Source organism: Pelodiscus sinensis, chromosome 6 (genome assembly GCF_049634645.1).
Source record: "Pelodiscus sinensis isolate JC-2024 chromosome 6, ASM4963464v1, whole genome shotgun sequence".
NCBI lineage: Eukaryota > Metazoa > Chordata > Testudines > Trionychidae > Pelodiscus > Pelodiscus sinensis.
In genome coordinates, this window is record NC_134716.1 from 114,790,765 (window position 1) to 115,072,393 (window position 281,629).

The 281,629-nt window shown below is 44.5% G+C and overlaps 2 protein-coding genes across 14 annotated transcripts; both read right to left on the bottom strand.

The window, feature by feature from the left end:
* Positions 1 to 241: 241 nt before the first annotated feature.
* ME2 (malic enzyme 2) lies at positions 242 to 50,916 on the bottom strand. 2 transcript variants are annotated; one of them, XM_075932656.1, is made up of 16 exons: positions 50,775 to 50,916; positions 34,484 to 34,605; positions 24,878 to 25,011; positions 21,403 to 21,552; positions 20,555 to 20,630; positions 17,955 to 18,116; positions 16,590 to 16,693; positions 16,115 to 16,224; positions 15,905 to 16,002; positions 15,374 to 15,487; positions 15,167 to 15,281; positions 13,141 to 13,283; positions 8,090 to 8,192; positions 7,163 to 7,233; positions 5,188 to 5,286; positions 242 to 3,488 (listed from the first exon to the last, which is right to left on the bottom strand). In XM_075932656.1, the coding sequence occupies exons 2-16, from the start codon at positions 34,589 to 34,591 to the stop codon at positions 3,324 to 3,326; spliced, it is 1,752 nt and encodes a 583-aa protein (XP_075788771.1). In that variant the 5' UTR covers positions 34,592 to 34,605; positions 50,775 to 50,916; the 3' UTR covers positions 242 to 3,323. The 2 variants fall into 2 exon arrangements, 1 of the variants encoding a protein (XP_075788771.1); XR_012904982.1 differs by lacking the exon at positions 8,090 to 8,192 and having other exon boundaries at positions 3,450 to 3,488.
* Positions 50,917 to 70,711: 19,795 nt separating this feature from the next.
* MAPK4 (mitogen-activated protein kinase 4) lies at positions 70,712 to 227,854 on the bottom strand. Of its 12 annotated transcripts, none has more exons than XM_075932665.1 (9): positions 227,511 to 227,849; positions 207,401 to 207,531; positions 204,370 to 204,440; positions 153,668 to 153,751; positions 146,268 to 147,782; positions 106,113 to 106,257; positions 90,410 to 90,571; positions 85,448 to 85,673; positions 70,712 to 75,379 (listed from the first exon to the last, which is right to left on the bottom strand). In XM_075932665.1, exons 5-9 carry the CDS (start codon positions 146,811 to 146,813, stop codon positions 74,692 to 74,694), a joined length of 1,767 nt encoding a protein of 588 aa, XP_075788780.1. In that variant the 5' UTR covers positions 146,814 to 147,782; positions 153,668 to 153,751; positions 204,370 to 204,440; positions 207,401 to 207,531; positions 227,511 to 227,849; the 3' UTR covers positions 70,712 to 74,691. The 12 variants fall into 12 exon arrangements, with proteins under 12 accessions (XP_075788780.1, XP_075788779.1, XP_075788778.1 ...); XM_075932664.1 differs by lacking the exon at positions 207,401 to 207,531 and adding an exon at positions 220,601 to 220,662; XM_075932663.1 differs by lacking the exon at positions 207,401 to 207,531.
* Positions 227,855 to 281,629: the final 53,775 nt, after the last annotated feature.

A 281,629-nucleotide genomic window follows, 5' to 3' on the forward strand; every position in this document is an offset into this window, starting at 1 on the left:
CTGTCCCAGGAGTCCAGATTCAGCTGCTGTTGAAACTGATCAGGGGCTGATTCCAGGAAGCCCAGGGAAGAGCAGCTCTGCCTCGGGCTTCCTGGAGTCAGCCCCTGATCAGTATCAGCAGCGGCTGACTTGGGGACACCTGGCGCAGAGCAGCTGGGGTGCTGCCGGGTTGGTCTCGCTGCGCCAAGGGTCGGCGCTACCGGACCAACCCGGCAGCACTCCAGCTGCTCTGCTGCAGGGGTCCCTGATTCAGCCGCTGCTGAAACTGACCAGCAGTGGCTGAATCAGGGACACCTGGGGCAGAGTCAGACTATCGGAAGGGGGGGGCTATGAGGGGTCTGGGGTGGCATCCCCCCCAGCCCACCTCACCCCAGATCCCTCATAGCCCCCCCCTTCCAATAGTCCGGTATATCTGATAATCCGGCACCCCCTGGGTCCTAAAGGTGCCGGATTATCGGAAGTTTACTGTATATTTTAAATAGGTCTTCTGTTTCAGTTATAGATGTAATACAGACAGGGACTTAGACTCAGGCAGGAGAGCTATGCTTCTTCCTTTCCTTTACAGTGGCATCTTGTATTTCAGATGAAGTTTCAAAAATATTCACAGCTGGTCAATGCCAAAACAAGTCACTTTTGAGCAATGCAAATGCTCTTGGCTCCTACAGCAGGAAAATAATAGAACATGTTTTATGCAAACAGGAATCGAGGTACACACACCTTTATTGGAAACCACTGCCAATTTTTTTCAGTGTTTTGGTTGACAGTATTAGCTGCTACCCTTACAGCCTTAGGCTGTAACCTACTGTGATCAGTCTTAAATGGCCTGATTTTCACAAGTGCAGGGTACCTATAGTTCCCATTGACTTTGAATTGTGGCTGCTCAGCTTGTCTGAGAAATAAGGCCCTAAATGGATCCATGTATGTTCCTATTTAGTCACAAGGTATAATAATGGCTGAGCACACAGTCTCCAAGGTCATTGCTGTCCCAAGTTACAAAAGACTCATCTTCAACACATGCCATGCGGGCAACACATGGAGTGCTTTTTTTTTTGATTTGCTATATTCACATCTTCACTGGAAGAAATGGGGAAACATTTGTTGCATAATGAGGAATTCCACTTATATACAAATAACTAATTCTCAGTTCTTCCTTTGGTGAGATTTGGGTTTTCAGAATATCTGGTAGTTATTTTCTGTACTAAATAAATAACAATCTCAGAATAAGATTCACGTTTAAATTAACGTATAAATACATTAGAAACCAAGCATCACAAAAATAGATGAAAAGGCATTCTTTGTAAAAACACCACAAGTGTTGGTCTTTTTTATACATATATAAATTACAAACCTCATAATTCTCAAAACACAATGTAGAATTTAGAGCCATTACCACACACTGTATTTTATCAAAAGCCTTAATAAATTGTCAAGTAATTTTCCCATCATTGCTTTTTCCAAATATCTCAGCAGTCTCTCTTCACCTAATTAAAATCCCCTGCAAATTGTACTTTTCTTCCTATCACCTTTTGCTCTTAAAAAGACTAAAGCAATCTATCTATTTATTTTAGGACCATAACAGAGTAAGCAATAAAAAAAGACAGGGGGCTCTACATCCTCTTCAAGGGGGAGGGGGAATGATTACTTATCCTGTTGTGCACACATTTGCCTCACCAAGTTTACTCTTGTACCTGGATCTTGGCTTCTAGCCTATTAGCTCAGGCAAAAGAGTTATTGATTTCTGCCACTGGTTCTAGACACAGCAAAACATCGATAAAGCACGTGGTCCCCTTTGTCTAATCTTATGTTACCCTTTCTCTGGTTTTAACAACATCACAGACAATCAACAATAGCCACATTCTGGGTCTACTAATGTGGAGCACTGGATTTCACTCAGAGAGTATATGGGGAGAAACGAGAAGGAATCCAAAAAATAATAGTCATGTCAAATTCAGGGCTTTCAAAGCAACTGGAGGATAACTTGAATGAATCTGTGAGGGAAGAAAAAAGAGCTAATCTAGCAATGATCTGGCCACAACATCTGACTTTATATGGAATAACTGGATAGAAATGAAATTAAATTCACATTTTGTGGCACGAAGAGGAACAAAGGATCAACTGACAACCTGAGAAAAGTCACACCTTTCAAGACTTCTATTCACACTGAACAACTGGTAGTCTACTATGCAAAGTCTGTAGGAAACAAGCAGCCAAACCATTGGAAATGCACATATCAACAGCTGGTGCAAGACCCACTGTTCCAGCTTTATCAATACCAGAAAAAAGGGGGGTGAATAACCTTTGTTCAAAGCACCAAATAGGTCTGTTTTGGAGTCATTTCTGGTCAGTGATGTTCCACCTGGCTCTACAAACTCCTCATGTGAAAACAAAAGATACAAGTTTTTGGAAGAACACAATGCTGAGAGGTTTGCTTAAAGCAGCAGAACCTTAAAAAGAAAACATATCAAACTAAAATCTTTTGGCAGATAGTGTCCAAGTTCTGCAGCTAAACTGAACCACTCATAGCTTCTGCAGCTCTCTATAAAGGATCTTCATTTATAAACTGCATCCCAAAAAGTAGAATAATCTGCAATAATTTACCTTCTTTTGCTTACATAAAAAACGATGATGTGATTATTTGCAGTCTTCCCAAGAATCATGTTTTTCAAACTAATTCAGTTTTTTCTGTTAATGAATTCCATACAATGATTAAATTGTAGAGTACAAATATTATTCCAAATTTTAAATTGCACACAACATTGGACACCCTACAGCCAAGAATTTCAAAAGTACAACCACAGAACAGAAGGCTGAATGAAGCAAGGACACCTGTAGCTTTGTTCTGCAGATTGAACAGAATCTGCCATTTGGATACATCTGGCTTATTCTCTTGACAGATTCTTCCTATGGTGTCACAATTCATTGGTTGTGATGACAGTGAAGAAAATAGAAGATTTATTAAAAAGCAAAATCAAATATCTTGGCAATCAGCAATGATGAGATGAAGAGATATAGTTCATTATCATTTGTCTATGGCTAAAATGCCTTTTTTGTTTTTGGTGTGATGAGGGCTCCAAATTCAAATTACAACATTATGTCATTTAAATTAAACTTTGGATAGCTATCCTATTCATGTGATAGGAGCCATTGCCAATACAGTTTATCAGATTTTTATGGGAAACTGTCACGCAAAATGGGGTAGATAGGAGACAACAAAATGATGGAAAATAAGTTACAAGTTGCAAAAGTCATGATCATAAATTGGTCTGAAAAGGATTCCCTGCAGAGTAGAAGTCAGCACACAAGGAGTGCAATCTTTTGGTATGTCAGTGCATTTTAGATGGCTTTGCCGAAGACGCAGGCCAGTCATACACATCTGGCAAGAAGGATTCATACTCGTAGCTCCAAACCTTTGATAGTATATATTGGCTCTTGTCGGCAGGTTCAGGGTAATGAAAAGCCATGTTGTTTGCGTACATAAATTCCATAACCTGAGAAGTTAAATCATTGCATAGATTGTGCCTATTAATACCATTTGGGACAATATAATAGGAAAACATAACAGAACTTTAGGTAAATTAGATATATTTAAAAGGGTTTGGTTAAGAGTAGTAGATAATGTCAAATTTCAAAAAAATTTAAAATTGCACATTCAGATAAAATATCATTATATACATTTCTAAGGCAGCCATGAAGCCACAACCTACATAAAACATCAACACCATCTAGGAGAATGACCAACTATCTTCGCCTCAGATTAAAGCCAGTTATTTATGGGACCATTCTATAACTTGTAAGTTAGGTGAAGGCATGCTGAAAGAAAATCTTGCAATGTGACCTAAAGGATGTATGGCTGGGTTCATTCTGACTTCTGGTGTCAATGAGTTCCTGGGATGATGGCCCTCAATTAAGAGAGCCATGAGTTCAAATTTTGGCTTCAAGAGCAAGAGAAACCATTATGGGGTATTATAGGGCTATGGTAAGTGGAAGAAACATTCTAGTCCTTTTAGAACATTAGATATAAGGACCAGAACCTTTTAAGGGAGCTAGAAATGAAATAATGTCAAAGAAATCAAAGGAACAGTTTTGACAAGTGATCATTAACAGAATATAAATAAACTAATATTTCATAAATCTCCCTTGTGACAGAATAATACAACTGTAGGGCTAGCAAGGACATCAAGAAGTCATCTGGTGCATCACGCCATACTGTGCAAGATTAAGTATACTTGGTCCAACCCTGACAAGTGTTTGTCTAACCTGTTCTTTAAAGCTTCCAATCATGGAGATTCTACATTCTCCCTGAATCATAGAAGATTAGGGTTGAAAGAGAACTCCGGAGATCATCTAGTCTAACCCCTTGCTCAAATGAGGCCCCATCCCAATTAAATCAGTGCAACCTCAACTAAATCACGATAATCCATTCCATTGCTTAACTATCCTTATAATTAGAAGCTTTTGCTAATATGCAACCTAAACTAACTCTCACTTGCCATACACTAAGCCAACTATTTTTGGCCTATCATGGATGGGTGTGGAGGACAACTGCTGTTACATATTTGAGGACTAACCAGGTCCCTCCTTGCCTTCTCAGTTTTTAGTACCTTTCCTCATAGATCAACTTTTCTAAACCTCTTATTCTGTTGCTCTTCTAGATTCTTTAATTTGTTTGCATCTTTTTACGAGTGCAATGCCCAAAACTGGCATAAAACTTCAGCTGAGGCCTCACCAATGCAGAGCAGAGTTAGACAACTACCTTTTATGTCTCATGTACAACACTCCTGTTACTATGTTCCAGAATGACATTTTTTTTTGCAACAGCATCTCATTGTTGGCTCATAGTCAATTTGCAATCCTCTATAACTCCCAGATCCTTTTCAGCATATTGCTGCCTAGTCCAGGTGTCTTAAACTCCTGGCCCGCGAGCAATCCCAGCCAGAGCAATTGTGCAATCCAGCACCAGCTGGGAACGGCCCATAGGCAAGGAGCTTGAGACTCTTGGCCTTATTTCCTATTTTGTATTTGTATATTTGTGCATTTGATTATTTCTTCCTAAGTGTAGTACTTTGCACTTTTATCAATAGCCTGAGTGTTGGTCTGTTCTTTTTGGTCCCAAATATGCTATAGAGCTCAGGAAGTGTATATAATGCACAGTGAACCTTTCAGCTCAGGCCAATCACATCCACTTACTTTAACAGCAATGCAAATAGAGACTTCTTTTATGTTGGACATGGGTGGATAAAGCCTTCCTTGAGCAAGTTCCTCATTAGTCAACTGGTCTGTCAATGCCTGTATTCAAAACATATATTAGCAATTTATTGACCCCTTGCAGGAGGCAATGCACCACTAAGCTGCAAACAGAGGAATATATTTGTGAGTTCTGATTGGTACAGTTGACCTAAAATAAATATAAAAGTGCTTTCTATAAGTCAGTCAAAGCCTCAAAAATTACTGTAATATGCTCTCTGCAATCTGTGACCAAAGCAACAAGCCTCTTCATTTTATTATTAATTATTATTATTTGTATTATTATTATTATGTTACCATCTAAGCCAGTGGTCCCCAACCATTTAAGGTTGCTGGGTGCTAGGGGGCGTGGCCGTTCGCCTGCCAGGCGCCAGAGGGCGGGGCCCCCCATCTCCCACAGCCGTGCGCCAGGGCCGGCGCCCCCTTCAAGCACCGCGCGCCAGGGGCGGCGCTTCCCCCCCCCCAAGCGCCGCGCGCCTGGGGCAGGCACCCCCTCCCTCACAAGCGCTGCGCACCCGGGGCTGGCGCCCCCTTCATGCACCGCGTGCCCGGAGCCGGCCAGCGCTCCCCCCATGAGCCGCGCGCCCAGAGCGCGGGCGGCCAATCCGCGGCGCTCCCAGGACAGGCGCTCACCGTGCGCCACATGCCCGGGGCCAGGCCAGCCCCGAGCACTTGGAGGGCATACACAAATGCCCCCGCGGGCACCATGGCACCCGCGGGCACCATGTTGGGGACCACTGATCTAAGCTGATGTCAGATGTTTCTTTGCTAAAGTGCCAACGTCTCTACTTTAATGACAGTAAAAAATTAAATTTCAAAGAAGTCACTGTACTGCAGAGTTGGCCCATTTACGATGGCGGCACAAAATGATGGATCCCCTCATTACACTGACCTTCAAAAAATCTCACCAACATATATAAGTAAATATAAAATGGAGAAGGGCAAGTGAAAAAACAAAGAGACAAAAGAAGCTGCAGAATCTGATGGAAGAATGAAACAGAAATTACTACCAAGACTGGACAGAGCGCCTTTTCCCCTATGTTTGCAATAAAAGAAACCATACACAATAAAAATCACACATACTGTATTTCCGGGTTTAAGATTTTTTTTCTACCTTTGATCTGTCTTGTAGCTCCTCTCTGCTCAGGTAACCCTAAAAATTCTGGCTACAAGTTCTGACAGTAACACCATCAAACCATCTCATGGATGATTTCCTCCCTCTCCCTTTCCCCCAAGTGCAGAGACTCTCTTGGTGTTGTACCCAGGAAAGCTCATGATACCATCTACATGTTTTGTTAGTCTTTAAGGTTCTGCAAGACTATTGGTTGTTTTTTACGTTTTTCCAGTTACAGAGCAACTCGGCTAAATGTTGGACTACACAGGGCACCTGGGGAGAGAAAACAACATCAGCCCTAGACTTGGACAATGAATGGGGCTTTCCCCTACCTCTGTAGAACATTTTTGTTTGTTGGAAATTTGAGAACTAAAATATTTTGGCCAAAAAAAGTTAAATACAGTATTTTGATTTACTGCTGCAGTTCCTTATGTGCATATTATGCTCCATAGGTCAAGATCCCTCAGTAAGCTCCCAGGATGCACCAAGGTCTTCCCTCATGAGGAAGGGTAAATATGCGTTATCAGGATCCCTGGCTATGGTGCGTCAGAGTACAGTGCATTGAGAAGAATGAACCACAAGGTAACCAAACTACAATTTCCATAAGCCACTTGCAGCTGCATTTACAAGTTGAAATATTTCATATTTCAGGAACTCTGTTTTTGGACAAAAGTATAAATCTTTGGTCATAAGTAGACATTACCCACAAAAATATTGATAATCCAAACCTGTTTTCCATTGAAAAATCATGTCAAAGGGACTGATTTCACCTTGCAAAAGCATCATCTATGTTTGAACACATACCTTTGCAGCCTCAAGGAAGACGTTATCACTAATATGCCGAACACCACTGAGGATGACAGCCAGAGCCACACCTAGAATACAATTATTATTATTATTATGATAAAATCATTTTTAATATGCAGCCCTGTTATTGAAAGGGTGCAAGAAATGCAAAAAAGATAAAAAAGGGTTGCAGATTTATGAATGATTTTTAACTTCCTATGTGAAATGCCAGCAGATTCATAACAAAGGAGAGACAGAAGTACTAATTTTGCTACATTAATAGACAGACAGTGGTATCAAGTGTTGCACTGGATTTGGCTTTTTAATTTTTTTTTTTTTTTTTTTTGGTGAGTGAGCTAAACTCTTGGTTCACACATTGACTTTAACTGAATGTTAAAACACAAGTTCTTAATACTAACTACTGATGTCCTAGTAACATACCAGAATGTTCACAAAAAATTTGGGGGGCAGGGGGGAATACAGGTTTTCTTTTTTTAAAAATTATTCCATGATGCCTCTTTTATACCGTTATCTGTACAAAAGTCATTAGACAAACAAACCTGCTTCCAAGAAACAAGTACTTAGGCAAGTGGCCATAAGGAAGCAATATCTTCAATAATATGACTTGGTAATTTATATTTATAAAATGTAATGAAATTGAAACCTGCTAATTGTGCACAGAGACAGCCCAGGTAATCACATATTATGATCACTCATGCTTATCAGATCACGTATCCTTACCAGCCTCCATTTATTTATTATTATTTGCTTAGTAAGTTTTGTCTTAAATTAGACTACACTCTTCAGGGCTGGGAAGGTCTCACTGTGTGTGCCTGTATAACATAGCCTCAGTCCTGAATGGGGTCTTTAGGCAATGCTGCAATATTAGTAACAATTTAGAAATAATCCAATCTTAAAGTGAAATGACAGAATTCTTTATACTACCTGGAAAAATATAGGCATTGTTTCCCTGGCCTGGTCTGAAGGATCGTCCATCTTTCAAAACCACATGCTCAAAGGGACTACCACTGGCAAACAAACACCGCCCCTGTTAAATGAGAGGGAGTAATTCACAGAGTCTGCATTACAAAAAAATAAAGTCACTATGAATGAGAGGCTGACCACACAATGTTTTCACAGTCAGCTAGAACCCAATGAAATAAAGGTACTTAAGTAGGAGTGCTGGAAAAGGAGTGTTAGGTACCATGGCCCCATCATGTGCTGAAGTGGGATATGCCCTCTCACTTTTTACCAGCCATAAAGATGAGCAATGGGGGAAGGCAATGAGGGAGCATGTCAGGAAGAGGCAGGACCACAGTTTGATTGCCAGTTGCCCCCCTACTTTTAGAGTTTCCTTCACTTCTGAACTTAAGCATGAGCCTAATTTTTTTTCATATGCTTTATGTCAGAGCTATGCAAGTGCCTTGCTGAATCAAAGCTCCAGAGACCATCACAAGAAAACCAAAACTCCCACCACAGCAGCCTCAAAGAGACAAAAATATTAGCAAGATTTCCTTCTGAGGTACAAACATAAGGAAACTGAAAGTAGGATGCATACACATCAAACTCTGAAGCTTTCTAAGGAATGGAAGATTTCTACTTGTTTAAAAGATATTAATTCCTCTTAATAGGACACAGTTCTCTAGGAAAGTAGGTAGCAAAGTATATGTGAAGTCAAGATCAAAAGAGGATAGAAACTAAAACAAAAAAATATTTCTGCAAAGCAGCAGAGGGCACCAAAACATCACCATACTCTTGTGTGAAATCCAAAAATAAGCAGCAAGAGTTTCTTGATGGTTTCTTGATGCTCTTATGAGGTTTGTCTATGCTGGACTCTCTCATATTAAGTGTTATTTTAAAGTTTCCCATTTATAATGTTTAGGCTATTTCTGAGGTCAAGAAACACAAAGGGCTAGGAGAGAAGGACTGGTAATTACAAAGACAAATTACAAGGAGAACACAGAGTAATTTTGGATAATCAAAGTTTTGGCTAATAAAGGGAATTCTCCATGTAATTATTAAATGTTTAAGATCATGATGAATTTTTGATAACCAAGGCTGTACTGACTGCACTTGAGAGAAATAAATATTCTAAAAATGGACATAATAGTGGGTGGTAGTATATATAGTGAATAAAGTAAATAAAATTAGAAGGATTAGAAAAATTAAAATCTCCTTTCAATAAATCTTCAGTATTTCACAGCCTTAACATTACAATACAACAGTTTAACACATACATGTGAATGGCAGATTGAAATAATTAAGGCAGCTCCTTTATTGAAGAAAAACAAAAGATTCCCTCCCAACCTACCAAGGACTAATAGTTTTGAGAACTGTCCTGACAATATTTTCTTGGTGTTTAGCTAAGTGAAAACACTGCACCTGGATCTACCTACCCAGCACTATATTGTGCTGGAAACTGACAGTGGTTTTAGTCCCAGGGAGTGCATTTCGGCACTCTACATATACACATGGGGGGATTCAATGGAGACAGGTAGGGTTGCCAGATGGCTGAAACAAAAATACCGAACACCCCCCCCACCAAAAAAAAAAAAAACACCGGGAAAAAATTTTGTTGAAGGAAAAAAAAAGGGGGGGGGGGGGGGAAACCAAAGTAAAAAAAAAAAAAAAGACTCCAAGAACCTGGACTACTGCTAGGGCTTACCAGGTTGTCATTAAAAAAAAAAAAAAACGGACACACTTCACGGGGGGGGGGAGGACCAGCCAAGTAGGGAGCGGTGCTGGCCGGGAAGGGGGGGGGGGCTGGAAACAGCTAACGGGGGAGGAGGGGACAACGGGGCTAGCCAGGGAAGATGGGGGGGGGGGCAACAGGAAGCAGGGCTGGTCGTGGGGGGGGGGCGGAATGGGGCTGGCCACGGGATATTGGGGGGGGGGAGACCGACTGGGAGGGGGCGGGGCTGGCCCGGGAGTAAGGGGCCAAGGGAAGCACAGCTGGGGGGGGAGGGGTGCAGCGGCACTGGCCAGGAGGAAGGGGGGCAGGGAGAAGTGCAGCGGTGCTGGCCGGGGGAGATCAGGAAGAGGAACGGGCCGGCGGGAAGCAGAGCTGGGGAGGGTGCAGGGAGGCTGGCCGGGGAAGATCAGGAGGGGAAGTGGGGGAGAACCGGCCGGCCGGGGGAAGGGGAGAAGGGTGAGCAAATTGGCTGGCAGGGAGCGGAGCTGGCAGGGAGCGGGACTTGCTGCCTGTCCCGCGCAGGCTCCTGGTGACGCACGAGCGACAATCGCGGCCCCAGTTCCCAGCGGCAATCGCGGCCCCGCCTCCCAGCTGAGACTCCCAGCCGCTCCCCCCGCCCATGCCAGGCTTCCGTCCCGTGCGCAGCCGGAAAAATCAGAAAATGCTGGACATTGCACATGTCCAGTATTTTCTGATTTTTTTTTACCGGACAGAGGGCGCAAATACCGGACAGTCTGATACAATACCGGACACCTGGCAACCCTAAGCTGTTGTTCTGTAGACTCTCTCTAAAGTGAGAAACAGAACTGGAAGACCCTCATTCAGATCACATGTGGGTAAGTACCCATTATACACATTATTGGAGCTACACTGAATTATAACAGCTGAAGATCTGGCCCTATCTTCTGTTTCTGTTTATCTTCAATGCAAAGTGTCTGAACTGTGAATTTTGAGTTTTATATTTTATTCACCAAAACATTGCCTAAGAAACACCAGGGGACTAGCCCATATACAAAGAATTAATTGTCCTGAGGGACTAAACAAGTCTTATGTGCATGCTGCATAACAACTGTGCATATGAATTCCCTTGTGTTGTAGAAATACAGCACCCAAAAATCCAGATTTGGTCTCTTCCTAGAGTGGGCGTTTGCCCCTTCAAAGCCCCCACTACCGACCGCCTCACCTGGTGGATAGTTAGCAAGACAGATGAGAATCTCAGCTTTCATTGGGGAGACAAGGGTGAAAGGTAAGTTTCAAGCTCTTTAGTTTGCACAATAGCCTTAAAACATATACAGCACTATTAATCAATATGATACCCAGCGCTGAAAGGAACAAAGCACAAATACACATTTCTGCCACAGGAAGCACCTAAAGATCCCTCCCCACACACTTTACTGAGTCACTTAAGTTTGGGATGTTTTCCAAAGAATCAGTTCAGTGACTACCTGCTTCTGAAGTCCCAATGCCAGTCCATGGATGATGGGGAGATCACACAGGACAGGATTCAAAAAGGTTTAAGTGGGAGGCATGGCAAAAAATTGTTTTGCAGGCCAGCTCACAAGTGTAAGCCCAGCTCTGCTGCTCCTTCTTTCTTCTCTAGCTCTTGCCTCTTTGCTCATTTCCTCAAGCAAAAATCAGTCTTATGTGCATGCTGCATAAAAACTGTGCAAGAGAAAGCTTCTGCTGGAACTGAACTGATAGTGGGCTAAGTTAGCTGTAGCAGCACTGAAATCAATTGAATTATACTCGTACAGATTGAACCTCTCTAATCTGGCACCCTCAGAACCTGACCAGTGCCGAATCAGAGAATTTTCCAAACAATGGGAGGTCAGTATTGTCTAGCAGCATTACCAACACTTCCACTGCTTACTGCTTACTGGGCTCTTAGAAGACATTTATGGGTAAATTGGAGCTAAATAACAGAACACAACACTGAAAGCCAGGACTGATAACGATGTTAAATTTCAATTAAGTAAATGAATAGCTGATAGGATTTCCATTGACTATTCAATTAGTCAATAAGGACTAGTAAGGAGTTCAGCCTTTGAAATGTACAAGAGCCCCAAGTGGGCTCTTGTGCATTTCAAAGACTGAAATGCAGAGTGGAGCCTGGTGTCAGCAGGGGATTCCCTGTTGGCCCCAGGCTCCATGCTGCAATTCAATCTTTGAAACGCACAAGAGCCCCTCCTGGGGCTCTTGTATATTTCAAAGTGGAAGCGCTGGATGGAGCCCGGGGCCAGCAGGGAGTCCCCCGCACGGACACCAGGCTCCACATAGCATTCCAACTTTGAAATGTACAAGAGTCCCCACTGGGGCTCTTGTACATTTCAAAGCGGAAGCCCCGGATGGAGCCTGGGGCTCCTTGCAGTGCTTCCGCTTTGAAATGTACAAGAGCCCCAGTGGGGACTCTTGTACATTTCTAAGTTGGAATGCCACCACTGCACTCCTACCCCTTCCCACGGAGCTGGAGCTGGAGAGCTGGCTCACCTCACCATCCCCTCCTCATCCCCTCGCTACCTCTTTGTGACAGAGGCAGCAAGGGGAGGGAAAGCAAATAGTCAACTAGCTGATTAGTCACTTACATCCCTAAGGACTGGCAGCTGTAAACAAACTTTATGGAACCACATTAAACTAGGCCACACCCATGATAAGTGGACATCTGGCTGATTAAAATCATGTGGAAACATGGATGTTGCCGGACCAGAGAGTGCTGGACTAGAGAGGTTCAGCCTGTTTATAAATCCAGAGTGAGAGAGATCAGAATCAGTCCACTTCGCTATGCTTAATTTTAAGTGTTCTGACCAATTCAAATACATAGGAAATTAAATGCCAAGTGTGAGCATTGGACTGCAAGAGACAAGCAGTGACATCCCCTGTTCTGAGGATCCAATTCAATGTTCAGTAAAGAGTGCTTTAACCACTAGGCTGTAGCTAGTTTCTGTCATGACTATTACATAAAATAACTTTCTTTAAAAAGAAAAGCTAGAAATAGTCTTGGAAACGTTAGTCAAGGTTGAAAACAGAAGTTACTTCTAGTAACCAATGATTGCATTTCAATATTGCTGTCAAAACAAACAAGATTTAGACCTCATCACGAAATATTCACTTGCCAAATGTAATAATTTAAAATAAGAGCTACTTTTTAATTTATACCAAGCCAAATATGCATTTGAAACTGGAACACAATGAGCAGTTGTATTCTTTACCTGGAGAAATCTCCAAGTTTAGAAGCTTGGAGGTTTGCATTCTTATTTCATTTTTCTGTCTGTAATATATGTGCATTCACATTTTCATCATTATGTACCTCTGTTAATGTATAAGCTTCTTCAGCAGTGCATTCTGCTTTCGCTGTAGGGTTACTTAGTGCAAATATGATAGGTCTTTCATTGATGGAACCCATTGCTTTGATCACATCATGTGAAAAAAGCCGGCCAGCCCCTGCAACTCCTGAAATAATTTGAAAGATACACAAATTACAGTTACACATGTAACAAAGGACAATGATTCCAAGAACTTTACACTGTATATATTGATGTGCATCAAGATTTTCACGGCTAAGGTCAGTCATGCTCAGGAAAAAAAACAAATCAAAGGCTTTGAACAAATATTCATCATCTATTAAAACAAGTTGAATCTAAAAAATGAGCTCTGGAATACGACTTTGCACTGTCAGGAACTGGACAAGATGACCCAAAAGGGTTTTTTTCCATCTCTAATTTGAAATGCCTTGTAAACTTAAAATCCTACAACATTCAAACCCATGCAAAGATACTATAAATCAGTAAGCTTGAATTTTCAAAGTTCAGATATTTGTTAGTTATTTAAGAGGGGGGAAAGAGGCTTTAGGATTAGGAGTAAAGGATTCCTCCTCCTCACAATCGTTTTTAACCTCAATTTAATGCAATTGATACAAATACAGAAGAATGAATACAGACTTATACATGCACACATGTACACTCTCAGAGCAGAGACTCAGTCCAAAACCATATTTTGTAGAAAGTTATGTGTTAGGAGATATATGGAAATATAACAGAAGCCATGTTGCAACCTTAACGATTGCAATGGCTGCTAGTGGTTGTTATAATTAACATGTGCATACACACACACACACACACACACACACACACACACACACACACACACACACATCCACTGACACAATTAATACTGTGGATCAGGAACAGGCTTGTACAGCAGCTGTTTTGCTCCAAATTGCTGGCAGATACTAGTTCAAATGTCAGTGCACCCCACTATGGGAAAAATCACTTCAGTGTAGGGGGTATCGTGCTGAGACAGAGTACATGCAAAGCAGCTCTGACCTATACCTTTCAGTAGAGGTAGGAATGTGACAAGAGAAATGGGGGCAGTTGGGTCTTCTCTATTTCTCATTGAGCGGCAGCTGCAGTATCCTTTGGGGGCCAATGGCAGGCTGTTCTAAGCTACACCAGCAGACTGGCCAACTCAGGATTGGAAAAGGGAACAAAAAAAAGTCACATCCCTTAACTGCACTTTGAGCTCCTTGGCCATAGCTAAGGAGCTGAGCTGTAGGTATTATGCACATGATACACTGAGCCCCAAAGACATTTTACAAGTATTTTAAAACAGTGGACCAAATTCTGCTGTCATTTACTCCAGTGCAAATGCAGTGTAGCTCTATCAACTTATGCATGGTTATGCCATAAGTATACTAGTGAAAGTAGTAAAATCTCATTATATATTTTGGAAATGTGCAACTACCTGTCTGTCCATTTGTTCAAGAACTCCTCCTAAACGGCAAGAACTAGGACCACCAAATTTGGTATGAAGCTTTCTCTTAACATAACTTAAAGCAAAGTCAGGGTTTGGTTTTGCCAGGATAATGGGATTTGCCTGGAATTCAATTGTTACTCATAAAATGGAAAGGGAGGAGTCTGGCAGGAAGGAGTTATACTGCAGAATGACCACAGGAGGACAATGAGGGGCCACAGATGGGGACTGTAACAGCTATAATTCCATTGGACCAGCAAGAGGCAGGAGTGGAGATTTTGTGTCTGTCTGTTCCCTTACTAGGGGACATGCTCCCCTCCCCTGGCTGTGCCTGTTGGAGCTGCAGCAGCCATGGACAGACACTTCTCACATGGCCCCAAGCTGCTGCAATGAGAGAGATCTGGAGTTTTCCTCTCTCCCCTGGGCATCCTGCATACTGAACCCTCATCCCAACCCCTGAACAATGATTTTCATGAAAAAAAAAAACCCCAAATCTTATTTGAGTTAAGGACCTGAGCAATGCCGGGTAAATTTTCTAGTTAACAACATACATTATCTAAGGACACTGAAATAAGTTCACTGACCAATAATGGCTGATGGCTGAAGTACATTCACTGCATCTACAAAGGTCTTTGGCACCTGGTCTGGAGGTTGGTGCGTAAATGGTTCTTGATTGGCGTCTACCTTTTGTTCTCGGCCCTACAGATTTAAATTGATTCTGATTGTGAGAAGGAAAGGAAATAAAATGGCAATAAGCACTGTGTTATTCCAAAGGCTTGGGAGACCCTCACCTGAACCAATAGACCATATTTATCAAACATCCATATTTTTTTATACGCCTCTTCTGCAGAAATACCACTTTCCATCATAGCCATAACAATGAGGTTTGCAATCCCAAGAGCAGCCTGGCAGAAAAAGAACAAGTACTTGAAAATAAAGGAAACATCCATAAGTTCAACTTACTAAGAAAATCATTGCACATTTCCATTCACTATGCTAAGAACCAACGATTACTCTCTCTCTCAGAATTATAATTCTGGGGACAAAACCCACCATTGGATGCATGGGTATATCTTGCTTTATGAAATCCGTGTGGATGAAGTGAGAATCTGGCCCTTTAAAAGTAACCTTCTGTAAATGTTAAAACCAAATTTCAATCTAAACAATAATCTTCTGTAAAGAAGCAATTCCTTTATTTTAATACATTTAATAGGCCCCTCATACACTGAGTTCTGTAAGAAATCACATAGAACACCCATGATCCTTTGTACAGTTCTATGCGGTTTAACTTTTAATTCATGAGACAGCATTGCAGAACTTACCTCTCCTGCTCCAAGAAACAAAACTTTATGCTCTGTGATTGCTTTCCCAACAACCTTCTGTGCTGCCAGCATTCCTGCTAAGGCCACTGCGGCTGTTCCTACAAAGGAAATGTAACTCTGTCAGGAGAACTGACCAGCCTAACATGACAGAGTATATTTTTAGGAGAAGGTTTTCACACAGATATCAAGAGTCAAAACCAAACATTTTACCCTGAATATCATCGTTGAAGGTGCAATATTTCTCTCTGTATTTTCTTAGAAACCGGAAAGCATTATGATTCCCAAAGTCTTCAAACTGAATAAGTGTGTTGTGGCCATACCTAAAGAATACAGGAAAATATTTTATCAACTGACACAATAAATCAAAACATTCCTATAAATACAGAGTTGTTTGGGGCCAGGTCAACTCTCTTCCTATAAATACAGAGTTGGACTCTTCATGGAAATGGCTACATGCCATCTCTGTCCTACACAAGTATAACACAGAGGACAGGAAACATGCCCGAAGTCAAACACAAAGTCATAGGCAGAACCAGGTCTAGAATTCAGGTCTGCTGATCCATCCATATTTCTGTACTTGACTGCCTTTTCTCCCTATATGACATTTGAAAAGGAAATCATGTGATGTTTTCCATGGCTCACTTCTTGACATATTTCTGAGTAACTAATTCCATTAGTACCATACCTGTCTGTAATGGCTTCCATAAACTCATCAATAAGATCATCATAAAGCTGTGAGCGGTCTCTTTTTTGGTACAGGCCCATGTAAAATGGATCTTTTAACAAGGTCTATAAAATAAACCAAGATAACAGCAGAATGAAACTACTCACTCAATACACACTCTCCAAAGTGTTAAGTAACGTATTTCAGCGACAAAACATCTTGTTAGTCTTTAAAGTGCTACACAGTTCTGTCTTCTGTTTCAGCAATCCAGAGACTGAGAAGGATTTCAGCTCTCTTTCCTTTAGTGGGTATTTTCACAGTTGAGTATCTAGCTAGCCATACTGCAGAAATCCTAGGGTTTTTTATGGCAATTCTCTGGATTTTGTTAGTCACCTATCATTTTTACTCCCTTTCTCTCTCTCCCTCTGCTTTCTTCCCCACTCCATCATACTCACTTGCTTGACCTCTAGTTGCCTTAAATGATAAAGTTTCATGTCTAGCAGAGCTTGCAACTTAACTGGAACTCAAAACAACATACATGAATCTGAAGTATTTGTGAAAAAGAATTTTTTTGGGGGGGGGCGAGGAGAGATTAGGAAACTTGGGAAACTGGTCAAAATGAAAATGTTAATTAGCTCCTATTTATGCTATTGGCAGTCTCTCCCCCAGATGCCTAATTTGGAGAGATGTTTCAGCACCATCTTAAGTCCTCTCTTTTACAGTTTTGCTAGTAGTTACATACAAATTATTTGCTAAGACACTGGAGTATTGTTTGATGTTGCCTGTAGTGAATCCATCCTCCTGAAACAAAAAGGTCTAACTGGAAACTTTTCACAGCAGGGGCTGTGTCTTCTTCTATGTTTACACAATGGTTAACATCAGGGAGGCCCTGTCTCTGCTTGGGCATTGCTGCAATATAAATAAAATAGATAACAATACTACACTGGAAACACTATGCTTCACAGACACAGATATAAAGGAAGAAGTTATGAGATTGGCCGATATCGATGGGCACCTGAAAACATTACATCATTGTCCTTACAAATGGGACAAATCAATATTCAGAGTAAAGGTGCTTTAAGAAATCTGGTTTGCTCTTCTAGCAGCTTTAAAAAAATCATGTCACCTTGTTCCACTGCTTTGTAGTTGAGACTAGCATTCTGACTAGCAATCCAAATGCACCACTTCACTTTATTTACATAGGGGCTGCTTCTCAGCTATTCAGTATTAAATTAAATTCCAGACGATTTAATATTACACAAAAGATAATTCAATCTTAACAGAGTAGTCATTCAGATATATATGCCCTCTTACAGTACTAAATTTCACTACAAACCACCATTAAAAGTGTTTTCTTTATGGCGGACAAAATACAGTTTAACTTACTTGATTGTCAGTACCAACGTCGATACACACAGGCAGGCATTTATCTGGCCGTATTCCAGCACATGCTGTATACAAACACAGTTTTCCTACAGGAATTCCCATTCCATAGACACCCAGATCTCCAAGACCTAGTATTCTCTCTCCATCAGTTACTACAACAGCCTTAAAATTACACAAAGAATAAAAGTAAACTTTGGTAATTGAGGACATAAAGGATAAAGCAATATTGCACAAAACTTGTCCTGGCAAAATGAAGCATTAAAACAAATTAATATTAGCATGCAAAAAATTTATTCTCTCTAGTGACACCACTTAAGAACTAAGAGCAAATACACAAGGTTACCTCAGTATCTGCAGTGTTCCCCTTTACTTGTCTAAGGTGATCACAGGAATCACCTATCTTGCTGCAAATCAGTGGTCTCCAACCTTTGTACATCCAAGATCACTTTTTAAATCTCAGAACAGGCGAAGATCTACCGCCACGCCCCTTCCTTGAAGCCCCGTCCTCTCTATTCTCCTCCTGTCCATCACTTGCTGTCCCCAGCCCTTACTGACACACACTTATAAACAGTTTATTTTTAAATTATGCAATACATACAATTAAAATCAGGTGTTTATAGTTATGAAATAAATGGTCTGTTTTTTATTCATGCTATTTAAATCTAAAATGAAGCATTTATAATTATACATTTTGTGGGGACAGAGTTCTGCGGCTGGGGGCAGGGGAGAGGGAACAGGGTGCTGGGAGGGCAGAGGACAGGGTTCTGCAGCAGGGGACAGAGTGCCAGTGGGGACAGAGTTCGGGAAGTGGGGACGGGAGTGGGAACAGAGTTCTGAAGGTGGGGACAGGGGAATTGGGACAGAGTTCGGGGAGTGGGGACAGGAATGGGTACAGAGTTCTGTGGCTGGGGCCAGGGGAGTGGGGACAGCATTCTGTGGCTGGGGAGTAGGGGCTGGGGAGTGGGGATGCCAATGGAGGCAGAGAGTCCCCTGCATCTCCCTCCTCCCAGGATTCTCCCCTCCCCTCAGGGAAACCAGCCCATGACTGCCCCGGGGCCGATGCCCCCCCGCGTAGGGAAGCCCCGCGCGCGCGTGCCTGCCCCGGGGCCAACCGCCCCTCCCCCCCATGCAGGGAAGCCCGTGCATGCCTGCCCAGGGGGCCGACCCCACCCCCACCCAGGGAAGCCCCGCGCGCGTGTGCGCCTGCCCAGGGTGCCGACCCCCCCACCCGCACAGGGAAACCCCGCGCACGCCTGCCCCGGGGCAAACCAGTGCAGGGAAGCCCCGCGCGCGCGTGCCTGCCCAGGGGGCCGACCCCCCGGCGCAGGGAAACCCCACGCGCACTTGACCCGGTGCCTACCCCCCTGCGCAGGGAAGCCCCCCCCCCGCACGCAGGGAAGCCCTGCGCACGCTTGTCCCGGCGCCAACGCCCCCCCGCGCAGGGAAGCCCCGGGTGCACGCCTGCCCCAGGGCCAAACCCCCACCCCACACGCGCGTGCCGGGAAACCCCCTGCACACCTCCCGTGGGGCTGACTCACCCCTCAAGGTAAGTAGTGGGGCTTCTCGGGGGTGGGAGGGAAATGGGGGCGGGGCAGACAGGATGCCTTGCGAGCGACTGGTCAAGGCCTCGCAATTGACCAGTAGCTCGCGATCGACCTGTTGGTGATCATGGCTGTAAGGCAGCTGACAAGTTTTTAAATACCATCACTGTAAATATACTTTGTACTTCCACTGGAGGATCTCAAAACACTTTCCAGTAACTTTAATGGATGTAACCTCAGAACACTTCCTCAATTTAAAAAATGAGCAAACAGACAGAGTTTTGTTCAAGGTTGTACAAAAAGTTTGTGGCAGAACTGGGAAGAGAACCCAGGTCTCCCAATTTCCAGTTCTATCCCTTAACCCTAAAACAACCACAGCAGGTACTTCAGAGAAAGATGGGCATACTAAGAAACAAACCTCAAAAGCCTCACCAAATCGAACAGTCATTTGTCAATTTTATTCTAGATCGTGAGGGACCACAATTGGCATAGGAAGCACTGCTGATCTTCAGTTTTCATGCTGTAGATCTTGAATGCTAAAGCTTGGATTCAGAGCAGTGTTTCTCAAAGTGGTCCACGAAACCACTCTGAGAAACCTGCTAATTGGCTGTTCCAGAATGTCTATTTATCAGCTCAGCAGCCACAAAGCCTCTTGGCTCCCATTGGCTTCATTTCACTGTTTGCAGCCAAAGGGAGCTGTGGGAAGCAGCATGGGCCAAGCCCCCCTTGGCTACAAATGGCACACTGGAGCCAATGGGAGCTGTGAGGCTCCGTGGCTGCAAAGCCAGTAAATAAACACACTGGAGCGGCTAGTTAGCAGGTTTCTCAGAGTGGTTTCGCGGACCACTTTGAGAAACACTGATTTGGAGTACTACTCCACACATCTGGATGCACATAACTGTTAAATATGATATAAAGCTATCACTGTCATACAATTGCCCTGAATGCATTATTTAGCACCAGCATATCTCTCCATAAAACTATCCACTTTTTTAAAAGATGAATTGGGATTCAAAAAGAAAAAGACAATTAGAAAAAGGAGTACTGTGGCAGTAATACCTTAACATCAGTTTCTGGCCAGTTGTCCACAATTGACCTGATATGACCTCTGTCTGAGATAGAAATAAACAATCCTCTGAAACAAAATCAGAATGGAAACACTTTTATATCTGATAATTAAAACTTTAAGATCGTGTTTTGCAAAGCAGAATTGAAGACTACATTTTTTGTTTAATTAATTCTAAGTTATGCAAATGTTTACACAAAATAATATTAAAAAGCGATAAAGAATTAGTGTTATAATTAAGTCTATACAACCAAGATAACATACTGGATTAAAAACATAACTGTAGAGTAATACAATTGTTCACAGGAAAACCTGGATTCTGTACTGCCATGAGTCAGTCTGAGTCACACACCCAGGTCAAAGTGACCCTAAAGCTTGTGCCAGCTGCCATGGCAGTATGACACATCTCCCAAATAGATGGCAGATCAGTATAGAATTGGTGCATCAATTCTTCTGCCACCCACTTCCCTGCTCTTGATGCAGGCAGTAGCTGGAAGAAGGGGGCATGGCTAGAGCTTCCTTATGGCCCACTGAATTCTGGCTGCCATATCAGCCACTGACTTAACTCAGAGCTGTTTTCAGGCTTTTTTAAATGACAGGTGGACTGGCCAAACTTAGCAAACATCTGGTCCAAGATCAGAAGAATGAAAAAGTCAGCTTTATGCTACCATCATGAGCTAAGCACTCCTTAGCCACAGACAAAGAGTGAGCCTTTTACTTTCAATATACCGAAATCTGCACATTAAAGTTTGCCATATAAATTCTGAATTGCAGGAGAAATAAAAATCATGCTTAAGAAAATTACTTGCACTTATTTAAAAAATAAAATTACTGGCCTTACTTTGGTCTCCTAAAGATATGTCCATATTGGGAACAGGCTAAACCTACTGTTGGTGTATAAACTATTGGCATTAATCTCTCAATATCATCCTGTAATATCCTGTAAAATAACTTTTCATTTCGCTCTTGGATTCCCATTATGTAGATATACCTGTAATCAAACAAGAAAACAAAGCAAAAGATTAATTAGGTTAAAATGTTTTGCATCTATCTATATAGAAACATATAGCATGAAATGTCGAGGCATGAACCAAAATGCTTTATTTTTTTTTCTAGTTCATGAATTTCCTTCCCTGACCTAGCCTTGAGAAATTGATGTAAATTGGAGAATATACAATTAAACAACAACATCTAAGTACAAATATTGGATAATATACTGAGCTATGTATAGTAACACACCAACCTTTCCATATACACTATGATAGGAGATCAACCTCCCCTCCCCTTTCACAACTGATTTGCACTGTAAAGGTTGATTAATTTTCTTGGGGCTCCTAATGTTAGGATTTCCTATCATCGTTCTTTTTTAAATGAAAAGTTTCCACATTGTGAATTTTTGAACACTAACCAGAATCTCATGTAGGTCCTATGATAAACAAAGGAGTATAATATACTCTCATGAAGTCATTCTGCCGCTCTACTCTGCACTAGTTAGGCCTCAGCTGGAGTACTGTGTCCAGTTCTGGGCGCCACATTTCAAGAAAGATGTGGAGAAATTGGAAAGGGTACAGAGAAGAGCAACAAGAATGATTAAAGGTCTAGAGAACATGACCTATGAAGCCAGGCTTCATGAACTGGGCTTGTTTAGTTTGGAAAAAAGAAGATTAAGGGGGGACATGATAGCGGTTTTCAAATATCTAAAAGGGTGTCACAATTAGGAAGGAGAAAATTTGTTCCTCTTGGTTTCTGAGGACAGGACAAGGAGTAATGTGCTTAAGGTGCAGCAAGGGAGGTTTAGATTGGACATTAGGAAAAAATTCCTAACTGTCAGGGTCAAATATTGGAATAAATTGCCAAGGGAGGTGGTGGAATCTCCCTCTCTGGAGATATTTAAGAACAGGTTAGATAGACATCTGTCAGGGATGGTGTAGACGGAGCTTGGTCCTGCCTTGAGGGCGGGGGGCTGGATTCGATGACCTCTCGAGGTCCCTTCCAGTCCTATGATTCTATAATGACATTTAATTGTGCAAAAGAAACATTTCATTTGTTCTAATATATGATGGTTGAAAATGGATTTTGGATTTAAGATACAATTTGTAACATGCATAGTTTAGAATGGAAACAAAGTAGCATTCTCCAGATGTTTTTTCCATAGTCATCTGAGGTCAAAATGGAAGTTGGAATACAAAAATACAACATTAATTCAGTTCATTAGGGGTTTGATTCTGCAAACACCACAGATTTTAAATATTGAAATATAAACCCTTGTATCTTTGTTTTCTTTATTGCAGTTTAGATTCTAAAGAGATTTGTAAGGGTTCTTTGGGACAGTCCCAGAAGTATTCCTAATGAAACTATTTCATTGTTTCATTCCAACAGACTATGTGACATGGATTCAAGTTACCTTGTTTTATTATCAGTGGACGCAGTAGGAATCTTGATGTGGTCCTAATGTAAATCAACGATAAGCCCCAAGTCATTTTAGCTTTACACTCACTGGCTTTTAGAATATTGCATTCTACTATAAATCAACAACAATATGACAAAAACTTCAAGCTAATGCAACCAACAGGAGAAGCCTTTTAAAAGGAAAAAGTATTTTCTAGGCTAGAGAGTTAAAAATAAGAAAAAAATGCCAAAGGACTAATCATTAAGTGCCTCTGAATTGTCAAAACTAGGGATGTAGGAGACTAGTCAACTATCCAATAAGCAGAAGTTTATTGGACAGTCGACTAGTGATTGACTAGTCACCTCCCCCCCTTGATGCCTCTATCAGCAAGAGGGAGCAAGTGGGGGGTGGTGTGTATGGAAGGAGCAGAAGCAGGTGCTGGAGAAGCCAGCTTAAAAGCTAGTTCATCCCCAGCACCATCTCTGCGGGGGGCAGGGGAGGTAGAGGCACAGCTTAAATAGCATGAGTGGGGACTGAAGCAGTCTGGTTCTGCTGCGATTCTGCTTTTGAAAAGCATTTCAAAGCAGAAGCATTTCAAAAGCATTTGAAAAGTAGAAGCCCCACAGAGAGCTTGGGGCCAGTTCCCCGCTGGTCCTGAGCTCCCTGCGGGGCTTCTGTTTTGAAATGTACAAGAACCCTGCCAAGGCTCTTGTACATTTCAAAGGCTGAGGCACTGCAGGAAGTGCGGGCCAGCAGGATGTCCCCTCTCCCTTCCCCTTCTTCCTCCCCTCGCTGGTTCCATGCTCCCTGCAGGGTTTTCTTGCGCTTGTACATTTCAAAAGGTAGCCCTGCGCTCCCTGAGGGGCTTCTGCTTTCGAACTGTAGCAAGAGCCTGGTAGGGCTCTTGCTACAGTTCAAAAGTGGAGGTGCCCTTAGAGACTAATCAAATAGTCAATGGAAATTCCATCAACTATTCAATTAGTTAACTCATCTAAATTTAACATCTCTAGTCAAAACACCTTTTATTTCCTTTAGACATGACACAATTAAATACTTTATTGTTTCTATGTAATTTTTAAGTCCCAAATTGATTTTCTTTCCCCACATTTTTCAAGGAATTTCTACAAAACTCTGAACAAATTACATATCTAGAACCTGCCACTCAACTCATCCATGTTATAAATTCCTAAAACTTAACAGAAGTGTCGCCAGACATGTAATCGTAATACTTCCATCAAGATGCTATAATGCTAAGGCCTGACCCTGAAATTCTAACTGAGACAAATCTCCTCTGGAAGTAAACAGAAGGTTTGCCTGAGCAAGTACTGCAAGACTGGACATTTCCTTTAAGTATATTCTTTTCCAAACCTCATTACAATTATGGAGTAACACACACATCCCCCTGTAAGGCTATGTCTGCATTACAGAGTTTTTCCGGAATACTGGAGGTATCCCGGAAAATCTCTGCTGCGTCCAGGGAACGCATCCGCTTTTTCGGATCAGTTTCTGAAAAAGCGGGCGCATTCTTTCAGAAGCCCTTTATTCCTTATTTTGTGAGGAATAAGGGCTCTTCCGAAAGAGGAGGTTTTTCCCACATTTGGCCCCATGTAGATGGGCCAAATGTCGGAAAAGCCTCTTCTGAAAAAAGAATCAGAAAAAGGGACGCAAAGTGTGGCTCGCAATTTGCGTTCCTTTTTCTGAAAAAGAACTGCAGTGTAGACATAGCCTACACACAAATCAGCACAAAACATAATTAGCAGCACAAGTGTGGGTGATAAATATAGTTTGTGTTACTTTTACATATAATCTGTCAATTATAAAACCCGCTGGATGCAAAAGACTTGCCTTGATATTATAATAAAATAGATTGTCTCAAGAGTCCTTTAAGCTTGCACTAAACATAGGTAAGAAAAATATTAATTCTTACTTTTCCAAGGGGTCACTCATTTTTGCCAAATTCTTATGGAAGCGTAAGGCTTGAATGTCTTGTGTCTCTATTTTAGGAGGTAAAAGCCCTTGTAGCCCAAGCATTTGTCTTTCCTGTAGTGTAAAAGCCATGCCCTGAAAACAAAAAAGGGGAAAAAAAGTTATTTTATTATTTATTGTTTATCTGCTAATACAGGTATTTTGTTTAAAATTTAAATGTATCTCTATGACTATTCATTTCTATGATGTCCATCACTACAGTTTCTAAGCATCTCACAAATTTTAATAAATTGAGCCTCACTACACTGGTAAGAAGGAATCTGTATCCCCACTTTGCTGTTGAGGAAACCAAGTCACAGTGAAGTAGTTGAGTTCTTGGGCAAATCGTTTAAATCGGTGCCATGAACAAACACAGAACCCAGATCTTTTGCCTTCCAGTTCTGTGCTTTAATCATCTGCACATATATCCTCCTTCAGAGCACCTCTCTCCCTCACTGCATATGCAGAGGGAGATTGCTTTGAAGATATGTTACTTGAAGTGTTACTTGCTTCTTGAAATGTTCCTTTTGTCAGGAAAATTTCCCTGCACACTTCTGATAATTTATGTAGCCAAAATTTATTTGCACTGCCCTCACATCTCTGTTGGGATAGACAGCATCTCAACATGAAGCCTTACTTTTTGTTAAAGATAAAACTGATCCTTAATTTCTTCAACTATAATCACCTATTACAAAAAAAAGCTTTAGCTTCCTCCATCTGTTGAAACAAATTAAGTTTATGAAGGAAAAAAAAGATATAAAACATCTTTAGTTGTACTAATCTCAGATGCATACAAATGTCTATGAGTCCTTAAAACATTTTACTCCTTTAAGAGTAAATGATCTTCCTGATATTTTGCACAGACAACTCTTGGGGTGTATCTAGACTACATGGCTCTGTCGACGGAGCCATGTAAAGTAGTTGACCCAACATAGTCAATGAAGTGGGGATTTAAATAATTCCCGCTTCATTAAAATAAAAATGGCCGCCGTGCTGTGCCGACAAACAGCTAATCCAGCACAGTGCAGCATTCGAGACGCGGATCGGTTGACAAGGCAAGCCTTTGTCGACCGTTCCTGTAAACCTCATTTCATGAGGCAGAAGGGAGCCGTCGACGGAGCCATGTATTCTTGACACACCCTTGCAGGTGAAATTCAAAGTATTTTGGTTAATTCTGCTAGTTGTTGTTTGGTTGGACTTAACCTTCAGGCTGATAGATTTATTGATAGTAAATTATTTATTGAATTTACCTTTTTTTTCTGTTCAAGAGTCATTTGGAAACAGATCCTGATTTCTGCAAATGTACTAGTTTTTCCTCAAGCATTCAAATATTTTATGCAAACAAATTTAAACACAGTTTACTTATTAATTGTTCACTTTGACTAGCTGTAATTTTGTTATTTTAAGACTAAATTCAGCATTTTTTCTTTTCACTCCCTATAGAATACTTTTAATACATTCCATAGAAGTAAACATACCCTGGAAAGTTATGTGAAAACAAGCTATGCAAGTATATACATCAGATAACCACTGTTTTTCTGATGTACCTCATTAATTCATTACTGTGCAGCAGTTCATGTTCTATTACATGACCATCCCTCAAACTCCACATTTATCATCAAAAGAACAGGTGCAGAATCTGAAATTAACTGACAAACAGTAACAATATTTTCACCATATTTTAGGCACTACAAAAGTAAAAGAAACATGAAGATTCCTGATGAAAGGAAAAAAGCACAATCTACACTTCAGAAGGTATAAAAAACATGGTTGAATAACACCTTTAATGTCTAGCCAATTTACGCTGTAACCCTACAGTATATTTAGCTGTGCTATAGTAGTCCAAGCTAATATTTTATCCATAAGCATGCAGCAGTATTCCACCATGAAAACTACATTATCTCTGTCAAAGTTCTTGGTTAGGCCCCTTAAAACAATTTACATAATTGCTACTGATACCTTAAATACTTTGTCATGACATTCTCTTAATTCGCCTGTGTAACTGAATCAATGACCACAAGTTTTCTGGTTCCTTAATAAAAAGCTCATGGCTTGTTTAATATACAGTATATCCTTGTGGTGGATATATACCCTTCATGTGACTTGCTTTTTTTTTCTCTTTCACTTTCTGCCTTTAGACATCCTAGAAGTTCAGTGTTGCTTGAGTTGCTGTAGTGTTAACACGTTGGAATTTATTTTTCAAATGACACTACAATTTCCCACATTGTGTATCTGGACAACTCAAATGAGTCGATCTCTGAAGCCAATGATACAATACTTCAGCTGTTTCTCCTACTGGACCTTTCTCCTCCTTCCCACCTCCCCAAATCAGGATGTGACCATATCCAGCCTAGGACACCATTATCAAGATTCTCCAGGGACCTGCCTTCACTTGTTTTCTCTCAGATAGCATGCTTTTTGACTAAACCTTTCCCTTCCTTTCCTAATCTCATCCTCTCCTCCTTACAAATCGCCTCACAAGTGATGATTACCCTCAGTCCACGGTAATTTGAATAGGAGCAGAAGAGCCTACACATCTCTTAGCACTCATTCCCTGAGAGTCATTTTCTCTACTTAACCACAGCCTCTCTCCATTTGTTTGAGGTGTCCTTCTCCACTGCTCTCTCCCTTGACTTTCACCTCCATTAGTGTCCTAATCCTCTTTCCAAGAGATCCAAGAGCATCCTTTCAAGACTGTATGCCCAGGGCAGGAACTGTTTTCTTCCTGTGTAATGGAAATCACCTCACACAGCGGCGGAAACCACAATCTAACTAGTCTTCTACCGATCATTACAACATACTGCTTCAGAACCAAAAGCAGCACTTTGTTCTCTTGTTGAGACCCATCTAGTGAATCCACGGGCACATCTGTGCATTCTGTACTGTGCCTTAAATCCATAAACTCTTTGGCATAGGAACCTGTTCATACTCTGGCCTTTCTATCTGACAACTCCTACGCTAACCGAATGGTGATGTACAAGTGAGCCTTATTACAATGTACTCATCCGCTCACATGAAGGTGACCAGGTAACAAGGTTCCCAGTAAATTGTGCCCCTGCATCGGTGCGCAGCTCCTTTCTGAGTTCTGCACAGAGGTTCAGAGCTCCCACACAGGCAGGGAGCTCAGCTGACCGGCTAAGGAAGGTGGGGGCGGGACATTTACCCTCTTGGAGGAGCAGAAGCAGCAGCAGCAGCAGATGCTGCTGCCTGCTATAAATAGAGAAGCTGGCTCCAGCCTCTACTACAGGGCTGGGCAAAAATGATCTGTAGGCTGGATCCTGCTGCGAGAGCCTCAGCCATTTCCCTGTCTGCCCCACACCCACTCAACACTCAGGAAAGCTAGGTGCAGGGCCATGTGTGTGTTTCTGAACGCTGAGCGCCTGGAGGGAGGGAAGACAGGCTTCTCATGCTGCCCCTGTCCCCAGTAGTTCCCATTAGCCAGTTTCAACCAATATCAGCTGCCTGTTTGCAGAAGAGGCAGCATGTGAAGTGCCCCTCATCCCCAGGGGCTCACAGCATTCAGTTTAGAGCAATAAACATGGCTCCTGCAGCTCTCCTGAGTATGTACAGGGGCTGAAAGGCAAGGACCCTGGCTAAGGAACCTGCTGGGCTACTGGCTTGGATCTAGATAAGGGCACCCCCTCCCCCAACCCCTTGCCTCCCTTCTGCCCTCCTACCCCATCCCATGTAACCCAAACCTTCTGCACCCCGCACCAGCCCCCAGTCACCTTCCCAGACACTGCATCCCCTCCTACACTCCTCCTTGGGTCACAACCCTCCCCCCCAAGACAGACTTTGCACCCCAATCTGCTATCCCTGGTTACAGCCCAAATCCCTGCACCCACGCCCTGCCACCCAGCCCCCACTCTCCAAGTCACAACCCCATCCTAGGCCCTGCACTGCTCCTTACTCCAGTCTGTTGCCCCAGGTCATGATCCCCTACTTCACCCACACTCCCTCTCAGATCCCACACACCAATCCTTTATCCCAAGCTCCCTTCTGCACCCAACCTCCATCCCACATGCCCACACCTCCTCCATTAATATAATGGAAGCGTGTGGCCCTTGACTACTTACCAAATTCTTGGAGTGGCCTCCCAATCAAAAATTATTGCCCACCCCTGTGTTAATGGCTTAAGGTAAGAAAGAAAAAGATTCTTTTAACAGAATTTTTTTGAGAGTTGCAGAGAACTAAAACTCTGATGTTAATGATTTTTTTAAAATTCTGTGTTACTAATTAATACATGGTAAATTGTGTTGCATTAAGGCCAGATCTTTGCTATCTGGTAGAGTTCTGGCTCTCATGAGTCAGAAGCAGCAAGTACTAGGTGTGATGCTAGTTGTTTTGTAGGATGAAATCTTATTTGCAAGATCTATGAAACATGCATCTGTGTATTAGAAAGGATGAGGACGTATGTTCTCCAAGGTCTCAGAGGGGTAGCCGGGTTAGTCTGTAACTAAAACAAACTTAAAAACAATGGTTCTGCGGCACGTTAAACCAACAAAAATATATAAATAGTATTATAAGCTTTGGTGGGCACAACCCATTTCTTCAGCCAAAGGTAGTGTTAATTTTATTTTTATTTTATTTCATATTAAATAATCGTAAGCATTGCTCCTTGATAATTATCTCTTATTTTAAATATATTTTCTTCCACACACATGGACTATTTAAAATATATATTTATATCTATGGTTTGTTTGTACTGGTGGGTGCACATTCACATGCTACCTCAATATTGGTGTAGCGCATAAGAAATTTCAACCTACCCAAAAGAAAATTCAACCTACCCAACGATGGAAAATCTTAGAGGGACCACTTCCAGGTAAGCAAAATTCTGCAAAATGGATGATGTTAAGACCAGTAGGAAAGAAGGGTTGGCATTTTTTTAGCAGGAGGGAGGAGAATGGAGGAAACCAATATGTGAAAATATACTGATTTTTTTAAATTATTACCAGTCGTAATAATTTGGTTGGGTGAATACATTTTGTACCAGGGCTGATAAATGTTCATGACCATTTTGCAAAATTAATATAAATAATTATTATTAATTATAATTCATTTAAAGTTTCTGATGATGTGTAAATGCAGGATGCACCAGACCTTCGTTAAACTCTCATTTTCTAAACCTGGTATTTCTTCCAAAACATAAAATAAAAGCCTCTTTAGATTTAGTAGCTTAATATCACAGAGAGCTCTCATTTTACTATTAAACTACTTCCATAAAATTTTACTACACATTAATATAGTTTAAAATATTCTCATTAAAGATAAAACTCAGTTATACTTATCAGAATGGATGACTACAGCACATTTTGTGATGAATAGTGTATTTTTGTGTCATGAGTGGGCTGTTCCTCAGTTCCCCATCTATCAAAAGCAGGTAATAGCACTTCCCTACCTTCCAGGGATGCTGTACGGATGAATCCATTAAAATTATGAAGTGTTTTGAGATCTATTGATGGGAAGAGCTATAGAAGAACTCGGAGTCATGTGCTTTAATTGTGCTTGGCTGTTTACTTGCTAACTCATAAAGTTAATTTTCCACAACGTCTCCAGTCACCAGTGCAAATTAACACAGTTCATTCATATGAATGAAATGCCTATTTTATGTCTCTCATAACTCTTATGATCACAGTTGATTGGTCACATAAATACAACACAAGAAGTATGAATTTCCTGTTATTTCCTTACTTTCCCCATATTTTTAAACTTAATTTAGTGCTTGTGGAGAGCACTGACTCGACAACAGTGATTGTTGCAGATGATATAAACCAACAGCAACACTACAGGTACTGTAAGCTTTCCTGACTTTCCCATCAATGTACTTCACACCCTGACATGAAACTACCAGCTAATTTGGTCTGTGCCCAATGCTTGACCTTGCTGGTAAGACCAGAAGCAAGAATACAAACTGTTATTGTTCCAAATGTCCATTTGCTTGGAACTAGGTGCAAATCACAGATCTAATTCTCAAAGGCCACTAAACAGCCATCAGATAGCCAGGAGTAATTCTCATTAATGATCTAGGTTGAATATGAGCCAGTCACTTAGATGCTGAAGTCTCTGCCTACCAGCACTGATCACCTGAGCCACCCAGGTCCCTAGCACTTATTTTTAAGCACACACTAATTTGGCAAAGCTGAAAATTACAAAGCTGAAATCACTAGTATGATGGACTGTAATTGTTCATCTATCATTTCATCTAGACTGTGCACTGTCACTAACTGACTCAGTTGGAGAGACTTTGTTAAACTGCAGCTCTTCTAAATGAACTAAATGAACTGTCTTGGCTAGGGTTATTGTCTCTTGAAACACTCAAAGGCATCACACATACAAAAAGTTCAGTGGCTTTGAGGAACATGGCTGAATTAAGGTCTGTAATGAGCAGTAAGTAGGGCTGCCAGATGGCTGAAACAAAAATACCGAACACCCCCCCCCCCCCACCACCAAAAAAAAACACCGGGAAAAAATTTTGTTGAAGGAATACAAAAACCCGGACACGCTTTATCGGAGAGGGGGGGAGGAGGGGGAGACTGGCTGGAAAGGGGGGGACCTGGAACTAGCTAATGGGGGGGGGGGAGGAAGATGGAGGGGGCAAACAGGAAGCAGAGCTGGTCATGGGGGGCGGGTGCAGCTAATGGTGGGGGGTTGGGCGGAACAGGGCTGGCCACAGGATATCAGGGAAGGGGGGAACCAGCCGGGAGGGGGCGGGCTGGCCGGGAGGAAGGGGGGCCGGGCCGGGAAAGATCAGGAAGGGAAGTGGGGGAGAACAGGCCAGCCGGGAAGGGGGGGGGGTGAGCAAATTGGCCAGCGGGGAGCAGGACTGACCTGGGCACTTGCTGCCTGTCCCGCGCAGGCTCCCGGCGACGCACGAGCGAGGAGGAGGCTTCCCCTCCTCCTCACACTCAACCGACTGAGGGTTCCCAAGTGACAATCGCGGCCCCGCCTCCCAGTTGGGACTCCCAGCCGTTCCCCCCCGCCCAAGTCAGGCTTCCGTCCGGTGCGCAGCTGGAAAAAAATCAGAAAATACCGGACATTGCACATATCCGCTATTTTCTGATTTTTTTATACCGGATAGAACACACAAATACCGGACACCTGGCAACCCTAGCAGTAAGTCTGACTCCTACCTACGTCTTTTGACATGTTGAGCACCTTTCTCAAACAGAAAATGAGAACATTTAGGTCCCTTCAAGAACAGATAAAAAATCCTCAACCCAACAGAGGCCATTGTTAAACTTCGACTGCCAGTATGTTTTTAATCTCTTGAATAATCTAAGCACCTACTAAACAATCCTTGTTATAATTCTTATCCTCCCCAATCTCTTGGCCTGCATCCTTGCCTCTTTGCTTATACTTTGAGTGTAAGCTCTTTGTGGCAAGGAGCTTCTTTTTATATTGCCTTTCTGCACTGCCTAGCATAATGAGACCTAGGTACCTGACTGATGGTGTGAGGCGCTATCACAATTTAAATAGTGAATAACAACTTTTATAGTTGCCTACAGTAAACAAATGTATTTGGGTAACTATATTCCAAGCAGCAAAGACGCTTCCATATTTTACACAGCAATTAACTCTGCCATAACAAAAGGCCTTTAAACGTAATTCATGTTAATTGGAATCCTTGTCATACAGCAGCTCTGCAAAGTCAATCATGGAAGAATGCAAAGATAGTTACTGTACGTTCTGCAATTGTTTGGTTGATGTGACAAGGTCATTACCAAAATAGCTTCTGACCTTTTTGGGGCTGCTCTGACAATAGAACTTGAAAGCTGGATTTTGAAACAGACAACTTCAGTTAATTTATGCATTTAGCAGCTGTGGGAACCAGTTCCTGGGCAAAAAGGTAAGATCAAATAAATGTTTGTGCTTGCCACGCAGTGAAGCAGGTGCAGGAGTTCTGAGGTGGGAAGTTAAATGGTCACAAAAGGTGAGGGGGATTGGCTCTGAAATGTCATAAACTGGCATCTTAAAGCTTTTAATGTCATTAATCCCCGTTATTTTGGGTTCCAACCCCCAAATCCCATGTGTTAAGGGAGATTAAATAACATAAGTGAATGAGAATGCAACACAAATAGACCTGCCAACAAAAGATCCTATAATGAGATGACAATCTCAGCAGTTTCACAGCAATGGATACTGAATCTGTTACTATCCATACATTGGGTGCAACAGTGCAGTTTTTCCTCACACCAGTCCAGTCAAAGCTCTCATTTCCACTACAACAAAATGACTCATTTGTCTGAGTCATTAAAACACTGATACAGTGAATAAGTGCGACAACAAACTTCTTCCCTTTAAATATTGCACTCTGCCCGGTTATCATAAAACAGCATCCTTCTGAAATAAAATTTAGAAGCTACTGCCACAAGCAATTGTGTAGGCAGTGCTTGAAAAAGCTTGAGAGCTTTGAAATAATTTCTACCGGTCTGCCAAAAGCTTTGAGCTCTGAGAAGTCACACGACTTGGTATTCAGAAAAGTCATACAATTCTACTAAATCACTCTCCATTCCGTCTTCACTTTCTACATGATTTAGCAGGCACTGAAGATCTCTATTTGTCTACATATTTATACAGCTCTCAGGCTCGAGCATCTGACTAAATCATATAAATCGATGTAATCAGTCTGAACACTAACATATGCGTTTGTCTTCTCTCCCTCCTTTCAGGGGTAGTTAGAAGTCACTCTTTATCTCTCACTATTCTTTTCTCCACCATTCTAGGAACAGCAGAGTAATGAACTTTTCCCCTCCTACTATGGGTAGGAGACAACAAAGAGATGGGTTTTACATTTTTCCCAAAGCCAGTCAGGTTTGTGATCTTCCTCATCTGTTACAGAAGGAAATGTTTAACCTTAGACCAGCTGCCAAAAAAGACGGGGGTAATGGGAACTTAAGACAACCTAACTTTTGAGAGTTTTGCTGTCCTCGTGGATTGCAGCTGTCCTGAAAAATTTCCTTCTGCAGTTAAAAGGCTGTTTTCTTAGGGTGAATTTCCTCCCCTGTGCAGAAGGCCAGCACAGTGTTGATGGACAACTTAAGTCCCACCTAAACCCTGTCTTTTGCTGGCTCTCATCATAAGGGTGTTTCACACTGAAATGACTTATTTACAGCCCATGACAGTAATGAAGGACTTAGAGAGTTAGAGGTTAATACTTGGAAAATGGAATTCAAAGCTGCTATCGTAGACATAAAATATTGGCTTTGAGCTTTAGTGTTTCTTGCAATACTAAAATCAAGCTGGAATTAAACTAAGAAAAAGCAAAAGGATAGTCACAACGATGGTATTTTTAATTCATGATAGAGGATGGGAATATAAATGAAAATGTAATGGCATTGGAAATCAAGGATATGTAGGAGAGATAATGGCAAAAAATCTTTGTTGCTAGCCCTGATATCATAGTTCTGCAATACTGAACTGTAAATCATCACTGAATCATTAAGTCTTTTCTGGCACTGATCCTGCACTGAGGAGAACAAGTTCATGACCTCACATCAGTATAATTTTCAATTCCGGAACAAGGTCCCTCTGGAGATAAGATGTTTGATAAACGCACACTACTAACCTTGTTTGTTCTTGGATTTAACATCAGAGGCTTGCCTTTTTCTTTGGTGTGCACGGTGCGACATACCAAAACACAGGGAGTAGCAACTGCTCTTAATCGGGAGAGCATTTCTTATAGTTCACCTAATAAAAAAGGAAATTTAAAAAATTCAGCTATAAACATGCTTATCCACGTGTACACATTTCTGTGCCTGTTAACCAGAGAAGAAGAAATAGATACACATCAGATAGTGCTAGCCTGGGGACTCCTAGGCTTATATGCAATCATATTTTGTGGCAGCCAGTAAGAAGAAAGTATCTTTGTGGAAGGGGACACATGGCGGAGTCTCACAGCAGTCCTGATGTGTCCATACTGCATTACACAGATCTTTTGACTTGGGTCCCTGGCTTGTGCTGCATGCACACTGCAAAACAACAGGGCCTGTGTAACCACCACCAGGCAGATTTGAACCTGGAACCTTTGAAGCTTAGTATAGGAGCCTCTCTACAGCTTGAGCTATAAAGCCACCTTGTACTCAGCTTAGGCTGTAGAGCTCCCTTGTTTTTATCTCTCGCTGGAAGTTGTCTAAGTGCCACTACATGGGACAGGGAACCACACTAGGTGTGTGGGGTACACCTGGACCAAGTGTCAGTGGGACTTGGGCTCTGACTCACCCCCCGTCAGAATCCTGGGACTCAGATCATGAGTGCTTGCTGAACCAAAACAGAGAGATTTGCAAGTGGACAGAAATGGTTGCTGGGTTCAAACCTGAGTCAGAGCCATGGCTTAGGGTAAGTCTAGATTACTACCCTCTTTCGATAGAGGGATGTAAATTAGACACTACAAAATTAAAATGAAGCCGGGATTTGAATTTCCCGTGCTTCATTTGCATATTCACATCATGGCGCTCTTTCGAAAAAGCGCTATTTTGAAAGTCTAGATGTGGTTCTTTAGAAAATAGAAGCCTTTTCCAAAAGATCCTGTAAACCTCATTTTTGAGGTCTCTTCCTTATTAATTTCAATTTCATCCCATTTTTGAGGTTTACAGGATCTTTCGAAAAAGGCTTCTATTTTCGAAAGAATCGCGTCTGGACCGTGGTTTTACTTTCAAAATAGCGCTTTTTCGAAAGAGCGCCATGACTCGAATATGCAAATGAAGCATGGGAAATTCAAATCCCGGCTTCATTTGCAATTTCAAAGTGTCTAATTTACATTCCTCTGTTGAAGGAGGGATGTAATCTAGACACGGCCTTAATGAGCAAAGTAGACATGCACCCAAGTATGTTACGAAAAATCTCCATTCCCGGTAACTCTGAGGTTCTACTGTAGCACAAAGGTACCCCTATATACACAGCAACTTGTCCTGTTTCTCAATCACTGGTCCTTTGTTCACATATTATATACTTTTCATTTTAAGAAAGCATGATTTGAAGCATATATGTGCAGTGAGCTTGTCGTAAAGTGTTGGTAGAGAGATTACTGGAAATCTTGGTAGTATTACCAAAGCATGCTGCTTTTAACAGAGTAATTCCTCACTAAACTAGGTGGTGGTGGACTAAACACAGCTGGCCTGTCACAATTAATCAGCAGTGATGACAAAAATAACTTTGTAATGAATAGGGTCTGATAAAATTAAATTTGTGCTACAAAACAGCCATCATGTGTGCACAGCAAATTCAGTTTTGAGTACAGTTTAAATTAATAAGTGGCCACTTATTTGCCATGATCACACAATTTCAAATCAATGGTCTATACAGATGAAACCAAAAATTATTTGTAATTGAAATGCAAAAGCAACACCTTTCATGAGCACTGAGTCTGGTTCCAATTGGTCAATTCCAGAGACCTTAAACAAAGAACTATAATTAAGCCAAACAAACCACCCCAGTCGCTTTCCTGTAACAGAATTCAATTACTTCACAGTGAGCACTTGTGAATAAAACAGTACTCCCTTCCCTCTTTTGAATGCAGGAAATTTAATTGTAGGTAGTGGATAGCCCAATAAAATCTGATTAGTCACTTCTTTATCTCTTTTCCCAAGGTCTCCTTTCTTATTAATTTCAATTTCATTCCCACCTCTCTTATCATTGCCCTGAAGTGACCTCCCTTCATCCATTCTCCTCAATTCACTTCCTCCCTTACAGCTCACATGGACCCCTGCATTTTAAAATCAAAGACCTATATCTTGCCCCACAAAACTTTTTGGCTTCAGTGGGACAACACACATTCAAGGGCAAAACTTAACTATGAATTTTAAAAATATAAATAAGAGCTACAGTTATTTTCTTCATTATAAAAGAGTTTATTAAGACCAACAGACCCCTTCATTTTCTTAAACCAACAGACCCACATGGGCAGAGTCAACTGCAGGATTGGGCCTCTATCATTTGGACTTGCAGCACATCAGCTTGTCCGATGCAGAAGAATCACAAGGCAGCACTAATGCCTTGTAGATAGCTTGTAAGGGGTTCTGGGAGCTTTTGTAGAGAGGCATGTGTTTTTAAAGAGAAATCTGAGTCATCTGAGAAATCTGGTTGGTACATCACAACCAGGAAGCCAATTGTGGGGAAAAAAATATAAAAAGGGAGGTTTAAAGGAAGTGAAAGCAGAGATTTAAGTAGCAGCGGAGTTGTGAACAGGGATAAGAAGAGAACACAGGAACTGAAAGAGGAATAAAAATACTGTCTAAAACCTGACTCAGCATAATCAAATTCAAAACCAGACTTTTTTCTTTTACTTTCAGTAACTGATAGTACAGGGTAGTAAGCAACAGCTCTAAACAGAAATTGTTTTATGCAACCAGGTTTGTTTCAATATGGCCAGTAATTTTTAGCACAATATTGCTTGCACCCCGTGCCACTGTATAACTGAGTCTATGTTCTTCAGCATATTGGATAGCGGTTTTCTGCAATGGAGTATCTTATCAGGAGGCATCTGGCCAGTTCAAACTAATTATTAGCATTATACAAATGCACTTATCTAGAAGCAAATGTTTTTGTTAGTACAATTATGGATTGGTCAATTTCAAAGGCTATTTTTAGGAAAATATATTCATTATACTTCTAAAGGAACGAATTACCTTCCCAATTGAGTCATGTAGTTCACAGCCAATTAAAGCAAAGTCTGTTTCAATTAACACTGAAGCTATCTGGGTCATGAATTGTAGCTTTAATACTTAGTAATATGTTTCAGCAGATTTGCAATTCATGTTCAAAGGCTTTGCAGTCATCCCCCAGTTTCAATGACAATGGATCATAAAAAATATCGCAAGTATTTCTTCCTATAGAAAATTTCAGAGTGCTGGGATAAGCAAATTTGTACAATTTCCCTAAAACATACAGAATGGACTTATGAATAACTGGAACCAGTAATAAATATTTTAAATATAGAGTGCAACCCTTAATTTAAAGGACTGAATGAGACTCGCTAAGCTTCCTCGAGTTTGCATGTGAAAACAATGTTTTATGACAAAGCCCAAATTTAGCCAAACTAACATTATTTCACATAGAACAGTAGCAATTGTTTTATGAATCTATAAAATCCTGAATGGCTAAACCCTTTCATTTTCGGTTTAAATCAATTTTTATTGAAAAATTCCTGGGTTTTACAAAAAGCATTATTCTGCCTGGGTGTTTTTTTTTTTTTTTTAATTTTCACCTTACTTTGGTATCATTCAACTATATAAAAACTTGTTTTATTTTAAAAATGCAATACATTGCCTGAGATATATATAATATGATAATACATTTGCCTGTGTATATATACACAAAGCTGCACGTTGAAGTAAGGCTATATATAGAGCCCTACTAAATTCATGGCCACGAAAAACATGTCACAGACCATAAAATCTGACCTTCTCCAGTGAAATCTGGTCTTTGTCTGCTTTTACCCTATACGATACAGATTTCACAGCAGAGACCAAATTGGGGATTCTGACACAAAAAGGAATTGCCGGGGAGGTGGCAAGACTATTTTAGGGGGATTGTAGTATTGTCACTTACATTTGTGCCACCTTCAGAACTGGGCAGCCAGAGAATGGCGGCTGTGGACTGAGGGCCCAGCTCTGCAGGCAGCAGTGCAGAAATAAGGGTGTCAATGATGTTCCGTGTCATCCTTACTTCTGTGCTGCAGCTGGCAATGGCTTTGCCTTCAGAGCTGGGATCCTGGCCAGCCGTCTCCACTCTCTAGGGGTACGTCTACACTACAGCGCTAGTTCGAACTAACTTAGTTCGAATTAGTTAATTCGAACAGCAGCCCTGCTACACCATAACCTTAAGACCCTCTCCCCCTCACACAACTCCTTTCTGGGTCAGGACTAAGGATGTTAAGGGGGTACTTCAAAGCAGGAGCGCTACACAGAGCCCAGGGTCAGCTGACCCCGGGGCTCCATGTGGCATTTCCATAGAACTCGGGATCAGCTGGGGAGTCCCCAGCTGACTCCGGATTCTGCATGGCATTTCTACAGAACCCAGGATCAGCTGGGGAGTCCCCAGCTGATCCCAGGTTCCGTAGAAATGCCGCGCAGAGCCCGGGATCCAGGATTCGCCTGCTGAGGATTCTTGTACATTTCAAAGCTGGCACGCTGCATGCAGCCGGGGGGGGGGGGGGGGGGGTTCCTGTGCATTTCAAAGGGGAAGCACCTGCGTGGACCCAAGAATTAGCAGGACTTCCCACTGGCCCCGGGCTGCACGCAGAGTTCCAACTTTGAAATGCACAAGAGCCTCTGTTGGGGCTCTTGTACATTTCAAAGAAGGTATGTGGAAGTGCCTATCGACTAGTGGAGTAGTTGATGGAAATTCCATCGACTCCTTGACTAATAAATTAATTGATATTTAACATCCTTAGTCAGGACCCCTACAATTACAACACTGTGAAATTTGAGATTTAAATATCTGAAATCATGCAATGTACAATTTTAAAAATCCTATGACCATGAAACTTTTGATATGGCCCTAGCTTTGTATTATTCTAAACTAATAGGTCTGCATGCAAGCTTTGAAATCAACGCACATCTGAACCTACTGACAAATTACATGCCCACCACTAAAGCCGTCTCATCCATAGGACTGTTTGGAGCAGCCACCCCAGACTGCGGGGCTCAGGGCAATCTGAGGGATTACTGAGTGGGCCTGAGGCCAGCAAAAGGGGTCAGACCCAATCCTGCATTCACCAGCAGCATTGGGAGCCATGGGAAACAAAGGTCCAGCTGCAGCCTGCTTTGCTCCCCGGAGTGACACAGCTAGGAGCCAGGTTCCGGGAGCAGAGCAGGCTGCGGTAGGATTGCTACACTTCCTGCTGCCATGGTAAGTGCAGAGGCGGCCCGACTCCTGCTGCAGGCCCAGGTCCTGTGGTAAAATCCTCTGGGTTGTGTTGCATGGGGGAAAGGGCCTTGGAGAAGGGGTTGAATGGGGATGAGAGGGACCATAACAGAGGAAGGAAGAGGCAGGGTGGGGGCAGAGCAGAGACTGGGGCAGCACAGGGCAGGGCCTATGCAGATGGTGGGGTTGTCCTGGGCCCTGCACCCTCCCTACGGATGGTACTGCCTACCATATACACATTTCAAGCTATTATTAGCAAATAATAGATTAAAGACTTGAAACACTATAATGAGGGAGAAGGGAACCAAAAATCTGTATCGGAATATGTTTCAGAGCACAAGGAAGTATTCAAAGGTTTAAAACAAAGATAGGAGAAAAGGATGAAACTGAGGATATGCACTGAAAATGGTGCTACCCAATTACTAATGTTAATATTTATAGGATAATAGTTCCAAGCCTACATCATTAAGTTTTACAGTATTTGGAGACTAGAGATATATTGTTCTCTGAAACTCAGAGGTTCAATTATGTTTTGAGTTTGTTTTAGTTCTGCAGCAAACCACATTGATGAATTCAAAGCATTTATTGTATACTTTTGTCTTGCCTTTCCATCCACCAAAATAACCCCAATATTAAAAAAAATTAATAGTGATTGCACTGATTTTCACCTGATTTTGTTCTTGTAATAAACACTGATAAATTCCTGAGAAAGATAAAATAAAAACTGAAAATGAAGAGCCTTAATCATGACACAGACATTGAGGTTTGGGGTTTATTTTTGTTGTTGTTAATTAAACATGGCTGATTTTCCCAGGTATAAACACACACTCTCTCTTCCTCTTCATCACTTTACAGACATAAAGCAGACTACTACTACGAAATTGGGTGAGTTCCATGTCTAAATGAATTACAACTTTACAAGTGTATTTTTAAAAAAAACCAACTTCCCTCTACCTAGCAGATGCTATCTGGGCTACTTCACCTGGAGGGAAGTGCTTTGCTGAGTGTGAGAGATAGGGCAATTTTCATTTGACTTAAGAGTGACCTTAAATTACATCTGTGTATGTATAAGAGAGCCCAGATTTCCTATTCAGGAATCAAGTGTTCTGAATTTTAGTCCATGTTATACCTCTGATTCACTCTGACACTGGGTTCATCAATTCAATGCTGTGTGCCTCAGTTTCCCCAGCTACGTAACAGGGCTATTTAGACTTGATCTACTCTACCAGGGGCCATCAATCTAAGTACACAATTTCAGATATGTGAACTAGCTGAAGTTGATGTACGTAGATCTACTTACTGCTGTGTCTTTGCTGCAGTAAGTCAACAGCTGATGCTCTCCCATTGACTCCGCCTGCCCTTCTCATTCTGATGGAGTACCAGAGTTAATGGTAGAGTGCTTGGTGGTTGATTTATCAGGCCGACACTAGACACAATAAATTGACTCCCGCTGGATCAATCGCTGCCCGTCAATCCAGCAGATAGTGTAGACAAGCCGTTATGTATGTCTCGCAGAAGGCAACACAATTTTAACTGACATCTGTAAAGCACCTTGAGAGTCTCGGAGGAAAGAAGACACTACAGAATTCGAAAATATACAATGCATTTGCTGATGCCAAACTGCCTCAAGTAGCAATAGTGAACAGGCCATCTGAGACATGTGACCTCTTTTTCCCTTTTCAGCACATGGCACAATCAATCCAATAGAGACTATGCAGCTTCCAACAAGGGAGAAGAAAAGCTTAAGCTAAAGCATTTATATGGGGAACAATGCCTCTGATCTACACAATTTGAAACATTCAGCTTTGAAAAAAAAAAGAAAAGATGGCAGGATACATGTAGACTTAACTACCTGTGACATGAGATAAAGCTAGAGCTCTCAGAGTCCAAACAGAAATACTGGATCATAAGACTGTGTCTACACTACAGACCTTACAGTGGCACGGCTGTAAGTTCTCCTGTGTAGCTTCTCTATGCCATGGAAGAGATTCTCCCACTGACATAATTAAACCACACCCAAGAAGCAGTGGCAACCATAGGCATCAATGTCTAGGATTCCCTGAGGGTATTTCGCCCCCACTCAGTCCCGAGGCCCCGCCCTCAGTCAATCCCTTAGTCTACGGCCCTGCCCTTGCTTTACCCCTCCCAAAGGTCCCTCACCACCCCCTTTTCTCTGCACTTACCCAAGCCTCTCCCTGATTAGCTCACTGGGGGCTCTGCCAAATAGCTGTGGCTGGTGGGTGCTGAGCCCTGGCACAGCCATGGAGTTGGCACCAATGGCGGCAGCTAAGTCAGTGAGAGAGCATCTCTCACTGACATAGTGTTGTCCACACCAGCGCTTTTGTCACTGAAATTTATGCTGGTCAAAGGGGTGTTTTTTTACACCCCAAACCGACAAAATTGCTAATGGAGAGAGAGCTTCTGTCTAGAGTTACCAAGAGGCTCATAAAAGCTCTCATCTCACCACACAATGAGTGAAAAGCCTTTAATCGAGTAACTGATGGTTCTTATTGTTCAGTTCTTAATACAATGATCTTGTTGGGTGCTAAAATAGTCTCATAGCAAAGCAATAGCACTATTTTGTAGAAGGTGCTGTTCTGTTTTTTAGGACTCAGCCATCCAAAGCCTTATGTATGTTCTTAGCTCTACTATCATGAGTAGTTCCACTGATGTTAGGGGGAAGATTGATGGTATGAAAGTGAAGCATGTTCATAAACATTTGACGCAATCAGTGCTCTAAGCCAAAGAATTTTCATAAAGATTGAGGGATGCTAACCTGCTCATGAGGCTCCCCTCAATCAGACTTCCCAATATGGGCGCACTGTGAAAAAGTAGGGTGGGGAGAGAAAGCACGTTTCAAAACAATGTTCTGGGGTATTTCCTGGGGATACCCAGAACTGCAACCCAGAACTGCAACAGACTAGAGACACAGAGAGGGAGAAATGGGACAAAGCCAGAGGATACACATAGTCATTGCTCCCCCTGATCCAGCAGCAGGTCCCCTGCTACCTTACACTTGCAAGAGAAGATACTTTCCTGCAAAGAAGCCCAGACCAGAGTAATGATTTGGACTGCATGCTAAATTTAGATGTAGCCTAAATAGCAGTAACATGGGAAAAATTCCCTGTGAGAGGCTGAGTCATTCCAAACATACTAAACGGCAAAATATGTCTAAACGGTCTCCCACGCTATTCTTGCCAGCAAGTTAAGGGAATGTGGATTGGATAAATGGACGGTAAGATGGATAGAAAGATGGCTAGAAGGCCGGACCCAGCGGGTAGTGATCAACGGTTCGATGTCAGGATGGCGGTCGGTTTCTAGTGGAGTACCCCAAGGTTCAGTTCTAGGACCGGTTTTGTTCAATATCTTTATTAATGACCTGGATGAGGGGATAGATTGCACCCTCAGCAAGTTTGCAGATGACACTAAGCTAGGGGGAGAGGTAGATTCGCTTAAGGGCAGAGATAGGGTCCAGAGTGACTTAGACAAATTGGAGGATTGGGCCACTAGAAATCTCATGAGATTCAACAAAGACAAGTGTAGAGTCCTGCACTTGGGACGGAAGAATCCCAAGCATAGTTACAGGCTGGGGACCAACCAGTTAAGTAGTAGTTCTGCAGAAAAGGACCTGGGGGTTACAGTGGATGAGAAGCTAGATATGAGTCAACAGTGTGCCCTTGTAGCCAAGAAGGCTAATGGCATATTAGGATGCATTAAGAGAAGCATTGCCAGCAGATCCAGAGATGTCATTATTCCCCTTTATTCGGCTTTGGTAAGGCCACATCTGGAGTATTGTGTCCAGTTCTGGGCCCCCCACTACAAAAAGGATGCGGAAGCATTGGAGAGGGTCCAGCGGAGGGCAACCAAAATGATTAGGGGTCTGGAGCATATGACCTACGAGGAGAGGCTGAGGGACTTGGGTCTGTTTAGCCTGCAGAAGCGAAGAGTGAGGGGGGACTTGATAGCAGCCTTCAACTTCCTGAAGGGAGGTTCCAAAGAGGATGGAGAGAGGCTGTTCTCAGTAGTGACAGATGGCAGAACAAGGAGCAATGGTCTCAAGTTGTGGTGGGAGAGGTCCAGATTGGATATTAGGAAAAACTATTTTACTAGGAGGGTAGTGAAGCATTGGAATGGGTTACCTAGGGAAGTAGTGGAGTCTCCATCCCTAGAGGTGTTTAAGTCTCGGCTTGACAAAGCCCTGGCCGGGTTGATTTAGATGGGATTGGTCCTGCCTAGAGCGGGGGGCTGGACTTGATGACCTTCTGAGGTCTCTTCCAGTTCTATGATTCTATGATAAGGGGATGGTTGGATGAAGTAACATGATCGTGGTAACTAATTGACCATTCATTATCAGTTGGAAATAGGTCAATGGAGGGATGATAGGAGTTGCTATAGGGAACTTTCTGGGTGTCTGGCTGGTGAGTCTTGCCCACATGCTCAGGGTTTAGCTGATCGCCATATTTGGGGTCAGGAAGGAATTTTCCTCCAGGGTAGATTGGCAGAGGCCCTGGAGGTTTTTCGCCTTCCTCTGTAGCATTGGGCACAGATCACAGCTGAAGGACTCTCTGCATTTATAAATCTCAACTACCCACCCAGAGAAACAAAAAAGCAAATTGAAAGAGCCAGACGAATACCTAGAAACCATCTACTTCAAGACAGACCCAAGAAAACCAACAATAGAACACCACTTGTCATCACCTACAACCCCCAACTTAAACCTGTCCAACACATTATCAAGAAACTACAGCCTATATTGGAACAGGATACCATACTCAAAGAGGCTCTGGGAGACAGACCCATAGTCTCCTATAGACAACCACCTAACCTCAAGATGATTCTTACCAACCACCACAGGACATACCACACTAATACCAACCCTGGTACCTTCCCTTGCAACAAACCCCGTTGCCAGCTTTGTCCACATATTCATTCTGCTGATACCATTATTGGACCTAACCAAGTGAGTTATAAGATCAAGAACACATATTCCTGCGCATCCAGAAATATAATCTACGCTATCATGTGCCGAAAGTGTCCGTCTGCTATGTACATTGGACAAACATCTCAGACACTTCGCCAAAGGATTAATGCCCACAAAACAGATATTAGACAAGATCACAAAGAGAAAACAGTTTCTTGCCACTTTAACCAGAAAGGACACTCTCTAAATGACTTAGCCACCTGCATTCTGCTACAAAGACCTTTTACATCTGCACTTGAAAGGGAATCCTCTGAACTGTCATTCATGTTAAAATTCGACACTTACGGACAAGGACTTAACAAGTCTTTGAACTTTCTCACCCATTATCAAGACAGTTTCCCCAATTATCACCTGTAATACCATTAACTCACAAACATCCCACTCTCCCTACCTTTAATATCAGCAATTCACAGACACTTACCTTCCTTCCTCCCCCTTCCCACCCCCCCGCATCCTCCTTCTGTTCTGCAATGTGATTTGTCCTTTTCATATTTGTTCATTTTTTTAAATTGTATCCTTTGGTATATATGGTTGTGACTACTTTCTTCCACTATTTGATCTGAGGAAGTGGGTCTGGCCCACGAAAGCTCATCATCTAATAAACCATCTTGTTAGTCTTTAAAGTGCTACATTGTCCTGCATTTTGCTTCAACTACCCCAGACTAACACGGCTACATTTCTATCACTATTCTACATGCAAGGCACTACATTTAGCCGTTTGGAATGGAAATCCATCAACCATATGAAGAAACTCGCACAGATACAGACAGACATCATCTTTCTATCCAAGTGCAAGAAAATGGACATCGTACCCAAAGGACTGAAAGTGAACAATCCACTAAGATCAACATACTTCACTGAGTACAGTGAAAGACTCTGCCTCACACTATCCAAGAAATTAAGAAACCACCTGATAAGTATTTTATACAAGAAACAGAAAACCATCAAGAATGACATTTCTAACTTAGATCGTCTCATCTCAAGACAAACATCCACACCGACTGACACCTTGCAAGACTTTTGTTCCACCAGACAAGAAATCTACTATACACACTTCTATTCCCTACAACAAAGAAAAGACAATAAATTTTCTAACCTGCTCCATACCACTGGCTACAACAGCAACTGCCTCAACCCACCGGATAATATTGTTAACCTCTCCAGCTACAAACTCAATCCAGCAGAAGAGTCTGTCTTGTCCCGGGGTCTCTCTTTCTGCCCCACGTCCCCCACAAACTGGATACAATTTTGTGGTGACCTTGAGGCTTTTTTTCGCCGCCTCCGTCTCCGAGAATATTTCCAAACCACCACTGAACATCAATCTGACCTACCAGATCCCCCCTACCAACACCAAAGGAAAAATAATTCTATATGGACTCCCCCTGACGGTCGGAATTACAATCTGGATTTCTATATACACAGCTTCCGCAACAACGCACAGACTGACATTATTCACAAACGACAACAAGCGACACACAATCTTAGCCGCGCTGAACACCATGCCATCCAGAGTCTCAAAAACAACCTGGACATTGTAATCAAACCAGCTGACAAAGGGGGTGCTGTGGTCATTATGAATAAGGCCGACTATAACCAGGAGGCAACCAGACAACTCTCGAACACCACATTTTACAAACCTCTCCCCTCTGATCCCACCTTGGACTACCAAAAGAAACTACACTGTCTCCTTAAAAGCCTCCCCACAGCTACTCGGGAACAAATCCTCACAGAATCACCTTCTGACCCCCGACCAGGATTGTTCTATCTACTTCCCAAGATCCATAAACCTGGGCACCCCGGACGTCCCATCATCTCTGGTATTGGCACGCTCACTACTGGTCTATCCAGCTATGTAGACACTCTTCTCAAACCCTTCGTAACCAATACCCCCAGCTATCTCCGAGACACTACTGACTTCCTAAGGAAATTACAAAACATCGATAACCTCCCCAATAATACCATCCTTGCCACCATGGATGTAGAAGCTCTATATACCAACATCCCACATGAAGACGGATTACAAGCAATTAGAAACACTATCCCAGAGGACACTACTGCCAACCTGATAGCAGACCTATGTAACTTTGTTCTCACCCACAATTATTTCCGGTTTGAGAACAACTTATACCTCCAGATCAGCGGCACAGCCATGGGTACACGCATGGCCCCACAGTATGCTAACATCTTTATGGCTGACCTAGAACAACGTTTCCTCAACTCCCGTCCCCTTTCACCCCTCCTCTACCTACGGTACATCGATGACATCTTTATGATCTGGACACATGGCCAAGAAACACTGGAGATATTCCACAGAGATTTCAACAACCTACACCCCACCATCAACCTCAGCCTGGACCATTCTACACGAGAGATCCACTTCCTGGACACCACCGTACAAATCAACAATGGAAAATTAGACACCACTCTCTACAGAAAACCCACTGACTCATACAGTTACCTACATGCATCCAGCTCCCATCCAGAACACACCACACGATCCATCGTCTATAGCCAAGCCCTTCGATACAACCGCATCTGCTCTAACCCCACTGACAGAGACCAGAAGCTTCAGGATCTCTACCAAGCATTTATAAATCTCAACTACCCACCCAGAGAAACAAAAAAGCAAATTGAAAGAGCCAGACGAATACCTAGAAACCATCTACTTCAAGACAGACCCAAGAAAACCAACAATAGAACACCACTTGTCATCACCTACAACCCCCAACTTAAACCTGTCCAACACATTATCAAGAAACTACAGCCTATATTGGAACAGGATACCATACTCAAAGAGGCTCTGGGAGACAGACCCATAGTCTCCTATAGACAACCACCTAACCTCAAGATGATTCTTACCAACCACCACAGGACATACCACACTAATACCAACCCTGGTACCTTCCCTTGCAACAAACCCCGTTGCCAGCTTTGTCCACATATTCATTCTGCTGATACCATTATTGGACCTAACCAAGTGAGTTATAAGATCAAGAACACATATTCCTGCGCATCCAGAAATATAATCTACGCTATCATGTGCCGAAAGTGTCCGTCTGCTATGTACATTGGACAAACATCTCAGACACTTCGCCAAAGGATTAATGCCCACAAAACAGATATTAGACAAGATCACAAAGAGAAAACAGTTTCTTGCCACTTTAACCAGAAAGGACACTCTCTAAATGACTTAGCCACCTGCATTCTGCTACAAAGACCTTTTACATCTGCACTTGAAAGGGAATCCTCTGAACTGTCATTCATGTTAAAATTCGACACTTACGGACAAGGACTTAACAAGTCTTTGAACTTTCTCACCCATTATCAAGACAGTTTCCCCAATTATCACCTGTAATACCATTAACTCACAAACATCCCACTCTCCCTACCTTTAATATCAGCAATTCACAGACACTTACCTTCCTTCCTCCCCCTTCCCACCCCCCCGCATCCTCCTTCTGTTCTGCAATGTGATTTGTCCTTTTCATATTTGTTCATTTTTTTAAATTGTATCCTTTGGTATATATGGTTGTGACTACTTTCTTCCACTATTTGATCTGAGGAAGTGGGTCTGGCCCACGAAAGCTCATCATCTAATAAACCATCTTGTTAGTCTTTAAAGTGCTACATTGTCCTGCATTTTGCTTCAACTACCCCAGACTAACACGGCTACATTTCTATCACTATTCTGCATGTTGGGGCCTTCAAAGTATTTGAAGGCTTCAATATCTGAGACATAGGTGAGAGGATTATTCTAAGAGGGGTGGGCGAGATTCTGTGGCCTGCCCTGTGCAGGGGGTCAGACTAGATGATCATAATGGTCCCTTCTGACCTTAAAGTCTATGAGTCTATGAGTCTTTCAAAAGTGTTACCTCCTGAATAACAAAAAACAAAACAAACAAACTCTGAAAACACATACCCAATATTAAATACCAGTTCATACAACAGTTGGAAATGGTTCTTTCCATAGTTACTGTTGAAATGGAAACCTCTATTGCAATTTAACAAAACATTTAATGAGCATCCACCGAAGCACAGCAAGCTCTATATGCCATGACAATGGCCCTTTCTGTTAATACTAATAGTATTCTCATAGAACCGAGCAACACTAGTCATAGACTTAGGCCCCATTGTGGTTTGTGTTACACAAAAAAGGACAGTCTCTGTCCCAAAGATCTTATAATCTATAGTCTCATCACATTTCTAGTTTATATGAGACAAGCTTCTAGGTTCTTGTCAAGTATCACCCGGCAGACTCAAATGACACCAGCATAAGTTAATTCCAAGGAGTCAGGAGCTTAGAAAGCCCTTGTATATTAAAAACTGAGCACACCAAATTCATGATCACACATACGTACGTAAGCACATCAACAAATCAAATATTCAACTATCAGTAACCTTACAGTACTGTTTTTCTGGAACAGAATACTATAACTTGATCCATATATTAAATGCATTAGAGCTTCCTTTAAATCATGGATGGGGAACCTTTTGGGGGTCAGGGGCTGCTGACCCACAGAAAAAAATCAGTTGGGGGCCGCAGACAAGTGAGAAGCAAAACAAACAAACAAACCCCCACTGAGGAGAAAGATACTCCCCATATTCCCCTCACACACCAGAGCCTAAGGGGGCCCAGGCTAGTAGATTCTGTGTGCCCCAGCACCAAGGTGGGATGGTGGGGAGGTTGGAATGCTAGTACGGGGGGAGCCCTGAGCCTTGGGGGCCAGATCGAAGCAAGCCAGGGGCCTCATTTAGCCTTTGGGCCTGCACTTCCCCATCCCTGCTTTAAATGACTACTGGTCAATGCTATTACTTGACTCTCTCAGTTTTACTCATACAGAACACAAGAATCTTAACATATATGGTAATAAGATGAAATCTAATAAGAATGCAACAAAGGCATTTGAAATCCTCACTGACATTTCTTTTACCAGACAGAAAACAACAGGTCTAACAAAGGACTTGCACATGCTAGTCCTAAAAATATCAACTGGCCTAACATTTCATAATTAGTGGAAATGCTGACACAACATAGGCACTTTTACTTTCAGGGCTTTATGGCTCTGCCATAAAAATTCCCTCCAGGTTGAATGTCAGCACACAAACTTATCAGCTCAGAGACAGGGCTTCAGATATTTCAACAGCACCTAAGCTCTGCATCTTTTCACACTGGCATGACTCAAGAGGCTTCATTTTACAGCTGCAAAGCCTTTCAATTGATTAGTTTGTCATTTTCATCCTCACTTTTACTGTTTTGGAAAAACAACTCAGTAATAACCAACCTAATTTACCGGGTAAACAACATACATCTTGTTTCCTTTCATAAAAAGATTATGTTGTTGATAGGGACCTGCCCGAGATACACACTCCCTTCCTGACTAAGCAAAGATAGTATTAGAAACCAGTAAGAGGTACAGAGGACTGCAGACAGCTCCCATAGTTATTCAAACGGTTTAATCTCAAGAGGCAGCATTTGAATAGAGTAGTCTGCAGGAAGTGGAGCAAGAACAAAGCCTTTGTGAGTAGGATGACCCCAGTACCTTGCTAAAAGGAGAAATCGTTTTCAGTGTAATCTAATTGCAGACCCAGTTTGCTCTCCAGAGGCATCTTGTGAGTCCGGAAATTTGCAGGGATGGTTTAGCAGTAGCAAGACACAGAATCACATCATCCTACATCAATGTCAAGATGGCCTATGGGTAGAGCAGGATAGAGCACGCAGACAAGCTGGGTTTAAGCTCCTTATAATGCTGGTATTTGTGCAGTTTGTGACTGCAATAATAAACAGCAGCAGCCCAGGTGTCTCTTTCCTTATCATCTTGACCACAACCTGAAGCAAACATTGAGACTCTCCCCCATGCCACACACAGAGCACACTGGACTCCCCACAACAACGCTCCTAAGGAGAAAGAGATTCAGGAAGGAACTGACCAGGAAATCAGTCTTATACAAAATGCCCCCAAATGTGGCCTTAAAACAGTAATAATGCTCTTAATATGGAGCGGGAAAAGGTTACCAGAGTAGAAACTGCTGCTGCTTCTTCCTCTGCTTCCGTCCTCTGTGTGATGCTATCCCAGAACTGGAACCTGCCTGTCTCTGCACCAGCCAGCAGCTCTCCTCCACCAGAGACCTTTCCCGCTAGCTGCCGTGAGCAGAATGAAGCAGGCAGGGCAGAGTCTGGGCGGGACACTCCAGAGGGCGGGGCGTTTCCTCTGATTGACAACTCAACTCCACTAGTGAGAGGTGGCGGCTGGATGACGTTCTTCTACTCGGCTCCCGACGCCGCCGGGAGAGAGGTGGGGCTGAGAGCGGGAAGGAGGGAGCAGGTGCTAGAGATGCAAATAAGGCCAGTATGAACAGCCAATCAGCACAGAGTGGGGGGGGGGGGGGAGATGGTTTAGCTTAGCCCCATGTCCATACAAGCGCATGGCAGGGGGAAGCTAGATGCAGAGACGGGAGGGGGGCGGAAAGGGGAAGGAGTGGGCAGATGATGGGGTGGAGCAAGGGACACGAGGTGATTATAGGGGGACTGAGGTGGTGGAAATGGGGCAGTGGAGGGGGATCTGGGGCCTGAAGGGATGCAGGATATGGGAGCCTAGGGCTCTGGAGTTGAGGGGCCAGGAACAGAGCAGATGGTGAGGTGTTACCCATGTTGCATGCTAAGGGCTGGCTCACGAGTGTTGAACTCAAGCTGTGCAGCCCTAGAGGTGGGGTGCGCTGGCCAATGAGGGACAGGGCTTCATCATTCACACATAGAACTTAAAGCACTGGGGTTCCTGCCATTAGCAAACACAACACTTTCTTGGCATCGGGGTTCTTTGTGTTGGACTTCATTCATTTTCAATGATACCATGAGAGGACCCCAAAGTGTATGGAACACAATGTCAGGACTAAAACCAAGGCATTTGAGAGGACAGAATGTGAAGCCCCTCTGGATTCATCCAAACCAGGCCAGCTTTTGTCGTAAGTAAGACTGTCACAGAAGTTGCAGATATCCCCACCCACTCCAGCCCTTCCTCCAAATCCCTGTTCCTGGCTCTTGCTACACCCACTCCACCCTCACCTCTTCCCACCCATTTTCACCCCCTCCCCTGAACACGCCACATCCTCACGTCTCCTCACCCTCCCCCCACCCAGAGCCTCCTAAGCACTGGGTGGTGCTAAGGGGAGGAAGGGAACTAACAGGGAGACTTCTGGTGGGTGCTCAGCCAGCCACCAATTTTGTCCCATAGGTGTTCCAGCCTTGGAGCACCCAAGGAGTAAGTGCCTTGCTGGTGGGAGTGACTCCTCCCCACCAGCAGCTGCCTGCCCCCAGCACCTATGGGGCTAGGCCAAGGCAACCAAGGGAAGCAAGGAGCGGTTTTACTCTGCAACAGGAGTGTGGAGAGAGTGACCTAGCTTCCCTGGCAGGGGATGGCTCGAGGGGGTGTGACTAGCTGACACTGAGCTCTGTCAGAGCAGAGGCAAGCATGGGCACAGGAACAAGGGGTCCAGGGAATGGCAAAACACACCAGATTTTAATCGGGGCTCTGCTGCAAGTTCCCTGTACCGGCACACTGGGTCCCTGCCTGCATACCCCCTTCCTTCCCGTGCTTGGGGTCCCAGCTGCCAGCCCCGCATTTGAGGTCCTGGCTTTCGGCCCTGAGGCTCCACTGTTCCTGGCCCCATGCTCACCCCCAGGCTGATTTTCAGCACCCTCACTGTCCTAAGTGTTTCCGCTCCACTGGAGGCGTGAATGTGTCAGGGGCACAGCTCAGAGCACTGTCTCCTGCCCTTCCTGGAGAGCACATGCCTATGGAGAACCAGCCAACCAGAACCCCAGCTCCCACAGCACGAAGAACAAGGAACTTGAGCATGCCAGATGACTCCCACCAGCTTCCAATCTGCCGGCTCCTGGCAGGAGGCACCATTTTCAAACTGTGGGAAGGTGCACAGTTAGTTTTGGCTCTGGGCAGAAGGGCAGCACATGTGACAGGCCAAACCCTGTAGTGGCAGGGCCCACTAGAGAGTCGCAACATGAAACTGCACAGCAGCTGTTGCATCCCCTTTAGCTCGGGGCCCTGACACAGCATGAACCACCCCTGCTAAAACCCCCTGGAGCCACTTGCTTCTCTTTTCTCTGGGGACTGTACCTTTCCAGTCCCATGCTGTGCAGCCTTATTAATGTTAAAAGATGCAAAGCTATCCATTTTGGCTGGTAGCTGTGATGACTCAGATTGTTCGGCATGCAAATTAGCTCTGTGCAGTTGAGGCAGAGTTGCTATAGTAACAACTGTAATAAATATATATACTACAACCCTGTTTAATCAAAGCTTGCTCTTCTCCTAATCATGAAGTTGTGAGTTACATACACAGCTGCTTCCTCCTTCTCTCCCCACATTTATCAATATGGCTTTGATGTCCCTGAAACAGTTCAGATAATCATAGTGTGGAAGTTGTAAACCAAAAATACTTGTTATAGTAACATGAAAATGCAAGGCTGGGGGTCAGGCTCAGACAGCTTGAAGGAGAGAGACTTAAAAACACTGATCTTCACTGGCCGTACATCAGTGTAGCTCTCTTCATTTCAGTGGTAGTAGTTGAGGATTTGGTCTACTGTGAGTGAGGAATATTAAATGCCTTAGTCACAGTGGAATGTGCTGCAGAATCATTTCTTGTGCTGGGGTGATTCTTTAAAAATTGTCTTGATATTAATCCAAGCAGAATCATAGAACTGTAGGACTGGAAGGGACCTCAGCAGGTCATCTAGTCCAGTCCCTGAACATGGTAGGACAAATATTATCTATGTAACCCCCAAGGAGATTACTTAGATTCCGGGGGCTTTGTGTGCTGGCAGCTCAGGGAGAGGCACTCTGAGTTTGCCTTGGCTCCCTCTCCCTACCAGGGACAGAGTCTGCCTGGCAACCCATAGGGAGTGAGATGCCTCTCCGAGGAAGTTCAGGAGGGGGAAGGAGAGGCCACTGTGGAGGGGAGTCTGGAGCCAGCCAGGGCAAGGGGAAGACTGCTGTGTGGGAGCTAGTAAGCCCCAGGCTTGCATGCAGGGTTCCCCCTGAGAACTAGCCTCTAGGGACCTGAAGGCAGGATCCCTCAGTTGGGTTTTATGTCTCCACTGTTGATTCCCAGTTTGTGGAGTTTGCTGGGAGGCTTCCCCAGCCAGGCTGAGTTGGCTCCAGCTCCCTGGGTGAGAAGAGTCACCGCATGGTCAGCTCGGCTCTAGCAGCAAGTTCAGGGCTGCTGCCTGCTGTGTGGGTCTGAATGCTGGGCTAGGAGGTTATAGTTTGAATTTTGGTGGAGTTGTGTGGCCTGCACCTTGAGCCCTGCACCCCTTCGCAGTGAGGGGAAATTCTGGGACCGAAGCAGCCTGATTCCTGCCTGAAAAGGATCCCCGCAAGGAGAGAGCAGCCCCTCTGCAGTGACTGAGTCATCTCTCAACCTGAGGCTCATTCATGGAGTGTGTGAGTGCACCAATTTTTAGTTAGTAAGTCAGGGTATGTCTACACTACAAAGTTAGTTCGAACTAACGGACGTTAGTTCGAACTAACTTTCATAGGCGCTACACTAGCGCTCCGTTAGTTCGAATTTAATTCGAACTAGCGGAGCGCTTAGTTCGAACTAGGTAAACCTCATTCCACGAGGATTAAGCCTAGTTCGAACTTACTAGTTCGAATTAAGGGCTGTGTAGACCCTTAATTCGAACTAGTGGGAGGCTAGCCCTCCCCAGGTTTCCCTGGTGGCCACTCTGGCCAACACCAGGGAAACTTGTCTGTCCCCCTCCCGGCCTCGGACTCCTTAAAGGCGCATGGGCTGGCTACAGTGCCCATGCCAGGTGCAAGCCTGCCAGCACCCAGCCAGCAGACCCTGCACCTGGCACGGATTAAGCCACCCACCCGATGCCCCCCAGCCCTCCCCCTCTTCCCGGGACCAGGCTGGCGGCTCCCGGGAGCTTGCCTGGGACCGCAAGAGGCGGGCACCCGCCTGGGCTAGTGCGGACATCGTGGACCTCATCCACGACCTCCGCACTAGGCACAGGAAAGTGGCCGGCTAGGGCAGGAGAGCTGCCAGCCTGGCCACCCAGGACCAGGTTTGCATGAAAATCAAGGTGGTCCACTGAGACCCCCGACCCTGAGGGGTACTGTACCTCAGGTTGAGACCCAATAATTTAAACCATCCCGGACAGATGTTTGTTTAACCTGCTCTTAAAAAACTCCAGTGATGGAGAATCTTCAGTGTCCCTGGGTAATTTATTCCAGTGCTTAATTTATTCCACCCTGGCAGTTAGGAACTTTCTCCTAATGTCCAGCCTAAACTGTCCTTCCTGCAATTTAAACCTGTTGCTTTTTTGTCCTATCCTGTTCTTCCTGTTAGGTGATCTGTTACAGCACCATTGTTTTTTACCCTTTTTATCCATACCCAATAAGTCTGTCTCTTATTTCTATCTCAACCTCAGTTCATGTGCACACATTTTTAATATATAAAACTATACCTCTTCCTTTTTCCCCTGCCTGCCCTTCTATGCCAATATTCCAGACATGTGTATTATTATCCCACCTCTTTCATGCTAACTATGTTATACAGGCAGTCCCCGAGTTACGCGGATCCGACTTACATCGGATCCGCAGTTACGAACGGGGCTTTTCTCGCCCCGGAGGACTGGAGCGGCGGGATGCCCAGATGTGCTGCAGTCCCGCCGCCCCCGTCCTCCGGGGCGAGAAAAGCTGCTCCACGTCTCCCTAGTCTGCTGGGGGGGAGTCCCCCCCAGCAGACCAGGGAGACGCGGAGCAAAGCCGCGGAGGACGGCCGCAGCGGGACAGCCCGGGCGCGCCTGGGCTGTCCCGCTGCGGGCGTGCTCCAAGGCTTTGCTCCCCGTCTCCCTGCAGACCAGGGAGACGGAGCAAAGCCGTGGAGGACGTGGGCGGTCCCGCCACCCGCGTCTCCCTGGTCTGCTGGGGGGGGGTGCAGCTAGTGACCCCCCCCCCTTCCCCAGCAGACCAGGCTTTTCTTGCCTACGCCTGGGGTAGAGCAGCTGGGGCGCTGCCGGGTTGGTCCCGCAGCGCCGCTCCTCGGCGCTACTGTACCAACCCGGCAGCACCCCAGCTGCTCTGCCCCAGGCATCCTGATTCAGCCGCTGCTGGTCAGTTTCAGCAGTGGCTGAATCAGGACGCCTGGGGCAGAGCAGCTGGGGTGCTGCTGAATTGCTCCAGTAGCGCCAAGGAGCGGCGCTACTGGAGCAACCCAGCAGCACCCCAGCTGCTCTGCCCCAGTCGTCCCCAAGTCAGCCGCTGCTGAAACTGACCAGGGGCTGACTACAGGAAGTTCCGACTTACATACAGATTCAACTTAAGAACAAACCTACAGTCCATATCTTGTACGTAACCTGAGGACTGCCTGTAGTTGTATTTATTAACGAGTATTTCTAATTCTTCCTGGTTATTCTCCATACTTCTCATATTATACAGACAACTGAGGTGCTGATTTGGTTTTCACCCTATGTTCTCTCTTGTCTCTGCTATAACAGCTCTTGCTCCTCTAAATTCTGAGACTTCTCCCAGCTCTTCATGTTTTGGACATAACCTGTGAGCTTTTGTCACTTGCCCCTGTTGAACCAAGTTTAACCAGTCCACACACATTAGGTTCACCATTCTGTATCAAATATGTGGTTCCCTTTCATCAATAGATGGGCCCATCTCTGCTTAGCAGCCCTTCTTGACAGACCCACCACCCATGGTCAAGGAAGCCAACGCCCTCCTGATGACACCATCGTCACAGCCAGGCCTTCATTTCCAGTTAGTGAGATGTGGCAGGTCTGGAGGTCTAAAACTCACAGCAAAAGCTCTCAATAGAAGAGGGGAGTAAGGGATGTTGTTTCATTCCTATACTGAAGGGTCCAGCCAGGCTGTACTTGTGGGGCCCTATGTAACTCATGAAATCATGGCTACATTTATGTGATTTTCTAAATTGCATATAATGAAAGAAATAGCCCCTCACCCCACCCCTTTGAAGCCCGTGGTCAGTGCTCAATCCTGAGCAGCTTATTTTGACTCCTATAATGGAGGTAAGTGTGGGGGCATTCCCTTCATTATTGCCAGAAGAATTACTGGCCCTATTAATAAATGCTGGACTCATTAATCCCAGCTGACCAGACTTCTCAACACCATGTGGTTTGCAGAGGACTCACACCTCTCAATTTTCCAGCTCATAGATCCATGCTGACAATTTAAAGCCAGAAGGGACCATTAGAGTATCTAGTATGACCACTGTTATTATCAGAAACTCTAGAATTACATTCCGTTTTCCCTGTGTTGAGCCCAGCAACTAGTGTTTGACTAATGCATGTCTTCCAAAAAGGCATCCCGGGCTTGATACAAAGACATGTGGAGACTCCACCTCTTCCCTTGTAGTTCACTCCAGTGGGTAATCACCTCCCTGTTAGATGTGTGTACGCAGAGGCACATTTTCTGGCTCGTGAATAATTTTTGAGGCTCTTTTCTATAGCCTCTCCCATTTTTCAATATCCTTTGAAGAATGTTGACACCAGAACCAGATGCAGTGGTCCAGCATCAATGTCATTGCTGCTGTGTACAGAGATGAAAACCATCTCCATACTGCTCACTTGAGGTCCAGGGATAGAATCCAGGCCCCCTGACACCCAACGCCGTGTTCTTTCCACTAGTCTGCACTGCCTCAATGTTGACAATCATAACTATCCCTCATCCTAGAGAGCTGGATAATTTGTACCTAACATGCACCTACGTTTCCTGCCTCCAGTCAATAGCATTACACTGAATTTCATATCCATATCCTGAAGTGCGGAATCTGGCTCACAATCTCTCTTCCCACTGGATTACAGACAGGTTTTATTCACAACACAAAGGAAAAATCAGAGAAAAAAATAAAAATAATACTCATTATGTACAGATTCTGAAAAGATGCAGTACAAATATAAATGTGAACAAGAGACTTTTAAGAACAGCTACATTAACTTCTATCTATATCCAACTCTAAATAAAACACCTCACTGTTTAGATGTATGCTGGTGCAAAGACAAACAAACCGTTTTAACTCTGAGCAAAGACCAACTGGAGAAAGTTACCATCCTTTGGTAACAGTCATGCCCTTCACTGGCCTTCCTCAGCCAAGTGGCTTGAGGTTTAATCAGTCTCCGGATAGTCCTTTACCCTCAGATTTCAACACCATCATAATTCTGATTAGGGTTGCCAGATGGTTTCAACAAAAAAATACCAGACACACCTGACATTACATCACAATCTACATTACATCTTATTTAGAAAATACGGGACATTTATATTTTCTCAATTTGTTTCATAAACAGAAAGCTCAACTTTCTGGACTGTCTGGTTCAAAACCCAACACCTGGGAACCCTAATTCTGATAGCTAAAGGTGCTGCTAATTTCCCTCCTCAGTTGTCTATCCTGGAGCTGCAGCAGAAACTGCATCATAAAGGTGGTAACTGCCTTTTAATTATGTTCCTGAGTGTGATTCACCAACGCCCTCTACCTTTGTGTCAGCCGACGGTCAGGGCAGTGTGTGTGTGTATGTTTCCGAGAAAAGGTTTAACGTCCGTGCCTTTACTGCTAGGACCGGGGTCCCATCGCAGAGGGTGGCCAGCAGGCCAACAGACGCCCCGTTATATAGGAAGAGCTTATTACATCTTAGATTTCAGCTGCTAGAATTTCATAATTCCTTCGCAGCGGGCAGCCTTGAGGAAAGACTGAAAGATGCCCCAGTGGGTCCTGTCACCTGGGAGTGACACAGATCCAAACGCCCAAGCTCTTCCTATAACTGTCCCTTTAGACCGGCTGAAGTTCTTTTAAATTGTGCTTGGTTCTGTTACAGCAACTGAAGGAGGCAGGTTAAAGCTTAAACAGTTACAGGTTTATTGAGGAAGCTTATAAATCATATGGTTGCAATGGCTATTGTTCTATTTCTTAACTATTAGCAAAATATAGGTCTTAAAATGGTTACAAAGAAGATAAAGATAGAAAAATAGAAATAATGGTACCAAGTAACAGCTTACTCTTGCTATGTGTACACTTAAGACAGAGGACCACATCCAGGTACCATTTTTACCCCCTTCTGTGCCTCTCGACTCCAGCATGTCAGGCCAGGGCCGGTCCCTCAATTCCTAGGAAAGACGAAAATACGAGGTGGGCGTCCCCATAGAACCTCGGGAGGTCAAACACCTAACCCGACCAGCAGGTAGAGGGTAGAATGACACTCAAAGTGAGTGTGTGCTGGGCCCATCTTTTATAATCATGAGGTCACGTATTTCTCTTTCTTATCTGTCATGCCAATTGATGCTGGTCTGTCTGCTGTGAGACCAGTTCTTACAAGGGAGTTGTGAACTTAATTTACACTTGTAAGAGAGAATTGAGATGATTAAATTTTGAAGTACTGGACATTGTTTTCTCAGTGGGAAATTCCTCTTCCTGGGACTGTGTGTTCGAATCAACATAGGTGCCAGCCGCAGCCTCGAGGCCAGCTTATTGACTTAGCTGCTCTCTATCCACATATCTGTGTTTCAGCTTCTCAGGATCAGATGAGCCAGCATAGACTATGCTGATATTATTGCTCCTTCTCTGCCCTGTGCTTCAGAGAGGCAAATAAGATGGATGATATGGGGTTATAGTCTGTCTGGCCACACTTTGTCAAAACAAAATTACTTAGCTTAAAATGGATTGTGTGTGATCTTTTGGCATAGAAGGCTTTGGGGAAAAGAGGGGTAAATTTGATGGGAATTCGACAGGGGGTTCTTCGCAGATGACTTTTTAAAAAGAAATCAGAGGTATATTTCACTCCAGAGCAAGTCTCCTCAACTGGTTTTGGCCCGTCACAACCTGTTTGATTTACAGACTTGGTTGTTACTTGCTCCCTCGCTCAGCGGCTTTGAGTATATTGGGGATGTCTGAATGGTTACTAACAGAAGGTAGTGCTGACACCTTCCCTAATAGCCCAATGGTTAAGATATTCCTTAGGAGCTTCCAGACCCGGGTTCAAAGTGCCACTCTTTGTCTGATTCACCACAGTAACTTGACCCCAACTTGACATAGGGGATTTTATGAGTGGAAATAGGTGCCAAAGGACTTTAAGCAGCAGCTGAGTAGTCATTCTTTGAACGCCACTGGTGCCTAAATGTGGGCCTTGGGCCGTTAGACATTTAAAGGTCCCTTGTAGGGATGTGAATGGTTTACTGGTAAGCATCACCCTAAACAGGCAATGCTTACTAGATACGGTTAATGGGTGGGGGTTGGAGCAGCTCTCTGCAGGCAGGGGGCTGCTTCAGCCCGTCTGAAGCAACCCCATCCACGGCAGGCCTGGCCCAGGTTCTCCACGGGCAGGGGCACTCCAGTCTGGCAAGAGCAGCCCCCATCCAGGGTGCGGAGGCTGCTCCAGCGTGCCTGCCTCCATTTAATTGGTCAACTGGTTAAACTTAATGTTTAACCAATTAATGGGATTTTACATCCCTAGTGCCCTGTGAATCCAGCTTTTGTTGTGCTTAATATAACCTCTCCTACCATAAAAAGAACAACAAATATGTAACTTTGATCACTTTGCTTGTTAACATCAGCTGAAATTTTTGGAGCCCAGGCACTAATTAAAAATCAAGTCCAGAGTCTTCATGTGTTTCTGGAAAGCACCTAGAAGCTGCTGAAATAAAATTAATATCATTAATACTTTGGTGATCTGCAAGTAGGACATCTACTTGGGAGGGCATTTTTCTATCCACTGAAGTTCTTAAAAGAAATTCTGTTTCTGAGTTAAGTATGTGTGATTTTATAGAGCACTGTTTTTCAACCAGTAGTACGAGTACCGTTGGGGTACTCAAGAGAAGTCTGGGGGATACATCAACACAATTGAAATTTGGCGAAAACTGAATTTTTATTTTAAGTTTGACAGTGTTTTATTATTTTTGTACTTTTTACACACAAAAATGTCATCGCCTGCCCAGTTACGATTAAGTTGTTTAAACAAATGTGTTGCAATGGTACAAAAAATTGTGTGTCTGAAAGCTGTAGGTACTGGGGGTACTTATAATTTAAGGGGGTACTTTATAAAAAAAGGTTGAGAAACACTGCTATAGAGCAATAATTTTTGCAATACAGTAATGTATATGATAAAGAAGGGAATGTCTGCCCTCTTCTGGCCATTTGGTATATAATAGATTACGGTTTCCTTTTTTTTTTTTTTTTTTAAACACCATTTGATTAAAGCAGAGATTAAACCCAGAAGCAATCTAGAGGCAAATTCATATAGATTTACACTCCTTGCAATGCCATTGACTTCAGGGCTTTCCCTGGAGTGTAACTCAGGGCAAAGCATGACATTTTCTATGTTGTTTAATAAGGTAGCATTAAGACTTAAGGCCCAAGAACTAATATATGGCCCTCTCCCCATCCACATGTAAAAGGGCCTGTGCATGTGAACTGCAGAATAAGAATGTGGTCATCCTAGGTACCGTGACATCAAGCTCTCTCTCAAGACAGGCATGACAGGCTCACTAAGAAAAAGTTCCTGCCAGAATCCTCACTATTCAGAGCTGACACCAAAGACTGGGGAGATGTAATGGATAGGAAAGGAGCCCCAAGTGGTTTATTTTTCTTAGCTATATTGATCCTTGAAAGTAAACAATCCTGTGAAAGCTCAAAGTCCTTCAAGGCAAAAAGGCACTCTCATTCAAGGAACCCTCATGCAAGACCTGGACTTTATCATGGGTTTATTGGGTGATGTGAGGTAAGCATTTGGCTCTCTGTGCCTCAGTTTCTCCATCTGTAGAATGGGTATAAAGATATTGCCCTATTTTGCAATGTACTGATATTTAAAATCTCCTCTTTAATGAGATGGTATACAAAGGGATCAGTGAAAGAGAGAGAAAATGTGAGAATGATGCATAAGAATGGCAGAGACTAGACAGACTAAGAAAAAACAGGCTGATAAAAGGAAGAAGTAGAGAGAGAGTAGAAGAGTAGAGCTGGATCAGAAATGGTTATTCTTTCCTGGAAAAATTTGAGATTTTCAATTTTTTCCTAGCCTGAATTGCGACAAACTCAAAATCCTGAAAATATCCAGAACCCCAACATTTGAAATAAAACTAAGATTGGGTCAATCAAAATGTTTTATTTCAATTTCAATCTATAAAGTAACTTACAATTCTAGATGGAAAGTTTTTTCAAAGCAATTCCTCCTGTCTCCACTGCATTCACCTTGCTTCACCTGACATTTCTATTTCAAAGATGTCAGAATGGAATGTTTAAACAAATTTGAATTTTTTCCAAAAATATTTTGAGTTGGGAAATTTGTCAAAACCAGCCCTTGCCTGTGGAAAGTTTCAGTTCTGACAAACTGAGCATTTCCCAGTGAATATAAAAACGCACAACCAGCTCTGCTTGCCAGTACTATAGTCACCTCTTGCTCCCAAACTTTTTTCTTTGCAGGGCATGTGTCAGATGTCATGTGTAAACAGAGAGGCCAGTTATTGGACAGTGGGAGTAGGAACTTCCTTCCTACAATATCTGGAGAGTTGAGATTATAGAGTGAAACAAATACCTAAACAACCTCAATTTCAAATCCCAGGCAAACGAGATCCCAGGTAGCTGGCTGATTAGTGGCTTGCTTATCACAATATCATCATCCGCATCTGGAATAGCTTGAGACCTCTTTGAGTATCAGGCTAGGGAATGAGGCAGCAGCTCACTGGTCAGTAAGAACTCTGAAAACAAAGGCAGCTTTGTAGTCTATCCACTGTGCTCCCTTGATTGGGAACTGAGCCTGCAACTGGAACAAGATCCAGCTTCTGAGCAGCTCCTGTCATTTTCTGGAAGCAAGGTCCTTTGGTTTTCCCAGAAATTCACCCATGTTCAAATAGCAGATGTTTTCCATTTAAAATTAACTTCTGTGTATCTGTGCTCACAGCCAATGGCTGTCAGGACTGACCCTGAAACTTTAGGGGCTAAAGCCATGTGTCTTTGCCATGTGCCACAAGGCTCTTAGCTATAACTATAGAAGAGACTTCATTCCCCCTTGTTAGTGGCCTCAATGCCTCTGGGTTACATGGGGATCAAAAGGCCCTGAGCTCACATACACTGGTAGGGGTTGGACCTCTATTGTCCGGCACCCTTGGGACCTGGCTGGCCCCGAAGGAGGAGATTTGCCAGACCAGGGGAGGTCCCTCCCTTAATGGCCCGTGCTGCCCTGCTGCCTCCAGGCTAGGGCTTGAGCCTGACCCTGCTGCTGCCCCAGCCCTCCGGGGCTTTCTAGCTTCTGCCACCTCCTGCCATCTCACGGGGTTAAAGCTGTGGTTTCTGTTCCCAATACCCAGCTCTGCCTCCTCTATATTTCTCTCCTCCCCGGGTGAGCCCCAGTAACAACCACACTCTCACCCTGCAATTCTTCTGCACATCACATGTGATGAACAACAGGAAAACAATTAAGTGCACGACCAGGCCTTTGCCCTGGATAGTGAGGGTCCATAAGCATCCCCTATAAACTCATGTGGGGTTGGCCTGTGGTTTTCAGTCAAGGCAGTGGAGCAAAAAGCGTAAGTTACAGCAGATCACCAGCAGAGGACACATATTCCCTGCCTCACACCAGCAGCTGCCTTATATAATCCTGGGAAAGTGAAGCAGATTCATCCCATGTAACCTCAACTGTGAAGCTCGGTTCCTCTTTTCACCTATTCAAAGGCTGAAGAAAATTGCCCTCCAGAGCTGACAGTCAGATTTCCTGTAGAGCGCTCAGACTAACATGTTATAGCATGAGATGTTCCTGCCCTCCAGCTTCCCAGACACCGTTCTGACTGAACCAGCCTACAGCCATCAGGCCTGCCTCAAAATCTTCTGCCTACCACGTTAGGCATTTTTGTTGTGAGCTGATTCAGGACCAGGTGCATCCTAGTGGCCTGTGTGTGCATCCAGACCAGGGACAATCCTGTTGCTTCATAAGGAAGGGTCACATTTTGAGCAGCTTACAGTAACAGAACACACATACTGCATTTTCCTCTTCTTGGCAAAATTTCAACTGACATTTAGCAAGACTGTTGCAGCATATTACCTGGCTGCTGTGTGCTGGAATAATAGGCATAGTAAATGCAGTGTCACCTGTCAAATACTAACTTGTGTGTCTTGCAATGCTCAGAGTGAGCACCAAAAGAAGACACCTGTTGAAGCTGGAAGGATTGTCCGTTAGCTAGGACCCTAGCCTAGGAAGTAGGAGACCAGAGTCCAGTCCCCTACTCTGCCACACACTTTTTATGTGACCTTGGGCAAATAATTTTTATCCCCTCTCTGACCCATCTGTAAGCATGGGCTAATATTACCTCTCACACCCCAACTGTATTGTGAGGATAACTACATTAAAGATTGTCAAGAGCTTTGAAATGTGATTAAGGTGGGTTTCAAGAAGCATGCACAAGAACATTAGATGAAATGTGTTGCTTGGGCTCATTCTTAGGCTGAAAGGTCTTGCTTAAAATGGCATTTCTCTGGGACAAGGACTAGGTCTCCGTGGAAATGAGAGCCCCTACCATGCTGTGGACACTAGCAGACTCCAAATATATACAGACTCCAACCGAGCACCTCTCATCATGGCTGTTTCAAATCCGAATAGAAATTTTGCAAGTTAAGATGAACTAGTGTTCCAGATCCAGACACTCCTGAACAGCGGGGACTTTAAGACGGAGCCTGCCTTTTACTGCCTGAGCCTAGGCTGAGTTTTAGTTTGCATTGGGCTCATTTCCCTGAGTATCACATGCAAACTGCAAAATGCCAAGCATAAAGGGAATAGACCCTGGAGTATTCCACCTGGCTTGGAGGGTCAATACTTTGCTAATGGGTGGTGAAGGCTCCCCAAGAACCTGTCATGCTGAACCTTGTGCAAGTTTTAGGCTGGTAACAAAGCGACCAATCTCACAGCTTCAATAGGATCAGCCAAGATTTTAACACTAGGCTCATAAATCCACATTTAGGCACCTACATAAGTGGGCTGATTTACAATGTGTGCCCCTGAGTGCGCCACACTTGAAAGTCTCCTTCCACATGCAAACCTCCCACTGAGAACAATGGGCATTACCCAGGTGTAAATGCAGCAGGATCAGGCTTTCAAAATGCTCCTTGAAATGTTTTATTAAACTGTGCCCATTAAAACATGTTAATGTTCTGACCCAGCATGATGATACTGTGCAAGTCTTAATGACTGGTAGACATAGGCAGAGTTGTCAGTTTCTCTCATGTACCAAAAAGATCCCTTGCCCAGACATTTTAGACAGCAGTTCTTCACTCGGGCTTCAATGTGACCTCTCCTGGATGATTCTGAAATAGAAGAATAGTAATTGCCAGATAGGAAAGCTGACAGCAAAGTTACAGTATGCCAGGGGGCTGCGTGAGCAAAATATATGAGCTATTGTTTAGACAGTGATTAAAATGTACAATATTTTGGAGCTCTGTAAAAGCCACAGTCTAGTAATTTAAATACTCTTTGCTGTCCCCGCCTCCCATCAGTCGCACTCTAATTAGCCACTAGATGGCACTGCAGCACCACAGTTTCCCATTTGAGCTTATCCGAATTTTTGATGATTGGATCCGGCCCTTGCCCCAGGTGGATCAGATGAATGGGATTGTGCTGTAGTTGACAGACTGACTTACATATTTCTATGCTACATATTTCTCTTTGCCAGCAGATGGCATCCTTTCTACTAACCAGCATTAGCCACCACACTTTATCATGCTCCTGTTGTAGGGGCCCTCTCCTAGCATCAGTGACCCGGTCTGAGGAGCCGGTCTGGCTGAGCAGAAACAGGAACAGAAGAGCTTGTCTCTGGCAGGCTTAGACTCTTTTCTGTTCAGCAGTGTGTTGAGTGGGAGTAACACAGTTCATGTGTGCTGAGCCGATTCCCATCTCTCCAAGTCCGAGTTAGTTTATGTTCTCTGTAGTTCTCTTTCGTAGTCCATATATGGTGGCAGAACTCAGCAGTAATGTTTTCTTGGGACAATCACTTGTCAATATGACATAACTGATCAATGCACTTTTCCCTCCCATGTGCCTGTTAAGACTACACCAAACCAGTTAACAGTGGCTTTCAGCACGGAATCTTTTAATTTGTTTTTAAATAAGGAATTCTTGTTATATTAATTTGTCATTTCAAAAGCCTATTTTACATCATGCACTGAGTGTCACACATTCCATGACTGAGCCGATGTTGGTTTGAGTGACTGTTTGGAGCTGAATGAAGTGCACAGCATTCAGTCTTCCTGTTGCCTAGGTCTCTCTGCATTCAGCTGAGGATTAGTCCCGGTTGGCTTCACTCCAGCAGCCTTGGTTCTCTAGTTAGACCAAGCTGATGATTTTCATGTTTGTAATCTTAGATTTATGTTCAGTTCATGTTGAATGCTTCGAGAGTGTGCTCAGCTGAATTGTTAAAGAGTAATAGCCACAGTCAAAATAATATAACAGAGCTGCTTATTCCATCACAAGGATGCACATGACATCAATACTGATGGAAATGCAGCCCTGCTCTGTGGGTTTGCTTGTATATCATTCTGTTCATTGCCATTAAATGTTTTCCCTTCTGGTACAGCATCACAAATGAGAAAGATGGGGTGGCTGGTAAAGGCATCTTTTGGCCATTATGAAAGCTAGAGGGAAGGCTAAAACAGCATACAACTTGCAGTATCTTTCATCATCTGCCATATGTGACCTAATGTTTTAAACTGAGTTTATTTAGTAAACCAACGTTGCATTCAGCATGAAATAGCAATGGCTGATCTTTAGGGAGCATGGAGCATTCCCTGCAGCAGCGCAACTCAACTCCATCTTTTCACCTCCAGGTCCTCTCTGCTGCCCTCTGTTTTCAAGGCAGCAAGCTGGGTTGCCTTAAGTGGCCATTTATGGCTTTACAGACAGGCTGGAGACAGTGTCAGCTGCTCTGGTGGCCAATATGTGCAAGACAAGAATGAAGGATCTTGGCTTTAAAAAGATTTGATGCTTTCAGGAATTGTTTCATGAGGTGCTTAGTACAGACTGTACTCATGAGCCTTAAGCCATTTTTATTACACTTTGATACAGGATTTTAACACAGCACCAGCAGATTATTTTAATCAGAGATCTCATTATCAGCTGTATGATTAAAAATAATATTTCCCTCTCGTGGCAAGGCCACTTTCCCCAGTCTGGTTTCAGGCAGGCTGCTGACAAGTTTCCCCTCACAGAGGCTGGCTCTGCCCACCTTCCTAGGAAGGACTCATTGCTACACCCATGTTTCTTTCTAGGCCCAGTTTTATCATTCCAGCATAAGAGTAATAAGCAGCGGAGTGGAGGGTTTAAAGTAGCAGTGGTGCCTGGAAGCCCCGGGGCCTTTTGCATCAGTAGACCTGGTGCAATTGCCCTCTTTGACCCTCCCTTGTCTGCAGGCCTGATGTGAGCAATAACTGGCTCATGGGTCAAACACAGTTCACTGTTTTTAGCCACCGGCAAGCTGCCAGGTGCTTTGTTTACCTGAGTGTCTGTAAGTACAGCCACTCACAACACCCAGCAGCCATGATTTGCCATTCCTAGCCAATGGAAGCTGTAGGAAGCGGCATGGACTGGATATGTCTACGCTACAGGGTATGTCTACGCTACAGAGTTTCATCAGAAAAACGGCCGTTTTTCCGAAAAAACTGGAGGAACATCCATGCTGCAATTGCGTTCTTCCGCAAGAAGATCGAAATAAGAGGGGGTTTTCTGGCAATCCTCATTCTGCGAGGGAGAAGCCTTTTTGCAAAAGAGCTCTTTCACAAAAAAGGCGTGTGTGGACAAGGAAGAGGGAGTTCTTTTGGAAGAAGAGGAAAGAGGAAAAAGCACAGATACGCTGGTGGCCACTCCATCCATAGCAATCACAGTTTATATGAGACAGCATTCATTGTGTGGATGCTCTCTTTCGAAAAAGCAGTGTGGATGCTCTTTCGGAAGACTTTTTTTGGAAGATCTCTTCTGAAAAACGCTTCTTCTGAAAGAAGCCTGCAGTCTAGACATAGCCTCCGGTAAACAAAGTGTCTGGTGGCCCGCCAGCAGCTAACCCTGGCGAACTGTGTCCAGCCCACAGACTATTTAAAAAACACCATTTCATAACGACTGGTTTTGCTTATTTGATAAATAAAATTATAAGTTTTTCAGTTCAATAAAGTTGCTCTGCCCCCAGCTTCCTGGAATCAGCCGGATCAGTTTCAACAGCTGCTGAATCTGGAGCCTGGGACAGAACAGCTGGGGCGCTGCCCGGTAGGTTCCCACAGGACCAACCGGGCAGCACCCCAGCTGCTCTACCCGAGGTGTCCCGCAACAAAAGCCTGGTCTGCCCATGCGGCTTTGCTCCTGTCTCCCTGCGGTGCTGGGGGGAGTCCCCCCCAGCACACCAGGGAGACCCGAGCAAAGCCGCACAGGCGGAGGGACCCCGCCGCCCGTGTGGCTTTGCTCCTGTCCCCCTGGTCTGCTGGGGGGGTCCAGCAAAGCCGCTGGACCCCCCCCCCCCCAGCAGACCAGGGACACCCGAGCAAAGCCGCCGCCTGGACGGCTTTGCTCGTTTGCCCGGGAGCAAAGCCGCCCAGGCAGCGGGACCCCCACAGCCTGGGCGGCTTTGCTCCTGTCCCCCTGGTCTGCTGGGAGGGGGGGTCCAGGAGCTTTGCTGGACCCCCCCAGCAAACCAGGGAGACCGGGAGAAGCTTTTCTCGTCCCGGAGGACACGGGCGGTGACCCGTCGCCCGTGAGCTCCAGAGCGAGAAAAGCCCCGTTCGTAAGTGCGGATCCGACATAGGTCGGATCCGCGTAAGTCGGGGACTGCCTGTATCTCAAAAATCAAACTGCCCCTTTGAAAATGAGAGAGTATTTATGAAAACATGCTACATGGTATATTGGTGCCTTCTTGAGGTCCCATTATAATCAACAGAAAAATCTGGATCAAGTCTTTAATTACAGTAACAGGACAGCCACTTCCAGAGCCCTGCCCCATGGCCAGAGCTTGCCTTGTAAGTATCCTGCCTCAGTTTGCCCTCTTTAGGACTCCTTAAAGAAACTCCACCAGTCAAGAGTCCTTAATACATTTCCCTTCTGGGTCATGTTTATAGGATTCCAAATGAACTCACCCCTGGGGCTTTTCCCCTTTCTGGAAATTCCTGATTTTTGCAGGCTATTCCCAGCTCTACCTGGCTGAAGTCTTTCCTTCCTGGTGTCTCAAATTCTCTCCTAGAACCTTGTAATTCTCTGACACTTTGCTTTGCCACAATTTCCTCTTTTACAAAACTCAGATGCCTTCCTTTGAGCTTAACTGAGCAGCAAGTAATCCGTGCCAGCTGCATTAACTCCCCCCAAAAAACCTCCTATTCCTTCAAGAGCCCAATCACCCTGTGATATTGCTTGCATGCAGCATTGTACAAGATTCCAAAGAGTCTGTTGCTCTGAAGTTTCTCGAATATAGATTTGTCTCAGATGGAAACAGACGTTATAAATCATAACCCATAGTCAGATCTCCAACAACCCTGGAACACCACTAGCCATGACTCTGTTCATGAGCTTTACAGAGGCTTATATAGGAAATAGTAGGATGCCAACACAATCATATTAAAAAGCAGGGTTAAAGTAAATTGTTCACATAACTTCAATGAACAGCCATTTTAATGCAGCTCAGCAATAGTGCCAAGCAATGTTCCATCTAATTTTTTTCATCTCTGTGCAGAATAAATTTGATGTGCACCAAGGCATGTGCAGATGTACACCACCAGTAGAAACACATATTGCCGGCTAAGGGTGCTCTGTTAATCAAGTAGGCAGCATTTGAATCTCTCCTGGCTGGCGTCTGGTAGTAGGACTCTTCAAACAGAATTGTAACAAAAAGGGAATTTCTACTGGTTAAATCTTTGAAAGCAGAACATGAATAGTACAGTGGCTAACAGCAGAATTACTGTGCAGCATTTACAGGAATCTGAGATTGTCAGCAGTCAGAAGTGTGATCCATTCTGGAGATAAGGACCAGAATAGCAGCCATTCTCTAGCTGGGTTGTGAGTTACCCACCTATAGTGAAAAGTCCATTTTTCTAAAGATTTCTGACATTTCCTGAAACTTTTAGAGAAACAAGGCTGTAGTATACAGGAGATCAAAACTGAGCTAAGGCTACATGGGGGTTCAGTGAGTAGCAATGCTGCTTTTCTTTTAAATAAAAAACTAAAATTTGTCCCCAAAATGATTTTCACCATAAATACCATTTCAGCTAGAAGTAGAAGTAATTTATAAACTGAAAAGGCTATATTGTCCAATCAGGGGACTGCACCAATACCATGTGATTTAGATGGCCAGTCCCTTATTACAAATCTGTAATAATGGTAATGATTATTGTGCAAATAGCCTAGCATATAAAATGCATTCACCAAAATGGATTCAAACAATTGAGAGAAATTTGTACAAATAACTACAGTACCTATTTGTGAATAGAAAAAGGGTCTAAAATATTTAGGCTATTCCAAGGAATAGTTCACTTTGCTGTGGGCCTGACCTTTGAGTTAATACATTGTATTCTACTACACAACTGCTCTATAGAACCCAAAATAACCTAAATGCAAATATCTGTGCATCAGAACCACTCTGACGTCTTTCATTAGCCTGAGTAGCATGAATGGCCAAACAAATCCCGAACAAATAAGAAATCAGGAACACCAATAGTAATACCAAGAGCGGCATGAATGTCACAGCTCAGCGATTATCCTTCATTAAACTGTAGATGAAATGCAACCTTAAGTAAAATGAGAAATCTGATTAGATCTCATCCAGGAGAAAATGACCAACTTACCTCTTTATAAAACCTTAGGAAGAACTCGTCATAATTGAATGCATGAATTTAGAATCGAGTTCTGCAATGAGCTTTTCAAGTGTCTCTCACTCCATATCACAAAAAGAAAAATGACCGAAGACCATCAAGCAGGGAAGAATCAGAACTTAAATTTTATTATAATTACATACATGAGAAAAAAACCTCTAGTGTCATTGGCTGAAAATCAGGTGACATTTCCACTGTTTACCTCCGGACAGATCAATAATACTGACATTTGGAGTAACCTTAACTGATCAGATCCCAAATCAAAATGGAAAATCCTGAGTAGCTGCAATGAGTTCCATGAAAATGATTATTTACTTCTTTGAGGTTTCTGTTCCTCAAACTTCATCTCCCCATGACATTGCTACTTCCAGCAGAAAAACTGGAAGCTTTTGACATTCATTGCCATAGTGAAGAAATTCCCAGGTACTTCTGATGAAGACATTCAAATTGTATGTAATAAAACATATAAAATGTTTTTTTGTTTTAGGGAACCTGAAGATTTATCGTCCCTCAGGGAAAATACTGATATTAATCAAACGATATTGTCTACTCAGGCTAGTACATATTGATGTTGAACACACAGTTGCTTTTCTATCAATAATACAGTGTTAAAAGTCACTTCCTGCACTAATTACTTGTTTATCCTACAGACTTACTCACTCTGTTGTGTCCCAAATGTTTCCTCCCATCTGCTGCAAGGTGTGTGCATCTCCTGCTAGATGTTGGGCGCACACAGCCTGCTGTAGGGCTGAACCTAGGCCAGGTTTTTATTCATTTAAGGACAATGTCTCTTTTCTGGAAGCTAGAGAGGTGGCACACCACACATTTTGTAGTACTATGAATAATGTTGTAAATCCCCACAGCTGGTTCACATAAACCATGCACAAGAGTGACAAGTTAAAAGCTCACTGGGCCAAATTCACCTGGAGGAAACAGGTGCGCCACTGGAAACACATGCACTTTCTCAGTCTGAATTTGGCTTATCAGGAGTAAATGTGCTAAGCGTCTATTGAGGTATATAAATATTTTTAACAGACTTTAAATTATTTCTTCCTGTCCATCCCACTTTTCTCCTTCCAGGATAACATGTCATCTAAAAGTAGGGCAACCAAACAGTCAACTCTGAGAACCAGTGCATAGTTCTCCTCTTTGCTAGATGTGTAGGCAGTCACTTTCTTTGCATTCCAGGTGCCTTTTACCTTTACTGAACTAGATTTTCACCTGTACCTCACTCTGTTCAGGTGGCATCCTAAATTGGGCTACTAAGCAACTGGAGTAACAATACTGAAAGAAGCTTAAATACAGTACATTCTTAACAGTAAGAACAAGAACATTATTCGTTTCTTGAATATCTAGCACAGGTTGTCATAAAGCTGAACTTGTCCCTAAATCCTAATTTCCCCAAAAATAGAAATGTTGGTTGCTAGCATGAGATGCTGCATTAGTCTACCATCCAGTCCTCATCAGATTTTCCTTCACCTCAGTGTTCTAATCTTTTCCATCCATGTGCAGATCTTTTCCATCCATGTGCAGAATATTTTTTATGTGCACAGAGTCATGTGCAAATATGTACCATCACTAGAAAAAATTGCAGCTGTAGGTGATCTGCTAATCAGCTGGGTGGCATATGAATCTCTCCTTAGCAGCTGCACAAACACTGCTTCATATCTCTCGGTATCTAATAGACCATTTTCAAAATGGATAAAAATAATTTTTAAGGTGATGGTAGTGACATATGAACCTTCAGTAGTTTTATACTTCACAAATAAAGGAAATGCCATCATGCTGGGAATCAAAATGGCACAATGACAAGAATACAACATATTTTTTTTTAACACTATTTACATGTTTTCAATTTTTTAAAATTTGATCAGGCTGGTTAAATATCAGTATACAACATTTATTCAATATACAAACTCTAGTTAGCTGATTAGTTATTAAAGTGCTCAGAAGTGTGGATGAAAACAGAACCTACAGCAGATCAATTGTGTTTATAGTTATTTACAAAGCAGCGTTGTTTTTCCATGGATTTAGTTACTTTCCAAGGAAGCTGAACGCAAAGGTCCTTGGAAAGATATGAATATTTCTTCATATCCAAAATGTAAATACTTCCTATATATATATATATATATATATATATATATATCCACACTGTATGTGTATGTATGCATTCTGTATATTTACATACACACACAGGATGCGTCTAGACTGTCAAGATTTTGCGCAAAAGCGGCTGCTTTCGTGCAAAAACTTGCCAGCTGTCTACACTGGCAGCTTGAATTTGCGCAAGAGCACTGACTTTGTAATCAGTGCTTCTTGCGCAAATACTTTCACGCTCCCGCTCGGGGAAAAAGTCCTCTTGTGCAAGTATTCTTGCGCAAGAGGGCCAGTGTAGACAGGGAAGAATTGTTTTGCACAAAAAAGCCCTGATGGCTAAAATGGCAATCAGGGCTTTCTTGCGCAAAATCGCATCTAGACTGGCCACGGATGCTTTTCCACAAAAAGTGCTTTTGCGCAAAAGCATCCTTGCCAATCTAGATGCTCTTTTGCAGAAATACTCTTAACGGAAAAATGTTTCCATTAAAAGTATTTCCGCAAAATCATGCCAGTCTAGATGTAGCCACAGAGTATAAGAACTATAAGTATATGTACATATATACACTATATATAGGGTAAGACTAATGCCACTAGTAAGGGGATCACCTTTCCTGGTCCTCGTTGTACAACCTGCACAGAGGATCATCTTCAACAGCCAAACCATTGGTTTAAATTATCACTTGAACTTATCTTGAAAGTTTCTAGTTAAAATTTGTTCAAATTTTAGCCAAAGTCAACCAATTTCTGTTAGAAAATGGCATAACAATATTTTGCACCTATATAGTACTGAGGCTCCTCAAAGCACTGTACAAAATTAGGCTAATTTACCCACCCAACATCTATGTGATCAAGGTATTATTACACCTATTTTGCAGATGGAAATTTTGTAATGGGGACAATAAGTGACTTGCCGGAGGCTACATATACCGAGCGAGTGAGTATGGGGGCCCTGACGTCTGCTGCCCACCCCACCCCAGTGCCCTACCCCTGGTAGCCCCCAAGGCTGCGTTCCTTGGGAAGGGGGCTTGAGGAAGAAATACAATTGAGGTGAGAAGGGGGGAAAAGGGTTTGGGGGATAGGGATGGACACATATCCTTGGGTCGCAGGGACTCCCGGGCTGGACTGTGAAACTGCTTGGGCTGTGGATAGCCTGCGGGGCCATAAATTTGAGACCCCAGGTGTTGGGTCTTCAAAACGTGGCAGACTTCAGAGCCACATCTAGACTGCAGAAGGAAAGACTTGTTTATGTGAGGAACCAGATTAGAAGAATGTGCTTATTAGTGAAAATTCTTTCTCCCAATGAGAAAACCAAAATGTCCCTACATTGTGGGTCAAATTCTTTCCCTATTAATATTCTTGCAGCCCTATTTTCTGCCCTGATGGCCAAATTCTGTCCTTAGTTACTTTTCTTCCAACCCCTCTTTCCTGATTTAAGGCAGAATTTGGTCAAAGGTGTATATAGGACTATTTACTTGAAAAAGATACCCTTACATGACTCCTCTTTGTACAGACAATACTCAGATGAGTTCAAAGAAGCCCTCTGGGTCAACATGTTTTGAACCTGTCAAACCAGGGGAATGTCTTCACCATAATGAAGGGATTCCCCTTCATCCTTATTCCTTTAAGATACCATTTATAAAAAAGGAAGTTGATTCAACTTCTGTTTGTAAACTTGTACAGTTATCTCTCCATTGTACATTGAAGTACCATATAGGTACCAGAGGTTACAAGGCAAGATTGGTAAGGCAGCATAAGAAACTCAATATTTCATTCACACCTCTTGACTCCTTTAAGTGTATTTCTAAGGCATCAAAAGGGGTTCTTTTTGAATTGTGCTTGCCTTTCAACAAAAAGGCATTCATTATACTGTAAGAAACTGACATGTTCATGACAGGTCAAACCTTAATTACTGTTCACCATCCGGTAATTGATGCATTATCAAAGACTTACAAAGAGATGAGCAATGAATATCAGACATTGTTTCTTTACCACCTCTCTTTTTGAAACACCTCTGTCTGTACAATCTCTTTGGGGTGCTCTGAAATACAAGCCCCATTGATATCACTAAGCTTACTGTCTGGGAGATCCTCTGGTTTTGTGCAAAGTTTCAGTGCCCTAGAGATGAAAACATCCAAGTCAAACTGAGGGTCTGTTTCACTGGTTACATCGTTGGATTCTTTATGATGATGGTGAGGAGAAGATGTCAGACTTTGTTCTTGAAGCTCTGGAAGAGGACTAGGGCATTCAAGCCCTGCCTGTGTGCTCTTTACCCACTGAGCTATCTCTAGAAAGAGGTTTGATGGTTCTTCTTCCAGTGACAACTCTGTAGCGGGTGCTATAGTCGCTGTTTTCCAGTGTGACAAGTCTAAGATGAGTTTGGGCTCTGAGTAGTGATGGGGCTTGTTGTCTTTCCACAGCAGTTTGTCCAAGTAGGAAGGTGACCCCACTTTGTAATCACATGATTTCCCATAATCAGTATCAAACGTGCGGTCCATCGAAGAATGTGATTGCTCCAAGAACCTCTCTGAGCTGCTTTGAGAATATTTGCGTGGATCAACTTGTGCTTCTTCAGCAATGGAGTCGGAGCCTGCTCGTGGGTCTCGTTGCACCTCCTCTATATCATGGTATTTGTCATGTCGCCACTCCAAGTCAGAAGAGATGCTTACTTGATACCTGGGAAAGACATTCTGTTATTAGACGGACAATCGTTGGCTTTGTTTCTAAGCAGAAGGCATGTTCGGGGGAGGGGGCTGACAGCCTTGCTAGGACCCTGGGGAATGTGGGCAGGAGTGGGGGGGAGGTGAAGAGGACTCCATACTTCCAAAAGAGGTGGCGCCTCAGGAGGAAAGGGGTAGGGCTGGAGCAGCTAGCCCTCAGGACTGCCTGGATTGTTCCAGGCCATAGGTCCCCTGGGCAGCTCTCAGAACTGCCCAGAGCACACTGCGTAGCGCTCCAGCAGTGATTTAAAGGGCCACAGTAGCAAAGTGGTGGTGGCTGGGAGCCCCGGGCCACTCTGAATTGCCAGGCCCGAGGGCAGTTGCCCCCTTTGACCTCTTAGCCCCTGTTGGGGGGCTTGGACATGTTTAAATAGATGTGCACACCGTGGCTGCTGCTGTTGCTTTTACCTTTCCTTGCAAAAATAACTTTTATCCACAATTTTCAAGGGCCCGGATCCTAAAAGAAATTTAGGCACCTAACTCCCACAGATATCAATGTGTTTTGCAGAGAGTAATTAATTAAACCTTCAAAAGCTCTTGAGAAATATTAACTATATTGTACACATGCGTCAAAATTAGAGAGTTTAAGTGATTTGCCCAAGGTTATACATGCCAGCAGGGGCAAAGATGGGAAAAGAAACTAGTACTCCAAACTTCCAGTCCCTTCATCTAATCACTAGGCATATGTCTCTTCCTAGGACAGTACACTCTTGGGCCAATATTTTCAAAAGTGACTTTAGGGCTCCATCTAGAAACACTTTTAAAAGGCTTGTTTTTCAGGGCATGGATGCTCACTACTTTCTGAAAATTAGATTTTTTTTTAAAGGTGTCCCACGTTGGGCACCCAAAAATCACAAGTGACTTTTGAAAATCTTGCCTTGTGCTATAAAATATACTTCTTTGTACCAAAAATCTCTAGCTCGCTGAGAGAAGAGTCAATGTAATTTCTTTAATGTCTCATACTGGGAACTATAAAAGCAAAGGGATAAAGGAGTGACAAATTGACCTTGAGATATTGATTTGCTGCTTCAGTGACTGTAACTGACAAGGATCTAGGATATACAGGTCACATTGAAAGCATGATTAGTGAGGCCTGTTAAAGGCATCCTTCAAAAAGTGGAAGTTAAATCCTAGTGAGGAAAACAAAGGATCATAAAAATCTGGCAAACCAAGTATAAAAATATAATTAGGAAGGCCAAAAAAGAATTTCAAGAACAGCTAGCCAGAGTCAAAAAGTAATAGCAATTGTTTTTAAACACACCAGAAGCAGGAAGCCTACTAAACAACTAATGGGGCCACTAGACCATGAAGATGCTCAAGGAGCACTCAAAGGCCACGTCTAAACTACAAGCTTCTTTCGGAAGAAGCTTTTTTTGGAAGAGATCTTCCGAAAAAACGTCTTCCAAAAGAGAGTGTCCACACTGCAAAAGTGCACTGAAAAAGCAATCTGCTTTTCCAAGAGTATCCAGACCGAATGGACACTCTCTTGCATGTAAGGTATGATTGCTATGGACAAATGGCCACCAGGGCACCTGCGCTTTTTCCTCTTTCCTCTTCTTCCAAAAGAACTCCCTCTTCCCCATCTACACATGCCTTTTTGCCAAAGAGCTCTTTCACAAAAAGGCTTCTTCCTTGTAGACCGAGGATTACCAATGCTGGAAAAACCCCTCTGTTCTTTCAATTTTCTTGCGGAAGAATGCAAGTGCAGTGTGGATGTTCCTCAAGTTTTGTCAGAAAAACAGCCATTTTTCTGACAAAACTCTGTAGTGTAGACATACCCAGAGGTGGTAAGGTCATTGCTGAGAATTCTCTGCATTAATCTTCAGGGCTGAAGATGTGAGGAAGATTCTCAAACCTGAGTCATTCTTTTTAGTTGACAAATCTTAAGAACTGTTGTAGATTGAGATGTCATTAGAGGAGGTTATGGGACAAACTGAAAAACTAAACAATAATGTCACCAGGACCAGACAGTATTTGCCCAAGAGTTCTGAAGGAACTCAAATGTGAAATTGCAGAACTACCGACTGTCGTCTGGAACCTATCATTTAAATCAGCTTCTGTACCGGATACAAGATAATTAATGCAACACCAATTTTTAAAAAGGGCTCCATAGAATATCCTAGAAACTGCCAGCCAGTAAGCCTAACTTAAGTATCTGACAAAGTAGTTGAAACTATAGTAAATAACATAACTATCAGACACATAGATGAACATAATTTGTTAGGGAAGAGTCAACAAGGGTTTTGTAAAGGGAAATCATGCCTCGCCAATCTACAAATATTCTTGGAGGGGATCACCAAGCACGTGGACAAGGAGGATCCAGTGTACTTAGATTTTCAGAAAGTCTTTGATCAGGTCCCTCACCAAAGGCTCTGAAGCAAAATAAGATGTCATGGGATAAGAAGGACAGTCCTCTCATGGACTAATAACTGGTTAAAAGATAGGAAACAGAGAATAGGAATAAATGGTCATTTTTCTCTACTGGAACCAGTCTTATTCCACATAATAATAAAAGATCTGGAAAAGGGAGTGAGGTAGCAACATTTGCAGATGATACAAAATGACTCCCAAGCAGACTGAAAAGAGTTACAAAAGGCTCTCACAAAACTATGTGACTGGGCAATAAAATTCAATGCTGATAAATTTAGCACATTGGAAAACATAATTCTAACTACACATATAAAATGATGGGGTCTAAATTAGCTGTTACCACTCAAGAATGGGATCTTGGAGTCATTGTGGATAGTTCCCTCAAAACATCCACTAAATGTATAGTGGCAGACAAAAGTGAACAGAATGCTGGGAATCATTAATAAAGGGATATAAAGATAATAAGAGACGGTATGTCTACACTACCCCGCTAGTTCGAACTAGCGGGGGTAATGTAGTCATCCGCAATTGCAAATGAAGCCCGGGATTTGAATTTCCCGGGCTTCATTTGCATGAAGCCGGCCGGCGCCATTTTTAAATGCCGGCTAGTTCGAACCCCGTGCCGCGCGGCTACACGCGGCACGGAGTAGCTAGTTCGGATTAGGCTTCTAATCCGAACTAGCTGTACTCCTCATTCCATGAGGAAGCCTAATCCGAACTAGCTACTCCGTGCCGCGTGTAGCCGCGCGGCACAGGGTTCGAACTACCGGCATTTAAAAATGGTGCAGGCCGGCTTCATGCAAATGAAGCCCGGGAAATTCAAATCCCGGGCTTCATTTGCAATTGCGGATGACTACATTACCCCCGCTAGTTCGAACCAGCGGGGTAGTGTAGACATACCCAGAAAAAAAATATCATATTGTCCCTATATAAATCCATAGAAAACCCAGATCTTGAATGCTGTCTGCAGATGTGGTTACCCCATCTCACAAAAAGATATACAGGCAGTCCCCGGGTTACATGGATCCGACTTACATCAGATCCCTACTTACAAACGGGGTGAGGCAACCCCGCACTAGCTGCTTACCCCCAGCAGACCAGGGAGACGCGAAGCTAGCGCCCCACCCAGCAGACCAGGGAAACGCGGAGCGGCTTTTCTCAGCAGACACCTCAGCTTGAGAATAAAGGACTGAGGGAAGTGAGGTGTGGGAGAATAAAACTGAGCTCTGGAGAAATGTTAGGCTAGAGTTTCCCCTACAATATGTACCAGTTCCGACTTACATACAAATTCAACTTAAGAACAAACCTACAGTCCCTATCTTGTACGTAACCCGGGGACTGCCTGAATAGGAACTGGAAAAGCTCCAGAAAAGGTCAACAAAAATGATTAGGGGTATGGTAGGCTTCCATATGAGGAGAGATTAAAAAGACTGGGACTTATCAGCTTGGAAAAAGAGATGACCAAGGGGGGATATGGTAGAGATCTATAAAATCATGACTGGTGTGGAGAATGTAAATAAAGAAGTCTTATTTACTCCTTCTCGTAACTCATGAAATAGGGGTTACCAAATAAAATTAATAAGCAGAAAGTTTAAAAGTAATGAAAGGAAATATTTTTTCACTGAATGCATAGTCAGCCTGTGGAACTCCTTGCCAGAGGAAGGCAAAGACTGTAAGAGTGTACTGTGTTCAAAAAAGAATTAGGTAAGTTCCTGGAGAACAGGCCCATTGATGGCTATTTGCAAAAATGGGCACGGATGGTATCCCATAGCCTCTGTCAGAAGCTGGGAATGGGAACCAGGGGATGGATCGCTTGATGATTCCCTGTTCTGTTCATTCCCTCTGGAGCATCTACCATTGACCACTATTGGAAAACAGGATACAGGATTAGACAGACCTTTTATCTGACCCAGTATGGTCATTTTTATGAGGCTCCCAAAATTGCTTTTTATTGAATTTAGCTGCTTGCTCCCAGATGCTTGTTCACTCATACGGATAAATTAATAATGTTGAACAGGACAGATATTTTTAAATTAGTGTTTTTAGTGATGGTGAAATGTGGAGAACTGATAGCTCTGGAGACTTGCCTCCCAACCTGATATGGCACAAGTTGGAGTATTGGCAGCTTCTACATACTGCCTGCTGCCAACGTGCCTCTACTCTGACTTGGAAGGAGCAACAATCAGGATTGAATGGCATTAGGTCTCTCTGGCCTATTCTATCCTTGATCTCTCTGCTTAGCCTGTAAACAAATTGCCAGTTAGCCAGATGTTTTTGTGATAAAAGACCCCAGTTCACTAGGAAAAGAACCAGAACAACCACATTCATTTCATATAGGCTGCTGATGAACAGCTGTAACAGATGGTAACTGTTCTTAGTCACTATCCACCTACTGTAGATTTGAACATGGAACCTGGATTTCAAAGGTTCCATAGCTCAGTAAAAATCCTCTGAGCCCTCCAGCCTCTCCAGAAAAGGAGTTAACATTGAAACACAAATTTACCTTTTCATTCCCTCCTCCTGAAAGTTCAAAGCCACTGCCATTAAAATAATCTGCCAAGAACTGCCACAAAGGTAGTAGCTGATATACTGCAATTATTTCTTGTTCCAGGTCTATTGAGAACCTGTAGAATCTCAGGGAGCTCTCTGTGGTAACACCAGGCACAAGTTGACTTTTTCATACCAGCTTTTATATTACACCGCTACCAACTAAAAAGCACTGTTGTAAAAAAAGAATAGCTTCCTAGGCACAATTACACTATCCTCCTGTGTCCTTTGTCCACATTGTAAAAACAAATCATTCTGATTTATTTTCAGTCCGAAGCATCACAAGACAAAGCTAGCAGAATTTTGAAATAGCAGAAACAATGAAAGAGGGTATTGAATCAGCTGCTGCCTCATAAGCAAATGCCTTGTTTAGTAAAGATGACATTTTGAAGGAGCCTTGCAATTAATTCAATTGTCTTGTTCATCTCATCTACTGCTATTTCCCTCAGGACAGAATGGAAGGTAAATTATGTCTCAGGAGAAAAATTACGTCAGTGATGAATTTTAAGTCTGAGCCTCACTTGGATAGCTTTTATAGCCTCAAAATTTAAAAGGGTTAATAACAACCAAGGGATTGAGACATCATTTGACTTGACAAACTCTTACTCCTGGAGAACAAGAGTCTATGAAACTCCATGAAAAGATAATTAATCTTTGGGACACTCAGCAGCTTAGCAGCACTACTCTGCAAAGATAACACACAAGATGAATCTTCTCCAAACTGTAGGGTTTCATTCTGGAAATAGCTACTATATATTTGAGAGAGTCTGTCAAACAAAAATTAATTGGGTTAAGGACCCAAGCAATTCTGGGTAAATCTGCTAGTAGGCTGTATATGTAATATCCAGCACAGAGTATGGCGATTTATTGTTTCAAAAAAATGTGCTGACGGATACACAGAGAAACAGTAAATTGCTCAGCAGCAGAATTATTTAAACATGATTATTGTTGGTAGGGTTCTAGAGCAATTTCTCTGACCTTTGTAGACACGGATGGTTTGTCTGAGAACCATGGAGAAGCTATTTTAATGACTGCCTTGTAGGATCAGCTGTTGCAGAGGTGGGCAAGAGGCTGCCACTGGATCTGGCCCACGGTTGCCTCGCTGGAACCCTTAAGCACGGCACAGCAGCAGCCACTTTAAAAGTGACTGCTTTATTCTGGGAGCCAGGAGGGAGGCTTTATACTCTGTCCCACCCCTCGGCAAAATCTCTCAGCTCTCATCGGCCAGTTTCTGACCAAAAGCAGCTGAGATATTTTGCTGGCGGCAGGGATAGCCAATGAAGCCTCCTCCTTCTCCCTTGCCCTCCACTCCTTCACCCTGTTCAGAGCAGAGCCACATGGAGCAGCTTGTCACTGCAGCCTTCAGATTCCTGCAGGGCTTCTAACTGGGAGCTGCCTAGGTAAACGCCTCCCAGCCAGAGCCTGCCTCTGGCACCCCCATTCCCTCCCCCAACGACGTGCCCCAGGACACCACCCAAACTCTCTGTTCCTCTTTCCTCCAGGTCACAACTCCCTCCCAGACCCTGCACCCTCTCCTACACCCTTCCCCCAGGCCAGAATCCTCTCTGGCACCCATACTCTCTCCCTGACCCTGCACCCCATTCCCCTGGCCCAAGCCATCACCCAAACCCTTAGCACCCCCTTCACACAGGTCACAACTCCCTCCCAGACTCTGCACTCTTTTCTAGAGCCCCTCCCTCAGAACAAAATCCTCTCCCGCACCCATACTCCCTCTGGACTCTGCACCCTAAGCCTCTGCCCCAGACCACAATCCCCTCCTTCACAACCCCCTCCTTCTCTCAAACTCCCTCTCAGACTCCATACCCACATCCTCCTCCCAGTTTCCTACCCCAAGCTCCCTTCCGCACCCAATCTCTGTCCCAGACCCAAGCCCCCTCGGTAGAAATGTGGTCCCTGACCACTTGCCAAAATCCTGCCCCCCATTAAAAATTATTGCCCACCCAGATCTACATCATAGGTTAGCGAGTATAGTTCCCAGAATGAAATAGCCCTTTTCTTATGGTTAGAAGAAGCCACGCTCAAACCCTGTTAGCTACAACTTTGTCAAAATATAATGGAGAAATAAAATAATGTAGAACACATACCATAGTCCCATCCCATTTGTGACTAAAAATGCCTCTATCATCGAGAAGCTGAGATAATTATGTTATAATAGTACACTATTAACAGAATAAGTACTTTTACTATGCAAGCCAAAAGATCAAAGTCATTTCATGTATTACTAGAAGATTTACCTGGTATTGCTCCGGACCTTAATCAATTAATTTTTGGCTTTTAGAAAAGAAAACGAAAATGTACATGCTTCATTTGAATTATTGCTCTAGGGATAAGGACTAGGGATGTTAATTTAGATTAATGGGCTAATCAAATAGTCGATGCAATAATTCCGGTCATCTGAAGAAGTGGGCTGTGCCCATGAATGCTCATGATACCATCTACATGTTTTGTTAGTCTACAAAGTGCTACCAGACCATTTATTGTTTTTTTTTCCATAACAGACTAACTTGGCTATCCCCTGAAGCTTCTCTCACATATATACTAGATGATGAGGTCATGGTAATTTGTATGGTTTTGTAAATAATGATTGTTCACCTTAATGGTGTACATTAAAAGGGGACTGCAGCACCAATCTTAAGGCTGAATGTTCTGCAGAAAAGTAACTGATAAAGATTTTGTGGCCAATGGGCATCTCAGATTTATGGGTTACAAGTCCAGAAGAGACCACTGCACTAACTAATCTGACCTCCTACATAGCACAGGCCACATGACTCCCCTGAATTAATTCCTGTTTGATCAAGAACGCCCTTTTTAGAAAAAAATCAAATTTTGATGTAAAGATTTCCAGTGATGCAAACTCACCTCAGCCCTTGATAAGTTGCTGTAATGTTTAATTACACTTATTGTTAAAAATGTGCACCTTACTTCATCTAGCTTCAACTCCTCTATATTGTTTGCTTTTGCCCAGATTACCAAGGAACCCACAAAAATGTGTATCAGTGGCCTGACCTCTTTGTAATTTACCACTCCCTCAGTTGTTGGGTCATCTGAAAATTTAATCCATAACAGCTTTGTTTTCTTCAATCCGATTGACTTGACCGTCCTTTGGGGGGAGGATGGATAAGAACACAGGCTGCACTCCTGATTCCTTCACCTTCACTTCCAAAACCCTAGAGTCACTGCTGATCTGCTTAGGGTCAGACCTGGCAGTATCTCTGAATGAGCAGCATTCGGCAGGGGTCAGAAGGAGAAATAAGATTTGGCAACCCTTCTGTGATGGTTTGGCTGCAGGCTCCAACCAGGCAGCACATCTCCTGGGACATCATGTCAAGTCAGCAGTTGGATGCCTCCATCTGTCTTATATTATCCTATATTAACTATATTACCCTTCTTTAATTCTTTATTAATCTGGTCCCAAATCGACCATTACCTTAGTTTGCCTTGCATTGACTTGCATCGGCTGTGTTCTGAGAAAGCCTGTTTCTACCTAGGGAAGCTATAGATTCTCCTTCACTGGAGGTTTTCAGAAGGAGGCTGGATAGCCATCTGTTTTGGAGAGTTCAGACTCAAACAACCCTGCATCATGGCAGGAGGCTAGACTACCTGACCCTCCTAACCCAATGGTTCTAGGAGCCAATTGTAAGTGCAGCAAAAGTCTTCTCCACAATTGTGTGAAGCAAATAGGTATGTACCAGTCACGTTCTGGAGCAATTAGACAAAACTGATATTTACATGCATTGGACCTGGTCTGGACATACAAACTTCTAAAACTGAAAGACCCTTGAAAGCGCCACAATTACAACCTCCCACCCCAGTGTCATTTCTACTGTCTCCAGAGTGCTAGACCGTTATCAATATCTGCATGTAAACTGAGCTCTTTGGGAGTATGCCCCGTAAATCCTGTAATGAGCTCAGAGAGGGCAAGTTAATTGTCAGCTGAGAAAATGTCAAATATCTTGGGAAGAAGTTTTAATTATCCGCAACGCAAAAGTACTAGGATTTCCCTGGCATGCAGCTCCATTCTAGAGGAACTATTCTGCCATCATCTATGTGCCCTTAATATTTGGTGAGCGAATTGGCAGGTTTAAAACAAACAAAAGGAGGTTTTTCTTCACTCAGTGAACAGATAACCTCTGGAACTCCTTGCCAGAGGATGTGGTGAAGGCTAGGACTTTAACAGGGTTAAAAAAAGAGCTAGATAGATTTGTGGAGGTTAGGTCCATCAATGGGTATTAGTCAGGATGGGTAGGAATGGTATCCCTAGCCTCAGTTGGTCTGAAAATAGGTGACAGGGGAGGGATCACGTGAGGATTACCTGTTGTGTTCCCTCACTCTGGGGCATCTGGTATTGGCCACTGTTGGCAGACGGGATACTGGGCTAGATGGACCATTGATCTGATCCAGCATGGCCGTTCTTATGTTCTTAACCTTATTCCCAGCTAAATTCTTAGTTGCTTAAAAACAGGGTCCCTATGCCAGGCCGAGACCCATTCCATGCCCCCTCACCCTCCACCCACCTGTAGCAACCAGTCAGACTGCACATCCCACCCCTAGAAAGGGAAATGACTGGGAGATGCAAAGCACAAGAGATGGGGAGCGCCGCATTTCATAGCTGCAAAACTGTGAGCTTGTTGCCAGTTTGGAGCTCTGTAGCAAACCAGCCTTTGGCTAGGTCAGGCTACAGACCCAGATCTTATGCAGCTTGAAAGGTGGCAGATACAGTGTTCTTAATCAGATCTTTAAGGGTCCCAAAGGGCCCCAAAACTGGTACTATAGCATTTGGACCACAAAAAAAAAAAAGAGTTAAATTCTTCTCATTCAAAAAGATGCAACTTAGCTGAAACCAATATAATTCCACTCCTGTAAAAGAGCAGAATACACCCTAGTAATGCACACACACAGACTACGCTTGGTCCCACTGGAAATCAATGACAAAATTCTCATTGATGTTAGTGGGACCACATATGGGCTAGATCTGTAAAATAAACAACCACTGTCCTTCCTGGTTTTAGAGCACGTATTACTGATTCGTATAACAATGGTTCAGAGAAACGCCACATGAAGTCAGTGGGAGTTCATGACTGCCTACCCTGCTAAGCTATGGATACTGCACCTGTCCCAGTTGGACATCTGGCTCTGGTTGGCTTCCATCAGTAAAATATCATCAATCTCATCCTCGATCCGGAATGGATGCTGAGAAATCGGTTCATCTTCAGGACAGGAGTAGGGGCTCATGTACGGATGCTGCAAACCCATCTCTGCAGTTAATCGATCCCTGGGGTTAAATGTCAGGATCTTCTCCAGAAAATCAATAGCTGTGTGCCGCAGAGAAACAGGCTCGTTAATTCCCCCAAAGCAAAACAGATTGTATAAGAAGAGAAACAGGCTCCTGACTCCATAGTGACCCACTGGTTTAGTGTTAATCATCCTTAAAATAAGAACGGAATTAAAGGTTAACTCCTGTGTACATCTAATACAGAGGTATATTGGTACTTGATGCAGATGTACAGATGCATAGGTATTGGGAGTCACGGGCATGCATTGGAATGACATGGTAACTAGGGATGTAATATCCCGTTTAATTGGTTAACCAGTTAAAATGTTATGTTAACCGCCACAGATGGCCACGCTGGAGTTCCTCTGCCTGCAACAGGCCCTAGCGGGTTAACGATAACCAGTAAGCATCACTCAGTAAGGGTAATGTTTACCAGTTGACCGTTCACATTAGGGATGTTAAACAGTGGTTAAGAAGCCAATCGAGTAGTCAGTGGTGGCTCTTACTACATTTCAAAAGCAGAGCCAGTGTCTAGAACCCCGAGTGAGCTGGGACAGCTGAGTCCCGGCTTGCGCCGTGCGCTGTTTCCCACCACTGCACCTCTGCCTCCCCTGTGGAGACGGTGCTGGGAAGCTTTTAAGCCAGCTCCCCCCAGCACTGGCTCCTGCCTCTGATAAAGAAGTAGCAAGGGGGGGAGCAACAAGTTGAGTAGCGACTCAACACACAATAAGCTTAGGCTTATCGGGTAGTTGACTAGTCGCTTACATCCCATTTAATAGAAGAAAGGGTATGGCGGAGATACAGCTACATCTCCAAGACAGAATTTCAGAGTCAAGGCTTTGATTCAGCAAGCAGATTCTTGTACCTGAGCACTGACCAACTTAAAGATAAGGACCTAAAATGTTAGTGTGAAATACTAATGTCCCAGTCCAGCTCCCACAGAACTCAAATGGACTGTTTATGGGTGGGTCTATAATTCGTTCAATATGGCTAAGAAGGGTCTCTGCTGAATTTGGATGCGTGACCAGTGCTTCCATGCTTTCAAATCCATTTTATGGGCTCATCTCACTACTGGAAACAGGGACAGCTGTCAATTGACTGTTCAATGTTAATGTGTAACTGAGGTGGAGTTAAATTTAAAGGGCTATTTTTAAAGTTCTGGGCATGATCAAGACAATGAAATAATTCTGCCCACTAACATTTAAAGAATTCCCTGTGCTTAAAATGTGTTTCACAAAGTACCGTGCAGTGTGAACACTTTCAATCTACACAAACACATGATGTATAAGCAGGAACAGTGCAATTAAAGCATCCACGATATAATGCAAACACCTATGACACCTGGTGATTTTTCTTTCTCTTTATGCTTCCTTTTCTATAGAGTACGTGAAAATATCAGTGCCTGTTAAGGATGTTTCATTTATTGGGATGATTCTGAGGTCACGACCTTAAATTTCAATAATAAAAATAGAGATGATATTTTTTTCCAGTCAGATCATGCCTTTATCATTAAATCCTTCAAATATTAACTTATTATACCTGTAACAATGCAGGTAAATATCCCAGTTCATCTGGAAAGACACTGATCTGAAGGCTTCTTTGTGTGCTCCCAGCAGGAATTCACAGTTAATCACAAAGAGGAAGGGAAGGGCAATACCTGTTATACCAGTGGGTAAATATTAACCAATACCTGTGGTTGTCTCTCACTGGAGGATTTCACGGTTTGCGTTAATTAATTATGAAGGAATCAGTGGTTTTATAAGGTCATTGGCTTGCAACAAGGACCATGATGAAACAATTCACTGAGAGTTCAAGTCATTTGGCAAGAAAACGTCAGTCAATTATGTAAGCCTGGCAAGTGGCATTCCTTCCCATAAATCACGAGAGAGAATAAATCCCTTTAGTACTTAATGCCTAGAACCTGACCCAGACTTCCAATAAGGAGGCTGAGTATATCACTGTTGATAAGGACCAATAATGGGCTACTTTAATTCAGAATCACACTGATATACACACCTTGGTTTCTGCTTTGCCTGTGTCCATGTTGATCTTGTCTGTGGAATGCCAGCCACACAGTCAGCCCAGCATTAGAGAAAATACACTGCCCCATGGCAGCACTTCAGCAGGGCTTGGTGAACCATGGATTTCAAATAAGAACCCAGTAAGCTGCCTTCTTTTTCATCCGGCAATATGAATGCAAAGCCCAAGACATGGTATTCAGAAACAGAGAGGTGGCCTTGGCATCCACTCCCTGCCAGTGCTCATGAAGTTGTCCTGCCAAAGGCCCATTGCTTCCAGCACTGAAGCACAGAGACAGAGCTCAGTTTCAACTGGTTCCTTAACCACAGAAGGGACCAACTGTACTATACGTGACTTAAGTGCTACCAGTCATTCTAGGCAGGCAAGTCTTGAAGGTAAATACACCTACTGCTCCAACCCCACAAAAAACAGCCATTGGTTTGGAAAAACTGCCTTGGGACCAGACCTGCTAACCGGGGGGGGAGGGGGAGCAGGAGGATGCAAAGGGAGCATGCTAACTGGGGGGGAGGGCAGGAGAGAGGAGGAGGATGCAAAAGGAGCAACTATTCTAGGCCCCTTAAATCACTGATGGAGCCCTGAGGTGTCACTGAGCTCCAGCCCAGCCCCTTCTGCCTGAGGCCCTGCCCCCTTCCCCAGGGGTCTGGTGAGTCTGTTGTCCCCATAGATTGGGACACTAGAGGGGGTACTGAGTTCTCAAATCTACATGGGTAAAATGAATTGTTCTTTCACTGTGCACATACATGGTTATCCAAGAAGAAAGGAGACAAGAAAATTATCCTAACTTGAAGATAAATTCTGGGTAAAGACATTAATAACAACTTCAGAACAGACACAGTTGTAAGCAGGGTCTGAATCAATGCTTCCATTACAGCCAGCTGAATTGAGAATGGAATCCTGGGTGTGGATCACTCTGTTTCTTAGACCTCTAAAGTATTCAACTATTGTTACGTAAATACAGTTCACTCAGTTGCTTAGGCCTGCTAGATACTGCATTCAACTTTTAGAATGGTATCTTGCCTATTGTAACCAATTTGGCTGTTGTTGGGTCACAAACCATGTTATCCCTAAATATAGGAATTGTAAAATATGACCACCAATGCTTGCTGTTATTGGGAATCCAGATTGTGTCTAATTCAGTTCAAAGGAGAAACACTGTCATTGTAAAGAATCTCAGATGGACAAGGCTTTCTCTTCCAAACTCTGTGAAGGGGGCTGGAGGGAAGGGCAGAGCTCTGAACCAGCAGGATACACGCCCTCCAGGCATGAGCTGTACGACTGGTTCGACCTGTTTCTCTCACCCCCGCCCCCCCCGATCTAACGATAAAACTAAAATAGACTCCATATGGAGTCTCTTTATTATTTTAAATTATTCCCATGGATGCTGGAAACTTTTGGCTGGATTGCACTGAGGGCCAAGAGCTAAAATTACTGAGAAGCTGAAATCACAAAGAGTTGAAATCACTAGATTTGGCCCAGAGCCAAATCCTTTACATGGCCAGCGGCCGGTGGGAGTGACCAGCAGGAGCAACTGGCAGGCAGCCAGCAAAGCAGCGCCAGAAAGCAGCGAGCAGATGGGGGGCGAGTGACCAGCGGAGTGGGTGAGATGCCTCCTACATCAGGATGGGAGGTGAACTCTTCAGATTACCTCTGAACTCTGGTCTGCTTTGACCTAGGGCAGCAACTGTGAGGTGGGTGCAGAGAAGGGTTGGGTATGTAAATGGGACACTTACGTTGCTGGGCTTGTGAGCCGAAGAGGCAAAGACATTGCCCAACCTACTCGAGCTGGGATGTTTACTCCTGGTTTGGTTATAAACTCTGTTTGTGGTGTGTTCCCAAATTAATGCCATGTTACTTCTCTCCCTCTTTTACTAAAAGTTTATTTTCTACTCTCAGGCTCTGTGCTTGTGAGTGGGGAAGCATTGCCTCCCAGAGACACCCAGGGGTGTGTGTGAATTTTCCAGGTTATTGGGTGAGGGCTTAAGCCAGTTCTGTGTTGGGTGGATGAATAGGAACCTCTAGATATTGAACCTGACCCTGGCTGCTGCTGGTGCTACCTAGCAGAAGGGTTACACATACAAATGCAGCCAAAACAGCATTCACCAGGAACCAGAGTGGCAATGTGTCATACTTCACCAGTGTTACACTTCTGAAAAGTAAGGTATCTTCTCATACAACACTGCACTGCTGCCTTGTAGCCAGACTATTAAGATAAAACTTCTATCTTAGGATCTAACACACCTCTCTTTTCCCACCAGCAAGTGTGGGGGTGGGGGGCAGGGGAGGAAGGGGAAAAGAAATGATCTGGGCGGAGGTTTAATGGAAAGGTGGGAGAAAGCCATCTCTCCCTTCTCTATATGAGCATGTATGTGATCCATGAAGAGGCGGGGGAAGAGTTTGCCAGTGTGCCTCAACATCATATCCCAAAAAACCTACAGCATTTCCCCAGAATTACACTAATCCAGCAAGCATTAACTTAAGACATTTTCCAATGCCCTGACGTGATTCCTTCCTTATGATGGGGCTGGGAACCTACTGATCTGGGGGACACCACAAGACCTAGCTGCTGAGGAGACAAGATGCGTCAGAGGGAATTCTTCCAGCAGCTCCACAGTGCTGTGTTTGGGCTTGGAGAGTTGTTCCTTATGTGCAGCCTACAGGAGGAGAGCAGGGAGATCTACTCTTAAAATCACGAGGATGAGAGGAACCTGATCAAAATGTGATTTAAAGCTACGGTACCTTCGCCGTTTACTTCGGGGAGCAGCTTGCGTAAAGGTTTCTTCACTTCCCACGTGCTGCTGATGAAAGTTGGCATCACTTTGAGCAGCTCCTCTTTGTCCTCTTCGTGGACTACGGGAATCGTCTCCAGAATGAGCTGCATTTGTTCCAACTCATGGCTCCCTATACAAGCAAACAACAGGTTGTCAGTGCTGGGGAGTTTTTTTTTCATCATTTGGGGCGCCTCTGTGGTGGTGTTTTGGTTTGGAGCTTTTGAAAACAGAAAGGGTTTTTTCTGCCTTTTTTTTTTTTAACCTTAGGAAAAATCAAGAATATAAAGTCTTGAATTCTGTGGGTATTTCTCCCCCCCCCCCCCCCCTCAAGAAGGCTTCCCCATAGGCCCAGAAATGTGGGAGGAGAGCTCTCATACTTCAGTTTCCTCACAAATGCTTGTTTTTATTAACTTCAACACCTCACCACCAGTTCTAAATAATAAACATCCACACCCCACGCAGCTGCTGAGCTTTTACTTCCCTGGTCCTTGTGCTGTTGTTACCCACAACTTAACTGGGAGTTTCAGTCCAATGACCCAGACTGAATGGACAGAGTTGGAATTTCCTCTTCAGAGATGGGAGCTCTCTAGGTGATGGTCATGGCACTAGTGGGCACTGCTACTGTCTGTGCTGTGCCTGTTGAATAGTCTAGAGGAGGAGGACTTCACTCCCCCAGCCTAACAGCCGCCTGACTAACCCCACTCAGGATGGCCACCCAGAGGAGCACCACATCTGCCTGCCAGCTCCAGCACAGAGCTGCCAAGGCTTGAAATGAATGGAGATGCCTATCTCCTAGAGCTGGAAGAGACCTTGAAAGGTCATCGAGTCCAGTGCCCTGCTTTCACAGCAGAACCAAGTACCATCCCTGACAGATTTGTGCCCCAGATTCCTAAATGACCTCCTCAAGGATTGAGCTCACAACCCTGGGTTTAGCAAGCCAATGCTCAAACCACTGAGCTATCCCACCCTGCTCTTGCATGGCTGGGAGACCCTGACCCTGCCCCTGCCTGGTGCTGATTGGCTAAGAGGTGGGGCAGGACATGCCTCTCCCAATAGCTGAGGAGAGACAGGAGGCACTGGGTGGTGTGCTTCAGCCTGCAGAACTGCTGCAATGTGGGCAACAGCGCAGGGCTAGGAGAGGGGGGCGGAGCAGGCACTGGGGGCTCCAGGGGTGGGGCTAGTGCTGTGGGGCTCTGGATGCCAAGCAATTAGTTGGGAGGGGGGGGTTATGGAGACAGGGCTGGCATTGGGGGACTCTGGGGATGGGGCTAATATTGGGGGCTGGCACTGGGGGAGGCTCTTGGGGGTTGGGTGCAGTGAGGCTCTGGAGAGAGGAGGCTGGCACTAGGGGGATTGGGTGGTGGGGAAGCTCTTAGGGGTGGGGGCTGGCACTGAGGTGTTTGGGATGGGGGGTTGGCACTGGGGGGCTCTGAGGGCGGGAGGCTGCACTGGTGGGGATTGGGTGCAGGGCACTCTGGGGTCAGTAGCTGACAGTGGGGGGTAGGAGGCTCTAGGGATTAGGGCGGTCACTGGGGACTCTGTGGGCTAGGCTTTTGACAGACTTATGCAAATAACAAATATGCAAATAAAACATTATCAATCTGTCAGAAGTCTGTGACTAGGTGTGCCGGCCCTGGTGCCAAAAAGGTTGGGAACCATTGCACTAAACAAAACAAGAGAGGTCCAACGCGGCTTTGGCACCTCCCTTTTGTCCTTGAACAGGATGGATCAATGATGTAGGCCAGGTCTGGAAAAGGCTACCAGGCTGGCAGTGCCAGTGTAGCTAAGCAAGCAAACCCTTCTAGTGGAGATACAGTTTATATGGGGGGGGGAGAAATCCTTCTGCTGGTATAGCTTATATAAACCATACCAATAAACACACTGTAGTGCAGATATACCAGGGCTTTTGGACAACACAGAAATATCACACACAAAACTCCCAGCCCTGCCTAATCACACTGCTATGCCAGCAAAAGTTATTATTAGTGTGGGCCTGGCCTTAGGCAAACCCCTAGAGGAGGCAGCACAATGAATGACCGGTGGTATTTCACACAGGGATGCCTAGGGAGCCCACCAGGGGGCGCTACTCTTCCTCTTCTGTTTCAGGCTTGCCCAGTTCTAAGTGCAGGTCTGGAACTGGGGAGTGGAGCTAACTTGCTTGGAAAAGCTCCAGATATAAAGTTCCAGTTTTGGAGGCTGGTGGGCAGGAAACTGATTCTTTATCAGAAATACGTGTATGGGTGACGTGGGTTTCCATAGTGATCTACCAACACAGGGCCAGATCACTCACTGCACAGTAGGACAAGAAGCTGCTGAACTTCTGCTCCCACATGGTACCTGCTGCAGACCTTGCACATCCCCAAGTGTAAGGGCTTCTCCCTCCATGCACCCCAAGGGGCTGAGTATACTCCAAAGAGTATGGAGAGCGCATGGGCTGAGGGGGCAGTTCCAGATCTCTTGCAGCAACTCAGCTATGAAATCAGGCGAGAAAGGAAACTGATTTGATCTCTTGATATGTCCTCTATCATTGGCACCATGTATTAGTGCAGAGCCCCCAGGGCCTCTCAGAAACTAGGGCATGAGTAGGAGGGGGAGACTGGTCCACAGCACCAAAAGAACAAGTCGCCGCTGCTGCCTCATTTCACTGTACCCAATTGCCATGTGATGTTACTGCAGAATCGTTGTCAATTAAATGCCCATCTTGCCTCATTTTAAATTCTTATACAAATGAACAAACTTACTCCTGACACACGCTATTACGATGTGGCTCAATGTCAACTGAACAGTTGCCCGGGTTGCCAGCTTGCAGGCTGGTAGCTGCTCAGAAACCAGCCATGAGAACACTCAGTGACCCTCTAGCTCTGCCTGAACTCCCCATCTGTCTTTTCCAGAAATCACTCGAACAGCAAGGTATTAAAAAGGCCTCTTAGCATTTGCACATCGGGCTGTTAGCCAACATTCTGGCCTCACATGGGCTTGTCGAGGCTCGTGTTTTCCTGGGTACAGTTAAATGTGACAGCTGATGAGGATCTATTTCTTTAGCAGTAGCACTTCAGGCTGTATCACACCTAACTCCATATTTGGGAACTGAAATAAAAGTGGTCCAAGTTCCAAAGTCCAGAGCCCCGCTAGCTCTCAATGGGATTTTTGGGTGCTCCCAAGAACAGACCTCTTATTTAAACTGATATGCTGGACAAATCACTCCTCCCCATCTGGGAACAGGTGGGTCATAGGATAGTTTAGAACGGTTAATAAAGAATTAGCTGTACCCAACTGAAACTGCAGGCAATGGGGGAGGCTGCTGCAACGGTAGCCTCCCCCGTGAGATTTAGGTAAGGCTATGCAAAAAGTGCTATGCAATCTTTAATGATTCTCTAATGCTCTGAAATATATGAGTGACCACAGCATTACCGCTAGGGATGTTAAAAATTGTGTGCTAGGATAACTGTGCCACCACTGAAAATCTCAGCGGTGACACAGTTACCTGCACAACCCACAATGAAGCCCCTCCCAGGCCTGGGAGCCAGCTGAGTATAATCAAGACCATTAACCCTCTCTGTTTCTTGTGTTATGCTTAGTGTATTAGCTCCTCTGAGCAGGGACTGTCTTTCTGTTCTTTGTTTGTGCAGAGCCTGGCCAAAAGCCTATGACTGATGTCCCCTAGTTGCTAACACAATAGAAATAACAGTTAAGAGGACATTAGTGGAAAAAAATCCCGTTACTGTAAAAATCACATTTTAGCTTTGCCCATGTTCACACTCCTTTTATGTTTATTTCTCTCAAATATTCAGCACAGCAGAGTTTTCCTGGCATAAATGTTCGTGAAAGTGAATTTCAGGGGCCAAGAATACTCCTCCACATGAAAGCGAATTTTGCATTCATCAGTATTTGCTCTAGAAATATTTCAGCATTCATCTGAGCAGGGACCAGAAACACTATCATGTGACTTATCTGACAATTTGCAGGAAAGCAACACAGCTGGAACAACAAATAGAGAGACGTGATCTGTCAATTTCAAACAATAGCAGTGTTTTAAAGAAAACCAATGGCATAACAAATGCAAAGGAACCATGGATACTCTATGAGAAAAAAAAGGACTGATTTTTTCCAATAAGTCCTTATTACAAATTGCCTGGCTCTAGATACTAATATTCCTTCTCAGTTGAGCTCAACAATTTCAGTTCGCTAACAACAGGTTGAATCTCTGTGGCCCACGGACTCTCTGGTCTAGCAGCATCCATGATCCAGTAGGACCACAGATGTTGCTGGACTAGAAAGCTCCAGCACAGAAGTTGCCAGCAGCTGGGTGCAGAGCCAGCCAGCAGGGCCAGGCCCCCTGGGCAATGGACTTTAGCAGCCCCTCTCCACACTGGCTTTCCAGCTGGACTGGCTGTAGGTTGCCCTGTGCAGAGCTCACAGCTGGCAGGGCCAGGAAGGGGACGGGGAGGCTTCAGAGCCCACAGCTGGCGCGGCCTCAAGCACTAGTAGGGCCGCAACCAGAGCTCCTGGGACCAGAGGGGCTACAAGAACTTGCAGGGCTGCTGCAGCAGTGGCAGGTAGCTGGGGAGAGGAGCCCAAAGGAAAGGCTGGTGTCTGTCCCCCCTGACTTTCCCTGGTCTGGAAAACAACTTTGTCTAGGACTGGTCAGGTCCCGAGGGAGCTGGACCATGGAGGTCCAACCTGTAGCTGCTTAATTGCAAAGTAAAGGGCAACTATGTTAAGAAACCCAGCAGTTGGCGCTTGGAGATTGTATTAAAAGAATCTTTTTTCTTGAAACAGGCATAAATAAGAAAAGATTGACACACAGTGAGAATTGCTATAAAGAAAAGACACATATTAAAGCTGCACAGAGAGCCCAGGCAAGGGTTAGCAGGACCAAGGGAAGAAGTTTGTCAGTATATGTTGGATCTCCCTGGTCTGGCACCCTCAGGACCTGACTGGTCCCAGATGAGGGATTTTGCTGGACCAGGGGAGGTCATTCCTGCCCACCCCCGCCCCCACCACTGGTTCCCCAGCCCTGAGCTGTTTAGTATCATCTGCAAATTTTGCCACGTCACCGTTGACCCTGTCTTCCAGATTATTTATGAATCTGTCAACTAGGGTCAGTTGCCGTACAGATCCCTGCAGGGCACCACTCCATAGCTCTCTCTCGTTGATAAAGGGAGCTAACCTATGAGCTTTCCCTGTGTAAAACTTTTACACAAAAACAGATTTATCTGGGGTTGAGACCCCTTTTGGGGGTGGGTTTCCTGGGTGCTGACCCCTAGTACTAAGTGCTTCCAAAGCTCAAGTGATTCAGTTCTGCATTGCTCTGCAAGGGGGTGGCAACCCCAAATCTATGCCTAGTCTGGGGGAGACCAGAGACTCTGGCCCAGCACAGCAGGGTGGTATGGAGCCCGAGAGCACGAAGCCAGGCATCAGTGGCATGATCAGCACACAGGGGAACAATCCCAAATGGACTTCTCTGATCGCACCCCATCACAGTTAGACCGACACAGTGTCAGGGCAGTCACCGTATTGTTTACATCCATTATTGTTGCCTTTCAGCAGCTGTTTCACAATGCCCCACCCTCGTAGTTAAATCAGTGCAAGCGCTCCTGGTGAGGACATGTGCTGCTGACACAGAGAGAGTAGTGTGGACATCCAAAAGCAATTAAATTACTGTAGTTGCTGTTCCTCGACACAACTTAGGTCAACTTAATTTTATAGTGTGGACTTGCCCTCAGTTACTGTACATAAAGTTAAGGGCATGTGCAAAATTTTGCAGAATTGGGAGCTAAATTAAATGGTTTCCATGCAGTAATGTAACTGTCAGTGATACCTCTGTTAATACTGGTAAGTTTCTCCATTGCTAAAAATCCCAAGATTTAGCAAATGACGCATTTGTCCAAGTATTACTAAATTTCCATTTAGAAGTGATTACCAATCAGTGTCAAGAAATAAAGAGCGAAGGAGTTAGACTGGGCCAGAGCTCACTGTGTCTCCAGCTCTTAATAGAGCAAGTCTGAAGCAAAATCACTATTTTAATTGTTAACCATACTCTTTATCAAATTGGATTTTGGACCACGAATTCCCAGGATGGTTTTATTGTACGTGTACTGAGAAGCAGTGCTGCATACATACAGAGTGGTATGATCAGCCTGCTGCCTGCCTGAGTCTCTGATTATAAAACAGTCTGTCACTAGTACTAAGCCTATTAGCCAAGATCAGCTGGATGGCTATAGCTGATAAAAAAGAGGGGATTTTTGTATCATGAAGCTCTTTGATGACTGACTGAATTTTTGTTTCAACAGTGGGCTGCAGAATCATGGCAAGAGCATGGGCAACACTGGGGGCACGAGGGGGGCATGTGTCCGAACAACCACTTGCCCCATTGCTGCTGTTGATCTGGGGGGTGGGGGAGAGGCCCTTGCTGCTGGCACTGATCTCCAGCCCTTCTAGTCCCACAGACTGTATTGCTTGTGAGAGGGTAAAGTGGTGAGGCGGGGATGAAGCAAGGGCAGGGAAGAGGTGGGCTGTGCTGGCCCTTCCCTAGGCTCAAGGGGGTCCCTCAGCCAACAGATCATTCAGCTAACAGCCCTAGAAATGAGTATGGCAGTGGGTATGTTGCCCCTGGGTTCATCTAGACTACAGGCTTTTGTCAACAGATACTGTCGACAAAGCTTCTGTCGACAAAGAGCGTCTAGACTACAGCCAGTTCTGTCGACAAAGCAAGTCGCTTTGTCGACATGAGAGTGTAGACGCAAAGGACAGTGTAGATGCAATAACACCTTCTGTCTACAGAACTCTGTCGACAAAAGGCATCATTCCTCGTAGAATGAGGTTTACAGCCGTCGACAAAACTGCTGAGTTCTGTCGACATTATGTCAACAGAACTCAGCGGCAGTGTAGACGCGGGTATAGTTTTTTCGACAAAAGTCCACTTTTGTCGACAAAACCCTGTAGTCTAGACAGCCCCCCTGAGTGCTGGGGAGTTCAAGGAGGTCTTTTGTCTCCTGGTGTTCCATACTGCCCAGGGCTCTCTCTGGAGCATGCATCTTCACACCCCTCTCCCGGTTCCCTGGAGTTCTGCTAGTGGCCTGACAGAACCCTTACACAACATGTGGCAATGAGTTTAAATGGACATTCCAAAAGGCAGTGAATAAACTAGTGCTGATGATCATCATCAGTGTGGGAGACTCATGTAAAGATATTTCTGATGAGGGGGTCAGAAGAGGAAAACAGACTAATTTAAATGATGGAAAGACCTAGCCTGACTTAGCACGAGAGCTGAACACTGCAGGAAGGTGTATTGGAGAAACTCTGAAGCAGAGAAGCAGGTATGAAGTGGGAGGCAGAAATACTTTTTTTTTTTTTTTGCCACCTGATATTACACTACCACAGTACTTTCTCCTTTAATTTTTCACTCTCAATTTCACTTAGCTTCTTCTTATGAATTCATATATATGGGATAGGTCCAAATTCAGCTCTGGCCCAAGTGGGTGCCGGTCTATTGCTTTCAGTGGAACTGCACCCTATGGCACCAGCTCTGACTTTGGCCCTAGAACTCCGGCACATATGAAGGATGCTGTACTGTTTGATCCCATGCTTACACCACAGATTCCTCCTCTTGTTCACAGGAGAGAAACAATCTCACGTCCAAAAAACATGTTTGTGTGTTTTACTGCTTTGTCGATACATTCTCAAGCCCTACTGGAGCTTCCCTGGGTGGAGCAGCATGGCCCCATCTTGACCTAACACACTGCAATGGGTTTTAAATATCAAACGTGCTTTAAGTTGGCTGCTCTGGGCTGGCTGAGAACAAGCTGAGAATGTGTCAACTTGTTTGCGCTTCTGAGTCCAAACCAGCCTTCTCACCAAAAACTGACCGAGCAATTGCTGTCAACAGCTGACCTCAGGGCGTGGGTTGCTTGGGAGTTAGTGAGGGTGTTTAGAGTGTGGGTCAGGAGGCTACAAATCCAGGAAAGAATCACTTGGGAGAGGTGTTCAGTGGCTTCTGCGAAGCACAAACTAGTGGGTCTCAGTCCTATTCTTAGTGGACATGTCATCCACACATCTGCTGGGTGTGATGCACTGTCCCATCCAGTGGCACTGAAACAACTTACAGAGTAGTCTGCTCTACTGCCTTAGCTACCAGCCAGCTGGCTTTTAGTTCACCCAGTAGAGGCTCGTGCACTAAGCTCCAGAGGTTTGCTTCCCCACAGCTTCCACCACTGCTTTGAGGGGATGGGGGGGGGGGTGGTGACCCCCCCTGCTTCTCTCCTGGCAATCCCCAAGGCCATGTCCCTCAGGAGAGAGGTCGAGGGGGTAAAAGGTGCCATGCAGGGGCAGGAATGGGTAGGACTTGGGGGATGGGATGGGGCACACTCGCCTTGGGCCGCAGGTACTCCTGGGCTGGACTGCGAAACAGCTTAGACCGTGGAGGACCCGTGGATGACCAGTTTGAAACCCCCTGGTTTAACTGAAAATCAGGGGTTAGGCAGATGTTGAGGGCAAGGGAAGCAAATAAACATCCAATTCTCTTTCACAAACAGGGGGCAAGAGAGGCAAAACAAGGGGCCTGTTCTTCAATGATTACACAGAGACATAGAAAAGCTGCAAATCAGGCTACTCAGTGCAATCACAAGAGGCCACAGGGCACTGCTATGATTATTCATGAAACTGTAACATTCTATTGAAGGAGGCACTGTGGCCCAATGGCTAGAGCAATGGCTTAGGCATGTGGCAATGCTGGTTCTTCACTGGCGTGCTGGGTGACTCTAGACTTCCCCACCCTGTCTCAGTTTTCACACCTGTAAAATAGGGCTAATGAGATTGTCCTCCTTTGCATCGTGCTTTAAGCTCTACTGCTGAAAAACCCTTTATTTGTGTTCCAGCTCAGAATGATTCATGATGTGCTTTTACATTTCAAGCATTTTCTCTTTGGGGGCCTGGTAAGAACAGGACTCTTGGTAGTTGCCTAGCTTTGAATTCTGTTCTCAAGGTACAAACAATAAATTTGATGCTGGAGGTGGAGAATTTCAGTTTACTAAAACTTCAATTTTCTGATGTATCCTAATTATCCTTTGATGTATCGGAAGCCTTCTAATTAATTTATATCCTCTATTTCTCACCTTCCCCCATCTACTGTAAAATGTAGGCGCAGAGGACAAAAGTCTAACAGACACTAGTTTAAGAGCTGCTGCTTCCAATAATTGATCACCATTATTCATCTAAATTGTTTTAGCATACCAGATAATTTATTGAGCTGATGCTATTGATTGATGCTAAGCAACTAAATTAAACTATATAATTGAAGCATGTAAAAAAAACCAATTAACAGTATAATGTAATCATTAGAGGTCTGCAGTTGTCTCTGTGAGCTATCATGCAATTGTCTCTTATGCTCAATTTACTAGGGAGCCAAGACCATGAGAAATATTCTGTGTAAGCTCAGATGACAAGATCAGAGACCTTAGAAATAGGTACTGTGTTTGTGCAGCAGGGATGGAACAGCTAACCTGAGATTCTATGGGGCCTGATATGCAAACAGCTTAACCTGCAAACAGCTGTAAACCAGACTACTGGTCAAATCCCGTACTTAAAAACAGATTTGTAAAGAGAGAACAAAGAGAGCGCCGCAATTGCAGACAGAAGACTGCAAGGGTGGGTTCCCTGAAAAGAAGGGCAATCAGTCCTAGTGCCAACTCTGTCTACATATCTACACAAGCAAGTCCATCACTGGACACAACCACATCACTCACCACATCAGAGGCTGATTTAACTGCACATCCACTAATGTGATCTATGCTATCAAATGTCAGCAATGCCCCAACTGCAATGTATATGGGCCAAACTGGACAGCCTCTATGGGAAAGAATTAATTGACACAAATCAGATATCTGAAAAGGAAACACACAGAAACCTGTTGGAGAACACTTTAACCTGTCCAGGTTCTCATGAATGGATCTCAAAGTCACCGTGTCGTTTCAGGCCAATTCCACAAGCCAAATGCACAGGGAAGAGTTGGAACTTAACTTCAATTACAAGTTTGGGACACATCACAAAGGTATGAATAAAGACATTACCTGGTTAGCACACTATCTTCCATATCCTAATAACTTAACTAACCACACAATGGGTACTTAAGAACAATTTGCACCTTCTCTATCAGCTTCATGTAACACTCTAATTCACTATTTTTCTTCTTTTCCTTCCTTCTCCTCTCCCTCCCACCCCCTATTTATTTTGAAAGTGGACTTTTAATACTCCATTCATCTGAAGAAGTGGGTTGTACCCACAAAAGCTCATGATACAATCTACATGTTTTGTTAGTCTTTAAGGTGCTGCTAAACTATTAATTGCTTTTAAGTTCTTCTTTTCAGGTGTGATGCATGCCATAATAGGTCATGTGCCCCCTCAAATAGCCTGAGTGGAAGAGGCCAGCCAGTAGCTGGCAGGGAGACTAGCAGGGGTCCAGCCCCACTCTGAGTCACTGGCAGTGAAAATGAAATGGTGGAAATCAGAAAAACAAGGAGCAAAGCACTATTTTAAATTTCTGTCTCCTCTGGTTTATGCCCAATCCTGCTGTTTTGGACTAAAATCTGATTTGGGCTCTTAAAAAACCCAAAAACCAAAACCAAAAAACAAAACAAAAACCCCCCCAAAGCAAGTTTAGATTTTATGGAATAGTATTTCTATTCAGCAGCTGGAAGAGTGCTTCCCAGCATGAGTAGTCAGAGATGTGCTAGTTCTGCTTGAACTACAGGCAGTCCCCAGGTTACGTACAAGATAGGGACTGTAGGTTTGTTCTTAAGTTGAATTTGTATGTAAGTCAGAACTGGCGTCCAGATTCAGCCGCTGCTGAAACTGACCAGCGGCTGACTACAGGAAGCCGGAGGCAGAGTTGCTCTGCCCTGGGCTTCCTGGAATCAGCCGCTGATCAGTTTCAACAGCGGCTGAATCTGGACGCCTGGGACAGAGCAGCTGGGGCGCTGCCGGGTAGGTCCCCGCAGCGCCGCACCTTAGCGCTGCAGGGACCAACCCAGCAGCACCCCAGCTGCTCTACCCCAGGTGTCCCCAAGTCAGCCGCTGCTGAAACTGATTAGCGGCTGATTCCAGGAAGCCCGGGGCAGAGCAACTCTGCCTCGGGCTTCCTGTAGTCAGCCGCTGGTCAGTTTCAGCAGCGGCTGAATCAGGACGCCTGGGGCAGAGCAGGTGGGGTGCTGCCGGGTTGGTCCAGTAGCGCTGAGGAGCGGCGCTGCGGGACCAACCCGGCAGCGCCCCAGCTGCTCTACCCCAGGCGTCGGCGAGAAAAGCCTGGTCTGCTGGGGGGAGGGGCCGCAGTAGATGCGCCCCTTCCCCCCAGCAGACCAGGGAGACGCGGGCGGCCCCCAGCAGACCAGGGAGATGCGGAGGACCCGGGCAGCGGGACTGCAGCGCGTCTGGGTGGTCCGCTGCCCGCGTCCTCCGCGGCTTTGCTCTGCGTCTCTCTGGTCTGCTGGGGGCCCCCTCCAGCAGATCAGGGAGACACGGAGCAGCTTTTCTCGCCCTGGAGGTCGCGGGCGGCGGGACCACGGCACGTCTGGGCGGTCCTGCCGCCCGCTTCTTCCGGGGCGAGAAAAGCCCCGTTCGTAAGTTCATAAGTACGGATCCGACGTAAGTCGGATCTGCGTAACTCGGGGACTGCCTGTACAGCCCACAGGCTGCCAGCAACTTGGACTAGCCAAGGATGTACCTAGATGGTAAAAAGCCATAGCAGCCACTTACCCGACCAAGACCATCCTGCTATCTAGAGCAGCAGTGCGCAACCCGTGGGCTGTCTTGATCTGGGCCCGCTTGGTGCCTAATGTACATGCAGAGGGGGACAGGTAGGGGAGAGGACTGGCATTTTAACTTAAAGGGGCCGCAACAAAATGTTCCTGGCCTTTTTTTTTTTTTCTTTTTTTTTTAACCTCAACAGAACTTCAGAATGAAAAAAGGTTGAGAACCACTGGGGATGGGGGGTGGGGAGGAGGAGGGAGAGAGAGAGACACAGAGAGAGAGCGAAAAGGACAATTTTAATGATCTCTTCTAAGTGACACTGAATGTTTAATTTTGCTTTTGCAAGAGAAATATGAAAGTTGAAAGCTTTGTCCCTTGGTGGAAATAAAATAAAAGGGATAAAGCAATCCAGGCAGTGGCTGCAGATAAAGAGCACAATGCAAGTGCACTGAAATATTTTCAAATAAAGGTTTTTTCTGCATTATTAATGGATCTGATGATTTATTTAGAAAAACCTAAGCTTGGCTGCTTATGAACACATTAAACTCCTCCTGTCTTTCAAAATAATAATGGGCAATGAGAATGACAACAGAGAAGGAAGACTATTGAATACCCCAAGAAGGAAGCTAGGTATTTTTGATAGCTTCAGAGAATCTGCTTCATTCTTGAAAAAAATTACTTAATGTCCTAGATTCATATTGTGCTTTTACTGCTAAAATGCTGCTTGTTTTTACCTGGAGCTATGAAACTATGCTTTTTTGTAAAAGGAATATAAGAGTAGGAATGACAGTCATTTAATGTAACCAAATTCTTTGCACGGCACCTTTAGATTTCTATTAACTACCCCCTCCATGTCAGAGCTCAGCAACCATTTTGTTCTCAGAGTTGATTTTGCCTGCACTAGAAGACAGACATGCATATTCTACAGTAGCTGTTGAAGTCAGTGGATAGCAAGCCCTGCTCTGTGACGGGTACTGCCCAAAATTCTCTACAGTGACTAGTGGTTCACTGTATCTATCTACCTCTATCTTGAGTGCTCAACTTTAACTCCCTCAAAGGGGCTTTCTTTGGGCACAACACTTTCTAAAAAACAGGCCCCCTTCAGGTATGTTAAGCTAGACACACAGAATGTTTAGTTGCCTGTAAAAACGTTGGCCATTTCTCATCTTTTCTAAACCTGACCCACTTCCACAGAAACTAGCTCACATCTTATTCTGTCTTGTTGTTTTCCTTACTCAACAAGAACTCACTTTAGAGCGCACATGGATCTTCTGAAGTTAGTGTACAGAAACAGAACTATCGCCACACCAGCATAAAGACAGTCAATGCCACAGTCTGGAAGGAAGCAAACTTTATCCCCCAACTTCTAATGTGCTCTTTAGTATCCTGTATTCTCTTTATGCAGCTTTGAACAATTCCAAACTTGTCTTCTGATCACACTTTTACTTTTTCCACAGCTTCTCAGTAACTCTCTTTCGCTATAGTTTTATTGCTTCATTTTTATGCCATGCTTCTTTATTTATTTCTTACTGATACAACTTGTCAAAGTGACACACAGCTCGGGGAAACGCTGTTGAAAGAAAACTAAAATCACATGCAGGATCTGGGGGGGGGGGGGGCAGATTTATTTCCTTGTGCAAAAGCCTCCACTGCTACATGCCAGAGAGGTGCCCTTCCAATGCATTTCCAGAAGCGTGATCCCTGAGGAGTAACCGCCATCTTCACAACGTATAGCAAGAGAACGAAATGATGTCAATTCTTTATCTTGCCTTCCTCCTCAGTCAACGCAGAAGGCCTCTTTCTGAGCTCATTTCCACAGATGTTAATCAGAAGGCAAAACTATTGGAGCGAATGGAGGTAACAGCAACACTGAATGCAGAATAACACTAAAGGAGAGAGAAGCAGGACTTAAAATTTTAGGCTCCAATCTTGCAAAGGTGCATGCATGTGCAGGGGAGCCGACTAGGGTTGCGAGATGGTTGAACCAAAAATACTGAACACCCTCTCTCCCCCCCCCCACAAAAACAACGAGGGGGGGGAATTCTGTTGAGGAAAAAAGAAAGTGGCGGGGAGGGGGACCAAAAACAACAACAAAAATAATTAAATAATAAAACAGCATGGCCCCTTTCAGAGTGAGTGCAGAGTTAGACTAGGGATAGAAACAGGAGAGCGGTCGAACACTAAGACCCAGGGAAGGCATTGCTTCCCCTTGGTCTTTAGGCTTTTTGCCAGCGGCCATTTTGTGTTCTTGTTCAAGCCAGAACTTAGCTTCCCTGTGGAACCAGGTAATCATGGGGTCGGGGGACTGGGGGTGATAGGGTCCAGGGGAGGGCTGGGGACTGGTCCCAGGCCTGGGTGCTAGAGTTGCCAGGTGTCCGGTATTTTTGCCTCCTGGCCAGGAAAAAAAAATCAGAAAATACCGGACATTTTAGGTGTCCAGTGTTTTCTGAATTTTTTTTAACCAAACAGGAGGTGAAAATTCCAGACTGTCCAGGTCAATTCTGGACACCTGGCAACCCTAGAGGGGAGTTGGGCATGTTCCCAAAGGGGTGGAGCCTCAGACAGAAGGGGTGGAGCCAGGGCAGCCAACCCTCCATTGACATCTGCAGCAAGGTGTCCCCCTCCCCAGCCTCAGAAACGGGCACTGCTCTAGCAGCTATTCAAATGTCTTGGCACTACGGCTGCCACCACTACTTCAGTAGCAGTGGCTGGGAACCCCAGGCCCTTTTGAATCACTGGGTTCGGAGGCAATTGCCCCCACTTCTCCCCCACCTCCCCAGTTGGTGGGCCTGTGCATGAGTTTATGCAAGGGAAGTGCAGTATTATCCTTTGGCTTTAATGCAGGGGTGGGAAATTTTGGGGGGGATTGGAACCACTGACTCTCAGAAAAATCAGTCAGGGGCTGCACACAAGTAAGAAGCAACAATAACTCATGTAGTCCCTGACTTAGGAGAAAGACACTCCCCACATTCCTCTTGCACACCAGGGGAGCCCAGGCTAGGAGATTTTGTGTGCTCCAGCCCTATGGTGGAATGGTGCAGGGTCCGGATCCAGGCAAGCCGGGAGGGCCACATCTGGGCCCCAGGCCTGAAGTTCCCCACCCTTGCTTTAATGGAACTATGCACAGTGCAGAATTCAGGCAGAAGAGCAGCAGGCACTAATCAGTATACAGTGAACTTCATGTCCTTTCCAAAGTGAAATGTTATTGATGGCAATTTTATAGCAAACATTGGGATGTTCTCTCTCACAGTAGAACAACAGATTTTTAAGATACTGACCACAATTCAAATCCACCACAGAGCACAAACCTCTTGTACCAGAGTGGGTCAACATTTTGCATCATTTATTTCTAAACAAACTAAAAAAAAATTGCAGTAAATTTCCATTTTTGTTGAAAACCCGAACAATCTGAAAAATTCTTTACGATCCAGCTAACGGTGTGCGCATGCGCGCGCGCACACATACACACACACACACACACACACAAATTGCTTTTTTGTGGAAAATAAAGTTCATTTCCTGAGCAGCTCCAGTTTGTGCAGGGTCTTGCACAGGGAGGCCTGGATCTTAAGTGGGGCCTCTAAGTACTACAGCAATAAAAACATTTAATGATGAGAAGAAATGGTTGATGGCATTCTGTGGTCAGTTCGGTTCCCAGGGGGATACAGAGGTAACAAAAACCGCCATCACAAGCAGCAGCACTACCACTGTAGGCAGAGTTACTAAGGACTGAATGGAAATGAAGATAGTGAACTATCTTCTCACTCTTTGAGCCTAGCTCCAGGAGTGGAATTTGCACTATATAATATAACACATTAATACAAGTTCAAATATGGTAACCCTATCAAATAGTAAACACTCCAAACTGCTTTAGACAATCACTTGAGGCACAGGATGAAGGGAGTAACAAACAGGAATCAGAAACCTACCAGCAAACAGCATCCTCCCCGAGAGCATTTCTGCCAGGATGCACCCTGCTGCCCACATGTCAATGGCTTTGGTGTAGTTGTTTGGTGAGAGGAGCAGGCGTGGTGATCGATACCATTTTGTTACTAAGCCTTCAGAAAGGTAACCCTGAAAGATTAAAAACAGACATGTCTCTATAAGTTACTTTGGAAAACACTTCACCCATCCCCACTTTTTGGTAACTGCTGGGTGAAGGGAGGGAGTTTAGTTCTCATAATCCCAGCTTGGAAAGATTTTGCATTAACTGGTCCCAATGACATGATGAGGGAGTAGACAGCATTTTTTTTTCTTTCAAAATTCTGTGAAAGAGGAATGCTGAGAAAGAGGATTGTTACTGCTGGAGATAGCAAGACCAACATCCTCACTGCACAGTCAAACTTGATATGTACGTGTATACAAACATGCATGCCCACACAGCGGTGATCTCCATGACAGCTTACTCATTGTATCCATTATTAATTCAAATGAAAGCAGCAAATGGGTTATTTTTGTTACCCCATTCTCCCTCCCTGCCTCCAGACTGTGTGCTCATTTCATCTTCTCTTTTAGACCCACAAGCTCTTCAGGACAGGGACTTGGACTTACACTTACCATGGCCCAGCATTTCGAAAGTGCTCAGCACCCACAACTGGAGCCAGGTTGTTAGAACAGCCAGTACAATGACTGTGGAGCGCTTGGAAAATCAGGCTCGACATGTTTGTAAAGCACTCAGAGTGGCACCCCAACCCCAATATTGGATTATAAAACAATGTGCTAGAGAGAGGTTTTATTCTACCTGTTAGAAAAAAAACTGCCCCCCCCCAGTAAAAAGTTTGGCCAGGCCACTTTTGCTATAGTGGGCTACAGTACTCCTTGGGAGAAACCGGCCACACCCTTCCTGCATACCATTGCCTTTAGAAAAAGGGAAGGTGTGAAAAGGGGAAAATAGCCTCAGACTCTCCCACCCGTCACCTTGGCGTGAGAACTGCGGGGCTTACCTGGTCACATGAAACCTGCACAGTTTCAGCCCAACCCCTGGGACATAGACCCCCTCCCCACTTGGTGACCGTTGGGCCACATATGGTAATATGCAAGCGCGGGAAAGCGATGTGCAGATTTGGGGATAAATACCCAACGCACAGTTAGCTCGAGGAGGTCTTCGCAACACACTTACCACCGTGTGTGTGCCTCCCGTATACTCCAAAGCACTGCGAGCCTGATCAACCAATCAGCCACCTCCCCCGACTCTCAGGCGTAACCAAGGCCTTTGCAACCGAACCGATATCTTTGAAATGTTCCGTGTGCTGTGTAAGTTGGTATGTATGATTTGATATTTTCTTGTTGTATAAGCTTAGTCTTGTAGTTGTTTTGGGTAGTACATAGAGTTTGTAGTTATCACTGTTATTTAATCAGCGTAGCTGGATATTTTTAGAATAGAGACTATTCCCCTTGCCATTCCCATCCTTATATCTATCTTTAACTAGAAATCATAGAATAAATATAATAAATAGTGTAAATTCATTAACATGGTCTATAAATTCATCACTGTTATAAATATTTTTTATTTGCTAAAACGGTCCACCTGGTTCTGTCCTTCCCCCCTTGGGTATGCATCATCGGTCCTGTGATTCTCGTAACACTACCCTCTACTCCTCCTATCAAATGTGGAACCCTCCCAAGTGCATGAGTCTGAGATGATGAGCCATAGAGAATCATGATGATTGGTTTAAAATTGGTATCACATAGGAGGTAGAAGTAGGAGGTTTACATCACTGGAAAAGGGAAAAGTGCAGCTCTACAATAAGAAAAGCTCTCACTTCTAACCCATCTGTCTTAGGGTTTCATCCTGCTGCCAACCACTGTAGCGTATGAGCCCCTTTCACAAAAAATCAGTAATGAAAGAGATGTGAACTTAAAATCACAACTTTATCTCACGTACCAATGTGGTTTTAGATACTTGTTAACGGTTTCAGAAATGTATTAAACCAAATTCAGCAAAGCATTGAAGTCCACGCTTAAAGTTAAAACATGTGCTTTACTTAACGGGCTAGTTACAATTTTTCTAGTTACAATTTTCTGTCTCTGAAATCTGTACCATGGACCAATTGTTTCTATTAAATCATCACAACCTGAGAGTGGACTGACTGATGAATTTTAAAAACAATGAGTAGTCCCGTGGCAGCACCTTACAGACTAACAATAGGGCCACGATAAGGTGGGTGCATAATTGGCTGGATAACTGTAGTCAGAGAGTTGTTGTTAACGGTGATAAATCCTGCTAGAAAGGGATAACAAGTGGAGTTCCACAAGGGTCTGTTTTGGGACCCGTACTGTTCAATATCTTCATCAATGATGTAGATATTGGGATAGAGAGTACGCTTATTAAGTTTGCAGATGATACCAAACTGGGTGGGGTTGCAACTTCTTTGGAGGATAGGGACATAATTCAAAATGACCTTAGCAAGTTAGAGAAATGGTCAGAGGTAAACAGGATGAGGTTTAATAAAGAGAAATGCAAAGTGCTCCACTTAGGAAGGAACAATCAGTTCCATACATACAAGATGGGAAGCGACTGTCTAGGAAGGAGCATGGCAGAAAGGGATCTAGGGGTCCTAGTGGACCACAAGTTGAATATGAGTCAACAGTGTGATGCTGTTGCAAAAAAACCAAATATGATTCTAGGTTGTATCAACAGGTGTGTTGTAAGCAAAACTCGTGAAGTCATTCTGCCGCTCTACTCTGCACTAGTTAGGCCTCAGCTGGAGTACTGTGTCCAGTTCTGGGCGCCACATTTCAAGAAAGATGTGGAGAAATTGGAAAGGGTACAGAGAAGAGCGACAAGAATGATTAAAGGTTTAGAGAACATGACCTATGAAGCCAGGCTTCATGAACTGGGCTTGTTTAGTTTGGAAAAAATAAGATTAAGGGGGGACATGATAGCGGTTTTCAAATATCTAAAAGGGTGTCACAAGGAGGAAGGAGAAAATTTGTTCCTCTTGGTTTCTGAGGACAGGACAAGGAGTAATGGGCTTACAGTGCAGCAGGGGAGGTTTAGATTGGACATTAGAAAAAAATTCCTAACTGTCAGGGTGGTCAAATATTGGAATAAATTGCCAAGGGAGGTGGTGGAATCTCCCTCTCTGGAGATATTTAAGAACAGGTTAGATAGACATCTGTCAGGGATGGTGTAGTCGGAGCTTGGTCCTGTCTTGAGGGCGGGGGGCTGGACTCAATGACCTCTCGAGGTCCCTTCCAGTCCTATTATTCTATGATTCTATATATAGTATCATGAGCTTTTGTGGATAAGACTTCTTCAGATGAACATTGAGTGTCTTAATCCCATTTGAAGAAGTGGGCTTTACCCATGAAAGCTCATGGTACTATACATATTTTTGTTCATCTCTAAGGTGCCACAAGACTACTCATTGCTTTTAAAGTTACAGACTAACATGGCTTCTCCTCTGTGACTGATGAAAAACAAGAGTCTAACACTACCAAAGTTCAATAAAGCTTAGCTGTTCTGGTTTTTGTTTTGTGTTATTTTGTTGTACAAACATTTAGAAATATTCCCAAATTAAAAATAACCAGTAATTCACAGAAAGACACACCATGTATTTACTAAGCTCATTTGTTAGTGACTGTGTTTATATACACACAGACATCAACACCTTAAAAGCGTAGATGAAACTGTAGCCAGAATCATAATTATAAAACTGTTAAATAGCTGACACTGCATAATAATTAGCTGTGGAGGAAGAAACTCCGTGTGTGATCCTATATCTTACCTGAATTAGTATCTCAGAGAACATTAACTGATGAACTTGCAAGGTTTTACTTTTTTAATACAATTCACTGTTAAAATTTGCATGCCTTTGTTGGTTTTCTGCAGAGACTTACATTTTATTCTGTAGTTCACATGAATTATTTGTCAGATTTAATACTTTCAGAGGGGTAGCCATGGGTGTTGTCTAGACTACCGAGTTTTGTCGACAAAAGTGGACTTTTGTCGACAAAACTATACCAGCGTCTACACTACCACTGAGTTCTGTCGACATAACATCGACAGAACTCAGCAGTTTTGTCGACGCTGGTATACCTCATTTTACGAGGCATAACACCTTCCGTCGACAGAGTTCTGTCGACAGAAGGTGTTATTGCCTGTAGGGTTGCGTCCAGACTACGGGGTTCTGTCGACAGAGCAGCTTGCTTTGTCGACAGAACTCAATGTGTCTGGACGCTCTTTGTCGACAGAAGTTTTGTCAACAGATACTGTCGACAAAACTTCTGTTGACAAAACGTGGTAATCTAGACGTACCCCATGTTACTCTATTTCAGCAAAAATGAGGAGTCCTGTGGCACCGTAAAGACTAACATTTATTGGGCATAAGCTTTCACGGGTTGGAGTTCACTTTGGCAGATGAATGAAGTAGAATCTTGAAGTTTGGCAGGTAATTAGTAGACATTCTCTGTGCTTGCTTGCTGGCTGGTTGCTGTGGATGACATTTTGTTTTGAAGCTCGGTGTTTGCACAGACCCCTGAATTTCTCCTCTGTTTTAAAGGTGGGTCACTGGTTCCTTATGAGACTCTGAGCAAATCGCTCAACCTTTTTGTGCCTCAAGAACCCCTTCTATAAAATTGGCATGATATTTCCCTGCCTGAAGGAGTGTGAGGGAGGCTTCGTTTGTAAAGAACTACCAGATCAGCACATGAATTGCAATATTAAGCTACCCAAAACACAGGAAGAAAACGTGCGAGGAGACATGTTCTTGCAACCTGCCAGGAAACTCCACGCTGTATTCAGAACATGCAAGACAATCCAAAGCCTTAGAAAATATATTTGTTCAATCTGTGTTTACTCCTTCAATAAAAGGATCTTGAAAATGAGAGAAGATAAACAGTCACTAGCTGGACAAAGGTCAGTGCTTGGGTATGTCAGGGTCAGCACTTGAGAGCACACATTGTTTATGAGAATGGATTTAAAATGTTTATCATTTGATCAGCCAAGTAAAGAAAAGGTCAGCTGTATAAATACATGATACCCCCTAAAAGCAAAGATAAGAACAATTTAGACATTTAAATGGATGAGCAAAGCATACCCACAATACTCCCTGTACAAGCAAGGAACCAATCACCTCCGATTCCCAGCTGTTTGGTTGAGTCGTTTACATTTGGTAATTAGTGATAGAAATGTAGCCGTGTTAGTCTGATGTAGCTGAAACAAACAAAAAACAGGATGATACCGCACTATAAAGACTAACAAGATGGTTTATTAGGTGATGAGCTTTTGTGGGCCAGACCCACTTCCTCAGATCAAATAGTGGAAGAAAATTGTCACAATTGGCATATATGGTTGTGACAATTTTCTTCCACTATTTGATCTGAGGAAGTGGGTCTGGCCCACAAGAACTCATCACCTAATAAACCATCTTGTTAGTCTTTATAGTACTATATCGTCCTGTTTTTTATTTAGTAATGAATTGGCCTTTAGCTACTCTATTTTGGTACATGCTAAGAGCCGTGTGTATATCTCTTCCTGTGTGAGGGCATGGGCAGGGAAAAAGGTACTGGGAGCTCTTCTCACACACTTACTCAGAGGGCGAGAAGAGGAGGAATGACAGCCCCGTGGTTAGGTGCTAACTGGGACTTGGGAGATCTGCATTCAGTTTCTTGTCCTGCTCTAGGCTTCTTGTGCTGCACTAAGACAGACACCTACTCTCTCGGTGCCTCAGTTCCTAAGCTGTCAAATGTGGTGAATAGTATTTCCCGCCATCGCCAGGGTGCTTGACGATAAATCCATTAAAGACTGAGGTGCTCAGAGACTATGGCCATGTAAGTACCTTACACAGACATTATCTGGTGCAGAACACTGGGGAGGAAGAGACAATCAATGCTGCCCCTTTTTAGCCTTCCACAAAATCAAGAGACCAACTCAGAGTCTTAGGATAGCTGAGAAAGAAATGAGCACAGACTGTCAATTCTTGAGGGCAGTGCAGTGTTCCAGGGTGAAGGGCACTGGCATGGCAATGAGCAGAACTAGACTCTATTCCTGTCCTGGTCACTAACCAATAGTGTGATCCTAGGGGAGTCACTTTTTTGCTATCTATCTCCATGCGCCCATCTATAAAATGGGGATACCAGCACTTGCTCTTCTTCGTGCGAAGGGCCGATATCTACAGCTGAAATGGGATATATGCAACTGCAGTGTTATTTATTACACCAAAGCCAGGTACAAAATCACACTTTGTTACTGTTTAAACTGTTGGCTAGATACTGCATTCACTTCTCTCGCCAACACCTCTCTTAACAAGGACATAGAGAAAGGGAGTAGGGTTTCCAGGTGTCTGGTTTTGAACTGGACATTCCAGTATTTGAGCTTTCTGTTCCGGAAGCAAATTGAGAAAATATAAATGTCTGGTATTTTCTAAATAAGATGTAATGTAAATTGTGATATAATGTCAAGTGTGTCCGGTATTTTTGTTGAAATAATTTGGCAACCCTAAAAGGGAGCACAACCAGGATTTTGCTGTTGGTTCAAGACTGCCTGCTTGAGACTTTGAAGAAGAAAGACTGAAGAACTGGATCTTTGCAGAGGAGAGAAAAAGGAGATGTTCTTGCAAAAGTGCTCCTATCCTAGATATCCCACTGAGGCAGGAATGAGTGGACACAAATTTATGGTAAACATTGACACAGATGGAGAGCTCCTATATCACTGACTACAGAGCAGTACTCAGAAGTCAAATTTCTAAAGCTGGTCTGAAAATTGGGCTTTCTCCAGGGGAAAGTTCAGCAAAAATATTTGTTTTGTTTTAACTGAAAATTTCTATGGAAGATTTATATTTTTCAGCAAAATACTGAAAACTGAAATATTTTGACTAAAACACACAAAACATTATAATGCAAAATGACACCATCATATTTCCTGGGCATTGCAGTCTGGAGCCTTATGCTCCCATTCTCCTCTATATGGGCCAACCTCTGTAGCTGTATCTTCCATGATGCAACATTTCCTTCCTTATTGGTGAAGGTAGGAATGGATATGTTACAGTGCATCCTGGGAGATGTAGTCCAGCCCAGCTTATAGAGAAGAAAGGGAGCCTAAGGAACCTGAACAACACTGCCTATGAGTTTAATTAGAATGTCTAAATTTTCTGCAGTGAGCAGACAGTTTTAATGAAAATTTGTATTTATTCAAACCTGCAATTATCCATCAAAAATGTGTCTTGAAAAATTTCAGCCAACCCAATTAGCTCCCCCCTTGATGTGTGTGTCCAATCCCCATTACTGTCCATGGGAGCTATGCTTGTTTATCAAGAGAAATATTAGCTAGCACTGTCCTTAACAACAATCATGAAATGGGTCAACTACTAAAACCCCCATCACAATATTGATACTTACTATGGTACAGCCCTGGATTATACTGCTTGTAATCAAATGGCACATTATGATCCATTTTTCTGCTCAAAAGCAAAGACAGCTAAATTTAACAAATGCTAAAAGAGAGTTATATTTTTCCTGTCTTCCCATAAATGCAGGTTTTTGTTCTTATTCCTAAATGAGTGAGTCAGTACGTTAATCAACAGCATTTTCTATTAAAAGAATGCTGTAATTTCTTTCTCCCTAAGGTACAAATTAATTGAGACTGATTAGCCAAGCATTGGTTGCTGAATCAGATATAGCACTCAAGCCCTGAAGTGTTATCAGATCAGACTATTGGTTTTCACACACTGCTATTATTCACAGCAACAGAGAGATTCTCCTTTATTGGAAACTAGACAAGAAGATCAACAAAACACTTGTTGAATAACATATGGAAATAGACAATTTGGGGCAATTTGTCTTTAAAGTCTTCAAATGCTCAGAAGTAATAAATATTATAAATAAACCATGTGAACTGAATAACAAATCCAATCTGAAAAAACACAACTAGGAAAATAAGAAAACAGCAGCACATATAACCATTGGAGTGTCTCATGTATATTCCCATTATTGCTTGTGTTCTAATTAGACTGTAAACTCTTCAGGCAGCGCTATCTTTTTGTTATGTCTTTGTACATAGACTAGCATTATGATCTCTAATAAGATCCCATAGGTACTACTGTAATAGAGAAATAAGAAAAAAAATACACTCAATGCTCAAGAAGCCTAAATGAACATTCATATGAGCAAGTTCCATAAAGCACGGTACTGTAAACTATTAGAAACTAGGAAGTAGGGATGTAAAATCCTGTTTAATTGGTTAACCAGTTAACTGATTAAAAGGGGTGCAGGTGGGGTAGCTGCTCCACTACAGCTGAACTGAAACAGCCCTCTCACACATTGCAGACAGCCCTTGCCTGTGATGTGTCTGGGCCCACTGTGGGCAGGGACTGCTCTAGGAATAGCTCTTGCATGCCATGTGCCTGGCCTTGCCACTGGTTAACCGGAACCGGTAAGCATCACCCATTAAAAGGGTGATTACCAGTTAACCTTTCACATCCCTACCAATAAGTATTCATGATTGGTTACACAGTATTTTTAAAACACTTTTTACATCCCTATCTTTCAGTGTCTAAATATGGACTTAATTCTAACTTTAAGGCACCCAGGTTTGAACACCACCACCACAAAAAGACTTGACTTTTTGTTCCACCACACTTTTTGCAAAAAGACAGTTTAAAACTGTGGGCCAACCAATCTTGGCAGCATCCTTTTCACTCAAGTCACCAGTTACCTCAAAAATGCTGATGGTGAAGTTTAGAATGGTGGAGGAAATGAACAGAAAACCTAACCAAAGAAAGCAGACCTTGAAAAGCACTTGCTTACACCACTTCCCTTGGCAGCTTGTGCCAATGGTTAATTACCCTCGCTGTTAAAAAATGTGTTTTACGCCTCATTTGAATGTGTTGAAATGTAGACAGACTGGCTACCACAATGGAGACTCTGAGTGGGAGCTCTAAGCACTACCAACATGCAAAGAATGATCCTGAAAGATGCTGAGCACCTAAGCTCATCAATGGACTTAATGCTTCTAACCACCGGACTCCTTGGTTAAGCATTAGAGTCCTTAATGGATCTGTCTCCAACTGCTCTGTGGCCAGGATAGTCCTTTTGTGTTAAAACAGAAGCTAGCACAATGGGGTCTTGGTCCATGGCTAGGGTTAATCATAGAATACTAGGGCTGGAAGGGACCTCGAGAGGTCATCGAGTCCAGTCCCCTGCCCCCATGGTATACAGCATGGCAAATAAAAAACCAATGCTGAAAATAGAACTCTGTTCAGGGAAGAAGGGTTGATATGTTGGAGGGCAGAGATAGGGTCCAGAGTGACCTAGACAAACTGGAGGATTGGGCCAAAAGAAATCTGATGAGGTTCAACAGGGACAAATGCAGAGTCCTCCACTTGGGACAGAAGAATCCAAAGCACTGTTACAGGATGGGGACTGACTGGCCAAGCAGCAGTTTGGCAGAAAAGGACCTGGGGTTTTCTGTGGATGAGAAGCTGGTTAGGAGTCAACAGTGTGCCCTTGTAGCCAAGAAGGCGAATGGCATATTAGGGTGCATTAGGAGGAGCACTGCCAGCAGATCTAGAGAAGATTCTCTATTCCCGTTGATTCAGCACTGGCGAGACCAAATCTGGAATATTGTATCCAATTCTAGGCACTCCCACTACAGAAAGGATGTGGATGCATTGGAGAGGTCCAGTGGAGGGCAACAAAAATTATTAGGGGGCTGGAGCACATGACTTACACGGAGAGTCTGAGGGATTTGGGCTTATTTAGTCTGCAGAAGAGAAGAGTGAAGGGGGATTTGATAGCAGCCTTTGACTGAAAGGGGGTTCCAAAGAGAATGGAGAGAGGCTGTTCACAGTAGTGACAGATGAAAGAATGAGGAGCAATGGTCTTAAGTTGCAGTGGGGGAGGTCTAGGTGGAATATTAGGAAAAACTATTTTACTAGGAGCGTGGGGAAGCACTGGAATGGGTTACCTAGGGAGGTGGTGAAATCTCCATCCTTGGAGGATTTAAGCCCCGACATGACAAAGCCCTGGCTGAGATAATTTTAGTTGGGATTGGTCCTACTTTGGCCAGGAGTTTGGACTTAATGACTTCCTGAGGTTCTATGACTTAGTGTTTTAATGCCCCCTTCCCCCATATTTTTGTGATGTATATTTTGGACTGATCTTCTCATGTCTGTCCATTCAACTTCAGTTAGTCTATAAGGTGCCACAGGACTCCTCGCCGCTTCTGCAGATTCAGACTAACACGGCTACCCCTCTGATACATTCACTGAGAGTTTTCCTAAAATGACAGAAACTGACTCAGCAGAGTTTTAATTTGGTAACAGAGATCAGCCTGAGATTTTGGTTCATCACTCAAGTGAATGCTGAATGGTGGGATTCCATACAAGAAAAAAAAAATACAGCCTCACTCCATGAACATTTATGTAAATGAAGCCTTTGTTCAAAGTTGCTCCCTACAAATCACTTTCTAAAGTTAAAATATTTCAGATATTGAACAACTAAGTTTTCTCATTTCCTTCCCCATTTCTACAGGAAATGTGTACTGACAACAAAGAGAATAGTAAGGGGAGAAATGACTGACATGAGCAACAGAAATTTGAAAACAAACAGTTCTTTAAAGTAGTGGATATAGTTATGACAAGACCCAATGAGAGGAAGGTGAGCAAGATATGATCCATGCACTGGATACCATACCGCCTCCTGGACCCTACACCACAAGCCCCTGCTCCAGATCATAATCCCCTCCTTCACCCAAACTGCCTCTCAGACCCCACACCTTCTCCTGCACCCTGGTCTCCTACCCCAAACTCCCTTCTGCACCTAACCTCTGTCTCAGATCCTGGACCTCCTCCATAGAAAAGAAAAGTCTGGTTACCAAAATCTCGGCCTGATCCCCTCCATCAAAAATTATTGCCCACCCCTGCTCTAGATTCTTGAACTACACTAAAAGTCTAACCAAAGAAGTAGGCACAGGCTTCTCTGTGTTCACACAAGGGCTGCAGTTGGGTTGGCATGCATAACCCCAGCACAGCCCGGGTAATTCAGTGTGACAAGAGGTACATGACACAGTCTCTTGAAAAATGTGATGAACTTCTCTCCCCTCTCCCACCAATTTTTCCAAAACTACATGGCAGCCCTACATATGGAGAAATGTCATCATAGCTTAACCTCTGTTCCCAAGGCAATTCATTTGCCCAGTGGTAGGAAGATTATATAAGGGTTTTTAAATAATCTGGCTTTAGATAATTATGCCAGATATTAGATGTACTGTGTCAAAATTCAGACAATTATAGCAAAACTGACAAAGCAGAAAGGCTTTTAATCCTCTGTACTTCTTGGTGTGGTTAAGTTTTCTTTGTCTTCTCATGGGCACACAGCCAAAGTGCCCAGGTCCCATAAAATCTGAATCTCATGTATTTTAATGTAAATGTGCGAACAAGGACTACTCTCTTCATAGGGATAGAAACGTAGCCGCGTTAGTCTGGTGTAGCTGAAACAAAATACAGGACTATGTAGCACTTTAAAGACTAACAAGATGGTTTATTAGATGATGAGCTTTCATGGGCCAGACCCACTTCCTCAGATCAAATAGTGGAAGAAAATAGTCACAACCATATATACCAAAGTGATACAATTTAAAAAAATGTGAACACATATGAAAACGACAAATCACATTTCAGAACAGAAGGAGGATGCGGGGGGGGGGGAGGGGAAGGAAGGTAAATGTCTGTGAGCTAATGGTATTAGAGGTGATAATTGGGGAAGCTATCTTTGTAATGGGTAAGGTAGTTGGTGTCTTTGTTGAGCCTGACACGACCCCTGCATCCCCCTTCTGTTCTGAAATGTGATTTGTCCTTTTCATATGTGTTCACATTTTTTTAAATTGTATCCTTTGGTATATATGGTTGTGACTATTTTCTTCCACTATTTGATCTGAGGAAGTGGGTCTGGCCCACGAAAGCTCATCACCTAATAAACCATCTTGTTAGTCTTTATAGTGCTACATAGTCCTGTATTTTGTCTCTTCATAGGGAGTTGCAAAACTGGACCATATTACTTGCTGCTAATGCTTGCTGCCTCCTCCATGTAAGTCTGCCTTTTTTCCGCTATTACCACTTAACCTCCCTTCCCCAATAACAGACGTCACCTTAGACACACACTCTGTGCTTGCTGCTGTCTACACATCAGTCCGCCCAGGCAGGCTGTCAAGAGAGAAGAGGGTCAGAGGATACATTTTTAGGTGGAATACTAGCCACAAGAGGGAGCTATGACTGTAACAATACCTAGCTCAATGGTATCCCACCCTGTATCTGTCTTTCTTTGTGTTGGAAGAAGAGTCAGCTACCATCCTAGTGTAACCCACATGCCTTCTGGATGTGGTGCACTGTCCCGCCTAGTGGCACCAGGTCCGTTTACCGATAGACTAATGGGTCTGCTTTACAGCTTCAGCTAAAACTCGGGTGGCTTTTAGTTCATGCAGTAGCTCATACTGAGCTCATACACTGAGCTCCAGAGGTCCCAGTTTCAATTCTGCCTGCAGATGACTGGGATCTGCTGACATTACACTAGCACAGGGGTGGGCAAATACCAACCTGGTCCACCAGGGTTCGCTCCTGGTGGGCTGCCACTCCTATATTTACCTGTGCCTCCACAGGTATGGACAACAGCAGCTCCTGTTTGCTGCAGATCACCATTCACAACCAATTGGAACTGCAGGAAGCCGTGTCCCGGTTCGCGCTGCTTACCGCAGCTCTCATTGGCTGGGATTGGCGAGCTCTGTCCAGTGGGAGCTGAAATCACCCAGACCTGTGGAAGCACAGGTAAATGTAGTGGCAATGGCCTGCCAGGGGCTAACCCTAGTGAAGCGCTGCCATTTTATTGCCTAGCCCTGCACTAGCATCACTCTCTCTTCCCCAGAGACCACTTCATTGGGTCCAGCATCTGCTTTTGGGGAACAGACCATAAGACCTGGGGTCAGGATTAGGAACATGCCCTTTATATTCCCCACTCATCAACACTGCATGAGAACTGGCTCCTGCGGTTAATACACTGAGAACCCAGAGAATCAGGTGGTGGTACTAGGCACAGGGCTTTATGACCCTGAACTCCTCTTTTGGCTGCTGAACAGTCCATGTGTTTTTGTGGCCCCAAACTTCTACAGAGACACTCCAAAAGAAGAATTCTACTGAGCTTTTTATTTTACGTATCGTATTCTGAATTGTATAGAAACTCAGCAAGAGCCATTTTCCTTCTCTTGTTTTGCCTCCTCTTGGGAACTCTCCACTCTTCTACCTTATTTTTATATAGAAATATACGAAAGCACTTTCAGAACCGTGTCCCTAGCCCCACTGATATCAGTGGAAAAACTCCCTGAAGCTTCAGCGTGGCCAGGATTTCACCCTGGATGTAAATGGAATCACAAACCCATCACTGAAATGCCGCTGCCTAGAGGGTACAAAGTGGCAGCCTTTGCTCAGAGAGAAGAGAGCCACCTATTATGCAACACACTGGCTAATCTCTTCTGATGGGTTATAAAAGTGCCATGGAGCTGTTAAACTGTATTATGCAATAAATGCATCTTTAGAGCGTGACACCTCAGATATCTTCCTGGAAAGCAGAAACTGCATTTAAGTGTTCAGCCTTTCAGTCCTTTTCAGCTACTTGTGCTTCCATATCACAGTGAAGCTACTGCTACCATTTGACTTTTATGGAACAAATCTTGACTTCTAAGTTCTCTGGAGTTCTCAGTCAGCCTGAGCTCTGAGGTCCAGGCAATTATTAATGTCGCTGTCTCTCCCAGCCCACGCCCAGAGTCTGTGAGCAACCAGTGTTTTTGTTAAAAATGACAGTGGTCTGCATTGACTCAGAAGCTTGGAATACTGCATCAGAAGTAGGTTTGGGGGAAGACACTTAGTGGGGAAAATCCAGGTGAGACTGTCAAAGATGTAAGACAAGTGTAGTTTAGTATCAGCTCTATCACGTGCAACAGAAACTTGTATATACATCCATAACAAAACAACAGCAAACTCCATATTAAGATTGCATATGTGTTTCCACAATACCCTCATGCTTTGAGGACATCATAACTTTCTGAAGCTGTTACATTTTGGAGCTGAAATATATAATGGAATATTAAGAGACAGTCAACCTGAAAGCTAGATAATTTACAAAATAAATGGCTTAAAGTAGTTTCAGGTGCCTCCGTGGCAATTTTTTATAATTGCAGAGTGTCATTTTTCCTGTTTTCCCCCTTGTAGCCCGATATTATGCATGCGGGCACAGACCCTCAAAGGTATTTGAACACAGTAAGCTAGCTATTTAGCTTTGAGAATCTGGGTCAAGATCCACACAAACCACCTGGCAAACTGACCAATGACCTATACAGAGAAACAGTAAAACTGATACACAGAGGGGACTCTCACCTCTACAGACCCACTGGCAGCAGCACCATTCTATCAGACTCAGTTTCCCCTAGTGAGCTTTCACTAAGTCCCATGAAGCTTATGTACACTGAACAGCATCCACTCTGGTTTGTCTAGTTGATTAACTCAAAGGTGAAGCATTATCCCAACAGGCCTCCATCCCAGCATCTCTAGCTCAAGAGGGAACATGGCTGAGTTCACCCCACAGTGACCAAACCACAACCATCCTTCCACAGACCAGCATATAATTCCTCTCCTCTGGGGCTTCTGTTGCTACCTTGCAAAGTGCTGCCATAGGGATAAGTTTTGCTGAAGTCAGCATTCAACGCCCTGTGTGCCACCCCAGGAACATTCTTCCTTGGTTCCCTTTCCTGGTAAAACTGTTTACCAGGTTCTCCTTGAGCAGCCCTTCCCTTGGGACCTTTCTCTTTGAGTGTTCTACAGACTGTTCCTCTGCCCAGGAGCCCCGTTCTCTAATCTCTACTAAATGTGTGGGAGGATCTTCCATTTATCAGGCCCAGGTGTTTCTCCACCTAATTAACTTCCTGCCAATTACTCAAGGGGTTATAATTAGTCCCAGGTGAATCTGAACTACCTCATTTCTCCTTGCCTAGCCTGGCAGAGGTAAACTGAGCCCCTGAGTAATTCAGAAGGTGAGCTACTCCCTGACATGACTACATGCAAAGGAGGGTCAAACTGTAGAAGAAAAACTGAAACATGGGGTGGGGAAATCAGTTCATTTGAATTATTCAGCTACAATAATTCTAGATATTGCTTGTAACAACAGAAAGTAAAACATGCTACCGAGTGAAAATGTTAGGATTTTGTTTTTTGGTGGTTTTTTTTTTTTTTGGCCTGTATCCCTTTAATTTACACAATGACTGGGAGTGACGTTGAAGACAACAACATTTGGTGATACAGCAAGTGAACAGATACACACATGCAATCAAGGTTACTGAATTACGAATGTACTTTGTTCCCTCACACCCTGCCCGGGCGAAGGGGGGGAGGGAGGAGTTTTGGTCTGACCAGATCATAGTTTGCTAATTAATGCACTGGAGAAATGGAACACTCTTACCAGCATGAGCCTTCACTATAGGGGGAGACGTTTTGATGAGAACTAACATCCCTTGGGCATGAGTGAAGCGTGACTTACACCTGAGAAGCTTGTTGCGGGGGGCGGCAGGAGGGGATCTTCAGAGTCCCCCATCCTTTTGCTGCAGATGCTCAGATACTTTGTTTCCCCTGGGATTTTCAAGGGAGTCAAAGGACATACGCACATAAATCCTATTGATTTTCAATAACAGTGGGGTGCCTAACTCCCTTAGGTTCATTTGAAAACTGCAGTCTGCAATGCTAGTAATCGGTTTTCACTACTTAATGTTTCACAGGGGTATTTTTTCCAAGGAAAAGATGATAGAAATGTAATCTTTTAAAAATGCAAGACTCTCCTTTACTTTTCTTCCTCTCACAAACCAAGCAGCCCTGCAAGCTGGCCGTTCTTAGGATTTATGGGGCTCTATACAGTACTACTAAACAGGTGCTCTTACAACCAATGACAGCCAGGGGAGGGCGTTTTTTTCTTTTTAAGAGATGTGGTTTTTATAATCTTCAGCAACACATTAATGAAGTATTTTTAAAGAAAATTTTAAACTAAGGTCTGTAGACTAACACGATAAATTCAGAAACTGACAGTATATACCTGGTGTTGGCAAATACCTGTTGAACGGCTTCATTACCACTTGAATGGCTCTTTCACAGGTTCCATGTTCTGCTAATAGGTCTGGCAGGCTTTTTTACTTCTAAGTTAACTAGAACCCCTCATGAGGAAGCAGAGCCACAAAACAGGGATAGGAAGAGGCAGATGGGCGCACATTAAGATCCAGTGGCACCCCAAATTTTCCAGTGCCCTATGTAACTGCATATTCTGTGTTTGGGTATGGATGGCTCTGCCTGCAAGCACAAGACCCAAAGCCAACTCATCTTCATTGGACTTAGTCCAGAGTTATATGAGTGTGTCTGACACTGGACCCTGGCCTTTTGAGAAGTGTGTAAAGAGCAGAGTATGGATACAAGGTGCCTATAAAATAGAAATACGCCACTGTCATATGACAGCTTGTAGCTCCTGCAATCAGTGGGACTTCTGCCATTGATTTCACTAGGAGTTGGAATGGTTCCTGATTCTAAGGACTGCAAAGGGAGAGGGAGAGAATATGAAATAAAAACAAATAAAAGCTTTTGGAATAATGCTGATACAACAGCAGATTGATTCCACTGCAGCTTTTTTTAATGCAATAAAAAAAAAGTGGGTGACATTGAATTTGTCTGGTTTACAGGCTGAACACTGCTCTGACTCAGAGCAAAGCACAATAAAAACATCATTTTGCAGGACTTAAAAATGTGACATGTATTTTTGCTCTCTTTGGCTCATGGAATCAGTTTATTTAATTATCCTGGCCTATTATAAGCTTCATCCAAGGAAGGAAAAAAACAAAGAGGGGGCGGGGGGGGGGGGGGGGGGAAATAGCAAATAACCAAAGTCTTTGCTCTTGAGAGCACTGTGTCCCCAAAGAGCAAGCACAGCCAAGGGCCAGCACATCCGTCAACTGCAATCGAGGCTTGGCACTGTCTGAATGCAAGGCATAGGCAGTACTTGAAGACAGTCCCAACAGGACCACCAGAATACCAAAAGTGAGCTCTTTAGTAGACATTCATTCTGCAGTGATTGTTCAGCAGTGCTGGCCTCGCCAAGGCAAAGTTTACCGCAGAAGACAACATAGGCATATAAAATAAGTACACAAGAAGGGGATGGAAAAAATGCATGTTCTCTCTGGTATTTCCACCTCTTAATAAAGCCATCTGTCTCTCAGTTACACAAACAGAGGATACTGGGTTCCACTCCTGTATCTGAGAAAGGTCCTGTTTCTTCCAATTTTAAAGATTTCCTCATGATTAACCAACTGAGATTTTATTTTTGATTGAGCAGAGAGGGATTATACTGAGCCCATTAGCAAGTGCAAAACAAATGAGAGGCTTTAACTTGCAAGATTTAAAGACACCTTGGAAACAAGTTAGCAAGAGGTCTCTCTTAACAAGGGTGATTATGTCCCCATTAAATGCAAATTCATGCAAATGAAAGTCATAATTAAACTCACCGGTATTAGGAGGAAAGAATTTGCAAAAGAGACTGAAATTGCAGCACCCCGTTATATCATTTGCAGGGATTTGGGGCAAGGTAGATTAACTCTGTTAATGCAACCAGAACTTGGGGGGAAGAGTTATGGGTTCCAGTCCTGATCTTGTCTATACCTGTGTTAAAATAGGAATTTGACTTCAGTGGAGTTAAATGATTAGAAGTCAGACCAGAATCAGGCATTCTGAGTTTTGCACCCGATTGAGTTGTGGGACAGCCAGTATATTACGTAACCTTCCTATTAGCTAAACCAGTCCCAAGTGCTTGAGGTCCATTATACTTCAAATCCCATGAGGGTGCCATTTTGCAATAGCTCCATGGATGAACACACACAAATGCCAGTCATCAGCAGAGGCAGATTCCTTCTGAATGTCTTCCTCATGCATACCAAAGCCAAAGTGCACTTGCATTCTAAATGAACTTATTTTAGGTTAGCCATTCTACCCGGTTTCCTTACCATGCAGAATGTGCTAGAGATGGTTAGCACAAACCAAATGAAATCATATCCCCTCCAAAACCAACTCCAGGCAATCTTTCCAAATGATAAAAGCAACAGAGACCGTCATGCAAGGATCTTATTAGAACTAAGTGGCCAATAGAGGTAATGGGAGGAGACTGCCCAAGGGTCTGAAATTAAACCACATGGTCACAAGTTCCAAAAGAGCAATTTTCCCATTAGGCTAAAGAGGCTACTGCAACCAGTCTGTTACTTAGAGACAAGCCTGAACTAAAATGATGCCTGAAAATATCCCCCTCCCCCCCCCCCCCCCAAAAAAAAACCACCCTATGGAAAAGTCCAAATTTCACAGCTGGTCCATGCAAACAAGACACCTTCTCTCCCCCCCCTCCCCCCCAAGAAAAAAACAAGTCAAGTTCTAAACACCTGCAAAACAGTGACAACATCCAGATTCACGTTTCAACTCAGGGCCATGAAGTCACTAACTAGGCAGCTATGGTATTTTTGACATTTAAGAAAGATTTATTTGTATAAATCTACTAATTCTACATAATATCTTATAATCATGTGAGACTGTGAAGGTGCGATCATTCTAGCAGGATGTGTAATATTTTTAAACTGACAATTTGTTTTCAGGAAGAGAGGCTTGTGGAGTTTCTACGGAATCAAACAGGACCAGATTTTCCTGTCCCCAGCTTGCTCATGCAGTACCAATGAACTCAGTTGAATTAATCATTCACTCTCAATGAGCCTGGCATTATTTTTATCCCCTTCTCTCAGCTCTGAGCTCCACAGATGGAATCCTTAGCACACAACATTAAATTTCAGTGAACAGGCTTTGTGGCAGTGGCAAACAAAAGGGATGTGGCAATGAAATTCTCCTCTTAGCTAAAAGAGCATCTTTGCTGTCACCCAACAACTGCTGCTCCTGGGTGTACTCTCTTTGCCTAACCACTCTGGGACTCACAGGTAAACCTGCCAGTCCCACTGTAGTAGCCAAATTTGATTTTTTTAATATCGACTGATACTGTATTACCAACATTTACTCTGAAGCATAAAGGTGAATCTTTATAACCATTTGAAAGACAAATACTCAACAGCACATATCAGACTATACCAAGTAAACATACTTCTATCAAACCCTAGCAAACTCTCAAGCAGCATTTTTCTTACTTTGCCTATCTGTACACTGCAGTTATGGTGAATGCGCATATGGTGAAACCAATCACCGACATTTACCAATACAACAAGTTGTCCTTCCAAGCCTACTTATAGTCCAGGACTTCCACATCTGCAGTAGAGAGGAAGCAGGATTCTCCTTGAAGACTATTACTCCAAGCACAGCCCTATCACAAAGCTAGGAAGTATGGATCAATGGTCATGTTTTACTCCTCGTCAGTATCCGGCCCAGGCTGGGGAAACTAATGATCCAACCCATGGACCAAATTCAGTCATGAATCATGATCACATGCTACCTGAGACGTATTATTATTAACCCCCTCTGTACTATCTCAGATAGTACCTCCACAACTACATACCTCAGATATTCTTAAGCTATTGTGTCCTCTACTGCAGATGGCACAATCAACCTATGCAGTTTCCTCTTTTAAAGCTCTCAGTCAATTGTCTGAGTTCCCTATCATTTTTGTTGCTCTTCCCTGAAATGACCTGCTAAATCTGAATTGCTGTTCTATGAATACAACTTGCTTATATTCTTCTGCCCCCAAAACTGAATACAGATTCCTGGTATGGTGGTTTTTTTTAAGGCATATTTATTTTCTGTATAAAGATCACACATTTTCTGTTAATTATTAGGTATCTCGATTTAAAAAATGTCTTTTGCTTTTTTTAAAGTAAATCCATTGAACTATTACTAACTTGCTACCTGACCAAGCGTATTAATTTTGAGGACTAACAAACTTGACATTGCCCCTTGAAATCCTGAAAACTGGTATTTCTAAAGGAAGAGCCATACCAGGACATTCGACAAGCACCAGTGGAGATGTCAAAACAAAGATAATCTCAGCTGTAGCCAATGGCAGGGAAAGAGCCTTCACACCAACTCGTGGGCTTCAAAGTTTAAAGTCTTGATTCAACCCATCACAAAATATTTGAAGAAATAAAGAAAAAAAAAAAAGAGGAGAGAAGGGAAGAAGCGAACGTTTTTGCAGCAACTTGCCAGCTTCTGAGCTGCCACAGAAATTTTAGACTCTTCTCATTAAGTTCCTCTCTTTGCCTGAAATTCACCTCTGGATGCACGTTCCAGGGCTGCCAACAGGGTGCGGGGTGAAGGTGAGAAAGCAAATGCCCCGGGGCCTTGCGGGGTGGAGGTTCAAAAGGTCCGGGTTTCCAGCCACTGCTGCTGGCTGCTGAGAACCTTGGGCTCTTTAAACTGCTGCCAGAGTGCGCCTAACAGCACTGAAGGCTACCAGGAGCAAAGGCACAGTGCAATGCGCTCCGTGAAGCTCTGAGGGCTGGTTGCCCCAGTCCCACCCCTTCCAGCTGACGCCCCGCACCTTCTGGGTGTGCAGAGTTGCCCTCCTCACTTTACCCAAGAGCCCAGAAAGTCTGTCAGCTCCCCTGGGACTTTCAACTGACTTCAAGCCATTGGGATGGACTTGTAAAGATTCTGAACAACTTCAGTCCCTTGTGACTTTCATCTGGAATTATAGGACCAGAAGTAGAGCCCTGAGCACATACAAAATTTGTATCCACATCCACATCTGCAAAAACAATCTGCGGATATCCACAGCCATAGTGGCCAATGCAGATATCCACAGATACAAAACAGGTATCTGTGGATTTGCAGGGCTCTAGCCAGAAGTTCAAATGAGCTCAGGGTCAGAGGATAAAGTGTTCAGCTCTTACAATTGGGGTCAGATTTCCCACAGTCTTTGGTACCCAGAAGCCCAAGGGAACACTTATGACCTGACTTTGGAAAGAGTTAAGGCCCCAACAGGATAAGTTCTTTTGGCAGACACAACCAAAATAACATAAGATCAAGAACATAAGAATGGCCATAGTGGGTCAGACCGAAGGTCCATCTAGCCTAGTATCCTGTCTGCCAACAGTGACCAACGCCAGATGCCCCAGAGAGAATGAACAGAACAGGCAATCATTGAATGGTCCCTCCCATTCCCAGTTTGACAAACAGAGGCTATCGGCACCATTCCTACCTATCCTGGCTAATAGTCATTGATGGACTTATCCTCTGAGTTTATCCAATTCTTTTTTGAACCCTATTAGATTATGTCTACACAGTGGAGTTATTTCGGAATATCCCTGGTATCCCAAAATAGCTATTCTGCATATTAAGAGCAAGGCCATTATACTGAAATATAACAGGCTTGCTATTCTGATATCTGTCATGCAATGAGGCTTACAGGGACAAGGGACATTTCGGAATAGTGTGTTATTTAAAAATTACCTTGAAATAAGCTATGCAATTTGCACACTGAAAATTGCATAGCTTATTTCAAGGTCAGGGTGCTGTGTAGACACACCCCTAAAGTCCTGGTCTTCACAACATCCTCTGATAAGAAGTTGCACAGTATAGTGTATGAAGAAATAGTTCCTTTTTGTTTGTTTTAAACCTGCTACCTATTAATTTCATTTGGTGATCTCTAATTCTTGTGTTATGGGAGCAAGTAATTTTTCCTTATCTATTTTCTCCCCACCAATCATGATTTTATAGAGCTATATCATATCCCCCTTACTATCTTATTTTCTAAGATGAAAAGTCCCAGTTTTATTAATCTCTCCTCAAATGGCAGCCATTCCAAATTATGTTCATATATGTGTCTGACAATTCTGTTCTTTGCTATACTATAGTTTCAACCAATTTGCCTGGTAATTAAGTTGGACTTACTAATTTGTAATTATCAGGATCAACTCCAGAGCTCTTTTTTAAAACTGGTGTCACATTAGCTATGTTCCCATCATTTGGTACAATTCAAATCTGAACCCATGACCAATGGAATGATGGGGTTAAGAGATTAGGTTTATTTCTGCTCATTATAGGAAAAATGCCCTCTCTGAAATCCAGATCTAGGTTCAGCTTGCAGACTCTCCTCTACCCTGAATTTAGGGGGGTTCAGATCTTGGGTTTTGACTGTATCCCATCTCTAGCATTTAGGAGAGATCAGAAGGTGAGGGAGGCTGTTTGATCAGAAGGTGAGGGAGGCAATTCCAAATACAAAGGCAGCCTGCGAGAAAGCACAGAATCAGGCATGTATCAGGGAAACAGAGAGAAATGTTACAGAGACTTAAGCAGAAAGGTGATAGAAATGTAGCCGTGTTAGTCTGGTGTAGCTGAATCAAAAAACAGGACTATGTAGCACTTTAAAGACTAACAAGATGGTTTATTAGGTGATGAGCTCATCACCTAATAAACCATCTTACTAGTCTTTAAAGTGCTACATAGTCCTGTTTTTTGATTAAGCAGAATGCTGAGTGCAGGAGGGATGTAGGAAGCAATGATATCAGAGATGTAGGAGTGGTACCGTAGGGTGCTCTGAAAATCAGAAGCATGAACTGAATGAATGGGAATATTGAAGGGGAGCTGGGGATTTAAGAAAGGGAAAAGGTAGTCTTGGCTGTGTTTTTGATGGACGGAAAAGGCTTGGTGTAGGCATCAGTGGGGAGGTTATGGCAAGACGGGCATTGATAACAGAAAGGGAAGGATGAATTTAATGTCTTAGCAGGAGAAGCAACAGGATTTAGTGACTTCTGGGATATAAGACAGAAGGAGCCCAGATGATCATCAGTGAGGTCATATCATCAGTGAGAAGGGCTGGGATGAAAATGATGAACTCGGTTTATTTAACATTAGTAGATTTGATATATTCTGTCCTGCGGAAGCATTTGCAAATATCTCAACACTGGGGGACAGCGGGGGGGGGGGGGGGGGGGGGTAAGTAAGTTGATCAGAGATGGGCCTCCAGCCTTAGAATTTGAAGACCCATGTAAGAGCCTGAATCCTGCAGCCTGAGCTCATTTCTGTGATTAACCAAAACCTCTAATTACCTGATGCAGTGAGTACCTGTGAAAAGGTGCAGGAAAACACCTTGCCAAGAAGCACTGTACAAGTGTTTAGAGAGCAACAGAAATGTGTTTTTGTCATTGACCAATCTCAATGATGAACGTGGCCAGTTTTTTCCTCCAACGTCTTCCAGTAGTGGAGCCCCTTTTCATATATAATTATCTTAATTAATGGCTGCTTGCTCTAATTCAGATAAACAAGATTCACTGCCAGGAGAAGACTATTATTAAGCCTGATTTTTTAAAAACTGTACTTTCAGCATCAGTTACAATATGAAGTAGCTATTATCTACCATTTTGTTACTCAGCTGGAATGTTAGAAGGGATGGAGAGACTGGACTGGTAACACATTTGCTTGGCACAGCTGCAGTCTTTTAGGGTGATTGATATACAACCTGCAGGGTCTCAGCTCCCAGACATCAATATAAGCACGTTTCAGTGATGAAAGATCACCAACAAACATGCACTAAAGGGTGAAATTTTCTTGTCACAAACCCTTGCTAGTGAAATATTTTTTAAGAGAAACAATTCTGTACTAGCCTCTAAAACAGAGCTACTCAACTTTGGAAGTCCCGGTGGCCATAATGATACTCACAGCACATGTGGAGGGCTGCAACTTAAGTGTGGTTGTATATACAAATATATTCAAATAGCTTCTTACATACTGACAGGCATGAATACAAAGATTAAGACGAGACTACACAACATGCAAGCCCCATTTAAGTTAGTTCTGCTGATATTAATAAAATGCAATATTTACCAGATTTCCACTCATATGACAGCAATGACAGTCCAGGAATGTAACTACTAAAATGCATATCAATAGAAGACCATTATATTGATTCGCTATTATGAAATGTGTTCCCAGTGGAGGCTGTGTTGAAAGGATCCCACCTGTGGGCCGCGTGTTGAGCCACGCGTAAACCCAAACCGCACTGTGGGCTGCAAATAAACAGGCTGCGTGTTGAGCAGCCCTGGTCTAAAGGGTTGGACCTGACAGATCTTTTGTGGTAATACATTGCCTACAGATAAAGCAGTGGGAAGGGGCGTTTGCATTTATTATTATTCTATATTATAGTAGCATCTAATGGACCCAACCAACATGGGCACATAATAGGACACAGTCTTTGCCCCAAACAGCTTACGGTTTAATTGGACAGGACCAATAAAGGATGGGATGTGAAACAGGGGCAGAAAGCATTGAAGGCACTTATCGAAGGCAGTGGTTGTCAAACTACAGGTTGCAACCAAGTACTGGGGCATAGAATGTCAGGCACTGGGTTGTGTTGCTGCAAGAGGATCAGGTGACTAGTGGGGGTGCTAAGACTGGCTACATGCCTGTCCTGGAACCACTGACTGCGTTGTGCCATAGAAGTGGCCAGCAAAGATCTGGCTCCTATGGAGGGGTAAGCCCCTCCTGCCCTAGCTCTGACCCCTCTGCAAAGCCAGGGCCCCATCCTACACCCCAAAGCTCTCATCCTCAGCCACATACTCAAGTCAAATTATGTTGGGTCGCAGGCATCAACAATTTTCCTCAACTGGGTAATGACCAAAAAAAAAAGTTTGAAAACCCCTGGTCTAAGGGCCATTCAGAAGGTCAGAGGCAAAACAGGGACTAGAACAAAAGGTTTTCTCCAGCCTAGTCCAGGGAGTCTATTCACTGGACCATAGACCCTGCTTATGTCAGAGGACCTGGGCCTACCACTTGCATCCTGGACCTTGTAGCAATTCAGACTAACCAGGAGCGTGCAGGGAATGTTGCTGCTTCGTTCCACACGTTCACAAGGTATGAGCCGTAGAAACGGACAGAGCACTAAAAGAATGGAGGCTGTGAACATTGTTGTTGATGACACAACCCTAATAAGCCTCAAGGGAAACATACCCTACAAGGCTAAGCTTCTGCCTGTAAGAAGGATGGAGGTAAAGTCCAGATGAGAATTCTCCTAGCATATGGAAAATGTTATATAGCAAATATGGCAGAGCCAAATTACTATGAGCAGCTTTAAGCTTATGATTCTCTTCTCTGGTTGGCAAATACAGCCCTCCCACCTCCCTGACTGTACAAAGAGCTAACATGTTCAAGCATGTGTTTGTGCTAGCAGCTCATAACACAGCCCTTAATTTATAGCACACAGACCCCTGTTCCTGACACTGTCCTAGATTCACAGTTTATAAAGCCAGAAAGGACTACAGGCCAGATAATCACAGACCTCCTGTATCATGAATTTCCCTGAATTATTTCCTGATTGCAGAAGAGCATCTCTTTTGGAAAAAAGTGAATCTTGATTTTAAAACGGCTACTGACAGAGAAGTCCCTTGCCATAGCTCTATATTGTGGGAAACCTTTGGCTCCTTGCTTTTTTCCCCCTACACTTATTCAATACAGACTTTGTCCTACAATTCAAACCCTAACTCTTTGAATTGTATGTCCTTTTTTTCCTGTTGCAGAGCAGGGTGTTTTCATTCCACACCACAATCTCTTGCTACCAGGAGGGAATCAGAAGGTGTTAACATCATGGCATTCTCCAAAGGTGTATCCCATCAGGAGGCACTGACCTCCAGCATTACTCTTTCCACCAGCACTAGTTGTTATTAATCCAATGGACATCTGCTACAGAAGTGGTTAGACGATGCCTATCATTATCTCTGACGGGAAGATGATACAGGCAGTCCCCGGGTTATGTACAAGATAGGGACTGTAGGTTTGTTCTTAAGTTGAATCTGTATGTAAGTCGGAACTGGCGTCAGCCGCTGCTGAAACTAATCAGTTTCAACCGCGTCTGAATCTGGATGCCAGTTCTGACTTACATACACATTCAACTTAAGAAACCCAGGCTTCCCCAAGTCAGCTGCTGCTGAAACTGATCAGCGGCTGATTCCAGGAAGCCTGGGGCAGAGCAACTCTGCCTCGGGCTTCCTGTAGTCAGCCGCTGGTCAGTTTCAGCAGCGGCTGACTTGGGGACGCCTGGGGCAGAGCAGCTGGGGTGCTGCTGGGTTGCTCCAGTAGCGCGGCTCCTCGGCGCTACTGGAGCAACCCAGCAGCACCACAGCTGCTCTGCCCCAGGCGTCCTGATTCAGCCGCTGCTGAAACTGACCAACAGCGGCTGAAATCAGGACGCCTGCAGCAGAGCAGCTGGGGTGCTGCCGGGTTGGTCCGGAGCGGCGCTGCGGGACCAACCCGGCAGCCCCCAGCTGCTCTACCCCAGGGGTAGGCAAGAAAAGCCTGGTCTGCTGGGGGGGCACTAGCTGCACCCCTCCCCCAGCAGACCAGGGAGACGGGGGTGGCGGAACCGCCCAATTCCTCCACGGCTTTCCTCCGTCTCCCTGGTCTGCTGACCTGGGAGATGCGGAGCAAAGCCGCAGAGCACGCGGGCAGCGGGACAGTCCAGGCGCGCTGCGGCTGTCCCACTGCTGGCATGCTCTGAGGCTTTGCTCCCCATCTCCCTGGTCTGCTGGTCTGTCCCGCTGCGCCTGGGCTGTCCCGCTGCGGGCGTGCTCCAAGGCTTTGCTCCCCGTCTCCCTGGTCTGCAGGGAGACGGGAAGCAAAGCCGCTGGACCTCCCCAGCAGACCAGGGACACCCGAGCAAAGCCGCCCAGGTGGCGGCTTTGCTCGGGTGTCCCTGGTCTGCTGGGGGGGTCCAGCGGCTTTGCTGGACCCCCCCAGCAGACTAGGGAGACCGGGAGAAGCTTTTCTCGCCCCGAAGGACACGGGTGGCGACCCGCTGCCCATGAGCTCCGGGGCGAGAAAAGCCCTGTTCGTAAGTGCGGATCCTCGTAAGTCGGGGACTGCCTGTAGTCTTTAAGTCAGTTACTTTACGTATTCATGGTGCACAGCGTTATTTAGAATACCTTTCTTTAGGAGTCTCAGAGGGGTAGCCGTGTTAGTTGGTTAACTTTATAAACAACGAGTAGTTCTGTGGCACCTTAGAGAACAACAAATGTATAGGATTACAAGCTTTTGTGTAAAACCCATTTAATCAGATGAGCCCAAGGTACATATAACTGTAAAAGCAGTTACCTGTCAATTGTAAGACCAGTGTTAATGAAGCTAATTAAGTAGACAATGTGTCCCAGTCACTGCTTTTAACGAGAAAAGGCGAATGTCAAAGGCATGGAAAATTGCCTTTGTAGTGTGTTACCAGTTGATATCTTTATTCTAGCCAGGGTAACAGTGTCAAATTTCTCAGAGGGGTAACTGTGTTAGTCTGTAACTTTAGAAATGAGAAGTCCTGTGGCATCTTAGAGACTAACAAATTTATATAGAATGAAAGTTAGTTAGTCTGTACAGGATAAACTTAAAAAACAACAAATAGTCTAGTAGCACTTTAAAGACTAACAAAACATGTAGATGGTATCATGAGCTTTTGTGAGCACAGCCCACTTCTTCAGATGACTGGAGTGTTGGATGTCCAGAACCAAAAATAAATAGGGAAGGAAAGAGGGGAGAGGAAAAAAATGGGGGGGAGAAGGAGAAGAGGCAGTGGGTATATCTGTTTGTGTCAAGTCTGTAAATTTATACATGCCTGTCTAAGATGCTTATTTCAAAGGGTAGGAGCCTCTTTCAGGACTAAAAGGTAACAGCATGCAATGACTGAACCAAGCAATTTGCAGTCTGCATTCTTGGCTTCTCTTCCCATTTCTGCCAATAACATGCTGTCTGAGGAAGAGGCTGTGTGGCAGTCTACTGACTGGCCAGCAGGGAAAGCAAATAGAAAAGTTCCAATTGCAGGTCATTGCACATTTGTTCTGGCTCCCCCCCCCCCCCAAAACCAAAGCTCAAAAGCAGAACAAATCTATTCATACCACTGAGTAAATCACCCCAGGGACTTTCAAGGTATAGCCAGCAGAAGAGAAGGCACAGCCTTCCTCTAGAATAGCCGTCTTATTTCATTTCCCCCTTTCCTTTTTATATGACCCCCTCCAGAGCAGCCATGTGATACACTAGAACAGAGTAATCCCTTTGCATGCTAAAGCACATTTACACCTTGATAAAATCAGCAGTTTCCCAGAAAGGACCACCTCATGCTCAGAAGGATCTAGTTAAAGCTCGGCAAACATCCTCTTTTATTGACCTACAACACAATTAACTTGTAATTGTACAAAAAATTAGTTGGGGGTATTTTCTTATCAGTATCAGCAGACATGTGATATTTTGCTCTCAGTTTGATCATAGACACCTGTGATCATATGGAGAAGAGCTCCATGTCTTGGCAAGTCCGATAATGGAAGAATAAATACGATTGGAAACAGTAGGACCTAGCAGCAGGATAGCTAGAGCAAGTAGCATGTGCTATAGGGTCTGCAATATCCCCACAGCACAGATAATGAAGTTTTGCAGCATAGCAGCATCTATTTCTGATGTAGCATGGTCATTAAATTTCAACCATGCTTCTGCCAAGCTACAGATTGATGTCACGAGGCATTAAGCATCCCAAGCTCCCATTGAAATCAGCTAGTAGCAGACCCTCATACTACAGCAAGTTCTTAAAGCTCTTGTGTTTCCATTCCTCTGGGGGAAGCCTTAACTCTTCACAGGAAGACAGACTGGTACTAGGAAACAAGGAATTTGATCGGTCACTGAAAGTTCTAAACCCTGCACCAATTGGACAAGAGCGCCAGGACTCAGAACTTGGAAACTTGCACAAGTATGTTTAGATGCCATCCCCAGCGGGTCTCCAAAGCTGGTTGGGCCCAACTCCAGTAACTCCTGGCCCACTGGCACATGTAGAAGGCATTCAAGTCCCCTACACTCAAGCTCAGGCATGGCTTCTCAAGGTATCTGCTGGCATCTCAGGGTGCATGCATAGGAGGAAATCATTTGCCATTGGGGGGCAATTCCTTGATCTGACCACTGAGCCAAATTCCTCTTTTTACCCATCTTCTTGTGGGTCAGGAAATGCAATAAGGAGGACGCAGTGATCTTGCCTTTCTGGCTACCAAGTCTGGCCACCATATGGTCACCATATGGTTGCACCTGTGATAATACATTAACCTGCAGGAGCACACAGCAGTCCCATGATCCCTGGCAATTTACTCACATGTGCCTGTTCTGTGACATATATGACACCTCAAGTCTCTATGATCTCTCTTTGTTGGTGAGCATAGAGCCACTACTCCGTCCAGAGTCTGATTACAGATTTCCAGAGGGTGGGTGCAGTCTGAGAACAGCCTTCTAAGCAGTGTTCCCTGTTAAGCTGTACGCTTGGGCAGGCAGACAAGAGAGATTCAAATGCTGGCCAGTTGATTATCAGAGCACCCACAGCCAGCAGCATGCGTTTCTTTTGGTGGTGCATATCCACACATGCTTCAGTGCACATAAAATGTATTCCACACATGGATGGAAAAACCTGGAGAGAACATTGCTGCTAAGGTGTCTACTTCTGTGCCTTCATGCTGTGTGGAGTGCAGTCACCCCCTTCTCCTGCTCTCAGACATGGCCCTGGGCTACAGTACCTTGTGAAGCACCCAGGCTTACCCTACCATCCAACTGGGTTTAGCACCCATGGTTCTTCCCGTTGGGAGTCTGAGACCAATGGGGAATCAAGTGGCCAGACAGCCTTCTTAAACCAAAGTAGCGTTTACTCTTAACAGTAGAAATAAAAAGCAAAACATAAAAGAAAAAGGATTTTAAAACAACAAAATCTATATACGAGTGCCTTTTCTTAAGGCCTACCACATTACAGGGGCCTGGCTCCATGTTATATGCCCCACCTGTGTACGTCAGTCTGAATAGCTTCTCCACCACATCTACTCCTGACTTCTGGACAGAGTGTGTCTGCAGTTTCTTCGATAAGCTGGCTCCCAGCATCGGCAAAGCAAGCTTTGTGATGTGGCTGGAGCCCAGATACAAGGTCTTCACAGCTGATAAGACATCATCTCTTAACCACTCTGTAGTGTTACCAAGAGGCAGCTTATCTCAAGTTACTGTTTCACTGGTTGCTGTTTTGCTCAACAACCTGCTATTAAACTAAACCAACATATTAATAGAATTAACATCCCCATAAGGTCAACCTATAACTTACTGCAGACCAGACAGCTCTCCAGCACATCATCCTTGTCGCCAGAATAGCGTTAGAGAAGAGAGGGTTCTCCACTACAACGTACAGAAAAGGGATTCCTTACTGCAGCTGCTGGACTCAGACAGGACCCTGTAGTACTTTCTGGCTCGTTGACTGCTACTCTAATCAAATCTAGCCTGTGCTGCTACTATGAGCACTGGCCTGGATGGATTCAGAAGTTTTGCAAGAGACAGTGAACTTCAGCCAGATGGGAAGTTATTTTCCTATCCAGTGAAATTTGCTGTTCCAATAACCGAGGGTGAAATTGATTTAAATTATTAAATAGCTTGCTTTTCAGGACACTGTCGCTGCATGCGTCTATATTGCTGCACAGAGGACACTACAGTATATAACTCAGTAATTACTTTAGAGAAAGTTCCACTTTTCGAGCTGGGTCACCTTTCCCATGTAAACCCTGGGTCAGCAAGAGTGGGAAAGGGAAACTAAATTAGCCCTTATTGTACTTCCCAGATTGTTCCATGGGCCGGCGGGACAGCTTTGTTCCCTCACTCCCCATGAAACAAACAGGTTCAAGCATTAGAACTCAGATCTTTGGTACACAATGCATTCGGGCCCCACACCCTGTGCAGTGCGCCTTCGATCTGACAGAGCAACACTTCTGGCCCTCCAATTTGAACAGTTCTGGCTTAGGTAATACTCTCAATGACACAAATAAGAGGTGGCTCTGAGTAAGGACTTCTGGATGTGGCCCCGGCTGGCTGTGGCTTAGTACTTGCTCTTTTTCCTCCTAAGTAGTATTTAGTGGACATACAGTTGTATGACTTTGAGGGATTAACTCTATTCCATTGGCTGGAATGAAGAGGGCATTTGACCTGCCACCTTTCAGCCTTCATCACACCTTAAGCTAGTTATAAAAGGACAGGTAGTTTGGGTATTTACATCACGGTACAACAGAAATCAGCTTAACCAGGATAGGTTCCATGAATACAGCTGGTCCCCTTCCTACTTGGCTTAACCTATAGACAACAGGACAGTATTTATCATGAAACCCTTTTAATGCCAGATTTGTGCAGCTCATCCTTGTGTTTTTATCAGGTCTCTCCAAACAGAAGATACAGTATTTGCATGGGAGGCTTTATACCTTACTCAGTCCTTGACCTCAATGAAAGAACATAATTGCATCTCAAAGGTTTGCTCCTGGTTACGTAAGAAGCAATAAGTGTAATCCAGAGAGAGGTGGTAGGTTAGAAATAATGGTATTTAAATAGGTTGCTCATGTTCATCCATTCTAATCACTGCTGCTTTCTCCCTTATAGGGTACAGTATCAGACATCACTCCCCACTTTTGGCATGTTCTGAAGTCAGACAATAACATTCCTTTCCCTCTCAGTTTTACCCTCATGAGAGCAGGCACTGTGTTTTCCACCATATGTTTCTAACAAAGATTGACATTACCACGGCTTTTTGAAATAGGGATCCAAATGGAAATAAAAAATATGAACACCCACCTCCTCCCCCGATGCTCTGAAGATCTCTCAAAGCCAAATCCTGATCCACCACCACATTTAGTGCCTTGAACCTTTTTTCACTAATTTCCTTTTGCACCAGCAGCTCTACTCAGAGGCATACTTCATCATGTCTTAGCGCAGGCAGGGCATGGCTGAGGTCCCTTCCAACGCTACATTTCAGATACTGCCCTTTCAGCTCAGCTCTGTGTAAATTATTACTTGAACAAAGCCTCACTGCTGAGCCAACAGGAGAGTAAGATAGGATGAAATCCAGGTCCCATTTAAATCGATGGCAAAACTCGCAATAAGGCCAGGATATCATCTATTATACAGCAGCCTTTGCATTCTTTTGCACTGTTTTTTAAATTTCTCAAATGACAGAAAGATGGAGCTGATAGAGGAGGTATCTGAGCCTCTAGCTATCATCTTTGGAAAATCATGGGAGACAGGGGAGATTCCAGAAGACTGATAAAGGGCAAATGTAGTGCTCATCTATAAAAAAGGGAAATAAGAACAACCCAGGAAACCACACACCAATTAGTTTAACTTCTGTGTCAGGGAAGATAATGGAGCAAGTAATTAAGGAAATCATCTGTAAACACTTGGAAAGTGGCAAGGTGATAGGGAACAGCCAGCATGGATTTGTAAAGAACAAATCGTGTCAAACCAATCTGATAGTTTTCTTTGATAGGATAACTACTCTTGTAGATAAGGGAGAAGCGGTGGATGTGGAATATGCTCTGAACTGTTATTCATGCTTAAATTCAACACTTTACACCTGAGTCTGAATAAACAATCTAATTATCTTACCCATTACAAAGATAGCTTCCCCAATTATCACCTCTAATATCATTAGCTCACAGACATTTACCTTCCCCCCATGCCCCTTCTGTTCTGAAATTTGATTTGTCCTTTTCATGTGTGTTCATTTTTTTAAATTGTATCCTTTGGTATATATGGTTGTGACAATTTTCTTCCACTATTTGATCTGAGGAAGTGGGTCTGGCCCACGAAAGCTCATCACCTAATAAACCATCTTGTTAGTCTTTAATGTGCTACATAGTCCTGTATTTTGTTTAGACTTTAGTAAGGCGTTTGATATTCTTATCAATAAACTAGGTAAATACAACTTAGATGGGGCTACTATAAGGTGGGTGCATAACTGGTTGGATAACCATACTCAGAGAGTAGTTATTAATAGTTCACAATCCTGCTGGAGAGGCATAACAAGTGGGGTTCCTCAGGGGTCTGTTTTGGGACCGGCTCTGTTCAATATCTTCATCAACTATTTAGATATTGGTATAGAAAGTACGCTTATTAAGTTTGCAGATGATCCCAAGCTTGGAGGGGTTGTGACTGCTCTGGAGGATAGGGTCATAATTCAAAATGACCTGGACAAATTGGAGAAATGGTCTGAGGTAAACAGGATGAAGTTTAATAAAGACAAATGGAAAGTGCTCCGCTTAGGAAGGAACAGTCAGTTTCACACACACAGAATGGGAAGTGACTGTCTAGGAAGGAGTATGGCAGAAAGGGATCTAGAGGTTATAGTGGACCACAAGTTGCATATGTGTCAGCAGTGTGATGCTGTTGGGAAAAAAAGCAAACATGATTCTGGGATGCATTAACAGGTGTGTTGTGAGCAAGACACGAGAAGTCATTCTTCCACTCTACACTGGTCAGGCCTCAGTTGGAGTACTGTGTCCAGTTCTGGGCACCGCATTTCAAGAAAGATGTGGAGAAATTGGAGAGGGTCCAGAGAAGAGCAACGAGAATGATTAAAGGTTTAGAGAACATGACCTATGAGGGAAGACTGAAGGAATTAGGTTCGTGTCATTTAGAAAAGAGAAGATTGAGGGGGCACATGATAGCAGTTTTCAGGTGTCTAAAAGGGTGTCACGAGGAGGGAGAAAACTTGTTCATCTTGGCTTAGATAGAACAAGAAGCAATGGGCTTAACCTGCAGCAAGGGAGGTTTAGGTTGGACATTAGGAAAAAGTTCCTAACTGTCAGGATGGTTAAACACTGGAATAAATTGCCCAGGGAGGTTGTGGAATCTCCATCTCTGGAGATATTTAAGAGTAGGTTAGATAAATGTCTATCAGGGATGGTCTAGACAGTATTTGGTCCTGCCATGAGGGTAGGGGACTGGATTCAATCTCTCGAGGTCCCTGCCAGTCCTAGTATTCTATGATTCTATGTGCAGATCCAGGGGCGCTGTCAGTTCCACACACGGTCCAGAGAAGCGTGAGTGAGTCCGGCCACGGCTCCACCATGCGCTCAGGACCAGGGACAGGGCTCCTCCTCCCCCCCAAGGCATCAGACGTAGCCAGAGCTCTTAGCACCGATCGCTCCCTGCCTCCCAGCCACTTCCCCAGCCCCCGCCAGGCTTCCATCCGTTGCCCAGCCAGAAATCCAGGAAATAGACACTCCAATCAGTTGGCACGGGGACACACCAACATCTAATGTGGAGCACCCACCGGGACACAATAGCTGGCTCACCGGGTTTTAAGAGGTGTGACACATGCAGAGATGCCATGCCAGCATTAGACAGCCATTCCTTCCGCATACGATGCCTGGGTGAGCAAAATCTGTTCTTAGCTCTGCTACTGGTTTGCTGGGTGGTGTTAATCAAATCCCTATTCTGAGTCTCAAATTTTCCCTCCTACAAGATGAAAATCATAATACTGATCTCCCTCAAAGCACTTTGTGATCTATAAATAAAATTCATTCAGTCAGACAAACATGTCATCACTAATGGCTTCATTCCATGGCAAATCACAGTCCTCCCCAGCACGAGCAATAATCTCCCTGGCGACGGTGCCTTGATGCATTAAATTCTAGCCCTGCCATACAAAGGCAGAGGTGTGAAGCTCAGTGCTGCAATTTAAACATCAAGCTTTTTCCAACTCCTAGGTGGTATATTGAGTCTTCATTGTCCCACCCAAACAGGTTTGCACCATGCAAGGTCAGGAGGAATTTGCTTTTATTATTTAGTGCTGAAGGCAAGCCCCATAGACGAAATCTTACGGAAATCACCACCTGCATTCCCCCCTCTCCTCTAGAACATACTTTACATTCCACATTCCGTGCATCTCTTTCTTTCATCTGGATTAGTCAGGCAGTTACCACCAGCTCCTGCTGAGCAGTAAAACTGTACAGCAAGGCGCAAAGTGCCATTTAACAAGGTACCATGGGCACCTGGGTCTCAGTAACAGGATATTCCCTTTACATGACCATTGCACTGCAATTTGCTGGGTTAAGACAAGTTGATCATTTATCCTGCCCTCAAAAGCAGAGCTGTTTGAACTGGTCCAGTCCAGTCCAGTGTACACGTACACACACACACACACACACACACACACACACACTCCAGTAGCAACATGAAGGGACTGAGAAAAAGATACTGCAGAATCACAGCTTGCAATTTAATCCTGGTTTAACTAGTGCCTGAGCTCCATTCAAAATGCCTTTCTAGTAAGCATTAGACATTGTCAATCTGTGGCCACTTAGGACTTCATACTTGTCACTGTGCTGCACACCACAGTACAGCTGAACTTCACAGTGAAACAGAGATCTCTCTGAGCCTTTTCTCCAACTGAGCAGAATGTCCATTAGTTATAAGTTGCTTAAGGCCTGCCTATGACACACAGCTGAGCCATCCTAAATCCTTCCAGGAGAGAGTAGTAGTTCATACATACAACGTTTCCTCAACTCCCGTCCCCTTTCACCCCCCCTCTACCTACGGTACATCGATGACATCTTTATGATCTGGACACATGGCCAAGAAACACTGGAGATATTCCACAGAGATTTCAACAACCTACACCCCACCATCAACCTCAGCCTGGACCATTCTACACGAGAGATCCACTTCCTGGACACCACCGTACAAATCAACAATGGAAAATTAGACACCACTCTCTACAGAAAACCCACCGACTCATACAGTTACCTACATGCATCCAGCTCCCATCCAGAACACACCACACGATCCATCGTCTATAGCCAAGCCCTTCGATACAACCGCATCTGCTCTAATCCCACTGACAGAGACCAGAAGCTTCAGGATCTCTACCAAGCATTTATAAATCTCAACTACCCACCCAGAGAAATAAAAAAGCAAATGGAAAGAGCCAGACGAATACCTAGAAACCATCTACTTCAAGACAGACCCAAGAAAACCAACAATAGAACACCACTTGTCATCACCTACAACCCCCAACTTAAACCTGTCCAACACATTATCAATAAACTACAGCCTATATTGGAACAGGATACCATACTCAAAGAGGCTCTGGGAGACAGACCCATAGTCTCCTATAGACAACCACCTAACCTCAAGATGATTCTTACCAACCACCACAGGACATACCACACTAATACCAACCCTGGTACCTTCCCTTGCAACAAACCCCATTGCCAGCTTTGTCCACATATTCATTCTGCTGATACCATTATTGGACCTAACCAAGTGAGTTATAAGATCAAGAACACATATTCCTGCGCATCCAGAAATATAATCTATGCTATCATGTGCCGAAAGTGTCCGTCTGCTATGTACATTGGACAAACATCTCAGACACTTCGCCAAAGGATTAATGCCCACAAAACAGATATCAGACAAGATCACATAGAGAAAACAGTTTCTTGCCATTTTAACCAGAAAGGACACTCTCTCAATGACTTAACCACCTGCATTCTGCTACAAAGACCTTTTACATCTGCACTTGAAAGGGAATCCTCTGAACTGTCATTCATGTTAAAATTCGACACTTTCCAACAAGGACTCAACAAACATTTGAACTATCTCACCCATTACCAAGATAGTTTCCCCAATTATCACCTCTAATACCATTAACTCACAAACATCCCACTCTCCCTACCTCTAATATCATCAATTCACAGACACTTACCTTCCTTCCTCCCCCCCCCCCGCCCGCATCCCCCTCCTGTTCTGCAATGTCATTTGTCCTTTTCATATTTGTTCATTTTTTTTAATTGTATCCTTTGGTATATATGGTTGTGACTACTTTCTTCCACTATTTGATCTGAGTCTGGCCCACGAAAGCTCATCATCTAATAAACCATCTTGTTAGTCTTTAAAGTGCTACATTGTCCTGCATTTTGCTACACATACACCAGGCACACTGTTACAGAATGAATTGAGCACCCTGGTCATGCTGCACAAGTAGAATCCTGCAAAACTACGGATATCTGTAGATGTGAATGTGGATATCCACCGCTTATATTTGCTGATAGGGATGTGGCTGCAAATACAAATTTTGTGTCTACAACTCTGCAAATATCCACTTTACATCTGTGTGTATCTGCATCCGTGAATGTCAATGCAGACAGCCACAACTCATTTTTGCAGATACAAATGAAAACACAAATTTAATATCAAAGCAGGGCTCTATGCAGAAGGTCATAAGATAGGAGCTTGCTGGCTGGGTCACATACTTAGTGGTACTGTGTTTTATAATAGTTGCAGCTTCTCCTGCTTAGGGAGTTATATAAGAATCTTAAATTGTTATATGCCACTAATCGGGTATTTAAAATGCAAGTCAGATGCTATAATCTACTTGGTTGGATTTGTGATTTTTCTGGAGTTTACATAGTGCTTTGTGAAGCCTTAAATGACAGATTTTCTGTTTCCTAATAGGCTAGCGTCTAAAGAGAACACAGTCTTATTATTTAGATGTCTCATCTCAGAAACGAGAGAGAGGAACTAATTAGTGGGACTGCCAGGCTAACCAGAGCTGAACATACATACAACAATCAGGATCTGACTGATTTTGTGATAAAGGGCAAACAGATCAGCAAATACTTACCTTTAGCTGACTACAAATATATAGTGAATAAAAGGTGGGATGTTTTTGACAAAAGAAAAACAAAGGGAGAGCAGACCTAGTTCACTAACAGTACCAAAATATGTACTGTGCGTTGGTTAGAGATTCAAATAAAGCAGGAAAAGGGCTGCATTGCAGGATGGTGAGATACATTAGTTTAGGATATAGTCTACGCTTGTTATGCATACAAAAATCCCAGGGGAAGTCAGTTAGCTCCGTGGCTCTCAACCTTTCCAGTCTACGATATCCTTTTCAACAGTCTGATTTGTCTTGCATATCCCCATATTTTGCTTCCCTTAAAAACTACTTCCTTACAAAATCAGACATAAAAAATACAAAAGTGTCATGGCCTATCATTACTGAAAAATTGCTAACTTTTCATTTTTACCACATAATTATAAAATAGGCATAGAAATACTGTACTTACATTTCAGTGTATAATATATAAAGCCATAGTCAGTTCATCTATGAAAGTATTAATTTGTACTGACTTTACTAGTGCATTTTATGAAGCCTGTTGTAAAACTAGAAAAATACCTAGCTAGGTTGATGTGCCTGCTGGAAGACCTCTGCATACCCACAGAAGTGTGAGAGTCCTGGTTGAGAGTCACTGAACGAGAGCGCTGCCTAGGACCAGGTGCAGTATGTATTTCTATGGTTCAGAAAAGAACTACATAAGTTAAGAGAGTAGGGGTGGTGGGGCTTCTGACCCACAGGAAAATCAGTCGGGAGCCACACAAAGAAGCAAAAACCCCCCAAAACAACCAAAAAACAACCCATTCCGGTGGCCCCTGACTGAGGAGAGGAATTCCCCTTACACACCAGAGCCTAGAGGGGCCCAGGCTAGTAGACTGGTGTGCTCCAGCCCCACGGTGGGCAGAGAGGGGACTGGAGCACCAGCCCTGACTCCCCAATGCTGAGGGGCAGAGCCCTGAGAGTCTGGGGCTGGGGACCACATCTAGCCCACAGGCCTGAGGATCCCCACCCCTGTAATAGAGAATGGATCATCAATGGCTATGAGCTAGGATGGGCAGAGATGTAAACAGATGCTCTGAGGGGTCTGTCCCTAGCATCTATGCCAGAAGCTGGGAATGGCCGACGCGGGAAGGATCACGTGAGGATTACCTGTTCCATTCCTTTCCTCTGAAGCACCTGGAACTGGCCACTTTCAGAAGACAGGAGACTGGGCTAGATAGACCAGTTTGATCATTCTTATGGTGTTATCGCTTCACCTCTAAAGGCCAGGCTGACTGCACTAGAGAAATAGGTTTGGTGGTTTCAGCAAAGTCTTAGTGGGTTCCCAGACACAACCTTTTCTGGCAAGATGGTGCAGGTTAGAAGAGCAGGGCTACGTCGGGCCAAGAGTAACACAGAGGAAGGTCAGTGCAGCCGGGATCTGACGTTAAGCAATGTGAAGTGATGGAAATACGCTCTGCTGATGAGAGATCCGAGGCCTGCTCGTCCACTGCTTTGTCCCTCGCATGGTCACTTACATTAGGCAAAGTGGGCATAAAATTCTACTACTAGAATTCTGCAAGCATGAATTGAAAAGTCAGATGTGGCCACATTTTCACAGATATGAATGGCTACATCAGGCACATGTATCACACAATTGAGAAATGTGTGTCATAGTGCTCCTCCTCTTCCCCCAAGTGGCTAGGCCACAGGATTTAGCAGCCTGCTCCTGCTAGCTGTTACCTCCTCCAGCTCATATGTGCTTTGGTGCTGAAGGGCCCAAGTTCAAACCCTGCTGATGAGCTGGTAAGGAACAGAAGAGAGGGGAAAAAAGCTCCTTCATGTGCAGTTTGCAGCATGTAGATACATCCCCAGATTTCAAGTACCCCAAGAGTAGTTGGGTCTGAGGGATTAGTTTGGGCTCATGCTAATCACTCTTCAAAAAGCCACTCAATTGTGTAGCAAAGAGAAGGTTCTATGGCATAGATACAGCCACCATTCACACTGGAAAAAGGTGGAGAGAATTAGAACCTGATGCAGCACCAACCTCAGAGTTTGAGATGATCTAATTACAACAGCAAAATTAAACAGGCTGTCCTCTCCCCACATCACTGCTGCAAAAAAACACCGTTGGTGGCTGCATACAACTGCGGTGACTGCATTTGAAAAACAATACACTAGAGATGGATTGCTATGATTTTGGAATAGTGTCAGAGGTTGAGAAACTTTTATGCACTGACACCCAAGAAATATTTGCTAGAAATCCAACAGAATATCAACAGAAAGGAGTTCTGGGCACCTGCAACAGGTGCCCAGAATAGGAACAATAAGTGGTTTTCCCTTAGGAGAAGTGCTGTGGTCCTATTGCTTGCCGTCATAAACACGTAACATGCCACGAGGCTAAAGAACCGGCAGTGGAAGCCTAGCTTAGAGTGGGCCTAAGATGCAGGTTCTCCTCTCACACCAATGTTAAGTCAAGACTAACTCAAATGGAAGTCTACAGAATTTCATCGATGCAAAACTGGTGTAAGTCAGACATGTGTCCACTGCCCCAAACGGAACATGAATCCAGAGTGGAGCTCTCCTCAAATTTGTGGGCTGTGATGAGTTTTGGGGATTTGGTTTGAGCCCACCCTCTCCCCTGGACCTGGAGAGCAATCTGATTGACACGGAAAGAGCAGCGGTTTCATTTCACATACCTTATGCGAGTAATGTTGATCTACAATCCTTGCCAACCCAAAGTCACCAATCTTCAACACCAGGTCCTCCGTGTTAATGAAAATGTTAGCAGGCTTGAGGTCTCTGTGCAGTATATTAGCCGAGTGGATGTACTTCAGCCCTCTCAGCAGCTGGTACATGAAGAGTTTGGCATGTTCCTCACTCAGCGTTCCTTGCTCCAGCAGGCGAGCCAAGTCAGTCTCCATGTATTCCTGGACTATGTACACCACGTTAAACTTGAAAAGCTCCCCATGCAGATCAGCTCCCTTAGGTCCCAACACCTCATACACTTTCACAACGTTGTCGTGGTCCAGCCGGCGGATAATCTTGATCTCACGGAAGGCATGCTTCATGCTCCGTGCATCACTCAGGGCGATCTTCTTCACAGCCACTTTGCGGCAGCTTTTGCTGTCAACTGCTGACAGGACCAATCCGTTGACACCAACGCCTAGGGGCCTGAAATCAACAAAGCGGCACCCTAGATCATAGCCATACATGCTGGCGATGCAGTCACACTTCTCTGCCATCGTCGGGCTCTGTTCTTCCTTTATCCCTTAGAAAACAGAAGCAGGCAAAGAACTTCCAGATCGCAAATGTATCTTGAAATGAAACGAGTCATTATGACTAACAGTTACATAGAGGGTGGGGGGTTGCTTATTCCGAGAACCATAGTTTCAAAACAAGCGACTTACAGAAACGTAGAAACAGTGAAAAGAGACAGCTGAGCAAAACAATCTATATCAGAATAGATGGGGGAGGAGGAAAAGAGAGACTTTCCAAAGAGCCTGAAATTTGGAATGCAGAATCATTGAAGAAAAAACAATGAAAAAAATAGTTCTTCCTATCAAAACAGAGTCAAGTTTATTTTTCTTGAGGCTATTAAAAGATCCACTTTGTTAAGTTCTTCAAGCCCTCTCATTTTTCTCTCTGAAGCCTACAGTACATTGCTGAAATAAGCAGCTAGTCAGTGCTATAATTAGTGTTTCCCCTGGGTCTTTGTATTGTTCTCACTTACTTCAGGTGTTGCTTCACAGTGGAGTCAAGCTAAGAGCATTTAATGTAATAACCTTGAATTGCTTTGGATCCTGCTAGCTTCCAACCATGACCTTCCAAATTCCTCAGACAACCTTCGAGAGCGTTAAACTTTCCAGAGGTGAATTCGAATGCCAGTTTTTTTTTTGTCTGAAGCCAAAAGCTCAGTAAGACTTTGTTATTCTTTCTGCTGCCTTCTTTCTATATACAGGCCCCATTTTCCATTTGATAGGCAGAAGGGTTGACAGAAGCAAACTGCTTTTCTGACTGAAACTTGTTTTTCATCAGCTGAGCTCAGCACAGAAAATTTCTGTGCTCAATATTCCAACACTTTTCCCTTGTATGTCTTTTGTTAACCAACCCAAGTGTCATTTGATCTTTATTGCCGGTTGAAACATTTATTGCTGGTGGAGTTTCCTGCATCATACCGCCTGGCTATCCCTCAGTGGTTCTCAGCTCTCCTCCTGGGAGGAAAAAAAGGAAAAAAAAAAGAGATTGATTGATATGATAAAAACATCAAATATGCGCCTCTTATGTAAATTCTCTCTCCTTGAAGGTTAAACATGAGCAAAGCAACGGGTGGGAAATATCAGTTGTGACCTTTACTAAATTAATTAATTAGTTATGCTCTCACACACGTCATTAGCAGCTTTTTTTCAAATGCTTAATTCTTCCTTGTTTAAACTAAAAACAAAGGGCCAGTAATACTACTTTATGTTGTGCTGGGTTTTCTAAGATTTAATAACATTTGTGTCTCCACCTGTCCAGTTAGCACAGCCGTGCTTAACTAAATTTCAAGAAAATTGTATTAGTGGTGCATGACACACACAGGGCATTTATGTGCTAAGCAACCCAGAGTAAAGAATGTGTCATGTTTTTCTTCAGTTTGTAATTTATGTTCTTTTTGTTTAAAACCTGGTCACCTTGGGGTTTTTCCTCTTTTGTATACTCCCACAGGTGCACAAATGCCTGGCTTACATTTGGGCTCTGCACAAGCCACGGTAATGGAAAAGCTGCCGCAGCCCAAGCTATGATAATGATCTGACATTTTTGTAATGCCTTTCATTCAGAAAGATCTTAACATGCTTTGTAGATTTTACCAACTGACACGTCAGCTATACTCAGGAATACATTCATCTGCCACTAAACAGTAGGGATGTTAGACAGCGATTAATTGAACAGTCATGTAACCACACAGAATATTATCGGTTACACAGCTATTCGATAGTCCATGGGGGCGGGGCAGCAGCCAGCACACTCCGGCCCCACTCCCAGGGAGCCCCCTGCCATCCTATGCTGCTGCCTTTGTATCAGCGTGGGGTGGCAGGCGGGAGCCGGTCTGTGCCGGGAACCGGTTTAAAAACCTGATACAGAGGCAGCAGCCCAGAGTGGCAGTAGCCTCTGTCCATGGGGGACCCGCGGCATCCCACAGAGCAGCCTCTGTCTGTGGTGAGCCTGGGCCCGCCAGGGACAGAGACTGCTCCATGGCAGCATCCCCTGCCCGAAGCACTGAGGGCTGCCTAACCCCAGCCGCACCCCTTCAGGGGCATGGAGCAAGGCCTCCCTGTGCCTTGCCCAGGGGCCTGGCAAAGCAGTCAAACTCGCTGTATCCATGTGAAAGAAAGGTGGCTCTTCTCTCAGCAGCAGGTCAGAAGGATGGCTCATCCTTTAACCCACTACCCTAAGGCTTTGCAGAGCTGGCATTAATTCCCTCTCCTGTGTGACCTTGGGCAAGTCACTTAGCACTAGGTGTGGTGGCACGGCGGGGTTCCCCCGCCTCCTGCACCCCTGTAGCGGCACAAACAGACTCCACTGGCCAGTAGAATGAAGGGAGTTTATTGCTTTTCCAGGATACAGCACAGCCTAGATATAATCTGGTTACAGGGCAGGCCTAGGATGCCTCAGCCCCCCTTGAGATGGGGAAGACTGGGCCCTTAAATCCCAGTTGCTTAGGCTGCTTCCTCCATGATACCAGACAGAAACTGAAACTCTCTTCCAGCCCTGCCCCCCAGCCAGGTGCTGGTCTTCACCCTCCTTCCTTTGTCTCCCTCCCTGGGAGGCTGAGCCTGGGTGTCTGAGTTAATCCACATTTGGGAGACTCAGTAAGAATCTCCCATCACAGCGCAGGGGGAGCCCGGGTCACAGAGCAGACAGCACCCCCACTTCATCACACTAGGTCATGGGTGGACAAGATACAGCCCGTGGGCTGAATCCAGCCTGCCAAGCCGTTACATCCCGTCTCTAGCCTGCCTTGCCGCAACCCCCAGCCCAAGCCAATTGAGACGGGGGGATGGGGAGCGGAGGAGAGAGGAAGCATGAGAAGTCTCCTACCCCCACCAGGGGTGCGCAGCACCAGAGGGAACTGCCAGCTGTTCAAAACAGTTGGCGGCTCCCTCTAGGCGCCACACGTCCCTGGCAGGGCTGGGCAGGTGTGAGAGACCTCGCATGCTCCCCTACCCCACAAGGGAGCATGCAAAGTTCCACCCCGCTCGTGAGAGGCACGCAGTTTTTAGAGGGAACCGCCCCTTCCTGGGCCAGCCTGCCACCACTACCAAAACTGGTGAAGTGTTGAGGCCCCTAGAAAAATCACTGGGGTTGACAATGCCTGAGTTTGGCACCTGCACCTGGGGGGAGAGGGGCATGTCAGCACCGGATTCACAAATGCCAGCGGCATGTCAGGCAACTCCTCGCCTAAGTGAGCCAATAGGTGATGCCAAACCACGGTCTTTGTGCTAAGACCCGCTCCTCTCACAGAGATAAGTGCCTAGAATGAAGGCTTCAGCATGGGGCCTTTCGTGTTGTCTGGGACTCTCAGTGGTGATCCCTCCCTTGGGATTAGGCGCCAATGCCATTCTGTCAAGAAGCCCAAGGGGCAGAGGAGCAGCAGCAGAAGCTCACTCAGGACTTTTAGCCCCAGTGGCTGGGGTACTCACGGGGGAAGGTGAACCTCTGGGCAGGCTCCCCCACACACCGGTGAGGGGGTTAAGGATTTGAACACGGACCTGCCACATGTTCGGTGAGAGCTGTGCTAGGCTATGGGATAGTCTCATGGGGTTCTCCCTTCGTCTCTCCTGCTGAAGCTGTTCCTCTGTGGCTAAACAATGGACCAGAGAGAGAGAGAGAGAGAGACAGAGACAGAGACAGAGAAAATGCAAGCACGAGAATGACTCTGTAGCCTGGTAACTAGAGCCCAAACACGGGACACCCAGGATCTGCTCCCCCTCCTCCAGTGATTTTTTTTCCCCCAATTACTTATCTAAGGGTGGAACAGCTTTAACAGAAGGGCTTGACAGCATCCACAGCAGAGAGTACTGTAGCCTTGAGAGGTACAGATGCCACTTCCAATCCCTTCTCCTCAGAGGAGGGGAGATGTGAATGGGGGAGGGAGGTGTCCCAAGTGATCACCTTAACCATTGGGCCAACAGTTACAAGGAACACTTCCTCTTCCCTCCTCCTCTCACATGCCAACTCACCTACAGGGGTCCAATCTACAGGCTTGGGCCTTTGCGATGAATGAAGCAGAGGAACATCTATTTTCCCCTGGATCGTGAATCCCTCAAACATCTGGATGCTGGGCATGGGGCTGCAGTACACATGCTCAGAGGCAGAATCACAAGAAACTTTTACCGCAAAAATGTAGGTGCCCAGCTCTGTTGTGCATCTAGCCCCTTCGTTTCAATGTGCCTCTGGAGAGAGGATAATATGCCTTTCGTAAGTCACAGAGATGCCATGAGGATAAATGCATTAATGACTGCAAGCAGCTCAGATGCTGTGGTAATGAGGGCCACAGATGTGCGGAAGGTAACAGTACAGCACAGCTGAACTTTGGGCTGGAGAAGAGTGTGACACCTACTGAGGTTTTCCCGCAGAGACCTTGGAGGTTATGTTCAACACTGCAGTAAAACACACACAGCTGGCACATGTCAGCTGAACTAGGCTCACAGGACTCAGGCTGTGGGGCTATAAAAGTTCAGTGTTAACATCCAAGCTTAAGCTGGGGCCTGGACTCTGAACCCTGCAAGAGGGGAGGATCCCAGAGCCTGGATTCCAGCCCAAGCCTGGACATCTTACACTGCAGTTTTACTGCAGTGTAGAAGCATCCTTAATGTCTGCAAACAAACAAAACACAAAAAGGGCTACACATTCAACACAGAAATGGTTCAGTGAGAAGAGAACATAAGAACGGCCATACTGGGCCAGACCAAAGGTCCATCTAGCCCAGTTTCCTGTCTGGTGACAGTGGCCAATACCAGATGCCCTAGGGGGAGGGATCACAACAGGTAATCCTCATGTGATCCCTCCCCTGGTCACCCACTTCCAGAGAAACAGAGGCTAGGGACACCATTCCTGCCCATCCTGGTTAATATAGCCATTGATGGACCGAATCTCCATGAATCTATCTAGCTCTTTTTTGAACCCTGTTTAGGTTCTAGCCTTCACCACATCCTGTAGCAAGGAGTTCCACAGGTTGACTGTGCTAAGTGAAGAAAAACTTCCTTTTGCTTGTTTTAAACCTGCTGCCTATTAATTTCATTTGGTGACCCCCTAAGGTACCCACAACTCCAGCCCCGCCACACGCATTGTTACCAAACCAAATTGCTCCTTCAGGGTTTAAGAGCATGGTTTCTATAGGCTGGGCTGCTTTCCCTCCAGATCTTAAAGACACGAGGATAAATTCAAAGTTGACATAAGCAATGGCATCTTGCTTTGAATTCAAGGTGAAGTGGAAAATATTCTAAATGTTAGACTTGGTAGGTTGTTGGCCACATGCCTGTGAACTTTGGTGCCTGCCAATATCTTACATCATGTAGACAAACCATTACACTTAATACATTTATAAAGATAGACAAGATCTGGGACATTTACCAAGGAGAACAAGAGTATTATCAAGAGTGGAGTATGATAGTCAGCTAACTATGCAGTTCATTTCTCCTCCAGAAACATTAACAGCCTGGTGTGTTATAAAGGGAGGAGGAGAACATCTTTATGAAGACTCATGCTTTGCGTCATTCTAAGTGGGGTGATTTGTTACTTATTGGCAGTATCTGAGAGGGAAGTGTAACCTGCTAAGTTGTACTTAGGTACTGATCTACCCAGGTAAGAATGGCAGGAATTCCTTCACTCCTGTGTCTACGTTGCCCGTGACAAATATGTGAGCAGAAAATGAAAACAAAAATTGGCTTGACATGAAGATATTCTTAATAGTAGCATTCTTCTACCACACACATCCAGACTGGAACTGAATCTATATTTGGGCTTTAGTAACTGAAAATGGCCAATATTTGATTTCAGAAGCTGAAATTAAGCCTGGCTTTGTCCATTCTCTGGGTGTGGGGGCGGGGCAGGAAGTAAGGGGCAAGGGGTTGGGAGAGCGTGGGGGTTGGGGGGTGAAAAGCGGCTCAGGGCAGGGGCCATCTGGTTGGACCTTTTCGTCAGCTGCTGCATGTAACTTGGATTCCCTACTGCCACGGGAGGGGTGAAGGGCTTATATGAGACCTAACAGGCTAGTGTTGGAGACCCTAATTAGAGCATATAGACTGTTATTTGCAGGAGTCTTTAATACTCCAAAAGGGATTCATTAGGACCCTGTAACTCAGAGTTAGCTGGCAGCCTGCAGTGGAAACTAGGGTGAGAAGAAGACTATTGTACAGAACCCAGATACTCAGAGGTGCTCAATAGGTGACTAACCCTTGACAGGGTCAAATTTTGTAGTCTTTCATTGAGCAAAGCTCCTGATATCTCTTAGTTCAGAGGGAGTGCTGCTCCATTCAAGACCACAGGCAATGATAGCAAGGGCAGGAAAACCAACAGGTTATAACTACCAGCGAACTCTGATCAGAAGTCATTTCAGTTCTTCTTGGGCTTTTATGACCATGTGCCCATATTTCTGATTTACAGTAGGTAAATGCATATACAAGTTAGGTGCAGCCCTTAGGCTTCTGGAAAGATGCCACCATCACTTTCTGTACAGAGGAGTCCATAGGTTTACTCTCAAGAGTGAAAGGCAAGCAGGGTTTGACACAGATAATGTGTTTGCATGTTTTACATGAGGCTCCAAGAAAAAGACCTTTGCTTCAGCGAGGCTGGTTCTCATCTTCCCACTCATGATACCCAGCTTAGAATCATGACAACAGATGTCAATCTTAGGTCTGGAAAACAGGCGCTCTTTCCTATGTTCGTGAGTCAGTCAATGCCAGTGCTAAACATAGCAGATGACTAGGGTTGCCAAGTGTCTGGTATTGAACTGGACAGTCTGGTATTTTCGCCTCCTGTCCGGTAGAACAATTCAGAAAATACCGGACACCTAAAATGTCTGGTATCTTCTGATTTTTAAATCCCAGGTGCTTACCGGGTTCTGCAGGGGAGCTGTCTGGCCTGGCACAGGGAGGCAAGATGGCGGGCGGCTGCCAGCAGCCTGTTAGAGCCAAAAAGCCTTTAAAAAAGCATTTCTTAAAGAGGCCATGCTGGTTTTTTGTTTTTTTTGTTTTTTTTGGTTTAACAACTTTGGTCTCCCCCCTTTTTTTCCCCTCAACAGAATATTTTCCCTTTTTGGGGGAAGTGGGGAGTTCAATATTTTTTGGTTAAACCATCTGGCAACCATACAGATGACATGATACAGACCTGTAACACTCCCAAATTAGTACTCACATTTTGAAATTTTCATGCTTCACCAATTCACCATACATACATGCTTTTGCAGTATTGATTCCCATAGGGTGTGTCTAAACTATACCCCTCTGCCGACAGAGGGATGTAGATTAGGCACATCGCTATTGCAAATGAAGCAGGGATTTAAATATCCCATGCTTCATTTGAATAGAAATGGATGCCGCTTTTTGCCGCCGCGGCACTTTGCTGGCAAAAAGAGGCAGTCTAGACAGCGATCGGTTGACAAGGAAAGCCTTTTCTGATCGATCTCTTATGCCTTGTGAAACAAGGTTTACAGAATCAGTTGGAAAAGGCTTTCCTTGTCGACTGATCCCCGTCTAGACTGACGCTTTTCGCCGGCAAAGTGCCGTATCGGCAAAAAGCGGTGTCCATTTCTATTCAAATGAAGCGCAGGATATTTAAATCCCTGCTTTATTTGCAATAGCGATGTGCCTAATCTACTTCCCTCTGTCGGCAGAGGGGTGTAGTTTAGACACACCCTTAGTTGACTGAACTGGTTACTTTCTCCAGCTATGCCATGGACTGTCTGCCATACACTGGCTGTCTTTAAAAACTGACACTGTCGTTTGTAGAAGAGTTCCCCATTACAGAGCTTTCTGTCTCCACCTAGGAATTTGTATGGTCCTGGTCACTGCAATATGCAAGGAGAGGGACTTTTTCAAAAGAAGTTGCAATTGGTCAAACCCTCTTCACACTGATGTCAGCAGGAGCTTAAGCCACGGACTGTTACTAAAACTCAGTGGAGGGTTTTTGGCTGGCTAGCCCCAATATCAAAAAGAAGGGGAAGGGTCAATGAAAAATCATTACCCTGAGCTGAACAGTCCCCAGGACAATGGGAAAGTCCAACACTCCAGGTTAGCCTGATTGGCAGGGCGAGCAGGCTAATAAGGGAGTTAGGAACCAGAGAGGCGGGGGTCCTGTCCTCATGTGAACTGGATTTGCCGGGGTCAGACAGAGGGGCGCAGAGATAAGTAGAGAGCAGGGGCCTGAGCAGAACTTGCCACCCAGAGAGTCAGCGCAGACAGCAGATCCATGCTGGGAGCAGGGCTGCAGCGACAGAGCCGGAGCAGCAGTCTGGGAGCTGGAGGCAGCACAGCATTGTATGTAGCTGGGTGTGGTGAGCAGCAGGGGAGAGGCAAGGGGGGCTCTGGGCAGAGTGTCCAGCACAGGGAGATGCCCTTAGCCAAGAAGCCTTACAGGCCAGACTTGGAGGGGGATTATAACCCTAGATGAGACTGGGAAGAAGATTCTTGCTAGCCAGAGCCTGAAGCAGGGTTGGGCAATAATTTGTAAAGGGGGGGGGCACTTGACAAATTTATCGGGTGGCCATGGAAGGGGTGGGGACTCAGGTGTAAGGGGCAGGAGACTTTCAGTGCTCCCCTACCCACAGACCCTGATTGGCCCGGAGGGGGGGGGGGGGGAGGGAGAGTGACTTTTTGCCCCCACCCCATCCTGCAAGGGGCACGTGGTACCTAGAGTGAACCGCCAAGCAGTCCCTTCTGGTGCTGCACACCCCTGTCGGGGGGAGGAAACTTCACGCGCTTCCCCGTCCCCAGGTCTCATTGGCCTGGGAGCGTGGGAACAGCAGGGTGGCCACAGGCCAGAATCAATCTGCTTAGCAAGCCAGATCCAGCCTGCAGAGGCTCTTTTGTCCACCCACTGGCCTGAAGGCATGTGGCCACCATCAGGGCACGTGTCCAATCCACAGCATCCCTGCAGCACCACCAGTGCCTGAGAAGAAGACCTGGGACCTACAAGGAACAGACTGTGAAGAGTGAGGTGTTTTCCTTTAACTTTGCCCATTTTTTTCCTTATTCTTTTAAAAAATGATTGCTGTTTAATAAATTGTATTTGCTATGAACTGTACGTAACGATCAGGGGGTCAGGGAAGTGGCCCGTGCAGAGAGAATACCCTGGAGTGGGAACACCCTTGCTCCTGCCCTAGAGGACCACAACAAGGTTGGGAGTCAAGCCCCCCAGGAATCCTGAGCCCAGCATTGTTGAGGTTGCAAGGTCTCTGACACACAGGAGAGTGGAAAGGGCATCCTTGAGTTCAGGGAGGCCTTGGATAAAAGAAGCAGAAGCAGGGACTTGGATCCTTTTGCTAGCCCATTTCACCATTGTAATGCAGAAGCCAGGGAAGTCCCCCTCAATAGCAGGACCATTCCCCCACTTACATTAGGTCAGCGCAGAGTGCTTCTGAAAAACACTACCAACCATGCCTTTGAGTTGTCTCTGAAGACAGCAGAACATTTCAACACAGTAAACTTCAAGTGCAATCCATTATGCATGGAGTCATTTATTTGGCAAGTGAATAATACACATCAGTATCTTGTCCCCGCTCTTCTAGTATGGCTTACATCTGGTCTACACTGGCACTTTTTGTTCCCAAAAACTGCCTCTTGGCAACACCACAATGAGAACGTACACACCATAACACAACTTTTGTTGGGAAAAACACTCAGATTTGGCAACAAAAAACTTCCACCGAGAGAGACTTTTTGTTGACAATAAAGGGAGGGAAAAAGGCAAGAGCCACTGTGGACTCTGCTGTTTGCTTTGTTGATACTTTTGCCAGTATCCTACGATGCCTGCCCTATTGGCCGTGTTCAGTGTTTTGTGGTTTCTGCTGCCTTGCAGGCATACACCCCTCCACTTTCAAAGCTGCAGAAAGTATCTGACCACTGAGTGAGCTGCTCTGTTTGGGGAACAAGCAAAGAACAAATAATCGGAATGCTTCTGTTCTGTTTTGCTGGGAACATAGCTGCAGGCTGACTGCTGCTGCAGGGGAAGGGCTGAAGAGACTGCTGTGCTGGTTTGACATTCCTAGCATGGAGAGCTCACACAGTTATGAGAGAATCCCAAGAAGCAAGGGATCAGCTCTGTCTTGGATAACACTGCACAATGGGATGCTTACCCACATTGCTTTGTTCTGTCTGTCAACAGGGTGCTAGCAATGCGGCTATGAAATGTCGATAATGGGAGGCAGAAAACCTGGTTTGACAGATTTTCACTTTTGGAGACTTTTGCATGTCGACAGCACTTTCATCACCAAACCTTCTCAGTGTAGACACAGCCTTAGCTAATTGTATCAATTCAAATGCACACATGCACTATACTTCTCCTGTGACTGTCTATCCAAACATCCTACATATAAGCACAAAACACTCTCAATAGTTGAATCCCTCTTGGATTCCTGCATACCAATCCCTCTCTACTCTGGTGCAGGGGATTGTTTAGCACCAACTGCTAAAACCTAGAGAAGTCTGCCAGTCTCCTGGAGCAGTGTGTATGACACCACGAATGTTTTCATCACTTCAGCACCTGCATTCTTAATGGTTCAGCAGGAATTCCAAGCACATCACAGCTTCAGCTGCCTCTGGGTAACTCCTCCTCTACCTTCCCTCAGTACCTCAGCTTCAGGGCTGCCGCTTTGTCACAAATCATCACCTGAGCAGCCACTTCCCCACAAGTTGTGGGCATTACTCCTGCCAATCTCAAGCAGGGCAGGGGCCTCCTCCTTTCCAAACCCATCTTGCGGGTTCCAATCTGGTGCTCTTGCCACGCATTCAAATCCTCCAGTTTCCAACTGTGTATCTGCCTGCATGCCTATTCCATTTCTTCTGACTCTTCCTTCCACCCTCCCCCCAAACTATTCCCTATCACTACTCAGAGACATGTTTCTATAGCAACTAAGCACAGGCGTTGTTCAAACCATCATTGCACAACTTACACGTAAATGGTCTGCTTGCCAGTTCTGTACAGTATGTACTGCCCTGTGTTTGTAGTTTAGGGTATAGATCCCACATTCCACACATGTTGCACAAAGAGATTAGAGGGCAGGTTTTACAAGATCTTCAGCTATTTTCAGGTGCTTCAGTTTTTAGGTGTCCAATCTGACAGACATGCAGCCTGAATTTCAAAGGTTACTGAAAGCACCAGGAGCTTTAAGTGCTCAGCACCTTTGAAAACCAGGCCCTGGGTGTCTCGAGAGATTTGTTCTCGGCTGCACAGTGAGTCTATGAAAGACCCGACACTAAAATTCAGGAAGTCCTTGGTTTCCAGATCAGTGATCAGTCCACTTGACTTTTGCAGGCAGTGTGGTTAAATAGAACATAGAATTATCCCAGGGCTGAGAGCCGGCCCAAGCTACGGGCTGACCGGGCTACCGCCCAGGGCACCCCACTGAAGGGGGCGCCGCCGCGCTGGGTGGCTGGGCTGGGCAGGGGTGGGACCAGGTATGCACCGCGCGCCTGGGGCGCATGAATGGCTCAGGCCGGCTCTGCTAGGGCTGCTCCTACCCCATTCTGAGACAGTGTTAACACACAGCAGGAAACCACACAGAGACACTGACCTGATCCTCCTTAGTCCGGTATAAACAAGAAGTAACTCCACTGGCCCGAAAGGAGAGTCAGTCCCATCACGTGATCAGAGCAAATCCTATTGGCTGAACTTACTCTGAAGGAAGGACACAAATAACTCCTAAGAACATTTTGTTTATAATTAACGCTTTCATACACTACACCACAAGCAAGATGAAATAGGGGCTAATAGACTCCTAGGGTAGAGGCCTCCAATTCAATTTCCCTTAGAGCCAGAGCCAGTCCTCAAATCCTCCTCGCTGGCCACCCCTCTCTGGCAGTGGCTCTGGGGGAAAAACAATCCCCATGTGTTCCACCACCCCCTGTACATCTCCCAGCCCCCGCCCCGGCTGGCCTTTGCACATTCGCCTCCTAGAAGAGGCAAGGCCTTCCCTTGCCTGGTACCCTGCTGGGAAGAGAGCAAGAAAAGGAGCCTTCCCTGAATTGTAGCCCATCATCTGATTTCAAAGCAACTAGGTTTATGTCTCTGACATATTTGGTTAAAATGTTCACTCACATTATTATTTTTTATTTCTTTTCCCATGCACTTCTTCTGCATGTCCTGATTCTGGATGGGCAGAGGAACTGTGACACAACGATATAAAATCTCAGTGCTACCACTGGCTAAGATAGGGGAAGGGATGCTAGGGGGAAGAGAGGCTAGTGTAAGAGGGCAGAGCTGGGGCTGGGCTTGGCAGAAGGGTACAGACAGCCCTCCTCAAGGTTGCAAGGCCAGACTGAGGATCTGTAGATGGCCCAGTCACAGGGTATGGCTACATTACGTAGCTTTTAGCAATAAGGCTGTGTTGACACGACCCTGTCACTAGAAGTTGGCGCATGTGAATGCTTTTTATCTGTGCTTTTGCTGACAATATTTTTCCACCCCCCAACAAGTGGGTTTCACTTTGTCAGCAGGAGAACACTCCTGCCACCAAAGCAGCATTCACCCATGCACTTGCCATAACAAAACTTTGTTGGTCATGGGAGAGGGGGTGGTTAAACACTCATGAATGACAAAAGTTTGGTCAAGCAACTGAAAGTATAGACACAGCCTTAGTGGATGGATGTTGACTTCTGCAGGCCTCAATGTCTGTGTGTTTAAGCCTCTTTTTTTGTTTTTGTTTTTTAGAGAAACACCTCCCACCATATCCCCATTCCCCACTTTGGTGTTTATTAGCTACAGGCAAACAAGAGACATGCACTAACACTGCCTTCCATTGACACTTCCATGCTTAAAATAGGCCAAGGGTGGGTGGAAAAACAAGACTCTGTCCAGGGAGGGAGAAAAGGCAGTAGGGAAGAAAATCCAGAACTAGGACCAAGATGGGATAACATACCAAGGACAGCAGAGATAACAGGAGTCAGGGCTCTTGGTTGCCCAGTCGCCCTTTTGTGCAATCTGATACCACACTCAAGCATGTCAGAGTTAAAAGTGGTACCCTGTTAATGAGCTCTCCCACATGATCTTTCAGCTACTGAATCTGCCCTGACCAATCTCAATGCTATTCAAGTTTCAAGAGACAGGGACTTCAGAGATACTGAGGACAATGTGAACCAAGACAGCGCAGCCATCAGTGGCTACAGGAAGAGGCAGACACTTAAGCCCAATTGGTCAAAGATAGTGTCATAATGCTTCCATCTCAACCACACCAAAGCTTCACAAGAGCTCAACATCTTCTTGAATGGAGAATGACTCGTTCATGATCCAAAGCCAGTATATCTAGGAGTAACTCACATGCTTATCTACCTCAGGAAATCAGCTGAGATGGTTAAGAGCAGAACCAGACACCTAAAGAAGTTTGTAGGCTCAAATTGAGGAGCTAATAGAAAATATTGCACAGCTTGATGTTTTATTCTTCCCGCTCAAAACTGGATGATGTATAATTGAATCAAATTAGGAGAATAACAGGGACTATGAAGCCAATATACCCCCAAATGGCTACCAGCCCTAACAGCCTACCTCCTAACATCAGGTGTTAAGGAAATTCTTTGCTTAATTTGACAAAATCCAGACAATACTGCAATTCACACTTTTCAAAGATCTGTTAGAGGCACCTTGCCACTGGCTCATCAACAAAAGACCAATCTGGACTATGTTACCAATCAGCTCTACAGTGGACACTGCCACATTGTGGTGAACAGAATAGGCACAAACTGCTCCCTTTCTAAAAAATTCCTCATCACTCAGGGCATGTCTTCACTATAGGCTGGATTGATTGGAAGCAACAGATTCAGCAGGGATTCATTTATCACATCTAGTATAGATATAATACATCAACCATCGAGGGCTCTCCTGTTGGTTCCAGTGCTCCACCAAAACAAGAAGAGTAAGCCAAGTTCATGGGAGAGCATCGGTTGTCAACTTATTGCAGTGAAGGTAACGAAGAAAGCAGATCAAAGAATGTTGTCTTCAGCTACATTATTCGCATAACTGAAGTACTGTAACTTAGCTCGATGGCCCACCGTAGTGTGGACAAGGCCTCAATCTGATGAGTGACATCCTGGCTTCATGCTGTAATACTCTCAAGCAAGCTTAACCATGTCAAGTGTGAGGTGGCCAGGTGTGAATGACAACTCCTGGGGGGACACCCTATGCATAGCCGCAGTGTATCGGGAGTTCTGGCACAATACCTGAACAGCTGTTCATCTCATACAGGCTTATCAGAAGCCCTTCCCTGACTTGACCCTGCTTACCCAACATTAGTGAATGTCTAGAACAGTGGTCCCCAACCTTTACAGGCTCCCGGGCGCCCGGGGGTGGGGCCACTCACGCGCTGGGCACCCGGGAGCGGGGCCGCGCGTCCGGGGGCACACCAGGGGACTGGGATGCCCTTGCACCCGGTGCCATCATGTGCCCTAGGGCCGGGGCTGGGGCCGCCCGAGCGCCTTGTGCCGTGGGTCCGGGGCCGGCGCTGCCGCCCGAGCCGCGTGCCTGGAGCCGGCACCGGCGCCGCTCGAGCGCCGAGTGCCCACATGTGCCCTGGGGCTGGGGCCACCCGAGCGCCGCGCACTCGGCGTCGGTGCGTGTTGCGCACCTGGGGTCGGTGCCTCCCGTGCGCCGCGGGCAGCGCCGGCCCAGGTTGTCGGCGGGCGCACACAAATGCCCCGGCGGGCGCCATGGCACCCGTGGGCACCGCGTTCTAGACCAGTGGTCCCCAACACGTCTGATACTTACTTCAGTTGTTCTGAGGCTTACACCGCCCCCCCATACCTCTGATTTACCTTCTTATTTCATACAAAGATTATAACAAACTGGAAAAGCTTTCAGAGAAAACCAATAGTAAAATAACTTAGATTGTATGGGAACCTGACCACCAGATCCCTCTCCACCCCTAGCATCAGGATCAAGAGTAGGGATGGGTTTTAAGTCAATGGGGACTAACATTCTGCAATCATCCTATTGCAATCATCACATGGCTATTCACAAGGCATCTATTAAGCTTTATGTGGCTACTCATACGCAGCCAAGAAGTTTTTCCTGGCAGTGTGTTGCGTGAAGATCATCTAGCCCTTAAAAAAAAACCCTCAAAGAAGAAAATATAATAAAAGTACACAAACCGCCTACGCTCACCCCAAAATGCATCCAAACAAGGATCTATACCAAAACCACAGAAACAGTAAACTGACTACTCATATGTGTATGCTTATTTATATGTTCAAAATACACTATAAATGAACTTTCTGGGTTTAATATGAGTTTTTTGGATGCCATGCTCTGAATAAAGGCCTTTAGTCTTCTTGGAAAGGAAGTGTCAGTAGAGTACCTATTCCTTCAATATTCATAGATTCCAAGTCCAGAAGGGACCATTGTGATCATCTAGTCTGATGTCATGGATAACATAGGCATAAAACCTCCCAAAATAATTTCCAGAGCAGGTCTTTTAGAAAAATTTCCAATGTGGATTTAAAAACGGTCAGTGAAGAAGAATCCAGTAGGGATGTTAAAACAGATAACTGGTTTTATCTGTTTAAATAGTGCTTAACTGGTTAACAGTTTTAACATGGGGTCTACTGCCCAGTCGTGTTGCAGCTGCAGCCTTAGGTTCCCACCACCTGTCCCACCAGCCCTACCACGGCCAGAGCAGCTCCGGCCCAGTGTGGCTCGTTGGCAGAGTTAATGGGAAAAGGCTGGTTAACTGGTAAGCATATCGATAAGCCTCAGGCTAGCCAGTATGTTCACCAGTTAATCAGTAAACATCCCTAAAATCTACTTCCATCCTCAGTAAGTGGTTGCAATGGTTAATTTTTTCCCACTGTTAATAATTTATGCCTTATTTCCGCTCTGAATTCATCTAGCTTCAACTTCCAGCCTTGAGATCACATTACAGTTCTCTCTGCTAGACCGAAGAGCCAATTATTAAATATTTGTTGCCCTTGCAGGTACTCGTAGAGACATTAATAAAGTCACCCCTTGGCCTTGGTTTGTTGCTCTAAGACAGGTGGGGAACCTATGGTCTGGAGCTTTCCTGGATCCAGCCTGCAAGCTCCCTAAGCCTGCTGTGGTGGGGGAACCCCAAGTCTTATGGGCCCAATCAAGGCTCTGCATTGCATGGAAGCACTCTTTGCAGGCAACCCCTCCCCATCACTCCCATTGGCCAATGGGAGCAGTGAGGGGCAATGCTCGCAAGGAATATTTCTCTGGGATGCACAGAGTCTCCTGGGGACTGTGCCAGGTAGGCATCTTAGTTCCTTTCCCCCCTCTGTACTCCCTTTTCGTGCCTAGATCCCAAGCCCCCAACCTGTTCCTGCAGCCTCCCTCCCAGACCCACACCATAGCCCACTCTTGCAGCTTACACCTCCTACCCAGATCCGATACCCCCATCCCAGTCCACTCTTGCACCTCATACCTCCTACCAAGACCCTGCCTCTTCTCCCCTCAGCCAGCTCCTGCACACTTCCACCTGCCCAAACCCCTAAGCTCTTTCCATTTTATCAACATTCTTCTGGAATTGTGGACACCAGACCTGGACATAATATTCCAGCATCAGTGGCACCAGTGCCAAATGCAAAGATAAAATAACCTCTCTACTCCCACCCTAGACTCTTGGTTATGCATCCAAGGATTGCATCAGACCTTTTGGCCACAGCTCTGCACACGGAGTTTACATTCAGCTGATTAACCACCAAAACTCCAAATCTTGTTCTCAGCTGGAATCTAATACTGCAGCATGGAACAAAACACTCACGACATTTGTGAAAGCATAGACAGCAGAAATTAACAGGAAAGGCCTGGTACACAAAGGCAGATCTGAAACAAACTACAAGAGGTAGTGGCACAGGTTCAAAGGGCCACAAACGGTGTTACTCCCAACAGAACAGGACTGGCTCTGCCAACGATTGCTTAGCTATTCTTCAAGTCAGAAGTGTCCCTGTCTCCCCAGCACGACACTGCCACAAGGTCCACAATTTCCTTAAACAGACCAGCGTTAAACCCCAGGAAATTAGTCGGTATCTTATATGGTTCATCCTGGAAGTCTATTAGCGATAGGCCCCAAATGTTTATGTCATGGGTCCAGACAGGAACATCATCCTTTTTTAGAGGTTATATGGATCTGGGTTTTGCTCCAAGTCCATCTTCAAGCACCTTTCTGTCCTGTATGTACTTCCCCTTTCTGCCTATATTATATTGTCTGAAGAGTCAGTCACTATACCATTTATCCCACATGATTTAGCTGGAGAAATGAGGATTCAGGAAGCTCTAGAATTCCCCCTGTTAAATGAGGGGAAAAGAGTAAGACCTTGCTTTAAATCCAATGTACTGATTTAAGTTTTAGAAGCATGTTTAGCTGATCTTTGAGATATTAGCATCATGGATTTAATTTCAAATCATTAGATTTCCTAAAATAGACCTTCTGAAAACTGCTTTGATTCTTTTGAAGTGCTTTCCACCATTAAACAAAGTACAAAAGCACTTGACATGTAGCAGCACATTTCTTTTGCAATGCCTACAGAATAATTAGCATTTTCCTTTCTAATATTCTGGTTGAGAAAGTTCTGGTTAGTAAGTGAATTGCAAAACTTCCTTTTCCTAAGAAGTTTCCCAGTGAATAGTCCAAACCCTCAGCAAAGCAAGAATTGTCTTGCATATTTGATAAATCTTTATTACTAATTTTTATTGAGACCAAGACCAGGTCTCTCAGGATCCACTAGTGCCATCTGTATAAATCAAGAGTCTTTATCTAGATGTCCTGGCCGTAACTCCAATAACCCAAACCTAAAATCTTCCCTTTCAGTTTCAACTGGATAAGGTTTCCAGTCACAGACTCTTGTGTGGGTGCTCATATATTACAGCAACGCTGCTCCTAAAAATATCAACACTGCACTTTCTACAGTTGCCATATTTTACACCAGACATGGATGAATTGTAGTGGTGGATGAAATATTCCTGACAAAGATGATATACACTATTGGCCTACTTCTGAAACTTTTACTTGTATTGAACAGAACTTTACTTCCCAAGCAGTGTCTCCAATATTAGCAGAACTAATCAGGGACCAGAGTACTACTCAACATGACAAAAGATCCTAAATAAGGGACCAATACTACAGACTTACTCATATGAATAGAGCTATTGCTGTAAGAGACAGATGTGACAAAGCATTTTAGAATGAAAAGCACAAAATGTAAATGCAATTTATTATTATTTATGTCACAAACAACCTTCTAAACCATAAAAGTAGCAGGAGTAGATTCCATAAGGTCACTGAGTTTTGAACTGATAGGATAGGATCTCTTAGTTATATAACTCATTTATGGCAATTTCCAGCATGCAAACTTTCAAATCACCCATGTTCACACAAAGTCCCACATCAAGTCTCAATTCTAGATCATATCATCAAAAAGTCTCCCATATTTCTACAGCAGCAGTGATGCGATACATTCTTCTACATTCTTTAAACAGAATACAAACTGAGATATACAACCAAGAATGATTCATCTGTGACAAATGAGAAATGGTATCTCAAAAAAACAAAACATCAAGAAGAAACTGCTGAAGAACTCCAAACTTTTTTGGAGGTAAGAATACCAAATCAATCATAGAATCATAGAATGCTAGGACTGGAAGGGACCTTGAGAGGTCATCGAGTCCAGTCCCCTACCCCCATAGCATGACCAAATACTATCTAGACCATCCCTGATAGAAATTTATCTAACCTACTCCTAAATATCTCCAGAGATGGGGATTCTACAATCTCCCTGGGCAATTTATTCCAGTGTTTAACTACCCTGACAGTTAGGAACTTTTTCCTAATGTCCAACCTAAACCTCCCTTGCTGCAGGTTAAGCCCATTGCTTCTTGTTCTATCCTCAAAAGCCAAGATGAACAAGTTTTCTCCCTCCTCCTTATGACATCCTTTTAGATACCTGAAAACAGCTATCATGTCCCCCCTCAGACTTCTCTTTTCTAAACTAAACAAACCCAATTCTTTCAGCCTTCCCTCATAGGTCATGTTCTCTAGACCTTTAATCATTCTCGTTGCTCTTCTCTGGACCCTCTCCAATTTCTTCACATCTTTCTTGAAATGCGGTGCCCAGAACTGGACACCATACTCCAACTGAGGCCTAACCAGCGCAGAGTAGAGCAGAAGAATGACTTCTCGTGTCTTGCTCACAACACACCTGTTAATGCATCCCAGAATCATGTTTGCTTTTTTCCCCCAACAGCATCACACTGCTGACCCATATTCAGCTTGTGGTCCACTATAACCTCTAGATCCCTTTCTGCCATACTCCTTCCTAGACAGTCACTTCCCATTCTGTGTGTGTGAAACTGACTGTTCCTTCCTAAGCGGAGCACTTTGCATTTGTCTTTATTACACTTCATCCTGTTTACCTCAGACCATTTCTCCAATTTGTCCAGGTCATTTTGAATTATGATCCTATCCTCCAGAGCAGTTGCAACCCCTCCCAGCTTGGTATCATCTGCAAACTTAATAAGCATACTTTCTACACCAATATCTAAATAGTTGATGAAGATATTGAACAGAGCCGGTTCCAAAACAGACCCCTGCGGAACCCCACTTGTTATACCTTTTCAGCAGAATTGTGAACCATTGTGAACTGCTCTCTGAGCACGATTATCCAGCCAGTTATGCACCCACCTTATAGTAGCCCCATCTAAGTTGTATTTGCCTAGTTTATTGATAAGAATATCATGCGAGACGGTATGAAACGCCTTACTAAAGTCTAGGTATACCACATCCACCGCTTCTCCCTTATCCACAAGACTCGTTATCCTATCAAAGAAAGCTATCAGATTGATTTGACATGATTTATTCTTTTCAAATCCATGCTGGCTGTTCCCTATCACCTTGCCATCTTCCAAGTTTTTACAGATGATTTCCTTAATTACTTGCTCCATTATCTTCCCTGGCACAGAAGTTAAACTAACTGGTCTGTAGTTTCCTGGGATGTTCTTATTTCCCTTTTTGTAAATGGGCACTATATTTGCCCTTTATCAGTCTTCTGGAATCTCCCCTGTCTCCCATGATTTTCCAAAGATGATAGCTAGAGGCTCAAATACCTCCTCTATCAGCTCCTTGAGTATTCTAGGATGCATTTCATCAGGTGACTTGCAGGCTCCTAACTTTTCTAGGTGATTTTTAACTTGTTCTTTTTTTTATTTTATCTTCTAAACCTCCCCCGTTCCCACTAGCATTCACTATGGTAGGCATTCCTTCAGACTTCTTGGTGAAGACTGAAACAAAGTCATTAAGCATCTCTGCCATTTCCAAGTTTCCTGTTACTGTTTCTCCCTCCTCACTGACCAGTGGGCCTACCCTGTCCTTGGTCTTCCTCTTGCTTCTAATGTATTTATAAAAAGTCGTCTTGTTGCTCTTTATTCCCATAGCTAGTTTGAGCTCATTTTGTGCCTTTGCCTTTCTAATCTTGCCTCTGCATTCCTGTGTTGTTTGCCTATATTCATCCTTTATAATTTGTTCTACTTTCTATTTTTTATATGACTCCTTTTTTATTTTTAGATCATGCAAGATCTCGTGGTTAAGCCAAGGCAGTCTTTTGCCATATTTTCTATCTTTCCGACGCAGTGGAATAGCTTGCTTTTGGGCCCTTAACAATGTTCCCTTGAAAAACTGCCAACTCTCCTCAGTTGTTTTTCCCCCTCAGTCTTGATTCCCATGGGACCTTACCTATCAGCTCTGATCTTACCAAAATCCGCCTTCCCGAAATCCATTATCTCTAAGGGTATGTAAACACTAGCCCCCTAGTTCAAACTAGAGTGGCTAATGTAGGCATTCGAACTTGCAAATGAAGCCCGGGATTTAAATATCCCGGGCTTCATTTGAATATTCCCGGGCGGGCGCAGTTTTTAAATCCCCTTAGTTCAAACTGACTGCCCGTGGCTACACACGGCAGTCAGAAATTAATCCAAACTAAATCCTTAGTTCAGATTAACTGTTACTCCTCCTGCAATGAGGTGTAACAGTTAATCCGAACTAAGTCGTTAGTTCGGATTAACTTCTGACTGCCGTGTGTAGCCGCGGGCAGTCAGTTCAAACTAAGAGGATTTAAAAACGGCGCCCACCCGGGAACATACAAATGAAGCCCGGGATATTTAAATCCCGGGCTTCATTTGCAAGTTCGAATGCCTACATTAGCCACTCTAGTTCGAACTAGGGGGCTAGTGTATACATACCCTATTTTGCTGTTCTCCCTTCTATCCTTCCTTAGAATTGTGAACTCTATGATTTCATGATCACTTTCACCCAAGCTGCCTTCCACTTTCAAATTCTCAACCAGTTCCTCCCTATTTGTTAGGATCAAATCTAGAACAGCTCCCCCTCAGTAGCTTTTTCAACCTTCTGAAATAAAAAGTTGTCTTCAATGCAGTCCAAGAACTTATTGGATAGTCTGTGCCCCGCTGTGTTATTTTCCCAACATATATCTGGATAGTTGAAGTCCCCCATCACCACTAAATCTTGGGCTTTGGATAATATTGTTAGTTGTTTAAAAAAAGCCTCATCCACTTCTTCTACCTGGGTAGGTGGCCTGTAGTAGACTCCTAGCATGACATCACCCTTGTTTTTAACCGCTTTTAGACTAACCCAGAGACTCTCGACACTTCCGTCTATGTCCAGCTCCACCTCACTCCAAGTGTGTACATTTTTAATATATAAGGCAATGCCTCCTCCCTGTTTTTCCTGTCTATCCTTCCTGAGCAAGCTGTACCGTTCCATACAAAAATTCCAATCATGTGTATTATCCCACCAAGTTTTTGTGCTGCCAACAATGTCATAACTATACTTATTAGTACTTCCAGTTCTTCCTGCTTATTACCCATACTTCTCGCATTTGTACATAGACATCTAAGATACTGATTTGACCTTGCCTCCCAGTTTTGCCCTGACCCTCTATTCTCTCTGCCATTATAGCCCACGCTCCCTCCCATTTCCGACCCATCTCCCAGGTCTCCATGTTCTCCACTTACCTGTGGGCTTTGCTCACCTGTCCCCGTCGAACCTAGTTTAAAGCCCTCCTCACTAGGTTAGCCAGTCTGTGTCCAATGCATCTACCCTCCCCCATGCTACCACTCTTGCCAATCATATTACCAGCTAATGAGAGTTATTGTATCAATTCCAGCATTAGGTAATAAATATCTGTAGCCAGTAATTGTCAAGCTGCCCTCTTTCCTACAACCCACATTAAAAGCAGACCATTTAGCACAACAGATGCAATAAAACCTAGCATTTGTCTTATTACAGAAAAATAGATGCCACATCCAAATCTTGGTCACTTGGTCAGAATCAACCCGGGCAGGTTCCCCTATATCCCAGACAAAAGACTTCAGATGTTTGTGGCATTTCCGTGTATGTTTGTGAGAACTCAAACCGTATACTGTTTAAGTGCAAAGGAAAAGTGTGCTAAGCATCTGACTTACAGGCAGACAGAACTGACAAGACGGGTGTCATTTCTGCAGTGCTGATGGAATTGCTTTTTCTCATTCTATTTTCTTGCAGAGATGCCAATTAGTTTCTTGCATTGTCAGCGTCTGGGTCATTTTTTTCTCATAATAAATTGGACTTGCTCTCTGCAAGTTTGGGTACTAGATGAAAGTATAAAACATCTCCATCTCCCCATCCCCCACCAAAGAGTATCTTTATACTAGCACTAGCTGGAGAGCCAGTATGTGAAATATAATCTTATTGTTTGTCCTGGCAATACAATGATTCTAACACAGGTCACCTCTATATCTTTTGAAGTGTCTACTATTAAAATAGGTCATTGAATCAGTGGTTCTGGCCATCCTCATGATAAAAATTGTTATTTTCTGTCCTGTGGCAGCTGGTTTTAATGAAAGACCTGCCCACCTCAATCAGTGCATACACTATAGGTGATATTTACAATCCTCAGATGTCTGCATGGTCCCTTCTGGAGCTGCAGACACCAATCTGAGAGTCTCTCTGATGTAGCACTTTGAATCCTTGTTGCACAGGTGTAGCATTACACTGTGGGGCTGTTAAAGCTCCCCTGACATTAACAAGCTAAAACAAACTGATATATGAGCATGAGCCTAGGATTCAAACTCTCTTAATACATAACAAAATGCATGCGACACTCCAGTTTTGTTTATATATTCCTGATAGGCACAGAATACATAACTGCTGTCATTAGGTGGAAGCTCCTACGAACCATTCCAGTTGCTCCTTTGTTTCATTAGAACTCCTTTCTCACTGCCAGAATCCAATGCAAATAAGGTGAGCAAAGACAGCCTTATGTAGGGTCTCACGAGCATGAAATTGTATTTCAAAGCCTACTTGAGCTTCTGGGTTTCAGCTGTGCTAACATATGCTCCCAGGAGAGATGGGGAGAATCTCTTCATAAGTCTATTGGTTTTTAAAAGAAAAAAAAACAGACCACAGCTGCTGAAATGATAAGCAGCTTGTTAGCCATGTTCAGATGGAGAAGGTCTCAAGTGGAACAGCTCTACCCAAAGGATTACATGCTAGTGCAGTACTTTCTTGTACATATACTCCAGGGAAGCAGGATGAACTAGTGGTTAGAGCAAAGAGCATGGTTCTCTTGGTGGTCTTATTACCAAAAAAAAAAAAAAAAAAAAAAAAAAAAAAAAAAAAAAAAAAAATCTGGGCTTCTGTGTAGGTAGGTCATTTTGGTATTATGGGCCTCTAATTTCTGCAGCTGTGAATACTGGATTCTACTGGAAACAGATACAGATTTACCTGGAGGCACAGTAAGTATTGAAATCATCTGAAAAGAGTTAATATCCCATGGACTGGAACAACACATGAGTACAGCAGTCTTTAGAGAAAGCTAGAGTTCCATCTAAGTGTACAAACTACTTCCAGGACTTTCAAATTAATACAGGCTGAACCTCTCTTAACCAGGCCACTCTGGTTAAAGTTTTTTTCAATTACAAACTAACACAGTTACCCCTCTGAAACAGCTGCCATTTTGTTGCCTACTCACCCAAACCAGCAAGGTCCCTTTGTAACTTTTTACAGACTACTATAGACTTAACTATCTTGAGTAATTTCATATTCTGCAAATTGTGCCGCTTTTTTGCTGGTCATCCCCTTTCTAGATCATTTCTCAGTATGTTGAATAGCACAGGTCCCTGGACAGATCCATGCAGCAGAAAGGGGGCACCAGCCCCACAGAGGTAACACAGCCCAAGAAAACACTCATGTTCCAATCCTCTACATCAGAGCAGAGTCTGTGTAGGGAGCTCCCCAGCTTCAGCACTCACTATCTATATTGTAGCATGACCGTGCTTTCTGATGGTGGATATCATCATTCATATTTTACAGATGGGAAGATGAAGTGCAGAGATGAGGCCCTCAAGGTCATATGGCATCCAGCACTTGTACCTCCTACTTTCACTAGGCCACCAGTCCTCTAATATCCATCTCCACAAACAGTTTTGCTGGCTTCCTCTGTCCAAGGCTTTGGTTTGCTTAAAATGGAGTTAGGTCCCATCTACATGTGGCCAACCAAAGGCCAAGAGTGCTGAAACCATACAATAAACTTCCCTTCCCCCAATAACATGTGGGTTATTAGGGGGCTGCAGATGAACACTTGCTAACTCATCACAAGGTTCTTTTTCCTCAGTCTGCCATTCACTAGGATTATTTTCTTCTATGTAATAATCAGCAGCTGACTTCATCATAGATTAGATCAGCATCTGTAAAGCATTTTGAGATGAACAGCCAGAGAGCACCAAACAAGTGTAGAATGACAATTAGAGCAGTTTGGGAATTTTCTATAAAATTTCTCAGTTGAAAATGCCAATTTGCCAAAACAGAAACTATTTTTGGGAAAGGGATCTTCCCATTAGGAAAAAAAAGGGGGGGGGAGATCTTCCAATTAGGGGAAAAAAGGGGGGAGGGAGTGTCAAAATTACATAGGGTTCTATTTCTTTCTCTTTTTTTTAAACCCAAAATGTTCTGGGTTTTTTGGTCTGAAACTTTTTTCATAGTTTTAGTTATTTTTAAAGGTGAAAAAAAAGTTTCAAAGTATTCAAAATAAAGGGACCAGATCAGAATTTTTGTATTTGGATGTTCAGCTTGCGAAAATATTTGAGATTTTTGATTTTTCAACCCATTTGTGATGAGAATTTTTCCAAATCTCATCAAATTCTCACAGGACAGGTAAATTGGTTTTCAACCACACTCAGATGTCTCCCTTTGTACCTGGTTTGTAGGTGAGAACAAAGTCCCATAGATCTGCCAGCAGGTCACTTGGTGGTGATCTATGGGACTTTGTTCTCCAAATCAATTGATAAAGTGGGATTCACCCATGAAAGCTGATGCCCTAATAAATCTGTTAGTCTCTAAATTGCCACAGATTTTTACAGATACAGACTAACACAGCTATCCCCTCTGAGACTATTATAATGCAAGAACCACTCAATCTGTTTATTTAGATCTGGGTTCAGGGTATCAGATTTGCATTTTAATTGCAGCTCAGTGGTTTCTGTTTTGAAGTTTTTCTGTCTGAGAATGGCAGCTTACAAGATCAAAACTTACAAGATTCCGCTGTGTAGGAAAGATAGAAAATATGGCAAAAGACCAGCTTGGCTTAACAAGGAGATCTTGCACGATCTCAAAATAAAAAAGGAGTCATATAAAAAATGGAAACTAGGACAACTAACAAAGGATGAATATAGGCAAGCAACACGGGAATGCAGGGGCAAGATTAGAAAGGCAAAGGCACACAATGAGATCAAACTAGCTACAGGCATAAAGGGAAACAAGAAGACCTTTTATAAATACATTAAAAGCAAGAGGAAGACCAAGGACAGGGTAGGCCCACTGCTTAGTAAGGAGGAAGAAGCAGTAACAGGGAACTTGGAAATGGCGGAGATGCTCAATGACTTCTTTGTTTCGATCTTCACCGAGAAGTCTGGAGGTGTGCCTAACGTAGTGAATACAAGCAGAGAGAGGGTAGGTTTAGAAGATAGGATACACAAAGAACAAGTTAAAAATCACTTAGGAAAGTTAGATGTCAGCAAGTCACCAGGTCCTGATGAAATGCATCCCAGGATACTCAAGGAGCTGATAGAGGAGGTATCTGAGCCTTTAGCTATGATCTTTGAAAAATCATGGCAGACAGGGGAGATTCCAGAAGACTGGAAAAGGGCAAATATTGTGCCCATCTATAAAAAGGGGAATAAGAACAACCCAGGAAACTATAGACCGGTCAGTTTAACGTCTGTCCCAGGGAAGATAATGGAGCAGGTAATTAAGGAAATCATATGCAAACACTTGGAAGGTAATAAAGTGATAGGGAATAGCCAGCATGGGTTTGTGAAGAACAAGTCATGCCAAACTAATCTGATAGCTTTCTTTGATAGGATAACGAGCCTTGTGGATAAGGGAGAAGCGGTAGATGTCATATACCTAGACTTTAGTAAGGCATTTGATACGGTCTCGCATGATATTCTTATTGATAAACTAGGCAAATATAACTTAGATAGGGCCACGATAAGGTGGGTGCATAATTGGCTGGATAACCGTAGTCAGAGAGTTGTTGTTAACGGTGCTAAATCCTGCTGGAAAGGGATAACAAGTGGAGTTCCTCAAGGGTCTGTTTTGGGACCCGTACTGTTCAATATCTTCATCAATGATGTAGATATTGGGATAGAGAGTACGCTTATTAAGTTTGCAGATGATACCAAACTGGGTGGGGTTGCGACTTCTTTGGAGGATAGGGACATAATTCAAAATGACCTTAGCAAGTTAGAGAAATGTCAGAGGTAAACAGGATGAGGTTTAATAAAGAGAAATGCAAAGTGCTCCACTTAGGAAGGAACAATCAGTTCCATACATACAAGATGGGAAGCGACTGTCTAGGAAGGAGCATGGCGGAAAGGGATCTAGGGGTCATAGTGGACCACAAGTTGAATATGAGCCAACAGTGTGATGCTGTTGCAAAAAAAGCAAATATGATTCTAGGTTGTATCAACAGGTGTGTTGTAAGCAAAACTCGTGAAGTCATTCTGCCGCTCTACTCTGCACTAGTTAGGCCTCAGCTGGAGTACTGTGTCCAGTTCTGGGCACCACATTTCAAGAAAGATGTGGAGAAATTGGAAAGGGTACAGAGAAGAGCGACAAGAATGATTAAAGGTCTAGAGAACATGACCTAAGAAGCCAGGCTTCGTGAACTGGGCTTGTTTAGTTTGGAAAAAAGAAGATTAAGGGGGGACATAATAGCGGTTTTCAAATATCTAAAAGGGTGTCACAAGGAGGAAGGAGAAAATTTGTTCCTCTTGGTTTCTGAGGACAGGACAAGGAGTAATGGGCTTAAAGTGTAGCAGGGGAGGTTTAGATTGGACATTAGGAAAAAATTCCTAACTGTCAGGGTGGTCAATTATTGGAATAAATTGCCAAGGGAGGTGGTGGAATCTCCCTCTCTGGAGATATTTAAGAACAGGTTAGATAGACATCTGTCAGGGATGGTGTAGATGGAGCTTGGTCCTGCCTTGAGGGCGGGGAGCTGGACTCGATGACCTCTTGAGGTCCCTTCCAGTCCTATGATTCTATGAAAACCGTATGCCCAGACAGGTTAAAGTGCTCCCCCACTGGATTCTGGATGTTGCCATTCTTAATGTCGAATTTATGTCCATTTATTCTTTTGTATAGAGAGTCCAGTTAGTCCTGTAGCTGGATCTCCCCTCCCCTAGCCCAATTTGCTCTTTCAGGTACAGTCTGAATAGTTTCCCTGTAATGTTGAGCAGTGGAAACTCCCCAGTGATGTTAGATGCTTGCTTACAGCCATACTGCTCTATAGAATCAATTGTATGCATGCTTCTGAATAGGTAACCTGTCAATGTATGAAAAATGCACGAGGAAGTGTGGGAGAGAAACAGCCACTCATAAAGCAGTACAGTATATATTATCTTTTACTACAAGGAAAAATCCTGCAAAGTGCATTAACTGATGTAATGGCGGCCAGGTGTAGCTCTCCTTGGAAAAGATCTAACAGCATGCCAAACTCGGGACCAGACCGGAAGCAGAAGAGCCCTCCCGTGGGTCTGAAGGGACTCAAAGGACTCTCGTTGACTCACGGCTGTTCTCAGGATAGCTGTAGCCTGGCCAGCCTCAGATGCCAGAAAAATCGAAAGTAATCTACATCATGCCCACAGCCTGCCTCCAAACTGCCAGTATGATTGTGATGTGTGTATGAGTATTGCCGTACCATTAAGAATCTGTACCAAAGAACACACCTCAGTGCTGCTCTAGTTCACCCTTCGTCTGAGCTTATTCCTTGGCTGGTTCAAAGGACAGGTTACAAGCCCTAGGAATGTTGAATCCCTTTTCTATATATGCCACTCAAAGTGGAAACTTTTGCACTTTGAACCCATGGTGGAGGGCATTAACTAAAACAAGAAAGCTGTGGCCAGGTATGAGTAGAAGAAACACTATTCTAAGAGAACAGCAGCAAATAAATCAAGAGGGGGAAAAGGTCAAAAGCATGATCAAAAGAGTCACCATCCTGAGTCCATTGGAATATTTTATGTGAAATGGAAGACGTACATTTTCCTTGGCAGCGTAATTGTGAATAACTGGCACAGGAGGAGTTTGGAGCAGCACAAGGCAAAATGCAGTGTGTATTATGAAAAAATAAACTTATTTCAGTCGATGGATACACTGCAGTAGCTATACATCTGCCCCAGTATGTGCATGTGTTCTGGAAGTTTAGGTATTGGAACTGTCAGGTACTAATGGATACCACAAAGTAGTTAAAAAAATGACGTTGAACTTTACTTGCAGCTCAGATGTTCATCTGAACAACCCAGACATGGCTACCACAGGCAACCGCCATCTCCTTTTGCCTACCTTGTCCAATAATTGACGAAGGGTCTGATCTTACTGATCCTAATACAATGGGTGTTATGGGAGGCCACCTTAGTCAGGGTTTGCCCCAATGAAGCGGATATTAACGCACATCTACTTTCTCCCTTCTTCATTCCCAAAGCCATTGTAATAAGAAAACATAATTTCAGTGGCCTTGTAGGTTTGCTATAGCTATTTTCACAATGATCATCAAAATAGCAGTGATGCTATTTAGCTGTGGATGATTAAATACTTAGTCCACTGAAATTGGACTAGGAACGGACGTTCATCTGGCGTTCCTCTGATTAAAAATCGACTGGACCATAAATCTGCCCCCATGTTAAAGCACTCCGGGGACGCATTAGGGAAAATACAGTAGCCCACTAGGGCTGTCTGTTTTAAAGAGATTTCAGAAGCAGTAAATCTCTACACAGCAGGTAGAGATGAGGAGGAAGCAAGCTTTGTAGCTGGTGGGTTGGGAAGGGGGAGCACAGTAGAGATCTTGTCTGGATAGAATCACTGAAATCTGTTGCTTCCAAAGCTGTCCCTGAGATGGTATCTTAGAAGAACACTAGTGCTAGAATGAGAGAGGGGCACCAGTTGCAGGGCACAAGGCATCTCAATGTGTGGTTACAGCCCATTTGGTGGTGATCCTCATTTTTCCAATCCAGAGGTGAGGCTGCAGGGACCACAGGCAGCAAGATACCATGATCTCTCTCAGTCCTACAGAAAGACCCCGTAGATTCAGGAGGACACCTGGCCAGTTGTCAGCATAGCCCTTAGCTGAAAAATCTTTATCCATCCATATTTTGCAGCATTTCCATGGAATGCAATTCCAGACATGACAAGGGTCACAAGCAGGAGAGGATGAAAAGGATGTAACCTGTCTTGACAGGAGGAGAACCACCTCACCAAGTCTGGACAGTGAGTCAGTCCTTATTTTGGTAACAAGTCCACAGGAAAGGTCATGTCATCACCCAGACTACAGGGACCAGTGCTGAGAGTTGGTTTCATTCTGCCACGTGCTCAGTATAAGCTTCTATGATAAATATCACCTGGGTGCCAAGAAATATCATTGACTGATTGATGAGAGACAACCTGCCATTTTAAACAAGCAAGTACTTTGAACTCAGAGAAGAAGGTGAGAGCCGACATACAAGAGACAACAGGGTCTATGATAAGCCAAAAGTTTCAGAAGCAGGACAGACGGATTCTATTCCTAAATCTGCCACTGACAGGAGGTGGGAATTTGGGCAAGTCACTTAATCTGTGCACGCCTCAGTTTCAACATTAAGATAAGGACACTCTCCTTTAGGAAGAGCTTTGATGTTGGCAGACAACACATCTTAGAGAGGATATAAATTATAAATACCTATGACCTACAGAATATCACTGGCAACACTGTAGTTCCTAGCTCAGCTTCAGGCTCCCACCATGATCACAGAATCAGAAATGAGAGAGAGAAGAGGCCTACTGGAACTATTAGCTCATTGCCAGCGCTAGTGCAGCATGGTTCCCTGCAACCTTCTCCAGGGCTTGTAAAACAACACAGGAATCATAGATTCTAAGTGTATTGTGTCACCCAATAACGTAGTTATATTTTAATCTCCTGCATTTGTGGAATAGCACGGGAATGAGCTACAGAACGTCCTCGCTCTTGTACCTGAAAGGAGGGCAGGTTAGAACAGAAGAACAGGTATCGTGGGTCAGACTAAACATCCATCTAGCCCAGTATCATGTCTTCAATAGCCAATCCCAGATGCCCTAGAAGGAGTGTACAGAACCATCAATTAATTCCTCTTCTGTCATCTAGGAGCAGCCCTAGATGAGCTGCCGGCAACTGGTGCCCTAAGTGAAATGCGTGATTGGCGCCCCCACCTCCAAAGCCCTCAACATCTGTTTATCTCAGTGCCCTAGGTGACAACCTAGTTTGCCTGTATTGAGGGGCCACCACTGCTGTCATCCTTTTCTAGCCTCTGACAAACAGTGGCTAGGGACACCGTTCCTACTAATAGCCATTGATGGACCCATCTTCCATGAATTTATCTAATACTTTTTCAACCCTGTTGAAGTCCTGGTCTTCACAACATCCTCTGGCAAGGAGTTCCATAGGTTGACTATGTGCTATATGAAGAAGTACTTCCTTTTGCTTGTTTTAAACCTGCTACCTATTAATTTCATTTGGTGACCCTTAGTTCTTACTACACCCCACTTACATTCCCTCAATTGGTTCTTCCCTTATTGTTTGGGCCGTGGGTTGATTTTAAATTGCTATGTGAATTTAGCAGAGTCTGATCATCAGCTATGACAAGCAGCCTTACAACAGCCTTTGTGAAGCTTAAAAATAAAAGGCTCCACAAGAATATATTGGATGAGGATATTGAGCCCTGATAAAGCACTTGGCACTTTCCAAGCACTTTCCAGACACAACTGATTAAGCGGCACAACACTCATCATGAGGGCAGTCGGCATCGTTATGCAAATGGTGAAATGGACATACAGAGAAGTTAAGGCCATAAGGTACTTTCAAAACTCGGAGCTTCAACGTAGGCATCTAGACATAAAGCTTGGTGACAGAGCTGCTGTGTAGCCACGGCTCCCAAATGAAATCAGTAGGAGCCATGCATCTGTAACACCGACAGGCGGAACCGAGCTTTGGACCTCTGGAGCTTACTGTCCACATGAGCTAAAAGTCAGCAGCCTCTCAGCTAAGGCTATAGAGCACACTCATTCTCTTTCTCTCTAAGTGGTCTAAGCACCTCTACATAGGACAGTGAACCACACCCAGGAAGGGTGCGGCTTGTACGTTCTCAGTACCTATGAAAAAATCAAGCCATTTTTACTTGTGTGCCCAAATATGGATTTGACATCTCAGAATCATGGTGGTCTACCCATCCAAAGCCATGCATCAACTTTGCGGCACACCTGGTTCCCTGTGGTGTGTTCAGGCCATCACAACAAGGCACCAGATCTTCAAGCAAAAGAAAAAAATTACATTGGGAATTGAGCTGTCAAACTCCCAAGGAATATTTAAAGAAATTTGTAATTTAAATGACAAAATTAATCTTAAGACTTTTTTGAATGGATTTAATCACAACATCAAAACTGAAAAGATGTTAATATCTCAATGAACTTCCCACCAACTTTCTGCACATTTGTGCTGTTAAAAGCGGGCTGTATGTAACTCTGCTTGCTTAGAACTTGATATGACAAGAGCCTGCAACTAGGGCTGCTTGATCCGATTCCTACCATATAACCATTAATGAAGAACAATAGTGGCTATTTATTCTGTCTGTTTACTTTGTTCCCTGCACTCTGTTTGGATGGTTAAATATCCCGATTGGTTTCATTTTATGGGTCTCATACATGAGCAACTGTACTTGAATTTCAACAGTGCAAGGAAACGACTTTCAATTTTTGTTTAAAATAAAATATCCATGAATACAGTCATGAAAGCTGGCCAGCTCCCGCTCGCTTTATAGACAGATGCAACCCCACTGAGGCCAGTGGGTAAGCAAAACACGCAGGATTTGCTCCCATGTTACTGCTCAGACTCTTACAGATTCGTTTTCAATTCACCCTGCTTTTTTCTTTAGTGACAGGTTAGTCCCTCCAGCTTACTTAGATTCTTGTGCCAGCCTATGGTATTTAGGGAGTCTTTGATGTTTTCTATTTTTTCTTCTTCTTTGATATGGGTTTTTTTATGCTGTTAGAAGGCCTTTCAACTAAAATTTCTATGTGGTTTATTTATGCCTGGTGAATTGCTAGGGTTCCTTCATATGTAAAGTACAGGCTCCAAAGATATGCTCCGATAAATACTATTTAACAGACAAGCCTTTTATTTTTGCTGGATTTATTGGAAGTTTGGAATTCTCCCTCGTTGGATGGATAATTATACTGAGTGTTGCAACACGATGGTCATTATTAACACAACACCATATGAGCCAATTAAAGAACTAAAACAGGCATATCCCTTACTTGAGAGCCTTGTATTCTAAAGGTCCTGATCCTGCAAACCCTTACTCATGAACAGACAAAGAGACTAGGCCCTAAATTAAATACTGTACCACAAAATGGGGCTACAGCAGCAAAGACGGCATCCTGGGAAAGACCATGAGGTGTGCTTATTGTATGCACTCAGTTTATTAGCTACTTTAAAAAGCACTATACTCAAGCATAGCATGGGTTGAGCGGGGCAAGAACATAAGATTAAATTCCCCCTTTTCTCCACTTCCCCAGAAGCACTTAATAGTTCTCTCCATCCTCCAACCAAAGGTCTTTAGGACAGCCTTCATTTCTGCCCCATGTCATTATTAGCTGACTAGTAGATCTGTGGTAGCTTCAACCAACGGGGCTGACCAACATAGTGGTAGGAGATGTACAAACACAACAGATGACTTTCCTTGCCCCAAAGAGCCTGAAATCTAACTAAAAAATACAGAACTAGTGAGAGGCAGAGGGGTAAATGAAATAACAGGGGTGTTCAGTACAGACTAGCTGTATGCATGATCCAGAGCTGTGGATCGTTTTCTGTCCCCTATGGTGCAGGCACTAGTGGCAGATGAGAGGTGGGCAAATTCCCTACAGCCTTTTCTTTCTCCAGTGCCCTGCTACTATAGGGCCATCGTGCATAGAGCAAATCCAGCAATCCCAGGAACTGTTGTCCAATGGACTCAATTCTCTGTTCCAAAACCAACTTACCAACATGAACTAGTAGGAACTTGCTGAATACTTGCCTACAGAATTCCCACTGGAGAAGTGACTCAGCCCCTTCCCAAGGCCTGCATTGGTTTCCCCGTGGCAATAACGCCTCATAGGAAACTGCCCCATTCTTGTCAATCTCAGCTATCATGCTGTGTGCAGACTAGGCCGACACCAGAGCATTGGTTTGCAATTGACTTGCATTTTCAAAGCTTTCCCCCACAACCAGGACTGAGATTCTGAAATTCATATGACTCAAGGCCTTGGCCTTAATCTACTACATATTTTAGAAACGTTGTCTGTCTGTGTCTGTCCATCTGCCTGCGAGTGCGTTTGTTCAAGAACTTCTCCTAAACTGTAAGAGCCAGGACTACCAAATTTGGTATGCAGCTTTCTCTTATCATAAGATAAAGGAAGGTCTGGGTTTGGTTGTGCAAGGACAATGGGACGTGCCTGGAATTTGATTATTTCTCATAAAATGGTAAAGGTGGGGTCTGGTAGTAGGGACATTTATACTATAGAATGACCAGAGGGGGCAGCAAGGGGCCAGAGACGGGGGCCACTAGGCCAGGATTGGGATGGGGTGCACAAAGGGACAGCTGTCTCAGAGAGTTTGTCTGTATGTCCACCTGTCCCCCAGCTGGAGGACATGCACCCCTTCCCCAGCTGTGCCCACTGTAGCTGCAGCAGCCATGGACAGGCAGGTTTCACCTGGCCCCAAGCTGCTGGGGTGAGAGGACTGGGGTTGTTCTTTTCCCCCTTTCCCCCCCAGGGAAGCCTGTATACTGAACATCTCATACCCAGCCCCACTCCAGAACAATAATTTAAATGAAGAAAAACAAAATGTATTTGAATTAAGGATGCAAACAACACTGGATAAACCTTCTAGTCTGGTTTTACTTAAACACAGCCACCTCTTCTCTTTTCTAATGCCACTGCTCTCCTCTGCCACCCTTCCAGCCAGAGCAGCCTATCTGCATTTACTCTGCCACATCCCTCAGCATCTCCCCCTCACAGCATTACAGAGGTTGAGCTGCACATTACGCCGCCTCCCCTAGGGGAGGAGGAAAAGCTGCAACTGCCCAGCACTTACTCCTGCTCTGCAAAACACTCTGAGAGCGTGTATCTGGGCTACAGAGGAAGGCACAAAATGGTACAAGCAGAAGGTCTGGATTTCATTGGAAAGAGAAAACTGAGTCCCAGACAACTATTCATACCCCAGGACTGGGTCCAGTCTTAGGGGAGACGTAGCACTTCCCCCACATCAGACCGCGAATGAAATCAGCGATGCAGACAACTTTGTTTTCCAAATGTTGCTGACGAACAAGTGATGCTCTTGTACAGCTTGTCCTCATTTACCTCTACACCAGCATTTCCATTACAGACGTCCTGCCCGAAGGCCCCAAAAGCATCACAAGATTGTGCACCCAGGCACTGGCAGTGAATGGCACTTGGATCCATACAAAAGGAAGTTGCATAATTAGAGGGTTACTGTGCTGAATGCCTCACTGAGTTAAGTTCTCTCTTATTGTGACAAGCAAAGCCACCCCCATTCAGAATCTTCTCCTATTATGCAGGAATTGTTCAAAAGGAGAACAATCAAAGGCTATAGATACTGATGCCTGCATAATGCTCCAGCTGCTTCTGCCCCACCTATTCTCACGTGGATCACCCTTATGGAAGTGGTAAGAGACCCTGGAGAAATTACCAGGTATAACAACAAGGTTCTGCTATTAAACTACATGCTGGCAGCGATTAAGATGTTATCATTACTAGTTCAAATCAATGAGCTCCTATAGGGTTTTGCAGGTTTGGGTTTTAACCTTCATCTTTTCATCTTCCTAAACAGCCTCAGAAGTAGCAGCACAGGGCACAATTCTGCTTCCAGGAAATTGTTAGGCCTAGCAAAGCACAATACACCAAGTGTCACAGATGAACTAGCATCACCTGGTTTTTAATCAATCAGCAAAACAGCTCGTTTTTCTGGGACCCTTCATGCCAGGACAATTTTGCTTTGCAGGATGCTGTGTAAGCAAGAGCTTCATCTTCAATAAAATGCAAACTACCCAGGACCAGATCATAAGTGTTTTGCCATCATGGTGATTTTCGTCACTCTCAAACTAGGATTCCAGGGGGAAGCCAAAGCTGTTGGCTCAGCCTCACCAGGTGTGAAGTCTTATGTTTTTAATCCTTGAAACCTGCAGTTCCCAAAGACCGCAAGGGATTCAGGGGTAAGATAGCCAGGAATATGGGCCTACAGCCTAAAAGTCAGTTTTGTAACAGGTGACAATATACTTCCCTTCTGTGACAGGGAAGTTGAATTCTAACCAGGTTTGGTGATTGTAACAAATGGTCCTATTTAGTCTGTGTTGTGTATTGGGTTGTAGATATAGATCTTGTTGTTATAGTAACTAAGTTAGGTCACTGGGGTCAGTCCAGCTAGTTTGGGCTTGTTCTAGTTAGTTCTGTGCTATGCAATAAAATGGACACTTGCAACTACTCAAGTTCTCTGCATTTCCACTGATTTCTTCCTATACTGTGAAACTCTCCACGACATAACAGTCTGTATGACATTTAAAAGATACCATGGAATAATCTGTAGAAGGGATTTTTCCTCAGGTGTCCAATGACAAAATGCCCCAGTCACTAACATCTTTAAGACAAGATACCCTGCAGCCTGGAAGTGGATTCATGCATATCAGTCCAGTACCCTGGCGGAAATGGTGGCAGAATATTTGCAATTTAATTGGATTTAATCACACATACACAAAACACACACAGTCACAAAGCACAGCAATACCATTCAGTGTGATCCAACTGGATCTTCTCCCAACACCCACTTACATGGGGGAAGAACTTTTCTTTTTAAATTATTATGCTTATGGCCAGGCCAAATTGCACTGAGGTAATTAGACATTACTTATTTGGTCACATTAAGAATGGAAAGCAAAGTGGAGCATGCGGAGACTTAAACAGACCTGAAATAGCAGACAAATCTCAGTCAGACAATCTTGGCAATTCAATGATGGCATAAAGAGTCGGATCACATGAATACAGAGCAGAAGTGGGAAAGGATCACATTTCCACTGGGAAATAATGTAAGAAGATGAAATGCTGGCCTAAAAATTATAGATTCCAAGAGAATAGCAAAATAATCCCTTAGAAAAAAAATTATTAATTACATGACCTTGCTAGTCAATGTGCCTTCTGCAATCAGCCCGAATAAAATATTCACATAGAATGTTAAACTGAGAAACACCAGTTGCTAACCTAGTATTAATAATATTCTCTTAGCTGGTCATTTTAACAAGCTAATTCTTACTCTCATAGACCTCACTTTTATTATTTTTATAGCATTCCCAAGTACGTCACAGGAAATAGGCATGGTCTAGCCTTAAGTAGACTGGTATTATAGCTAAAACTTTTTTGGTACACCTGTAAGCTATATTACAACAACTCTTCATTTTCAGCCTGATTTAATTTTGCCAATCTTAAATTTTTGTTTGATATACCACACAGTCTAGAAAAAAAATGTCAAAAGATTTATTGAAATGGTGGAATTATTTTATTAACTAATGGTTCGTTTGGGAATTTCCTCCCTAATTCTCTATTAACATGGGTGAAGACATCATGCTTACTCGTGGCAAATCACTTTACTATCCTGATTTGGCAAGAAATGTGCCACCAGCAGTGGTTGTATGTATGGATTTGTATCTTGTGCAAACTCAAGAAGGAGCAGGCTAACACAAAAGGATACTGTGGTCTTAATTCTGATCTCACACCAGTGCAACACAGCTGACTTCAGTGAAGCTCTTTCTGAGTAACGTTGATGTGCATGCAGAGGTAAAAGTAAGCAGGTGCACCCAGGTGTGCAGCTCTGGTAAGAACTGGCTGAGCTGCAGCAAAAGCCAGCAGGGAGCTATTTAAAGAGCTGGCAGGAACACCAGGTTGCAATAGACAGTACTTGTAAGAAATATTAAGTTACTTACACCGCTGTGTACGTGAAGAGGAGGATCTGGCAATGTTCCTGCTACTCCACTGAGATACTAACAAGAATGTTCATGAATTAAAATTCCAGAATATTAAAAGGTGCTACATTTAAAGGCTGTAAATAACAATAAGCAAAAATCCATTTGAATGCTTTCATGATGCAGTTTGGATCTGAACTTTCCCAGTAGTGAAAGTGGTCAGATATAAGTCTCACCTCCAGCTGGTTTGGTTATGTCTGGGACTCGTTCACCCACCATTAGTTTAAATGTGCTTAATATAGAACAGTTAGAAAATTCCCCAATTAAATAAGTTAACACTCAAGTTTTATATACCATTCAGCTTCGCCATGTCCTATACATGCACCACACATTACCAGTCACCACAAGTTACCACGCTCCAGTGTACCAAGAGTAACCATTCCTCCTCTTTTCAGAGCAACATTCTCTTCTAAACACAGACATAGGGGATACAAGTCCTTTTAAGTTACTTTTTCTAGGAACTAATATGATAACATTTTAGGAGCACATGATAATGGGAAACTGAAATCCAGGCACTAAGTGGGTCAGCCCTATGTAATTGGAACAGGCTTGGGGAAAGCACTATGCTGGTCACTAAGTTACAGACTATAGGGCTGGAAGAGACCTTGATAGCTCATCTGGTCCAGCCCTCGGCACTTAGAAATCACCAAGTGTACCTAGGACCATCCCCAATAGGTGTTTGCCTACCCTGTACTTTAAAGCCTCCAATGATGGGAATTCTACAGTCTCCCTTTGAAGCCTCAACCACCATTATAGTTACATGTTTTATTCTAAATCTCTCTTGCAACAGATTAAGCTGATTTTCTTTTTTGGTACATTCACTGGACATGGGAATCAGATGAGCATCACCTCTGATATATATGAAGATTTATCAGGCCCTCCCCTCAGACTTCTTTTTTCAAGAATAAATATGCCCTTCAACAAAAACAACTTTTCTCTTAGGTCAGGTTTTTTAACCCTTTTATCTTTTGGTTGACTTTCCAATTTGCCCATGTCTTTTAGAGCCAAAATGATCAGGGACACAACCTTATGCTTCAGATGTCCCTAAACTTCCAATTGTCAGAAACAAGGGCCTGGTCTACACTAAAAAATTAGCTTCTTGAGTATTCTAGGATGCATTTCATGGGGCCCTGGTGACTTGAAGACATCTAACTTCTTTACATAATTTTTAACTTGTTCTTTTTAAAAAAAAAAAAAAAAAAAAAACTTCTAAATCTACCCCATTTCCACTAACATTTACTATGTTAGGTATCTATTCACCATCAATCTTCTTGGTAAAAACCGAAACAAATAAGTCGTTAATAAGCACTTCCGCCATTTCCTAGTTTCCTGTTATTGTTTCTTCCTCTTCGCTGAGCAACGGGCCAACCCTGTTCTTGGTCTTCCCTCTTGCTTCTAATATATTTGCAGAATGTCTTCTTATTACCCTTTTATGTCTCTAGCTAGATTGAGCTCGTTTTGTGCTTTCGGCTTTCTAATCTTGCCCATACATACTTGAGTTATTCTTATACTAGGTGGAGTTACCTGGCGTTGCTCGGTGCAGGCGGTGGGGTCCTGCCGGGGGTGCCCTATGTGAGGGGCGGGCGGGAGGGAATGAGCACAGGACCTAGGGTGGGTGAGGTGGCCCAGCTCACGCACGGGGCTGCAGGAGGCAACAACCCTACCGCCCATCCCAAAACTTTTACCCCGCTACCTGCCGTACCATGGGGCCGGGCCAGGGGCTCCCCTCTCCCGTGGACCACGGCGAGCAGGTGCCGGGCTCCCCGCCATGTGAACAGGAAGCTGTGCCAGACCCCGGGCCGCTCCCAGCACCACTGCTGCTGCCTCCCCACTGGGCTTGCCCCCCTGCGCCCGCAACTGCCCCCTAGCAGTGGCCGCGAGTTCCAGCCCACCGCTCGGCAACCCTCGGCCGCCGGCGGAGGGGAAGGGCCTGGGCCAAGTGACACCACAGGCAGGAGGGGGCTCCCCCACCCCAGGCGCACCTGCGCAGTGGAATGGTCTGGTAGAAGCGAGCGGGGCAGCTGTTGCTCACAGAGCCGTCCATCCCCTAGCACCTCTGCCGCCCGCCTTAGTGAGTGACTGTCCCCACTGCTTCCCCCAGGAAGCTGCTTCTCCCTGCACTGCCAAAAGTACCTTAAAACCTTCTCTTGGAGGAAAGGTTACCCCATGCAAAGTTTGGTTGCGGTAGCTCTTATAGTGCCCAAGTTATTAGCGCACAAACATACAAACATTCTCCTTTATAATATTAGATTCATCCTTTGTAATTTGACCTTGTTTCCACTTTCTATACAACATGGTTAAGACCAAGTGGTCTCTTGCCATACTTTCTAACTTTCCTACTCAGTGGAATAGTTTGCTTTTGGGCCCTTAATAATGTCCCCTTGAAAAACTACCAATTCTTTTAAATTGTTTTCCCTCTTAGTCTTGCTTCCCATAGGACCTCACCTACCAGCTCAGCTCTCTGAGTTTACTAAAATCTGCCTTCCTGAAATCCATGGTCTTCATTTTGCTCTTCTTCTTTCTACCATTCCTTAGAATCATGAACTCTAGGATTTCATGATCACTTTCACCCAAGCGGTCTTTCACCTTCAGAGTTTCAGCCAGTTCCTTCCTATTTGTTCCTTCCTGTTTGTCGAAATCAAATCTACAACACTGGAGACACTATCTACGTCTGGATAGTTGAAGTTCCCTATTGCCACCAAATCCTGTGCTTTGGATGATTTTGTTAGGTGTTTAAAAAACCCTCATCCACCTCTTCTGACTAGGTATTACAAAAAAAAGAGAGAGAAAAATTGTTCTCCTTGACCACAGAGAAGACGACAAGAAACAATGGACTGAAATTGCAGCCAAGGAGGTTTAGGATGAACATTAGAAAGAACTTCCGAACTGTCAAGGTGGTTAAACACTGGAATAAATTACCTAGGGAGGTTGTAGAATCTCCATCAATGGAGATATTTAAGGGCAGGTTGGACAGATATCTATCAGGGGTGGGCAATAATTTTTGCCTGGGGGCCACTTCAAAATTTTTTGAAGTAGCCCTGGGCCACCCTGGAAGGGGCGGGGCTACTTCACCCCTAGACCATCATTGGTCTGGGGGTGCGGGAGCCCCTTTGCCCCCCTTCCCAATAGGCACCCATACCCTAGAAGAGGCTTGGCATGCTCTCCCACCCCCAGGCCAATCAGGGCCTGGTGGCGGAGGAGCATGGGAAACCACCTCCTGCCCTGCGAGGAGCTTGTGGCACTTTGAAGTGCCAAGGGCTCCTTGCAGGGCCAGGGCAGGGCAAAGGAAGCTTCACAGCTCCTCCGCCCCAGGCCCTGATTGGCCTCCTCCACTCCGCCCTCCCCTGTGAGCAGCACTTGGCGCTTCAAAGCGCCGCGTGCTCCTGGCAGGGCGGGAGGAGCAGCAGGGCCTCCATGGGCCTGATCCACCCACTTGGCAGGCCGGATCCGGCCCACAGAGGCCTTTTGCCCACCCCGATCTAGATGGTGCTTGGTCCTGCCATGAGGGCAAGGTACTGGACTTGCTGACCTCTCGAGGTCCCTTCCAGTTCTAGTGTTCTATGAGTAGGTCCATTTAACAAGGTTGGCCCTGGATGTGAAAAATCCGCACCCAGAAGCGGTGCAGTCACACCAACTAAGTACCCTGCAGAAGAGCTAGCTCCACAGAAAAATTCTTCCTTCAGTCTGCTACCGAATCTTGGTGACCTCTGGCAAATGTGAAGGCACACGGAACCCCTTATAACAAAAACAAAAAAAGGAACTAAGTAGTCTCCCCATGGTTTTCTTTCCTCCTTTAAACCTCTAACTGCAGCCATGCAAGCATGTGAGTTACATAAACTTCTCCGCTGACACAGCTCAGCTAACACACCTTGCCACACCACCACTCCTACAACGCTTTTAAGGGGAGACTAACACAGAGGGCTCCTTTAGGGACAGAATTTCATAGTTTTACTCACAAAAAGTCCTTTCCTCCACAAACATGGTTTTCAATGGGACTACTCCCAGAATAAGATACTACTCAATATAAGAAACAGTATCAGGATCTGACCCTTTAACACAGGCTAAAATCCATCCATACTAGAGTGGAGACTATGCAGCTCATTTTTCTTGTAACCCATATACAACACACTGCAGAAACAAGATGTACATTTTCAGATATCTAAAAGGATGTCACAAGGAGGAGGGAGAAAACTTGTTCATCTTGACCTCTGCGGATAGAACAAGAAGCAATGGGCTTAAATTGCAGCAAGGGAGGTTTAAGTTGGACATTAGGAAAAAGTTCCTAACTGTCAGGATAGTCAAACACTGGAATAAATTGCCCAGGGAGGTTGTGGAATCTCCATCTGTGGAGATATTTAAGAGTAGGTTAGATAAATGTCTATCAGGGATGGTCTAGACAGTATTTGGTCCTGCCATGAGGGCAGGGGACTGGACTCGATGACCTCTTGAGGCCCCTTCCAGTCCTAGTGTTCTATGATTCATAGAAGAAAGGCTACTGCATGAAACTACTCTGCTATCTAGTTCCCTTTTCCTATCCATGCCTTCTAGTTACCAAACTGTGGCAATACTCCTACAGTAGAACAGACTCTTCACTAGACACAGAACAGAAAAGCTATTGTTAAAATGGTGAGAATACCAATCCAAATATCCATTCTGAAGTATCTATGGAATGTGCAGAGATAATTTCTTAACCTCAAACGTGGTAGCCCAAAAGCCCGAACATTCCCTAGGACCTTACTTAGGGTATGTCTACACTACAGCGCTAATTCGAACTAACTTAGTTCAAATTAGTTAATTCGAACTAAGCTAATTCGAACTAACGCATCCAGACTAAAAAACTAGTTCGAATTAGCATTTTGCTAATTCGAACTAGCATGTCCACATTAAGTGGACCCTGAACCGGGGTTAAGGATGGCCGGAAGCAGTGCCGGCAGGGCATCAGATGAGGACTTAGAGCTGCTGCCTCAGGCTAGCCGAGGGCTGTGCTTAAAGGGACCCGACCCCCACCCCGGACAGACAGTTCTCAGGGGTGCCCCGCTTGCAAAGCAGTCCTGTCTTGGAGTGCCCTGAGTGCCCACACTGGGCACATCACAGCACTCGGCCATCAGCCCAGCTGCACTTGCCGCAGGCTGCCATCTGCGCAGAGGGGGCAATTGGGGCGCTGCAGGAGAGCTTCCACCCCCAGAAGCCCACAGAGCCAGCCCAGTCCTCCCCATCGGGGGCATGTACCCCATTCCTCCCTCACCTCCTTCCCCTTACCCTTCCCTAGCCCCCCTTCCTGATGTACACAATAAAGGACACGTGTGGTCAAAAATAGAATCTCTCTTTATTGAACAAAACTCTGGGAGACTCGGAAAAGGAGGTGGAAGAGGGGAAGGCAACTAAAATGATCAGAGGTTTGGAAGAGGTCCCATATGAAGAGAGGCTAAAGAGACTGGGACTTTTCAGTTTAGAAAAGAGGAGACTGAGGGGGGATAGGCTAGAGGTCTATAAAAGCATGAGTGGGATGGAGAGGGTGCATCAAGGAAAGTTCTCCATTAGTTCCCATAATAGAAGGACTAGAGGACACCAAAGGAAAGGAATGGGTAGCAGGCTTCAAACTAGTAACAGAAAGTTGTTCTTCACAAAGCAGAGTCAACCTGTGGAACTCCTTGCTGCAGGAGGCTGTGAAGGCTACAACTAGAACAGAGTTTAAAGGGAAGTGAGATAAAGTCATGGAGGTTGGGTCCATGGAGTGGTATTAGCCAGGGGGTAGGAGTGGTGTCCCTGCCCAAAGTTTGTGGAAGGCTGGAGAGGGATGGCACGAGACAAATGGCTTGGTCACTGTCTTCGGTCCATCCCCTCCAGGGTCCCTAGGGTTGGCCGCTGTCGGCAGACAGGCTACTGGGCTAGATGGACCTTTGGTCTGTCCCAGTACGGCCATTGTAAGCTCAGGGCTCAGGGTCGGGGGTCTCAGTGGACCACCTTGATTTTCATGCACACCTGCTCCTGGGTGGCCAGGCTGGCAGCTCTCCTGCCCTAGACGGCCACTTTCCTGTGCCTAGTGCGGAGGTCATGGACGAGGTCCACGATGTCCGCACTAGACCAGGCGGGTGCCCGCCTCTTGCGGTCCCGGGCAAGCTTCCGGAGCCGCCAGCCTGGTCCCAGGAAGAGGGGGAGGGCTGGGGGGCATCGGGTGGCCGGCTCGAGGTGTGCCAGGTGCAGGGTCTGCTAGCTGGGTGCTGGCAGGCTTGCACCTGGCACGGGCATCATAGCCATCCCGTGCCCCTTTAAGGGGTCCGGGGCCGGGAGGGGGGCAATAGAGTTTCCCTGGTGTTGGCCAGAGTGGCCACCAGGGCAAGCTGGGGAGGGCTAGCCTCCCACTAGTTCGAATTAAGGGGCTACACACCCCTTAATTTGAACTAGTAAGTTCGAACTAGGCTTAGTCCTCGTACAATGAGGTTTACCTAGTTCGAACTAAGCGCTCCGCTAGTTCAAATTAAGTTTGAACTAGCAGAGCGCTAGTGTAGCGCCTATCAAAGTTAATTCGAACGAACGTCCGTTAGTTCGAATTAACTTTGTAGTGTAGACATACCCTAAGAAAGTCTGTCTTTCACACCAGTTTGTGCATATTGTACTTTGTACTCGCACTTGAGAGTCTGACTGATGTTTCTGAAGCATTTCAATCAAGCATAACAACAATCCCACTAAGGCAGAGAGTATTATCCCAATTTTACTGATGGGGAAAACTCAGGAAAACGCAATTAGATCACTCCTCCTCCATCACATGGGGAATCTATAGCCAGTAACAGAACCCTGAATTCAAAGTTCTTTGGCTTGATCTAAACCCCTTCTCTATAATTCTCTGTCACTCTCATCCATGAAGCATCACTGAGGGTATTCACACTAGCAGCTCTATTATTATTCCAAGCCATATCCAGGTCCCATTTTGCTAGGCACTGCCCAGAAAAAACACGACAGTCCCTCCAAACCACTTAATGCAACAGACAACGTGTTGGCTGCCTCCTGCATTTTTTTAATTTTTTTACCATCTTGTTTATATTGGCTCTGGCCAGGGGTAAGATCACAGGATGTTAAGAGCACTGTAGATGCCGGCACCCTACGCAAACTGGAGCTGCATACACTGGTGGAGCTGGACCAGGATTAGCAAGACTGGGAACTTTAGGGAGCATGAAGTGTAATTTAAAAACAGCTCTGGAAGCTGACAATGCAGCCTGTGATAGGGAAATAATGCCAAGGGAAATAAAATCAGCATTCACTGCTTTCTTCCTGTTGTCCCAGCAGGTAGAGAAATGGACTATAGTCATTCTGCCTACTGACACACAGCAAGCTGCTGTAACACACAAGCAATCTCCGCAAGATGAACATCTGATATCATTTGAAACAGTCAGCTATCATTTCACAATTGCTTACATTTATGTCTCTGAAAGCCATGTCTAATCACACCCTTAATCCTGCACTATTCACCAATAGAGCTCATGCTGTATTGCATTGTATTTAGGGGCGCTGCGCTTCATGGCTGGCAGATCTGCAAGGTCAGCTTTTAAACAACACAGTAAAGATAGGTCTTTTTTGAAAAAAAAAGAGTAAGTTGCAATTGTCTGTACAACCCATTTTGCAAAATCCCCTTCCTTACCAGTATCACAGTATTATCCAGAGGCCCAACCACTAGTGAGGCCTCTCTGCTAGGCACTGTACAAACAGAGCAGGAGACGATTTCTGCCCCCAAAGAACTGACATCTTAACAGGGAAGACAACGGGTGGGAAGGGAAACAGAATGCCAAGGAAGTAAAGTGATTTGACCAAGCGGGTTAATGATGGAGGCAGGAATAGAACCCAGGTTACCTGATTCAGTGCAAGTGTTCCATCTGCTAGCCCATAGCATCACCCATTTGCCCAACTTCGGTTCCTCTATACAAACAGGATCTCTTTCAACCAACGAACACAATGGTACAAAACAAAAGAAAGAATCGGAACCAAAGTGATGAGTCCCATTGCTTGCCATCCCTTTTCTTACTTCCATTCTGGAGGCCAGTGCCTATTTTTAATGTGACTGACCAGTACCACCTACCATCTAAAGTCTATAGAAATAAATACTTCTATGGGCTGAGTTTATACCATTGCTTGTGGGCTCAGGAGAGACCAAATGAAAGACCATGGAAAGTGCCTTCCATACAAAGGTGACTTGTGGTAGCTCTCAGACTGCAACACCACCCAAAGATTAAGGCCCCCCTCCCGAATCTGAATTGCTAAATGGAGTGCCTCATTGCCCCTCTGTGGTTCCTCTAGGTGGCCCTCCCTGTGCCCCCTCCCTCCACATGCACCAGTGGCCTATGCTTTCATGAACCAAGCCTCTCATGCTTACAGACTTGGCAATTTGGATCTAGATAGGTAGAATGGGGAGGTCTGTACTGACATATGACCTGTTCTGTATTAACAGAGGATTAAGGTTTGCAGAGGTTTCCACCCAGCAGCTTTAGGGAACCTGAAGTCTCTTAGGAAGACATGACGTGAATTGGCACATCACCAGCCTGCTCCAGCTTCTCAGTCATTTGTCTTCTTGCAAGAGAGAGAGATAGAGATTTAAGCTTTATATGTTGGCTCGGGCATCCCAGCTCCTCTGAGTATTGCAGATCCACACTGCCATCCATAGCAAAGCTTGCAAAAGCATTCAGGGCCAGACTGTGCGCCTGCTATTCAACATGAGTAAGATCTTCCTCCTGAAGTAGTTCCATGCATTTTAAATGGGATTTAGCTGAGGGGTCCAGTTCTACTCTATATGAATAAAGGTACCGGTTTGGTCCTGTACAAGAAATCAGTAATTTTACTGACTTGTGCAGTTTTACACGCAATATTTAGTGCTTTTCCAAGTGATTCAGCTCTCGGAGTCAGATAAACATAAGAAAATCTCAACTTTCAATCTCATTACTTTGGGGGGGAATGGGGGGGGAGAACTTGACGCATCATTTTTGAATGCGTGGGGCTGGCAACAACTGAATGCCAAGGGCAATGAAGAGAGCCTGCTGGTAGCAGCATGCCAATATCAGAAATAACGTGGGAAAGTTGTCCAAAGAGAATTCAGATTAAAAATATAACAAGCCCAGATCCCATAACAGGACGAACCAGGACAAAGCGCACAGTGGAGTGACTTCACTATCGACATTTCATGTGGAGAATGCAAAGTTATACGGGGAACAAGCTTCAGCGGCAGCTCAGCACAATCACCTACAGGAATAATGAGATCACGAGGAATAACTCTCCGAGAAGGAGCATGGCTGATCTGAGCAGCCCATCTGTGCCGAGTTTGGCCGAGTGGGGTGACAGAGGACACACACAGCTCAAACCAGCTGGCTATTTTTAGAAGCCACTGCTGTAAATAACCGACCGTGCAAGGATATGGCAAGGAAATAGAGGCACATATGGTAAGAACCACAGCAGCCAGAGGCAGGAGCACTGCACAGAAATGTTGGGCCAGATTCATCCCTGGTGTCTTTCACTGAAGTTCAATGGAGTTGCACCAGGGAGGGGATCAATCTAACCTGCAGTTCTGCATTGTCTTGATGTGAAATTTGCTTTGAAGGAAATTTAAAATCTGGCTGATGTTCTAAGAAGAGATTGATCTGTAACATTCAGCTCCAAAAGTTCAACACCCCAAAGCTCAGGGGTATTTAGGGGTATGATAATTGGTATTTGGGAGGCAAAGCTCTGACGATGCCATGCCGTCAAGACACAAAGGAAGACATAAGCCCTGCTCTGAGGAGATTACAGTCTAAGGCCCAATCCTGCCATGTGACCTGGCAAACCTTTACCCTCGAGCAACATCCCACTGAGTTCAATGTTCAATGGGACGCCACTCAGGCATGTCCACACCCACTCAAATCCCCTTGCAGGAATGCACTGGCAACCCCCCACCCCCCCGTTTTTTGTTTTTTTTTTGCAGGATAGAACACTCGCTATAAAGATAAGGAGTGTCTGCAACAGCTCTAATAGACTCTGAACATCCTGAAAGCACGGGCAGTTCAATAGAGCTGGCTGGAAAGATTCCAATAGCTCAGACCAAAGATTAGACTGGTGCTGATCTCTACTGAAGTGTTGGGTTCATCATTCATTCCCAATTACTAAGCTTGTCCTATGATCTGAGGTTCCTTAAGGTGGATCAGCCACTCCAGCCACTAACAAGATGCCAGCATTCTCCAGAAGTTATTTCCACTCCTGCCTCTGATCCATCAAAGCACACAAATGGGCTTGCGGGCCGTGTTTTTATTTTATCCAGGCAGGGTTATCTTTAACCTCTCCCTGACTCATTATATATATATATATATATATATATATATATATATATATATATATATATATATACATACACACACACACACATATATACACACACACTCTGAGTACACCAAGAAGATGGGCAGGAGTCACTGAAATTCTTGGCCCATATTCATCTCTGTTCTTATTACATTGGCTTCCATGGAGTTACACCAGGGCGATATTGGCCAATTTATTATTCACTGTAAAATATTTCCCAGCTCTATCTACGTAGACCAGGCATGTCCAAAGTCCGGCCCGCGGGCCAATTGCGGCCCGTGTTCCGGTTTAATACGGCCCCCCAGGTAATTTGGCAATATCTATCTTTTATGGCCCCCAACGAATCCATATGTATTGAGATGAATACATTGTAAAATCTCAGTTAATGTCAGTTGGTCTAAATCAGTTATAAATATATTTGGATACAACATGTATACTTGGTCTTATGTTCCTGTTCATATTTTTTGAACTTAAAAGTTGACAGACAACCTTTATTACCAATAATATGTAATGTACTTTACAACGTTCCTGACATATATTTCAGCTTCCTGGATTTTTTTTTTCATCTGGCCTTCAGATATGAAAGGCAGAGTGATTTAACACCTGTTTAGATTTGTCATCCATGTGACGAAATGAAAAGTATGCCGTTTGCAATAAACTTTGCATAAAATAGTTAATTTGCATTTAATTTTAATGGATCAAAGAATGTCAGGCAAAATGGTCGGCCCTCACGCATGTTCACTTCATCAAATCTGGCCCTCGTTGAAAAAAGTTTGGACACCCCTGACGTAGACACAGGGAAAAAGATTGAGACAAGTACTAGATATGCAGGGGGCACCCTGTGGGCTACACTGGGTTTCTGTGCCTGGCCTGCAAGATGTTTTGTATACCATTGCCCATGCACGGGATTGCCAGATTCCTCTGGTTTCCATCCAGGTAAGTTTTTTCCTACCGGTATTACTGAAGTGACACACACGTAAAACAAGGGCACACAAAGTGAGGTGCATGCTGATTGCACACAACACTCATCATGAGAGCGGTGTGCTCCCTCTGCATCTCATCAAAGTGCTACTATTGGTACACCCTGCAAATTCTAGGTAGGCAAGCGCAATTACCATAACTACCCTAGCCCAGTACAATGTCTTCGTTACAACACTCGTGCAGCCCACTCAACTAGCTTAGGTTGCCCATCACTGTGCTATATCAATAGCCTTAGAGAAAGGTCGCCTGTTTTGCTACACAACAGGAACACCACAAGCAATAAACTGGACCAATATATCACCATGATTTATTATCTGTATTACTAGAGTGCCCTGGAACCACAGTCCTAGACCGGGATCCCAGTGTGCTAGATGCTATACAAACACAGAACAAAAAGACGGTTCCTGCACCAAAGAGCTTATAGACTAAGAATAGAGACAACAGATAAATACAGACAGGGGACCTACAAGTAAACAAAGACAATATTGACCAGCAGGATAAGCAGGGGCCATTTGGCATTTCATATCCTTGTTGAACTACACTCTGGGTACGACTAGATTACATGCCTCTGCCGACATAGGCTACCCGACATAGTCAATGAAGCAGGGATTTAAATATCCCCAGCTTCATTAAAATAAAAAGGCCACCACGCTGTGCCAGCTCAGCTAATCGTCGGCACAGCACGCAAGTCAAGATGCAGACTGGTCGACAAGGGAAGCCTTTGTCGACCACTCCTGAAAACCGTGTGGCTAGAGGAAGTCCCGCCCCCTCTCCCAGACTGGGCATGCGCCGAGTGCAGGGGCAGTATAAAAGACAGCAGAACATCTCAGTCTGGGTTGGCCAGCAAAGGAGAAGGACCTCCAGCCGGAGCTGCAGCTGACATTGACTCAGCAATCAAGAACTGGAGCCCACAGAGACAAATGTAACATAAACCTCGTGGAGTACCAGGGTGACTCAGCTGCCAAGGAACCGGAAGCCTGGCTGCTATGTGGAAAGCTGACCCAGCCGAAGTGGTAAGAAGTAACCCAAGGAGGGTGCAGGAGTGGCTTCTCCCCCCAGGTATCTAGGGTTACCAGATGGTTTAACAAAAAATACCAAACACCCCTCCCCCCCCCAAAAAAAAACACCAGGGAAAAAAGCTTCGCCCCGCTGCCCCCCAAACAGAATTGTTGAGCAAAAACAAAAAAAATTAAAAACAATTTTTTTACAAGGAGGCTGTCCCTTTAAGATGGCTGCCATCTTCGGCGCCATATTTAAAACCCCACAGCTCTGACCCAGTAAGCACAGGGAAGCTGTGGGCCACTGGGGGTGTGGGGATAGGAGCAGCCTTCATGAGGACTCAGCCGCACTCCTCACTCCTCTGCCCCCACCAGATGTGCTGGGAAAGAGGAAGTACTGGACATTTCACATGTTTGGTATTGCCTGTTTGTTTTTTTTTTTAAACAGGATGGAGCCCGCAAATACCGGACTGTCTAGGAGAATACCGGACAGTTGGCAACCCTACAGGTATCCTCAGTGTGTTTTGGCTGGATTCCCCGCCAACGGAGCAGCAGACCATCCTACTGCTCAAAGGATCCTGGGTTGGGACCCAGTGCAGCAGGGAAAGACCGGGTCCCCCTACACAGATGCTAACCCCAACCGCTCAGACTCTGGCTCTTAGGCAATACTGCCCTGCTATCAGGTCCCCTCTCAGTCTTCTCTTCTCCAGACTGAAGAAACAATTTTTTTCCAATCTTCCATTAGAGCTCATGTTTTCTAGACCTTGATTCATTTTTGTTGCTCTTCTCTGGATTTTCTCCAGTGTGTCCACTCCTTTCCTGAAATATGGCACACAGAACTGCACACAGCAATCCAGCTGAGGCCTACTCAGGCCCAATCCATGCCTCTGACCTGGATTCCTTTACGAGGACAGATACTGGCGGGCCTTCCAGAATTATCTTCACCAGATCTCAGACTGATTTCCCCGAGAACCCTTATTTTATACACTGGAAAAGTACCTCAACCTGCCCTGTCTTGAAGGGACCTTATCACCAGGGGCCTCAAGAGCCATGTATATGGAGCACAAACTGTCACAGGGCCAGAATGAATATAGGTATGAAGGGGGCAATAAGTGCACTAGGAGCATTCCTCCTTCCCCTCAGAGAATGTCAACAGTGCACTCTCAACCTGGGCTCTGAGTCGGGTTTGAGCCACAGCCCCCATTCTGTCCACACAGGAATCAGTCTGACTCAGTTTAGCGGCACTCTGGAGCAGGCTGTAGGACCCTGCTAGCACGCTGGGTCAAAGCCTAAGTCCAGCTGAGACAGACCCAAGCCCTGTCATTTTGCAGGGCAAATGCAGCTCAAGCTGCGGCCTGATTCAGAAGGTCTGCATAATGCAGTTAGAATGGCTGGGAGACAGGGTCAAGCAACTGTAAACCCAGGGGATGTGCACTGCTGGTTTGGAAACAGCAAGTCAACAGGCATGGGTCCCACAGCCTGGGCATCCAATGAGTGCAGACACAGTCCCAAGCACTGCACTCAGGAGACAGCTACCAGCCATGAGAGGTGGCCCCAACAGGGTAGAGAAGCACTTGCCTGGGAGAGCCAACAGCAATGGGAGTGTGAATCTCAGCTGTCCAAGAGCCCTGGGAGTAACTGTACCTCCCTCTAGCACATTGGCTCCCTCCCACCTCTGCAGACCTGTTCATCCCACAAAGGAGCTGTTGTTCTTCAAAGCCCTGCTCAGTAGGGTGCATCACTGCCCATCCTCTGGATAAAGTTCTCTGATAACAGAGAGCACAACAGGCCAATTAGAAAATCAACAGAACACCACTGGTCATCACCTACAGTTCCCAGCTTCACCCCCTTCTCCATTCCCCTCCCCAGCGCATCACTGAATTTACTACCTATCCTGGAAAACGATTCCACACTCACAGGCCTTCAGAGACAGGCCAATCCTCACTTACAAATAACCTGAAACAAATACTTACCAGCAGACAGACACAGACACACACCCCGACAAACTGTACTGCCAACTCTGTCCAAATATCTACACATCCAACACCATCACAGGACTTAACCACGTATACCACATAATCAGGGGCTCAATACAACTGAATCTTCTAATGCGATATATGCCATCAAGTGCAAGAAATGCTCCTCTGCCATGAACATTGGCCAAAATAGACAGTCTCTGCGACAACGGATAAATGGACACAAATCAGGTATCAGAAACGGTAACGGATAAAACTGTAAGAATTCCAGGGTGATCCGAGTTCTTATATCGTTTTAAATTGCTTTTAATTTTTTATGAGACTCCGTAGATACTAGATCAGATTCTTAGCTGGTACAAAGGGCAGTAGCTTCACGAACATCAGTAGAGATTTTTCCGCCCAGACAGCAGTAGAGGATCTGGCCTGCCAGTTTTATATATTTAGCTGAATACTGCTCAGTAGTATTGCTGCTACCCCAGTGTACAGTAATGACATGGTGATTTGAAAAGAGCAATTAAGGAAGGCATAATCTCAATCAACCTCTGGCCCCAGTGGGAGGTGGCGTATCCATTGCTGGCAGAGGAACTTTGCCAAGAAAACCTACCGAAGTTGAAGATTCTCTTTTCTGTGTGTCTGTCTTTATTATTTTATAAGGATGTTTTGCATTTCCACGGCACCTTTCATCTGCAGATCTTACAGTACATTACAAGGATCAAGGCAGGTTGGAGTGTAAGTATTAGGGCAGGAGAGAGCTGATTTTCTTAATATTTATCACAATAAATTGCATGTATCCCTTACATGCAAGAGGCTCACGCAGAGGATACATTTTGACATGTAATCAGTTCACATTGCCATCAGTGCTAGAACAAAGGGGCTACATCTACATTGCACGTTGTTGCGCAATATGATATGCAATTGAGGTGCAGGGATGAATATCTCCACGCCTCATTTGCATACCTAATGACCCGCCATTTTTGCAGCACGGGGCTTTTGTGCAAGAAGGAGCTGTCTACACTGCTCCTTCTCGCGCAAAACCCCCCCTCTTGTGCAGAGCCGTTCTTCCTGAAAATAAGTAGCAGAATGGCTCTGCACAAGAGAGGGGATTTTGCACAAAAAAGGAGCTGCGTAGACAGCTCCTTCTTGTGCAAAACCCCATGCAGCAAAAATGGTGCCTCATTAGCAGGGCTCGACAATTAATATAATCCACTCGTCCATGGCAAGTAGATTTTAGCCCGGCGCGGCCACACTAAGCAGGCTCACCGCCGCTTGACGAGCCCTGCTCATTAGGTATGCAAATGAGGTGCAGCAATACTCATTCCCCCCTCATTTGCATATCTTACTGTGCAACAATGCACCATGTAGACATAGGCAGGGTGTTTTAAGTCATTTCCATCATGTACCATTTGGTTCAATGGCTCTGAGCACACACCCCAACCCATCATGAAACATGGCCATCAATTTAGAAAAAGGGGGGGTCAGCTAAGCTGGGTTTGATTGCATGCCCTCTTCGCAGATCGGTACATTTTCGCACATAAATGTTAAATATACTGTTCAATACCCCAGTGAAGGAGCAGCAGAGCCAGAGGTAGAATCCAGGAAAATTCAGACTCTCAGCTTCAATCCCTAAGCAGCACTCCAAAAGACAGCCCGCCAGCCTCTCTAGTGAGTGATCAGCTTTCATACACAGGGATTGGTGCTCTATGCAAGAATACACAGACAAATGTTCTTCAGTTCAGTCTATGGGCTGCTTTCCCCTTTCGTCGGTTAAGCACTTTGCTCAAATAACATAAGCAAAAATAGGCCATAGTATTGAAAAGGAAGAAAGCCAAATTTTCCAAACCTTCATAATCATATTTCCCCCTGCTCCCCATCGGCTCTTTGGCTGGATGAGTCTCTGCACTGCCTCTGAAATTTGCCAAAATGTGTGACATTTCTGGATAATGCAAAGGCATTGCAAGCATTACAGAGTGGCATTTCCTTTACGCTTCTTCCTTCTTTTTCAATGGTGTTCAGCCCACTCTGCTTCATTTGTAGAGCAGACCTGATTAACTTTCAAGTTTGTGGTTTTTTAATCATTAGGAACCCCCTTTTCACATACGTAGGGTGGCATTTCTAATGATTTAATGAGACAGAGACCTTAAGCCTTTCAAGAATGTGGAGTCATCTTTGCACTTTGATACATATATAATGAGGTCTTTCAAGCACTGTGCTCATTCCTACCAATTACATTCACAGTGCTGATGAACGTTCATGTCTGTGCTACTGTGATAAAGTTCAGTAGAGTGGCCTTGGTAGTATTTGCATTTTGCTAACGGGTTAGCATTTATCACAGCTTTGAAGAGAAACAAGGAAGGTGAGGAAGTATCTTTTACTTGGACCAACTTCTGTTGGTGGAAGGCACAAACTTTGGAACCTCACAGAGCTGCTCTTCCAGTCTAGGGAAAGAAGCAGAGTTGGAGATAAATGCAAATGGTGCAGATTGTTAAGGTGAAGGGCAATGCAAGCTGGAAGCAGTCAGTTAAGAAGTGGACAACTGGGGAGGGGGGTTAGATTTGTTACACATAAAGGGTTCAAGTTCCCAGGTTCACCTTTCGAAGGTGTAAAGATTTCCTCTGAGAACAAGTACTGGAAGATCAGGCATGGTGTGATGATTTTATGAAACATTTCAGAATGATCAGTCTTGGGTTTTGCTCTGTCATTCCTCTCCCACTCCCATCTGGTCCATTTCTCCTACTTCCCTTGCTCATTCACTGTTCCTAGAGACATTCATCACCTGCACATGCAGGCATATTTAGCACATAGCTGTGCAGCTTCTTCCCACCAGGTGGCTCAGCTTCAGGATCTAGCGCAAGAAAGTACTTTCCTAACCACCCAAGTGATCTTATAACAACCCAGCGTAGCCTCGCCCAGGGGCAGGCAAAATACAGCCTGCGATAGCCCGCCACCCCACCAGATCCAGCCCCCCACCATCCCACAGCCCAGTGGGGACATTGGGCAGGTTTCCTGTCTGCCACACCCCCACATACCACTCAAAGCAGCAGGCTGTGGGGGGCCACGTGCTCTCTGCATGCCCCTGGTGGGGAGGGGCTTTATGCACTGCTCCCATTGGTCAGTTTCTAGCCAATGGGAACTGCCCGGGCTATGCTTGCAGTGCAAGCAGCCCACGGAGGACTCCTGCCCCGCCAAGGGGTGCATGATGCACAGAGAGCACGTGTCCCCCACAGCCAGCTGCTGAGTGGTGTGCAAGGGAGCAGCAGGCCAAGAGCCTGCTTGAAGGTCCTGCTGGTCTGCTGGCCAGGAGACATGTAAAGCAAGCACCTCCCAGCCAAACCCTGCACCTGGCAACCCAACCCCTCATTCCCTCCCAGCCCTCTGACGCCCTCCCACCTGCAACCCTGCCCCAAGTCCCTCTGCAACCCCACTCCTGTATCAATACTCCCTCCCAGATGCTGCATTCCAACCCTCTGCTCAAAGTCACAACTCCCTCCTTCCCTAGGACACAACCCAAACCCCTGCACCTCCTCCTGTACCCCTTACCCAGGTCACAACTTGCTCCCAGAGCATGCACCCCCTCTTGCACCCCTTTTCCAGGTCAGAATCCTCTCCTGCATACATCCCCCCCAGACTTTACACCCCAATCTCCTGCCTCAGGTCACAACTCCCTCTTGCACCTCCATCCCAGACCCCCCGCCCCCACCCCCACACACACACTTCCTCCACAAATATCAGGAAGAGTGCTGTTGTGTAAAACTTACATCCTGTCCAGTGTAATGTGAATGTAACTTTGTATTTTAAGTCATGTCAGTTTCAGCCACTGTGAGTCACATCGCTTTCTGCTATTGCAAGCCATGTAATTTTCATGTAATGTTTCAAGTTCTGCAACTTCTTGAAAGCTTAGTAACTTCCACTATTGCTTGTGCAATCTTTAAGCTTTGTAACATTCTATCCTATGACAAGGACGTTCCTGGATGTGTATGAATGGTGAGTGGGCTGTGCCTTTGTGGAAAGGAGCCATGAGGCTACAGGGAGGAGCCAGAGCTAGGTGGGGTCTGATGTAATCTTTGCTCGCACATGAGAAAGGCAAGAAATGGGGGTGCAGTGAAGAGGAGAAGAAGAAATGAATATGCATCAGGAGAATGAAATCCGGGAGGGTCTCTTGGTGAGTGACACAGGAAAAGAACTCGGTGTATGTGATGGGGCCACCCAGCTGAATAAAGGCAAGAGAGCCTACAGACCACGGGGCGTACGATCAACTTGCCAATCCAGATTGGTGACTGCAGGCAGACACACTGGACCCACCAGGCTTGGCTTCTTCTGCGCTTTCCACACAACTCAGAGTGCATGAGTGTCTGAGTCTATGCACGTGTGTGTGTGTGTGTGTGCGCGCGCATGTGTGAAAGAGTTCCATTCCCTTTTCGCTTGATCCAATAGCGGCACTGAATACATCAGAGTAAGTGTAACCAGTTGCTCTCCAGTGAAATCTGGTAACGAGTGCAGCCCTTGCCCACTTACCAAATTCTTGGTGTGTGTGTCCCCCCGCCTCAAAAATTATTGCCCACTTTTGACCTAGCCCCACTGTCCATCTCCCAAATTGGCTGGGACAATAAGAAAGCAGCACTCCTAGCCCTGAGTGGAAGTGGAGATTTTCCAATCCATAAATCTTGCCAGGTCACAGGGAGGCAACTTTCATCTTAGAATAGGCTCCCAGGGAAGGTCTGTGAATCTAGTAATAGCCAGTAGGAACAACTGGCTTTGACGCAACATTGTTCTCTAAGAGGGGACGCTCTGGAAAAAAGAGTTTGTTCTCTGCTGAAGTCAGTGAGTGTTAAGATACAGTCTGTATTTTAGATGATCTGATATTGGCTTTAGGTTTCCTGTACCTATTGTTCCTGGCTTATTTCATCACATTCCTTGCTTCTCTGAGGTTACTGCAGTACTCTAAGTGAATCCATCTTTGCTTTCACATGTCTCTGAAACATGTCCAACAAATCTATTTGCCTATTGTAACAAATCCATAGTCACTCACGGCTTGGTGGTTTGCGCTACAGTACACACCATGACCACTCAGAACTGGACAGAACCATCAGCAGTAGAACAGATTCTCCTGCTCCATCAGCATAGGCCTCTACTTCTTGGCACTCAGGAAAAATCTCCAAAATCTACTAGTAGTAAACAATCTGCAATATACAGAGGAGTACTTCTCACCTCATGTAGTAGAGGACAGATGTGCACAAGGCAGTTCGTTACACTACTAGCAAATGATAGAAAAGATTAGATGTTTTCTAAAGCGGATACAATCTGGAATCGTAAAAAACAAAAGATAGATTAAAGGCTTCCCTCTTCCCTGAATTGCATGAAGCAGAAAGAATGGCAACAATGTCATAAACATTAAGTCAAAGTTTCAGGGTAACGGCATCTTTAACCACCCCGCTGTAGTCTGCTTCAGGAATGCTCTCTCAAGTTCTCAGGCTGTTAGCTGCCAACTTTCTCTGGATGAGGATCCGTGTTCTCTTCCGCCAGACCAGGGATTTAGAATGCAGTCCCCTTGCATCTTCTTGAGCAGGTCTGACTAACATCCAGCTCTCTGCTTTTTCTCCAAGAGCTAGGACTAGTGTGAGTTAGTGGTTACGGGTGACTCAAACAGGTCTTCCAAAGCAAAGTACCTTTATTTAAGGACAAAGGCATACACAGCAAACAACAGCGTCTAAACATACCTAAAGCACATACGTATGGAGGACCTGGCACGTTCCTGTCTTTCCAACTGTTCAGCAGAGTGGCGTCCTCCCTGGGAAAAAAGACCATGTCTGTTTATTAAGTCAAAAAAGGTCAGATTAAACTCAGATTTATGACAGACGTTAGGTGCCTGTTGGAACCAGTATACTTCTCTAGAGCTGTTTAAAGTCCCAGCAAGGCAAACAGATGGACACAAACATAGTTTTCTTAGTTCCTGGAGGAACTGTAATTCTCCCCCCATGGAGCTGAATTTAATCCCAAACCCACAAGGATGTAGAAAGCATCCCTCAGTGGAATACAACACGGTTCTCACAGATACAGCATGTGGCTGCAACGTCTGTCACAGAAACTCCCTGAAGGGTACTTAGGGCCAGTTTCAGCATTTGCACAGACATCTGTGACAGGGTCTTACACTGGAGTCTACAGGGGACCGTACAGCACACAGACAAGTGCTCAAGGAAGAACAAGAGCTGCTCTTCAGTCCCTCCAGGGGAAGGGGGACAGGCCTTCAACTGGTCAGTTCCTCCCGGCCCATTACTCTCACTTGTACATTGGGATCAGCCTCACTTGAGGCAGATCCAGAAGAGCCATAGAGCTGCCATACAGCTTCAGTATCCCTCTAGGCACACATTTGCCTTTGCATTTTAGCACTGGCCTTCTCACAGCACAAAAGGGTTTTACTGAAGTCTTGACACAGAACATACTATGTAACTTTCCAAACTTTCCACTGGCCTGGATGGCCCAAGAGGCGAGCTAACAGATGACATGGCCTTTCATCTGCAGGTGGCTGGCTCCAATCCAGCTCAGCTGTAAGTGACTGTCCTTACAGGGGATGGCTGTTGACGGGCCCACATGAGGGCGGTTTCCTGGACTCAGACTAGTTCCCCCTGGGTGCACCACACACGAACACCACTAATTGGCCCCACTTGGCATTTGCAGTTAAGAGGCCTGGACCTGAATAGACGTGATGAGACCGAACTGCCAAATCCCATCTAGAAGCATTTGCTTCACACCAGGCAACTGCCTGGGATACCAATACAGGACACACGCTGTGCTTGTTTGTTGAACCAACACATATCACTAACATTAAAATTCACTCTAACATAGGAAGAAGAGCCTTTATCACAGACTAGTGCTAGAGTCCCAGAAATCAGGAGCATGGTATCCCTACAGACCCTTCAGGCAGAGAAAGAGCCAATTCAGTGGTGGAGCCCATAATGGGTATGTTCGGACAACAGGCAGCAGGAATTTCCGCCACACGTAGCTTGTTCAAGAATGCCCTGGGTGCAGCAGAACATTTTTCTCTGGTATCTTAGGAGCAGCAAACCAGGATAACTCAGCAAATGAAAGAGCACTGTACAACTCTTGCACTCCTAATTCCCGTTCCTCACCGCTTTGCTGAGACACAGACCATGCTAAACCTGGCCTTTCACTCCTGCCATCTCCAGAAAGACTCACACAGTGGTGACTAATTGTTAAAAGCTTTTACTGGAGCTCTGCTTCCGTCATCTCACCTCGCAATGAACCTGCCTGTCTGTCCTGCAGCTCAGAAGATCTTCCCAAAACAGCACCAGCGAGTAGAACTCAGATTCATCCTTGAATCAGTAGCTGCAGCAAGGAGCTGGGATTTGCACATGGCTTTCAAGCACAAACTGACCTGTGCTTTGTCCCCCTCCCCCACCCCCATATCTTATCCTATGGAATCTAAAAGATATTCTCAAGAACCACGGGAAGCTCACAATCAATTTGGGGAAAATACACCCTCCCCTTTCCAAAGATGGCACGTGGAAAAAAAATAATTGAAACGATCTAATTCCCCAAGGTGGCCAAAGCAAGATTGTTCTCTATGGTATGCAGTTTGAAGGCTCCTTGGGGCTGAGACTCTGGGTGGAATCCTGGCCCTCCACAAGCCAATGGAAGTTTTGCCATGGACTTCAGGTGAAGACAGGATTTTGCCCTATAACTTCTTACCTGTCTGTAAGGCACTTAACCCTTTGCTGAGGATATACCAACAATTACAATCACAAGGTAAATTTGAGAGTATACTGCATTAGGTAATACAATTTAACGCCTCTACTGGGAAACTATTTTACTGCCTGATAAATATAACTATTAGGAAATTCTTCTTAATCATCAGCCTAAACCATGCTCTAAATGGTATTGTGGGCGATATTACAGACACGTGCAATCTCTTTGCAACCACTGTATCAATTTTATACATTTCACCTGTATCTCAGTAATCCACAGATTGTATACTGGTTCCATGCATGAGGGTTAAGGAGCTTCCTCTAGAAACTAAAATCAGCCAGGGATAATTACTGCAGATCCTGGGCCAGAGAAACAACTTCAGACAAGTACCATCTCTTGGTGAGAACATACTGCTTCAAACTGCATTCAAGAGACTCAGGAAAGAAACAAAACTTGTGGGCTTGTTGCCCGTCTCTCATTTCGATCAAAAGAACCTAACATGAGACGGTAGACCCTGCTGGAAGAATCTGAAAGACTCTGAAATCTACCAGATTCCCCAGGTAAAAGATGGCTGACTTCTGGTAAACCTAGCGCACGCACATGTAGATTGTTCATTGTTTTATGAAGTATTTTCGCCAACATGCTTTTGTTCTATAATAAACGTACTGTGCTCTGCAAAAGCTGGTGGATCATGGAGACATGCTGTCAGAGCTGTGTGAGCAAGAAAGCAAAACTTTGGGGTTTAGACTAAAGGACAGACCTGTGGGGATAAACACAGTGAAGTGCAAGGGAACTGCAAGCATAAATCCTCCATCAGAAGGGAAAAGGATGTGGACCCTAGCCCCGTCAGAGGTGAGGCCTGTGGATCTGAGCTGGTGTAATTCAAGAGACAAAGGGGATAAGAGGTGCTGTTAGCCTGGTAACCGTGACAGGCATCATACACAAGTGTTACCCCACTTTAAAGTGTCAAGTCTCGTTAGACGTCCAATAGGGAAGTGTCAGACAACACTAAAAACCAAGCTAGTCAGCTATTTCTGCACCTACCAGGGCAAGTGCCAATGGAATGGTCAAACCATTCATTGCCGGAGGACCTGTGAGTGTGTCAGCATATATATTCTGTACGAGGCATATATCGTTCATCTCCAGGATGCAGTCACACCTCACTCTCAATTGCCCTGCAAACAAATGGAAAATAAATGCATGGGACTGACAGACAGTGTGACAGCTCCTTAGCAATGTCAGACTGGCCAAGATACCAGTGCTGCAGCCATGTGAAAAGAAAAAAAGGCCAAATTCTACCCTGACTTACAGAATGTGGGCAGTTTACTGAAGGAGCTGGGCTGAACAGGCTGCATGTGAGTCTAGAGATTTTTGTAAGTAGATGTGAACACACGATGGAAGACCGAAGCAAGAGATGGAAGAAACTGGGTAGCTGTGCCCTTTTGGAAAAATTAGGATCTGACTGGGGTGCCAAGCTGTTAAGAATGTGGTCTTTCTACGCAGAATTGCCCTTACTATCGTACACACTCCCATTGGGCTCAGGGAGCCTGTATAGCGTATAGTAAGACACTTGGGAGGATTAAGCCCCGAATTTCTGTAAAATGCTGTTGAAGCAAAGAGCTCGGTGCTTGGGGAGCTGTTCTGACCAAGTACAGGCAGTCCCCGGGTTACGTACAACATAGGGACTGTAGGTTTGTTCTTAAGTTGAATCTGTATGTAAGTCGGAACTGGTGTCCAGATTCAGCCGCTGCTGAAACTGATCAGTTTCAACAGCGGCTGAATCTGGACACCAGTTCCGACTTACATACAGATTCAACTTAAGAACCCCAGGCGTCCCCAAGTCAGCTGCTGCTGAAACTGATCAGTAGCTGATTCCAGGAAGCCCGGGGCAGAGCAACTCTGCCTCGGGCTTCCTGTAGTCAGCCGCTGGTCAGTTTCAGCAGCGGCTGACTTGGGGACGCCTGGGGCAGAGCAGCTTGGGTGCTGCTGGGTTGGTCCAGTAGCGCGGCTGCTCCTCGGCGCTACTGGACCAACCCAGCAGCACCCCAGCTGCTCTGCCCCAGGCGTCCTGATTCAGCCGCTGCTGAAACTGATCAGCAGCAGCTGAATCAGGACTCCTGGGGAAGAGCAGCTGGGGTGCTGCCGGGTTGGTCCAGTAGCGCCAAGGAGCGGTGCTGCGGGACCAACCGGCAGCGCCCCACCTGCTCTACCACAGGCCCCGGGCTTTGCTCCACATCTCCCTGGTCTTCCGGGGGGGGGGAGGCACTAGCTGAGTCCCCCCCCAGCAGACCAGGGAGACGCGGAGCAAAGCGGCGGAGGACCCGGGCCGGACCGCGGCGCTTCCAGATCAGCTGGAAGCGCCGCGGATCCGGCTCCGGGTCCTCCGCCGCTTGCTCCCCGTCTCCCTGGTCTGCTGGCTCCCCCAGCAGACCAGGGAGATGGGGAGCAGCTTTTCTCGCCCCGGAGGAGGCGGGCGGCGGGACCAGGCGTCCCACCGCTCCAGTCCTCCGGGGCGAGAAAATCCCCGTTCGTAACTGCGGATTCGACGTAAGTCGGATCCGCATAACTCGGGGACTGCCTGTACAGAGCAGAAATATCACACCACTACCTGAGAAATGCAGCCTTGCTCTGAAAACAGCAGAAATTTCAGCTTATGCAGCTGACAGAAGCCACAAGCAACTCCCTTTAACAGCAGAGTCCTGGCTCTTAGAGCAAAGAGCTCTAAGGTACTCTTAGGCTGAGCAAAGACCTCAAAGGTACTCTGTGGCCAGCAAGCAGATTTCCAGACACTGACAGGCAGATGGGGAAAAGCTTTTCATAGCCAACCATCTCCGAACAATCAGCATGATATCATTTAAAATGGGATGAAAGTATCCAACTCCCTCAAACTCAGCAGTTCAGCTTGGAGGAGGAGGAGAGAAGAGCAGAGGGAGAGGGCCTGACGGCTCTCTGTAAACAGGCCACACCACTTATTTACATCAACCAAGGCCTGAAAACACATACACTGCAAAAGTTGAGTGAGATCCTAGAAATAATCCCACAATCAACAAGATTCCCAAGATTTCCTAACCCCTCTAATCCAGCACCTTGCCTTTTGTGGTTGCCAATACCATTTCAGAGGGAAAGATTTAAAAAAACAAATTCATCTACTCTACTGTGCAATTACATGGGAAAATACTTTTGTGACCCCTGAAAGGGATCCCTTTGCACCCTGAAGGATGAAATTTAGTTACCCGTATTATCTTTGTTTAGATAGCTAATTGTTCCAGGGATGTTAGTTACCATGTAATTAATGCTACTGCAATATCAGGTGTAATCAAAAACTGGTTTGTTCAGAAAACTAAAAGTGACAGTAATCGATGGAAACCCATAATTGTTGGCTACCCCCCCCCCCCATCCCCAACACCAACACTATATACTGGCTCTGAGCATACCTGGTGTACATGAGGGAGACTGAGAAGATGACCAAGCTAGTTCACTTTTTAGTAGGGAGATTCTGGATGGCTTAGGGTAGATGATCCTTTTTCCTCTCTTCCTGCTTACCCATGCCAGACCCCTTCCCTGTGGTGGAGAAGGGCTCCAATAGGATATGATGTGGGATGGGAAGCTTGTTAGCACGAAACATGGTTCGGGACTGACAAAAAGTTATTGTTACCGGATGGCAAAGTTGACTGCGTGATAGGGGTCTGCGACACCCAGGCTGAATGCCCAGCTATGCCACAGATTTCCTGTGCAACTTTGACCAACTCCCTAGAGGGAAAACATTTTCAAAAGCACTTAAGTGACATAGGCATATGGGTCCCATTTTCCGAAGTGACTTGGGAACTCAGAGGTCCAAGTCTGGATGACTTTCAGTGAGTCTCAGTCCCCTAAGAGCTCAAGTTGCTTTGGAAAATGGGACTTAGGGCACTACATCCCTTGGGCACTTCTGAAAATGTAAACACTGGGGTCTTCATACCTCAGGTCCCCATCCATAAAATGAATATGGTGCATCCTTAATTAACAGGTGTGATAGCACAATGTGTATTTCTGATCATGGGACAACCATATACTATAGTGATGGGAGTCAAATAAGTACCTAAGTAGATGGCTATTTGGTAGCCTATTTGGTGAACCAAGTTAGTGGTTTCAGTCCAGTTCTTCATTCCACAAATCATACTCACAAATGCCTCTCCGGGGCATAAGCATCTTGCACAAAACAGGGGTTTTGCGCAAAAGACTCCATCCACACTGCTTGTTTTTGCACAAAAACCCCTTGCACAAAAACGGCTTGAATAAATCATGCTAATCAAGCACTGCAATATGCTAATCTGCGCTTCATTTGCATAGGCAAAGCCGGCAGTGTAGACGTAGCCTCCATGAATTTTGAAGCTGTGACAGGCTAGGAGAAAATGAGTGTGAAGATGTAATAAGATAAAAAGAAAGATCCCATGCTTACACAAACAGAATAAAAAATTAAAGCAAAATTAAGCATCTGATTTTCTCCAGCAGTGGTACTGCTAATTGCAACAATATTTTCCGCATGCTCTTAGGCCATAACCATGGGATTTCACGCTACTTCATAATACTAAATTGTAATCTAATATACAAAGTAGAAATACTTGTTGTGGTTCATTGTGCCTGCAAACCATGAGGGGCAAATAAATACTATGATGATAATAAACAATGAATAATCAATAAAGAAACTAATAAACCAGCCCGTAAATCTTTTGGCAGAAAAGCCAGTGGGAATTCCAAAGTTTTATATTTTTGGAAGAGCTACAGAGTGTCTAATGTTTCAGTACTACTTTCAGCATGATGTAAAATACAGTATTACTGAACTGGTCCCACACAGATCCAGAAAAATTGAGGTTCTACTCTTCCTATATTAGTTGTAGAAACAAGCATAATCTAATTCCAGTTTGGCCATTCCCAGGTGCTCTGCAATGCCTTAGTGAAAGCTGAGTAAGCGCCAAGGCCAAGCTAAGTCTCTTCAAAAGGAGTATTTATTCCAGTGATTCTCAACCTTTTGGGCTCAGGAGATGAGATCCATTTGTAAAGGTTTATGGCCTGTTGTGACCCACTAAATAGTCTGGTGGAGACCTTGTGGTGGTTTGAGTGAGATCCTACTCCCTGGGGGGATTTGGTCCTAAACAGTACTCACCCCTCAGTGATGGCTCCTGCAGCCCCTGTGCTGAAGGCCTTGCTTGGGTGACTTCTGGCTCTGGGGTTGCAGCAACACCCAGGTTTGGCCCTCAGTCTTGACCAAATTTGTGCTAATGGAGCTGTGATCTGGCTCATGGGGTTGCAGTGCTTCACTTATATTTGGCCTACCAGGACTCGCATCATCATGCCAGCTGGGCCAAACCTTAGTAGAGCTGGAACCCCAGAGGTCACAATGCCCAGTGCGGGGAACCGAGCCCAGCCACAGGACCTTTAGAAATGTTCTGGTGACCCAATTTTGGCACTCCACCCACGGGTTGAGAACCATGACTTATTCCTTTGCTCAAGCCTCTTGCAGGTCTGTGACCGACTTAAATCGCCGCTTCATTTAAATTTACATGGCTGCCGCGCTGAGCCGACAAACAGCTGATCAGCTGTTTGTCGGCTCAGCGCGGCAGCCACGTAAATTTAAATGAAGCAGCGATTATTTAAATCGCCGCTTCATTTTACTATGTCCGGTACCCTAATCTACATGCCTCTGGCGACAGAGGCATGTAGTCTAGACGTACCCTTAAATTCCACTTAACCCTCCTTGGAGGACTTAAATGGAGTATGGGCCATTGCATAAGGCAAATTCCATTTTAAGTCAAAAACATATCCTTAATCAGGCAAAACATACTCAGTGAGTTGTAGATCTAGAACACCTTCTATCCAGGGATCTGAACGTTCTTTACAAACATTAACTGATCCTCACAGCAGCCCTGTGCAGCAGGAAAATAGCATCCTCGTTTAAAGATGTATAAAGACAAATGGAGGTCAAGGGCAAAAACTGGCACACAGTAGATGCCCAAACAGAAGTACAGGCAGTCCCCGGGTTACGTACAAGATAAGAACAAACCTACAGTCCCTAAGTTGAATTTGTATGCAAGTCGGAACTGGCTTCCAGATTCAGCCACTGCTGAAACTGACCAGCAGCTGACTACAGGAAGCCCGAGGCAGAGTTGCTCTGCCCTGGGCTGCCTGGAATCAGCCGCTGATCAGTTTCAACAGCAGCTGAATCTGGACACCTAGGACAGAGCAGCTGGGGCGCTGCCGGGTAGGTCCCGGCAGGGGCGGCGCTGCGGGGACCAACCGGGCAGCACCCAAGCTGCTCTGCCCCAGGTGTCCCCAAGTCAGCCGCTGCTGAAACTGATCAGCGGCTGATTCCAGGAAGCCCGAGGCAGAGCAACTCTGCCTCGGGCTTCCTGTAGTCAGCCGCTGATCAGTTTAAGCAGCGGCTGACTTGGGGACACCTGGGGAAGAGCAGCTGGGGTGCTGCCCGGTTGGTCCAGTAGCGCCACGGAGCGGCGCTGCAGGACCAACCCAGCAGCCCCAGCTGCTCTACCCCAGCCAAGAAAAGCTTGGTCTGCTGGGGGGCGCACTAGCTGCGCCCCCCAGCAGACCAGGGAAACCCGGATGGCGGGACCGTGGAGATGCGTCGCGGTCCCGCCCGCATCCTCCCCAGCTTTGCTCCGTGTCTCCCTGGTCTGCTGGGGGGTCTCCAGGAAGACGAGGAGCAAAGCCGCGGAGGGGCTCGGGCAGCAGGGCAGCCCAGGAGCTTCTGGGCTGTCCTGCTGCCGGCTTCCGCCGAGGCTTTGCAAAGCCACGGAGGGGCTCAGGCAGCCGGCAGCCCAGGCGCGCCTGGGCTGCCGCGCTGCCCAAACCCCTCCGTGGCTTTGCTCCGCGTCTTCCTGGTCTGCAGACCAGGGAGACGCGGAGCAGCTTTTCTCGCCCCGGAGTACACGGGCAGCGGGACCGCGAGGTCACGCAGTCCGTGTCCTCCAGGGCGAGAAAAGCCCCTTTCGTAACTGCGGATCCGACACAAGTCGGATCCGCGTAAGTCGGGGACTGCCTGTACTCTGAATTACAAATGTTAATGAAAAGTGTTTCAACTCCTCTGAAATTCAGGGCCCTTATTTAGGTGTCTAAATATGCTATTGAGTTCTTCACTTGAACACACAAGTTTGGAAGTTTTGCTCATGTAAGTTGCCCACCCCACAAAGGTAGAACCATAATCATAACTCCAAAATCCTAGCTCCCTGCTCTTAACACAAGGTCACAAATTCCTTTTCTTTGTTTTAAATAGATTTTAAAAAAAAGTGTAAGTGAGATCACAGTTGTATTTTTACATACAGAGGCTCTGGTCCTTTGCACAGGATTTATTCCAGGCTATCGTCTGCTCTCTGGCTCAGTAAGTGATTTATTTTTATACATTAAATAAGGTAAACTGGCTTGTGTCATCTAGTGATTTAAATCTCCCTGAGCGTAAAGGTTTCTCTGCTTAAACACCTCTCTGAATAGGAATGCACCATGAGACATCTCTGCCTCTAGCAAAGGTATTTCAATACCCAAGGGAACGGAACTGGTTGAGGTTGTTTGATATGCTCATTACTCTGTTTCCTTTAGTCTGACCAGTGGGGAAGGAAGGGCATTTGAGTGGAGTTCAGTTGCTTGGCTCACAGCCAGGCTGAATATCAGGACAAGGGAAGAGTGTATGGGATGACATTTCAAAAAAGGACATTTTCATTATCAAGAGCATTGGGCCCAGTCTTCAAGAGGCTGAGGTCCTGCTGAGGACAACAGGAGTGGAGAATGTTCAGCATCTATTAGAAGACTCTCAGCACCATGTGGAACTAGGTCATTGTTAGTTGTGATGGGTAAACCAGAGAGAGCTGAGAAGGATAGAGTCACATTCTCAGAAATGTCCATATCACCTGTCTCCAAAACAAGTTGGAGACTTCGTAAGAAAAGGCTCGCTCATGAGACTCCTGGTATTTCTGGCTACTTATCTGCTAGAACATTACATAGCACAGACATATGATGAACTAGATGGATTTGTGAGAAAGAGACACCCAAGTGTTTCAGAGCCCCCAAAAAAGGTTTGGTTCTAATAATGGACCGTGGCTCAATTTGAGGGAAGGCTGCAGGTGGGAGAGGGACTTAGAACTGGTTTGCCCAATTCTAGGGCTACTAACGTCAAGGACATGAGCCCAGAACCTGAAAAGTATTTAGGCACCTAACAATGAGAGTTAGGAACATAATTAGTCACATAACAGTGGATTCAGGATCTGAGCCACTGTTATGAGTACAGTCAAGTGCCAGTGGGAGCATAATACATGGTGTGAAGGCTTCAAAGTTATGTCTAGGCTGCAATTAGACACCCACAGTTGACCTGTGCCAGCTGACTCAGGCTTATGGGGCTGGGCTAAGTGGCTGTTGATTGCAGTGTAGATGTTCCAGCTGGGAGTGCAGCCTGATCTTCCACCTTACAGGGACCTAGACCTTGGGCTCCAGTCAGGTCCAAACATCTGCACCACAATAAAACAGTCCCTTAGCCAAGCCCCATGAGCCAACAGACCAGCCATGGGTTTTTAACTGCAGTGGGACACATGCCTGAGGAGTGTAGGTCGTGCTAGATAGACAGGAGCAAATATAGTGGTCCACAAAAAGTAAGTGAAGGACATAATACATTGCCAAAGCATGCACTATTGGAATAAAAATTAACCCAGCTAAAAGGTTAGTAACCTAGGTACTCTGGGGAGGAGAACCCTATGATTTTTAACACTGCTATTTATTCAAGCTACATCGGTCTAATTTTAAGGTGGACGCATACCAGTGTATTATCTAAGTGCTGACTTAAACTACATCATGTGCTCATATGAGATTCACTTCAGTGAAGGACAGTAAAACCTGGACATTTGCCACATGCAGCATTAAACAGAACAGTTCACATACTCTCATGTCAGAATGATTTATAACAAAAAACAAAATAAATCAAACCCAGAACTAACAGAAGCGTTTCAGAGAGAGAAGAGAGTTCCCTCTATAAAACAATCTTCTTGACTCCCTCAGTAGACAGAAAAACAAAACCGTGTGAAGGTACAGTGCACAAGAAAAATCATAGTTCCCATAAAGGCACATAGCTAGTTGCAATATTTCCCATTCTAGTTATAGGAAATAGCATGACAAAAATAATAAATAGCAACCCACATAGGGTGGTGTATCACTTTTTAAAAATATCACTCTCTACACCACACTGAGTTGGATGACACTATTTCACTGCACTGGGAATACTGTCAGAGAGAGAGAGAGTACGCACAGGAACTAGAAAAGGGGTGACAAAGTGAGGAAAATTGAACTCGATTTGGTTCTGCGGGGACTTGGCCTTATATGTCAAAGCTATTTACAAAACCAGAGAGAGATACAAAGACAGAGAATGTTTGTTTACCATTTGGGATTGGTGCCACAGAAGCCATGGTAAACACCTCATAGCTAGGTTTGGAAAATTCTATTTTTATAGTTTCAGTGAATATTTTCAATTTTTATATATTGAAATTTTCACAGTTGAGGAAAAAGTATGGGTTTTACAATTTTTATATTCTCATTCAATTTTATGAGGTGGGGGGGAGGAAGAGAAATCAGACAATTTATTTGAGATTCAAAAAGTTAGTCTTAAAACCAGTAAGACACAAATGGTTAAAACCGCACCCAAAATATACAAAGTAAATAGCCTTAAATCATGCACTAATAAGTAATCAACCAACATTTTTCTTACTTTGACTGCCTGTAAATTTCAGTTCTAATCACTAGAAATGTTTTGTCATCTGTTTGTGTGAGGATGGTGAATTCTGTCAATTGACATTTACCGCCCCCCCCCCCCAAAATCTAGTCCTTGCAAGCCCACTCATATCTTTTAAAAAATACCCAATTTCAAACATTGGAGTCTCCAGTAAAAGTAATTGACCCACCTACACCATTCTGCAGTTATTAAACTGCCCACAACAAAATCAAAACTCAAGAATCCAGCTGTGTCTTCCTAAGCCAACAAACCCACTACCAATAGTCACCTCCCACAAAAAAATACAGTTGCTTCTTTCCCCACACACAAAACACAACACCCAGATGATCTTAGTACCAGCCCTGGAAGGGTGAAGATCACAAAATACTTGGGTATAAACATTAAATAAAATGGAGAAGCTGCTCTGGACAACTGCTACAAAATCCTAGGACTGAAGGAGAGCAAAAATAATAAAAACCCACAACTACCATAGACAGTTATAGTGTCCAAACCTGAAACTCATGCATTCCTAAAGGACTCATATGTACTCTAATCTAGATCAGTGTTTCTTAAACTGTGTACCGTGGCACACCGCAGTCGGAGGTGTACCAAAGAGAACAGAATTCAAAATGGCCACCCTTAAAGGGGCAGGAGACCTTGTTTTTTTTTGCTCAATAACTTTCCCTCGTTTTTTCCCCCTCAATAACTTTTCCCCCGACCCTTGTCCCCCACCCCCAAGAAAAAATCCTTGGTGTTCCTCATTAAAAAAAATTACTGTTTGGTGTTTCTTGTCTTAAAAAGTTTAAGAAACACTGATCTAGATTGTAATTATGACAGGCCTACGTATATGGCACTTCATGGACAACGATGGCTCTCTGTGTAGGGCCAGGGAGTGTGGAGTTACACCAGGGAAGGGCTGGCTTATGGGGCTAGGCTAAGTCTTATGGGGCTGGGCTAAATCTCACAGGATTGGAGTGGAAACTTTAGTTTATATCTGGAATGCAGTAAGAGCTCTGTCATCTGAGGGACTTGCTAGATCTGTGCTTTTTCCAATCACTGCCCATCCCTCTTTTCTCAACTGTGTGAGCCCCTTCACAATCCCTCAAGCTCACTGGTGGGCTTTCCACCTCAGGACCCTTCATGTGGCCTTACGACAGCAGCAACCAGCAACAACTAGTACTAGATCTAGCCCATCTTGGTTCAGCAGTGCTTGAGAAGGCACAGTCCTTTGCCCACATAGTATCACAGCAATTCGAACTATACAAATACCATGGATTAAGCAACAGACATGGGATACTCTGAAGAGCATAAGCACCAAGGAGAAGGCAGGGGAAGAGGAATCCTTTTCATTGGTCTAAATGGACGTAACCATAAATAGTCCATGCAACCATCTTCCCAGGAAAGGAGTCCTTTAAAGCTACTCTGGACAATACATTGTAAAACACAGACTGTAGCAAACAATTCTGCTAGATGACTCCATAGGATTTCTCTGGAAGTAGTATTGAAAAGCTGTGTGGGATGAAAGTTACTGAATCAGCTCATCCCCTAGAACATTAGTGACTTACACCTGGAACCATAGCCACTGACTTTTATTGTTCCCAGTGAGCGCTCAACCGCAAGGCCTCATCTCCACTCTACCCTTCCCCTGCCCGCACAAGGCCCTCACTCTGTCCCTTTTCCACCCCTCTTCTGCCCCTTCTTCAACCCCCCAAGCCCACCCATTTCTTGCTCCTCCAAGGCCTTCTCCCACTTGCAGCTGACTCCAATCTGCCCCCTCCCAAGTGCCTTCCCATCAGCTGCTAAACAGCTGATTGGTGGCCAGCTATGGCAGGTGGGTTCCCAATTTTTTCCCATTGGGTTGCCCTGGGTCTCAAGCACCTTGGAGACAACAACTATGCCCAGAACAGCAGATTTTGTCAGTTTCACTTAGAAAACTGGATTATTTTTAATCGTAGCTCCAATTTCTAACTTGAAATGAATGGGGAAGGACGAGCAATTTGGAAGAACCAAAAACAGCCTGACTATCATGTTCTCTTTCATGTGATAAACATACAGTTGTGCAGCATTATCGGAACTGTGCCGTCTCCCAAGAAAAATCCTTAAAATTGGCAAAAGAGAAGGTGCGTAGGGGAGTGAGGAATCTGAAGAATAGCTGGAGAGTGCTAACTGATGTCACGTTTCACATGCTGCCATTTCATAAGGCAGTGCAATGAAGCAGTGACTGCCTTAGTGAAAAAAAAGCCCCAAACAAATACACAGCTATGAATATCAGTCCTATACACAGAGAAGCTTATTTCATTCCCATCTCTAGTCCTTGTGCATGTCCTCTCACTTCATCCGCTACCTAGAATGTCCTACAGTATTCTCTGTAAGCTGAGCACTTGTGCGACCTCTCAGGAGAGATTCAAATGCTGCCCAGCTGATTATCAGAGCTTCCACAGCTAAGTTTTGTGTTTTTACTGCTAGTGCGCATTCATGCGTGCTTCAGTGCACAAACATTTTATTCTGCACATGGAAGGAAAACATTAGAGGGAACAGGTGTATCTATCTCTTCAGCACTGGGGGTTAGCAGAATCAGGATGGGATTGTTGCTCAGGTCGTAATTGCCATCTATACCTTTTGCCACTGTAAAACACTATGAAGACATACATGGCTGGTGGTTTAATCAGCTGCTAAAGAGAATGTGTGATTACTCAAAAAGATCCTTTATTGTAGCTTGGTAATCAGCAAAAACTTCAGACAGTTATTTTTCTTTCATTTTTCTCATCATTTTTTTAAATGATGTTCTGGGTAAGCACATATTGCTGGTGTGTACTTGTGAAGCAGAGCTAATAAAAAGCTCCAACCCCATGGACAATATTCAGTGGAATTGCCTCAAAGCACAACACGCGTACCAGATCGCGTGGGCAAGCTGCAGCTTCTTCCTTCTCTCATTCTTCCAAAACAGGCTTTTATCAAAGCCTGGGGTACGGTTGCTTGATTGTCTTTTATTGTCAAATGAGGCTTACAGTTCAGAGGATCAGCAATACTATTCACCTTTCCAGCGATTTCTGGCTTACCAACTTTGCAGCACAAAATCTCTTTGTTTCCCTTTCCACATTTATTCGCTATTTTAAATTTGAGCTCTGGATATGCACAGTAGTTTTCCTCTAGGTTTTTTTTTTTCTGTGCAGGGTGGGGAGGGGAGCAGGGGAGTGCCCATTAGAAACAACACAACAAACTTAGCCTCCCTTACTATATTAGTGCAACTGAGGATGCACCACAAATGTAAGTGCATTCAAACTCTTCCTGAACTTAGATCCTAGAGCACTGTAGTATTAATCAATTGGCTCTCCAGCTCCAATATTGTTCGGCAGCTACCACTGCCCTTCGTTACATGTTCCAGTCCCACTCATTGCTCCTATCCCAGCCACATGAACAACATAGCCAGGAATGTGCCTGCTGGGACCACAAGGAGGATCAGTCCAGGACTGTGGGGGAGGCAACGCCGCTGCTAACAGAATTACCCGGCCTCTGGGCTCCATGCTCCTGGAAGGGACAGGGCCTTGGGCAGATAGGGTGGGGTAGAGGTTGGGGCCAGCCAGCCCTCAGTAGTGCCTGGAACGTGCTATGCCTCCACTCCCCATTAATCCTTATTGCTGCTCGGAACATGCCACACACCCCTCAGCCAGCCCTTATCAAGCGTGCCACCTGGGGCTCCAGCAACAATTTAAGGAACCAAGGGCATACTAGTGGTAGGGACAGTAGGGAGACCTGGGCCCTTTTGAATCTCCAGGCCCTGGAGCAGTTGCAGGGGCACACTTCTGGGGAGATCAGAAGGTGCAGTAGCTCCCCCGCCCTTCCACTGAAGTTTTGATCCCTGTATTTAAAGCACATGCCCTACCCCCAGAGGCAGCTCTTAACACCACCAGAGCTTGTGCTGCTCCCAGTTTTGCATTTGGGGCAGGAAGTTTGTTTCTAAACAGAGGGAAGGAGAGTGATTTCAGATGATAAAATGCTCGTCATTCAAGTAATTGAAGGATCATTCGATCATCATAAAAATATTACCAGGTATCCACTTAAAAGGTAAGAGGGAAAGAGTTGTCTGCATTGGGACCAGTCCTATTCAACATATTCATAAATGATTTTGAAAAGAGGATAAACAGTGAGGTGGCAAAATTTGCAGATGATACAAAAATTACTCAAAACAGTTAAGTCCAAAGCAAATTGCAAAAAGTTACAGGAATAACAAAACTGCAAAGGGATCTCACAAAACTGGTGATTGGGCAACACAGTGGCAGGTGGAATGAAACGTTAATAAATGCACAGTAATGCACAAAGAAAATTATAATCCAACTATACATATAAAACATTGGGGTCTAAATTAGCTGGTATCACTCAAGAGAAACTGTTGGGGATAGTTCCCTGAAAACATGCTCAATGTGCATTAGCAATCTAAAAAGCTAACAGAATATTGAGAATCATTCAGAGAAAAATAGGTAAGATGACATAAAATATCATATTACCTTTATATAAAGTCATGCCTGGCCCACATCTTGATTACTGCATGCATGCCTGGTCACCCAATCTAAAAAAGATGTATTGGATTTGGAAAAGGTACAGAGAAGGACAACAATCATGATCAGGGTTAGGCACAGCTTCCACATGAGGAGATATTAACAAGACTAGGATTCTTCAGCTTGAAAAAGAAATGATTACAGGGTGGGGGGATATGTTAGAGGTCTAGAAAATCATGAATGGTGTGGAAAGTTTGAATAAGAAAATGCTACTTACTCCTTCACTAACGTAACACAAGGTCACCCAATTACATTTATAGGCAGTGGCTTTAAGACAAAAGAAATTATTTCTTCTCAGTCAGCCTGTGGCACACTTTTCCAGGGGATGGTGGAAAGGCCCAAACTGTAACAGGATTCCAATAAGAATGAAGTAAATTCAAGGAGAATAGGACCATCCATAGCGAGTATCCAGAATGGGTAGGGATGGTGTCCCTAGCCCACTGGTCTCCAACCTCTATAAGCACAATATCACTTTTTGAATTTAAGTACAATCCAAGATCTACCTCAGATACAAATACTCTGGCCCTGCCTCCTTTGTACCCCTTCTTCGAGGCCCCTCCCCTGTTCACTCCATCCTCCCTCCCTCCCCCATCCTCCCTCACTCTCATCAGGCTAGGGCAGAGGGTTGGGGTGCAGGCTCTGGTCTTGGATTAAGGTATCTGGCATGTGAGGCAGGCTCTGAGCTGAGCTTGGGGCAGACCATTGGGGTACCAGAGGAGGTTCTAAGTGCAGGTTCTGAGAGGGCATTTGCTGCATGGATGCTCGAGGCTAGGGCAAGGGATTGGGGTGCAAGAGGGGGTTCGTGACTGGGGTAGGGTTTCAGGATGTGGGCTCCAGTTGGGCACTGCTTACCTCAGGTGGCTTCTGGGGTGGAGCCTCCCAGTGGGCTAAGGCAGGCTCACCCCTACACTGGCCTTGCACCACTCCCAAAAGCAGTCCGCAAACTGCATCCCAAGTCCTATTGTGCCCCCTCTCTGCTCTGTGGCGATAGGATGCAGGGTGAGAAAGGGAGCATCCTGACATCAGCACCCTCCTTTCCCTCCTCTTCACAACAAGTAGGAGGCTTCTGAGGAGACAGCTCCAAGGCAAAGGGCATGAGATGAGCAGCAGAGAGGGGAGGGACAGCTGAAGTTCTGGCACTTGACAGCCTCTTGGCCAAACCAGTCAGGATCACTTGTAAGAGGCTCCAAGATCTACCAGTAGATCCCGATCTACTGGTTAGTGACCACTGTCCTTGCCTCTGTTTGCCAGAAGCTGTGAATGGACATCAGGGGATGGACCATTTGAGGATTACCTGTTTTGTTCATTCCTTCAGAAGCACCTGCCATTGGTGCCTGTTGGGTGACATGATAGTGGGTCAATCGATCATTGTTCTGACATTATTATATAGAACCCATAAGTATCTGTCCCCTGCTGTAACCTCATAGACTCCTCCCCTTCCAGAGAGGAAAGAGAACCCAGGAGTCCTGACAGTCTCTCTCTTCTCACTTTGTTACAAATTCTGCATGCATGTTAACATTTTAAACCTAACCAGTGTCCCTTAAGTGACTTGCCACAAGATGTCAGACCATGTTAGTAGAAGATCTGAGTGGGTCTAATATTTATTTTATTTTATATAGGAATTAGATACAGTGCTCATGTCAGCCAATTGCTAAGTTATCTGCCAAAATACTAGAGTTTAAGTGCCTTAATAGCCCCTAGAAAGAGGTGATGTGTGAGGGGGAGAGTGGACAGGTTGATCCCTCCCTCCCCTGACTGACTGCTTAGCTTGTAAGTGAGCACGCTCAGTCATACGGTAGAAACTGCTTTCCTCAGTCTGCCCCCCCATACTCTCACTCTGCCCCCCCAATCACAGCATGCAGAACGTGAGTCTGATTCCCCCCCCCCCACACCAAAAAATCTGAAACGAGTTGCCCCTTTTACCTCCTGCCTCCATCAGTGGTTTTGACTGCTGAGCTGCTCTGTAAGCCTAGAAGCAGCAGACAGACCCCCCAGTAGTCCTGGTCAATGAATGAGTGAGCGAGGCCATGACAGCTAGCATACAGGGGGAGGGGCACCCTACACAACTGAGGGGCCAGGATACCAGACTCCTTAAGGCTCTATGTGAGGAGGAGGCTGTGCTTGCCTACTACTGCCCATGGATTTGTCGTCAATTGCTGAGTGCCAGGTGAAATTGAGGCTAACTAGCAATTTAAATAGACTCTTTCCAAGCCTCATGAGAAAGCGAATGTTAAGGGGTGACTTGATTACAGTCTATAGGTATCTATGTGGGGAACAAATATCTAATAATGGGCTTCTCAGTCAAACAGAGAATGGTATAACACCATCCAATGCCTGGAAGTTGAAGCAAGATAAATTCAGGCTGGGAATAAGATGCAAATTTTTAATCGTGAGAGTAATTAACCATTAGAACAATTTACCAAGATGTATTTCGATTCTCTACCACTGGCAATTGTTTAATGAAGATTGGTTGTTTTCTAAAGATCTGCTCTAGGAAATACTATGGGGAAGTTCAATGGTCTTTGTTACAAAGGAGAGCAGACTAGATACTCACAATGAGCCCTTTTGGCTTAGAGCACTGTATTATTGCCATGAGTGGGGTCTGTGAGTGTTTAGACAGGCAGACAGACATAGCACAGGGGTCCAGCAGTGCTATTGGCTACTCTGGCTCCTGCCCCTCCCCCACACCGGGGCAGCCAACCCCTAACCCCAGTGGGGCTGGAGCAGCCCTCCATGCATGGCCAAGTGCAGGCAAGGGGCTGCTTCAAGGAACGAGTTAATCGGTACTAAGTAAATGGTTAACCATTCACATCCCTAGTTTTAAGTATAGTTCTGGGGTAGAAACCATGCGAAGCTCAGTGGATTCCATGCAAAGCCCACTGAAAACTCACCACTTTTTTAGGCTGAGTTTTGCTTTAGTTTCCAGATTTGTTCAATGCAGAAACTGAGTATCTCAGGAAGAAGGAAAGGACTGCTGAACCCCCTTGCAACTGAAGTCACCCTGATTTATGTATTTCTGCTCATAACATTCATCCTACAGCCTCCAGAAAGACATGCTTCTCACTATACAAACCATACATGTACTGTACAGACTTCAGAACTCTACTCATATACACTGGGAAAAGGCCAAGTCTAGTCGAACAAGCATGGGGCTAGAGGTCACAAGTTCTAGGACAGGCTCCCAAACTTTTTTTGCTGCTCACCCCTCCCCTACTTCAAAAATTCATGCTCCATGAATCCTCCGCCCACTCTCTTCCCCAGTTTGGACCTGTCCCCCTGCTCTGCTCCCATCCACCCCAGCAACTCTCTTGCTCTCATTCTCCTGTGTTGCTTCATCTATTCATTAGGTATTGAGTACATTAGCTGTTTAGAATATTTAGAATTCCTAATTAATATCCTAAAATTTGGAGGATTCTTGTCCCAACATTCAGCTCAGTATTATCAAAATTAGAGACCCAATGTTCATAGCAGTGACAACAACACTCCCATGCAGGAAAAACCATTTGAAGTTGCAGATTTTGTATTATTATTATGATTAGTCCTAGAAGACAGACAATCCAAACAAGTAAGGTGAAGTAATACAATCCCGTGATTACTTCCGGCAGCATTACATGCGTATGCTCAGCTTAACCTTTTTAGTCCTCCCCAAGGATAAAACAGATCCTAGTCTGACTCCAATATGTGGCTAGAGAACTCCAGTGATGTAAACCCATGATCAAAGGTTGTATAGGTCTTGATGTCCATCATGCATAGTCATGAGCGACTCCTCCCAGTGTCACCATATTTTAACTTCCACACCCTCATAACATTGGGGTCCCTTAATCCCTTAGGCTAGTAACAGGGGTGGCTGACCTGTGGCTCCAGAGCCAGATGCGGCTCTTCCGAAGTGAATATGTGGTTCCTTACATAGGTACCAAATCCAGGGCTGGAGCTACAAGTGCCAACTTTCCACTGGACCAGAGGGTGCTCACTATTCAACTCCCAGCTCTGCCCTAGATGCTGTCCCGCTCCATCCTTTCCCCTAGGATCCTGCCACATCCTACTCTCTCCACCGAGCCTGTCACAGCCATGCTTCCCCCCGTCCAGTGTCTCCCACTGAGAGCTGATCCCAGTGAGCAGGAGGAAAAGGAGGAGGTGGCACTGACCGGTGGGGCTGCCACTGGGCGGGATGTGCTGAGAGTGGTGGTGGGGAGATGATCAGGGCTGGTGACATAACTGTTGCTCTTTGGCAATGGACATTGGTAAATTCTGGCTCCTTCTCAGGTTTAGGTTGGTCGCTCCTGGGCTAGTACATTAGTTAGTTCAAACTCATTATATGTCAGTTATAGTTACTGGCGTTTAGGCCTCTGCTGATGTTTATCCCCAAAATGCCATAAAATGGGTACAGGTTGCCTTCTTGTGGTTATTTGGCAGCAGTTTTATGCTTAGTTTCAGAATTTTCCAATATTGCAAAACAAAGAATGTGAGAAAGTGCTACTTTCCATCAGGTCCTCATGCCTTCCCACCCTCCCCCCCAATAACTTCATGGCTACACCTGGCAAGGATGTGCCCTCCAGTTTGAATATGTATGTTCTAGTACAGAGATGGGCATCCTGCAGCCCATCGGGGTTCTAGGTGTGGTCTGCAAGACATTTGGTTTATCATTGCTCACAGGCAGGGTTGTCAGATTCTGCTGGTTTCCTTCCACATAGTTTTTAAGGGTTTTTTTCATTCCAGTGTTACTACAGTGACACACATATAAAGCAAGGGCATGTAAAATGAGGTGCATGCTGATTGCACACAACCTTGGGAGAACTCCCCTGCATCCAATCAAGGTGCTGATATTGGCACACACCACACACGCACAAAAACTACCCTCTCTCGGGAGACTGTCTTGGCTAGGAGAACCTTGTGGCCCATGGGGATGAAGAAGGGCCACTCATGCAGCACACTCACTAGCCTAAGTGGCCCGTCACTGGGAGCTCTAATCCCAGCCCCATCAACGACTTGCCATCTAGCCTTGAACAAGCTGCTTCATCTCCCTGCCTCTTAAATGAGATTTGTCATGCTGACCTGTCCCAGAGTCTTGTCATCTGATAGTCATACATTGCTTTACAAGTGTGAAGTAGTTAACAGGCACCACAATCTTTCATGGAGGGCAGCAGCAAAAATCGGCTGCACGTTGTAAGTCACCGATGGGGATTTATTTAAGAGGATCTGATCGTTAGTTTTATGCAGCCAATGACAGAGCAAAGAAGTGTAAGAGCACTAAGCCTGGCATTATCTAACACCACTAAGGTTAGGTCATTTCTCAGACAGTCAGGCACCTATAGCTCCCTCTGAAAAACAAATCACAAAATGTATTTCAATATCTAATTGTAAGCACCCAGACAGGCATAAATAAGACAGTCATGTTTTGATCCAGAAACACCATAAATTTATTAGAGATAGATAAATCATAGTAGGTCACCTACTCCAGCCCATTGGTGCAGGATTATTCCCATGAGTACAGAGAACACTTGACACCCAACAGCTTTCAGGTGCAGAAGAGTGACCATTTCCATTCCTTGCTTCAGCAATTCAGAACGGCATTAGTAACTGTGTACAGCTACAAGCTAGTGGATCACTTGCACCACGTCACTCCGGGGTTCCAAAAGTTCAGCATTATTACTCTAAAACGTGCCTTTCCCACACAGCCAGTGAAGTGTTAAAGCTCCAGCAAATGAAATGTCTGAGGTGATGCTACATTCACAAAGTCACGTTCATTTATGCAAATACAAGTTAGCCATTTGGTCTTTAGTGCACGCAACTAAACAACACAGGAACCTTGATTCTTTGCACACTTACAGCACCTGTGAGTCAGAAGTAACTCCACTGAATTCAGCGGAGTTAACTGAGGTAAGGAAGAGATTAATCGAGCTCATAAGGTGGTAGCTCACAGAAGTATTTTAAGCCAAATATATGAAATGTAATAATAGAGGGATGTGGTACTGATAGACTCATCATCCCCCATCAAACTTTTTAAAAAACCACTGAAGTGTCAAGTCAATGCCTCCCACAAGACAAAATGCTTAAATACACCAGTTATCACCTCTCTTTGCCCCTATCGGACACTGTACATGTGTCCCATGGACCCTTCTGCCTTCAGTTAGCAGCAGCCTTTGTAACCCAAATAGGGACAGCAGAAATGCATTTAGGATTTCAATGGCACAAACAGAGCTTGTGAAAATGATGGTACCTTTCTCCTCTAACATGCCAGGTCAGCCCCCAGCACACACACCTCCACCCCAATGCCTCCCCTTCCAGCCCCTAGGCAAAACGAGAGGGCACCAAGCCCTTTCCCCCTGGGGAATGCCACCTCTTCACAGAGCCCACTGTCCACACAGAGCTATTACAGGATGGCACGTCTCCAGTGCAACCCTGCGGGAGACTGAACTACTTGCCCACACAAGAGGATACAAATGCAGCAGCCCCATTGTCCATTATAGCACGGGGGCAGGGAAAGGGCTACAGAGCCCGGACAGCTGTATGGGATGGCTGCCTGGGGAACTCACTACATCCCTGCTCAGCCCTCCCCTGCCCGTCGGGGCTGGAAGTAGGAGCAGGAGCGCAGCAGCCCCAACCTGAAGGGGTGTCCTTTATACACAGCCTTGGCAGGTTGGTTCAGTGGCTCGCAGCACCCGCACTAGACAAATGATTCCAGCCCCCCTGCCTCTGCCCATCACCCCTCCTGCCCCAGCCCCTCACCCGCAGGAATCAAAGGGCCCCGGGAAAGCAGGAGAGAGCGGGGAGCTGGAGCCCCCGCTGCGGATTTCCCGTCTCCCCAGGGGCAAAGCAGCACCTCAGCCAGGGGCAGAGCATCCCCGGCCCATGCACTTACCTGCAGGGCGAGAGCGGGCTCGCCTCGCTCCTTCCTCGCCCGCCGCCTTTGCGAGCCGAGCCGGAGCAACCCGGCACATCTGCCCCGCGCCCAGCCCCTGCCTCTGCCCCGGAGAGCCCCGCCCCGGGCCCCGCCCCCCGCCTGACGTCAGGGCAGGCCTGTCCGTCACGGGGCGGCCACCTGCGCTCGCTCAGCCTGGCGCCGCAGCTGCCCCCCGGGAAGCCGGCAGCTGGCTCCGCTGCGGAGCCGCGCGCCCTGCACGCGCATCCCGGCCGGCTTCTTCCCAGCCCTGCAGCCCCCACAGGCGGGTTATCAGAGTCCCTCCCCCGCAGCGCCGCCTGACGGGCAGGATTCTGCTCTCACACGCCAGGGGAGCCGGCCCCCAGCCAGCCCGCCCGCCTGGGGAAAGGCGGAACTCACTGCCACAGTGACAAGCAGCCAGGTTGGGTGTTGGCTACGTCCCTGTGAAAGGCAACAGGGGGAGGCCCTGGGACAGGAGTGGGTTTTGCTCTCCGCAGACCCTTCCACAGGCCGGCCTGGAGACACTTGGCAGACAAGGCATGGACACAGGGAAGTAGCCATAGCCCCGATGGAGGTGTAAGGTGCTCAGAGGCTATTGGGCTATAGATGCCACTAGCCAGCTACAGAGCTTTGATTAGATTTGGGGGCAATGAGGCCAAGAGAGAGCGGGTGACTTGCCAGCGTCCCCCAGGAGTTTCTGGCATAGAAAGATCCCAGCTGTCCCAACTCCCAATACTGTCCTTTAACCACAACATCCACCTCCATATTGGGGGGGAGGAGGAACTGGGGAAATTAGGATTCCCCATATCCCAAAGCTCTCTGTTCCCTAGCTGGAGATGTTCTCATCTCTTTTTGATGAGTCAGACCCTAGCCATTGGAAGCCCTTCACAATGAACAGACCTATGGCAGTGGGGGAGTTGTGGTGACTTATGAGGCTTTCTCTGCTTTGCTCAGAGGCCAAGTACGTTATAGTAATGAAGCACAGGTGTGAATTAGCTTCCCGAAATGGGAGGGGAAGGGCAGGGTAAGAATGGGGTTATGGAGCTGGTTCAGCTCAAACTCTCAGGCTACGTCTACATTGGCAAGATTTTGCACAAATACTCTTTAACGCAAGAGTTTTTGCGTTAGAGTATTTGCGCAAGAGAGCATCTACACTGGCATATGCCTTTGTGCAAGAGATGTGCTTTTGCCCAAGATCATCCATGCCAGTGTAGACGCTCTCTTGTGCAAGAAAGCTCCAATGGACATTTTAGCCATTGGGCTTTCTTGGGCAAGAAATTCACGTTGCCTGTCTACACTGGCCTCTTGTGCAAGAACACTTGCGCAAGAGGGCTTATTCCTGAGCGGGAGCATCATAGTTCTTGCGCAAGAAGCACTGATTTCACACATTAGAACGTCAGTGTTCTTGCGCAAAAACTCCCCGCCAGTGTAGACAAGCAGCATGTTTTTGTGCAAAAGCAGCTGCTTTGGCGCACAATCGTGCAAATGTAGACACAGCCTCAGTGCCATGCATCTCCATCACATGTGGATCTGGAGTCTCACCTGGTTATGTCACATCAGAGACAGTTTCTGCTGTATTGGTACAGGATCTGCTGGTGACAGATAAAGACCCATGGTTAATTTATTAGCTGCATCAGCTATCTTTGATTCCAAGAATCATGGAGTGCTGCTAATTCATTGGCAGATGATTGGAGCAGTGGATGAGGGAAGACAGACCAGCTGCCCCCTCAGATAGCTTCATTCTTCTCTCCGAGAAGCAACCCGAGCAAACTTCCTCATGTAGGGAGAGCAGAATTCAGTTCCACTAACCCTTCTGTTCAAAACATCCCCAGCATCACCAACTCTCCTGACTTTATCACTAGTCTCATCTTGCTTAGTGGTTCCCTTAAGCCCCAGATCCTGGAGTCATATGATTATGAGAAAAATCTCAACTTTTTTTAAAGAGGAAGTTTCTAGATTTTGTGGTTTTGGAGTAAACCTTGAAATTTTGAGCCCTCAAGGCTCAGAATCCAGGAGACATACAAAAAAAGAGTCTCATGTTTATTATTTTTAAAAATCACATTCTTCTAAGGCATGGGGAGGAAGCTTAGACCTGGGGAGGAAGCTTAGACCTGGGGACCGGATGTGGCCCCCAACTAGGTTGGCTCTGGCCCCCAAGGCTCAGGGCTCCCCCTCAGCATTGGGGAGCCTGCACTAGCACTCCAGCCCCCCTGCCACCCTTCCATGGGGCTGGAGCAAACAAAATCTACTACCATGGGGCCCCCTAGATTCTGGTGTGCAAAAGGAATGTGCAGAGTGACTTTCTCCTTCTCAGTTGGCAGCCATATCAGTGACAGGGTTTTTTTGCTTCTCATTTGTGAGAAGCCCCTGACTGATTTTTCTGTGGGTGAGCGGCCCCCGACCCAAAAAAGGTTCCCCACCACTGTTTTAAGGTAATTGTATGTGCACACAGTATGAGAGCAGGAGGAAGATCAGTGAGGAGATAGCAGCTGAAACACCTTCACTATGCTGTGACACCCACTTTTATATCCCTGCATTTTCTGTCCAGAAACTAGTTGATAACGTCTCGGGAGCTGCATGAGATAATACCTAGGCTTACACACTACATTTTCATAGGTAAATGTCAAAACATTTCACAATATTTAATATATTTATCTTCACACCACACCTGTGAGGTAGGGAAGTGCAGGGCTGTCCTTAGACATACACAGCTCCATAGGGTGCCACTAAATTTGGATGCCCTAGGTAGCTGCGTGCTGTGCCACCGACAGGACAGCAAGATCAAAAGCACTTTATTGCCCCAAAACTGTATTGAATCCAAAATGCCTCTAAACTGTCTCCTAACTGAAAATGCAAGTGAAGCCTGGCCCATTCAGTCAATACCTCTGGTCTCCCATAGATACCAACAGAAAGTTTCCTCCTCATTGGAACCCCTGGATCATCTGCACTTCAGCAGCTCTGGGCTGTGCTCCCATTTTACCAACTGATGAGAACAGAAAGCTCATTACTCCCTAAGGCTTCAAGCACAGAACTTACATAAGAAATAGCAATGTCAGAGAAACACAAAGCACTCTTTGGAACTTCTCTGCCTCTCTGCTGTGAACGCAACAGTGACAATTCTCAGTCTCAGTGTGTAAGAATTCCTGTCGTCTACTGAAATGAAGCCAAGGCTTGTGGGTGACTCATCAGCTGGTTTGCAGACCATCAAAAACACGACACGAGGCAGGGAGCAAAGACTTCTCTTCCACTCTAAGGACACTTGAAAAAAATCCATACTAGATTGCTTAAAGGGAGACACCTAATGGAAGTGGCCTGATTTTCAGAAGTCACAGAAGTCACTAAGTGCTTATCACCTCTGAAAATCAGGTCATTAGTTGTCTAACTTTTACTACTGAAGTCGAAAGAGTAGCTTAGAATTTCAAACTGTAAACTGCTAGATTGTACAGACTTGTTTTTTTCTGTAAATGTAATAACATTATCTACTCCAGGGTGGAGGGAAGGACAAGTCCCCAGTCAGACCCTCATGGGCAAATCCCTCAACTTGTGTGGTCTCATGGAAAGGTATGGACTGCAGGGACCTAACAGCAGTGGGATGTTAAGAGGTGGGTAATTGGCTAATCATGTAGGAATCTGACAAGGGAAGGCGCTCTGTCCTGGCTCACTCTGAGTCCAGAAGCTACCCCTGCTGAGGCTCTGCAGTTTAAATGTAGTAAGAGCTAGGTGCACAGACAGCCTAGCTCCTACTACATTTAAACTGCAGAGCCACAGTGGAGGTAGCTCCCAGATCAGGCACGAGCTGGGACTGAGCCAGGCTTGCTCAGTCCCAGCTCATGCTGGATCCAGCAGCCCCTGTCCATGGTGGCTGGGGCTGGTCACAAACAGAGGTTGCTCTGGCTTTGCTCCCAGCTCCTCGGCTTTGCGGTAGCCCTTCCTGCCTCCCTTCCCATGCTGCTGTATCAGAGGCAGCAAGGGGCAGGGGAAATGTGGGTAGTTGAGTAGTCGACTGTTCAGCTATGCTCTTGCACCCCTGAACTTCAGGATGGGGGCTTAAGTGCTTGGTGAATGGAAGGGGGAAATTAATAATTTCCTAGACTTTCCTATTCTACCCACATACCAACCAGAGGTTATAGAGACTGTTAAAGAGACAGTTTAGAAAAGAGGAGACTGAGGGGGGATATGATGGAGGTATATAAAATCATGAGTGGTGTGGAGAGGGCCGATAAAAGTTATTTATTAGTTCCCTAAATAGAAGAACTAGAGGACACCAAATGAAATTAATGGGTAGCAGGTTTAAAACTAATAAAAGAAAATTCTTCTTCACACAGCGTGTAGTCAACCTGTGGAACTCCTTGCCAGAGGAGGCTGTGAAGGCTAGAACTATAATAGAATTTAAAGAGAAGCTAGATAATTTCATGGAGGTTAGGTCCATAAAAGGCTATTAGCCAGGGGATAAAATGGTGTCCTTGGCCTTTGTTTGTCTGAGGCTGGAGAGGGACGGCAGGAGACAAATCGCTTGATCATTGTCTTCGGTCCACCCTCTCTGGGGCACCTGGTGCTGGCCACTGTCGGCCGACAGGATACGGGGCTAGATGGACCTTTGGTCTGACCCAGTACGGCTGTTCTTATGTAACCAGATGCTATCAAAAAACTCTGTATTTTAGCTTGTGACTCAATGTTTAATTTATCAAGTGTCCTATGTATTTGCTGATTCCAAATTACATTACTATAATCCATACTTTCTAAAAAGTAAAAATAAAACACACAACCACATTAAAAGGATTTCAGGAAATATCTCCCTTGCCTGAGGCTGATCCTCTGAGTTTTCCATGCATGGACCTCTCATTAAGGTGAAAGGGGTTTCATGTGATGTGTTTGCAGGATTTGAGCAGTAGTGACTACAAACTAATAAGCAGCATCCAGTTTACACTAGGGATGTGAATGGGTAGCCGGTTCCCTGGGTTCCTAATCCTGTCAGGACCCCACACGGGCCACCAGCCCACCCCATGCACCTGGGGCCAGAAGCTGGCAGCCAGTCCCACACTCTCCCTCCAGGGATCCCACTTAGTCAGTCAACCAGTTAAATGTTAGTTTAACCTAACATTTAACTGGTTAATTGATTAATCAGGATTTTGCATCCCTAATTTACACTCCATGGCTGAAATGCTTTCATTGAACAAATGTATTTATTTATTTATTTTTAAATCTCATGATTTTTCTGGGGCCCAACTTATGGGCTGTGTCTAGACTGGCAAGATTTTCCGCAAAAGCACATGCTTTTGCGGAAAAACTTGCCAGCTGTCTACACTGGCCGCTTGAATTTCTGCAAGAACACTGACGATCTCATGTAAGAAATCAGTGTTTCTTGCGGAAATACTATGCTGCTCCCATTTGGGCAAAAGTCCTTTTGCGCAAAAGGGCCAGTGTAGACAACTCCGATTTGTTTTGCGCAAAAAAATCCCGATCGCGAAAATGGCGATCGGGGCTTTTTTGCACAAAAGCACGTCTAGATTGGCCACGGACGCTTTTCCGCAAAAAGTGCTTTTGCGGAAAAGCATCCTGCCAATCTAGACACTCTTTTCCGCAAATGCTTTTAATGGAAAACTTTTCCGTTAAAAGCATTTGCGGAAAATCATGCCAGTCTAGACGTAGCCATGGTGTTTGAACATTTGAGGTTGGTGTAGTATGTGAGTGAGACAGAGGAAAAAATCACAGTCCCCTGACCACATGCAGAAGGGGAAATGAAAATCTGGTCATCTTAGTGCTGCTATTAGATCATATAAAGGCAGCTGGATTTCTAATTAGATTTTCAGTGTGTGCAAGTAAGGACACATGCCTTTATTCAAAGGGGCTGAGGTTGGGAGGACCAGGACTTTAGCAGGGTTCAAAAAAGAAATACATTCATGGAGGATAGGTCCATCAGTGGCTATTAGCAAGGACAGGCAGGAATGGTGTCCCTAGCCCCTGTTTGTCAGAAGCTGAGAATGCACAACATTCTGATGATTCCATATTTGATGATTCTCTCTGGGGCACCTGACACTGTCCACTGTTGGAAGACAAGATACTGGGTTGGATGGAGCTTTGGTCTGACCCAGTGAGGCCATTCTTATGACAAGACATTGACATTGGGACTAGGTAAAAACTCTGCTCCGGCACAGTTGGGCAAAGGAGCATGAACAGAGCAGAGAAAAAAGAAAAAGCATTTATTGTCAAGTTGGAGTGGTTTTCTAGCAATGAGGCCCCTGCAGGATACTCCTGCTTCATCTGTAAGGCAATGAGAGTGCTGCAGAAAAGTAGATGTGCAGAGCTAAGGGTTGATCGGGGAAATTGGATAACACAGGGGGCGATTTTGACAATGGACAGCACAGAGCAGTGGCATCAGTTTTGAGGCGACAGACAGCACAAGTGGTGATAGATGGAGAAGAGTTGGGACAACTTAAGCTGATGCCACAGAGAAACCCCAAAGACTATGGTGTGGGCCTCCTACCCAACAGTGAAAGCTGCACTCACCTCACCCAGATCAGAGGGTGGAGGCTCCTGAGCAGCATTGAGCTGGTGAAGAGGAATTGGATAGAATGCACCAGCCATTCACAAGTGCCAGGAGGCCTGAGGTTGGGATGATGGTTAAGGCACCCTTGGGATGGGATTCTTACCTCACAGAATTTATTAATTACTTAATTTCTGGTTTTCTTACATTTATTCTGTTGTCTCCTCCCCCCTAGTTTTCCACCCTTAGTCAAATTGTCAAGTTCTCCCTGATTTAAGCACAGGACTCTATGCTCACAAAAGGGACACACAGGCTGATAGATATAATTTCCCAGATTTCTGCATAGAGATGTGCACCAGTGTTAATGTAGTCTTTAAGGAAACCCCTAGAAAATAGAACCTACCCCTTTCTGCTGCCAATAACACCTGGCAGAAGGGTACATTTGTAATGCAGAACAGCAATACTCTCAAACCCCAAAGCAGGCTGCAGAGGCACAACTTACTTTACCTTAGGCAGGCTGGCTACTGCTAGGCCCAGGTCACAGGCATAGCCCCCAGCCTACAAACAGTCACAGAAAAAACTTCTGAGCATTTTTAGTGACAACTTACAAGTTCGAGATAGTTTGCAATACACCACGGCTAGAACAGCTGGTAAAGTTCTCTGGAATGCTTCTGAATAAAGAAGGTACTAAAGCTATGCATACCCAACACAATGGGTCAAGTGCAGCCTACCACAGTCAACGGAAAACGTGTGAGCATAGTACACCTGTTCCATCTCACTGATCATATGGCTGTAACTGAAGGCAGAATATGGACCAATACATATAATTTGTAGTTAAGTATAACAGTGGTACTGACATTATGCAATTGAGATGGAATTCCTCTTGCAGGAACCCTTAAGTTCCAGTGAAACTTGTGTTGAACCTTGGCACAAGTGTGAAGTTTCATCCTCTGAATAAAATACTGTAGGCATACATTCTGGCTCAGGGGTATGAAAAAACACCTACACCCAGCACAGCAAGTTACAGTGCTGTAAAGTGCCAATGTGAACCAGAGCTGGGAGCCACATTCCTAGCACTGTTAGCTACTCCCCTTATGGAAGTGGTTTACATATAGTACTGGGAAAGCTGTCTCTCAGCGCTTAGGCCATAGCCACACTTTCAGTTTAAAGCGCTGCCGCAACTGCACTTTAAACTTTTAAGTGTAGACAAACAAAACCATAGACATATTTGTGGTAATGTGGGGAAACAGTGGCTTGTCAGAACCTCCATTATTGGCATATGCTCTAGGAAACAATGTTAATGAAGGTGCTTTGATCAACTAGTTTGGCTCCCTTCTCGCCAATCACCACAAATTCTGTGTAAAAAATCAAGCCTGTTTCAAGAGCTTTGATTTGCTTTGGTTTAAGAGAGGCACAATTCCTCTGACATTAATATGCAGCACAGACCAGCTATTATCAAATCAGGCTAGATAATATTTAATTAAGTCACTTAACGGTGCTATCACCTGTCCTCGCCCCATCTTGTTATTGAAATATGCTCCATTGATATCTGCTTCCTGCCTGACACTCGGTTGGCTGCAGTTCCCCAGTGAACTCCTCTTCCTTGTAATATTTGCTGTCGCTCCCACTAGCGTTCTCAGCTTGCTACATGAAGTATATAGAAGCTGTATGTATGTGTGTAATGATATCACTAATTGCTGCAGGTGCCAAAGCCTGTATATGCAGCAGTCTCAGCTGTCAGTTTGAGATCCAGTGGCAGACTGTACTGTAAATACTGTATATTCATTAATTATGCCTGCTTGTTTAATGATTAGTGAGCTAATTACAGATGTTTTGAGTTACTGCCATTCAACCATGCTCTTCAAAAGGAATCTTCTTTATCCTGATAACATCAGGACCCAATTCAGCAAACACTATCGCGTGTAGCACTTGCTTCTGTGACAACCCATAGGACAGCTCTCTGAACATTATGCAGGGCAATACATATCTGCAGAATACTGCCCTTCTGCTGCACACCCTGGCTGCGTCTAGACTGGCATGATTTTGCGCAAATACTTTTAATGGAAAAGTTTTTCCATTAAAAGTATTTGCGCAAAAGAGCGTCTACACTGGCATGGATGCTTTTTTGTCCTGGATAAGCAAAAAATGTCTTCACAGTAGCTGCAGAGAAGTCAGAGATATCTTCACCATGAGCCTAGTGTCCTTATGTTCAGTGAAGCAATAATCCATAGACAACATCCAGGATGAAAACAGTTTTGATCCAAATATTTTATATTAATCCCGTTGTGTATTCCATTCTGTTCCTTTTGACAGTTTCTCACATACACTTGAAACATTCTTTCTTTGCTAAGCTTGTCACCAATAGACTCGGTAACCTTCTGTAGGCTTAGCAGAGTGTGTGTGAGGAGGGGAATGGCGGGGGGGCGGAGCCAAAAATATTTTATGGCCACAGCACTACTCAAGACATTATTTATCATCTGCATAACCGTAGCACCCAAAAGTTCCAGTCATGCACAAGGACCACATTGTGCTAGGTGCTGTACAAACACAGAACAAAATGCAAAATAAATTTTGTTGTGTGCACAAAGCATGTGCAGATGTGCACCACCAATATAAACACGTTACTTGCTGTGGATGCTCTGCTAATCAGTGGATCAATATCTGAATCTCTCTTAAGTGGCTACCCAAGAGCTCAGCTTACAGGGAACACTGCTTCCTGCGCCAGTGAACTTGCAGCCTAAGTATAGGACAGAACAGATTAGGGATGTGAAAGTTTAACCAATTAACCAGTAACCGGTGAGGGCTGGAGCAGCTCCTGTCCCATTTTGTCCTGTCTGGCATCTGGAGCAGCCTGTCTGCATGGCACAGAGATGTCACAAACAGGCTGTTCTGGTGGGGGCTGGGAGCTGGGGGCAATACAAGGAAGCAATGATACAATGTCTAATTAGACAAGAAAGGGGGAAGTGCTTTAACATACCAGCAGAGTGAACAAACAGATGATGGCAAATGGCATGTTAGTTTCACTATTGTTTATGTGCGAGGGGGAGGGATTACTTAGAAGAGGCTCAGTTAAATGGAAAGAAAAGGGAGAAGAGGTTGAGAGAGATGGGACCACAGAGGAGGGACCAATGTGGAACAAAGCTGAGGTGAAGAGACTCAGGAGGGATGGAGACTGTTGGAGTAAGCAACCCATCAGCACCAGGCATGGAAAGTCAGAACTCTGAAAATTCTACAGATTAGACCAGAATGTTCAGAGGTCCCTGCCTGTATGCACTGTAATTTGATGTGTGCCAAAATAGTTGTCCTAGGGTTTTTTTATTCATCATGTTTAATACTCCCACAAGTCCCATTACTGATATTATCCCTACCTGGAAAGTAATTATATGTGGGGGCTTAAGCACCACTTTAATGACTTCCTGCTCTTAGATGAACAAATTGGGGACAATATTTTTAGTCTCAACCCCGTGAAATGCAAGAGTAGTCCGTCGCACATTACTATGCCTCAAAAAGCAGTTTAAACACCTTTATTCCCTTCTATGTAATTCCTGTGGGTTTCAATGTACTGGATCATGTCCCCTTTTTTCCTTCACTGCTTTCCATGCAGAAGACTGGACAGGTTCTCTTTAGCCTCTAAAAAAGCCATACCCTCTTGATGGAGAGGGATCAATAATTATTGAACTATAATGCTTTTTTCACTTAGTATGTTGGACAGAAATAGCTCCCTTTAATTATTCTTTCACATTGTAAATATACTGTATTGTGTAGTATTTTCCATTAAGACTTATTTTCCATTAAGACTTCTCAGTGAATCATAGAATCCTCTTAATCAGAGATGGAAAAGGCTTCTGCGACCTAGTCCATAACAAACCTAAAACCCCTGGGTTTCTTGCAATAATTTGATTTAGCTTCCCCTTGACTTGTCTGTCAAATTTTCAGGCCCCATTCAGTGAAGCACTTAAACATGGGATGTTAATATGTACATAAGTGCTTTGGAGGCTTAGGGCCTTTGTGAGGAAGAGACTCTCTGAGAATATTTAACACTATCACCAAGATGTGAGAGGTTAATCCTGCCCCTCTGGCCAACTCTAGCTTTGACTTCAATTTTGAGTTTGAAGTAGTGGCAGTTACCTTCAGTTTAATCACAGACTCCTGGAACATTGATTTGCCACAAACATAGATTACAGGCTCTGGAAATCAATAAGTAAATATGTATTTACAAAAAAAAGCAATGCAATATATTTTGCTCAGGAAAAATTACAGAAATCAGCATCAAAACTACTACAATCAATCTGCAATCTTTTGACCCTGGATTTTTGAGGGGTTGGATCAAGAACAATGCAGGCCAGACGTTAACTCGAATCCTCTTCTGTCCCAGAAGACAGACACATATGCACATTTTAATAGAAGCAACTAGTAATTGGGGGGCTTCAGTTTTCTGTGCCTAAGAAGAGGCCTAATTTTTCAGGAAAATCTGCTGAAAACACACTGAAAACGTATGGAGTATCAAAACAGGCACCAAACTTTCAAGTCACTTATAAAAGTCTTGCCTGATAAGACATAGGCCTTGATTTTGGGGTGAGCTCAGCATGGGCGGAATGCTGCCTGGGCAAGAGATAGAGATGACAACTAGTAGGCTAGGTAGCATGGCTCGCAGATAAGTGGAGAAGAGAATCTAATGGCAAATTACATGTGCAGAGGCAGAAACGGTTCAAGCAACAACGGAATATGGGCAGAGAGAGAAGAGAACCATCTGGCAGAAGGGAGAGGGAAACAAGTGTTCTGAGGGGAAGATTCAAAGAGACGAGCAAAAGCATGTAATGGAATTAACTTTCCACAGAAAGGATACAACGTGTGTGCCTTTGCAGACAGTGAAAAATACCTGTTTACCTTCCTCGCATGGTTTTTCCATATACATAACCACTGCAGCTGCCTCGGGTGTATTATATGATCAAAAGGGATGTAGGAGGGATTTGGGCTATGTGTTCAAAAATGGAAGGAGAAGTAGGCCTCATAAGCATTCATTAAAGCTGTATCCCACGGAAGTCTGAGAACTCTTGACCTACGGCACCATTCTCCTGCCAGTGAAGGCTGGCTCCCTAACATACCTTTCTGAGTGTGTCATCAAGTCTGGATTTGGATGTTCCAAATTATGGAGTTTCCCTTCGGAGACTATTCTAATACATAATAGATGGAGCCATCGGATAATTGCCCTGTAGTATTCCTTGTTGGTTTCATCTGTCACTCCCAGATATACCCCTTTCACTACCCTAAACAATTCCTCTCTCTGCTTGACATTTAATGAAAGTTACATTCAAATGGACTAGCTCTCATAGGAGAAAACACTGAGTATTGGGGATCAGGTTAGGCTGTTTGCTAGTCTCAGGATTTTGAGAATTAAGTTTTGCCACATAAGAACTTGCTGCTGATCCATGGAAGTGAATGGCAAGACTTCCATTGCCTTTAACAGCGAGTAGTGCCAGTCCCACAGGGTAACTAGAACAAGACCGTAAGGAAGCTTCTTGATATTTTAGCAGTTCTATATCAGCTTTACAGGGTGGTGTTTGCACACATGAACCACTCACAAAATCTGCATAATGGGGCAAAGTGCAATCAAGCACAAAGAACTGGAGAGCATGTACTCCAACCAACCAGTCAGCTGGTTGACATCCTGCTGACATCCCATATAAAGAGTTGCACAGAGATCATGTATTATACTAACCTTAACTATTCTACTATTAAAAAGGTTCCCGTTTCCTTTTAATAACTGGTTATCTAAATCCAGGCTTGGAAAGAAACAAATAGTGTTGAATATTTAAAGATCACTTGGATTTACTAAGCTTTGTTAAAAAGAAAATAAATATTTTTTAAACCAATAAAACTATTTCCTAAGTCCATGCTTCCTATTCTAACTTAATTGACTTCTGTAAAGGTTAATTTATATTTCTAGGCACAGTATAATACACATTGGTTTGGCATGGGAAACAAAACATGCTGATTAATAAATGTTCATTGAAAAGTGCACCACCTAAGAGACACATTTATTAAAAACTTTCCCCCCCCACAGGAAGTGAAATAAGAGACAAAGCAATATCAGAGATAATATTTTCTGCAAAGAGTGAAAGTTCAGCAAGACAACTATAGAAGCACTTGAAATGTTTAGTATCTGTAAATGGGATGCCCTAGAATAAGAGGTGGATTGTGAATGGGTTTCAGCTGAGCATGGGAACTGGCCAGATGCTGTGTGATGGTATGTAGTACAGAACAGAGGGTACCCATTTCATTCTTGTTTGATTAATTATGATTTCTTCTAGATAATAGGCTAAACTCCAACAAAATACATGAGAGTGAAGCTCCCAGGAAATTCTCTGGATAAGATTCAGCAGTGACATAAATGATGATGCAACTCACCACTCAAGGCCTTGATCTGATTGTGTTTACACTGATATTAAACCTCCAACATCCATGGAGTTATTTTACACTAGCATTTCCAAGAACAGACTCAGGCCAAGGGGTTGGTCAATTCCCAGTGCAGTGTATGTTCTATGCATTGGTCTATTAGATTACAAGCCAGAGATTGTTATTTTGTGTCTTTTACAGAGTTGAGCATATTGTTGGCCCTAAATAATCAAAACTAGATATAGCAGGTGGGGGCTGTTACTTAAAGCAGTTGTACCTCCAGAACAGCATTAAGACTTTCCAACAGTGACTCTGCACCTACTGGAGAGAAATCTCTCAGAGGAGATGATCTTAGCAGATATCTCTCGAAACAGTCTGCTTTCTACTTATTGCTGTGCCCTGTTAGTTTACCAGGGCCTCCAAGGGTGAGCTACACAAATTGCCCAGCTTATTTCAATTCAATTTCAAAATAGCTTATTTTGTAATTTGGTGCTTTCTACATGGTGCCAGATTTTGAATGACCCACTACTCTGAAACATCCCTTACTCCTTGTGGAATGAGGTTTACAGGGACATTGGAATAGCGAGCCTGTTATATTTCGAAATAACAGGCTTGCTGTTAAGACATGGGATAGCTATTTTGGAATACCAGAGGTATTCCAAAATAGTGCTGCAGTGTAGACATAGCCTGAGTGAATAGTTACTGTTTAAAAATTTTGAGTATGAATGAAAGAAACAGCTCTGATTCTACAACATCATCATCATATGCATATTGTGTCTTTGTTCAGGTTAGGCACGTGCATGTCATGATTGTTTCACCCAGACAAAACAATTGTTCAAACAACCACATGACCATATTATTCTAATCCTTGTTCTTCCCAATCTAGCCCCGTCCTACTACAGTCATTGTAAATTTCAGGCATTTATACTATGTAAGCTGAGGGGAACAGGGACCATGTGTATTTCTTTTGTAATTTGGGGAGCTGGAGAAAAAAAGCAAGCATGGCTGTTTCGGTGTTGAGTGAATTCAGCGCCTTGTATGATGTGATCCACTGTCAGAACCTTTTTATCTTTATTCATATGCAAATATTAGTGTAATTAGATTTGTACAAAGTTGCCAGTGAGCATTTAGCATATTAATACATCCCCAGAATTGTAATATAACTTCTGTCTAAAGCACAACAAGACAGTAAGGTAGACATAGACGAACAGATGAGAAAGATCAAATATAACTCTATGAAAATCATTTCCTGTTCTTCTCTAAAGATCCAAAGCATGCCAAGTCTCTCTTAAATGTAAATAATGCAAGGTGAAAAGGGTCAAGATATAGAAACTGTTACCAACATGCATGATATATCACTAAGTGCTCTTTAAAGAATGGAAAATTAAATGGATAAAGAATGGTCTGAGATATCTAAGAGCTATAGTGAATGCAGGACTACATAATGTGATGGAGGACAACTAGGGTATGTCTAGACTACAGGGTTTTGTCGACAGAAGTTTTGTTGACAGATACTGTCGACAAATCTTCTGTTGACAAAGAGCGTCTAGACTACATCCAGTTCTGTCGACAAAGCAAGCCGCTTTGTCGACATAACAGTGTGGATGCAAAGGACAGTGTAGATGCAATAATGCCTTCTATCGACAGAACTCTGTCGATAAAAGGTGTTATTCCTCGTAGAATGAGGTTTACATACGTTGACAAAACTGCTGAGTTTTGTCGACGTTATGTTGACATAACTCAAAAGCAATGTGGACGCAGGTATAGTTTTGTCGACAAAAGTCCACTTTTGTCGACAAAACCCTGTAGTCTAGACACACCCCTAGGGGCAATTGATTCAAAGAATAATTGAGGATCTAACTAGATTTGGCACCTGGAAATCAAGCTCATGTGTCAGCAGCACAATTCATTTGTTTTACATATGCTCCCAAAGCAGCACGTGCTCTTCCCTGCACAAAGCCAGGTGGGCTATGCGCAGAGGAGCTAATAATCCTCCTTCTCCACACAGAGTGGGGGCTTAGAGCCACTATGCAGACTTTCCATTGTGGTTATTGGTCAATAACTCCCTATGCAAGGAGCAAGCAGACACACACCGCAGGCTGAGGTGCTGTTCTATGCTTCCTGGGACAGCAGTTCTGTGCAGCAATAGGTACCAGTGCAAGGTGAATGGAATGTGGAGGGAGCAGCAAAGGTGACAGGAGGCTTCCTCCAAACAAGAAGAGCACCAGGAAGCCTGTGAGCACATGGTTAGAATGTTAGTGGCAGCTGCAGCATCTCTGTAAATAGTTTTAATAAAGAGGCGGTTTAGTTTTAGAAGCATGGCATTCTTGTCATGTTACTCATGAAGGAAGTACATGAAATGCGAAACTTGCAGCCCAGGGGAGGTAGAGACTATAGGGCTTTGTCGACACTACTGGGCGCAAGAAGCTTTTTGTGGAAGAGATCTTCCACAAAAACTTCTTGCGCAAAAGCGCGTCCACACCTCAAAAGCGCATGGCAAAAGTGATGTGCTTTTGTGCAAGAGTGTCCACACTGCATTTACAGAATGGCCATCAGAGCACCTGTGCTTTTTCTGATAGGCTCTTTTTGTGCAAGAAACCCCTGAGGATTGTCCACACGTGCCTTTTTGCGCAAGAACTGTAGCACAAAAAAGAGCTATTCCTCGTGAGGAGAGGATTAACTCTACCTGCAAAAGCCCTCTGTCCTGTCGATTTACTGGAGGGATTTTTGCTCAAAAACGCACTTAAGATGTAGATGCTTTGTCGGTTTTTGCGTAGAAACCTTGTAGTGTAGACATAGCCTAGTGGTTTTAAGCCACCTTTGTGCTCTCCTGACCCTGGGCCACTAAGTTCTACACTACACGTCAACTCCCTTACTCCTCATGAGGAATAGGAATACTAGCACTGACAGAGGGCGCCCTCTGTGTTCGATTGAGTGTGTCTCTATTAGAATGACTTCTGAAACCAGAGTAACTAACAACCATACCGTGAGCAGCCACCAAGTGGGTGTAAAGAGCAGAAGCCCTGTGACATTTACAGAATCCAGTGGCATTTAAAGATTTTTTTTTTAGATTTTTGCCCAATTCAAAGTAAAAATTAGTTGTAAGGAGAGGGTTCTAGCAAGGCTTTGATTTCCAAAGCTGTCAACAACTTTGCATCAACTTCCTTAGGAGGCTTCTTTCCCTTATTAACCTGACCTAAAACTGCCAAAGCAAAAAAAGCTCTCTGTCTGCCACAGTCTAGGAGACACCATTTTCACAGAACAAAAACAAAAACCTTACGCTTCACACAGGCATCTTTGCAAGTCCCAGAGAATCGTGTTGCCACAATTTACTCAGAGGGAGCTTGCCACCCTAGAGCCATTACTGTTGTGGGATTAGATTATAATCATTTGACTGATGCTGATATTAATGTTTTAAAAATATTCTGCAACTAGCCTTTAATATCATGCATCTGGCACATAATTAGTGTGGGTTTGTATGTGTGCGCACATGAAAGTGAAAACTCCCACCAACAGAACAGCTGTTCTCTGCTTTATACCACTTCTAATCTGCAAGAAACTTGGGGAGAAACCAAAAGGTGAATATTTTATCATGCAGACACTTTTGCTGTGGTGCCATCAGTTCTCTCAGTTGCCATTACAGAATCAGGTTATTTGGTAATTGACAGCCAGAGGTTTGGGTAGCCTTGCATCGCATGCTTCCAGCCAGAGGTGACTCATGGTAGCACCCAGGAGGTGCACTGCCCCTTGGTGTCCCTGCCAAAACTTTGATTGCTAAATGGGGTGATCCCTCATGCCCCCTCCATGTTCCTCTGAGAGGCCCTCCCTGCATCCCCTCCCCCTAAAAACAAGTGGAAACACACAAGACGTTATGGCTCACATAAATGCCTCTGTCAGACTCATATCTATCATGGTGTCTATAAAAATTGCTATGTGAGAAGAGCTAGCTAATAGGGAGAAAGCTTGTTTCAGGTACCAGATTGGCACTCAACTCTAGATCCACAGACTTCCTATGTGACTTTGGCCAACTCGTTCAGGGCCTTGCTGAAACCACACTGAAGTTAATGAAAAGATTCACATCAGTTTCAGTTTGCTTTACACTATAGTACAAATAAATTAGCTCCATGAGCCAGTAAGTAGAGAGTTCAAGCAATGGAAAAGCCAAGCTCAGTGTTTTGTCTGGGTGAAATTTGGCACCAAAGAGTCCAAAAATGGCCCCAGTGTTGTAGGGGAGTCCCACTAGAGTCCTTTTAAGAGGGTCATCTCACAGACTTGGTCCATACGATGATACCTCAGTGTAGTTCCCAAAACATTATTATTTTAATGCTGTCATATCGCTCTGCAAAATTATATCCAGTTTGCTGCTGATTTTCGTCCCTAGGATTTTCTCTTAACTGCAGGCTTCTGCTTTATACAGATGTATTACACTGCATTTGTCCAAACTCAGAATTCATTTGCTTTCCTGAAGACATTTCTACTCTCTTTTCCTTGAAACTATTGCACTGCCCTCACCATCAAGCACAACACTTGCCAATTTACCATCAGTTGTTACTATATTAGATTAGGGATGTGAAGGACTAGTCGACTATCTGATAAGCAAATGCTTATCGGATAGTGGACAGACTAGTCGACTAGTCACTTCCCCCTCCCACTGCCTCTATCAGAAGGAGGCAGCAAGGGGGGGTGGGAAAGAGGGGGTACTTGAAAGCAGCAGCACTGGATCTAGCCTGGGGCCAGACCCCTGGCTCCAAGTGGCACTGCCGCTTTGAAACGTCAGGGCCTGCTGGGGGGTTCCCAAGCTGCATGCGGCATTTAAAAGTGGTAGCACCGTGTGGAGCCCGGGACCAGCTGGGGACTCCCTCGATGATACTGGGCTCTGTGCGGCACTGCTGTTTTGAAACGCCACATGGAGGCTGACGCTGGACTCTCCACAGCGTTTCAAAGCAGCAGTGCCACATGGAGCTCAGCATCAGCGGGGGAGTTCCCAGCTGACCCTTGGCTCCAAGCGGTGCTTTCGCCTTTGAAGTATAGCAACAGCTCTCAGGCTGCTGCTACACTTTAAAGGCAGAGGCGCCCTATTGACTAAACGAATAGTCAACGCAAAATGCATCGACTATTCGATTAGTAAATTACTCGCAATTTAACATCCCTATATTAGATGTGCTGCTTATCCCTATTGTCTGTTAATAAAGTTGTTTAATAGAACCAAGGCTGAACACCAGTCTGGGATATCTTGCTGCCTATAGCAAACAATATAATTCTCTGTAGCAAACAATATAATTATTTCCATTGCTTCTGTTCCATAAACCAGTTTTCACTACAATCTCTCTTGACAGGGCCATAAGATTTGTTTAATCATATGTGTATGCCACACAAGAACAGGAGAGAATGCGAGGAAACGCATATGAGTGAGAACAGTTGGAAGAAAAAGATTTTGGAAGCCAATCCTCTGTGTCAGACACACTATGGATTACTCAAAGCAATCACATCAATAATAAAAAGTCCAGCCACAGGAAGACAAATCAATAGGATTCTTTTAAAACTAGTATTTTACAGCTTAAACTGAATTGTTATTGTGAAAAAATATACTTTTTTGTTTTTTTGCAAATGCACCTTGCACCTAATCATTTTGTTGCCCCTTTCTGAACTTTTTCCATGCCAAGATACCTTTTTTGAGATCAGGCAACATCATCTACATGCGGTATTCAAGGTGTGAGCGTACCATGGATTAATATATAGGCAATAAGATATTCTCTCTCTTATTCTCCATCCCTTTTTTAATGTTTCCTATAATAGACTGCTTTTTTTTGACTGCTGCTGCACATTGAGGGTGCGTCTACACAGCAGGGCTTAACTCAAAATAAGCTCAATTGCGTAGCTTATTTCGAAATAGCTTATTTCGAAATTGGGAGTGTCTACACAGCACTTATTATGAAATAGAGCACTCTTCCTTCAACTTCCCTTATTCCTCATACAATGAGGGTTACAGGAGTCAGAGTAAGAAGGCCTCCAGCTTTATAGTATTTCAACATTATTTTGAAATAACTGCCTGCTGTGTAGACACGGACTAAGTTATTTCAAAATAACACTAGTTATTTCGAAATAATGTTGCTGTGTAGACGTATCCTAAGTGAATAAGAAACACAGAAGGAACAATGGGTGCATTAGAGTCAGGTGCCTTTTGCTTCCCAGAGATATTTCCCAGGAGTGAAATTATTTCTCTTACGGGATAGGATAGAAAAGCAGAGCAAATGCTGTGATTGTTTCTAAGCTGGGACTGCTCTATCCTGAAGGCTTTTGTTCTTGTTAGGTCTGGATAGGTGCACTGTGAATGTGTGGGGGAGAAAACATGCAAGGGTAGGCCTATATTCGTGGCTGTATGTACAGACACTGCAAGCCCACCTAGTGGTTATGAATAGCATGTAGACTCTGAGACACTGCTTAAAGGAACTGAGTAAAGACATACATGAACCCAGAGCTGGTGCTAGCCCACAGCAGGAAAATGTTGCCTTCCTCTCAATACTGAAGCAGGCAATTTCTTATAATAAAAAGTGAACAGGAGGCACCTTTCAGCTGCTTGAGGCCCCAAGCAATTGCTTAGTTTGCTTATGCCTAGCACTAGTTCTGCCTGAACTTCTAAGTTACATACCCTCCACAGCTTTCACATGGCAAAACAGTAATTCACATGTCTACACTGCAATTTTTAGTTGTGTAGCATCTGCCTGCCACCTCAGTTCAGCAGGGAAAAGGCTCCAACTGCTCCCAGCTGTCTGCTCTGATATGACCAAGTCCTATTCCTGGGCTTGCTTGGAGGTGAAAGATTACACCTTCTATTAGCAGTAACCTTGAGAAACCAACCTTGCTGCTCATCTCTTTCACTTCATATTCAAGCACATCAGTCATACTAATGTGCAGCTATTTGGGCTCTCAAACCTGTGGCAGGAGTTCCAGGCAAGTAGGTCATTTTGCTAAAGTAATGTTTGGGCAACTGACTTACAGTAGCTGGGACATGATTTCTGCAGGGCTTGGCAGACTGTCTGGCTGTGTCTAGACTGGCCAGCTTTTCCGGAAAAACTTGCCAGCTGTCTACACTGGCCGCTTGAATTTCCGCAAAAGCACTGACTTCCTACTGTAGGAAATCAGTGCTTCTTGCAGAAATACTATTCTGCTCCTGTTCAGGCAAAAGTCCCTTTTGCACAAAAGGGCCAGTGTAGACAGCTCAGATTTGTTTTCCACAAAAAAGCCCGGATCGCGAAAATGGCAATTGGGGCTTTTTTGCGGAAAAGCGCGTCTAGATTGGCACGGACGCTTTTCTGCAAAAGGTGCTTTTGCGGAAAAGCGTCCATGCCAATCTAGATGCTCTGTTCCAAAAATGCTTTTAACTGAAAACTTTTCTGTTAAAAGCATTTCCGGAAAATCATGCCAATATAGACGTAGCCTATAGACAGATTTTACTTACTTTTATTTCCTAATACTTGACATTCACTTATCGCCCAAAAATTCAAGCAGTGTGACAAGCAACAGGAGTGTCTAACATCACCAGGTTTCAACCATGCACCCCAAAGTATGCACTGGGTTCATCTTGGCAGACAGAATTAATCTGGAGCTCTGAGAGATCATGCAATAGTCCTGTCCTAACACAGTCTTTTTCCTTACAAAAGTTTTAAATTGGCAGTGCTACGTACTTTCTGGAGGTATGTTAATGTATCTTAATTTGAAGCTCAGCAAGGCAAAACTGATGTACTGTGATAAACATTGGTAAGAGGAAAGTTGGGTGCTGGTCCGCCTGTCTGGGGAGATGATGATAAGATGGCCTCTCCTCCTCAGCTTTCTTGAGATCACGTGTTATGGTGTTCACAGCGCCATAGACATTTTTAGAGGAGTAGTTTGCAAGAATCATAATATGGGGTTCCGTGATGTTACCTTCACATTCTCATCCCTCTAACCTCTCTTGTGGGTACTCAGGAAAGAAGGAACAAACTTAACTCCTTCGTGGACTCAGAGCTAACACCCATTCCTGGTGGACTCAGGGCTAACATCCCAGGGCTCCACAGGTCTGCACAGCCTTTTCCCAGTGAAGGAGCCTTACACAGTAATATCCTTATGCTGGGTTGCCTTCCCCTTTAGCGGGGGTGCCATCTGATGTATCAGGGTAAAATTAGTTATGCAACAGACAGAAACAATTAAAGAATCAGACAAAGACCATCTAGTTAAATACAGGCAGTCCTCGGGTTACATGAATCCGACTTACATCGGATCCCTACTTACAAACGGAGTGAGGCAACCCCGCACTATCTGCTTCCCCCCAGCAGACCAGGGAGACGTGAAGCTAGCGCCTCCCCCCCCCCCCCCCCAGCAGACCAGGGAGACGCGGAGCGGCTTTTCTCAGCAGACACCTCAGCTTGAGAATAAAGGACTGAGGGAAGTGAGGTGTGGGAGAATAAAACTGAACTCTGGAGAAATGTTTGGCTAGAGTTTCCCCTACAATATGTACTAGTTCCGACTTGCATTCAAATTCAACTTAAGAACAAACCTACAGTCCCTATCTTGTACGTAACCCGGGGACTGCCTGTACTAGGGAAGTAGGAGCCATAAAGGCAAAACAATAGAGGAGTACAGACTTCACAATCACAGTTGTTGATAACCAGTTTTCCTGCAGGTAGAATATTATCAGTGCTTCCTATAAAAATCTGGTGATGGTCAGTACGATTAGGACAGGATTACCTTCCTAACAGCCTGACTTTATCTTGTTCTAGTGCAATTTAAATGAACCCTGAGGATGTGACTCTGCAACTTAGCTTGTGGCTGCTGTCTCTCACTCTGGATGCTGTTTTCACTGCAGACAAAGGTCTCAGATCTAACAATGAAGCCACTGATGCAAGATTCCCTAGAACCCACACCACATGACAACTGAGTTTTTATATAAATTCAACAACATTCCAGCCTTCAGTACTGAGCAATTAGAGGAAATGAAGTGCAATTGCTTTCTCAGCTACCACTGGTAGCAGAGTTGGTTGCCTTTCGCTTGAGAGTGGTTCTGCTTTAGGAGAAGACTTAAAAGCCAGGATTGCAAGTATCCAGGAAAGGAAGCAAGGGAAACTTGGATTTGGCGTGGTATTCCCGAATGGTTCAGAGAGCGGAAGGCAAATGAAAAGAACCCGACATGCATTATTTTATATCATGATTTCTTGAGGTCCCCCTGATGATTTTCAGGTGGATAATTCTGCTCCATGTGTTCCTGAAAGCAGTGGGGTTCTCTAAAGTAGTGCTGTTACATTGGTCTGACCAAGAACAGATTTAACCCTAAGTAATTACCCAGAGACAATGTCACCCAGAGGTGATTCTTATAGCACAGAGCTTGTTAACACCATGTTAAGGTATTTAGTTCAGTCCTGAGTCAAAGGAAACAAGCCTCCACTGAGTCATCCACACCACTTGCTACAGCACCTAAAAGTTCCTTGCAGGTTGCTCCTGTAATTTTTTTATTTTATATGCTTGTTTTGTATGACCTTTCAGAACAAGGGTATGAACATATTTTGTTATTGTTCACACCAGAGAAATCACTGCTCTGTTGCATGGGTGTGGCTAATACTGTGTAGCTGGCTCTGTTCAGCCATCCTCAATACCAACCATCCTAAATTCTTCTAAAAGGCTGGCATCAGGCTCCTGCACTCAGCTGGCTGCCCTTGGACTGCCCCAGGATTTGCCATGTGCTTTGACTTGTATCTTCCCTTTCTTAATAGCATTTGTTTCAGCTCACCTGTAATGCAGTGCATTCTGCACTCTCTTATGCACAAGGAAATACATTCCAGTTCATTGGCAGTACAGAATATTTTGCGGCTGACTAAGCGATTTTGATCAAATGAGCATGGATTTGCTCTGCACAGCATACGTGCCATGTAATTTGTGTCAGGGGCTGTTGCAAAAGGTGTGCAAATGAAGTTTTTGCAACAAAATTCAAACCTAAAATGGAATTTAGGTTAGGGCAGGAAAGCTTAGGAGGATCCTAACACACCTAAACCATATGTAAGCGGGGGAATGGTCCCGCTATTGTGGGGAACTTTCCTGGCTTCTATACCACCCCGGTGAAATGGACCAGCGAAAGGATCTGAGTCCCCGCTCCCACTTCCTTTACCCCACGGCCTCCCTGATCCTGAGGGCTCCCCCTCCACACTCCTGAGCCCTCGAAACCCCAACAAGGCTGGGCCCAGGTTTCCTGGGGCTTAATCCCCGACCTTGTAGTCACTACGGGCAGGAGTTAGGGTGTCCCCACTCCGAGGTGCTCTCTTTACACTGCAGGCCTTCTTGGCCCAGTGATCACTTCATAAGGTTCAAAGCAAATACAATTTATTAAACATCAACTGATTAAAGAGAAAAGAATAAGAAAAAATGAGAGTGGTTAAATGAGAACACACAGCCCTGCTCTGTAGCACAGGGACATCAAAACAGCAGCCTGCAGAGTGTAAGGACAGTCCACAGTCTCTTCCTTAGAGGCCCCTTAGAGGCCTTGGATGTGCTGCAGGGGGGGCTGCAGGCTGCACACGCTTGCTCTGGCAGTGACCACACAGCCTCAAGCTCTAAGTGGCCAGACTCCTCTCCCAGTCCAGAGCCTCTCCCCACACTTTGCAGTTCCCAGCTGCTCACCACATCCAGCTGCAGGCTGTGCTGCTTGGCCAGTCTCTAGCTTCTTGCGTTGCTTCTCTGTTCCTTTTGGCTCTCTGAGCACTGCCAGTCTGCTGCTCAACACAGGGTCTGCGCTCCTTGAGCTGTGTGTGTCTGGCTCAGCTGCTGCAAAAACTGCCCCTCAGCACACAGCTTGCTTTGCTTGGGCTGTCTCTCAGCACTCTGTTTTTGCAGGACTTCTTCTGCACACAGCTTGCCCCCCCTTGGGCAGTCTCTCAGCTCCCTGTTTGCTCAGAGAGAGCCAGAATAATCCCAGCTCACAGGGAGGACGGGGCCTGGCCTCTCCCCTTCCTCACTGGCCTGTCCAACCTGTCAATCAGGCTGAGCTGGAGTGTTGGCTGCTTTCCATTGTCTCTGGGGTCTGTCAGTCTCATGAACCCTTCCCCTTCTGAAACTGGGAGCTGGCAAACCAAAAAACTCCCACAGAGTTTTAGTAAGGGGTAACAGTCCCCTTACACATATTAGGGATGTTAAGGACCGGTTGACTAGTCGACTTTCCGATAAGCAAATGCTAATGGGATAGTCGACAGGATAGCCAACTAGCCGTTTCCCTCCTCCTCGCTGCCTCTATCAGATAGAGGCAGCAAGAGGGGAAGATAGCGGGGTACTTCAAAATGGCAGCACTGCACGGTGCCAAGGATCAGCTGTGCGGCACTGCCCCTTTGAAATGACGCTTTAGCGTTTCAAAGTGGCATCACTGCATAGAGCCTGGGATCCATTGGGGAGCCACTTTTTAGTGCTGGGGAGGAGCCCAGGATCAGCTGGGAACTCACCAGCTGAACCCAGGCTCTGTGCAGCTTTGAAATGTACAAGAGTCCCCAACGGAGCCTCTTGTGTGTTTCAAAGTGGAAACGCCCACGTGGAGCCTGGAGTCAGCGGGACTTCCTGCTGGCCCTGGGCTTCACACAGCGTTCCAACTTTGAAATGCACAAGAACCCCTGCAATGGGGCTCTTGTGCATTCCAAAGGCGGAACACGGAAATGCCTATCGACTAGTCAAATAGTCGATGGAAACTCCATCGACTAGTAAATTAATCACTAGTTAACATCCCTAAACAGCATCGCTCTTAAATCCAGATTCTCCTACCTACACTTCTCATTCCAGAAGTCTGATTTACTCTCACTTCATGGCTATTCAAATTATCATCAGTTAGGCCCGTAGGGCCCCAAAGCCTACTGTTAAAGGTACTTGGGGGAACGAGTGCCTTACTTGACCCTCCCCTTAATTTCTCAGGCTCCTTCAAAGATATTTTCAACAACAACTAGGGATGCCAGCCTATCAGCTGGGAAGATAGGCTGGGAAGAGAAGGGAAGAGAAGGGAGCAAGCCAGCTAGCAAGTGGCTAAAGAAATCTGGTATTAATTAATGCCATGATGCCCCCTGAGGCTTCCCTCAGCACCCAAGAGAAGCAAGATTTAGTGGAATCACAACAGCAGCAGAGCTATCACTGTAGGATAGAGGTTCAAGAGTGAGATGGTCCCTTACATTGGGATTTCTGGGGCAGCAGATCTCCAGGAGAAACAGGAAGGCCAAGGGGAAAGAGGCAAATGCCCATCTCCAGAAAATGTCTGGAGGGATAGGTCGTCACTGCTCCACCTCTGTCTCAGAGACAACTAACACAAGAGGAGACCCATTGATGGTTTCTCGGGGTGTGGGCAAGTTTCTTCCTTTTCTGATACCATCATGAAGTGTGACAGTGTGCAGGGCAACAGCAGGTGATGCAGAACTCTAACTGCTGCAACTCCAGGGAGCACTATACCCAACTGATAGATTGGAACAGGATGGAGAAGTAAAGGGCTAACTCACTCAGCTCAGAGAGCACAAAAGGCTCAGGAAGGAAATGCAAAAAGGGCAGGGGGATGGGTAGAGTAAGTGAGATCTCTCCCCTTTTCAACTTAGGAGCCGAGGGCTCCAAGGTACAGTTGATATGCAGCGGCATACTCTGTTAAGGTGCTAGGAACGAACACTGTAAGAACAGGAGGCATTTTACCAGAAGAAAGTCTCTGATCCCTTTGTGGGCTAGGAATTAGACAGGAACATGTCATCCCTGCCACATGAAGCCAGTGAGTTTCACTAGGATACATTTGAGTGTATGGGTTCATGCAAACCTGGAACTCCAAGCAAACTCTCAGGTACCCATGAACCCTGTATTGTGGTTTGAAATTCACACACGGTGCTATTATTTGGGCTATGGCATGTGTGATACTTCCTCCTCTCCTCCACAAAGATTCAAATGTACATTGAGCTGCCTTCGTCTCAGAATCCTGTCTCCCCTAGCTGACTGCAAATGACAGAAATCAGAGGGCCATTAATATTTACACTTCTTGGGAATGAAAAAGAGGAAGGAGCCCCAGAGAGGAGACAGGTTGTGTGAGCTATATGCTGCAGGTGATTTTGTAAACCGGGATGGAAAAATCAAAAATCTGCTTGAGAAGGATGATCCTGCACAGCTCAGACTCTAGCAATCCATTCATTTCATGCATTTTTCATAACATTCTTGTCTTTCACCAGCTGTCTACCACCTTTTCTCATCCTACACAAGTACCTCAAATATGCCTGTGTGGAATTCACTGCCTTGGGCTTCTGCTATGTAACAGGAGTCGCAGTTCCACACACAGGACACAAGATAACTAATGAAAAGAAATGAAAAAAATGCAAATATCTGGAAAATGGGTGGCAAAGTCGGTCAGCCCTCACGAGACCAGTCCCACACTCACACAATCCTCAGTCATGAACAGAGCTTTTTATTTAAGGCATAAAAGAGGAAAGCCAGTTTATCTTCATTTAGCAAAGAGCCCTTCAGACAGGCAAGGCAAGGCTTGAATTTATTCTCAGCTTCCCCTCATCGTGGTGTCAATAATAGATGAGGATGCTCAAGTCTGCTGGCACATGTCTGCGTATTACCCTGTAGCGTCTCCCACCAACGGAGGGATTGAATACACTCGCACTGCCTTGTGTTACTTTGAAAACACTGGGTCACCTAACCAGGGCTTTAACAAATGAAGGGACTTGTGGCCATACATAAAAGTGAAATATAGCTTCCTTTTTGTACTGCTCAGGTAATAAATGAGAGAGAGAAGAATGAGCTCAGTACAGGAGGCTTCTTCTCCTGAGCCTAGGGTGACAAACAGAGGAGGCTGCAACACTCTCTCTTTTTTCTCACAAAAGCAAAGTGCACATAGCGTCTTTCTCCTAATTCTTCACCCCCCTTGCTCTCCCCCGGACTAAAGGGAGAACCATTCATTTCTACTGGCATTCTATTAAGCAACAGGGCACTGAGGGTATGTGCAATGGAATTTAGGGGCCAGCCAGATGTGATACATATCCTCAGATCCTCTGATTTCTGTATCAAGCCCATGGCCAAAAGGTCAGTGAGTCTGACCTGCCCTCACAGGCAAGCATACGTTGAATGGAACACAGGTCTCCACATCCAGCTCTCGTTACCTCCACAATCCCACTTTGTCAACATGCCTTCACCACCTCTCAGAACCATCCAACATCAACCCCTAATGGAAGTTGACTTCCTCACAAAGCAGAGAACATCTGTTGCGCTACCACTGGTAAAGGGCAAAATTTGTACCAATCTATAAAAAGGGTGAAAAGGGGCAACCCAGGGAATTATAGATCAGCCAGCTTTACTTTGGTACCCAGAAAGATACAGTAACTTGATCAAATAATCAACACATACATTTGTAAGTATTTAGAAGATAATAAGGGGTTAAACCAACCTCATATCTTTCTTTGACAGTGACAAGCCTTGTAACTAAGGGGAAGCAGTAGATATGTTATATCTTGACTGTAGTAAGGCTTTTGATGTTGCATCTCACATGACCTTCTCATAAGCAAACTAGAGAAACATAACCTTGAAAATGTACTGTAACATGGCAGCACTACTGGTTGGAAAACTATAATTAAGGAATAGTTATCAATGGTTTACGGTCAAGCTAGAAGAGCATATTGAATGGGTTTCAGCAAGTATCTGTCCTGGGGTGGGGTTTTTTTCTATTCAATATCTTCATAAATAACTTAGAAAATAGCATAGAGAGCAAACTTATAAAGTATGCATGTGTAAGATGCTGGGAGAGGTTGCAAGTGCTTTGGTGGACAGGATTAGAATTCAAAATGATCTTAAATTGAAGAAATGGTCTGAAATAAATAGGATGAAATCCAATAAGAACCAATGCAAAGTATTCCACTTAGGAAGAAATAACTGACTGCACCAATACAAAATGGGAAATGACTGCCTACAAAGCAATACTGAAGAAAAGGATCTGTGATCACAAATTAAATATGTATCAACAATGTAATACAGTTGCAAAACATGCAAACATCATTCTGCAATGTATTAGCAGGAGTATTGTAAGCAAGATATGAAATTATCTATTATTGGACCAATTTCTCAGTAACAGAGACAAGCTTTTGAACTACACAAGCTCTGCTTCAGCTCTGGGAAAAGGATTTAGAGATTCACAGCTGAACACAAGATCGAACAGGCAACTTAGTATAAATAGTTAGCATACATTCACATATTTTCTAAGCAGACATGACAGACACAGTGGGAGGGAAAACAAAATGGAAAAAACTTGCCAAAGTCACATACAGCAGGTTTGGCAGGACAAGGAATAGGCGCAGCTTTCCTGATTGCCAGCAACATAAACCTGATGTAAGGTAGTAGAGAATCAGAGACTCTGGGTATGTCTACACTGCAGTGCTATTTCACGATACCTCTGGTATCCCAAAGTAGTGACCCTGTATCTTTTCAATGCATCCGCTATTTCGAAATATAGCGGACGTGCTATTTCGCCATCCCTGTAACACTCATTCTATGAGGAGTAAGGGATGGCATGAAATAGCTCATTATTTTGAAATTTGGCGCTGCGTAGATAGTGCCAAATTTCAAAATAGCCTATTTTGAAATAGACTCAAAATAAGCTACACAATTTGTGTAGTGCAAATTGTGTATCTTATTTCAAGTTTCAGGTGCTGTGTAGATGCACCCCTAATCTCGTTTCCCAAATATTGGGGCTTGCCCAGAAACGGAAATCTGTGCCCCAAGCAATAATGTTGCAATTGAAATGGCATCTTCTTTGAAGGGGTGGAAAGATCACCCACCAAGCTCTTTCAGTTAAGCAGTGCTTACAAAGCAATTACCCCTTGCCCGGAGCCCTCCTCACTCCAACCCTTACTCTCACCCCCCAAAAAATCCTCTGCCCCGAGCCCCCCACAGCCCCATTCTTCACCATCAGGCAATGTTAGGAAAGTTGTGTGTATCGGCTATCAACAGAATTTTATCAACAGAACTATCAATTGAAAAGGATGATGCAGGGTGATTATGGTACCTATCCTTCAAGAGGAAACACATGCTTAATTTTAAAGCATATTTAAGATTAAGCATATGAATAAGTATCTGCAGGACCAGAGTCTAAAAATTCTGTTTTGGGCTTTCATTGGATTGCCTCCACAGTATATAAAACAAAAGGAAGGAATTACATTTCATTTTAACTTCCAAGCTCTTATGTAGCCTTTAGGTAGCGTCGCTAGGCTTTTTCCTCAAACCACCTACTTCAGAGTACTCTTTCAGGCCACAGCCTGAAACATCACACACAGAGTTAGTTGTTTTTCCTAAGCACTTACAGTCATATTTCTTTTTTAAAAAATCTAAAAATATGTTCTCTCCAACAAAATTCTTCTACTGCAGCCACAAGATATGTAACATCAGAAGAAGAAGTTAAAACTGTAGATAATCAAATTGCTGTGGCCTGAAAGAGTACCCTGAAGTAGGTGGTTTGAGGAAATAAGCCCCCTTATTTTGAAATAATAAGCAGAGTGTCTGTATTACCAAGCCTATTATTTCAAAACAACAGCCCTGTTATCCTGAAATCTGTACTCTTGCTTTCCTGGGGGAATAAGCTTATTTCAAAATAGTTATTTTGGGAGTTATTAGTTCAAATTAGTTATTTCAAAATTATTTCCTAGCATAGATATGCCCTCACTTGCTGGTGCGGCTGCCCCCAGTGGTCACTCTGCAGAATAGCTCTCCCCACCCTGCTCACGGCCCCCCAGTGGCCACTCTGCAGTATAGCATCCCTCCAAACAGCACCCTGCCGTTCCACATTATGGGAAACGGTCCCATTCCAGGTACATCCTCTTTTCCTGGCACAAACAAACCCTGATCTTGCTTTAAGTTAAGAGAAGAGGAAGCTGCATACCAAATTTGACAGTGCTAGCTGTCACCATTTAGGAGTCTTTGAACAAGCGGGCTCGTATAGACAGACAGACTGATGCACATTTCTAAGATGGATAGATAGAGAGATATCCCTGGCTTTCTAGACAGGAAATCCTCAAGTGCAGATACTTGAACACTAGACCCATCACTTTTTACCAGCTGTAATGGTGAGCTATGGAGGAGAGGGAGTGGAGAAGACAGAGCAGGGGGCAGGGTCTTAGGGAAAGAAGTGTGAGGTTGAGCCGGGGGCGGGGGGGGGGGGGGGGAGGGAGCAGGCCACAGTTCAGGCACCCATGAGTGCTCCTCTTTTAGAGCACTTCTGCACCATACTATCTTGGACAGCTTTGCGCTGTGGTGTAAAAGTCTAATGAACAAATGTGCCTTAAACATGCCACTTTCCTCTTCCTTTCACTGCACCCACTTAATGATGTTCCTTGGCTACTCTCTTGATTCACTGCTCATGCTTTGCTGCCTTTCAGTGAGGAATGACAACAAGGGGAAGTGGGTGCCCCCATTATTTCCTGCTGCTCCTTCAACTCCTCCAGCCAACTGGCAAAACAGCATAGCAGCCCTGGTGGTTTGTTCCCTTAGAGTGTGTGAGCTGTAACTGCAGACATGCCAGCTCCTGTGATTTATTCACAAGAGAGACGATTTCAGACACTGGAGAGTTCTATCTCCAGGTCATGAGTCAGGATTAATTTTACTCAGAAATCAACATAGTGTGCAAGGCTCCTGCCGTCAGCCCGCCCCTGACCACCTGGGCTCCCGCTGTCAGTCTGCTCTGGGACTGACAGCAGAAGCCTCTCCTTACAGCGGCCAGGACTGCCATTGTCACTCCCAGGCAGCCAGACCTCCCCTGCCAAACTGGGAAGTGGAGAGGGGACCCCACTGCAGTCCCCCAAGTCAAAGGGAAAGTGAAGAACTGTAAGAGGAGCAAAGGTTAGGTTGGGAGGGCAGCCTACAGGACAGACATCAGCAGAAGTGAGATGCCCCTGCTTGCATGGGGAATATCTCCAAAGGCTATGTGGCTGCAATACACAGACACACCCATGTTGTCTTCCCCTCCCCACCCCCAGCAAATAGGAGCCAGAGAAAGTAGCTGGGAGGAAGGCTGCTCACGGCCAAGCCAGCCTCCCCTTGCTTCCTGGCCAGGGCCAGTAGTAGTAAGTCCATCTGCAGGGGGCATGGGTGGCAGGTATAAGAAGCCAGGGAAGGCTCTGCATTCCCTGGTTGCAGCCACTGCTATGGGATGCTGGGCTGGGCTACTCCAGCTGGCACAACGGGGACTGCTCAGGCTGTGGTTTGGATCTGTCAATTGGCTTGGCCCAGCCCAGGCCTTCTCTGACCATGGGTGTGGGGAGACCCTGAGAACTCTGGTGGAGAGGCCTTATGCAGAAGGGGCAGGGCTAGCCTCTGTGAATGTGGGAAAAGGAGGGCACAAATGCATAGATCTTTCTCTTTTCCAGGTGATCTGCCCCTGCAAGCTTGGGCTGTGGAGTGGCACCATCTCCCCCGCAACTCCTTCCTGCTGCATGGACTCAGCCGGGAAAAGAAACCTGGCCTAGGAGGTTTGACTCAGACTTGTCCAATACAATAGCCTGCAAAATGGGTCTGGCCTGAATTCCTGTCTGTGAGGCCCCCTATTTCTGAATAGAAGAACCTGAACAAAGATTTTTAAAATGTCATATGATTGATAAGAATTTCAGAACTTTTCAGCAAACAGAAGCAAGAACTCACTTACCAAGACTTAACCTCAACTTCAAATATAGGCTTCCTTTTGAAAAAAATCAGCAGGAGAATGCTTTACCAGTAGTACCACCAAACTTTGTTGCTTAGATAATGACAAAGAAGATTGTATCATAAAAGAATTAAAATGGCACATTCAGAATCAGTTTCTTCATGGGATGAAGAAGAGGTGGAAAGACACGACTGGGTGATACGGTGCCATGAATGGAAACTGGAAGAGAACCTATCTGGTAATAAGGTAAGCCTAGGAGTAAGAGTAGACCCAGGGCCAAATTGTATCACATGGCCCTAAACAACCACAGCCAAAGACTTATCCTCAAACAAAATAGAAAAGTGAGTGGAAAAGTTTCTCGAGAGGGGTTGGGTTTATATCCATGAGTCAAATACTGCCAAATGAAATCAATGGCAAAGGATGCCGGATTCTGACAGCATGAAAACAGTCAGAATCACAGGAACTGTCAAGAATTGTGTCAAAAATATTCAGTCAAAAGGCAATAATGGTCTTTCAGTCCAGTAGCAAATTATGGATGCATATTTTGCTTTTGTGCACAAGAACCTCATGAATATCGAAGTTGTGGCACATTTCCTGCAACTCACTGTAGTCTGGGAGATTGCTAAAAGAGGAAGAGTGAAAGCACCAAGGGGAACTTCCTAGAGCTCCTGACTCTAATAGCAAAATACAGCAATGAGATCTGAAAGACAACTGAAAGTGGACTATGCAATGCCAAATATACCCTTTTGTCAATACAAAATTAAATCATTCACATGCTGTACTTGAATACATAAGCCAAGACGTGAAAGAGACAAATGCTTTCTCTATAACGGTTGATGCAACTAACGATATTAGCAAAGTAGAACTAGTGTCAGTTACGCTGAGATACTATTACAGTTTGGACCTCCCAAAACCGGGACTCTCTGGTCCAGCAACATCTGTGGTCTGGCAGGACAATGGATATTGCTGGACCAGGGAGTCCTGGCTAGGAGCCCTAGTGACAAAGGTCTGGCAGTGTTCTTAAGAGAGCGGTTGGGTTTATATCCATGCGTCAAATATTGCCAAATGAAATCTATGGCAAAGGATGCCAGATTCTGACAGCATGAAAACAGACTCAGAATCACAGGAACTGTCAAGAATTGTGGGCTTTAGTCACAGCTATTCAGTCAAAAGGAATTGGTCTTTCAGTCCGGTAATAAATTATGGATGCATATTTTGCTTTTGGGCATGAAAACCGCATGAATAGCCAGAGAACAGTGGGGCTGAGGCTGAAGACCAGGGCAGCAGCCCCAGTAGAGGAGCTGAGGCCAGAAATGCAGCAGCGATAGCAGTCCTGGTAGTAGAGCTGGGGCCAGGAGCTGGTGATGAGGCCAGGGACACAGAAACCCCAGGAGCAGAGCCAGGCCAGGGACATGGTAGCCCCAACAGTGGGGTTGGGGTCGGGGTCAGGGCCAGGGCATTCTGGGCTGCCGGGCCTGCAGCAGCACGGCAGCCTGGCAGGTGGGGCGGCTAGGACTGGCCGCAGGGAGGGCAGGTGGTAGCAGGGGACTGCCCCATGTCCGGCAAATTCCCTCATTCAGATCGCTCATGTCCCCAGGGTACCGGACCAGAGAGGTCCAGCTTATAGCATGAAATTAGTATATGAAATATTTCTTGGTTTACATTCTGCTGAGCCAATTAACACAAAACCCAGTGCAGTCTTTTATAGATGGAACTGTATTGTCCAGATAATGATGGTGCCAGTAGTTATGAGTGAAAATCTTAATAGTGATCAAGCCCTCTTACGGAAAGAAGTACCTCAAGCATTGTATGTTTGCTATTTTAACCACAGGCTGAATGTAGTTAATATTGATGTAGGTAAAAGGGGGAAAAAACCATTAACTGATTTTTTTTTGTTATTCTGGAAAAACTGTAGTTTTCTCTCTGAATCAGCAATACACTCTAACCTGAGAGGCCTGTGTATATTACAATAACCTTTCGAGTATGTGCTGTGTGCTGCAGCACAGTCCAAAATTTTCAGAACTGCCTGCTTGCAGCCCTGCCTGTGACACTTCTACTCTTGCACATCCCCTACATCAGGATTTGCAAGGGGCTCCTTGAAAGCCAACCTTACGTATATCTTCAAACAGTGCACGCACCAGTTCCTCCCTCGGCCAGAACTGGGATTTATAGGGCCTCTTTTTGCAGCTCTGCCCCCCTTCCCTGTTTTAAAAGGACTGGAGCAAGTGGAAAGGAGTTAGGGAATTTCATCGTTAGCTCCTGTAATAAGGACAGCTCCATGACCATACCACTTCATAGGGATGGCTGGTCAATCAATATCGCTATTGTTCAAAATAAATGATCTGTCCACAATAACCACTAAGGTATTTACCACCATAGTGCTCCATCTCAGCACTTACCAACTGTTAAAGAAGGAACAAAACAATCAGCTTGTCTTCCTTTCCCAGCCAGTGGAATTAAAATGAACAATAATTAGATTTTAAAAAAATGTTTTTGAATTATGTAAAGCAATGGTTCTCGACATTTCCAGACTGCTATGCCCTTTTCAGAAGTCTGTTTTGTCTTGTGTACCCTCAAGTTTCATATCACCTAAAAACTGCTTGTTTATAAAATCAGATGTAAAAATACCATAATGTCACAGCAACAGGCTTCTTTCAGAAGAAGCTTCTCCGGAAGAGATCTTTCGAAAAAACTTCTTCCGAAAGAGAGCGTCCACACTGAACGGACGCTATCTCGCATTTAAGCTGTGATTACTATGGACAGAGTGGTCACCAGGGCACCTGTGCTTTTTTCTTTTTCCTCTTCTTTCGAAAGAACTCCCTCTTCCCCGTCCACACACGCCTTTTCCTGAAAGAGCTCTTTTGCAAAAAGGCTTCTTCCTTGTAGAAAGGGGTTTACCAATGCAAGAAAAACCGCTCTGTTGTTTCGATCCCCACCCCAAAAAAAGAACGCGATAGTAGTGTGGACGTAAGTGAAGTTGTTTAGGAAAAACAGCCGTTTTTCTGAAAAAACTCTGTAGTGTAGACATAGCCTTACTGAAAAATTGTTGACTTTCTCATTTTGTCTGTATGAAATTTTAGTTTGCACTGACTTTGTTAGTGCTTTTTATGTAACCTGTTGTAAAACTAGACCTCTGCATATCATTGAGAACCACTGACGTAAAGAAATTCCCAAAGATAAAGCTACTAGCAAGAAAAAGAACAAAGCTCACACAAGCTTGATCAGTGATGCTACCCTCCCTCACATAGTTGTCTCTCCCTGTTCCCTCCATCCTGCACTGAGTGGTATTTTCAAAATACTCCAAAAAGTTGCCTTCACAAACCATCAAAGAAATAAAGGGGCAATTGTCCACTCCAACCATTTTAACTCTTTTTGACCCAAACCAACTGAAACGTTCCCTTGAGAAGAAAGCAGAATCTCAAGAAGAAAGCATCAGAGAGCCAGAGACATCCATTTTGGAAACAAATAAAACCTTCTAACAACTAAAGGTGAATGATAAGGGGAGTGTGTAGAAATCAATACAATTTCTGCTGCTTTTACTTTGCTTGTCTTAGAAACAAACAAAACCCTTTCACTTCCCTGGCTGTCCAACCTGCACACACTACATTCATTTTACTCGGAGATTTTCTGAAAAGTGGCTGTCTGGACATGACATATTTGCATTCTCTCAGGGTATGTCTAGACTACATGGCTCCGTCGACAGAGCCATGTAAAATAGTTTACTTGGCATAGTCAAAGAAGCAGGGATTTAAATAATCCCCACTTCATTAAAATAAAAATGGCTGCCGTGTTGTGCTGACTATCAGCTGATCCGGCACAGCGCAGCAGTCTAGATACAGCGCGGTCGACAAGGGAAGCCTTTGTCGACCGCTCCGGTATGCCTCGTGAAACTATGAGTTTGACTATGCTGAGTAAACTATTTTACATGGCTCAGTCGACGGAGTCATGTAGTCTAGACATACCCTCAGTGACTGCACATCAGGTTTGTTCAGTTTATAAGACAAAAGGTGATTTTCTCCCCCTCCACAACTCCCAGGGATCCAAACTCCAACTAAGATCAGAAAAATCCAGCAGAGTTCTCTCTGCCTTTTACTCCATCACAGGTAGCAAAGATTCTGTAATCAAGACTTAAGCTGGCATGTTTTGTTCATGATGCACAAGGCAGAGATTAATCCAGTTCTCTTTTATAGGCTGTATTGACTCTCCAGTGCTAATAGTCGTGCACTTTTATAGTTCCCTCAATAAAAATAGCTTCATTTTGCAGAGCATGTTCATGCAAACAGTATTCCAGAATGTGCTTAATAAAGCTAATAAATAATGTGATTACATGCCTGAAATAACAAATTATAGCAGAGCAGTAGAGATAAATTAAGAGGCACAGGCTCAGAAAATAAAATGTGCTAGTTGATGTTCAAGATGAAATGAACTGCAGAGGAGATAGCATTTGCAAGAAAAGTAGGAGAGTTGAGGAGTTAAAAAGTGTCATTTTTAGACCTGTTTCTTTCTGGCTAAAGCTGGACATCATAATTTTTTTAAAAAAAGGAAAGTTCCCAAGTATAATAGTTGTATTCTATACAGGTTTTAATCACAACTGTATCACCATGGTGACTGAGTGCAACCTTCTCCAGAGTGGAGTGGTTTGGTAGGGGCTAGGGGTTTTTTGGCGTGTGGGGGGAAGGAAGCAGATGGGAAGCATTTTTTTTAAATGTATATACTCTTTTGTGTTAGAGAAGGCAGGTCAAAGACATACGCCTTGCATTTGGAAAGGAAAGTGGTGAAGTTTGTTAATTATACAGAGAAAGTCAACATTACAAGGCATGTACTACTTCTATTGTGCAGCAATATGAAAGGAAGTTCAATCCATGATGTCAGGAGGGCTCAGTGCTGCTGCTTTTCTTCACTGTCCAATGATTTCATTGAGGGGCAGAACTGGGTGGATTCAAAACCTGCTGGCAATAGAGTACTTCTATTTGTTTCCATCCATGGGCAGGATAAATTTTGTTATGTGCACAGAGGCATGTTCAGATGTGCACCACCAGTAGAGGGCACTAGCTGAGTGGCATCTGAATCTCTCCTGGATGGCCTCCCAAGCACTCAGTTTGCAGGGAACACTGCCTGCTGGTGCATGGCTTAGTGAAGCAAAGGAGAGCTGTGATGGGACATGCAGGGCCAAAATATCATAGCAACCTTTAAACCCGGGCAGGAACATTCATTAGAAGGCAATAGCTTACATGAGCAAATAAAACGTAGCCAACATGAGCATATTTTTGGAGGCAGTTTTTCTAATGGTTAGAGCACATAACTGGCAGACAGAGTCTATTGCCAGTTTGGCCTCTAGGCAAGTCATTTAACCCCTCTGTGATTGAGTTTCCCATCTGTAAAACAGAGATAATAGCAACAATTACCCACCTTTGCAAAACAGTTGAAATCTTCACATTAAAACACCACAATGACAGACCTTCGAGGACCTTTCCCAAACTAGGTGTCTGCAGCAGGGGTGTGAGGTATTATTAATAATTCCAAGGTCACTTGTGAGATGTTTGTGGGCTATGCTCAACACTGTACAAAGCATGCTCACACCATTTACCCAAAGAGCTTATAGTCTGAGATATGCATGTGGCCCCATTACAAGTGTGTGAACACCTCCAAATTTCCATTATAGTTAACCTTACCAAACCCCTGAGAGGTAAAGCAGTCCATAATCTCCATTACAGATGGAGATCTGAGGCACGGAGAAGGGACTTGCCAAAGATCACGCAGAAAATCAAGGGCAAAGCAGGGCTTAAACCCTGGTCTTCCAAGCCTGAGACTAGCATACTAACCAGTGGACTACCCGTTTACCAATGAGGATAGCTGCTGTCTTCCTTTTGCCATATAATCAATTTAAGTTTCCAAAAGGATATTGTGAGTCTTTGATTACCAAGTGCTTTAAGATCCTTGACGGGAAGGTGCTAGAGTTATATAATAATTATAATAAACAGAGATTGCTGTGGATGTACCAAGACATCAGAGTGTAAATTAATATGGGAAAGTGCAGGGAATGCAACACATGGCCTGGGCTAAGGCAGTACAGACTTTGGTGATACACATCATCTCCCATGAGAATCACAATGGACTTTTCTGCTCACTACCTCCACAGTGCCTCTGCCCTCTTGGGCGTTTTCCTAGTCTAAGTGAAGTGTCTAGCAGGAAGCTCTGGGTGCATGGTGCTCGGCAGAGCTGGGAAGCTACTGAGGAAGTGCAGGGGTACCAGCAGTGGGGGCCAACAGACTTGCCAGACCCATTGGCAAGGTCGGGGAGGAGCAGCTCCGGGCTCATGGAAGGGGCAGGGCCTTGGGCAGAAGAAGAGGGGGCTGAGCAGCCAGCCAGTGCTCAGTGTCACCTATAGCATGTCACACTGCGCCCTCTCCCCTCTCAGCTAGCCCATAAATGCTGGCCAGATTGTACCACACAGCACTCCAGCAGTGATTTAAAGGCCTGGGGCTCTGGCTGCCACCGCCATAGCAGTAGCAGTTGAGAGTCCAAAGCCCTTTTGAATTATCAAGGCCGGAGCCAAGTGTCCCCTTTGCCAGCCCCACCCCTCGCCCCCGGTCAACAGGCCCGGGCACAAGGCCCCAATGCAAATAGTTCTGACCCCTGGGTGAGTCTCATGTTTTGGGGCTGAACAGACCAAAGCAAAACAACAGATTGATATGCTCTGGGTCAGGACCAGCATCACTTGAACTATGAATGCACCATGGTGGAGACTTGGGAGGCAAGAGAAACACAAGGGATGCCAGACTGTTATATAGTTAAAGCCAAAGGACTGCAACTCCCCACCCCCACCCCGTCTTTTTGGTGTTCAACAGCACACACAGGAGCTGCCTTCACTTTGGCTCTACCCATCACTTTGGGTTGGGATCTTTTAATTCGTGGCATCCATGAACCCCTTTAGTGTCTATCCAGCTTCCAGAGCATTTGAGCCAATTTCCAGGAGTCACACCTGCTTGATAAAGCAGCAGCTGCCACTTCTGCTCCCATAATACACTGTCAGGTTAAGCACAGGGCTCACACTCCCTGAGCTGCAACAGCCCTGTCTTATATTTGATTAACCAACTGCAGGTCCCTCTGAAGTCTCCAGGATCAGTCTGAGTGCCTCAGCTGCCTAGTTCAGGACTCAGAAGCCTGTATATACACACACACACACACACACACATTTATATACACAAAGCTCTTGCCTGATGTGTGGCCATGGGCTTCCTTTAGCAATAAGAAAGACTCCCTCTGAAGATAATTGTTCTTTCAGCAGTTCTGTTGCCACTAGAAGGTCTGCTTAAATGTCAGCCCCATAGGGCCATCATTTAACTACCATATTATTCACACTCCACATAACTGAACAAAAGCACCAGTTAATAGTCTAAAGTCATCAAAGGGAAAATGGCATATTTTTTCCATTCATAGAATTTTAATAACTCTCTGACATTGCTATTCCTCTCATTTATTATCCATTTATCAAGTTAGGAAAGAAAATCCTGAAGAGTGTCTAGCAATTTCTTCATTTTACCTGACTAGAAAAAAAACAAACATGAAGGAGTGTTGAAATGTTTAAAGGTGGGGGGGAACACATACATATTGTTACGAACATTTATGCCCCAGACAGTGGATACACTAATTACTTGTTTAACACGTACCCGCTTAACATGTTTTCACGATAGCACAATTTTTTTTTATATGGAATATTTTTTGAATAACACGACCGTCCCCGAAATAACAGGAAAAAAATCAAGTGGCAGACTACTTCGTGTGGCGGTATAAGTTGTGAAAACAGCGGTAATACGATACTGTACTCATGAGCAGATGAATACTGAACCTATGGGCATAGCGCTCCTCTGCTCACTTGCGTGTTTATCCTGTGTTAAACTGCGGTGACTTGCATTGCTAGATACTGTATCTTGCTGTGTATTACTGTATCCCTTATGAGTGGAAAGCGTAAGGAAAGTGATACATCTGCTTCTGCAAGGAAGAAGCATAGAAAATCATTTACATTAGAAGAGAAATTTGAAGTGATTATGCAAATTGAAAAAGGTGAACACAATTGTGATATCTCCCACGCTTTGAATATGGATGAGTCTAGTGTGTGCACAAATCCATGCCCAAGCTGAGAAAATTAAGGAAAGTTGCAAAAATGCAACACCAGTGAGTGTGAAGAAGGTTGTTCGTACACGATCTAACCTAATGGAAAATATGGAGAGGCGAATGTCTATGTAAATTGAAGACCAAACAACGAAAGATGCCAGTGAGTTTGGCTGTTATTCAGGAAACAGCCAAAGCTTTATATGATGCTGTTAAACTAGAATTGAATGAAACTGATGCCAAGCCATTTAATGCAAGTCATGGTTGGTTCGAACGCTTTAAAAAGCATTAAAACTTACATAATATAAAAATAACTGGAGAGGCTGCTGCTGCTGACATGGAGGCTACTGAATCATTCCCAGCAATATTTGAAGCTATTATAAAGGAAGGTGGCTATTCATCTAAACAGGTGTTTAACCTGGACAAGACAGGACTCTAATGGAAGCGCATACCAGCACGCACATATATCTCTCGTGATGAGGCTTATGCACCTGGTTTTAAGGCTGCAAAGGATCATATGACTGTGATGCTATGCACCAATGCCAACGGGGATTGCAAGCGCAAACCAGTAGGGCTACATCTACACTGGCCCCTTTTCCGAAAGGGGCATGCTAATTTGACAGGTCGTAATAGGGAAATCCGCGGGGGATTTAAATATCCCCCGCGGCATTTAAATAAAAATGTCCGCCGCTTTTTTCCGGCTTTTAGAAAAGCCGGAAAAGAGCGTCTACACTGGCCCCGATCCTCCGGAAAAAAGCCCTTTTCCGGAGGATCTCTTTATTCCTACTTTCAAAGGAATAAAGGAATTCCTACTACTTTCAAAGTAGGAATAAGAGATCCTCCGGAAAAGGGCTTTTTTCCAGAGGATCGGGGCCAGTGTAGACGCTCTTTTCCGGCTTTTCTAAAAGCCGGAAAAAAGCGGCGGACATTTTTATTTAAATGCCGAGGGGGATTTTTAAATCCCCCGCGGATTTCCCTATTACGACCTGTCAAATTAGCATGCCCCTTTCGGAAAAGGGGCCAGTGTAAACATAGCCTAGTAGTGTACCGTTCTGCCAAACCTAGAGCTTTAGCTGGATATTCAAAGGATCGTCTTCCTGTTGTTTGGAGATCTAATGCGAAACCATGGGTAACGGCAAGCATCTTCACAGACTACTTCTGCAATCAAGTAACTGCTGAATTGAAAGACTACTGTTTGCAAGAAAATCTTGCTTTCAAAATGTTACTTCTTCGAGATAATGCACCAGGGCATCCTCCTTGCCTTACTGATCTGTCAGAAAACATTTGAGTGTTTTTACCCCCCAATACAACCTCGTTAATTCAACCTCTTGATCAAGGCGCAATAGCTGCTTTCAAGGCATATTACTTGTGCCGTACGTTTGCTAGGCTTATAAGGGAGACAGATGGTGAGAATAAGCCTACAATCAAGGAGTTCTGGAGAAAATTTAACATTAAAGATGCTATAGATATTATAGCAGAGGCTTGGGCAGCAATTTGCCTTAACGCAGTTTGGAGCCGTATATGGCCTGCATGTGTTCACGAGTTCAGGGAGTTGGACACTGAAATTGCTGAAGCTAAAAAACAGATTGTAGCCCTAGCCCATGAAGCAGGATTAGAGGAGGTGGATGCAACTGATGTGCAAGACTTGCTCAACTCTCATGGGGAGGAGTGGTCTACTGATGAGTTGAAGCTGCTGGATGAGCAGTGGCTGGAAAATGAGCCTGAACATGCTAAGCCAGTTATTCGAACATTATCAATGAAAGTTATGGCTGAAGCATTTAAGCTTATAAGTGATGCAATAAACACTTTTGATGAGAATGATCCTGATCATGAACAGAGCTCAAAAGTAGCAAAAAACTTAAGTACCATATCTTGCTACCAGCAACTTTACAGTGAAAAACAAAGAGCAGCAAAGCAGCTCTCTATCAAAAGTTTTTTTCATGTTCAACCTAAAAAAAAGGATCATCTGATGAACAAGATAGCCTGTTCCATCTACATCGTCTAATGTTGATGTTGACAACTCAGCACCAACAGAAAATTGACTTCGACAGCACCACTTGAAATGGAACCCCCACCTTTTCCATTATTTTCAATGGGAAAATTGACCCCGCATAGCATGTTTTTGCTTAGCACAATCATTTTCTAAAACACATCTACTGTGTTAAATGAGGAATTCCTGTCCTTTGCAACCCCTGCCTGCTAGGGTTGCAAGGTGTCCAGTATTGAACCAGACAGCCCAGTATTTACACCTTCTGTCCGGTAAAAAAAAATTCAGAAAATACCGGACATCTAAATTGTTCGGTATTTTTTGTTGTTTCCGAGGCTTGGCTAAGGCACCTGACAGAAGGCCGCTTGTGACATGAGGCGCAGCTTTCGCTGGCTGGCGTGGGGGGAGCAGCCCAAGAATGAAAGAGGCCGCGACAGCATTTCAGCCCTGATACTTTTTTTTTTTTTGGCTCAACTTTTTCTGTCCTTATCCCCCCCCTAGAATTTTTTCCCGTTTTTTTTTTTGGGGGGGGGGGGGGGAATAGTTTCGGTTCAGTATTTTTTGTGAAACCATCTGGCAACCCTACTGCCTGCTCTGGAAGCTTGGCTCACATGCTAAACTCTAACCTACCAGAGGCTGTGTGCTCATTAGGTGCAAGAGTATTTGTGTTGTTGCAATAATGATGCTGTCATGCAACACGCAAACATTTTTACTGCAATATTTTCCAATTTACAGGAACTTGAAAATCCAATTGGTGTTGCCTGGAGGGCTTATGTGGATGGGTGGTGTAGAACAGAGGCAAAAGGTTGAAGCAGTGCAACCTAGTGGATAGATTAGTATTGAATTGGGATTCAGGAGAGGTAGGTTCTATTTCCAGTCTGGCCACTGGGTGAACATGAGTCATTTCACGGCTCCATGCCTCAAGTTCCCAGTGTGTGAATTGGAGCTAATACTGCTGACCTCCTTTGTAAAATGTTTTGAGCTCTACTGGTAAAAAGTGTTGTAAGAGCTCAGCTGTGTTCACTGTAAGCTGTACACATGGGCAGCCATCCAGGAGAGATTCAGGGGCTGCCCTGCTGATTAGCAGAGTACTCACAGACACCAGCATATGTTTCTACTGGTAGTGCACATCCACACATGCCTCGATAGAGATGACATTTTTTTCCCCACACATGAATGGAAAAAATTGAGAGGATATTGGAAGTAGATATGGTTAACTGTGATTTTATTTGATGGCCAACTGAATCCTGAATGCTTCTCAAAAGTGTTGAGAGTCCCTCGTCCCAGAGCACCAACAAAACCAGGCCACATTTCCCCATATTGTAGTCTGTACATGCCATTTATTGTAGAGAGTGTCTATTTTTAGGATTGTTTAAGGATTGTTTAAATATTGAAAATATTTTTACTGGGACTATTTTTGAATGCCTCCATCTGAAAAGCCAGTTATCATAGATGCTATCATAGAATAATAGGACTGGAAGGGACCTCGAGAGGTCATCGAGTCCAGCCCCCCGCCCTCAAGGCAGGACCAAGCTCCGTCTACACCATCCCTGACAGATGTCTATCTAACCTGTTCTTAAATATCTCCAGAGAGGGAGATTCCACCACCTCCCTTGGCAATTTATTCCAATATTTGACCACCCTGACAGTTAGGAATTTTTTCCTAATGTCCAATCTAAACCTCCCCTGCTGCACTTTAAGCCCATTACTCCTTGTCCTGTCCTCAGAAACCAAGAGGAACAAATTTTCTCCTTCCTCCTTGTGACACCCTTTTAGATATTTGAAAACCGCTATCATGTCCCCCCTTAATCTTCTTTTTTTCCAAACTAAACAAGCCCAGTTCATGAAGCTTGGCTTCATAGGTCAGGTTCTCTAAACCTTTAATCATTCTTGTCGCTCTTCTGTGTACCCTTTCCAATTTCTCCACATCTTTCTTGAAATGTGGCGCCCAGAACTGGACACAGTACTCCAGCTGAGGCCTAACTAGTGCAGAGTAGAGCGGCAGAATGACTTCACGAGTTTTGCTTACAACACACCTGTTGATACAACCTAGAATCATATTTGCTTTTTTTGCAACAGCATCACACTGTTGACTCATATTCAACTTGTGGTCCACTATGACCCCTAGATCCCTTTCCGCCATGCTCCTTCCTAGACAGTCGCTTCCCATCTTGTATGTATGGAACTGATTGTTCCTTCCTAAGTGGAGCACTTTGCATTTCTCTTTATTAAACCTCATCCTGTTTACCTCTGACCATTTCTCTAACTTGCTAAGGTCATTTTGAATTATGTCCCTATCCTCCAAAGAAGTCGCAACCCCATCCAGTTTGGTATCATCTGCAAACTTAGTTGTTGTTTTATTTCATTAACACAAGTCTAGAGCTGCTTAAAGTTTAACACATTCTACAAAGCAGATAAATAGGAGCTATGCCAGCTTGTTGTAACAAACTTTAAAATCAAGTCTCAGTATCCAAATATGATGCTAGTCAATAATGGGAGTAGAGAAGAGTTTACTCCTTAAACTCATTACCCCAAAATTACTCAAAGGGAAAAAAGGAGCAGAGCAAGTGAAAGAAAACCATACTAGAGCAGGAGAAACTAAACATAGGACAATAAATATATTTCCAACTTGCAACAGGCTCAGCATTATTTAATTATTTAACATAAAAAGCCTTATTAAGATCACCGTCGTTTCCCGGGGGTGGGGAGAATATTTAAATTGCTTAAGCAGCTTACCCTTTGCAGCAACAGCTATAATCCAAACAAGTTCTGTCCCAGGCACCAAGATCAACTGAGAGTAATGATAGGATTAATATTTCTGAATGATACTCCTCCCATGAAACCAGCTTATGGGGTCACCGAGCAATCTAGACAACACGCAGCTTTTAATTATCCTAGCAGGTTGAACAATTTCACAGTCTATAGCCTATTTACTCAGACATGTTTAAATAACTAGCTCCAGCAATATATTTACTGGGTGGGAGGGGGAAGAGAGCATTAAGTATTACATACTGCAAATCTAGAAAATTGAGTTAGCAAATTATAAAAAATCAATTTGATTTTAATTATGTCTGATGCTATGAAATGCTAGAATGAAAATATAAATTTTGATTGTATATATGTGGCTAAATTTAATATCTATCTTTGTTTTTTGAAGATTCATGGGACACAAGGGAATGAGTTTATAAAAGCTATGAAGACAAGGTAACTGCTCAAGTTTGAATTTAAAACCCCATTGCTTTTCTCTTCTGTTCATTTCATAACCTATATTTGTTACCTGATTTTAAAGAAAGGAAATGCCATCTATTGCATAGCATAGAAATGGCTGAAGTTGTCTTGGATTGAAGTTGTCTGGAGAGATGTGTACTTACCTGTAATTGGAACAGATAGTCTGGTGGACTGAGTTCGGAGTCAGTAGACCTGTCTTTTCACAACTCTGCCAGTGATTCACTGTGACACCACAGAAAAGTCATTCAGCCTTGCTATGCTTTACTCTGTCTGTACAATGGAGACAATGCATATCAACTTTGACTTGCACTTTGAAGTCCATGAATAAAGGCTCCATAAGAATGCAAATTATTACTACTCATTTGCAAAACGTGATACTTATGGGTGATCCACATCTTTAGTTTGCTTTGAAATTCACAGATTCCAAGTACAGTAGTCATAGAATTTCCCCAAAATAATTCTGAGTAGATCTTTTAGAAAAACATCAATCTTGATTTAAATCATGGCAAAGATGGAGAATCTGCCATGGTGGTCCTTGGAAAGTTATTCCAATGATTACTTACTCTCACTGTTAAAAATGCATGCCTTATTTCCAGTATGATGTTATCTAAGGATGTTAAGTATCAGTTAACTGAACAGGTAAGTAACCCCATGAATTCTTATCCGTTAGTCGACTATTCTATAGTCCCTGGGGGCCGGACCGGCAGCCACTGTATCAGAAGCAGCAGTGCAGGGCGTTAGGCAAGGGGTGATCCACGAGGGGAGCCAGTTTAAACACCAGCTCTCCTTGTGGACTAGCTGAGTATTGCCCAGTGCTGCTGCCACTGATAAAGAGGCAGAACAGGATGACAGCAGCCCCTAAGGTGGGTCTGAGCTCCTGGACCCAGCATGAGTTGGAACTGAGCCTGCCTGCCAGGTTCCTAACACTTTAAACGCAGAGCTGTAGCAGAAGTAGGTTATGGACCCAGTGCGAGCAGAACTGAGCTGGGCTGAGGGCCAGCCTGATAAAAAATGTACTGGCAAGGGTGGGAGGAGGGAAGTATGTGTAGTCTATAGAATTAACCTACAAGCTTTTGCTTACCAGTTAATCGGTTAATCAACTATACTATTATATCCCTAATTTTATGTAGCTTCATCTTCCAGTCTTTGGACGATGTTACAGCTTTTTCTGCTAGGTTAAAGAGTCCATTATTAAATATTTGTTCCCTATTTGGATACACAGACTATGATCGAGTCACTTCTAAGCTTTGGGATGAATGGCATGTTACTGGGATGAATTTCAAAGGGATTTTGAATGAGATGCATTAACAATAATTCTCCCCTCTTGTTTTGATCTTACCTTACAATATTAAATTCTGGTGGAAGAGAACTGGAATTTTCCTCTCAGTAAATACCCAGGATGCAGGAACTGAAACAATGTGTTGTAGATAGTTTGATCTGCACTTACCCAGTCTTTCTCCAGGCTAATCCCTTCATCCTACCTCCACACTGACCCAGAGTGATCTTCAGTTTCAAGTGTCCCTTCCATTCAGTCCTGGTCGCTAAGGCTGCCAGCAATTATTCCAGTTAAAAGTGGTGATCTTAAAATCCTGTTAACTAGAAATTGAACTGAGTTGACAATCTCAGCAGTAGTCTGCCCACCAAAACAAAAGCTGAGGCTACCGGACAGTGTAGATTGACTACCAGCCTTATCATGACCATACTTGGCTGGATCTGAAAGGCATCTGATGAAAATGACTGAAAAGAAAGAGACATAGTTGAGGACTTATATTCCAAGCCTCAGTCCCAAGCTCTACTCAGATAGCTGGGGAAGAGAGAGAGAAAGGGAAGGGAAAAATAATACCCAGCTCTTCTACAGTGCTTTTTATTCATAGATCTCAAAGTCAGGATCATCATCCCCTTTTACAAATGAGGAAACTGAGGCAAAGAGCAAGAGGTGACTTGCCTAAGGTCACTTAGCAGGTCAGTGGCAGAGCTTGGAACAGAACCAAGGTCTTCTGAGCGTCACTTCTTGCTCTATTCACAAGGCAACACTGCCTAAAGGCAACACAAAGACTGCAGAAACCAATCCTGGATTGTCATCACTTAGGATGTGTATGCTTAGTTCAGGTCTAAATGGAGCTTAAAGGGCTTCAGATCCACCACAACCACACACACAAAATTATTCAACAGCCACCATTGTTGTTCAAAATGACCTAATAATGGCAACAGACTCTAATGAGCCTGCCCCAGCTCTGGCAGACAGAGAACAACTATGTTCAACTAGCCTGCTTCATTTAAATAAAGGCCTTTGATAACAAGAGGGAGGAAGTGAGATGAACAACCCAAGAGCGATCCCAGCCGCCTCAGGAAAGGCTGTGAGGTGTTATTAACCCAAGCTAATCTACTTTCTCTGTATATATCTTTCCCTTCTCCTTTTATTCCCCTTCTATTGTTTGAAGGGGGTTTGGACTTGGAGGTGAATATTTAAATAATGCTTCCTGAAAGGCTCTCCCTAAATCAAGTTCTGGCTGTTGATACTAGACTGTGTAACTCTGGCAGTCAAAACACCATTCATTTGCTGCCAATCACACACCATGGGCCCTTGATACAAACGAAATGTGTAAGCAAGCATCCCCTCCAGCCATGAATTTCCAACATTGGATATATGCAACTTGCACTGGGCTTTTTTACTCACCCCATTTCATTTACCAATAAGACATTGCAGCTGCTACAACTCAAAAGACCATCTGCAAACCAAGAAAGCAGACTTGAATTAAACGCAAGACACTAATGAGCTTTGTTGGCTCAGTATTCTGAAAAACTTGCACATGGTGCCATACCATCTAGTTAGGGATGTAAGCAAATAGTTGAGATGAGTACTCGACTACTCGTCCCCACAGCCTTGCTGCCACTATATGAGAGGCAGCAAGAGGGTGGGGGGACAAGAGCCAGTGCTGGGGGGAACCAGCTTAAAAGGCAGCAGCAGGTGGATGGCAGTGTGGGAGGTTGCCATGAAGCAGCCTCTGCCCACGGTCCACCAAGGCTGCTGTGAACAGGGTCTGTTGGACAAGCCAGAAACAAGCAGTCGTGGCTTGCACCGGTCTGGGACTGCTGCGCCTCTGCATTTAAATGTAGTAAGAGCCAGGTCCGTGAGCTACCCCTCCTGTGCCTGGCTCTTACTATATTTAAAAGGCAGAGGTCCCAGGTGACTCTTATTACATTTAAAATGCAGAGCTGCAACGGTCCCAGCTCTGTCCCAGCTTCTGCAGGTCTGGGACCTACCCACTACCTGTGCACCCAGCTCCTACTACAATTCAAGTGCAGAGCTGCAGTGGGGATAGCTCCTGGACCAACGTGAGCTGGTACAAGCCACCTTCCCTTATCAACTAATGGTGTAGTCGCTACCATTTGTATTGACTACACGATTAGTCAATTACCCTTCTCTTAACATCCTTATATAGTCATACCCAGTACAACCCAGTGTTTTATCTTGGTGTGTCTCATACAAACTGTATTCCTGAACTCCTTATGGAATTAAATAGTGTACATTACAATGTTCATAGGAAAAACTTAAAAAGCAACAAATAGCCTAGCAGCACCTTAAAGACTAACAAAACATGTATGGTATCATGAGCTTTCATAGGCACAATCCACTTCTCCAGATGGAGTTATTAAAGGTCCAATTCCAAAATAAATGGGGGGAGGGGGGGAAAAAAGAAAAGGGGAAAAAGTCAATTAGAGTGTTCATGCTATATGAAGCTGATAGAGACGGTGCAAATTGTTCTTAAGTAATGTGTTAGCTAGGTAAAGACATTACATATCATCTACATGTTTTGTTAGTCTTTAAGGTGCTGCTAGACTCATTTGTTGTTTAAGTTTTTCCAATGACAGACTAACTTGGCTACCCCCTGAAGCTTTTGAAAATGTTAATAGGGACAGAGAAAGAGGGAGACATTATTTCAGAGCAATAAGCAAAGAAGAAATACATCCCCAGTTAAATAAATGAAAGATGGAGCATCAATGAGATACAAGGTTGTCCCACTTGGCAGGGGGTGCAAAAGAGAAGGGTCTTACATCAACAGTACTTAGGAAACATGGGAGAAGGAAGATCAGGGCCTCATTGTGCTAGGCAGTGTGCACACAGAGCAGGATATAACCTGTGCCCCATGCAGCTTACAATTAGAAAAGACAACCAAAGTTTAGAAAGGTGAAGTGACTTGCCCATTCGAAAGACAAGGTCAGTGGCAGAGTCTGGAATTGAAGCCAGGTATCTTGAGTGCTAATTCAGTGCCCTTTCCACCAACTTCAAGGGGAAAGAGACAAATCTATGGCCTTATTCTTGCACCAATGCAGTTAATGAGGTTTATCAGTGATTTCAGTGGTGCAAGATTGGGCCCCAGGAGACGAAGGCATACTTAGTCCAGAAGGGCTTTGAAAGGAGGCTATGGGTACACTACAATGCTTACAGTGGTGCTGGTGTAGTGCTACTAGTGTAATAGTCTACTAGGGAGGCCAGCAACTTCTACCATTACTTGAATAATATTTATCTATCACCTTCTGGTGACCTGTCTTAAATACCTTAAGAACATAGTTTTAGTATAAATACATAACTCCTTCATTATCATCTGTACATACACCTTGCACTGATTGGGACAGCCAATGGATGTTAGTAGACACCTCATATCACCCTTAAGTGCACTGTTACATAGACATAACATCCATGTGGGGATGTAAAAACTTGTTTAATTGGTTAACTGGTTAAACAAAGGGAGGGATAAGGGGGCCTTCTCCAGCCCCCTTCCACTGCAAGACACCAGAGCAGTCCCTGCCTGTGGGGTGCCCGGGCCTGCCACAGGCAAGGGCTGCTCTGACCAACCATTTAACCGTTCACATCCCTGAACCCAGGGGATCACTCTCAACCCCTCTGCACTCCACTGGTAGGCGGGGTCTCTGAGGTCAGGTCCACACTATGGGGAAAGGTCGGCTTAAAGTACACAATTCCAGCTACATAAAAATCATAGCTGGTGTCAACATACCCTCAAGCTGAGGTTCAGCACTGTCCTCACAGTGGGAGGTTGACAGGAGAAATATTCCCATCGACTTCCTTTACTTCTCGCGAGGAATAGGAGCACCGGAGCTGACGGGGGCACCCTCAGTGTTCAATTTAGGTCTTTACTGGACCCACTAAATTGAACGCTGGAAGATTGACCACCAAAATGTCAATCTTCATGCAAGTGAAGACATGGCTTCAGTCACAGACACAGAAACAAAACTCCCCTTTCATGCCTAACAGTAATCTCTCCAGGTCTCGTGGTACTCTGGCTAAATTGCAAACAGCCTATCCGGCTCTGAACATTCCCCCTTAAGTGTTTGGAACCCAAACACTGCACCATTGTGCCGGTGCAGGAGAGCCAGAAAATGAAACTAACTTATTTCTGTTGTCTAGAAATGAATTTTTACTCTCTGCTTTCTATTCTGCATTGGTAGTGAAAAGTAAATTTGATTTTTAAAATTGCGCTAAACAACCTGAGACAGTTGTTAATGCAGTTAAGGAAACTGGTTTTAAAATCATGCTTAAACATGATAGTGTCTTTAAAGTACCACCTAACAGGTCTGTTTCACTAGTCCCAACATCTTAGTGTCATTTCACTCCTTTGTAACTAGAAGTTTTGCAGGATAAAAACATCAGTGCATTTCCAAAGGTTAATCTCATTTGCAGAGCCTCCACTGCACTATTAATGATTAGCACTGTGGTTTCTATTATGGAAATGCACAGCTAGCAACTGCTATGCCAACAAATCTTTTAAACTGGAACAGCTCATGTTTACAAAGCAGCCCATCTGACACCTACGTGTTCTGCTTAGACCACAGGGAAATTTAATTATTTAGGTGTCTCAGTTGCTGCAAAGATACCAAATATAAAATATTAGTCTGCAATTGTAATGCAGCTGTTCAGCACATAGTGAGAGACACTTTCACCAGCAATGATGAGTCAGTCTGAGATAGCCAGTGTAAACTATGTAGCACTTTAAAGACTAACAAGATGGTTTATTAGGTGATGAGCTTTCGTGGGCCAGACCCACTTCCTCAGATCAAATAGTGGAAGAAAATTGTCACAACCCTATATACCAAAGGATACAGTTAAAAAAATGAACACATATGAAAAGGACAAATCAAATTTCAGAACAGAAGGAGGATGGGGGGAGGTAAATGTCTGTGAGCTAATGATATTAGAGGTGATAATTGGGGAAGCTATCTTTGTAATTATCACCTCTAATATCATTAGCTCACATACATTTACCTCCCCCCCATCTCCCTTCTGTTCTGAAATTTGATTTGTCCTTTTCATATGTGTTCATTTTTTTAACTGTATCCTTTGGTATATATGGTTGTGACAATTTTCTTCCACTATTTGATCTGAGGAAGTGGGTCTGGCCCACGAAAGCTCATCACCTAATAAACCATCTTGTTAGTCTTTAAAGTGCTACATAGTCCTGTTTTTTGTTTCAGCTACACCAAACTAACACGGCTACATTTCTATCACATTATATCATAGTGTAAACTATGTAATCATGACGTTGCCTTCATTTTTCGGGTTGTTAGAGGACTGTCACTACAGAACAAATTTCAACTCTTATACTGATCAGTTCACAAGAAGGTCTATTGAACACAAAATAGGTTTCTTCAAGGATTAGCAGTGCAGGGTAGTCTCAGTGACCTAAACCCATTTCAGCTTTAAGAGACAAAATGGGCCAATCTCCCAACCCTTACTCAAAGGTTATAGTGACGAGGAGTCCTGTGGCACCTTATAGACTAACAGATTTATTGGTCTATAAGGTTCCACAAGACTCCTAGTCGCTTTTGCAGATCCAGACTAACATGGCTACCCCTCGGATACTCAAAAGTTATAGTTGTAGGTCTTCCCTCTTCTCTACAACCCAGAGGATAATTATGTCAGCTCTCTCAGAATTGCATACTGAGTCACAGGAGTGACTAAAGCATCAGTGGAAAGGGCCAAATTCTATTTTAATTATGTTTCATGGGCTGCAACACTAATTTAGGACTCGATATCCTCCCCCATCCCCAAGCTATAGCACAACTCCCACAGATATCAAGGAGGGGATTTGCAGAAAGATCAAGAGTAGAATCTGATTTTTATGTAATTATAGCAATGCACAAGCAAAATAGGGAGCTATGGCTCCCAAGAGCTTACAGGAGACAAAGTAGGCACAAGCAAGATGGGACACGTTGAAAAACAGGAAGGCTTTTTTGTGTTCCTACAATTAACAGACGTTCCAGTCTCTGATATTCAGTCCGCAGTGCCAGTGACCAGGACATGGGCAATCTTTCCCAGGGGTTGGAGCAGAAGTACGTAGCCAGGGGTTGGAGCTGAAGGTCAGGTCTGAATTACCTGGAATGAGGCAAAGCAAGGGTAGGATAGGGCAAAGGCAAGAACAGGGGTAGGAACAAGCAGACTGAAGAGCTCTCACAATGGTGGGTGAATGCTTTGAGGAACCAGTGAACTGTTGCAGGCTTAAAAACTGCTCTGCTGACTCTTCCAGCCAATCAAGCAGACTATTACAAACCAACTGTGCTCATTAACCCAGAGACTGACTCTGGTGTAGGCCCAGCTTCCTGACTGGTTTTATTGCTAGCCGATTACTGACAGTCTCTCAAGAACATCAGCAATACTGTCTGTGTGTTTTAGTGGAACATTTTGTGCTGTAGATGCTTGTCCCCTGGGTACTGAGCTGAGATTATCAAACTTGTTTCACATAGTCCACCAACCAGTAACAAATTTTTGTCACCACTGACTTAAAATGGATTTTAACTAGAAAGCTAGAGTTAAAAAGGCTTTACATACCATTATCACTCCAAGAACCACGCAATCCTCTGTTGATTGAACAGTGTATTTCTAAAAAGTAAGAGCCTGAAGAAAAATCCACAGCTTCTAGCGTTGACATCCCTTGTGAAGTTACAAAGGTGATGGGAATTTAAGAAAAAAGTCTACAGTAAATCAAGCAAAAAGGTCAGTAGTTGGGGAAACCTGGAGATTTTTGAAAGTTAGCATGAATGCTACCAACTGGGAGTGGTCCTCCTGGCAGGATTTATCTTTATATGCCTGAACAGTTTTGTGATTTGGTTTAAAAAGTAAATAAAAGAATGGTAGAGAGAATAAAGGGAAAAAACTTTTTGGAAAAATTGTAGTTTCTCCCCTATATTCATCTCTGACCACCTGATCCTGCAAATACTTACACTTAATATCCAGTGTGAGTAGTCGCATGTGAGATGTTAAATTTATGGCCAATCTTGCGGCGAGCTGTATAACATGAAGCCCTCTGCATCGTTCAAAACTCTACTTCATGTGTTTACTTGCTTGTTAAAAATTAGAGCAAAAATCTTTACTCTTAGCCCAGAAAATTTTCATTTTTCAAGGTCTCTCATAGGTTTCTGTATTTATCTATTGGTATGAATGATGAGGGATTTATGATATCCAGTGTTAATGCAAATTAAATACTCACTTTATTTCCTCCCACTGTCCCCACAAAAAGACAAAGCAAAAACTAAAACCCACTGGGGACATTCCTAGATACTCAAGGAGCTGACTGAGGAGATATCTGAACCATTCATTATCTATCATCTTTGAAAGGTCATGGAAGATGGGAGAGAGTCCAGAAGACTAGAAAAGGGCAAATATAGTGCCTATGTATAAAAAAGGAAATAAGAACTGTGTAGATGATTAGTTTTTTTATGTACAGCAGTTGAGAGAAGTCACTCTTCAGCTTTTGAAAGATTATAATCCTGAATTTGTCTATTTATGAAATACTACTGTAAAGAAACCATTTAAGGTAGACCATCATAAATCTCATACAGGCAGTGGGATTAGGTTTTTTTGCTTTCTGAGCACCTGAAATGTTAATTAGGTACAGGTTGGACCTCCCTGGTCCAGCACCCTCAGGACCTGACTAGTTCCAGATGAGGGATTTTTCCAAACCAGGGGTGGTCATTTCAGGCCCCCTTCTGCTTCCTGGCTCCCCTCGCAGCCCAGCTGAGCTGTGCACCAGCTCCCAGGCCCTCCCTAGCTCAGTTGAGCCATATGCTGGCTCCCTGGCCCCCCCCTGCAGCCCAGATGAGCCACGCATCAGCTCCTGTCTCCCCTCACAGCCCAGATGAGCTACATGCCAGCTCCCTCTCCCCCCCCCAGTCCAAATGAGCCACATGCCAGCTCCCACCGCCTAACTGAGCTGCATGCCGGCTCCTGG

What these genes read in the sequence shown, in the direction of transcription:
- MAPK4 (XM_075932666.1), bottom strand. Translation starts at nt 146,813, where the DNA reads ATGGCAGAGAAGTGTGACTGCATCGCCAGCATGTATGGCTATGATCTA. An exon ending in GGGGAGGATGCTGTTTGCTG is followed by an intron (nt 90,572 to 106,112) that starts GTAGGTTTCTGA and finishes TTGCTTGTATAG; the next exon opens with GGAGCCATGAGTTGGAACAA. An exon ending in AGTATCCATAGCTTAGCAGG is followed by an intron (nt 75,380 to 85,447) that starts GTAGGCAGTCAT and finishes TGTCTTTCCCAG; the next exon opens with GTATCAAGTAAGCATCTCTT.
- ME2 (XM_075932656.1), bottom strand. Translation starts at nt 34,591, where the DNA reads ATGCTCTCCCGATTAAGAGCAGTTGCTACTCCCTGTGTTTTGGTATGT. An exon ending in GGCCAGAAACTGATGTTAAG is followed by an intron (nt 18,117 to 20,554) that starts GTATTACTGCCA and finishes TGTAATTTTAAG; the next exon opens with GCTGTTGTAGTAACTGATGG. An exon ending in TCAGCCATCAGCCATTATTG is followed by an intron (nt 13,284 to 15,166) that starts GTCAGTGAACTT and finishes AAATTATTTCAG; the next exon opens with GAGTTGCAGGGGCTGGCCGG.